Below are 258,971 nucleotides of genomic sequence, written 5' to 3' on the forward strand. Positions count from 1 at the left end.
ATCTGGCTGGGTCCTGCCCAGTGTGAGGGGCTGCGGGACATCCAGGCCAAGCTGTCCCAGAGCAGGTGCAGTCCCTGATCTGGTGAGCCAGGGGGAGTCAAGGCTGGACTTTAGGGAGACATCAGGGCAGAGCCTACAGCGGAGCCCTGAAGTGGGTAAGGTGTTCAGGTAATTGTGCAGCAGGACGGGGAGGAGCTGCTGGGCAGCTAGGGGGTCCCAGAGAGCCCGCCCCTAGAAGTCAAGGGGACAGCACTTGGAGGAAGGGGTCAGGGACGCCACGGCTCTTTATGGGATAGGGATGGAGTCACGAATGGGAAGTGGGTGTGGGCTTCAGAAAGGTATAGATGGGCAGTTGGGTGGAGGATGGCCAGGGTCTCCAGGGGGTCAGAGGTCGTGCAGCCCCCCTGCGCCGAGGCAGCACCCCCTCTGCTGGCTTCAGAAGCGTTGTCCCCACTTCTGCAGCCCCCTCTCAGGAGCGCTGACGGGCGGCCTCCAGCCAGTTTCTGGCGGCAAAGGGGACTGTGGAGACATCTGTATGTCCCCACTCTAGCAGCACACAACTGGGTGGGTTAGTCACGACCTGGAAGTCAGGGCTCCAGGCTGGGCCCCAGGGTGGCTGGTAATGTGTTTCATGCCCCGGCTGGTTCTGTGTCACAGCGGGGAGGGGCCAGTTACAGCCGAGGTGAGGCCAGCGGGGCCTGGTGTTGCACCAGCCCTCTGTAATAAGCGGTGAGATTTAGAGAATCTTTTGGTTTCTGCTGTTTCAAACTTGAGGCCGTTGAAAGTGCATCATACTTAGCATGTAAATGGGTCCCGAACTCCGTGCAGAAAGAGTCGATCATGGAATCCACTTCCGAGTGCACAAGCCTTGACCTTGCTAAGTGGTAAGGAGACAGAAGAGTAGCCAGGGCGGCTCCAGGAGGAGGGAGAGGGCAGGGCCATGGAGTGGGAGAAACCAAGGTGGACTTCCTGTAGGAGGCCCAAGTCCCGGAAGCAGACAGGAGCTGCTTTTGCCATGTTTGCTGTGAGGCCTCGGGAGCACCTCCTCAAAGGTCGACCTCAGTTTCTCAGGATCTAAGCCAAGGGGGATCGGGCCAGGCTGGGTGGGCCCCTCAACTCTGAGCTGACTGGCTCCTTATAACGGTGACATCAGCAGGGTCTGTTCACAAGCATCCACAGAGCCGCAGCCGTGGCCTCGCAGGCAGAGGGAGCCCGCGGGGACCTGTGGTATGGCGGCAGCCTGAGGCCAGGCCGGGCCTGGAGCGTGGCCCTTGGAAATGTCCTCGGCTGGGCTGGAGGCCCGGGCCCCCCCCCTGCTGGCGGAGGCCCTCTGGGCCGGCTGCCAGGAGCTCTGGGTCGAGGCCGGCTGTGAAAGAAACCAGACTCCCTTATCTGCCTTCCTTTCCCAGACACACTGTGTGATAAGAGAGGTAAATGCTTTGGGGAGATGTTTGGGTTGAGTCTCGAAAGCCGAGTGTGAGTGGGGGATGGGCAGCAGTCTCAGGACGGGCTTCTGGCCCCTCCCGGGCTCCTGTGCCCACGCGTGAGCCCCCACACGTGAGCCCGCATGGGGCCAGCAGCACTGAGAATGCCTGAAATTTTCCCACCCTCCCGAAGCGTCTGCAAACTTCCCAGTGAGAGGATCGTATCTCCTGGAGTCCCTGCAATCAGACCTGTGTCACCCTGTGCCTCCCTCTCATGCTCTCAGGCCTGGGCTCCCTTATGGGGGGGGGGGGTGAGGTGCGGGGGAGGGGGGGCGGGGCTCTTCCTAAAGTCCAGATGGGGACCATTCTGTGCTGGTTCCCGTCCCCAGGGCTCACCAGTGATTTCTGCCCCAGCACACAGAGGCTGCCCCAACCCCGGTTCTCTTCCTGGGGGTGAGGAAGACCCCCACCCCCATGCCGGGAGACACTGGGAGAGTGTGTCTGAGGTCCCAGGGTGTGCTTGGGGACCAGGACAAGTCCTTGGTTTAAGGCCTCTGTTCTGCAAAGGTCCTACTGGGGCGGTTATCCCATTGTTAACCCTTTTCCTCCCCCTCATCTGGCTAAGACAGGTCTGGCAGGGGCCAGGACCCGCCCTGCCCCAGGTCCCGGGGGACACGTTTGTCCTGAGCTGTCCTCTGTTCTCTGGAAGGCCAGAGTGCCTTGTGGACAAAGTCTCAGGTTGGGGTAGGAGACCCGGGTCCCAAACTTCCACTCCTCTACCCCTCCCCAGCCCGTCCCGCGAACGGGTTGTGTGATGATGGTTGGCGGGTGGTCTCCCAATGACCCCTTGGCCTGAGGGGACAAGGGGTAGTTCCAGTAGAGGGGAAGTGGCAGTGGGGGGGGGGGTGGCGGGCAGGAGACCCAGGAATCTGGCTGGTCCAGAACCTACTTCCTGTCTGGTTGTGGCTCCTGGTCCCCTGGGGCGTCACGGGGGTGGGGGACCTGCTACGTGCAGGGGCAGGCGTCTGGGGGCCCCCCATTCCTGGGAACGTGGTTTCACCATCACCCTGTCCCTCCAGGCCTCTGCCCAGACCTGTGGCACCGGTTGGGCCAGAGTAGGAGGGTGGGGGGACACGGAGACCCCAGGCTGAGCTGGCCCCGGTGACAGGTAGGGGCTGGGGTTCAGGGTGGACCGGCTGTATCTCCTTCTGCTGCTGATTTGGCTTCAAGTTAGGGGTGCCCGCAGAGGCCCCCCTTCTCCACAGCCTGGCCCCTCCCTCTCTGTCCTCCTGAGTCAGGACTTGAGGGGTCCCCTCCTCTCCCAGCCCCCCCCCCCCCCCAGGGCTCTGAGTCCTGTCCTTTCCTCCTTCTGCAGGGACCCACACCCCACAGAGGGACAGCCCCTTCCAACTCTTCCCCTATCCTCCCAGCTTCTCCCTCCTCCGCCCTCTCCCGCCCCACCCCTACCTCATTCAGTCCCTAAATCACCTGCCGGCCTCTTCTTTGCTAAACCCAATGAGCGCTGTTCAGATCTCATCTCGACCATTTCCTTGACCCGAGGCCACCTTTGGGCGCCCCAGGCACGCCTGTGTTCTTCCTGAAGGTGTCTACCTGCCTCACCCAGCCTTCTCCAGGTTTTCTCCCTGCACCTCTGGCTGCCCCTCTGTAGACCCCTCTTCTCCCCCCAGGCCCCCTCCACCCCTGGCCACCTCTTGCTCTGTGCGTGTGCCGAGGACACAGGACTCCTGCTTGTCCCTCATTGTTCCCTCCATCCTTCTGTCTTGTCTCTTAAACTGTAGACCCAAACACACAGCTGTGTCCTGACCTCACCTCCTGGATGCCCCAGGGCACCTTACACTCCATGTGGCCCGAACTGAAGTCCCTGTTTTCCCACCAACGCCCCTTCCTTCCCCCTCAGGTCACTTATCCCTGCAGTCACCCAAACTCCAAGTCGTCTGTCCGTGCAGACGCTAGTGGTCCCCTCCTCATCCACCTGGCGTACCCTACACCCGGCTTGGGCTCTGCTGCCTCCGGGGGGCCCTCCCTGACCTGCTGGGCTGGACGCACTCTCGGGCTCTGCTCGAGGTCCTGGCTCCCCCGCCAGAGCGATCCCCCCATGGCACAGTGGCCACCCCTAGCACTGGCTGAGGGGCCGCTGAGCCATCTGGGGCCAGGGGTGGTCTTTAGTCATCTGGGAAGCTTGCAGGCAAGAGCCAGCCTGGAGGTGTCTCGGGAGAGGTATAGCCAGCCTCCAAGTGGCCCTTAGTACTGGGGGGTCTGCCCCGATCCCCTTCCCGCCAAGCAGACCCCGCCAGCCCTGTGGACACGCCAGGCCCTCCCCACCTCCCTCGCTTTGAGAGAGGCAGGAGCTCGGTGCAGGAGGACGTCCCTCCTGGCCACAGATCACAGGTGATTCTCACGTGTCACTGTGGACAGGACACCTCTTCTGGGAGCCTTGGGCTTTCCCTGCCGCGTGGGGGTGTTAGCACGCACCTGAGAGGACGGAAGCACGTTGGCGTAACTGGCGTGGCCAGAAAAGGGCCTGATGCTCGATGGATGCTCTGCAGTGTACCTCCCTTATCTCAGACGGGGACACTGAGACCCAGCAGCGGCATGACCTGACCCCCAGCTCCCCCAGGGGGTCCGGTATTGGCTCCCCTAAGGTTCAGGGGGGGCTGGAGGGCCCCGGAGCCAGTCAGACCCTCGTATCCCGGGCATCCAGGCAAATCTTGTGACCACATCCCATGGAAGGTCCTCAGCACGAAGGCCCCAGTGCCTGCTGTTGGCCCAGAGAACCTTAGGGTTCTGGTTTCAGCACCCCTACATGGGCATCCGTGTCGGCTGGCCACGCGGGGGTGAGAGTGAGAAGGGCCAGGCTCTTGCCGGGGCATCTGGTCCAGGCAGGGGAAGGGTGGGCCACTTTGCGCCCTGCCAAGAGCCCCATTCTGATCTTTGTCTCTAGTGCTTTTGGAGTCTGGGGTGAGCCCAGGAGAGTCGTTTGCCTGGCAGGATCGTGGGGGCTCAGCAGCCGGGGCCGGGTCCATGCCAGCTCGCTGTGTGGCCTGTGCCCAGGACCGTATCTCCCAGGGGCTGTCTCACATGGGAGTGTTACTTGTCCCCAGAACTGGGGGGGCCTCAGACAGCAATCTCGGGAGGGGGCAGCCGGCCCTGCCTGACTGGGCCCCCCCTGGTGCGTGTGTCTCCGTAGAGCGTGGATCACCAGGACGAAGCCAGCGAGGTGGACACAAGAAAGGCCTCAGACTCGTGCATCGTTGAGAACGGGCACCAGCCTGGGACAGGTAGGGGCCGACGGCAAGGGGGGCCGTCCCGCGGCCGGGAGGGGATGTGGCCCTGAACCCCAGCAGGCCGACAGGCTGCCCGGAGGGCGGCTTCACTCGGGGTGAAGTAGAACTCTGTCAACGCAGAGGGAAATGGGAGGTCTCGAGGTTCCCTGTTTCCGGAGGAAGCAAGTGGGCCCCGAGGAGATGTCCACGCAGCGGACAGCACCGTGTGGCCGACAGGCTAGGTAGTATTTACTGAACTGATGGTGACAGCAGTTTGGAACAGACATAAACTCCGGTTGCATTGAGGCGTCCCCAGAAGAGGGAGGTCAGGGAGGCCTTCCCGGAGGAGGTGGGAGGTGGGAGGAGGGTTCACAGAAGCTGGAGTCCTACTTGGGGGGGGGGGGGGCGGCCTGAGGCCCCTGCAGATGCCTTGGCTGACTCCCCCCACCTTCCCCACTGGCCTCGTGTTTCAGGTCTGGGCGATGGGTCCCCAGAAGCCGCTGGATCCTTACCAGCACCAGAGCCCCCCAGGCCTCGCCCCGTGAGCCTGTCCCTGCAGCTGCCTCACCAGCCGGTCACGGCCGTCACTCGGGTCTCGGAGAGGTTTTCAGGGGAGACCTCGGCCGCGGCTCTCTCGCCCACGTCTGCCGCCATCCTGGGGGGCCCCAGCCCGAGCCCCAGTGAGGCCACCGCACCCTGGACTCCGGGTCCCAGCGGTAGGAGCGGGAGAGCATAGCCTGGGTGCAGACCCCACGGGGGTGGGGGGCTGGCGAGAGACTCGGAAAACCTGGGACCGAGCTGCCCACCTGTGCCCGGTCCCTGTGACGCCGTTCCCTGCCTGACTCCTTCCAGAGATGCCGTGAACTGGCGGCTTCCCTCGGGGAGACCGTGGCTTTCATTCCGGGTCAGGCTGTGGTGAGGACGTGGCTGACACCCTGCGCACTTGGCAGGGCTCCACCAGCCTGCTGTGGGCCTGTGGTCAGGGCCCGTGGTGTGTCCTGGGGTGGGGCTTCCAAGATGAGGGTCTGGCGACAAAGCGTGCTGCACCCTGGGACCTGTGCTCCCCAAAGCAGCCGGGAACGCTTACAACACCTTTTATGTCCGAGCTCTGAGCTCCTAGCCCCTCTCCCTCAGCTGTTGGCCATGGGGGGGCCAGCCTAGCGGTGGGGGGGTGGGGAGCTGCCCATCCAGGGAGCCGTGTTGGGTCAGGGAAGGGCGCCGGTGGCTGGCCCTCCCCAAGGCCGTGGCTACTTCTGTTCCTCTCCTTGTCCTGCAGAGAAGAGTCCTTCCGCCCCGAGGTTGAGCTCTGGCTATGGGGCAGCATCGGCTGGCAGGAGCGACAGGTGCGTCAGGGTGAGGCGGCCGGGTGGGCTGTGCTGTCCTGGGACTTGGGCTCCCTGTGCTGACCCGGACCGTGGAGAGCCGGGCAGCGGGTTGCAGGGGAGGCCGGGCCGCGGGGCTCACTGGACAGCCTCGTTTGGAGAAATGTGGCCGCGGCTGGCTTCTCTGTGAACCCTGCAGAGCGGGTCTGTGTGGAGGTGGGAGGGGGTGTCTCCATCCCCACAGAGGAGGGAGGGTGGGAGGGCCTCTCCATGAGGGTGCCCAGAGAGGCCCTGCCCCCCTCGTGGTACAGACCCCCTCCCCCGGCCTGCAGCTGTCCCCATATTCCCCCAGGCCAGCTGGCTGGGGGTGGGGGGCTCGCTTGGCTTTTCTTTTAATAATCAAGGAAAATGGTGACTTTCTGGCAAACCGTTCAGGAGGAAACAAAGGGGGTCTTATCTAGTGGTGGAGAGGGGCCTGGTGGGGCTGGTTCGGGGTCCACCTTCTGCCCCAGGAATCGGCACCTGCTGAGGGGTGATTATGCCAGGCATTGGGTGCCCCCTGCAGCGGGCCAGGCCTCTCAGTCAGAACCTGCCCAACAGGCTGTGCCTGTTGCTGCCGTGCCTCCTCTGTTCCTGCCTCGGTCACTGGGGGGAGGGGGGCCCTGGGCCCGAGTGGGCTGGGATGTTCCTGACTCGGTGGTTCTCTCTCTCCTCAGCCCACCCCTGCTGACGCCTCGGTCTCCACCAGCCACCGCCCAGGCCCGGCGCCGGGAGCTGGTCAGGTCGCAGACGCTGCCCCGCACGTCCGGGGCGCAGGCCCGGAAGGCCTTGTTTGAGAAGTGGGAGCGTGACACTGCGGGCAAGTACGGATGCTCGCACCCAGACCCACGTGGGGGCCAGGCCGCGCAGGAAAGCCGGCCCAGTCCTCTTCCCTGGGGGCCGGGCGCAAGGGCAGGGCCCATGATGAGAGCCCCTCGCCTGCCCTGTTCCAGAGGTGCCCCAGGCCGCCCTCCCTGCCTCGACTGGCGACTGGCGGGACGGGGAGACCACAAGGGGTAGTGGGTTAGGATTCCCGGGGGGGGGGGCGGCTGTGGGGTGACACCCTGCCCCCCTTAGGGACAGGGCTGGTCTTTGAACAGGGATCCAGTCGTCAGCATGACACCTGCTGGGTGCAGGGTGGGGTCACAGCCTGTGTGGTGAGGACGCCCCTAGCCCCAGCTTCCCGTGACCAGTGAGGGAGACCGACCAGGGCAGTTTCCCCGCTGAGCCAGATCTGGGCTGTGTCCTCGGGGCCACCAGGGGGACCGCCCTCCCGGGGCTAGGAGGCTAGGAAGGGAGCTGTCAGTGAGGGTTACGTCTGGGCGGCTGGGACGAAGGGAAGGGAGCCGAGGGCAGGGGCCTGAGGCCACGTGGGCTGCGGTCCCCTGTCCCAGGATTGCCAGGCGACCCCCGATTCCCAGTGTGGGAAATGGATGCAGGCTGGCGGCCGGAGGGAGGGTGGTCCTGCCAGCGGGGCGTCTCCCTGGGTGAGCAGAGCAGGTGGTGTGCGAGCGGTGGGGACCCGCGGCCCCACAGCAGGCAGGCGCTCTTTGCATAGGGGGAAGGGCGAGGTGCGGGCCAAGCTGAAACGGTCGCAGAGCTTCGGTGTGGCCAGTGCCAGCAGCATCAAGCAGCTCCTGCTGGAGTGGTGCCGGCAGAAGACCCTTGGCTACGAGGTGGGCCCAGACCCCGCCCTGGCCTGGGGGTGGGGGTGGGGGGACCCTTGGCTACGAGGTGGGCCTAGGCCCGCCCCAGCCCAGGGGCCCCTGGTCTGCTCTGGGAGGGGCTGGGAGCGTCTGCTTGATGGGTTAAATTGGGTGGGGGGCGCAGAGGTGGGACGGAACCCCCGCTCACGCCCCTGTGTTGCCCCCGGCCCGCCGGAAGCACGTGGACCTGCAGAACTTCTCGTCCAGCTGGAGCGACGGCATGGCCTTCTGCGCCCTGGTGCACTCATTCTTTCCCGACGCCTTCGACTACAGCGCCCTGAGCCCCGCGCAGAGGCAGAAGAACTTCGAGCTGGCCTTCACCATGGCCGAGTGAGTATGGCGGGTGCTGAGCCCCCCTCCTGCCCGGGGGAGTCGTCTGCAGGGTCCTGAGGCCATCCCACGGCCTCCTGTACGGATGGAGACACTGAGGCCGGAGGGGTCGCCCACACTCGGTGCACCTGCCCCTCTCGCTGGGTGCCTGGCCTCTGCTGTGTGGTCTGGGAGGCCAGCCAATGGGCCAGGCGTGAGGGACTGCGGGGTGGGCTCTCCCAGGGCACCCAGCCTGTCCTCTCAGTGTTGGTGGGGAGACACTGTTGCTTGGGCAAGCAGGACGTTGAATAATGTCTGCCTCGGAAACAGTTTTAAAAATTCTTCAGTAAGTAGATTTTGCTTCCCTAAATGTTGTCCTAGCGTTTGCTACGAAATCGTCTGTGTTCCTAAGACTGGCTCCGGGAGGCGATTGGGTGGGGAGAGATTCTGGGATTCCCTTGGCACTTGGGAAGCCAGTCTGGGATTTGGCCGGTGGCTCAGGGCAGCCCCTGGGGCATCGGGGTTCTAGCTGGGGTCGGGAGGTGGGGGTTGCAGGCTGTCCCCCGGGGCTGGTCGGCCTGACGTTGTGGGGCCCGGAGGGCAGCTGTGTGGGGAGGGCTGGCTCACGGGCTGTGCGTGTGGGCGGCGGCTGGCAGGGAGCTGGGGCAGAGGGCCTCCTGTCGGTTGGTCACAGTCCAGAAGCAGAGGCTCAGGGGAGCCTGGGGGCGGGGCTCAGGGGATGCTCAGGGGATGCTGGGGTGGGGGTGTGGGGGGGAGGAAGGTGAGAGGAAAGGCGCAGTTTCCTGGAGGGGATGTTTGTCTCCTGCCGCAGCCTCTGTGCCTGGACGTAAGCCCGTGAGCAGCGCCTGCCCACCAGGTCTGCATCCCTGGTGCCCTGACCAGGGGGAGGCCTCGCTCCAGACCTGTGTGCCCTCCGCACTCTGTTCCTGGACCCCAGCCCTGGCCGGGGAAGGGGTCGGAGCCTACGGGTCAGTCCTGGGGGCAGAGTGGAGCCGGCCTGAGTTGTGGGAATGTCGCCGTTGCCCCCGTGCAGTGGTCTCAGGTGACATGCCGGGACTCTCGGCCCCCGCGGGGTCACAGAACTCCTTCTCTTTCTCGGCTGCTCGAGCTAGCTGTCTTCCTAATCGCAGAAACAGCTCTGGTTGGAGTGTGTTATGCAGCTGGACCCAGACGGCGGTGAACCAGAGCCAAGGGGGACAGCACAACGTCGGGGAGGGACACCTCGCAGGGGGAGGCCCGGCTGCTTGGGCCTAGAGACGGTGGCTGTCAGAGCAGACTGAGTGTGCAGGGCGGGGGCTCTGGTGTGGGCGCCGCACCCCAGGACCCACCCCGGAAACTGGGCCGGTGAGGCCCCACTCGGGCCCCTGGTGTTTTCTCCCACAGACCAGGCTGGGCCCGGAGAGGGGGCCCTGGGCCGCAGGGTGGTGGCCCTGCCTCCCAGATGGTGGGGAGCACAGCCCCGCCCCGACAGCCAGAGCCAGATTGCTCTGTGGCTGTGCTTTCCCAGACGTGGGCACCTCCAGTCTCGCAGCACGGAGCACGTTCCTTCTGTTCCCAGCCTGGAGGGTCAGGGTGTGTGCAGGCCGCTCCACGTTTTGCCTCCCTCCTCCCCAGAGCAAACGGTGGGGTAGGGTGGGGGGACTGAAGCCCTGCCCTGCCTCTTTGTGGCCTGAGTATGGCTGGGGAGGGGAGGGTGGTCTGCCGGCTAGGGGCCCAGGGCAGGCCTGTGTGGGGAGCTTGTTTGGGGCCTGGGAAGGGACCTCCCCTGGGAGTCCCTGGGGGAGGTGACCTCGCAGATATGGGTGGGGGGTTAGGAAGGTGGCCTCCTAAGAAGACAGCAGCTTGGGTCACCTGGCTCGCTCCCGGGACAACAGGCTGGAAAGAAAGCACAGGACCCCTGCTGGACGGTTCTGGCTACCAGTTTCTTAGCAGACACTCCCCAGGTTTGCCAGCGAAGGTCCGGCAGACTCATGGGCCCACAGGCGGCAGGAGCAGGCTGTGCAGGGTGACAGGGGTCCGGGCTCCATGGGGTCACAGCCTTTGCACAGGAACAGAGGACAGACAGGCCCCTCAAACAGGGGGTTCACCCTCCCCCACATCAGGAAGGAAACGTTTGCAGACCCTTCTGCGAGCGAGGGCCTTAAAACCACAAAGATGCACCGGGAACTGGGTGGCGTGAGCCGTGTGCTACCCCTCCTCCCGGGAACTCCCGGCCCCGAAGATTCCCCGCGGCCTAATCTGTGCGAGCAATGCGGTGTTGACAGCAAAGTACGAGCCCTTGTTGGACAGGTGTCCCGGGCTTGGAGAGCGGGAAGACCGGTCCTTTTATGGAAGGGGTGCGACGGTGTGCGGGGGCCCTGCCCTCTGCGCCCTGCGCCCCACATCTCCAGGCCGAGCGCCCGCCCAGAGCCGGACGTGTGGCCTGAGGCTCCCGCTTGCCCTGCAGGGAATGTGTCCTGCTCTCGGGTTACGCCCAAGCAGAAGGGGCTTCGGGCTATTTGTAGTGTCCATGTGTCTCTGTCTAAAACCAGACTGGAGGCTGTAGTCCGAGCCTGGCATCTGTGTTTAGCGAAGGCTTAAACAAATAAAAATAGCCCCTTGAGCCCCTCCTCCTTCGCCCTCACAGGCCAGCCCCGTGCCGACCGCAGATCATAACAGAGCCGGGGCAGGAGAATCCTCGGAACCTCGCTTTGAAGCCCCAAGCAAGGTGGGGCTCAGTACGTTCACTCAGAAACGATGGCACACAGATGTCACCCCGGTTCCTGCTACACGGTGCCATTGAAGTGTCTTGTGCTTTTCCCTTTGGGCTGTTCCGTGGTGCGGGAGTTACGCTCGTATCGCTGTTACAAACGCACTTGCTTCTTTTTAATTTGAAAGGCAATGGGGTGTGTGCCTAATAGTGTTCTGCCTTAACCGTACCTCAACTCTTTAAAAAGGGCAGTGGGAGCCTCTAATATTTTGAGACTTGAGTATTTTTATAAAAGTCAATACTGACCACTTTCCTTTTCTCACATCCTGATTCTGAAGTTTCATTTAACCCGCGTGTGCAGCTTTTTTTTAAATTTTTTTTTTTCAACGTTTTTTAATTTATTTTTGGGACAGAGAGAGACAGAGCATGAACGGGGGAGGGGCAGAGACAGAGGGAGACACAGAAGCGGAAACAGGCTCCAGGCTCTGAGCCATCAGCCCAGAGCCTGACGCGGGGGCTCGAACTCACGGACCGCGAGATCGTGACCTGGCTGAAGTCGGACGCTTAACCGACTGCGCCACCCAGGCGCCCCTAACCCGCGTGTGCAGCTTTTAGGACTCGTGAGGTTACCGTTGTGGCTGCTGGGGTGGGGACCGGGAAGCCAGAGCCTTGCCCGTGACCTCTCGCCTGGGTTGTAGGGGTGACAGCAGGGTAAGGCCTTAGTGCCCACCCTGACCGCGGCCCTGAGGGCGAAGCCTCGCTGCCCAGGCAGGGATGCCGTGGGTGGGAGCCGGCGCAGAAGGGGGTCAGTGGACCCTCCCTGTGCGGGTTGGAACATCTTAGCCATTGTGGGCGGGAAGAAGAGCGTCCCAGGTGCCCTTTGGAGGCCCAGTGAGGGAACCAGAGAGATGTGGTGTCGGGGAAAGACGTGATAGGAAGATTCTCTTCCAACGCGTGAGAGGCTTTGGTGGGGAAGAAATTAGGCAGAGAACAGACTTGTGGGGCCATCCGTAGAAAGTGGCCAGCGGCACGTGAGCATAGGGAACAGGAGGGAAACTCTCCTGGCCAAGAGCCACCTGCGGAGGGATTTGACCGCGGGGCGCTGGGGCCCGTGGCCTGAGCCTGGAGAAGAGCAAGGCCAGGCCGGACTCCCCCGTGTCTGCAGGGTGCACTCGGTTCTCTGCCGAGGCCGAGGTCAGGGCTTTAGTACGGCCCTCCTCTAACTTGGGGACCACTGTGGCCAGCGGCGGGGAGTGATGGTCTGGCGCGATGCATGGCCCGCCCACACGCACCTGGTGCAAGTTTGGGCCCCGCCCACAGGCACCTGACCCGTACGTGGCCCCGCCCACACACACCTGGTGCGTAGGAAGGGCTCACTCACACACACCTGGTGCACGTTCAGGGCCCCTGCAGGGCACGCTCACACGCACCTGGCCGGTGTGCAGGCGGCCCTGGGAGGAAGGCAGGAGCGGAGCACAGCAGGGGCTGACGGCTCAAAAGGTGAACTCAGGCCGGAGAACTTGGATTTGCAGCTCTTCGCCATTAACAAAGCACCTTCCCATGCCTGCCCTTGTCAGAGCTCGCACTTCCCTGACCCCGAGCCCGGCCCTGGCCCGTCTGGGATGCCAGGCCCCGTCACCTCACAAAGCCGTTGGATTCCACCATTGGCCACCGGCCCCAAACCGAGGGGGAGGGGGCAGTGGGACCCGGGACAGACGTCCCCATTTGCTCTGACATTTGGTTAGTGATAGGACGTCTGGCACATGGCCAGCACAAGATCCACCCGCGAGATCTGGCCGGCAGGCTCTGGGGTACAGGCCACAACCTTGGAGGTGGGGGTCTGATCTCTGCTGAGGACAGGGCTAGCAGACCCAGGATCTGAACTCCGCTGTTTAGGTCCCAAATTCTGACGAAAATGGCAACCCCCGGGGAAGTGTACTGAGCTCTTTCCAGGCACAGAAGCCGTGCGACCTGCGCGCCCACCCCGCCCCGTGCAGGGGCGATGATTCCACGTGGGGGACTGGGAGCCCGGGAGAAGCCAGGTGTCTTTCTTGCCAGAGTCAGGGAGGCCGGGGCCGCCGTGAACCCCGACAGTCATGCATTTGTTGATAGGGGACGCGGGGGGCCCCGGAAGCAGGGGGGTGCCCCGTGCTCGCTGCTGAGCAGGGGTGGTCACGGACTGGAGCAGGTGTGGGAGTTTGTTCCGGGCTGGGTCCCCCAGGCCCGCCGCTCTGCGCCCTGGGGAAGCCCGGCTCAGCCTCCGGAAGGACACCCGCTGTTATTTCAGGGCGTGGCGCTGACCCCTGCCACTGTGGGTGCCGCCTCGTGGGTCGTGGGAGTTGGGGCAGCAGGGGAGCCGCTTTCTTTCCAGGGCAGTGTCTACACGCATGTTTCCCAGAGCGCGAGGCACAGGCCCAGGGGTCGTAAGTGGAGGTAGGCAGGTTTCTAAGCTTGTGACCCGTCGGCAGGTAGTGAAAGCAGGTGAGTGTTTCGTGACCAGCGTTCAGGAACAAGTGTGGGGCGGGAGACACGAAACGCCACGGAGGAAATCTCGGTGGTGAGACGTTTGTGAGCGTTTTCCGCGTGCACGTGCTGACCTGGGGTGAGAAATCGCCAAGGGTGTGTCTTGGAAAAGTTTTAAAAGACGGTTTTAGAAGCCGCATGGGTGACTTCTATGTTTTACTTCATTTTACATTTATTTTTCTAGTTCGTGCTGATTTCCCACAGGCTGCCGACGTACGTCGAAGTTTTTAGTGAAATTTAGTTTTTATTTTTTTATTTAAAAAAAAATTTTTTTTTTAACGTTTATTTATTTTTGAGACAGAGAGAGACAGAGCATGAACGGGGGAGGGTCAGAGAGAGGGAGACACAGAATCCGAAACAGGCTCCAGGCTCTGAGCTGTCAGCACAGAGCCCGACGCGGGGCTTGAACTCACAGACCGTGAGATCATGACCTGAGCCGAAGTCGGCCGCTCAACGGACTGAGCCACCCAGGCGCCCCTGAAATTTAGTTTTTAAATTAAACTGAAATTTGACTAACAGAGTTTTGACTCGCATTTACTTTTTAAGTGGATTTAGTCAAAAGTTCAAAGTGAAATTAAATTTCACTGAAACTTGCAATAAAGTAAGTCTACTTAAGTCAAAACGTGAGTTGTCCCAGTGGTTCCTGGACGCGGGGGTCTGGGCAACCCGCCTCTGAGTAGGCGACTCCAGGGTCTCAAGGGGTTTCTTGGGGTCTGCTGGGGTCTCTGGGTGTCTCCAGGGCCCTGCCGGGGACTCTCAGGGTCTGCGAGGATCTCCCAGGGTCTGCTGGGGTCTCCGGGTGTCTCCAGGGGTCTGCTGGGGGGGGTCTCCCAGGGTCTCCCGGGGTCTTCAGGCATCTCTTGGGGGTGTCTCCTGGGCTCTCCCGGGGTCATGGAAGGCCCTGTGGGGACACCCCTCCTTTCTCCCCGGGGTGGCGGGGCTGGCCGGTGGCTGGGACCCTGGTCCTGACCCAGCTTCTGTGTTTCAGGAATCTGGCCAACTGTGAGCGCCTCATCGAGGTGGAGGATATGATGGTGATGGGCCGCAAGCCGGACCCCATGTGTGTCTTCACCTACGTCCAGTCTCTGTACAACCACCTGCGTCGCTTCGAATGAAGCCCGTGGGGGCTGGGTGGCCAGGGCGCAGGCCCGGGAGGACACTGTGGGGCGGCCCCACGGGAGTCGCGTGCGTTCTGGTGTGAGCGCGCCCTGGCCCCTGTGTCGCTGATGCGCCCCCCGCGCGCAGGGGCTCCGAGGAGGAGGGAGCGTGCTCGGTGCTACGTGATTATCTCCCTGCAAATAAAAGGCTTGCCTGTGGATTCTGGAATGTGAGATCCCTTTTCCCTTGGGCGAATTTGATACATTGGCTTCACGGGGTTACACTGGTTACCAAGTGTGTGTGCTCAAAATACCCAGAGTTTTTTTTTTTTTTTTTTTTTTTACTTTCTCACCGTATCTTGGGTTCCCTTCCGCCGTCCCTGGGGCCTCTGCCGGGAAGCAGGGAGGACGCCCCAGCCCAGCCTGACGCGGAACCGTTCAGTCTCCCCCAGGTCCTGGGCAGCAGATGACCTTCAAGTTACCCTGGCTGGCTGGGCGGTGGGAAGGCCGTCACCTGGTCCCCAAAGCTCCCTGTCTCGGGAAGTTAACGCTTTGGGGGGAGGATGAGGCCCTTTGTGCATAGAGGTAGTTTTTATTCACATCTTTTTTTAGGGGATTTGCTGGAGATATTTATGAGAAGTAACTATGTACCATTGGCCGTTTGTACATAAAAAGATGTGTCAAACTTCGCTTTGGATTGGTTGTTTCTGTTCGGGAGACCCGGGGCCTGTGGACGACAAACTTTGCATGCATTCCGAGTGAAAATCTGCTCAAATCCCCCCCTTCTCTGCTTCTGCACCTAGATCGCTGCCCAGGAAGTCGACAACCACGTCCACGTTCTTGTCAGTCGGGCTCCCTCGTCCCTGCTGCCGGGGGACGTGGTCTGGGAGTCCCCTTGGGTTTCCAGGGGACTCTGGGCCTTGGCTGGTGGGTCTGTGATAACGGTGGCCCACGTGTGGAGGAAGCCCACCTCGGCCACTGCTCTATAGTCACGGCGATTTGTGCTAGGATTCTAACAACATCTTTAGGTCCTGCCAGCTGCAGTCTTTAGCTCCTTCAAGAACCATTTTCTTTCTTTTTTTTTAATGTTTATTTATTTTTGAGACAGAGAGAGACAGAACATGAACGGGGGAGGGTCAGAGAGAGAGGGAGACACAGAATCCGAAGCAGCTCCAGGCTCCGAGCTGTCAGCACAGAGCCTGACACAGGGCTCGAACTCATGAACCGTGAGATCATGACCTGAGCCGAAGTCGGAGGCTCAACCGAATGAGCCACCCAGGCGCTCCTAAAAAATTTTTTTTAATGCTTATTTATTTTTGAGGGGGGGGAGGGGCAGAGAGAGAGGGAGACACAGAATCCGAAGCAGCTCCAGGCTCTGAGCTGTCAGCACAGAGCCCGACGCGGGGCTCAAACTCACGAACTGCGAGATCATGACCTGAGCTCAAGTCGGATGCCCAACCGACTGAGCCTCCCAGGCGCCCCAAGAACCATTTTCTAATTCGGTTGGACTTCAGTCACACGCTTCCAGAATTTCCCTTCAAGCAGCTAGTATGTTCTTCAGCTGGTGCAGTTTGGGCTCCTGTGACTGCCTAGACGCACACGCGTGCCCCCCGTGTGTCGGGAGGGCAGGGGAAGAGCTCTTTGGGGTGTGAGGGGGAACGTGGTGGGGTTTTTTGTGGGGGGCTGAGCAGTAGGTTCAGCAGATTCGCTTCTTCGGGACAAATTCTTGTTCCACGTTTTGGATTTCCCCACAGCGGGAACCAGGAGAGGGGCGGGGAGCCCTCTTGTTAGCAAAGACGCAGGGCCCGTTTTTTTTGTATTTTGTTTCTTCATACTGCAGCTTAGGGTTTCAAACCTAAAGCCGGTGTGGGAACACAAGAGCCCTATAAAAATAATTTCTATATGTGACTGAGTGTTCGCGCATGTTAAACGGAACTGTCCGGAATTGCAGATGTGGCCGCACACCTTTACTCATAAAACAGAGCAGATCCTGCCGGAACAAGGAACGATTTCTCTTCAACGTTCAGAACGATACAGACCGGATACCGTTTAAAGCAGGGTCTGTCTGTGATGATCTCGTCTGGGGTCTTCAGGGAGAACCCGGATACCTCAATGGGTTTCAAACCTCATTACCTCTAGGACAGAGCCTGACGGTTCCCGGGCTTGGTCAGAAAGTGCAGGAAGGCTGCACCACGTCAAGACATTAGGAAACCATCGTTTTAGGTCAGGGTTGCTTAGAGGTTCCGTCTGTGAAATCCAATTTCAGGTACAAATGGCTTCACGTCTTTTTTCGTTTCCCTCCCCGGAGAGAATTACTTCTCAGCGTGCCTATAAGATCTTCTCGCTTTTCCAGATAGATTCCTTCACCTGGCTTTTGTTAAAACTTATTAAGTCGGACCAAACTGGCTTGTGTCTCCCTGACGTGAACGTTTCGCCAGAGCCAGCATGGGCTCTAGCCTTTCTGACAGCTGATGGGTTATTTCTCAAGGCGAGTGAGAGCTTATAAGCACTTTCTGAATATGATACAGCACATGCCGGTTAGCAGAGCACGTACAGGCCAGGTGTTTGGGGAACAGTTTGTTAAAGCCAATGAATTTCGCAAATGGTCGAGGGGATGAGAAGTTCTCCGCGTCCCAGGCCACGGTGCTCAGGACTCTGTAACCAGAGGAGGCGAGCGGGGGGCACTATTTGCTGCAACGCCGGGTCTGTCGGAGTCCAGGCGATTGGGTGGCCAGCTAAAAATGCTGGTTAAGTCGGTCAGTCGTGGGTGGGACATCTCCCCACCCAGCCGACGCAGCTCCAGACTGGGATTCTTGAACTGGTGACGGCTGACGCTCCTGTCTGCCTTCTCTTAGCCTGCTCTCAGGCTGCTGCTGATGGCAAATGTTCCGGTGTGACTGTCCATCCCATTTCCCTTGCTTCTAGCGCCTTTGATCTCTTATCTCTTGGTTCTTCGTCCTCCTTTGACATCCAACAGCCTCCGTTGTCCTTTGAAGAGCACATTAAAGATGCCTGGGCAGGGGCACCCGGGTGGCTCGGTCGGCTAAGCGTCCGACTCTTGGTTTTCACGGTACCTGAGTTCGAGCCCCGTGTCGGGTTCTGCACTGTGCTTGGGACCCTCTGTCTCCCTCTCTCTCTGCCCCTCCCCTGCTCACTCCCTCTGTCTCTCTCACTAAATAAAGAAACTTTTTTTTTTTAAGAATGCCTGGGCATGCCTCTTCCCTAGGAAGCATCAAGCAAGGCAAAACACCGAGGAAGGAGGGAGCCGAGAATTCTGGGCTCTCCGGGGCATCCAGGCAGCCTCCGTGGGATTGGGCCGTCCGACCAGGTGTGATAAAGGGCCGCGAGGGGCCTCCGAACAGTAGGGCAGGTGACAGGGCTGGTGGCAGTGGAGAGATGCATCCAGACCGGCCACGGCCATCCCTCCACTGGGTCCAGTGCTGGCACGGGGCGCGGGGGCAATGTTGGACCCTCTTCCTGCCGCCCGAGGCCTCACCCGCACCTCCAGGTCCCCCGTCTTCCCGGCCTCTGTCGTGGCCTCCCTGCTCTCATCAGTGTCCTGAGGCAGAGAGCCGTTAAGTTCCCAAGGTTCTGGTTCAGAAATCCACGGAAAAGCTGGAAGACAAGGTCAGCGGACAGGTGTACTCCTTTTGTGGATTGCGAGCACTGTGCCACGTTCCTGCTTGCCGAGCCGTGGGTAGGACAGCACAGAGACCGTGACGCTCCCGGCCGAGTACTCGGACATCCACGGAGACACCCACGTCCTCCCACACACGTGTGTGTTAGCACACTCCAGAAATCAGACATTGATTCACCTGATGTACAGCCTGTTTTCAAATTTCTCTAATTGTCCCCACATGCCTTTCGTGGCTCTTAAGAAACTGAAAAACCCCAGGGTCCCGTAGAAGTTCACGCGCCATAGGGGCGCCTGGGTGGCGCAGTCGGTTAAGCGTCCGACTTCAGCCAGGTCACGATCTCACGGCCAGTGAGTTTGAGCCCCGCGTCAGGCTCTGGGCTGATGGCTCAGAGCCTGGAGCCTGTTTCCGATTCTGTGTCTCCCTCTCTCTCTGTCCCTCCCCCGTTCATGCTCTGTCTCTCTCTGTCCCAAAAATAAATAAATGTTGAAAAAAAAAAATTTAAAAAAAAAAAAAAATTAAAAAAAAAGTTCACACGCCACATTCCGTTGTTACGTCTTTTTAACGTCTTTATCTAGAACACTCTCCCCACTCTCTGCTGTCTATTTTCCATTCGATTCTTTTCAAGAGCCCGGGCAGGGTGCCTCCCCAGCTGAGCTCCATTCTGCACGTTTCTGTTTCCTCCCGACTAGACGTGGACGAGACGTGTTCGGCACAAATACACCCAGCGTGGTGGCAGTTGAGGGGCTCGCGCTGTGGGCTGGCCCGCCCTCCGCCGTGGGGGGGTTCGACTGCACACGGCACCCTTAGGGTCATCGAACGATGATTTTTACCTGAATCTGTAATGATGCCGGGCGTTGACTGGTGATTTTTTTTTAATTTTTTTTTTTTAACGTTTATTCATTTTTGAGACAGAGAGAGACAGAGCATGAACAGGGGAGGGGCAGAGAGAGAGGGAGACACAGAATCCAAAACAGGCTCCAGGCTCTGAGCTGTCAGCACAGAGCCCGACGCGGGGCTCGAACTCACGGACCGCGAGATCATGACCTGAGCCAAAGTCGGACGCCCAACCGACTGAGCTACCCAGGCGCCCCAGACTGGTGATTTTTAAACTCCACTGAAACTCACGAGTTCTTTTATTGTTTGTTTTTGTTTCGTTTGGTGGGTTGTAACCACAGTGGTCCAAGGCCGGCCTGCCTGCCGGAAGGGGTCAGCTCTGGGGTCCCTTTGATGCGTCCCCAGGCATCTCCGGGCACCTCCTGCTTTGGGCACAAGGTGCTCCCAGCTGACTTTTGACTTAAACTTGGAATCAGTCGTTTCCTTGAGAAATCCAGACTCTTTTAGAGGGGACTCAGATTTATCTATCAAGATTCGGAAGCTGGCTGTGTTCAATGCAGGACGTGGGCATCCCGCGGTGGTCACGGCAAGGACGTTTTGTGCAGAGATGCCCACAGAGGCAACAGTGCCTCCCGTTTAAATCCCGCACCGCACGACTCAGCCGACTGGCCTCTTTTCTTACATTTCCTTTTGTCTGACCCTTCTGATTCCCCACGATGTCCATATGTCCGCACATTTCTTCCTCAAGACACAGACAACAGTGCCGTGGTTTTACGCCGATGCCACTGCCAGTAACAGGCCACTAAGTGAGGTCCCGGAGGCCTCTGGGCGGCACAGAGAACGGATTCAAAGTTACGGATTAGACGCACGTTACCTTCACTTGTTTCCGCCTGTGTTCAGTCGAGGGTTTGTCTCCGTCATTTTATTTCATTTCCGTGGATCTGAAGTTCTTCGGTTAATTCAGAATCACGACCAAACGAGGTTTATTTCCTCGTCCTCCACCCAGCCCTGCTGTGCTTGTCGCCGGTCCGTCCGTCCGTCCTTCCTTCCCCTCCCGCGGCAGGAAGCAAATGCAAACCGTGCCTCTATTTCCCGTCCTGTCTTACACAGCAGAAAGCGTGGCACATACTCTCTGTGGACTTTGCTTTTCATTTTTGTTCTCAAGTGAGGTTTGGGGCACCGACTCTTGATTTCAGCTCAGGTCATGATCTCACGGTTCATGGAATCGAGCCCCGCGTCGGGCTCTGATGCTGGTGGCGTGGAGCCTGCTTGGGTCTCTCTCTCTCTCTCTCTCTCTCTCTCTCTCTCTCTCTCTCAAAATAAAAAATCTTAAAAAAAAGAAACAAATGCAGCTGTCCCCGTCCCCGGACAGCACAGCCACGGGGCCCTCCAGCCCGTGCGGGCTGAGCTTTACTCGGGGGCGGCCAGCCGCTGACACCAGGGACTCTGCTGGGGAGCTCTCGGCTCGGTGCCTGTGCTGTTCACACTCGCGGGGACGAGTCCTCGGGGTGAAAGCCCAGGCACGAGATCGCTGGCTGGAGACGCCGCGCGGGTCTCTGCGAAACCGGCCAAATCTCGCTGCACCCGGTGGTGCCACCTGCACTCACTCCCACCGCCAAGGTGTGAGGACACCTGTCTCCCCGCAAGGGAGCGTGCTCAGCCTCCTGGACTTCTGCCATTCCCCGGGCGACAGGGGCTGTCAGCGTTGTGTCTGTTTTTACTTGTCGTGTGAGCGTTTTTATATATATGTGAACCACTCCTGTGTCTTCTCCTATGACCTCCCTCTGTTCACCTCTCTTGTCCATCTTTCTTTTATTCCTCTTGATTTTTAAGAGCTCTTTATATACAAGGAGGACTTCTGTATCTCTTTGTGCCGGTTTCTCCGTCCCCTCGGCCCCGGAACCGTGTCTGGTTTGTATCACTTCTCACTCGGATTGTAATGACCTCCTAACTGGCTTCCAGACCTCCCCTCGTCGGCCCCCATTGTCTGCACCGCCCCCAGGAAGAGCCTCTCCAATATGTGTCATCATGTCACCTCCACTGAGTGGATTCTTACGTCCTTGGGACAAGCAATTCCTTCACGGGGCATCGAAGGCCATCTCACCCGCCTCGAGTCCCGCCACAGTTCTCCCTTTGCCCTGCTGTCCCCGTTCACCCGACTCCTCCTACCTGGTGCCCAGAGCTCAGTCTACACCTGGGGAGAACCTCACCGACGCCCTCTGCTCCTCGGCTCCCAGAACATCACCAGCTGGGTCTGCCCGTCACGGACCACCTCATTCGATCACTAGGCCGTGAGCTCGGGAGAACAGAGGTGCCTGGTTTCCTCGGGGGTCCCTGTGGCCTGACACGTGCTTGACACATAGTGGGGGCTCCAGGAGTGTCCCGGAGGGGTGGCCAGGCTGTGAACTCAGTGCCGGGTGAACACGGGAGGAGCTGGCTGAATGGAGCCGTTGTTCAGGCCCGTGGACCCGGCCCAAGTTTCTGAAGGCTGAGTGCTTCCTTTCAGAATTAATCGGGTGCCATTGCCTGTCTCTCCAGTGGGACGTTCTTGTTCGGGAGGGCTTCAGCTCCGCTCTCGGGGGCTCCCGGACGCTGGGGAAGGCGGCCCCGGGGTCACAGCTGTGCTCCCGTGGGTATCTGCTTTACTCAGCAGATGTTCATACGTGAGGCCGAAGGTAACTTGACTGGGGCCCCGCTGGTTCACGTTTCCGTGCCCAGGGTGCAGCGTCACGGCCTCGGAAGAGGGACAGTTACTAGCGTCACGGGGCGACCACCATCTCCTGGCCATTATCCCCAGACTGGAAAAAAATAAAATCACCTTTGGTGAGAGCCCGGGGGACTCCACCCGCTGGGGCTGCTGCACTCAGAACACGGGACCCCCGCCGCCCCTGCACCTGCACGACGGTCTGGGGGCCGTGCTCCCCGAGGCCAAAGCGCCCAGCAGAGTGAACAGTCGGGCCCGTGCCGGCGTGGCGGGGCCACGTGGATCAACCACCCTGCGCGTGCGGAGTCACGGCGAGGGCTCTGGAGCCACTCAGTGCGTCCACGTGGGCTCCCCAGGGGCCGAGGGCGCTGTGTCTGGCCCAGCTGGCCGCAGCGGGCGCTCAGTGGCCCTTTGACCTGGTGTGCCCACCTGTTGACCTTGTGCCACCGTCACGGCCACGCTCGCACGTTGGGGAACTGCGGGGACACCGCTCGCCAGGCCACCCGATCGCTGTAATAACGGAGCTGGTTCCGGGGAGTTCGTGGGCTCACGGTGTGTGGAGGGTTAAACGGTTCGCAGCGGCCTCACGCTGGTGTTTCCTCTGCCCCCGGGAGGGGTGGGCTCCAGGCGGTTTCCCTCGGGCCGGGCCGAGGAGTTCTATTTCAGAGGAGATCTGTGTGTTTCTTTGTTACTTTATCCACGGCTCACCCGCCCCGAGCAGGGTGACTCAGGGGAAATGGGTATTTTCAGCCAGGGGCCACCACAGCTGCTGCATCAAGTGTCTTTGGACCGGCCGGTTTCACGACAGGTGTGTTTTTATTCAGGAAAAATAATGCACTTAATTTAGAGGATGCACTTCCCTTCCAAGAACATGGCCCTTCCTCTCTCCCCACCCACCCCTCCCGCCCGTAACCCGTGGGAGGGTGACCTCGTGTTCCCAGTGCAGAGGCCAACAAGCCCCCAGCCGGCAGACGGGGCTTCCAGTCTGCACCGTCCCCTCTCCCGAGTGGGTGGGGGCCCGCCCTGCGAGCCTGGGGGCGGGGGGCTGGGGGAGGCCGGACGCTGGGGTCCTTGCGGGCCCAGGCGTGAGGAGGCACACGGACGAGGGGGCCCGTGCCATATGGGTGTTCTATCCTAAACCCTTTCAAAATCAGTTTTACCGAGGGGCGCCTGGCTGGCTCAGTCCCGACTTCAGCTCAGGTCACGATCGCACAGTCTGTGGGTTCGAGCCCCGCGTCGGGCTCTGTGCCGACAGCCCGGAGCCTGGAGCTGCTTCGGATTCTGTGTCTCCCTCTCTCCCTGCCCCTCCCCTGCTCATGCTCTGTCTCTCTCTGTCTCAAAAATAAATAAAAACATTAAAAAAATTTTTGATCAGTTTTATTGAGACAAAATCAACACCCTCTTAAGAGGGTGCTAATTCTGTTAGCAAAGTAATACTTGTGCAGAGAGTAAATGGTGGGAAAGATGCCTTCACCACGCCCCCCCCACACCCCGACCCCTGCCAGGAGGCCTCCTCACAGTCCCTTTTCCGTGGATTCCCTTTGTATTTGCCCGCATCCCTAGTTGGCCTTTCTTTCTCGATTTTCCCTTTGGATGCATCCACGGATTTCCCACGGTGGGGGTGGGGGCTGGGCTGTCCCACTCTGTGGCCCCCACACGTCCTCCCCGTGTGGTCACCTCACGAGCGTGGGCTTAAGTCACCGTGAGAGTCTCTGCGAGTCCGACTCAAAACATTCCCCGGCTGAATTCTTCTCTTCTTCCCCAGACCTGCCGTGGTGACTTCGGACGCGTTCACAAGTTCCGTGAGTCCACGTCCATCAAGAAGGGAAACTGATCCCTGCCCTACTGAGTACGGTGACTGGATTCCAGGGAACAGACGCGGAGGCCGTGCTGTGTTGCTGCTGGAGCTGGGGCGTAAAGGCCACGTGGCTTCTCGGCGCGTCTGTGCAGCCCGGGGCCGCCACGTAAGGAGTCTGGCCACTCTGAAGGCACCACACTCGGGAGATCGTGGGCAGATACTGGGGCAGGGAGGGAGGGATGTCCAGACCCCTGCTGTCCAGCCCCAGCTCCCGGGATCTTCGAGGGGCCGCGGCCCCAACCACCAAGTGAGACACACGCGGCTGAGCCCCGTCAACTGCTAGAACCACGCGCGTTAATAATAATAATGTGATTGTTGTTGTTTTGTGCTCTACGTCTGGGCTGGTTCCGCAGTCGGTAATGGGAACGTTGATCTGGTCGCCTCACTGAGGGCAACTTTATCCTTCCAGACCGAAGCCTGGGAGACATTTTTGACCCCATCTTTCTGCACACGTCACAACTAGTATGTCACGAAATACTTGGGCTCGTCCTTCAAGTCCACCCCAAATCCAGCCGCCTCGCAGGGCCTGCAGGGCCGACAGCTGGTCCGAGCCCCATCGTGTCCTGCCCCGGAGCACGGCAGTGGCCTCCTACCTGTACCGGTGTCTTGCTCCCTCCTTCCCTGGCTTATTCTCAACACAGCACGTGAAATTTCCTGCCGACAGGTAAGTCAGGGCAACCCCCCCTCTCCCTGCAGCAGCTGAGTCCCTGTCCCTCGGAGTGGAAGCCTGTCCTGGCCCCTCCTACCCTGTGACATCATCCCCTGCCCCCCCTTCTGTCCCGCCCCCTCCTCCTAGAACACACTGTACCTCAGGCCCTTTGCACAAGCCATGCTCGTCATCTATTTCCTGGAACCAATAATTACGGCTGGTGTCCTCCTTGCCCGGTGCTCCACGCACCGTTCGCTAATTTCCCAAGTGCTTCAGTGTTTCTGGTGCTGGTTTCCGTGCCACAGGCGTGTCCTTTTCTCCCATCCTTTGGGTGGTCTGTCTCCAACAGCGGTCACCCCGGCATTTCCTGTCGGTGCCCGGCTGTGTGGAGCCCGTGAGTCCCCTCCCACAGCCCTGTGCTCCGTGCACTAGCTCACCCGGCGGGCACACAGCCAGAGCGCGTGTGAGACGTGCATTCCGCTCCCCTGCCTCCCTGGTCACCTGGTCCGAGCGAGTCGGAGAGCTTGGTCCGTAGCTCGCTCTCACACACGATGGCGGCGGGGGCTCTCTCACTCGCAGCGGGGACCGCTCCCCTCGCTGTGCGGTGACTATTCAGACACGGGCTGCCACTCTGGTCTTCAGAGAGGGTTTCTCCCTGCAGATCTTACAATTTTTTTTTTTTAAACATTTATTTCTTTTTGAGAGGGCCTAACATCGGTACTTCTCTGACCGAATTCTTCAAGGGATCTTGGCATCCACGTTCTTTCCTCTCCCTGCACGTGTCTCTCCTCCGGGTCCTCTTTGCTGGCCGTGGGTGGGGGGGTCTCTATCTTCAAGCTGACCCCTGGTGGTCTCGGCCGTGCACTCTTGCCTGAGCCCGACCTCCTGGGCAGGTGAGGGAGGCCGGGGGCTTGTCTGTGGGGGGAGGGCCTGCACAGGTGACCTCAGAGCTGGGACCCTCTGCCCCGGGGCCGTGGGGGCCGGCAAGGCTGCTGGAGGCAGGAGGAGGTAGACACAGCCTTTACCCCGATTTTAGGGCCAAGCCTCGAACGTTCCTGCCTCCTGCGGATCCTGGCCTCCCTTCTCCGGACCTCGGGCTCCACAGGCCTGTCCTCAGTCCTCTGCGTCCTCCAGGCACCCGTGGGACTCACTCGTCCACACCGTGCCTTCAGCCATCGTTCCCTCCAGGTGTGCACACACGTGTTCACTTCTTCACCGCGTCCTGGTGACGCTTTGCAGGCGGAGTGGGCAGCCGGCCACGTTTGCTCACACCTGGGTTGCCTTTAATTTCCAGAATTTGTGTTGCTCAATGAGAAGGGAGGGAACTGGGACACACAGTCCACGTGCAGGATGTGGACCCTCACTCAGGGCGCGTCCTTCCCCGGGGGGCCCGCACCTCCCACTCTTACACGCTCCTGGCGCCCACCCTGCGGGGTCTAGGAAGTAGGGGATGGGAACAGGTGGTGCCCCCGCTGAGGGTCTGGGAAGTCGGGGGGGGGTGAGGACAAGGTGACGCCCCCCCCTGCAGGATCTAGGAAGTTGGGGGGGTGAGGACAGGTGGCGCTTCTTGGAGCCACGTGTGTCGTGAGAATGCTGGAGGGCGGGGCTCACACACACTAGTATAATTTTGGGGTGTCCTTGACTAGAGGCGCTGGGGGTGCAGTCTAACTGCCCTGAAGCAAGAGGCAGGCTTCCGGGGCCTTCTGGGAAGTGCGCCCACCCGGAGGGGAGAAGGGCATTCCCTCTGGTCTCGGCCCCACTGGTCGGGCGCACAGCAATGACACGTGGGGCGCCCAGCTCAGCCTGGAGTTTTCCCCCTCCCCGCACGAACCCGTCTCTCTGCAAACGGCCGTTCTGCGCCCCCTCGACCCCCTTCTAAAGTGTTCTACCCACTCCTGCCCGGATGCTTCTTTTTCAACACAGAAGTCCCTGTTAACGTTTGCCACAGAGACACCGGGGTTTCAGTTCTGTCTCTGTCACTGATTGCCTGGAAATAGCTTCAATTCAGGACCTAGACCCGAGCGGCCCAGGCTGGAACCCTGGCCCTGCGCGAGGGCCGCGTCCTCCGGGGCAGGCACGCAGTCCCCAGGGGCAGCTCCACGGGCCTCCCGTCTGTCCCATGCTGAGCTCCGGCCTCCGGGGCTGGGGAGGGGGCCGCGCCCAGGCAGGCTGGTGGTTCACCCGGTTCACAGGGCGTCAGCCGCCCCCTGGATCATCCTCCCCGCTGGAAATCCTGCACGCCGGTTTCTCCGGCGCCCAGGACGCCTGGCGGGTGAGGCTTCGCAAAGGGCTGAGGCAGAGGAAATGCGATCTCGCTGAGTGTTTGGTCTCCCGGGACCTCCTAGCAACGGCAACATAGCAACCCGGGGACAGCCCTTTTGTTCAAGACGGCCGACTGCATTGAAAAAAGTGTCGTTCCGGCTTGAAACCACTTGACTGGTCCTCTGCCGTGCGCACGCCCCTGTGGCAACCGTGGGCTTTGATCTTGTCGATCTTGTCTGTGTCACGGCGGGCTGTCTCCCCCGAATCGGTCCAGGAGCTGCCAGCTCCCCGCCTCCTTCCCGCCAGCCTGTGAGCTCGGAGGCGGGTGACAGGCCGCCCACAGCGCCCTCTCGTGGAACAACGGTGTCCTTGCGCTTAGGGCCTCGCCTGGATTGTAATAGGACCCCGCTGAGTTATTATTCGGAACATAAGGCCTATCTCAAGATACAGCCTATCCACACGTTTCGCAAAGCGCTTCTAAAAATCACCCGTTATTTCATTTTCGATCCTTGGAACTGTGGGGTCTGCCTTCACCGCCTAAGATTCTGCCTGGTGGCCCTACACGCTGGCACAGTGCAGAAGACAGGCCTCTCCAGAGCATGGGACAATTGTCCTGCACGGGAGCTGCAGTGAGAGCTCAAAGACGCTGCCTGCAGTCACTTCCTGTGCCAGCCCTGACCGCCTTCTCCCCGGCTGGGCGAGCTGGCGACGTCGAAGGGGGTCAGGAAACGCCCCCCTGACATAGGCCACTTCGGCACAAGGGTTATTTTGAGCTGAAGGTAACTGAGAATCAGCAGGTCAGGAACAGCGTGTTGCCCTCCTCTTATCTGCCTAAACGCAGGGCATTAATTTTCCTTTGAGAGAGGTCCCCTCCACCGGGAGAAGGAGATTGTTATCACGAGATTGAGGGTCACATCAAGGTGAATCTGCATGAACAGACCTTCCTAAAATAGTCCTTATCTTCCGTTAGTTCCCCCAGATCTTTTGCTCACGTTCCCACAATTTATTGCCCTTTCCAAAAATGGCATTAAGTGCCCAAGTCTAGCCGCTTCTTTGAGTTTTTGCTTCTCTTTGGTGAAGCCCCCATCGTGTGAAGTATTAACATCAATGAAAATGGTATGCCTTTCCTCCTGCTAATCTGTCATTGCCTATTTAATTTGCAGGCCCCAGCGACTGATCTTAAGAGGATAGAAGATCAATTTTCCCTCTCCTACGATCCCGGGTGTGGACCTAATTGTGAAAAGGGCGGGAGGTGGGTCAGCAGGCTTTGCTCCACCCTAGGGGCATATCTTGCAGTTGGTTCAACTCCTGAATGTCACTGCTTTATCCAACTCAGCAGCCTCAGCCACGGTGCCCGACGAATGGCCAAAGACAAGAAACCAACCACACAAAGAGCGCAGTGCACGCTTGGCGTCACCTCATCTTGACTTTCAAGTGGCTTTATGTGCTCTGTGAAATGTTAATCCTCGAGGGTGAAATCCAAGCCGGTTTATCCTCGGGGCTACCAGTGCCAGTGGTGATGCTGAGCATCGAGGCACGAAACTTCTTCTCCTAAAACACAAGGGATCTTTTCAACACACTCACCGTTGCAGCACAAAAAGCCATTCTTGTGTCAGATCAACAGAGGGAACTGGTCCAAGTGCAAAGACAATTTGAGGCTTATGTTCTGTTTCCTGTGTCCTGTTTCCTTCCCCGGGGGAAGACCACCGGTCGGACACAGCAGGGACCCCGAAGGTCCAGGTTTCTGCAACTCGAGTTCTTATTCGGCAGGTCCTGTGGCGGGGCTGGGAACCCACAGGCGTCCCCAGTGAGGGGGTGGGTGGTCCTGATGCCGAGGCCTGAGGGCCGCCCACATTCCAGAAACACCCCCAGGCTGCACCTGCCAGGATTCAAGAGCAGACAACGTTAGAACTACCAGGAGCCCGAGGCCAGACATGGCCGTCAAGGAGTAAATATATTCACAATTTCCAGGGTTGGGCCCACGCAGACTTTGCCTGGCCCACGTCCGCGCAAGCAGAGGGGTATTTCCCAACAGCGAACGTGCCTGTGGCTTCCTGAACTGTACTTTGAAATAGAACATTAAGAGATAGTCATTACTTATGCAATTAATAATTCCACAGTTGGCATTTAACACAATTAACAAGGAATAATTAGCGTAATTTTTACTATGCAATGCTAATTTAAAAGGATCTCTTACAGCTCACGGGGTGGGGCCAGGCTGCTCAGACCTCTGTGGGAGGCCTGGCTGGTGCCTGCGTCACTACGCTTTTCCTCTCCTGGGTCCCGGGTCCCCATGCGATCGATAATCTCATCGTAAAGAACAGAGACAACCGCTGTGTCTAGATATACTCCGCTGCTTAGGGACCTGTTCTTTATTAAATCTGCTAAATACAAAATACATGCGAATCCAAGCCCTCACACTTTACTTTCCTTGGAGAATTCTGGTATTTTCATTAGGAAATACCATCCTGCGTAACCATATATTTTTTAATTTTTTGGAACTCATGCATTTTAAAATATATATATATATATATATATACGTATATATAATTTTTTTTAACTTGAATGTTTATTTATTTTTGAGAGACAGACAGACCACGAGCAGGGGAGGGGCAGAGAGAGAGGGAGACACAGACTCCGAAGCCGGCTCCAGGCTCCAAGCTGTCAGCACAGAGCCCTACACGGGGCTCGAACCCACAAACCGCGAGATCATGACCTGAGCCGAAGTCGGACGCTCAACCGACTGAGCCCCCCTAGGCGCCCCGAGAACTCATGTCTTTAAATAGGAAGGTTGCTGAGTGGATATTTTGTTCCAGGGGCTCTTGTCAGTCTTACCCAAACTTTAAAGCGATTTTCAGGGAATAGAATACACACTGATTATGTGTCGTATGGTTTCCCACGACTAATCTAAGATGGAATAAGTTCAAAAGCAATTAATTTGCAGAAGTCTGCCTCCTTCTCCCCCGTGCAGGGAGCAGGAGTAGAGACCTGTGTCCTCTTTGCTGCTGGACTCGGGGGGCCAGCCCTGGTCCAGCAACCCCAGGGCAAATGGCAGAGTGTGTTCCTGTCCTCACAAGGCCTCTGCCCACCCCCGGGGCTCCTGCGAGGCCCGCCTGGCAAGCTCCACACCTTCCTTAATGAGGCGCCGGGAGAGATCTTTACAACGTCCAACAAAATAATATGCAACAGTCAGTGTGTTTGGAGTATTCTTACCAAATAACTTGGCAGAATATACGCTGTTTTCGCTTATCTTAGATGCACACTACAGTTTCCCAGTGAAATACTTGCTTTTTAGTAAAAACTGAAATTCACAATTCCTTGCAAGATGAACAAAAGGATTTTAAGAGATTAGAATGACTTTCTTCCTGTGAAGGTCGCTGGGCCTAAATCTTCATTCTCTAGATAAACAGGGGATCCATCTGAGAATTAAGTAAACGCGGAAGATATCTTTCCAAGGGGCGGGCACCGAATCCTAACGAATGAAAGATAGGAAATTCCATCAGAGAAATGGAAACTTTAAAAAATCACCAAGTGGCGGAATCCTAGTACTAAAAATGAAATATTGGAAATGTAAAAATCATGGGATGGGCTCACAGCAGCATGGAAATGGAAAAAAGAACACAGAGAAAAAAGTTTGGGAAAAAATGGCGCATGTCTTTGGGAAAAATGAACGTTCTGCGGGCGGGGATAGGGAAGGGGCGGCAGTGGGGGAGTTTGCCTCTCATCGCATATCTTTTTTTTTTTTTAATGTTTATTTATTTCCGAAGGAGAGAGAGACAGAGCGTGAGTGGAGGAGGGGCAGAGAGAGAGAGAGACAGAGAGAGACAGAATCTGAAGCAGGCTCCAGGCTCTGAGCTGTCAGCACAGAGCCCGACGCGGGGCTCGAACTCACAAACCGTGAGATCGTGACCTGAGCCGAAGTCGGACGCTCAACCGACTGAGCCACCCAAGCGCCCCTCATCGCATATCTTTTTTATGCTATTAAGTGTTTCTTAAATTACAGTTTTTTCAAGTTTATTTTTTGGAGTAATCTGTACACCCAATGTGGGGCTCGAACTCATGACCCCAAGATCAAGAGTCACACGCTCTTCCAAATGAGCCAGCTACAAGCTTTCCCCCGCTTTTATTTTACATTTATAACTGGAAATTTGTACCTCTTCATGCTGATCGGTCATAAGTCTGCATCATTGTTCTAACAGGAAATAAACGCGCGCTGTATTCGCGCAGCCAGCCCTGCGCTGGTGATTCTGACGGAGCCGGTCTGACAAGCACTAGTAAAGAAGGGTTTCAGGCAGGTGCTGATATGAACGGCTGGTTACAAGTTTCTGCCCCCCCCCCCCATATATGCTGTTTGTATCAGTTGTTGCATAACATACGCTGCTTGTAAGTGATGTTCGTCTGAGTGCGTCCACACACCGAGCACCTGACACAAAGTATTTACTGATCAGCTATTACGTGACAGCTCTTTGCATACATTCCGTTTAATGCACATCGTGCCCGATGAGGTAGATACTATCGTGTCCTTCGCTCACAGATGAGGAAACCGAGGTGCAAAGAAACAGGTATCCCAGATCGCCCAGCCGGTATCAGCGTCAACTGGATTTTGTTTTTTGTCATTGTCTGAGTTTAGCGGACGCGCAATGGTACGTTCGTCCCGGGTGCACGACACGGTGACTCACCTCTCTCATGTGATGCTGTGTTCACCAGTGTAGCTCCGACCTGTCACCATCCAAGGCTATGACGGTATCATGGACTATATTCCCTATGCTGTGCCTTCTATTTCCGCGGCTTGTTCATTCCCTGACTGGAAGCCCGTGCCTCCCATGCCCCCTCATCCATTCTGCCCGCCCTCTCCACCCTCTCTCCTCTGGCAGCCTCGGTTTGTTCTCTGTGTTTACAGGCCCCATTCTGCTTTCCGTTCACTGATTATTTGTTCCTTTTTATTCCACTTACGTGTGATATCCCATGGGGTTTGTCTGTCTCTGTCTTATTCCACTTTGCATAATACCTTCTAGACCGGTTTGTGACCGTGCTGTCACAAACAAGACACAGAACCTGAACCAGGCTCCAGGCTCCGAGCCGTCAGCCCAGAGCCCGACGCGGGGCTCCAACTCATGGACCTCGAGACCGTGACCTGAGCTGAAGTCGGACGCTGAACCGACTGAGCCACCCAGGCGCCCCTCGTCTTTTTTTTTTTTTAATGCTTATTTATTTTTGAGAGAGAGAGAGAGAGGACGTGTGTGAGATGGGGAGGGGGACAGAGGATCTGAAGCCGGCTCTGAACTGGCAGCACAGAGCCTGACGCGGGGCTTGAACCCACAAACCTTGAGATCATGACCTGAGCTGAAGTCAGACGCTTAAGTGACTGAGCCACCCGGGCGCCCCTGTTCCTCGTCTTTTTAAAAATGCTTATTTATTTACTTTGAGAGAGAGAGAATTAAAGTAGTCTGTGTGCTCAGTGCGGAGCCCAACCTGAGGCTCGATCCCATGGCTGGGACATCGTGACCTGAGCCGAAATCAAGAGTGGGATGCTCAACCCAATGAGCCACCCGGGCGCCCCACCTCATCGTTTTCATTGTAGCCACACTGTCAGGTACGGGGCGACATCTCATGGTGGTTTTGATTTGCCTTTCCCTGGTGATTAGAGCCTGAACTGGGTTTGAACTCAGGTGTGACGGCAGAGGCTGGCCGCATGCTGCCCACCCTGAAGCATCTAGAACGGTGCTATGCAGCTAGCAGAGTGCAAAACAGCGGAGTGCAAAAGGGATTTGTTAAACACGTGTGTAAATAAGGTAAAAAGTTTTCTGAACTGCAGGCATGTAATTACTAATTAGATGTTCAGGAAAACCACAGAATGTCTATCATTATTATGGCGGGGACGCCTCTGGGGCTGCACCCAACGACAACAACAAATAATTATTAGGACCCGGAATTTCCAGGGAATCCTGCACATGTAGGTTATGTAATGGCTTCACCAAAGCAGAAATTGGATTTCCACTCTCTTTTCTGGAAATGACCAAACGCAGTGACTCTGTTACAGGATTATCTGTCTTGTTCCTACTGTTCCGTGCTCAGCTTTCTTTAAACATTTAATTATTTTTGCGAAGGTAGTACATGTCTGTGGTTCAAAGTCCTAAAGACACAGAAGGGTATTCCGTGGGAGGCCTCCCGTCCACGGCGGCCCCCCCAGCTGCCTACTTTCTTTTAGGGCCGGCCGGCGTCACAAGCTCCTGGTGTATCCTTCCCGGGATATTTATGCGTTTACAAGGAAACGTGTGTATGTTTTTGCTTTCGGAAAAGAGTCGTCTTTCCTCTCACGTGACTGCTCTCACGTGACTGTCACGCTCGCAGCACCCCTGATGCCGGGCCTGTAGGGTTCTTCCCACGGCAAACAACTCCGCGACACCAGCCGGGCGTCCTTTGATTTAACCCAATTCTGACCCTGTCCGCCCAGAGATCGCGCCAGGTCGCGCAGGTTGAGGGCTCGGTCCCCCGAATCTGCCGCACTTCAGATGCCGGTGGGAAGGACTAGGTCCCCCGGTTACGTGCAGCTCTCATCCGACTTGGCTACAGATCAGACGTTCCCACCACCTCTTTCCCCTTGGACTTGATGAGTTGCTCAGAAGGCTCGCAGAACTCAGGGAGGCCCTTGCTTCTGTTTGCCAGCTTATTAAGGGTCGTGGACGAAGGCCACCGGGGGGCGGCCAGAGGAAGAGACGCACGGCATGAGGTCTGGGAGGGTCCCCAGCACGGAAGCCCCTGTCCCCGCATTCTCGGGGGGCGTCACTCTCCCCGGAGGGACGCGATCACCAGCCCGGAGGCTCCCTAGCCCCGACTGCCCGCGGCTTTACGGGGGCTTCCCCGCGTGGGCGTGGCCGGCTATGAACCGTCTCCGGCCCCTCTCCCCTCTCCGGAGGACGGGGGTCCGAGCTTCCAGTCCTTCCGCTGACCAGTCCCCGTCCAGGAGCCCAGCCAGAGTCGCCTCAGTGGAACGAAAGAGTCACGCGGTGTTCTGTCACTTGGGGGCTCACGAGGGTTCCGGGGGCCCCGCGCGAGGAACAGGGACGAAGACCAAATACAACTCTCTTGTCATAAATCACAATATCAGTTTCCTTCCCCCCGTTTCGTGCGCAAACGATGGCGTCCGATACCAACAGGCTCGCACCTTGATTCTTGCTGTTCGTTTCCTCGTTGAACATTAACCCTTGGAGAGCCTTTCGCTTCCTTGCTCTTACGGTTCACAGTTCACAGTCGTAAAGACCCCACGCTTCTTTAACAAGCCCCCTGTCCATGGGCGGCGCAGGTTCCCAGTCTTTACTGCCGTCATGTTGTGAATGCCACCGCGTGCGGGCCTCGTCCCCGGAGCCCCCGGCGGAGCCCCGAATGTCGAACGTGTTCCGTCTTTGGTTTGCTCGCCGGGACAGCAGCCAGGAGCAAGCGCTGTGGGTCTGATCAGACACCCGTCCCCCGAGCGTCTCCAAAGCTAAACCCGAAAAGGCCGGAAACAAAAGGCGTTTCGTAAGAGTTGATCCAGCAGTTTTGGAGACGAGGGACACGCGGCCAAAGCACCGCCAAGCCTCGGCCGTGACTCAGGAGCCCAGGCGTCGGGCGGCAGGACGGTCTGAAGCAGGGCCCCTGCCCGGAGGTTGTCGCCGTGCGAAGCAGCCTGCAGGACATCTCCCGCGGTGACGGGGGCTCTCCCGGGATCACTCGCACAGCCCACTCTTCTTTAAGGGAACCAGGACAGCACACGATGAGGGACGTGATACGGCCACTCAGCTCAGGTTCCAGAAGGCAGATACCGGCTACACGCCTTGCCAGATTCAGGAAAGGTCTCCATCAAGCCTCGGGCGTTCTACTTGGAGAAGGCCACCTTGGACTACCTCGGAAATGCCCGGCAGGTCCTCCCGAGCACGCGAGTGACTGCAGGGCTCAGACGACGGCTCAGGGGTTAGGGTTACAGGCTGTAGTGTTATGTCCTTGAAATCCCAGTTTTTGGCTCAAATCGGCTCAGCTAATAAGAGGTGGCCCTGGGATTCCAGTGACAGTACCGTATCGGCTTCCACATCCATTATTTCTCCTTATTTAAAACAGTTAGGGGCGCCTGGGTGGCTAGGCTGGTTGAGCATCCGACTTCAGCTCAGGTCACAATCTCGCGGTTCGTGAGTTCGAGCCCCGCGTCGGGCTCTGCGCTGACAGCTCGGAGCCTGGAGCTGCTTCGGATTCTGTGTCTCCCTCTCTCTGCCCCTCCCCTGTCCAAATCTCTCTCTCGCTGAAAAATACATAAATATAAAAAATTAAATAGAAAAGTTAGCTGTATAATAATGAGAAAATCCTACAGATAAGTGGTAGCAAATGACATTCATTTTCTAGACTTGCAAACCCAATATATTCTTCAGCCAAAAACTGACCCTGAGAGAGACCATGTGAGCAGGGGAGGGGGCCAGAGAGAGAGAGAGGGACAGAGGATCTGAAGTGGGCTCTGTGCCGACAGCAGAGAGCCTGAGGCGGGATTTGAACTCATGAACCGTGACCTGAGCTGAAGTTGGACGCTTGACGGACTGAGCCACCAGGCGCCCCGGAATAGACCCTTCTTAATGAAAAACGCTTTTAGATGTAGTGCTCGGCTTTTGGGGTCACATAGTGCCCTCTTTCTCAGATTAAAAATGAGGAACAGGGGCACCTGGGTGGCTTAGTCAGTTAAGCATCCAACTCTTGATTTCGGCTCAGGTCATGAGCTCATGGTTCATGAGGTCAAGCCCTGTGTCAGGCTCTGTGCTGACAGCACGGAGCCTGCTTGGGAGTCTCTGTCCCTCTCTCTCTCTCCCATGCTCATGCTGTCTCTCAAAAATAAAGAAACATTAAAAAAATTTTTTTAAATACGTAAAGTTTGTATCCATGGATGGAAATTACTGAAAGGACTTTCCAGCACAGCAGCCCAAAGGAGGACTGTCTTAGAGGTGATGAGCTCCTCGTCCCTGGGCATGATCAAGCACTGGGCAACAATTTGGCACGGATGTTGCAGAGGACATTTCCACGTCCGATTGGACCAGACAACCTTTCAAGTTCCAAGAATCAGATTCTCTCTTTTTTTTTTTTTAATTTTTTTTAACCTTTATTTATTTTTGAGACAGAGAGAGACAGAGCGTGAATGGGGGAGGGTCAGAGAGAGAGAGACACAGAATCTGAAACAGGCTCCAGGCTCTGAGCTGTGAGCACAGAGCCCGACGCGGGGCTCGAACTCATGGACCACGAGATCACGACCTGAGCTGAAGTCGGATGCTTAACCGACCGAGCCACCCAGGCGCCCCCAGATTCTCTTAAAAGATATTCCAAAAATCCCAAAGTAGACCCATAGATTTAAAAACTACCAAAATTGCTTCCCAAAGTTCTTTCACGTGAAGTGAAATAAAGGGGAGGAGAATTCTGGCCCCACGTATGCTGAGTGCTTAGAACATTTGAAGGACTAGAACTATATTAAGCTGTACCTAAGCCATCAGAAATGTACATCGAAACCAAAGGAGCCAGGACATGCACAGGCCCCAAAAAGGTAACCACGAGGAACAACAAAATAACACAACCTGTGTGCTTTCTAAGGTGTTGAAGTATATTTTAGTTTTTGATAATTGGGATTCATAAATGTTCCATATTATTTATGACTACTCTCTATAATACGAGTGATACTAATTTTCCCTTTACGGTGGTGATATAAAGCCTCCTTTTAAAATAATTATGCTTGGGGAGGCCGGGGGGGGGGGGTGGAATCAGTCCCTTAAGAATCCAACTTCAGCTCAGGTCATGATCTCATGGTGCTTGAGTTCAAGACCCGCGTTGGGCTCTGTGCTGACAGCTCGGAAGCCTGCTTTGGATTCGGGGTCTCCCTCTCTCTGCCCCTCCCCTTCTCGTGCTCTCTCTCAACAATAAATACACATTAAAAAAATAAATGAAATAATTATCCTTACATGTAAAAAGGAGTATAGTTGAAGGAAAACCGCAGAATAATTTTATGGGTGGTACATGGAAGGGCCAAAATTTAATAAATTGGTACCAGAATGACTCAAGTTTGGGAAACACGGCTTTATTCCAACCAACGAAAATCTCAAAATCACTTAAAGCTTCAATACACCTTGCCTGAATATCCTAGTTTGTAAGCTTTGGCTGCATGCTTGTTAAGTTAGCAAATTCTAAGCCTTGTGCTGGACGTGTGCTTTATAGGGTCCATCCAGCCCGCAGCCGTGTACCAGGCCCCCCTGAGCAATCAATCGGTGATCAGTCCTTCCAGGCTTCCTCTATCCGGCCCATTCCTTTGCTGGCTTGTGCGTGCAAAATAAGGTGTTTCTTCTGAAAATGTTTTCAAATACTTGCAATTATATTGGAACTCCAGAATAAATAGCTGGAGAGTCAGTCCTTTCTCCTTTTTTAAGCACATCGAGAAATGCAGCAGAGTTAGGCCTTTGGAGGGCGGACCTCCAGCGGAGGGGGCCGGCTTCACTTCACCCCTAGCGCCGGTTCTCTGCTGAGGGTCTCAGGTTCTTCTAGCCCCCTCCACCCGGTGGGGAGGGCGAGGGTTACCTTTGAGCATCGGTGCGGATACAACGGTGACCTACGATCATGATTCACAACTCATTTCATGTACTTCTGCCCATTCTACTCTCTTTGCAGCACTTCTGGGAAGCCTCGGGGTCTGCAAACTGGGGACGCCCCCATGGTGGGTGGGGCCTCAGGCCCACCAGCTCCCAGGACACCGCCCCCTCCTTTCGCCCGCGTGCGTGAGTCCAGCACACCCGGGAGCCACACGACCCCCACCCGTCCCCGCGCTCGCCTTCCGAGCGGGAACCCCACAACACAGACAAAACACCCGGTTTCTCGCCGGGACACTGACCGCAGGACGCCCAGCTCGCTCCTTAAACAGACGCTTCTCGGGGGCGGGGATATGAATATACAATATCAGCTCCCCAGAATGACATTGGACAGCAGCTGCTTAATATTCATGACGCTTCGCTGGACTCCCGGCCGCGCCGACGGCTCGCGAGACGTAGGGGGCGGGCTTCACGAGGCAAAGCCTCCTCTGATTGGTTGTTTTAGAGGAAGGTTGCCTTCGATTGGCTGGTGTCAAGCGGTAAAGTAGTCCGCCTCCTGGCCGGGAAATTTGAATGCCCATTTTCTGGGATTCGGGTTTTGTGGACGAGGACCATTCCGCATTTCTCCCCCAGCTGGGTAACTCGTTTATTTTCTGTTGGTGCGCACATATCCCGAGCGCTGTGCTCTCATTCCATAGCCGGGCAAGCTGCCCCCGACCCTCCCGGCTGCCAGTGCCTGCGCCTTCTCCCGCAGCCTTGGGTCCCGGCCCAACCCGCTGGGCCCCAGGGGCGCCGCGGCAGGGCCAGGCCAGGCGTAGGGCTCCCCACCCCAGACTCGGAGCTACGGTCGCTGTCCCCTGCCTGGCGCCCCCCGCCGGTGTGGGAGGTGCGCACCGCCGAGGCCCCGGCCCACCTCCCCAGCCGCAGCTAGGCCGCAGGGTCTGCGTCTGCGCAGAGCCTCCCGGCCGCAGCCCCGCCCCCCCCACCCCCACCCCGCAGCGAGGCCGCAGGGTCCGCGCCTGCGCAAGCTTCCCGGCCGCAGCCCCGCCCCCTTGGCCTGGGTAACGCGTCCCCGGTTGCCGCGGAGACGCGCCGTTGACCCGTAGGTTTTGCGGAGCCGGGAGCTGCAGGTGGGTGAGGGCGCCGCCCGGTAGCCGCGTGGTCGGTGGTTCCCGGAGGTGAGTGCAGGGCGCCCACCCTCCCTCCCAGGCCGGCCTCTTGTCCATCTCCCGGGGGCTGCTTGGACGCACCGAGGTCTTGGGGTGCATTTCGAGCCCGCATCCGGACGGACTCGGGGGGGCCGTGGGAGGGTTGGAGTTTCTGGCCCCTGAGGGGCGTGGGCGGACAGGTGTTCCGGGGGTGCTGCGTGAGGAGCAGGTGTGGGGGTCGGGGCGCTCTGGCCCCCGCAGGCCGCCTTCTCCCTTTTCTTTGTCGTGCGGAGGAGGGTCTGTTTCTTCCACCTGCCCAGCAGGCTCCAGACCCAGCTGTCTGGGTGCAGATGTCACAGGTGTTGGCTTGTCCAGGGAGCGGGGCTGGGTTCCTCTGCTGGCAGAACATAACTAAAAGTGAACACTGCCCAGGACCCAGCCATTCTGATGAGTCTTAAAAATGCATGCCCGGGGTCGCCAAAGGACACGTGTGAGAATATTCCTGGCACACTCCAGATAGCCCCACACTGGAGCCCCAAACACCCAAACACAGTAGAGAAGACAGATACATTCACGGCGTACTGAACAAGCCACTCACACAAACCACATCTAGGTGAGCGATGAGGGTGAATCTTACAAACATAAGGTTAAGCGAGGGCGGTCAGATGTCAAAGGGTACATGCTGTCTGATCCCACCTATAGCACGTTCAGAAACACCAGAATGTTTCTAGAGTGGAGTCAGAATACTGGTTGGCCCGTGGGAACGCGGGTGAAGGACAGTGACCCGAAGGGAGCGTGAGGTGCGTACAGGTTATGATTTAGGTGCTTTTTGGCATGTATGTCACACTTTCATACAAAGTGACATCAAAAAGAGGACAGATTGCTTTCTACGAAACTAAAGGAGGGTCTGCCTTTGTGGTCAGGACTTTGGGAAGCTACAATGGCCGGACTTCTGCAACCTCCGCCCAAGTTCCTGCCGGCAGAATGGCACGTGGCGAACGAGAACCAGTGCCACAGAGCGGAGGCCGAGAGGTCCCGCTCCGAGCGCCTGGTGGCAGAAAGCCAGAGGCTTGTGGAGGAGATCGGAAAGACCACAAGAAAGTCTCAAAGCGACGTGAACAAGAAACTAGGTAAGGCAGGCCGCGCGCCGCGCTTTCGCACGTGCCCGGATGTGGCGGGCGAGGCCCAGCCACGGTGCTGTCTGCATTGGGCGCTCGCGAGTGGCCAGGGAGCACCCTGGAATAGCGGGGGAGACACACGTGCTCTTCAGCTTCCGGCTTTAAGTTCACGGCCCCAAGACAGAGGCCCGTTAACCTAGCCCGCTTTCCAGCTCTCCGGTGTCCATTCCTCTGTGGATTCCAGGCACACTTACTGGGCGCCTGAGAGCATCAGACACGATTTAAAGGGCAGTGCCCTTAAATGAGCAAAACTCACATAAACATGAAATGAGACAACACCTCCCAGGTGCCAAAGAGGTGACAGCTGGAGGGAAGAGGTGTGGCGGGGCCGCGCCCTCCCGGCAGGCTCTGGGGAGTCTGCTCGTGCCTGCCTCTCGGTGTCTGGTGTAGACACAGCCCTCCACCTCCCACCTCCGCTGTCAGTGACGTCCCCTGAGTGTATGTCTGCGTCTTCTGTCTTTGTGTGGGGACAGCAGTCGTACTGGCGGGGAATTTGGTTGCACCTGCAAAGACCCCGTATCCAAATCAGGCCACACGCACAGAGTACCGGCAGTTACATCGACCCACGGGTGCCTCCCGTCGTGTGCTACATGTGTCACTGCAGGACCTCACTGAATGCACCCCTGCCTCCGTGCATCTTTCACACTCTGTCTGGAGAGACCTTCTCAGGGCTCAAGTCTAGAGGTCAGAGCAAGGGGCTCGCCAGTGCTGGAGCCTTTCCCGACCCCCAGCCTCCCTCCTTTGAGCCTCCACTGTGCTTTTTACGTGGTGAGAGAGAGTACAGACTCACTGAATTGAAACTCTGTTTTCGCGTCTGCCTCACACACGATGTCTTTCCATTGTGTCTCTTGGACCTCACGCCCGGTAGGGGCCTGGTAATCAGCATATTGGGTTCCTGAGTAAATTCTAGCAACAGGAGTCCAGGAGATAGCGTTCTGAGCGAGGAGGTGGCTCGGACGGAGCCACGAAGGCGGGAGGCGTGCGGCACTCCTGGTGTGCACACAGCGGGGTGGAGGGAGGCTGGCCAAGCCAAGGACGGCCGTGGGTTGGGAAGGCCCAGTTCGGTGGGAAGCCAGTTAGATGTGGGGGCAGAGGTGGCGGTCCGGGGTCACCACAGGGCAGAAAGGGGAGAGCCAGGCCATGCTGTCATGGGCAAGGAGGTCTTCCACTGTGCTGGTGGTTGTGCAAACGTCAGGGAGGCTGAGAGCCGGACGAGCAGGAATTGAACCGGGGACCTGTGGCTAACAGCTCCAGCGGGGCAGCGGCCGATGCAGTGTGAGGGTTGTGGTCAGGTACAAGCAGGCGTCGGGGGACCTCAGGGCACGTGGTGGACACACGCGTTTGCCTTCCCTCCCTTTTAAAATTTCGACAAAGTCGGGGCGCCTGGGGGGCTCAGTCGGTGCAACGTCTGACTTCGGCTCAGGTTATGATCTCCCAGCGCGTGAGTTCGAGCCTCCTGTCGGGCTCTGGGCTCACAGCTCGGATCCTGGAACCTGTTTCGGATTCTGTGTCTGCCTCTCTCTCTGCCCCTCCCCTGCTTGCACTGTCTGTCTCTCTCAAAAATAAATAAACGTTAAAAGGATAAAACTCCAACAACGTCCTGTATGGCATCGATGAAGAGTGTCAGAGCTGGTGGGGGAAGGGTGTGAAGTGGAAACGCTGTGGAGAGAAGATTCTGGGGACAGAAAGCAGAAGGTCCAGGCAACAGGCGTAGGGACTGCAGGAAGCCTGTGCAGGTGGGGACAGGAAGATGCTGGCTGGGCCTGTAGCAGATTCATGCTGTGGACACTGTGTGATGCTTACAACCTAAGCGTCAGTTACCTGCGGCTCTGGACGTCCAGGGCAGAACTGGAGACGAGACTCTTGGAAGAGTTTACAAAGAGCCCCTTCCGCACTGTGACTCTGTCTCCCCCGGTGGAGAGTCACAGGCCTCAGTCCGTGCGAACACCAGCAGGCCCACGGGGGGCATCTGTAGACGATAGGGCCCGGGATCACCCGAGGGGAGAACCAGGTGCGGGGGTGGACAAGCCCTGTGCCTGCAGAGAGAGGTTCCAGCCGGGATTTCGGTCTCAGGCGTAGTCAAGCTGAGGGTCAGCCAACACGACATCTGTCTAACACGACAAGACACTCAGACAGACACACGGATGGTCAGACGCACACAGGGCCAGAGAAGAAATTATACCATAAAGTCTTCAGGAAATTTGGGGAAGACACTGTGTCCATAGACCAAGGAGAGTCTTAAAAAAGAACATTCGGGGCATGAGAAAGTGTTCTTGGGAACTAAAACTATCAGAGCAGGACATTTTTACAAATTAAAAGAAGGATTGAAAGAGAAAGTGGAAGAATCTCCAGGATGTAGGGGAAAAAAAAGACAGTTGGATAACAGGAGAGGAGGGGTAAGAACTTGGGGACCCTGCGGGGAGGCTGTGTCTCTGACAGGGATTCAGAAGGAGCACGGAGAAGACGCAGGAGAGGAAACCACCTGCGGGGGGCCCTAGCAAGCTCCCCAGAACCGGAGGGTCTGTTTCCAGCGTCGGGCATACTCGAGTAAGGCCGACACTAGGGGAATAGGGAAGGAACCCCGGGAAAGCTTTCGGGCCGCACACAGAGAATCAGGAATCCGGAGGGCTTCAGACTTCTCCGCAGGAGCTCCAGACCCTGGAGGGAAGTGAAGAGACGTCATCAAAATTCTAATGAAAATCACAGCCTGTAGTCTACACGTAGCCAAAGTCAAACGATGAAGGTAGAACGAAGGCTTTCAGACATTTCCGGTCATGTGCCCCCGTGTCTCAGGAGGGCTTGCTTCACCTGTGGAGGGGCGTGAACAGGAGGAGGAGACAGATGGGACAGGGCTGCGGCGGGTGCACAGGGTGGGGGTTCTGGAACAGACAGATGGGGGGCTGCTGTGGCAGGTGCACAGGGTGAGGGGCTGTGGAGGAGACAGCTGGGGGGTTGCTGTGGCAAGGGCACAGGGTGGGGGGTTCTGGAACAGACAGCTGGGGAGGGGGCTGTGGTAAGAGCACAGGGTGAGGGGTTCTGGAGGAGACAGCTGGGGGGTTGCTGGGGCAAGAGCACAGGGTGGGGGGTTCTGGAACAGACAGCTGGGGGGGCTGTGGCTGTGCTCAGGGTAAGGGGTTCTGGAGGAAACAGATGGGGGGGCTGCGGCAGGTGCACAGGGTGGGGGTTCTGGAACAGACAGCTGGGGAGGGGGCTGTGGCAGGTGCACAGGGTGAGGGGTTCTGGAGGAGACAGCTGGGGGGTTGCTGGGGCAAGAGCACAGGGTGGGGGGTTCTGGAACAGACAGCTGGGGAGGGGGCTGTGGCAGGTGCACAGGGTGAGGGGTTCTGGAGGAGACAGCTGGGGGGTTGCTGGGGCAAGAGCACAGGGTGGGGGGTTCTGGAACAGACAGCTGGGGAGGGGGCTGTGGCAGGTGCACAGGGTGAGGGGTTCTGGAGGAGACAGCTGGGGGGTTGCTGGGGCAAGAGCACAGGGTGGGAGGTTCTGGAACAGACAGCTGGGGGCGCTGTGGCTGTGCTCAGGGTAAGGGGTTCTGGAGGAAACAGATGGGGGGGCTGCGGCAGGTGCACAGGGTGGGGGTTCTGGAGGAGACAGCTGGGGGGTTGCTGTGGCAAGGGCACAGGGTGGGGGGTTCTGGAACAGACAGCTGGGGAGGGGGCTGTGGCAAGAGCACAGGGTGAGGGGTTCTGGAGGAGACAGCTGGGGGGTTGCTGGGGCAAGAGCACAGGGTGGGGGGTTCTGGAACAGACAGCTGGGGGCGCTGTGGCTGTGCTCAGGGTAAGGGGTTCTGGAGGAAACAGATGGGGGGGCTGCGGCAGGTGCACAGGGTGGGGGTTCTGGAGGAGACAGCTGGGGGGTTGCTGTGGCAAGGGCACAGGGTGGGGGGTTCTGGAACAGACAGTTGGGGAGGGAGCTATGGCAGGTGCACAAGGTCAGGGGTTCTGGAGGAGACAGGCATCGCCGGCGAGCAGGCAGGCAGAGAAAGCACTCCGGGCAGAGGTCCTGGGGAGTAAGCAAAGCTGTTGGCTAATCGATGGGTTTGAAAATACCTGTGGGTCATAGTTCTGTCAGAAAGTTGAAGGAAAAGTTAGTAATGAGTATCTGGAAAGTGAAACAAAAACACAACTAGCAGCCCCTCCGAAAACAAACAAAAACGTGTAAGAGAAGAAACTGATATTAGCACGCTGCCTGGCTCAGGTGTAAATAGCATTCACATATTTGCAGTATCATAAGCAAGTGTGAAATTATTGTTTAACCAGAAGCCAATGCGGCCGTATCGGGAAGACAGAAGGTCAGGGACGTGCTGTGTGAGCGCAGATCCTGGTCTTTCCACCACAGGAAACTGACCGATGTCGTTGAAAGTGATCCTGAACAAGCAGCCGTGTGAGCAAATGCAGGAGGAAATTCTAAAAGCATTTAGAAGGCAGTTGCTTCCAGAAAGCGGGATTGGGTGGGGAAGGGTCTGCAAAACTTGGTCCGTTTGACTTTTCAAACACCGTAGGTTTCCAGCTTTGATCGGATTAAACGTTATGAAAAACACAGGTATTGAAGAATTAGAGCGACCCGCGTGGATGGTGTTTGCACGAACTCCACCCTGGTTTTGCAAGAAGAGATCCCTTCCCTCCCTCCTGCCGCCCGGCCCCACCCTCCCCTAGTTGGCACCTAATGACGACCCGAAGGTGCCCCAAGCAGCAGAGAACGTGTCCCGGCTGGTTTAGGTCTCTAATCCCAGAGCCGGTGGCCCCAGGAGCGGGCTGGCCCCCGTGTGACTCCGTGTCCTCTCTGTGTGCCCAGAACAGAGGCTCGAGGAGGTCAGGTTCTGGAAGAAGGAGCTGGATGACAAGCTGGAGGAGCTGGTGTGCACCACCGAAGACCTGCTCACCTACCGGACCAGACTGGAGAACGCGCTGGAGAGCCTGAAGGAGCCCCTGCACATCACCCAGATGTGCCTGGAGTACAGGTGGGCGGGGGGGGGGGCTCCCCGAGGGACCTCTGCTGGGAGTCACCGGGTGCCGGGTGGCGGGTCGCCAGGGGCAAACGAGGACATTTCTCTCGGCCTCCCGCGGTGGCGGGCAGCTGGTGGGCAGCGGAAGGAGCTCTTGTCTGCCTTAAGTTAAGTGGAAGTTAGGGCTGGGTTTGTGCATGGCAAAACGGTGCTGAATTTAAATAGGGTGGTTTCTGTCTGTCTCACGCTTAGGGAGTCTGCAGACAGCGCAGGGCTGGCACGGTGCGCGCCGTGCTAGGCTCCGGGCATCTGCCGTCCCGTGCCCTGCCGCATGCGTTCATCCCCCCAGGTTACCTCGCGTCGCCAGACGGCAGCCGGCGCTCTAGCCATTTTGTCTGTGTTCCCGCAAGGAGGAATAATTAGGGCTTGGTATTTGCCATTTCCACCTGCATCCCACTGACCAGAGCTTAGTCACATGGCCACGCCAGCGGTCTAGCGTGGATGCGTAGGGCAGGCCCAGCTCCTCCAGGATGGGTTTGCTCCCGTGCACCAAGCCACACGGGAGCATTTTGTCACCCAGAGGGCCCTGTGCAGACATACCTCTTACTGTCCCTTTGCTCCTACCAGTCCTGGGAGTGGGCGGTGCTGTCTGCTCTGGGGAGACACTGTTCCAGTTTTCACGGGGCCCCCCTGGGCTCACAGTCCTCTCCCTCCAACCCGAAGCCTCCAAGATCAAGTGGCAGCTCCTTGGCCAGACCCCCCAGGGTCCTAGCGACCGAGCCCAGGGACCTCTCCGGACCCTCACCTCACGCCCAGCAGTGGGGTGGGCTCAGTCGGGTGTGCAGAGTTTGAGACCTCGCGGCTGGAAGAGGTGGGGCCTTCCCGCCACGCACGGCCACGCGGGGTGGACAGAGAGATCGGCAGGGACGGGTCCTTCTGGGGGGAAAAATGGGGGGGACGTGGCGTGACACTGGGTGAGATACTTGCTCTGAAGCGTCGTTTCCTCGAGTTTGCCGGAAAGGGCACGTCACAAATCCGCTTGAAAAGGCCGGCACGACACCTGTGGTGTCACGGACGCCCAGCGTGGGCATTCGAGCCTGCGTCGTAGTTACTATCAAAGGGCATCTTGGGGCGCCTGGGTGGCGCAGTCGGTTAAGCGTCCGACTTCAGCCAGGTCACGATCTCGCGGTCCGTGAGTTCGAGCCCCGCGTCGGGCTCTGGGCTGATGGCTCAGAGCCTGGAGCCTGTTTCCGATTCTGTGTCTCCCTCTCTCTCTGCCCCTTCCCCGTTCATGCTCTGTCTCTCTCTGTCCCAAAAATAAATAAAAAACGTTGAAAAAAAATTAAAAAAAAAAAAAAAGGGCATCTTTCTGGATTCAAATCCTCGGCAACAGTCAGGACTGGGTCCTGTTTCCAGGAAGGAAACAGGCGGGTTTGGAATTCTACGTCAAAAGACGACGTTTCTAACGAGCGAGTAAAAAGGAAAAGGCTCCTGAATGAAGGCGAAATCGAGGGGACGAGTGTATCCGCCGTGAGCAGTGAGCAATCGATCGTCTTGCTTCCTTGTGGTTTGGATATTTTGAAGTCTCACAGATGCGGACCCATGCACGTCCCGGCCACGCCATCCAGACGGGTCTGGCCGTACTCGCACCCGTTGTCCAGCCAGACGGCGTGTCCAGCGTCCCCGGCCCGTTGGATGAGCAGCCCCTTCCTCTCGTCCAGGGAGAAGCGGGTCGGCATCGACCTGGTGCACGACAAGGTGGAGCAGGAGCTGGTGAAGGAGGCCGAGATCATCCGCGGGGTGACGGCCTTGCTGACCCGCACCTTGGAGGAGGTGTCCGAGCAGATCAGGTGCGTCCGTGCGGCCCGCCTGCGTCCCCCCGGGGCGTGCCCAGGAAACAGGCCCCAGGCGGGGCCCGGGAACACGCAGAATCAGGCCTACGTGACAGCCGCCCCCTGGCCGTGGCTGGGGACGGGGGGGCGGGGGGGGGCAGGGATTCACCCCGAAGGACGCGGAGCCGTTTCCCGCCAGCGCTCAGCCCCCACGTTCCGCACTCTTCCGCGCCGACATCAGGAGCCGTCCCGGTGGGAGGGAGGGTCTGGAAGGCCAGGGTGGGTGACCCAGTGGTGAGCGCGGTGTCGGGGGCGGGCGGGAGGGGAGCAGGCGCCGTGTCCCGCGCCAGGCTCGCGGTGGCTGGTGTCCCGGGGTCTCCGGGGGCCCGCGGGTGCCGCCTGGGCGTCGCAGAGGGAACCCCGCTTCCTTCTTCCCGCAGGCTGAACCGCTCGGCCAAGTACCACCTGGAGAAGGACCTGAAGGACAAGTTTGTGGCCCTGACCATCGACGACGTTTGCTTCTCCCTCAACAACAACTCCCCGAACATCCGATGCTCGGAGGACGCCGTGAGGGTGGAGCCCCAGTGAGTGGCCCCGGACGGAGGGCGGCCCGGGGCGGGGGTGTGGGCGCCTCAGGGGCGTCTGATACAAAAGCTCTAAACAGTGAGAACTTGTCCTGTTTTAAATGTACGGGGGGCACGTTAATCACCCCCTTTCTGGCCCACACCCGCGGACACAGCCCGAGTCGGGTGCGCGTTTGCGGCGCCCGGCACCAGAGCGACAGAGGTGGCCACGGAGGGACCGCTGCTGGGTCTTTCTGGAGAGGGGGGCTTCCTCGTGCTCCCGACCCGGGGGGGGGGGGGGGGCGGCAGGCCGAGCTTCCGCGGATCCGCGGGGCCCCGTCGCCCGTGCGCACCCCCTTCCGCAGCCCGACGCGCCGCGAGTGAGCGCGTGGCTTCCGTCTCAGCTCCGTGAGCCCGGAGGACTGGCTGGAGTTCTCCAACGCCAACGTGGAGAAGGCCGCCAAGCAGAGGAGCAGCTCCCTGGCGCTGAAGGCCCTGGTGGACCGGATCCTGTCCCAGACGGCCGGTGACCTGCGCCGGCAGTGTGACGCGGTGGACGCGGCGTTCAGGGACAGGCTGCAGGAGACCAAGGGCGCCAGGGACAAGCTGGCCGCTCACCTGGCCAAGGTGAGCCCCTCGGCGGGGGAAGCGGGAGGCTCGCCGGGGTCGGGGGGGGGGGGGGGGGGCGGGGGCGGGCGGCGGGACCAGCCCGGCCCCCCGGCCTGTGCTCGTGGTCCGTAAGGAGGAAGGCTGTTCGGCCCCCCGGCTCGGCCGCAGGGCTCGGCTTCTGGGGTCAGAGGGGACTTTGCCCCGTTCGGGGGCCTCCGCGTCGTCTCTACGAAGAGCAGGCCGTCTGCCCACCCCGGGCCTCGGCTCCGCTCGCGTGCGAGGTGGCCACGTCCTTCGTGACTCCGAAATTCCACGAGTTCGTCGGATGCCGCCGATCGCCCCATCCCCGCCGGAGTTTCAGGATTCGGGTGCCGCGTGCCTCTCGGTCACCCGCTGCTGGGCTGCTGGCCTGGCGTTCGGGACAAACTAGAGCTACGGGGCCCCGACTTCCAGCATCTGCCGGTTTCTGTGGTGTAAGCACTTGGGGCCGCCTACGTGGCAGCGGGCCGGCAGAGTTGCACTCGGACCTTGAACCCAGGCCTTGGCCGTCGGACAGCTCAGCTGCGCGAGGAGCCACACGGGCAGAAAGCGGGGTTCCGTCAGCACCGCGGGGTTCAGCCAGCACCTGGCGGGATTGAGTCAGCACTTTAGGGTTCAGTCAGCACCGCGGGGTTCAGCCAGCACCTAGCGGGATTCAGTCAGCAATGCAGGGTTCAGTCAGCCCCTGGCGGGATTCACTCATTGCCGCGGGATTGAGTCAGCACCGCGGGGTTCAGTCAGCACCGCGGGGTTCAGTCAGCACCACGGTATTCACTGAGCACTTGGTGGGGTTCGGTCAGCACCGCAGGAGCGAGAAGAGCCTGGCGGGTGAGCGCGTGGACCCTGGACAGATGGAGCCCGTGTGGCGCTGGGGGGCCCCCTTAACGTTTGTGCACTTTTTGACGGACCCCCAGGTGCAGCGGCCGGGGAGACACCGCTGACCAGGCCCGCGGGCCCTAGAGGCGGACGCCCGCTCAGGGTCGGGCGGAGACGCGGGTGGCCGGGGCCCGCAGCGGGCGTGAGGGGCCCAGGCTTCCTGGGGCTTCCTGGGCAGACGCTGCAGGGCCGACAGAGCAGCTCGGGACGGCCTGAGTGACGTGAGAGGTTCTCTGGGCCTCGGGGGCGTCCCTGGCACCTGGCCCTGGGGGGCTAAGGCGGGGAAGTACGGCCCCCGGGCTCGGGGCGCACAGAGCGGGCTGAGCCCCAGACCATCGGTCTGCCGGCAGCGAGCGCAGGCGGCCCCTTCGCCGTCGCCAGGCCCTCCCCACCGGCAAGAGTTGGTGTTTTGATGGCAGGACATCAGGATATGCAGAAAATTGACAGCGTGCGCAATCCGCCTGAGCCCCGTTGCTTATCTTCCTCGTTGCTAACGTAGGGAGCCGCCTGGGTGGGTCGGGGTGACAGCAGACAGCCCCGGCCGGACCCCCAGGACGTGCCGCACGCGAGTTGCACGCGTAAACGTACGCATGTGGATGTGGCTCATACGACGTATCCCCGGTGCAAACTGGCGGCCGCCGCTGAGAGTGCTATGAACGGCCAGGGAGCAGGAGGAGGCTTGGTGGGGGCCCCGGAAGGAAGGCGGGTCTGAGGCAGGAGGGAGGGGGAGGGTAGCCTGGGGCAGGAGGGGTCGCGGCCCCCGGAGCCGAGGACCCGGGGGTGCTGAGTCCACAAGGGATCCAGCTGTCCGGACAGGCTGGCGGCGGGGGGGGGGGGGGGGGGGGGTCCGGTTCAGTGAGGCCCGGCAGACCCTGCAGGGCGGCCTGGGGGGCAGCAGGTGGGGGTGGGGCCTCAGCCGCAGGACTGCCGCCAGTAAGACGCGACAACGAGAGGGGCAGCGTCGTGGTCCCCCTCTCTAGGGTGACGACGCCGGGGCCACAAAGGTTGACAGCTTTGTTACGGCCCCGGGGCTCACGGGCTCACGGGCGGCAGCGCCGGGCGCGGAGCCCGGGCCGGGTGGCTCCCGTCACTGCCTCCCGTCACGGCGACCACAAAGGCCGTGTCTCTGCTGACCCCACGCGTGGGAGCGATGGGCGGGCACGTGGGGGGTGACTGGGTGGCACAGCCGAGGGGGTGGGACGCCGGCCACGTGTCACAGGAGGCGACCCACACGCACCCCGCCATCGTTCCAATGTTCACAAGAGTCGGCACGGGGACTGTCCCCTGTCCTTTGGGCGGATCAGAGACAAGGCTGCTGTGGGGGCTGGTGACCTCGCCCTGGGAGTGGCGGGTCAGGGATCCCCCAGGTCGGGGAGCGGAGGGGTTGGAGAACGCAGGGCCAGGGAGCCGGGGGGTCCAGGAGCTCGGCGTCTGGCAGCCTGTGCTCCGAATGGGTGACTGGGGCTGCCGGCACCGTCTGGCTCTGAGACGAAAGCCTCAGGCCCAGCCGGGCCACTCACGGGGAACGAGACGGACCGTGCGAGTCACGCGCCTCGTTCCTTGAGTGACCGTCGGTGGGCTTCCAACGCGCCTGGCGCTGCAACCCTTCTTGCAGAAGGACCGAGGGTCACCGGCAGATTCGCATCCTCGGGCCGCCCTTCCTCAGCTGCCGCCATCGAGCACGACCTGATTAACTCGCCCTCGGCGAGCGGCTTTCCCGCGCGGCTGACGGCAGGGCCGCTCGAGCCTCACTCGGACCCTCAGTTTCATTTTTGTGAAGAAATCCCGCTCCTGGGGGCGGGGAATGTTGCGCCGTGTGGCGCAGACGTCCGGCCCTGCTGTGCGGTCTCCTTGATTAACGAAACCCCCCCTTGATGCGCCTTAAACGTGCAAAACGCAAAGGCTGCTTTCCTCGTGTGACCGTAAGGAGCGTGCGCAGGTGCACCAAGTAAGGTGGCCGCGGAAGTCGCGCTGTCGGGTCACGACCGTGGCTTTGGGGTTTGTGACGTTTGGGGCGGCGCAAAGTGGTGACAGCCTGGCCCGTGCCGTCTGTCGACCCGCCACCGTAGTCCAGAAGGAGCCACTGTAATGAATGCGTGTGGCTGTGTTCCAGTAAAACCTTATTTCTGGGCACCAAAATTCGAATTCTACATAATTTTCACACGACGTGAAATCTCATTCTTCTTTTGTTTTTTTCAACCACTTAGATACGTGAACACCTGTCTTTCACTTTTTTCTATAGTCTACTTGTTTTCGAGAGAGGGAGGGAGTGTGTGTGCATATGAGCATGTGTGAGTGAGGGAGAGACAGAATCCGAAGCAGCCTCCGTGCTGCCAGGGCAGAGCCCGACGCCAGGGCGTGATCCCGTGAACCGTGAGATCGTGACCTGAGCCGAAAGCAAGAGTTGGACGCTTCACCGGCTGAGCCACCCAGGCGCCCTGTGAAAACCTTCCTTTAAAGAGAAAAGATGGGCCACAGACTCGGAGAAAAGACGTGCAAAACACACGTCCGATAAGGGACCAGCACCCAAAATAGGCAAAGAACTCTTAAAACCCACCGAGAAGGAGACAAACAGACCAACTGAAACATGGGCAAAAGACGTGAACAGACACGTCACAGGAGGAGACACGGGTGGCTGAGCACGAGGAAAGAGGCACCACGTGGCAGGTCGCCAGGGAGGCGCCTGCGAAGGCAGCGGGACGCCGTGCGCACCCGCACAAAATCCAGCCAGCGGCCGGCGCTAAACGCTGGCGAGGAGGCGGAGCAACGGGCTGCAGTCCGTCCTGGTGGGAGCGGGGAGGGCAGCTCGGCAGTCTCTTAGGAAACCGAGCGCGCGCGTAAATCCAGCGGTCTCGCTGCCGGGCGTTTGCCCAGATGTGTTGAAAGTTCATGTCCACACGAAACCCTGCATCCGAACGTTCGTAGGACTTTACTCAGGATCGTCGAAACTTGGAAGCAGCCAAGGTGTCCTTCGATAGATGAACGGACGGAGAGGCCGTGGTCCACCCACACGACGGAATGTTACCCAGAGAAAGAGAAACAAGCTGTCAGGCCACAGAGAGACGTGGAGGAACCTCAGCGATCGCTAAATGAGAGGCGTCCATCTGAAATCCATGCCGAGCTAGTCATTGTCTGATCCCACCCACGTGATGTTCTGGAGAGGGCGTGGCTACAGGGACCAACCAGCGTGGCCGGGGTCTCCGTGAGGGGGAGGGGTGAACAGGAGGTGCATGGGTGGGGGGCGTTTAGGGCAGTGAAGTTATCCCGTGTGACCTGTGTCATCACACATGTGTCCAGATCCACAGGATGTGCCTAACGTGAGCCCTAACGTCACCGTCGACTAGTTACTAACGTGTCAGCACGGTTCGCCGATTGTGGCAAACGCACGACACCGATGCCAGTCGCTGATGATGGAGAAATCCGCCCTCCAGGGAGAGGGGGTACGTGGGAACTCTGGACGTGCCACTCGTTTGCTGAAACCCTAAAATTGCTCTTGAAGAGTCTGCTAATTAAAAAGACAATTTTTTTTAAACGTTTTTATTTATTTTTGAGACAGAGGGAGACAGAGCATGAACGGGGGAGGGTCAGAGAGAGGGAGACACAGAATCCGAAAGAGGCTCCAGGCTCTGAGCTGTCAGCACAGAGCCCGACGCGGGGCTCGAACCCACGGACCGTGAGATCGTGACCTGAGCCGAAGTCGGACGCTTAACCGACTGAGCCACCCGGGCGCCCCTAAGAAGACAATTTTTTTTTTTTATTTTGTGTACAAACAAAAACAGGCATCAGACTGGGTTTGGCCATACTGCTGACTCCTGACCTAACCCATGGTGACCAATTTTGTTTTCAAGAATCTGTGTGTATGTTGGGTATTTTAAGCATTTGTAAAATTTAAGAGAATGTAGCCTGTTTTTAAAGGATTATAACTTGAGCCGAACTCGGATGCTTAACCGACTGAGCCACCCAGGTGCCCCAAGAGGTCTTATGTTTTAAAAACACGTACTCAACTTTTTAAGACTAAGGTGATACAATATCTGGGATTTGCCTTAAAATGGTTGAGTGGATGGGCGGGGCTGGGATGGAAAAGAGCTGACCATATAGTGATTGCTGCTTAAATTGATGAGGGGCCCACCGGGGTCACTATCCTCTCTACTTCTGTGTTCTTCTGGAAATTTCCATGATGCAAAGTTTAAAAACAAAAAAAATTAAGGAAGAAATACAGTTTCAAACTAGTTAAGTATTCATCTAAAACCCCAAGTCACTTCTAAGTGATCTTTTCTGCGCATAAGCCCCCATCAAAGAGACCCTGAGGCAGCTCGTCCACTGTCTCCAGGCTTCTAGGGTGGACCCCGGGCCGGCGGGCAGACCGACAGGGAAACGGGCAGCTTTGTGCTCCCGGCACAGGGCACCCGGCCGAGGTCGGCGGGCAGCCTGCAGCCCATGCTCAGGGCGTTCTCCAGGGAACCCACGTGCCCGGGGAAGGACGTGAGGCGACAGTGGCCTCGTTCATCCCACCGGCGAGGTTCTGAGGGTCAGTGAGCCTCCTCGCCGGCCAGCTGTGCCCTCGGCAGGGAGGAGAGGTCAGGCGCATCCTGGGGCCCTGCGGGGGCGCAAGTCTGAGGTCCCGCCTTGCTCACCTACGTGATCACAGCAGCCGTGAGAGTGTGTGCGGCCGAGTGCTGAACGGCACAGCCCGCCCTCACTGTCTCCGATCCGCTTGCAAGGTCATGGAAGAGATTGCTTGCCAGGAGAAAAATGTCACGGTTCTCGAAAAGGCCATCGCTGACCAGGAAGGACCCGCCAAGGTGGCTCACACGCGCCTGGAGACCAGAACGCACCGGCCTAACGTGGAGCTGTGTCGCGATGCCGCGCAGTGTCGGCTGGTCAGGGAGGTCCAAGAGATCGCCCACAGCGTCGCCAGGTAGGGGGCGGCCGGCACTCGGGGTGCACAGGACTGTGCGCGTGGACTGTGAACAGGGCTGGGCAGAACCACGTGGGCATGAGTGCATTTGTACCGGTGAAGTTCGAGGGCTCCCTTTCTAGAGGGCGGCCACTTGCTGTCACGCAGAAAATGGGTCCCGAGGTTTAAATTTTTCTGGAGCCCAAATCCAGACGTTTAGGTAAAAATCCACAGTTGTTTTTTTAATTTTTAAAAAATATTTTATTTATTTTTGATAGAGACAGAGCATAAGTGGGGGAGGGGCAGAGAGAGGGAGACACAGAATCCGAAGCAGCTCCGGGCTCCGAGCTGTCAACACAGAGCCCGACGCGGGGCTCGAACTCATGAACCGCGAGATCGTGACCTGAGCCGAAGTCGGACGCTCAACCGACTGAGCTACCCAGGGGCCCCCCAAAATCCACAGTTTTAAGCGTTGGCAGTTGGTGGGGGTTTCTGCCTTGGGAATCTGGCCCCCTTTGAAGTCTCCGTGGGGAGGAAACTATCAGTCTGGCTTCTGTCCCGAACACATGAACACATCCCCCCCGCACCCGGCCCCAGGAAAAGCGCCTCAGGCTCTCCCTCTTCTCCTAGACTCAAGGAGACCTTGGCCCGGGCTCAGGCGGAGCTGAGGGGCCTCAACCGCAGGCAGCTGGCCCTGCAGGAGGAGGTCCAGGTGAAGGAAAACACCATCTACGTCGACGAGGTGCTGTGCACCCACATGAGGAAGTCCATCCCCCCGAGGGACGGGGGCGACCAGGGCGAGTGGGCGGGGGGCCCCCGCCCCGATGCCGTCTGTTGATTGTGCCCACGGTTCAGATGCTGATTAAAGCACTTCACCTACCTACCGGTGGCCCAGAGCTCTCGCTTCGGGGAGGCGGGACTGCGGTCAGAGACACAAGCTCTGGGCGGGGCCTCGGGGCCGAGGTTTGGGGGGCGGCTCGGGGCTGCTGGTTGGGCAGTGGTGGCTCCCCAGGTGCACCCCACGTGCCCGGGGCCAGTCGTCCATCACGGGACTCGGGGCCCGGGGCGGAGGGGTCCCAGACGTTTAGTTCTGATTCCGCCGAGTGTGGTCCTGGATCCCCTACGCAGACTCGGGGGAGGGACGGACCTCTCTGGTGCCACCATCCCCGCTCCCTATGAAACCACGCCGGGGCTGCTGACTCAGACCCACTATTCAAGCCTCACAGAGAGCAGATGAGAGCAGAGGCCCTGGATCTACCCGCACCTGCAGGCGTCTCTCTGGGCCCCTTTCTGCTGGGAGACCCAAGAGGACAGAGGGGCCTCAGCTCCTAGACAGTCAGCTGAGTACTGGGGCTTGAGGAGCCGGTGGGCCCGGCTGCTGCCGCGTGGGGTCGTGCGGTTCGGGGGCAGGGGAGGGGTGGGGAGGACGCCTCTGGTTCACCGGCCGGAGGGGTCGTTAGTGGGCGCGTCTGTTGCAGAGCCGGCCGTCAGGCAGGGCAGGCTGTGGTCTCAGGTCGCCAGCCAGGGAGATAGAGGGCGCCTCCTTCAGCCCCCAGGCTCGGGGAGGGGTCCCCAGCCTCCTTCCTCCCCTGGATGCAGACGGAGGGTGTGAGTTTAGTGACGGTCTCCAGACCAACGGGTAATCATTTTTCAGACTCAAGTAACAGTAAAGGAGAAAGGAAAAACGTTCCCCGTTTCTGCCGCAGATTCAAGCCTGTGTCTGGACGAGTAGGCAGCTCTGGAGACGCAGGGGGGCCTAGGCCCCTGCACTGCCCGCCTGGGGGGGGGGGGTGCCGCGCGGCCGTGTGAGCCGCGGTGACAGCCCCCCTGCCCTCACACCCGCGTCGCTTCTGCACAGCTGTGCTCACGGCTCAGGCGCGGTGAGGTATGACCTCTCTTCCCTCGTGGTGGCTGTGGGGACTGGCCACCCGCCCTCATTCTGACGTCAAAGGGCCACCTCGCAAGTGCGGGGCTCACGTCCAGGCGCCTTGCTCGAAGCCGCTGCCACGCTCGGTGCTCACACTCGACTCGGTGATGCGGGGGTGGGGGTGGGGGGCACTGGCCAGGAGGGCGGAGCCCCCGCGCCCAGGGTCAGCACCTGGATTCTAGTTCCCACATGGCCAGCCGAGCCCCGCCTCCTCTTAGGGCCCCCTGCAAGGCGACAGTCGGCCAGACAGCCCAGGGCCTTCCCGTCTCTGATGTTCCCTGAATCTGGCTGCCCAGCTCCAGACGCGGTGTCTTGAACAGTGTCAGACGCGGGCCCGACTCCCTCGGGGTTTAGCATCTAAGCGTTCCTTGGCCCGGAGCGTCTGTGCGGCCGGCAAGGGGTGTCCCTAACCTCTCTGAGGCTGAGGGCGTCTGCTTCGTGCCGACCTGCGCCGTGACCTGCCTGCCCAGGGGCTGCGTATCTCCTGCCGGGTGATGAGGAGGGACCCCCTCCTCTCTGCCCCGGGGGCGCCCCCGGGAGCTCCTCTGCTCTGGCTGGGAAGGGTCCGGAGCCCCTTCCCAGGTGAGAGGCAGGGGGTGTCTGTGCAGACTTGGGATTATCCCAGGGGGTGTGGTCAGCAGGTGCGAGGACTCAGCGGGAAACCCTTTCTTGTGAAAACAGCTCTGAGGGGCTCCGTGGTTCCTTGAGGTCACCACCTGGCTCAGGTCAGCCCCGTCACCTGCCTGGTCCCCACCGGTCCCCGGCTCCCAGAGTGCCCGCTGCCCCACAGGTAAACCGGGAGTAGTGAATCCCGACCAGTAAACCGGCGTGTGGCCGGAGAGGACTCGATGGGGCGGTTCCATCCACTGCTCCCAGCGTCCGTGTCATTGGCGCCTGTTCCCGCTGCTTAAAAAGGGTGGGGTCTCAGTACTCAGGAAGACAGCACGAGCCAAACGAGTCGCTCTGAAACCACTGGTTGTGCAAACAGAGGGGGATGGCACCTCCTCGCGATCTCACTCTCGGGCGGTCAGCGCGGAGCGAGCGGGTCTGTCTCCAGCCTGAACTCGGGCAGATGCAGAGGAATGGGAATCAGGTCCCTCACCCGAGCGCCAGCCAGGGAAGCCGCGCGAATCTCTCACCACGTGTGACGCTCAGCCGGTGAACACACAGGACTGTGCGACTTCAGCCTGCAAGGTGCCTCCTCTGGGGTGGCCGGAAGTGTGAAGGGGCAAGTGTCCACTGGAGAGGGGTCATTCTGTGTCTACAGAAATCGCTTCCATCAGGTTGTAGTTGGCGACACTTTTTCTGGAACAGTGACATCTGTCATCCTAACGTCACGAAGACGTATTCCTATCTTTCAATTTTACTAAAACAAACAAACAAAAAAAACAACCCTTAGTTCTCGGGACGCCTGGGTGGCTCAGTCAGTTGAACGTCCGACTTGGGCTCAGGTCACGATCTCACGGTTCGTGGGTTCGAGCCCCGCGTCGGGCTCTGTGCCGACAGCTTGGAGCCTGGAGCCTGCTTCGGATTCTGTGTCTCCCTCTTTCTCTGACCCTCCCTCTCAAAAATAGATAAACATGAAAAAAAAAATAAACCTTGGTTCTTGAGAACTCCATCTTCCACGGTAGCATTTCTCAGCTACACATAGTAAAACGGAAGTTTTCTCTGATTCGTCCGACGCTCCCGTGCTCTGGAGTCTCGGGGGCTCCACATGTCCTTGCGTGGGAGGCAGTTGGCCGGAATGAAGGGAGAGGCTCTAGGTTCCGGTTGACGTTGACGCACCGGCTTCCGGCACTTCCTGAGCGAGTGACCTCGGGCAGCTTACTCTTAAGTCCCTGTTTCCTGATCTCTGAAGGAGGGGGGATGGTGTCCACCCGCCAGGGCTGTTACGTGGGTTCAAGGAAACCGTGACCCGCACCTCGCACGCACGCACTGAGCACTCCGCCCCTTCTGGGGACGCCTCCCGCTGCATGGGGGTGGGGGGTAGAAAGTGTCCCGCGTTTCAGTCAGGGACTCTGGTGTCAGCTCTGCCACTAATTGGCCGTGTGGCCCCGGGACAGCCACCTCTTCTTCTGAGTCTGTGTTCTGTCATGCACATATTAAATCCCTCACGGCCCATGGCCAACTCTGGGTCCAGGCGACAGACGTGGCCCTTCCCAGTTCCGTGCAGCCTCCTGGACCCCGTCCCAGCTTTATTTGCATGCTGGGGAGCTCGGCATGTCTGAACCAGGTACAGAACTCAGGGTCACACAGCCAGTGGCCTGAGGGGACGGAGGTCACAGGTATCAGGACCCTTCTGCCCACAGAGCCGAAGGCCCCTCGCTCAGTCTTCTCAGAAACAAATCCTTCACTTTTGTTGTGGCCTTGCCTGTGGGTGGCGGTCTAGCGCCTCAGGGGACCGCGGTCCTGCTTTCCTCGCGCATTTAGAAATTCGGAGGATTTTGCCCCCATCACCGGGGGGGGGGGGTCGCCGGGGCTTCCTCTGCTGCACCCACAGCCGGGAGAGGCTCCTGTGCTCCGGCCAGAGGGGACAGGCAGGGACACGCAGCCATGGCCCACGGAGGTCACAACCCTGTGGCCATCTTCATCCACTCCTGGGCCCTGAGCATGCGGGTTACAGACTGCGTGTGCTCTGTGTTTCCCCGGGGCTCCCCTACTCTCAGCTGGGGGTCCTGCCTCAGCTCCATGGGGAATGGGAATGTCTGTGTGGCCAAGGAAGTCCCGGTGTCCTTCAGACTGTTGTCAGGGGACCCACGGGTCAAACTATTTTAACACCACCACCAAGATGTTACATGTGTTTTCACTCATTCTCTCTGGAGTTTTCCAGAGGCTGCATGGCGTGTGATGTCTAAACAGATGGCAGAAGCAGGGATGAGAAACCCAGGTTAACTATTGAGCCAGACTTAAGATTGTCTGAACTGTAAACTGAGCCCACACTTCTTTGGAAAACATGTCCATAAAATGTGTTAATGTGTTGTCTGTATGAGACCTCTCTACACTCAGATTCCATGTTTGGAGATGAAAGCAAGCTGTCCAAAACTGGTCCATGCCGAGAAGTCATTAGCCAGTCAGTCAACCAGCCGTCAGTCAACCAAGCAGCCAATCAGTCAACCAACGAATCAGTCAACCAAGCAGCCAATCAGTCAGTCAACCAGCCAGTCAACCAACCAGCAGTCAGTCAACCAACCAGATGATCAGTCAACCAACCAGCCAGCCAGTCAATCAACCAGCCAGGCAACCAACCAGCCAGTCAGTCAACCAACCAGACGATCAGTCAGTCAACCAGCCACTTAATCAGCCAGCCAATCAGCCAAATAGCCAATCAGTCAATCAACCAACCAGCCAATCAGTCAACCAACCAACCAGCCAATCAGTCAACCAAGCAGCCAATCAGTCAACCAACGAATCAGTCAACCAAGCAGCCAATCAGTCAGTCAACCAGCCAGTCAACCAACCAGCAGTCAGTCAACCAACCAGATGATCAGTCAACCAACCAGCCAGCCAGTCAATCAACCAGCCAGGCAACCAACCAGCCAGTCAGTCAACCAACCAGACGATCAGTCAGTCAACCAGCCACTTAATCAGCCAGCCAATCAGCCAAATAGCCAATCAGTCAATCAACCAACCAGCCAATCAGTCAACCAACCAACCAGCCAATCAGTCAACCAAGTAGCCAATCAGTCAACCAACCAGACGATCAGTCAGTCAACCAGCCAGTTAATCAGCCAGCCAATCAGCCAAATAGCCAATCAGTCAACCAACCAACCAGCCAATCAGTCGATCAACCAGCCAATCAGTCGATCAACCAGCCAATCAGTCAACCAAGTAGCCAATCAGTCAACCAACCAGACGATCAGTCAGTCAACCAGCCAGTTAATCAGCCAGCCAATCAGCCAAATAGCCAATCAGTCAATCAACCAACCAGCCAATCAGTCAACCAACGAGCCAATCAGTCGATCAACCAGCCAATCAGTCGATCAACCAGCCAGTCAGTCAACCAACCAGACGATCAGTCAATCAACCAGCCACTTAATCAGCCAGCCAATCAGCCAAATAGCCAATCAGTCAATCAACCAACCAGCCAATCAGTCGACCAACGAGCCAATCAGTCGATCAACCAGCCAATCAGTCGATCAACCAGCCAGTCAGTCAACCAACCAGACGATCAGTCAGTCAACCAGCCAGTTAATCAGCCAGCCAATCAACCAAATAGCCAGTCAACCAGCCAGTCATTCTTACAGGTGGTCTGCATTCTAGCCGAGGCTCTCCTCACTGAGCTGGCTGTGCCCTTGTGGCTCCCAGGGCCCCTCTGGTGTCCCAACAGGGGGACCTACCCCCTCGCCTGTGTTGGTCTATCCTGAATGCTAGTGAGACAGGAGCCACGGGGACCCAGCAGCTGCAGGGTGGTTCCTGGGGCCGTGGCCACGGAGGTGCTGGGACCTCAAAAACACTGGATCCACAGGAGCTCTCACAGAGGCCTGGGCAGCTGCACAGATGCGGACAGAGCACACAGAAGGCTGCGCAAATCAAGTCTGCAACGAGACCCTTGTCGAAGGTACTCTGAAATTTTATTAATTGAGGTCTATTGGGAAAAAAACCCTTTATGCAAATATATGCACAAAAATCTCAAAAGACCAGGATTAATACATGTCTGGGGCCTGGGCCCAAGGATTTGTAATTACTTCCTATTTAAAACACAGGAGACCACCCCCCTCCATTCTTTTTTTTTTTTTTAACGTTTATTTATTTATTTATTTATTATTATTTTTTTTTTTAAATTTTTTTTTTTCAACGTTTTTTTATTTATTTTTGGGACAGAGAGAGACAGAGCATGAACAGGGGAGGGGCAGAGAGAGAGGGAGACACAGAATCGGAAACAGGCTCCAGGCTCCGAGCCATCAGCCCAGAGCCTGACGCGGGGCTCGAACTCACGGACCGCGAGATCGTGACCTGGCTGAAGTCGGACGCTTAACCGACTGCGCCACCCAGGCGCCCCAACGTTTATTTATTTTTGAGACAGAGAGAGACAGAGCATGAACGGGGGAGGGGCAGAAAGAGAGGGAGACACAGAACCAGAAGCAGGCTCCAGGCTCTGAGCCATCAGCCCAGAGCCCGACGCGGGGCTCGAACTCGCAGACCGTGAGATGGTGACCTGAGCTGAAGTCGGACGCTTGACCGACTGAGCCACCCAGGCGCCCCCCCCCCATTCTAAAAATAACACACAGCCCTTGTAGAAAGTTTGAGAAGTGGGGTAAAGCATAAAAAGGGAAACAAAAACCACGTATAATCCCATCACCCAGGGACGCTGTTAACATTTCTGGGGTAGCTCTTCTCTGCTTTCAAAACGCCCCCCTACACACTTTACATGATTGATATCCCACCAAACATGCAGCTTTGTGTCCTGGCCTTCTCGCTTAACACCGAATTAGGGATGTGTCCCCAGGACATTACAATTCTTTGTAAGTGGGAGTGATGGCCACAGCGCCGCTGGCGTGGGATCACTGTGCAGGGGTCAGGGGAGGTGGGCCCAGTTCTGAGCGGCTGCATTTAAAAGCGGGAGTTTGGGGGCGCGTGGGTGGCTCCGTCGGTTAAGCACCGGACTTGGGCTCAGGTCATGTTCTCGGGTTCGTGAGTTGGAGCCCCACCTCAGGCTCCATGCTGACAGCTCAGAGCCTGGAGCCTGCTTCAGATTCTGTGTCTCCCTCTCTGCCCCTCCCCTGCTCACACGTGCGCGCTCTCTCTCTCTCAAAAATAAATAAAAGTTAAAAAAAACTTACAAGCGGGAATTTCCCCACCTCCCAGAGGACGTGCATTTCCAACCCAGCGCTGAGCTGGTGCTGGGGCTCCTGCAGTCACCAGGGACAGCAGGCTTTTCCGAATTGGCCAGCTGGGGGGAAAGCGCGGTTCTGTTTGCCCCCCGAGGTGTTCTAGGTGTTCTAGGAGTCGGGCGAGGCACTGCTCTGTGTGGCTCCGGGCTCTCAGCTCCCGCCTGAGGCAGGCCATGCAGCCCAAGCCCAGGGACAAAGGAGAAGCCAGCCCTGGGTAGTTGGTAAAGATAGCACTTTGAAGGCACATCACCAGTGGCCCCAGCCTTTGTCGGGGCGTCGGATGGGGTGGAACTGGCAACATGGACACGGGGGGTGGGAGGGGGGGTTCCGGGTCCTTCTGTGGGAACCGGCGGGGGGCTCCGACGCCCTCGGAGAGTGCTCCCTACATCATGGGGTAAGCGATGACGAAATAGTTGAGCTCGGAGTCGATGAGTTTCCTGTACTTCCGGTGGATCTCACGCAGCGTCCTGTCCTCGTCGTTGGTCTCGTACCTGTTCGTGTAAATTCGCACCTGCGCAGCACAGAAACACGACACGCGCACCGTGACTGCGCCAGGCCGGCCCCACGCTGGTCCCAGCCTCAAGCGCACACGGTCGGGCATCGCCGGGCACAGCCCAAAGCCAGCCGCTGGGGAGAGGGGGCTCTGGGCCCCCTCCCGTGCAGGTCCCGCCGGAGACAGACCCAGGGCCCCACCTTGAGAGTGCGCAGGGAACACTGCCCTTCCTCCTGGCTCTTCAGGATCCGCTCCACGAACCTGACGTCCAGGAAAGCCCAGATTTTGAAGTAGAACAGCTTCCTGCAGGATGAGACGAGGAAGCACAGTTCCTCGTCCAGGGACTCGTGGTTGTTGTTGAACTCAAATGTCAGTTTCTGGAAAGGCAGCGAAGGGGAGACGGGGTCGGGGGGGGGAGGGCGGTGGTGCAGTGGGCAGAGATGCTGGGACCGGCTGGGTCCTCCCACAACATGCCTGCGGCCCGGCTGTGGGTCAGACGACCACGGTGGCCCCAGGGCCACAGGTAACAGACGGGACGTGTGGGTGATTTCACCCAATCTGCAAGAGGCATTTGGAGCTCAGAGCCCGAGGCGCTGGTCCCAGCCCCTCAGCCTCCCGGGCCGGGCCACCAGGCGGCCACCCACCCGCCCCCTCACGGAAGGACAGTAACAGGCAGGCTTCAAATGAGTTATCGGCACTTAGAGGCCCTCGGTGGTGGTGGTGGTATTTGTATCAGTTGACCTCAGTCGTCCCAGCCCCCCAGGAGGTCTTTGGAGGGACACAATGACCCCGATTTTACAGATGGGGAAGCGGCCAGGGGAGAGGGCCGCGCACGCCCCTGGGCTCCTCAGTGACTTGGTGTGTCTGGTCTGGAGTCAGACTCCCGTGTGCTGCCGGGACCCGGTGCCGGGAGGAAGCGGCCTCAGACCCGCCCTCAGCCTGGAGAGGCTCCGAGAGGGCACAGAGGGCTTTCCCTGGCGGGTAGCCCACCCGAAAATGCCTCGTGCTGCGCGTGCACAGGTGAGCAGTAGCTGTCACCCGCTGTGACCCTGGGGCAGGGGCGGGGGGTGGGGGTGGGTGGGGGGGACGCGTAGTCCGGGAACATAGCCCGAGCGTCGGCCTGAGTGGGCACAGGCCCGGCCGGGAGCAGGCAGCAGAGGAGAGGCCTCTGCCCTGGGGGAGCCTCCCGGCCCTGGGCCCCCCTACCTGCAGCGTGTGCCGGAAGGTGGGCAGGAGATCCGTCAGCGTGGGCCTCATGGACCAGTCCGGGTCGCCGAAGTAGCAGCTTCTCAGACTGAGGCCCCGAACGGGGATCTCCTGCAGGAGGACCCGGGCCAGGCGCTCGTGCTTCATGACCCGCTCGAAGAAGAAGTTCACCTTGAGGTGGGAGGCGCGCCTGGCCAGCCTGGCCCAGGACATGCCCCAGACGACCTGGCCGTGGGGGTCGTGCACGTGGCACTTGATGTTTATGGTCCAGAGGGTCCTGGCGTTGTTCTCGCACAGGCCGTCCAGCAGCTCGTCCGAGATGCAGTTGTAGTTGAGGGTCAGGGACACCAGGCTGCGGAACGTGGCCATGGTCTTGCTGAACTGGGGGCTGCTGTAGACGGCCAGGTGGTGGCTGAAGTAGTCCTCGATGTCGAGCTGGGACACCGGGCTCTCGCCCCGAGAGCAGCTCAGGGAGCCGAGCACGGCGCAGCCCTGCTCCACGGTCAGCCTGGCCCCTTTCAGGCTGAGGCGATCCAGCTGCCTTCCCGCTTTCTTCAAGAAGCAGCTCAGGCTCTTGATGAACGCGCCGCGGATGCTGTTCCTCCAGACGGGACGGTCCAGCTCCAGGTGCTGCACGGACAGCGACTTCAGGCGGTTGTTGCTCTTGCCCAGACAGGACAGGAGGCCTCGCATGGTGACCTGGAACTTCTTGGTGAGCACGGCATCGTAAGGGTTCAGAAACTTGATCTCCAGGTGCTCCAGATAGCGGCCAAATCTCTTCACGTACCAGAGGGCCGACTCGAACTCGGACGCGTGCACCCTGGAGGGTCTCCCGCTGAACGTGATGGTCCTGTACCGCCAGAGGTCGGCCGAGTGCATCATCTGGTTCCACTTTCTGCAGACGAGGGCGGCCCGGGACCTGTCCCTGTCTCCCAGCCACCAGAACACGCGACGCAGGCACACGTCGGGCAGGGCGGCCCAGCAGCTCTGGTCTCGGGGCCGGACGGCCCGGCTTTCTTCGTCCATCGAGGAGCCGGGGTGTCCAGAGCAGCCGTGCGGGAGGCAGGGGCTTCCAAAAACGAGGAAACAGAAGCGACCGCTCGTCTTCTGTGGGGAGTAAAAAGGAAGCACCGTGACCTGCCGAACAGAAACCAGACCCCCTTGAATGAACTCGCAGCCCGGCCTCACGTGCCGCCCTTCCGCGAGGGGCGAGAGCCTCGCCGTGAAGGCCCGCAGAGACCCAGGCCGTCGGGGTCTCTCGGACACACGCACACCGGGACCCGCGCCCAGCACAGTCCCGGGAGCGAGAAGCCTGGGGACAGGGCTGTTCAGAGGAGGCGGCATCTGGGAGGGGCTTCGCGGGCTGCGTGGGAGCCGCAAGGCAGCCCGGGTCGGCCTGGCGGTGCTGGAGGAGAGCGGACGCACCCTGGGCAGCGGGCACCGTGGCGCAAAGCCACAGAACTGGGAACGAATGGGATCTGTTCACGTGCGGGGAACTAAAAATTGTCACTTCACTTGTGGGGGCGGGGGTTGGAGCCGGAACGGGGGGGAGGTGCCGGGTCAAGGGGCCCCGGAGCGATGCAGACAGAGGCTGCGTCCTAGGGGCCAAGACTGGAGTTCCGACATGCCGACATGCCGGGTCCCCTTCTGGGGATGGGGACCCTGGCTGCTTGGCACCGAATTGCCGATGGGGGCGTTTGCATTCAAAGGGTTAGCGGCACATCAAGGGTCACGGGCGGAGAGCCTCCCATGAGGCCGCGGGGCCGGGCAAGGGCCAGGGAGCCTGCGTCCACAGGTGTTGTCAGTCTGACGTTAGAAAGGACCCTCCAGGGAGGGGGAGGATGAATGGCCAGAGCAGGCTTTGGGCTCCGAGCCTGGGGCTAGGGCAGCGGGACAGCGGGGGACGCGTGGGTTTATGCGCTCTTTGCAGGACACGGTGACTGGGAACGTAGAAGTGGGGCGACCTGGCAGCCGGGCTGCAGGCGAGACCTCTACGAAGCTAGGGAGGCCCCGGGAGGGCCCGGCCACCGCCCACCTGGGGTGCTGGGCCCTGGGACTTTCTACAGGAGCCATCTGCTGAAGTTTTCCTGACGGCGTGATTTCCACGTCTCCCTGGCCTGAAACTTCTCGTCTTTCCCTTTCCCTGTCTCTCCCAGAGGCCCCGCTCTTCAAGCTTGCGGCCCTGTGGCCCCGGAACGCTTCTGCCGGCTACTTTACCAAGTGGCCCGAGATTATCCTCACGCCTCGTGAAACCGCAGGGCCGGAGGAGCTCTGGGAAGTACGTCTTTACAGATGGGAACTGAGCCCCAGAGGGGTGAGGACGCTTGCCTGTGGTCACACAGCCCTCAGGAGCCGAGGGACACGTTAACCGCATTTCTCAGTGCGGGACGGACATGCGTCTGCGCGTGAGCTCGTGAGCGTCGCTCACTTGCTCTCCGTGCCTGTCCCCGGCTGCGTCTAGGATCCGCGTGCAACCGTGGTGGGCGTCCGTGCCGCTCTCCTCTCGGCTCTCCCTGTGACGGACCCCCGGGCGCCCCCGACGGGGGTGACGTGTGGGAGGCTGGTTCTGCCGCGTCCTCTGGGGCCCGGCGCCCTCCCCCACCTCCGGATCCAGGCAGACCTGCACGCGGGATTTGGCAGCGGCCTGGCCCCGTCCAGGGTTCCCCTCTCGCCCGTGCCCATCCCTGACGATGATCCTCGGCCCAGCCTGTCTCCCGCGGGACTCACACACCCCTTGAGACCAGGGACGGCCTCATTCTCGTGAGTCGCACTTGCACACTGAACAAAGGAAGAGAGAGGGTCGTCTCTTTGTTCACAGAACTGGGTCCCCAGCACTTTGCTTGGAGCTAGGCGCGTGAGAGAGGCCAAGCCGCTCCCAGAGCTGAGCAAAAGCCTTTGCCCTAGCAGTCACTGGGCGCAGGAGCTCTCAGACACGGAACCACGGGGTGGTGTGGGCAGAACCGATCTGCGGGCTGGGAAAGCCAAAAGCCGCAGTCGGTACTGGGCACAGCCTCCCCTCCTAAACGACCTCGCCAGCCGCAGGCCGCGGAGCTCAGAGGTCGGGTCCTGGTTCCATCAGTTGCTAGGGATGACCTCAGGCAAGTTAATTTTCTCTGTGCCTCAGTCTCCACATCTGAAAACCAGGGATAACAGTGGCGCCTCTATCTTAGCGGCGGGAGGATTAAATGAGCTGATCCGTGCAGGTGCCTGGTGTGTATCAGAGGCTATACCGCGTTTGCGCCTGGTAAGTGGAGGCCAAGGCGCTTCCGGGGCGGTCCCTGCTGGGCGCGGTGAACACACCCAGTTTGCGGATGGGGAAACAGAGGTGTTGCAAGTTGGGAAAGTCTCCCCGCGAACGCCCGCGGAGAGCGGGAAGGGATCGGAACCCACCCCAAGGGCTCACAGACCTGTCCCCCAGGCGGGGAGCTGCCAGCCCGGGAAGAAACCTAAGGAAGCCGCGTCACCCACGGCCCGGAGGTGCCCGAGGACGCCTGTTTCCAGGAGGAGGCGGCAGGGGCCCCATTACCCGCTCACCGCGCCCCGCTCGTTGCGCCCGGTTTGGGCTGCTGGGACAGCGAGCCGCCCGCCTGCTCCCGCGCCGCCTGCGCTCCGACGCCGACTCCGCGCAGGCCTCCGGGACGCGCGCCCTCGCCGGCGATGAGCCTTTGTGACGCGCCCAGGCCTGCGGGCCTCCGCTGTGCCCTGGGCGCGAGGCCCCAACCCGGGGTCGCCAGGGTCCCTGCGGTGCGTGCGGGGGGCCGGACGGCCCCTCCAAGTGGCCGGGGCCTGGGGGGGACCTGGTCCGGGGTTCCCGGGAGGGCGGGTTCCGTGCGCAAAGGTGCGTGGGGCGGGGCTGGGGGTCCGTGCGGGGTGGGCTCCGGGAATACGAGGGGGGTAGGTTCAGGCACCAGCGGGGAGGGGGCCGGAGAGAGTACTGGGGGCCGGGTCCGCGGGGTGGAGGAGGGGGGGCGGGGTCTGGGCCGTGGATGGGGCTCGGGGTTGGGGAGGGCCAGAGGGCAGAGGGCCGGGGTCACAGAGTCGGAGGCGGAGCGCAGGGTAGGGGCGGGGTCCGGGCGTGGCTGGGGGCTGCGTGCGCGCGACTGAGGGTGGGCTTCCCTCTGCGATGGGGAAGAGGCTGTGCCGGCCTGTGGGAGGAGGCGCTGCGCTCTGCACCCCCCTCTCCTTCCCCCAACTCGGAAGTGGTTCCCATCGGAAAGGCTTGGCCCACCTGACTCACCTAAGACAAGGCATGAGTGGGTGTCTAACGCACCCACTTTCCATGGCCCTCCCCTCCCGGCCGCCCTAGGGTGTCCCTAAAGGCCAGGCAAAAAGGCGGGGGGGGGGGGTGCATGTGGGCCTCTGACACCAGCCTCCCGGCTCCGGTGTGCGTCCTGAGCCCCGGCCTGCCCCCCCGCAGCCGCATCCTCCCTGCCTCCTTCCGTTTCTGCCTTTCCCCGCGCGTTGTCCCTTCCCGTCCTGCCTGCTCCTAGCGCCGCGTCTCTGACTGGGAAGGACCAGTGAGGAATCTCAGGAAAGGTGGACAGGAAAGGGTATTTTCAGTCTCCAGAGACAAGCCTGGGTTCCCCAGGTGTCCAGACTACAGCCCGGATGTCCGATCCAGGTGCCTGATACCTGGGATTCCCAGGCCCAAGAGCCGGGGGCCTCTCTCCTGGTTTCTCTGTGGCTGCTGGCAAACCAGTATCTCCGTTCGAAGGAAAATAGTTAAACCTTTTCTTGTAAGAGGAAAAAACCCAAGAAGAAAATCCTTCCCTTTTCACAAGGAAAGACTGCCAAGGGGGGGTGGCGCGCAGGAAGACGGTGTAAAACGGAGTCTTCTCCATCTGTGGCACCTTTTCTGTTCCAGGTTAGCGGGAGGTTCTCATTCGGTTTCCTTGCCGTGAAGCCGGCCGCCAGCCTTTCTCCTGAAGAAATGCGTATAGAAAACCTGGTGTGTTTAAAGTGCAAAAGCCAGTTCCTGGGCTATGTCTCCGTGCTGCTGTCCCCGGTCCCCAAAGCACAAACCCTGAGCTGCAGGTGACACCGAGGAGACACGGAGGAACCTTCTGGGGGCTTGGGACAGGAGGGACAGACTAGGGAAGCCACACTGTGCCCTCTTATGTGGCTGTTAAGAGACAAGAGCCACATCATCTGGCCTGGAGACATGTCCTTGGGTGTTTGGGGTCAGAGGTACAAAGCAGTGTTTATGGTGGGACTCCCAGTGTGTGTGTTTATATAATCGGGTTGCCAGATGAGATATAGGATTCCCCGTGAAATTTCAGTTTCAGGGCCACATTTTTCTAGTATAGCTGCGTCCCATGCAATTATTTTGTAACTGTTTCTGTCCCAAGTAATGCATTTTTATTTGCTGGATCTGGCAATCCCGTGACGTAAGGGTGGGGGAAAGTGTGGAAAGAAAAGGCGGACCGTGGGTGGCAAGGGTGTGTGGCCCCAGTACCCCCACCAGTTGTGGAGCTCACCACCTTTGCAAAATGGTGCCCTCGTGTGCTCGTAGAAATAGCTAAAGAAGTTAGAAAGGAACGTTTAGGTCTTTTTTTTTTTTTTTTTTTTTTTTGGTAAGGAGCGTGTGTCATATATGAAGAAAAAAAAAGACAAACGGCAGAGTAATGAGTATAGTGAGATAATATATGGGGAATAAGAAACAATTTAAACCCCACGTGAACTTGTCCGGGTTTGCATGAGCGAAGGGAAAGTGTTCAGAGCATACTGACCAGACTGCCGGTGTGGGTGTCCTAGGGTCCTGGGGCGGGGAGGGGAGGTTGTCAGCTTTCCCCTCGTGTGTGACATTATATCAGCCGGTTACAACCAAATCTCGTACTTCTGTGTTTTGAAAAACATCCAATAATGAAAGCTTGCGGTCACTGTTGTTTTTGTCTTTTAAATGAGGCCTCCGGTGTGTAAGCTTCGGAACTCCGTCCATGTGGATTCCACGCTGGATCCTGCCTCCCTTTCCTCGTATAATCCCAGGGAAGCTCCCCGTCGGCTCCGTCTAGCTTCCTTGGCTGATTAACCATTTATAAAGAGCTTCCTGTTGAACCACGTTCACAGGATGGTCCAGTAGCTCCAATGCCAACTCTTATTATTACTAGGAAATAATTTAGGATGTAAAAACTTAGCGGCTACAAACCCCGATCTGCTGGAGGCAAGCCACAACAGCTTGGATCCCGCCCAGGACTTGTGCTCTCTGGGCCTCCGCTGCCCGCTCCACCACGAGAGCCTGCCCGGCGCCCTCCGCTTCGTTCACTCCCTCGGCATGTGTGCAGTGCTCGCGGCGTCCATCCCCGGGCTTGGAGCCGGAGGCACACGCTCAGAGATCCGGCTCAGCCTTCGAAGGCGGCCCAGTCTCTAGGAGCTCATGCGACGAAGCAGGTATCAGGTGCTCTGAGAGACTTCACTTGGACACGCGGAGAAGGGGCCTGGAGAAGGGCTGGCGGCCGTGTCTGCAAACATCCGGCAGCTCTTGGGGGGTTTTAAAAACACCGTCCAGATAGTTCATGGCCAGGTAAGGAGAGAACAGAGGCAGGGCCTGGTGTTGATTCAGGGTCACACTGAGAACTGCGCTCGGGCTGTGCCAGGCTGCTCCCACGGTCTTCTGCGGGCGGACACGGGCTGTGCTCACACCGCAAAGGCGGGCTCACCGTTTTGCTTGTGCCCCTTGCCTCTTGCTTGGTTGAATTTTCAGAAGGAGGAAGAGACTCCCTATTCTCCATCTCTGGACAGATGCCTTTCTCTGCCTTGGAAGTTGGATCCTCAGTGCTTTGACTTGGGAGGGGTGCAGAGAAAATGTCTCACGGACCCTGGGATCCCACGTTTACCCTGCAGTTGTGAGTGATGCGGTGAACTACAACAATGGGTTTGGCTTTAACAGTCGGACAACACGATAAACTAGATAACCCCAAAGCTCCCGCTACGCGCATGTAGAAATGCCCGGTGAGACGTGGCAAACGTTTAAGCCAACAGCTGACTTTAAAAGAAGGAAACTTTAAAGGTCCACGTCCCAGGAATGAAGGCCTGACCTTTTAAGCACATGCACTTACGGAGGAGACGTGGGTCCCCATGTCATAATAAGGGCTTGGACGAGAGAGAAGTCCTGTCCACACAAAGTTGGCGGGGGTGGGGGGCTGGAAGTAAGCTTCCCCTTCCCCTGCATGGAGCTGGGAGCCTAGAGGCTACACTTGTGGCTAAGAGAGAAGAACCAGTTCAGTGGAAGGGGAACACGGCATGCCAGCTCGTCTATACTGGGCTGGGATCTGAGCGTGGGGAAGAAACACTCACACTCCTGAAACCTCAGAATCATGGGTGCACGCCATTCGTGTACTTGGGATTCAGACTTACATTAGCCTCGTGGTCCGGGACCCCCATCATAAGAATTAACATAAAAATTGGGAAGTCTGGCTGAAGCAACCAGAAAAATCCCTCTGGAAGGTACATCAGCTCAAACTAGGTCATTCCTCCAGGTAGAGTCCCACTGAATGGAGGCTCAGGGTTCAGACTCACAAGGAAACACTCTTCCTTGAGTGAGAGTCAGAGGCACAGGCAAGAGCAGGGCTGTTCTCTGGAAACTTCAGAAAATAGAACTGTAGGAGACAGACTGTAAAATAAGCTGATTGGAAAGGATTAAGACAATTGATGTATCTGAGTGATGAATATTATATCATATTACCTTTCTACTTTCATATTTGTTTGAAAATTTTTGTAATACCCCTAAAAGGCTTAAGGTAGTAGAGGGACTCTATTGCCATCCAAGCTATCCTTTTCAGACATATAGGGTCTCAAAAATTAGCTTTCTGTGCCTTCTTTCTTAAGAAACTCTTTGAGGATATGCTCTAGCAAAGAAGGGGCAAAACAAGAAAGAGAATGACCTGAACCTGAAATTTGGGAACAGAACTCGACACTGGAGAGGGTGGAAGAAATTCCCAGAATGATAGCTATTCATCAGGTCTGGGGAACACATGCCCCCAAAATGAAATGGACAGAAGACTACTGTGTTTGATTATGCCAAGGAGAAATCTTTCTAATCCAGTAGAAAATTCTAGGAATGATTTATAGTTACCTACAAAGAGAATAAAATGAAAAATTGGAGCAATAATCAACTCCAGGAAAAACGAAAAGTTACGGAAGAAAGTAGATATAATCATAATTTGTGTGGTGTCATCATTTATAGTATTTACATGGTCATAGTAATTTAACGTTGAATGCTGATTTAACCAGCATGGGAGAGTGGAGAGAGAGAAGCCTGGCAGTGTGTATAAGATCGGTGGTGTAACAGAGAAATCCGTATCCCTACATCCTTATGGATTAATCGATAATACTTAAAATTGAAAGCAAAAAAACAGCAGCGTAAGAAGGTGCTTGAGAAGTATAGAGGTAAATACCAGAAGAAACAGTCCAAAAGGTTGGAAAGCAGAGTATTTGCGTGTGGGGCGAGGGTAGCATTAAGGAGGTAGTGGCGTTTAAGTGGCCACAGTATTAAGTACATTACATGATATGTTGGCAGTTGACTGATGGCAGAGAAAAGCGCCTCTGTGTGCGTGTGGATGCTGGTCCGGTGGCACATCCGTGGTGAGTGCCCGCGGGTGTCCTCGGGAAGCACTAGACAGCCCCCTTGACCTCAAGAGAGAGGCTCCAGGAAGCTGTGTGGCCAGCAAATGGCAGAGTGGAGCTGAAATCGCGGACCTCCAGCCCCAAGTTGGTGTGTGGGAACCTCTGGTCGCCAGTTCGAAGGGGAGGCCTCCGCCACGTCTTGTTCCCCGGCTCACCAAGTATCTCCCGATTCCAACGCAAGACCACGTACGGGATGGAGAAAGCCCCAGTGGTGAGGGGAACAGGTACACTGGCGAGTCCGTGCACTGCTGAGCCCGGGACCCGCGTGGCTGGGGCTCCCCAAGCTGGGAACACTGGGGATCTTGTGGAATGGCATTTCTGGGAGGAGGGGGGGAGGCCTGCGATCCTGCAGTTCTCACAGGCTCCCGGGTGATCCTGATGCTGGTCCATGGGCCACACCTCAAAAAGCCAGCACCGCGAGGCAGAAGCTCCAAACGCCTGTCAGCGGACAGATGGAGCGTGAGGGGTGGCTGCACAAAGGCCATAGGACGGATGCCGTACTGAGAGGTGCCACGATGCGGGTGGACCTTGAAAACCTTCTCCACGAAAGAAGCCGCAAGTCCACATATTCTACGATTCTGTTCGTACGAAGCATCCAGAACAGGCAAATCCAGAGACAGAAAGTGGATGCGTGGCCGTCAGGGGCTGGGGACGGAGGGGGTGGGGCGCGGCCAAGGAGTAGGGGGTTCCTCTTCGGGGTGATGAAAATGTTCTGGAATAGGCAGTGGTGGTGGTCGCATAACACGGTGAATTTTGTGTGTGTTTTAGCACAAGAGGGAAGGACCTAGGTCGGCCTAGGATCTCCTTAGTCGCGGTGCTCTCTAGCTCTCTGAGTCGAAGGGTTAGGAGAGGATAAGCAAGGAGGCAAGATCCTCGGAGAGAAGCCTTGCTAAACTTCCCCAGAGGAAAAGTGCTCCATCCTTCCAATGGGGAGAGTGGCCGGGAAACGCCAATGCCTGAGGAGGTGTCCGTGAGTGCTCCCCGCCCGCCCGTCGATCCCGCCAGTGGCCTCTACGGAGTCCCCTTCTTTGTCAGCGTCCTTGAGGGCAGATAGGGCCAGGAGCTCACAGGCTGACAGACTCTCACGAGGAACAGGAGATGATGAGGCAGGTCCTACTGGGGACCAAGCCGCAACGTCCCCAGGGGACGTTGGGGACCAGGGGTGCAGGGCGGTGTGTGCCAAGATGCGGGGCCTGGAGCCACGTCACTTAGCAGCTTGGCGATGGAGGACGCCAGCAGGCCGCCTCCCCGAGAGGCTCTTCCCTCGCTTCTGAATCCCGACAGGACACTGTGCTCTCGGCCAAGTGAAGGGCTGCGGCCGCCGGGCGGGGAGCTCGTCTGTCCACGCTGTTGGTGCAACGGCGTTTGCTCACTTCCTGTCTCTGGGTCACCTTTCGGTGATTCTGGTAATATTTCAAACTTTTCGCTATGATGTTGGCGATGGGATGGGATCTGCAGTGATCTAATCGCTCAGAGGATGGCTAGCATGTTTTAGCAATAAGGTATTTTTACTTGTGTCTCAAGATTGAGACATGATGCTATTGCACACTTTATAGGCTCCAGGTGGTGTGAACGTAACTCATACGCATGGTGGGAAACCGGAAAATTCACGCGACTCCCTCTATTACAACGCCACCTTTATCGGGATGGTCCATGTGGAACCACGGTGTCCCCGAGGTGCGTCTGCAGAGCAAACATGATCACTGACGAGGCTAGAGACAACAGGGAAGGTCATCATCCCGGCTTCAGACAAACCGTGCACGGAGGGGCGAGGTAGCAGGCGTGTGTCCACAGGCAGCAGATTCAGACCCGGAACCCAGGCAGAGTGGCCCGGGCTGGCCTCCCCCAGGGCGGCTGCAGGGCCGGGAGGTCTGGGTTCAAATCCTGAGAGTGCACTTAGCTTTTGGGGCCTCTGTCTCATTTCTTTGGACTCCACTGGGGACCTGGGGGGGGGGGGGTTAGGGCAGGTGCTCCCAGAAATTGTGCGCAAAGCTGCCTTCGAGTGCGTGTTCCTTTTCCCGAGGAACGGTCAGCATTTTGGGGGGCGTCCACAGCCCGACAATTCCTAACGGACGGGGCTGAGTGGCCCAAAGATTTGAGATTCAGAGAAATCAAGTTCTGTTACAGGCAACAGACGTCACACGTGCATAGTTGAATCAACTGAATAGAAGACATTTCTTTGCGCACCACTTGTGGTCCTTCCACAGGAAGGAGGTGCGGGCGGTTAGACAGATAAAAACGTGGGGGCAGCACATCTCATGGCTCAGCGGGAACTTAAAGAATTTGCAGATAATTGCAACTCTGCTAGAAACATTTAGATTCTTAGGTGCTTCATGTTAAAAACGTTCAGGGCATTTTTCTGTTCCCAGAATTTGATTCATAAAAAGTCAAGCCCGTGTGTAATTAGCTTCACAATTCATACTCACCTTTTATGGTTTGTAAACACGATTAGGAAATTCCTGAGCCTTGGAGAGGGTTGAACGTGGCCGTGTATCTGTGGGCCGCGTATCTGTGGAAACACTGTCGTTTATTTCGGCCTCGGGGAGCTTGCATGGGTAACTTCCAATGCCAGCTTTTTGCTACAACTTGCAGACATTCTCCCTCATCTGGAATCAAACAGGGTTCTCTGGGGGCACCGCTGGGTACTAATGACCGACCGCCCTTGGTCCACCGGGCTCGGGGCTCTCGGCGCTGGATGCAAGGGCACGACCTCCCAATCTTGTCCACACGGGGGGTGGGGGGGGGCATCGCTCGGCGAACCTGCAGAAAACCACTGATGTGCCCGATCCTAGAGAGTGTGACATCCCTGGTCTGGCATGTGGCCGGGGCTGTGGAGGCTGAGAGAGGTCCTGGGGGATTCTAAGGCGCAGGGATGCGGCGTGCCGCGGGTGTAGGAGGGAAGGCTGGCTCTGAGTCCCAGGGCCGGGGCTCCGAGCTGAGCCTTGGCCTCTGGCCTTTCCATCAGAGCAAGAAGACGGGAGTGGATGAGCTCGCTGACATGTCTGGAGGTGCAGGTGCACAGGGTGGGGACAGACACCTGGAGCTCGTGGAAGAAAGATGGGCTGCGTTGCTGCAGAGGAGAGAGGGGAGAGGGCAGAGGACCCCGTCACTACCCTGGCCCTGGATGAACTCGTCAGACGGAGGGGACCTGGCCCCAGGAGTGAGGCTGGGGCAGGGGGCCGGGATGCCGTGGGCGAGCGTGCGGGGCAGCCCCCCCCCCCCCCCCCCCAGGTGCCAGTAAGCTTCACCTGGAAGAGAAGGGGTGACGGTCTGCGGGACGGGGGCCTCGGGGATGCGGGGACAGGACGTGAGGCCACACACGTGCCCCCACGCTCACGTGAGAGACCCCTCCTAGTGCGTACCCCTGGGGTCTCAGAGCCTTTCCCAGCCCGGAGCAGCCGTGCTAACGGAGGGCTGCAAACCACCGTACTGAGGGAAAGGCCCGGATCGGACTCCGGTCTCCTGCCTGACTCTTAAATTCGGGCACCGAACCAGAGACCCCACGGTGGGGTCTCCAGGCTTATGCCAAGCATCTTGCAGACACTGTCTCGTTTCGTCGCCCAGCTGGTCTGGTGTAAGCGTTAACAGCCCCATTTTGCAGCTCTAGAAACGGAGGCACAGGGAGGTTATGTAATTTGCCCAAGGTCACACGGCGAGTGTCAGAGCTGGGTTCAAACAAGGTTGGTGCGACTCCAGGACTTGGGTGCCCAAGCGAGTCACAGCCCACCTTGTTGGACATGTGGGGGCAGGGGGCGCCGGGCCAGGAGAGACCCGGGTCAGCCTCCCGGTTCCTTCCTCGATCCCGACGACCTTTGCTGCCCACCCTTGTCCGTCTCCTGGAGCTCTGGTGAGTATTGACAGTAATGAAAAAAATGAGACGTCACAGGGTGTCCTGTCTCCCGCGGGGACCCCCGGGACGGAGGGGTGGCTGAGACCCAAAAGGGGGCACGTGGTGAGGCCTCCCGGGGGCAATAATCGGTGGGAGAGGGGTGAACTGGAAGTGACCCCGAGCTTTCTCGTCCACACCCTACTTTTCTTCCAAGATGCTTCCTCTTTCCAGACTGTCCCGCCCCGCTCCCCCCCTTCCCCTGCCGACGACTCCTATGTTACCACTGGTCGGGGCCGCCCTCCTTTGCCCCGGCTGTAGTTAGCTGCTGGTCTGTCTGCACGAGTGATTGGAGAGTCAAGGCCTCTCCCGTGCGGCTTTCTGATCGGTCGCCTTCCGCCAGAGGGACCCGCGTGTGGTGCCCAGGTGCCTGTGGCGGGAGGTCGGGCGCTGGCCGGCCTGAACGGGTGTGAAGGGTGCGCGTCTGAGTCAAATAGAGCGGGAAGTTAGAAGCCCCTCCCAGACGCCGAGGGCTCTCCAAGCAGCAGGACGGCCGTGGTCCTTTGATTTTAAACATGACTCATGACTATGCCACTAACGCACCAACATGCTTCCACTGGAAAAAAATTAGAATATTACAGACAAAGCGAGAATTCCTTCTGACCGCCGGGCCCGCTGCAGAGCCACCGCTGAGCGGGTGAGCGGGCGCGTTCTGGCTGGCACCGAAGCCTGTCCCCATTCCCACCACGACGTGAGCGGGTCCGCGGGCTCGCATGACTTCATCGTTCAGCCAGCCGGCCCTGGCTGGCCACCAAGCCTCCCCAACCTCGTCCCGTAAAACACTAGATGCAAAACGCCCCGCGTGAGCTTAGGACTCCTCTCCAGGCCACTGTGGCCGCCCGCTTGGCGGCTGTCCAGCCGTGGGACGGGAGGGGTCCGGGCTGCCATGGGAGCCCCGCCCCTGACCTGAGTCGTGCAGATGTCCCCTTCTGCGGGGAGGAGGACGCCGGGGCAGTGGGCTGGACCAGGTAGCGGGATAACGGCACTCGCCTCCGCGCGTGGACTTGAGGGCAAGTGAGAGACTGTGTGTGAGGGGGGTCCGGGGCCACGGGAGGCAGGAGGGAAAATCACAACAGGAAGATTTCAGTCGTCGGCCTCGAGAACCATCTCGGGCGTTATTCCTCCGGGACCGCTACGCTAAGGGGAATGATGTAACGGCAGAGGCATTTCGCTTCCCAGACGGAAATTACACGGTGTGATTGCGCCTGCCCCTCGGTGGTGCCTTTGGGAGGATCCTGTGGTCAGAATGGACCCGGGCCCCGCGAGACGCGATGGTGGAGGCTGCTGTCTGCCGGAGGGCAGTGTGTGGGGGTGGGAGTTTCTTTTTCAGACCGCATGCAATTGCACGAAATGACCAGTCTCTGGATGGAATTCAAGCCCCGGAACCTCTGTGTTTGTGTTTGGGGCCGACCCTGGGGCCCCGATGGGCAGCGGAGTCCGGGGGTGCCCTCCTGGCTCCTGCTCGGCCGGCAGGCGCGGGAGGGGAACCTTGTCATTAGGCCCCTGGCGAGAAGCCGCGGCTCCAGGACTCTGTGTGTGCCCTGGTCCCCGGTACTCTCTGCCCTTCGTCTGTCTGAGGTCTCTCTTCACACACTGGTGACAGCACCTGCTGCACCCTCCCTGGTCCCCCCCCCCCCACCAGCAGACACTCCCCTCCTTGTCCCCAGACGGGCATTTTCCCGGGGCCCTGAGGGGCACTTCAGGGTCGGTGCTCGGGGGCCTCCGGTCTCACTGACACAACGGCCGCCTTCGCTGCTGCCAAACGCCGTGTCGGGGGACACGGGACAAATGACCACGCACGTCGAGTCTGTTCCTGTCACTCGTCTGGGGCGGAAGAGAAAAAATTCAGACCCAGGCACCTCTTTACTATCAGTAAAGAGCCAATATGTGCATGTCGTCGGGAAAAGTAAGGCGGGGCAGCAGGCCGAGGCGGTGGGAAATGACCTTACAAGGCAGGAGGCACAGTCGGGGTTGAATTATTTCCTTATCCTGCTTTGTTTCACGAGATACAGTAGAGAGGGGCTAGGCTCCTGAATTTTCCACTTTCTTTCATTGATTAATTAATTTGACAGCCAAAAGGCCTTTAAACACCTGGCTCAGGGGCTGTGCACTCAGAGCGCTCGCAGGCCAGAGGGGTAAAGCCCAAAGCCGAGGAATGCACGTGAACTTTGTAAATAAATGCCGAGAAATCATCTCACCAGGGAGGTGAGCAGGGATTCTGGAGGCGGTCAGGTCTGACTGCCCTCGTGCAGAGGTGAGGCCTGAGAGTGTGTGCGTGTGTGCGTGTGCATGCTGTGAATAGATCCGGAGAGATTTTTGAAAAGATGCTTTCAGGAACAAGAAGAGAACGTAAAACAAAAGACTATTGTTAATTGGAAGTGAACAATGTGATAGTGGAAAAAAAAAAACAACAAACCCAGCTCAATAGGAATCTTGGAAGGTGAAGTTGAGGGAAACGGAAAGGAAGACACGATCAAAGAAATAATTTATTTTTTATTTTTTATTTTTTTAAAATTTTTTTTTAACATTTATTTATTTTGAGACAGAGAGAGACAGAGCATGAACAGGGGAGGGGCAGAGAGAGAGGGAGACACAGAACCGGAAGCAGGCTTCAGGATCTGAGCCATCAGCCCAGAGCCCGACGCGGGGCTCAAACTCACGGAACGTGAGATTGTGACCTGAGCCGAAGTCGGACGCTTAACCGACTGAGCCACCCAGGCGCCCCGATCAAAGAAATAATTTAACAAAAATCTCCGGAACGAAAGGACGTCAGTTTGCTAAGCTTAACACACACACAAAACTAAACATTCGATTCGAAAATCTCAGAACCCTGGGGACAAGCCTGTCAATTTCCAGAGAGGAAAATACAGCAGGTTCCCTTAAAACTAACCCAGAGCAAGAACGGACTTAGAGTTTTGATAAAAACACTGGATATTAAAAGACAGAGGAGAAAATTCTCTCACGTTTCTGAGGGAAAGCGGTTTTCAGCGTAGAGTTCTTCACTCGGCCACACTGCTCATTGAGGAGGGGTGTCGTGTGAGGACATCTTTGGTGCTGGGGCTCCTGGCTCAGTGGGTTCAGCGTCCGACTTCGGCTCAGGTCGCAGTTCCTGGGTTTGAGCCCCGCATCGGGCTCTGTGCTGACAGCTCACAGCCTGGAGCCTGCTTTGGAATCTATGTCTCTCTCTCTCTCTCTCTGCCTCTCCTCCGCTGTCTCTCAAAAATAAATAAACATTAAAAAAATTTTTTTAGGGGCACCTGGGTGACTCTGTCTGCTAAGCATCCAACTTTGGCTCAGGTCATGATCTCATGGGTCGTGGGTTCAAGCCCCACATTGGGCTCTGTGCCGACAGCGCGGAGCCTGGAGCCTGCTTCGGATTCTGTGTCTCCCTCTCTCTCTGCCCCTCCCCTGCTCAGGCTCTCATTCTCTCTCTCTAAAATAAAAGGGTAAAGAAAAGACGTTTTTGGTGCTTTGTGGGACTGATTTTACACTGAGTTATTTGGGGTACGTATGTGTTCATCTGCAGGCATATACTTTTCCCCTTATGAACCTTCCTTGCCTGGATTTGGTGTCAAAGTTGTCACAATATGCGCGTATTTGTAAACGACCCTGCCACCCGCCAGCCAACCCCCCCAGCCCCCAAGCTGGAAAGCTGAAAGTCATACTGGCTTTTCCCTCTCCCTCCCTCCTCCTTCAGCCAGGCTTTGTTGAGCACCTACTATGTGCGAGGCAGGGGTGAACAGGGCAGTGGACACATTCTTGCTCCCTCAGCTCGTGTTCTAGTCGGGGACGGACCCGATCGAAAGCTGTGGGGAGAGGTGAGAAGAGACGCGCAGAAGGGGCTGTGAACTGCCCGGAGACGCCATTGATGCGGGCGGACGGGAAAGGCCTTCTCACCTGGCGGCGGGAATCAGAGGTGGGGAGGCAGCGAGGGGCACGTCCTGTGGGTAGGCGCCTGGCAGGTTCTCCGGGACGAAGGGCCGGCATCTGCAAAGACCCCACGGCGGGAGCAGGTGTGGTCCGTTGGGCTGAGCAGCTGGAATAGAGTGGGCTCGCGGAGGGGACGCACGTGCTGGGACGCCAGGCCCCATGACACCTTGACCATTTCCGGTTGAGGCCACGGTGAGCGCGGTGGAAAGTTAGCGAGGGTTTTCATCAGAGGGGAGAGGTGGCTGAGGTCATCTGGGGGCTGTGCTGCGGACGCACAGGAGAGGTAGCGGGGAAGCAGGGAGGCTGCGGGCTGGGATGGGGCGGTCCCCATGGAGGTGAGGACAGGGAGGCATTCGGCTACACTGGGGACCCCGTTCCCAGGTTGGGGAACAGCCAGAACAGCAGCGGGTGCTGGGGGGGGGAGCCCTGCCCATATGGGGACAGTTTATGTGTCGGGCGTGTGTAGGGGTTCAAGGGGAGCCAGCAGGTAGGCGGCTGGAGACGCAAGTCTGTTCCGGAGGAGGCCTGGGGTGGCCTGGAGATGGACCCACGTCATAGAGATGACAGTGAGCCAGCCCACTGACCGAGTCGGGAAGGAACTCAGCCCTGGGATTCTCAAATGTTCAGAGCTTTACAAGACATGGCAGCGGGGCCCAGGGATGAGCCACCAGGGTGGGAGGGACCAGAGAGTGGGGGCCCCTGGGCTGGAGGGGAGGGGCCGCGGGGGGGAGAGCTCGGTCTTGGGGGTGTCCCGGAGCTGGAGGGGAGGGGCCGCGGGAGGGAGAGCTCGGTAGTCGGGGGCCCCCGGAGGTGGAGGGGAGGGGCCGCGGGAGGCGGGGGAGAGCTCGGTCGTGGGGCCCCCGGAGCTGGAGGGGAGGGGCCGCGGGAGGGAGAGCTCGGTCCTGTCAGGTGCTGCCAGGAGCAAGTCCAGCGCAGACCCTATGGGGTCACTAGAACCAGCGAGGTGGAGACACTGGTCAGTTTGTCCCAGTGTAGTTACGGCAACAGAAGCCACATTGGCCTGGATTTAAGGGTGGGAGGAGAGGTTGGGGGCCGCGGGTGTAGACCACTGGTTCTAGTTCTCTGTTCCTGGGAGGCAGGAGTGTAGCGGTCAGTCTGGGAAGGTGGAGAAAAGCAGGTGTAACGGGGGAGAAGGGGGAGAGGCCGTGCTGAGCCCCCTGTGGAGGGTCTGTCAGTAGGGAGAGGACGTCGTGGGTGCTGTCCCTCCATGCTCATGACCCAGGTCTCACCCGGGATTCTGAACAACTTTCTTTGTTACAGCAAACCCCACACAAGGGGTGCCTGGGTGTCCCGGTCAGTTAAGCGTCCGGCTTCAGCTCAGGTCATGATCTCACGGTTTGTGGGTTCCTGCCCCGCGTCGGGCTCTGGACTGACGGCTCGGAGCCTGGGGCCCGCTTCGGAGTCTGTGTCTCCCTCTCTCTCTGACCCTCCCCCGCCCGTGCTCTGTCTGCCTCTGTCTCAAAAATAAATAAACATTAAAAAAAATTTTTTTTTAATGTTTAAAAGAAAACCCTGCACAACACGATTTTGTCACTTAATTCAGCAGAAGAGACCGCTATCTGGCGTCTTTAACAACAAAATGCAATGTGCCATAAAAGCACACGTTCCGGCCATGGAAACCAAAGCTTTCGTCCTCCCCATTGATGGACGGACCTGACAGAGAGGAGAAGAAAAGGACTCAGGAAAAGAATTCCATGGCACTCAGCGCGAAGGGAACTGAATAATTAGGGCAAAGGGGAAATTTTGAGAGGTCCGGGAGCCCAGAGGGACCCGCGTGCCAGCCCGTCAAGCCAGCGTCACTCGTTCATGACACAAAACTTTGGACCCGGCACCGACCTGGAAGGGGGATCAAAGTGCACATTCTACCCGGGATGTCACTGATGGACATAGCGATAAAAGCAAAACAAAACTCACCTCACTCCAAAACACACGGTTCGGCCTCTCCGCCCCCGGGGCTCTGGGGTGCGGGGTGGCTCAGCTTTCAGGTATTTCGTCCGAAAGGCTGTTTCCTCTCTCTTACGCCTGGAGCCTCACTCCTGCTCTGGTGCTCCGTGTGTGTGCAGGCCCCTTCGAAAACGGCACACACGCTCACTTTGCCACACTCAAAATATGCGAGGAAGCGCGGGGACCACGCGGTGGACGCCCCTGTGTCCCCCGCGAGGTAATAAAACATTTCAGACACAGTGGGGGCCCCGCTCCGAACAGCGGCCGCCTCCCGAGCAGGTTAAAACTAGACCCAGCGTGATGTGTATTTCTATCTTCTTTTCCTACGTCTGTCTGTAGCCCAGAGCAAACCACAGCACGACATCGCACGTTTTCAGCGTAGCAAACGCTATCACGCGGTGAGACTCGGTGCGTCCGTCAGCGCAACGAGGATAGAGAACGTCCAGTCCCCGCGGAGACTCCCCCCCCAGTCACCTGCTTGGAGCCACATGCTCCCCAACCCTGCTCCCCGGGAGCCGCTGGTCCGTTCTGCTCCCTCTTAACTTTTTTACTTGCAGAATGTCGGATAAATGGAGTGATGCGGTACGTAGCCTTTTGAGACTGGCTTGTTCACTCAGCAGGATCCCCTTGAGATCTGTCCGGATATGTTCTTTCTCCCGGCTGAACGGTATTTCGCCGCACGGCCGGCTGGCTGTTTACACCCTCACCCGTGGAGGGACGCGGGGATGTTGCTGGCTTGGGGCCGTTATTAATGACATTGCTACGAACATTGACACTCAGGCTGATGCGTGAACGTGCTGTCTCTTCTCCAGGATGATGCATGTTTGACTTTATAAGCCAGACCGTTTCTACGTCTAGGCTGCTCTAAACTCCCAGCAATAGTGTGGGAGAGACCCAGGGGCGACGTGCCCTCGCCAGCACCGGGCCAGAACCTTTTTCTAAATTCTTATTTCAAGACAAATGTAATCGAAAGCCAACCTTTTTTATCTTTGCCACAGACAAGTGGCTTTGAAAGCATATGGAGGCCATAGATGACATCCACCCTGTGCTTTCACATTTTTTTTAATGTCTATTTATCTTTGAGAGAGGAAGACAGAGCACAAGCGGGGGAGGGGCAGAGAGAGAGGGAGACACAGACTGTGAAACAGGCTCCAGGCTCTGAGCTGTCAGCACAGAGCCCGACGCGGGGCTCGAACCCATGGACCGTGAGATCACGACCTGAGATGAAGTCAGTTGCTTAACGGGCTGAGCCAGCCAGGCGTCCTCAGCTCTAAATATTTTTTTTTTTCAACGTTTTTTTTTTTTTTTTATTTATTTTTGGGACAGAGAGAGACAGAGCATGAACGGGGGAGGGGCAGAGAGAGAGGGAGACACAGAATCGGAAACAGGCTCCAGGCTCTGAGCCATCAGCCCAGAGCCTGACGCGGGGCTCGAACTCACGGACCGCGAGATCGTGACCTGGCTGAAGTCGGACGCTTAACCGACTGCGCCACCCAGGCGCCCCTCTAAATATTTTTAAGAGAATCCTAGTCTTGGCCCCCAGTGATGCTAGTCTGTACGGGCATCCAGAGCCGCGATGGCCTGTGAAGATGTTACCCTTGCCTCATATTCTCATTATCACCCAGCTCTTCTCATAGAACATCGATAGGTGTGCTTTCGGAGGCTGTTTTGCAAAGTCGTTTTCCTCGATAGATGGTTTCGTAAATGAACAAGTGTGCTGGGGAGGCGGCCTGCAGGGCTCAGCATGAACAGCGTTCTGTAAATTCTGATGTGGTTGCAGCTGGGTTTATGGGATTGAAAAACCGTTACTACATTTGTGTAATCTCTAGAGTCTGATTCTGGCCATCGCATCCGCCGCCTAACGGTATCTAAGGGAATTCTCATCTCTGTTTTCATCAACATCCCCATTTCGATGTCTTAGAAATTCACCCATAGGCTGGTACATTTTCAAAAATTTAAATTGCACACGAAGCCCATTATGTCTTACCAGAAAGTAGTAACTGCAAATTGAAACTGAGGTCAAACTGATATATCTCAGTTTTTAAAAAAATGTTGATTTATTTATTTTGAGGGGGGGGGCAGGGAGGGGCAGGGAGAGAGGGAGAGAGAGAATCCCAAGCAGGTTCCGTGCTGTCAGCACAGAGCCCGACGTGGGGCTCCATCTCAAGGACCATGAGATCATGACCTGAGCCAAAATCAAGAGTCAGACGCTTAACAGACTGACTGAGCCCCCCAGGTGCCCCACTGCCTTGGTGTTAAGATTAAAATTCTATTAGGGGTGCCTGGGGGGGCTCAGTCGGTTGAGCGTCCGACTTCGGCTCAGGTCACGATCTCGCAGTTTTTGGGTTCGAGCCCCGCGTCGGGCTCTGTGCTGACAGCTCAGAGCCTGGAGCCTGCTTCCGATTCTGTGTCTCCCTCTCTCTCTGCCCCTCCCCCGCTCACGCTCTGTCTCTCTCTCTCTCCTTCAAAAAAAAAACACAAAAAACAAAAAACGTTAAAAGGATTAAAATTCTATTAAGTTATTCAGATGGGGATAAAAGTTGCATTACACAATTACAGATGATATATCATTATGACCAAATATTCCAAAATAATTTTAATTTTGTGTATATCAGTAAAAACATATTTTTAGTTAGGGAACTATTTATTTTTATCTTCAAGAAATATATCCTAATGTTTGAATCCATATCTTGAGGAACATCATTTTTAAAAAGCCCCAAGGGGAAAAAATGCAGAACAGATCCTGAGGGGGTAGGTTACTCCAAGCAGCCACATAGAGATATGACGTTTGACACCTTCCATTTTTCGGTAAGTTACCAATACAAGATATAAATTGATACCTCCTTTTCATTACTTCGTTTATTATCATGCGATGTTAACAGGCTAAAATTATAAGCTTTTTTGGGGGCTCCTGGGTGGCTCAGTCGGTTAAGCATCCGACTTCGGCTCAGGTCATGATCTCACTGTTCGTGGGTTTAAGCCCCGTGTCGGGCTCTGTGCTGACAGCTCGGAGCCTGAAGCCTGCTTCAGATTCCGTGTCTCCCTCTCTCTCTGCCCCTCCCCTGCTCGCACTCTGTCTCTCTCCCTCTGTCTCAAAAATAAATAAACATTAAAAAAAATTTTTTTTAAGCTTTAAGCTTTTTGTAAGTGGGAGTTTGATAAAAAAAACAACAGAGTTTTCTGTTGGTAAATATATTTGCATTCGAAAATCGAACCTTTATGTTCAGCTTTTGGAAATAACTAAATAAAACTCATGAATACAAAAAGGGAAATAAGTTCATTAATTTATTAGATATTATCATCACGCTGTTCCTACGTGGTCAACATGTTTAGCGAAAGACAAATATCCCTGCTGCTAAAAACTAATTAGTCTAACAGCTGCCAGTGGGCACTGAATATCCATCAATCTGTCTTGTACGTCAAGGTTCCATATGAGCGTGCGCGGTCCGTTTCTAGGCTCTTTAATCTGGTGACCTACTTTTTCTGTCCCCATGCCAGTAGTGAGTGATGGCACCAATTACTATGACTTCGTAAGCCTTGAACTCTGATAGGGCAATTTCCTTCCATTACTCCCCGCAAATGTCTGAATTCTAGACCGCTTGTGAGACGAAGACTCCGTGGGGGGTTAACGGGAATCGAATGGGACTTGTTGATTGACTTGAGAGACGCGTGTCTCTTTACGGTGTTTGGTCTTCCCGTCCACGAATTGATATAATCCCTCCATCCACGTGGTTTATTTTCTCGTCGCAGTACTTACGTTCTAGGACTAAACTTCTAAAGTTTTTTTTTTCTCAACCACTTTGTTATGTTTTCGTTCGCTGATGGATTCTGACTAGCCTCCACTGCTGCCTGGCAAATCTTACTCAGCTCCGAAGTCTCAGCTCAAATGTCACCGCCTCCGTGAAGTCTTCCCCCATCGCTGCTGCAACTCAGAGCATTTTTCGGATACTGGTAAGAGCAAATCTTTCCCGACTGCTTCTCGGATGCCAGAGATCGTGTTAGCTCTCTGAGCGTTGACTCCTGCAACCTTCAAGGCAACTTTTTGGAATCAGTTGGTGTTACTACCCCCATTTAAGAAAAAATGAGCTTCATGTGATTTAAGAAAAAATGAGCTTCATGTGATAAGGCCGGGACACAGATCCAGGCAGCACGGCTCCGGGGTCCACCTGTACCCGGGTTGGGCCCCCTGGAAAGCCGTTGTGTTAACCTACCGAAATGGTTTCCTTGTCTCATTCGCACGTCCCGGAGCAAAGGCTCTGAGAGAGTGCACCGCACCAGCCACGTAGAAGGTGCTGGCTGGCAGACGGTGAGGAATAAAGCAGCCATTAAAGAAAGTCCACGCCAGTAAACACATAAAGGTACAGATTGTGGTGAGTGTGCAGGGTGTGGGGGTAGAGGGTTGGGGGTGGGGAAGGCAAGGGGGGAAATTCTGAGAAGGACAAAGCAGGAGGGTGCTGGCAGGAGGCTCACAGAGGCAGGAGGGGTCTGGGGGGGCCTCCTTAGGTGGGGGTCACGGGAAAAGTCACCGGCCTGACTTAGGATGTGTTGTTTTAGGTCCTGCTGTGCGTCCAGGCGGGAAAGGTTGGAAATGGAAATGCGTGTGGGGCTCCAGCACCAGGGCGGGATGAGACCCGGCCTGACCACTAAGGGGCAGGCTGGGGTTCAAGCCCAGGCTGGGTGCGACTCACCGACAGAAAGCTGCAGGATGAGACCGGACTGCGGAGGAGAAGGGAGGGAAGGAGGCAGTGAGGAGGCCTTACTGTCTGCACCTTGGTCTCCAGCGCCCCAGCCAGGGGCCCAGCACACAACAGGCGCTGAGTAAGTGTTTTCAGGAGACAGAATGTTTGAAGGGCCCTTCCACCGGAGACCCCCTGCCCCGCCGGCCGCCGTCCCCTCTGTAACTTGGCAACAGCAGCCTGGGTCAGGCGGGAGCGGCAGGCGGCTGGTGTCCGCTGGAGGGCGAAAGGCGCTCGGCCCTCGGGGACCTTTGCGCGGCCTCCTCAGCGATCGCTGCAGAGCGCGGGACGCGCTAGGTCGGGGAGGGCGCGCGGAGGGGGGGAGGGGTCCTGCGCCCAGCGCAGCGCGGACGCGGCCGGGAGGCCGGGGTGACCTGCGGGCGCAAGGCCGGCGGCGAGGAGGGCGCGGGGACGTCTCCGCCAGAGACGCCTCTGGAGTGCGGGAGGCAGGGGCGGGAGTAACCGGCAAAGGAGGGAGCGTCCGGGGCGTCAGTTCCGAGGGACCCAGGGGCTTGCGAGGACTTTGCGTCCGGGAGCCCCGCGGAGACCAGGAGGCTGCAGGTGGCTCTGGGGACGGGGGCTCACGCCAAAGCCGGCACCACGAACGACCCATCGCCCCTGGTCGGCAGCCCCGCGCGCGCCTCTGTCCTGGGCAGCGCAGGAAAGCCTTGGAGAGCCGGCGGGTGCCCGGGCCCAGGACGCTCCCGGGCGGGGTTGGCGGAGTTGGGGGCCGGCGCGCCCCACCGACCCCGCGCGGTGGCCCCGCCCCTGGGGCCGCGGGGAGGCCCCGCCACGGGGGCGGGGTTGGCCCTGCCCCCCCTCCCCTTCCCGCTGCGGCCCCTTCTTAAGCCCTCGGGTCGCTGGCTGCCGTCACTCGGCTCTCCCGCCGCCTCCCTCCTGCGTTATGGCCTCGGCGGCGCGCAGCTATGTCTCCAGGTTCAAGTCCTTCGTGATCTTGTTCCTCACCCCGCTCCTGCTGCTGCCACTCGTCATTCTGATGCCCGCCAAGGTCAGTTGCGTCTCCCCGCAGCCCCGCCGACCCCCTGCGCCCTGCGCGGGCCGCGGGCACCGACCCGGGAGCACAGAGCTGGAGCGCGGGGATCCCCGGGGGCGCACTCTGGCGGGAGCTCCGGGGGCCAGATGGGAGGCGCCCACAAACAATGTCGAGGGGCACGGAGACCCCAGAGCGCAGAAACCCGCAAGCCAGCTGGGACCCTGCCACACAGACTGTCCATGGGCTCAGCCCCTGGCTCGGAATCTCCCTCCACTTCACCCTCAAGTGTCGCCCGCACCCACGGGGAGCCTGGACGCCTGTGTCCCCCCACCCCCTCTTAGCAAATGAGGAATTCGCAGCTGTGGGGGGCTCCCGAGGCCAGTCAGGGAGGCACGCAAAACGATCACCCCTGAGTGGATCCCGAAGGGCTGTCTCTGCCGCTCCCTGGCCCTTCTCTGAGCCTCAGTTTCCCTCTCAGTGATGCACATTTCTTCCCTGCTCCGAGGCCGGGAAGCCGCCAGCTGAGAGGCTGGTCAGAGTTGGCCTGCGGCTCCGGGCAGGAGGCGGGCGCGTTCCCAGGCTCACGCCTTGGGTGGCACGACCCAGGGCTTCGGGGAAGCCGCGGCCCTTACCCGGCTGCCCAGCGCTCAGGGAGGGAGGCCTGGATGAATGGCCTTGGCCGCAGGGCGGGGGCGGGCCGGGAGCCCTGGCCGCTGGGCCGTGGAAGCCCGTTTGGCAGAGGCCCGAAGCCCTTTGAAGCCTTTTGTGGCTGCTGGCTGCTCCTTCCTCCATCCCTCTTTGAGCGCCTTCACTCTGAGCCCAGACAGGAAGCCTCCGGTTCCCCACCCCCACCAGGGGGCAGGTTCAGGGGAACAGAGGAGCTCTTTAGGGGGCGCCCCGGGGGCCAAGGAGGTAGGGGGGCTGGGCTGGGAGTTCGGGGAGCCCACCTGCGACAGATTTCACTTCCACCGCCGCCTTCTCTGTGCGACTTGACCCAAGAGCCCGCACTTTCTGGGCCTTGGTTTTCTCATCTCTACAGTGGGCGAGGAGGTGTGCTTCTGACGCTTTCGGACTTTGGGCACCAAAAGCAGACGATGCCAGTTCCTAGGATGGGGGAGGGAGGCCGGAAGGACCCTTGGGTGGGCTGCGCGTGACCCTGGACCGGCCAAGGGCCTCAGATCCAACCACGGGGGGCCCTTCAGTGCCGCACCAGCTGCGAGAAGCCGTATTTTCTCGTAGACGGCGAGGGAGCCAGGCAGGAAAGCTGGCGTTTCCTCTGTGCTGGCAGGGAGTGAAGTTCCTGGGAGGGTGACCGCAGCTTGGCTGACCTTCCTGCTCAGAGAGAGAGTGGCTGAGACCCCACACCCCCCCCCCCCGACACACACACACCTCCACACGCCCGCATGAGCGCACACAGGGGGACCCTCATGATGGGACCCTCAACTCGGGGTGTGTATGCACGTCAGCAACCTGCCCTGGGAGCGAGGATCAGGCGAGGAAGGGGAGACCCTCGTGAGAGGCATCCTACAGGCAGCCTTCCGTGCTGTCCCCTGCCCCCCCCCCGCCCCCAGCATCTGGACCCTGTGTCCTTGTTCCCTCCCATGTGCCTCTTGTTTTGGTCACCAGCAAAGAGCTCGCTGCCCCGCCCCCACAGCGCCCCCTTGTGCAAGGAACCCAGGTGCACCTGTCCGGGACAGGGCTTCCGGGAAGGCGGCGGGCGGTCGGTCAGCAGCAGCGTGGGCGGCCGTCCCGGTCCCCGAGCGTGCGGAAGCGGCTCCCAGGCAGCCACTCTCTGCTGGTGCCCGGCCCTCTCCCCGGCTTTGCTCTTTTTCCACCTTGATCCTTCCTGGCATCATCTCTGCTTCACTTCTTGGGAGTTTTCTCTGGGTCCTTTCCCGAGAAGGTTGCTCTTTAACAGAATAAACAATATGTTCATCCTATTGTTTGTTTTGTTAAAATTATTAAATAATTCTCTTTTTTAAGTTTTTTTTATGTTTATTTTTGAGAGAGAGAGAGAGAGAGCACGAGCAGGGAAGGGGCAGAGAGAGGGGGAGAGAATCCCAAGCAGGCTCCACAGTGGCAGCCCAGAGCCGGACGTGGGGCTCGAACCCACCAACCGCGAGATCACGACCTGAGCCGAAACTAAGGGTTGGATGCTCAACCGACTGAGCCACCCAGGTGCCCCAAAATTATTTAAAAATTCTTAATTGCAAGGTCTGTTACATATAATATGAACATGAAAACACTCTTAAGTGCCCTAACACACACCCACGCACAGATGTGCTCTCACCCACGTTTCCCCGTTAAGCACGGTGTCACAGACACCCTTGCTTGTTAATTAGTTTCATAATGAGCCATGGTTTTATTCACTCGTGCATCGGGCAGACGGCTGTTGACCCGCTGCGTGCTGGGCACTGCCCTGTGACTCCCACTGTCCACCTTTCTCTCGGAATTAAGCTCCCTTCCAGACGCATTCCCAGCAGGTTACATTTGGTGCCTCCAGGGACCGGGCCGTGAAGAGTGGTTACACGTGTCACGTTGCTGAGTTTAGATGACATGAGTCACACCCAGCCCTCTCTGCACACCGGACGTTAATGGGTGCTCTTGGCTGGGCACGAGCCGGGAGAGGGCCGGGCTGGGAGTGGCGGGGGTGGGGGGGTGGGGGGGTGGGGGGAGGGATATCCGCGACCGACCTTGCTGAGCATTGCTACGGCAGGATGATGACGAAGAGAAGGATTTGGGGACAGCGTTGCTGTTTTTAAAGTCTCTACAATGTACCTCCTTATTGTCTGCCACTGGAGGGGATCATTCCTAGCCTCCCCTGCCACGGAACCGAGGTCCAGACACATCAGGGACCCTGAAGGCCAGACAGTGGCAGACAGTAGACAGGGATCGGGTCTGTCTAGCGCCAAAGCCTGGCCTTCTAGCCCTGCAGTCCTGCCTTGAACCTTGCGACTCCAACCAGCATTGACCCCTGCAGGCCCCGGGCCCCGGGACGTCTGGCAAAGTCTGGGGACATTTTTACCATCACCCCTGGAGAGGGCCCTTTCTACTGGCGTCTAGTGGGGGCAGAGGCCACGGATGCTGCGTCTACAGCTCAAGGCTGGCTCGGTCCCCCGCAGAACCACTGGTCCCCACGCGGCAGTGGCCGGGCCGTCGGGCAGTGCCCCGGGGTGCTCCTGGGAGGCCGAAGGAAGTTTACTTTTTATGACTGGCAACACCGTCCAGATGGAGAATTTCCAGGTCTTGGTGCAATGTTTCCTGCACACAGTAGGTGGTCTCCTGGGTGACGAGAAGGTGACGGTGCACAGGTGCATCTGCCGTCAGGTGGACGGCTCAGGCTCGGCTGGTCTGTCCCCACATCGGTACTCGGCCAGCGTCCCCTGAGTGTCAGTGCTGGGTGCTGAGGACAGAGTGACCCACGGGCTCGGGCTCTGCCCCCAAGCTGGTCGCTGTTGGCTGTGTGTGCTGGGTGGGGGCCAGCCGTGACAGCCCAGGGTGCGAGCTGCTGGGGACACAGGGTGGGTGGGGCGGGGGAGGGGCCGGGGAGAACCCCGGAGCTGTGCGGCCAGCGCTCCCTCCAGGCGGGGGGGGGGGGGGGGTAGTATGTGTGCAAGAGAAGAGTGGTGACAGTCACCGCCAGAGGAGTTCGGGGGACAGGGCGGGGGGGGGGCGGTGTCTGTAGGGCCGGCTCCTTACAGGGGGTCTCCTGAGCCCTGTTGAGGCATTTGGGTTTTATCCTGAAGGCAACAGAAGGCTTTTAAATGGGGGATGCCCTGAACAGATTCGCAGATTGGGAGAGGGAGCCACAGTGTGCGGGGCCGGACGTGGGAAGGTCAGAAGGGTGCAGGCGGGCGGTGGCACGGTGAGGGGCAGGGCCAGCAGGTGTGGCTGACTCGGGGGAAGGGCCGGGAGGGGGGGGAGAGGGCGGTCTGGGTGGGCACCCCAAATGCCAGCCTAGGGAGGCGGGCCAGGTCATCCCTGTCCCCGGAGGTGATGGGGCCGAGGCCCCAAGTCCTACAGCTGGTGAGCGGCCGGCCTCCAGCTCACACCAGAACCAGGCCTGTCTCACCGCAAAGCCGAGGTCCCGGGGGCTACGCAGCTAACGGCACCGACGGACGGTTCGCCCAGGGTTAGACTCCACTCGGAAGCTCGAGGCCTTTGTGACGAGAGGTGCTGATGAGAAAGCCCAGTAATAAAAACAAGCCTGAATACCCTGCACCAGTGGTTCTCCGCACGGGCTGGTTGGCAGCTAGTTTCCGGGAGCAGGCGCTCCGGGCAGCCCTTTGGGACGGGAATGAGAAGCCGAAGCAGGAGTTGGGGCGAGCGGGTCCCCTGGAGAACGTGGGGCGGTCCCGACCTCCCGTGCAGGCCGAGAAGAAACACTTCCTCCACGGCAGGGGGCCAGGATCCCCGCCGCATCTGCTGTTGTGAGAGTGACCGGCACGTTACTAAACAGGTGCCGATCTTCCTGGACTTGGGACGGGGCTGTGTCCCCGTGAACCCACAGCCAGCGGAAGGTATCTAGGCGGAGAAAGCATTCAGCACCTGCCGTGGCGCCTGGAGCTCACCAGCCGGCCCCGCAGTCGGGCACCAGCCTCTCTGACCTAAAGTGTTGAATGTCTTGTGCAATTCGTGGAGTGCGGTCCCGAGAGTGACAACCAGGAGGCCCGTGGTGTCGTAGAACGGTTGTTCTGAGCTGAGGCCGCTGTCGCCAGGGTCACAGAGGAGGCCGGCCGCTCACGCGGAGCCCGGGGAATTCTAAATACGGATCCTACTTCGTGTGGCCACGTTGGCACCTTGGAGGGTCGAAAAACCATTAGGTCAAACCGTGGGAAGCCGGGGACCTCTGTATTCTGTCCTTGTCCTCATCGTCCTCCTCCTCCCCCCTCTTCCTCCACGCCCCCTCTCTTACTCTGTCCTGCACAGGTGCGAGGGCTTGCCCAGGACCCACCTGGGAGGCAGGGGCATGAGGTCCTGGGTCCCCTCGGGTCCTGGGCTGGTGGGGCGGCCCGAGGGCAGGCCCTCTGACTACGGCAGCCTGCTCCGGCCGTGCCCGCGGCCACCGGCAGGGGGGGTGGGGGCTGGTGGGGGAAGGGGGCACCAGGTGCCGAGGCCTCAGGGCTGCTCCTTCAGTTCGTCAGGTGTGCCTACGTCATCATCCTCATGGCCGTGTACTGGTGCACGGAGGTCATCCCCCTGGCCGTCACCTCCCTCATGCCGGCCTTGCTCTTCCCGCTCTTGAAGATTCTGGACTCCAAGCAGGTGAGCGCCCCCGGGGGCCCCCGGCGGCATCCTGCGTCTGCCCCGTGGCGCACTCCCCGAGCCCCTGTCGGAGCTGCCCGGCCCGTCCCCGCTCGGGCGGCCCGGCCTGCTGGCCAGTCTCGGGGCCGGGGTGGCCCTAATGGGCCCCGTGCTGTCCTCCAGGTGTGTATCCAGTACATGAAGGACACCAACATGCTGTTCTTGGGCGGCCTCATCATGGCCGTGGCCGTGGAGCGCTGGAATCTGCACAAGAGGATAGCCCTGCGCACGCTCCTGTGGGTGGGGGCCAAGCCAGCACAGTGAGTGCCCTCTCTCTCTCGGCACAGGGCTCTGCACGGCCGGGCCGGGGCGGGACGCGCCACACCAGATGCCCCTCGGGCGAGGGCCGGCCGCCAGGGCTTGGCAGGCAGTGGACCCCTGGGTGGGGCGTGTGAGCAGCGGGGAGTAAAGGTCCTCTGAATGCAGAAGAGACTGGGCAGGGAAGGCCCCTGTGTGTTCAGAGGACCTGGGGGAGGGGTTGCAGGTCCCGCAGGGAACCGAGCAGGTGGAGGCTGGATCAAGCCCTGCCTGATACCCGTAGGGGTTCTGTGGGGAAAGCAGGAAATGGGCAGGTCAACAGCCCAGTTCAAGGGGAAACAGAAAGGCCGCCCCTCCGAAGCTGGCACATGCACCACCCCACCCCCCGCCGCAGAGAAGCCACTATGTCATTTTCCCCCACCTCACTCAGTACCTCACTTTCTCATGGCTGCAAGGTCCCCCCTGCCCGCCACGGGCCTCTTCCCGCCACCCCATGGAGGTGACGAGAGCAGGACCCCCTGGGTGCGGTGAGAGCACCTGCAGACCCCGGGCGGGCGGAGCACTTGACCCTGACCGCAGCACCTGCCACCTTGCCCTCAGGCTAAAGGCTGCTGACGGCCACATGGGGGTCGGACCGCCTGAGCCTCTAACTGGGGACTCAGGCCACACCTTTCTCTTGAGGCTCCCTCAGTGAAGGCAGGCCTGTGTCCCTGTGTCTCCAGCCGGGCCTCTGGAGGCAGCGGCTGGTGAATTCCCGGTACATCCCTCCTGGGGAGTCCATGTGTCGGGGTCGTGCTGGGCACTCCCAGACCCCGGCTCCCGATCTGTCACGCTCCATGGAGCTTCTGCAGGGAGCTTCTATGGGGTCGAATGCAGAGCCCCTGCGTAGTTTAGAGAGCCGAATTCTAGAATTCTCAGAATCCTCACTCTCGGGATCCTTGGAGGGTGTGGCTTCTCCACAAGCAGGTGGACCTCGTTCTGGAGCGAGCCGCACAGATTTGCCTTCCAGACCCGGGACGGCCACACACTGGTCTCCGCTCCTCCTGGGAGCTCGGCCTCCGGCTGTCCACAGCACTGCCCATCCTGGGGGGGGCTTTTCGCTGAGCTTCCATGGGGCCTTGACTCATGCAGACGTGGCTTCTTCCTGGCCTCTGCTCTTCTGGGTCCATGGGGCCCACCTGCGTGGACACCTGTTGAACCTCCCTGGATCCTTCCTCAGGCCGGTCAGTGACCTCGGGGAGGGGTCTGGCCCACAGGAGCACGGAGACCACCAGCAGCGGAGTCCCATTCAGCCCCCGCCCCCCCCCCCCCCCCAGCCTTCCAGTCCCGGCCCTGGAGCCTCGGGGAAGAATCAGACCCTCCCTGCTCACAGCCGAAGGGGGAGCAGATGTGGGAACGTTCCTCCAGATCCAGCCAGAGATGAATGTCCCAGGGAGGCTGGGGGGTGGGGGAGGGGATGTCCTCGGCCCTGGTGGCGGGAGCTGGAGCTGGGAGAGGCCTCGGAGAAGGCTGCCGTCCGACAGGTCCTCCACGAGGAGCCAGTCTAGACGCTGGGGAAGGTGGGGTGTTACCAGTAAAGGGACATGTTTCCAGAACAGTCTGTGGTCCTGGTCCACTGCCGAGTGGAGGGGGCAGAGGGCGTGGATGGAGCAGGGGGCAGTCTCCCACCCCTGAGGGCTGGCCGCCCAGCCTGGTCACTCTGGGGCCGGCTCTCCCCACTGGGCCGGCTGCAGCTGGATGTTGGTGCTCACTTGCTGGATGGGAGCCCCTTACAGCCCTGACTGGGTCTGAGGCTCTCGGTGACCCCGCAGCCGGCACGGGGGTGTCAGAATGTTTGTGGGGAGGGTTGTGGGGGGAGGCACTATAGCTGTGACCCCCTCCGACACCATCCGGTCTCGCACCGGCTTCCACGCCTCGGCCCCGGCCCCTGCCACCCCTGCAGGGCCGTCCCGTCCCCCACTGGCTCCCGAGGGGGGCGCCGGGGGAACCTGTGGCCTCCCTCCCCGCCCCGCCTCTGCAGGCTGATGCTGGGAACCTCCCTCCCCGCCCCCCGCCCCCCCAACAGGCTGATGCTGGGCTTCATGGGCGTCACGGCCTTTCTCTCCATGTGGATCAGCAACACGGCCACCACGGCCATGATGGTGCCCATCGTGGAGGCCATGTTACAGCAGATAGAGACCGCCGGCTCCGCCGAGGCCGGCCTGGGGGCCCTGGAGCTGGCAGACAAGGGCAGGGCCGGCCAGCTTCCAGGTGAGCCCCCGGCCCGAGTGCCCCTCACCCCTGCCCGCACCTGCCCCTGCCCGGGGGGCCTCTGCTCCCACAGGCATCGGGGGGGGGGCGTGGGGAGGCCCCGGGGCTGGCCAGAGAGCGCCCGTCTTATTCATTCTCTGCCGCGTTCACTGCACGTCCCTGGGGTGGGGGGGCGATGGCCTTGTCGCCGGGCCCCGGACCGGGTTCCAGCTCCAGAGGTGCACAGACACGCTCCCCAGGGACGGCAGAGCCCGGCAGGCCGGGTAGGGAGGCCCCCGGCGAGGCTCATCTGACCCAGGGATGCCTCGGCCGGACGCCGAGGGAGCGCTGGAGAGGGACGGGCCTTGCGGGGGGAGAGGGCCCTGAGGTGGATTCGGAGGGCTGTCCCTGTCCCCCAGCGGAGGGAACAGCCTGAGCAGGGACAGGGCACCAGGAGAGAAGGGCGTGTGTGAAGCCGCTGGATTTGTGTGGAGCTGAGCCCCTGGAGGGAGGTGGAGGCAGGCCGCAGGGGCCCGGGGCAAGGTCAGGCTCTGGAGCTCAGCCCGCGGCGTGCCCCCCACAGGGAGCCAAGTGACCTTCGAAGGGCCCCCCGAGGGGCTGCGGGCCGACCGCGACCGGAGGAGCGTGCGCAAGGCCATGACCCTGTGCGTGTGCTACGCGGCCAGCATCGGAGGGACCGCCACACTGACAGGGACGGGGCCCAACGTGGTGCTCCTGGGCCAGATGCACGAGTGAGTCACGGGCCTGCCTTCTGGGGACGTAAGGAGGGCCCGGGGCCGGGGGGGCCCCCAGCTCTCCTTCCTGCTCAGCTGGGGCCGGGGCCGGGGCCGGACAGCCCTGCACCTGCCCGAGACCCCCACAGGGTGGGAGCTGGTGTGCACAGACCCGGCTGGCTTCTGCTCTGGGGCGAGTCCTGCCCTCCTCCCCGGGCTCTCGCTCCAACGGGAATGTGCCCTGAATACGGAGCTGAAGTCGAGGGAAACGACAGTGTGGCGCGAGAGGCCGGGTCCCCGTCAAACTTGCAGAAAACAGACACAGAAGCCCCCTCGCAGCGGGCTCGATACGTTAACAACCCCGGCTGTTAACGGTGGTGCCCTATGGGAGGGTCAGAGGTCAGGTTACTTGTTGCCTCTAAGCGCCCTTGAAGGGGCTGCAGAAAAACCACAGGGCTGGTGGGCACGTTCCCGCCCTGGCCACAAAGGGACACAGGCCTTGAGGAATCTCATCCTGGGCCCGGCTGGTGCGGGTGGGGCTGGGATCACCGAGTGAGGGGCCCTGACGGGCAGCTACCTGCTGGACCAGGCCAGCAGGCAGGACAGCCGGGAGGCGGGAAGGAGCCCAGCCTGCAGACACTTGAGGCCCAACACGCAGACTGTTTTGATCTTCGAGGACCTTCTGTAATGATGGCCTTACCGTTCTCCCCGGAGTTCCTCTCGGAAAGGCAGCTGAGTGGGGAAGGCTGTGTCTAAGGGAGCCGGTGCCTGGGGGCAGAGGGCCGGCCGCCGCGGAAGTGACCCTCCGCCAGCCCCAGGAGGATCGGGAGGGTGGCTTTCCCAGGGCCCCCCCGCCCCCCCACCTCATCCATGGAGCCCGGAAGCTGTTGGCCGGCTCCTGTGTGTAGGCGAGGCCCTGACTTTTGCGAGGTCCCCAGGGGGGCCCGGATGCTCAGGCAGGGCGGTCAGCCACCCCCCGGTCTTGTTCTGTGCGTGGCGAGGCCCGGTCTCAGCGTCCACCCTGGGGCCACCGTGCACAGCTCAGTGTCTCTCCCTTCAGGTTGTTTCCGGACAGCAAAGACCTGGTGAACTTCGCCTCCTGGTTTGGCTTTGCCTTTCCCAACATGCTGGTGATGCTGTTGCTGGCCTGGCTGTGGCTCCAGTGCGTCTATATGAGGTTCAGGTGAGCGGGTCCGGTGCGTCCGTACGAGGCTCAGGCGAGCCCGTCTGGCCGGGGGTTAGGGCTTCAACACGCGAACGTGGGGGACACAGCTGAGTCCATAAGAGCCCCTCTTGGGGAGGCCGAGGGTTACTGCCCTTGACTGCCACGAGGCCCGGTACAGCCAGGCGTCAGGGGCGCCAGCCTGAGCTGGGGGGCTGCCCGAGGCCCCGAGGCCCGCCGAGCTCCTGGCAGAGAGAGCAGGGGGCGCTGGGCTGGCCCCGAGGCCACAGGGGCACTGCCAGCGTCAGGGGATGTCATGTCAGGAACCCCAGCTGTGGCCCCCCAGCCTGGCGAGGCTTCTGCTGCCCTTCTGAGGAGGGCATCCGCCTGTGTCTGCGTTCTGGGCTGCCGCGCCCACACTGCCAGCCCGCGGCTCCAGCCCCGTGGTCCTTGCTAACCCAACGCGGAGCCTGGTGGGTGGGCAGCTCCCCGGAGCCTCGCCGGGACAGCTTTTCACACTCAGCCCCGATGGCGGGAGCAGCAGGCCGTGCCTGGAGCCTTTCGGGCCCCGGGGGCCCCTGCCCCAGGCTTCCTAGATGCCCTCACCGGATCAGGGGTAGCACCTGCCTCTTGCGGTGCCCTCATCCGGGTCCCGCATCTGGATGGTCGTGGGGATCAACCTCAGGTCGTGGGGCACGACCTCAGGGAGGCTGCCTCCAGCCTCCTCTAGGAAGCTCGTCCGGGAAGCCGCCTTCCGAGTTCACGAGTTCACGTCCAGCCCTGGGGTCCACAGGCCCCCAGCACTAACGGGACATCACAGCCGGCTTGTACCTGGCTTTCCTGAGCAGGCTATCCCCGGGGCCAGGGATGGGGGTTCCTGTGCGCACCTTCCCCGGCGACGCCCTTGGGGGCCCGAGGGCCTCCCTGCCCCGGCTCTGCAGCACCAGGTCAGGGGCTCCGTGGCGGCCATTCTGCAGGACCCCGCACCCCCCCCCAGCCCGGGGCTCCCGCGGGCAGCCCGACCCGCCCGCCGGCATCGGGTGCCAGCCCGGCAGCCGCCAGATTAACCCCGAGCCGGGAGCGAGCCGCTTCATGTCAGGGAGGGGGCGTCCGGGAGGCGTGGCGGCAATGGCTGGGGGCCAGCATGGACACCCACCTGCCGGAGGGAGTCCCATCTGCAGCCGCCGTGGAGTCGGTGCCGGACGTGTGGCACCGGACACGGCCGGGCAGCTGAGAGCACCGAGTGGCCCCTTATCCCGGGAGCCGGTGTCACGAGGACGGCTCACAGAGTGGCCCTTGGTGCCGATTCCGTGCACCGCTGCCCTCCCGGGAAGTGTGCTCCAGGGGTCAGGAGGCGCTCCCGCCAGGGAGGGCTCTCTGGGGACAGTCCTGTTGGCCTCGCCCAGTGCCTTCAGGCTGACAGGGGCTGGAATGCCCGGAGGATCCCGTGGGCCCGCGTCCGGGGCCCTGTGGCCCTGGCCGGCCCTTCCCACGGCTGAGGTACCCTTACAGCTGCCCAGGGATCCCTCCTCCTCCTTGTCCCTCATGCCAGCACCTCCGGGGGAGGTCCTGCAGGGCGCACTGTGGTGGCCGTGGCCGCGGGCTCCCGGGGAGCCCCCTCCGGCTCTGGGGGCGCCCTGCGCCCTGCGGGGGAGGGCCGGCAGGTGAGGGCCGTCGTGGGCGACAGCCAGCGCCGTCTGACCGGCCGGCCGGCCTTGCCGCCTTCTGTCTCTGCACCTCCAGTTTTAAGGCGTCCTGGGGCTGCGGGCTGGAGAGCAGGCACCGCGAGAAGGCCGTGTATGAGCTGCTGTGGCGGGAGTACAGGAAGCTGGGGCCGTTCTCCTTCGCCGAGGCCAACGTCCTGCTCTGCTTCCTCCTGCTGGTCGGCCTGTGGTTCTCGCGGGACCCCGGCTTCATGCCCGGCTGGGTGTCGCTGGCCTGGGAGGAGGGCGAGACAAAGTAAGTTACAGGTTCCCCGGCCCCGCGCGTGACTTCTGCAGCGCTGCCTTGGTTCACGGCTGGTTCTCTCCTCCCCAGTCCTCGCGACAGGCCCTCAGACAGTTCCTGCTGGCCAGGCGGGGTGGCCGGGATGTGACAGAGAGAGATCTGCCGAGCCCGGAGCTCTAGCTTCCAAACTTCTGTTCTGCCGTCCTTTCTCCCTCTGAAAGCAGACGGACTCCGGGGTCCAGGGCCTCTTTGGCCCGGAGGGCGTGTGCTGCCTCCCTCCAGGTTGAGCTGTTCTGTGGCCAGAGGGAAGCAAGGTTGAGAAACACCCGTGTCCTGGACAAGGCAGGCGATGCGGGCGCGTGCACAGCTGCCTGTGGCCACCTGTGGTATTTGAAGGCTATTGAGTTATCACCAAAGCCCTCGTGGGCACCCTGGTGAACCCAGGATTCCAGAGAGTCTGATGAGTAGAGGTCATGAGGCTCGTCCACGGAGCAGCACAGACCGAGAGGGAAGCCAGTGGCTGAGGGTCACCCAGCTGGGGGCAGAGCTGGGCAGAGACGTGGACATCCTGGTTTCCAGCCAGGGTTCCGTCTACACGGCCCTTAGGGCTCCAGTCCTCACGCTCGGCCGAGCCTGTAGACGCAGAGCAGGCTCGCCGAGTGGTGATGGTCCCAAAACTGAGCTGGGCACGTCCGTGTGCTCTCTCTGCTAGGTACGCGTCTGACGCCACCGTGGCCACCTTCGTGGCCACCTTGCTGTTCGTAGTGCCTTCGCAGAGGCCCCAGTTCAACTTCCGTGGCCAGACAGAGGAGGGTAAGGCCCCCGGGAGCGTTCGTCAGGCCTTCCCTGGGGACTGTTTTCTGCAAATTCTTCTCTTGTGCCCTCCAGACGTTTGAAACCTTGGCAATATTATGAGAGAACAGACAGACGTTTCCAACTTCCCGCAAGGCCATCCGTGCTTTTTTCGGTTTCTCTCCTCTGGTCTTTGCTGGGATGCGTGTGTTACACGGGCCGCTCAGATTCTGTTTCTCGGTTGTTTGGGTTTTCGTGTCTTTACGGTGTGATCACTTCCTGTTAACGCCACAGGCTTCGTGTCCATTTTCTCTCGTTATGGCATCGTAGCGCATGGAGGGGCGGAGCTGTTCTCTCTTGTGGAACGTTCTGGCCGTTTGGAATTTTCCGTTGCTATCAATTAGTGTTTTCAGGTGCATAGGTGTTTCTTCTTTTTGTAAAATTTTTTTAATGTTTTTATTTATTTTTGAGACAGAGAGAGACAGAGCGTGAGTGGGGGAGGGGCAGAGAGAGGGAGGCACAGAATCGAAGCAGGCTCCAGGCTCCGGGCTGTCAGCACAGAGCCCGACGTGGGGCTTGAACCACAAACTGTGAGATCATGACCTGAGCCGGAGTCGGACGCTTAACCGACTGAGCCACCCAGGCGCCCCTAGGTGTTTCTTCTTTAGGATAAATTTCCAGGAGTCGTGTTATTGTAAGGGTATATATGCCAAATGGCTTTTCAAAAAGATTGGGCCAATGCGTATGCTCCCCAGGAGTGGGTGACCGTGTTACCCAGCATTTTTCACCAGCCCTGGGTGTGGCGTTCATTGTGAGTTTCAGCTGAGGTGAAACCTCGCTCTGGGAGGGCGTCCCTGGTCCACACAGGCTTTGATTCCCCTGGGATCGATCTCTTTTGCTTCCCGCTGCTGCTCTGGCTTGTGTATGTGTGTCTTTTGTTGTTTCTTCCCAGAAAGGAAAACTCCATTTTATCCCCCTGCGCTGCTGACCTGGAAGGTGACCCAGGAGAAAGTGCCCTGGGGCATCGTGCTGCTGCTGGGGGGCGGCTTCGCACTGGCCAAAGGATGTGAGGTAACGCCCCCGGCTGCCGGCTGCCAGGGCCCCTCTTGCACAAGACGGCGTCAGAGACCTGAGGTGTCCCTCTGCCCACACCCCTGCTCTGTGCTCTGTGGCTCTGTGTCTGCTCCGCAGAACTGCACGCGTCTTGAGGACACGGGACTCTGTCTCGTCACCGAGAGGCCCTGCAACACAGGCAGTGCCTGGAAGAGAGAAAGTGCTCTTTGAAAAATTGCAGAAACGAGTGAATAAGTGACCAAGAGAATAAGTTAACCAAGAGAGGCAGGGGACGCTGTGAGGGCTGCCCCGGGGGTTGGCGATAATGATCTCTGCTTTGATTTGTTCTGGGAGGTCTTTCTTTCGAGTCCCTGTGACCACTTCCACCACTACACCTGGTTCTTTCACTTGATGAGTCCTTGTTGATACAGTTGACATTTAAGCATTTTTCTCTAGATAGGTATGTAGCAGCACAGAAGGAGAGGACGGGCGTTTAGGAGAAAACACACGCAAATGAAACTTTCTTACTTCTATTCCTCCCCAGTAGGGAAGAAGTAAGGTTGAGGGAGAGATGAGCCAGCTTGGTGCTGATATCCATCCAACTGTCCGTCCATCCATCCACCCGTCCGTCCATCCATCTGTCCATTTTTCCTTCCTTCCTTCTTTCCTTCCTTCCTTCCTTCCTTCCTTCCTTCCTTCCTTCCTTCCTTCCTTCCTTCCTTCCTTCCTTCTTTCCTTCCATCCCTCCAACTGGCTGTCTGTCCATCCATCCATCTATCCATCCATTCATCCATCTGTCCATCTGCCATCCATCTGTCCATCCATCCATCCTTCTTTCTGTCCATCTGTCCATCCACCCATCATCATCCACCCATCCATCCATTCATCCATCCACCCATCTATTTTTCCTTCCATCCATCCATCTGTCTGTCCATCCATCCATCTATCCATCCATTTATCCATCTGTCCATCTGTCCATTCATCCATCCATCCATCCACCCTTCTATCCGTCCATCTGTCCATTCATCCACCCATCCATCCATCCATCCATCCATCCATCCAGGAATAGAATGTCATGGACAAATTTGGTCTATCTTATTTCTGCTGTTCCCTCAGCATCTAGAATAGAGCCCAGTGCATAGCAAGGACATAAATATCTTTTGGATGAACAAGTGCATCCATCTGGTCACCTCATCCATCCATCTGTTATCTCCCATTCATTCATTCATTCATTCATCAAACATTCCCTTTATGTCCCTGTTAAATCAGCCTGAGCATTACAGAGGAGACTGATATATGTCAAGATTGACATATGTCCAGATGCGAGGGGGACGCATCTGGAAAAGCATGTCAGGGAGAAGTGACACTTGAGTGAAGGGGGCAGTGTGCCGTTTCTAGTGCAGGAGCAGCAGAAGAGGAGGCTGGTGCAGCCACTCCGCCGAGGGTTACAACAGAGAGAGTGGACTTACTGTGAAGACCGTGGGTGACCACTGAAGGGTGGTGGCCGCGGCGAATCAGTCAGATCTGCACTTGGCAAACGCCCTGAGGTCGAGTAGACCTAGCAGGGAGGCGTTGAGGGAGATCCAGCAGGCGCCCCACACAGTCGGTCGTCCAACCCAGTCTCAGAGCGGGAGGCCCCGTGAGCTATTCTCTCCTGAGTCTCGCTCCTGCTCTAAATCCCCAGCGTCTGCCTCGGATCCCTCTCCTGAGCGTGGAGAGCTATGGGGGGCTGAGAGGAGATGGTGATGAGGAGCTCTGGGTGACTGGGTGGCTGAGTGGGCATAAGGAAGAAGGGGACAGGGACCCCGGGGCGGTGTCCAGCTTCCCAGGGTGGGCGGCAGGTGTCTGGGAGCCCCGGGGAGCAGACTCTGGGCCAGAGAGAGTGAATTCAGGTAGAGGCATGTTGAGTGTCACTGGGCCAAAATTCAGTTATAGACCAGCTGGGCTGGAAACGGATTTAGGAGACAGCAGGGCGAGGGTGGGGATTGAAGGTGTGGCCTCGTGGAGCCCACCCGTGGCTCTTATGCAGAGAGAGAGTCAGACTTGCAGGAGGGGCTGAGCTCCCCCGGCCCGCAGCCTTCGGTGACTGCCCCCCCCCCCCCCCCCCCGCTCCGCTCTCAAGGCCTCGGGGCTGTCGGAATGGATGGGGGAGCAGATGGAACCCTTGCACTCTGTGCCCCCGGCGGCCATCACCTTGATCCTGTCCCTGCTTGTTGCCGTGTTCACCGAGTGTACGAGCAATGTGGCCACCACGACCCTATTCCTGCCCATCTTCGCCTCCATGGTGAGTGACCCACCAGGAAGGGGACCCTTAGCCGTCATGGCACAAGAAGCCGTCAAGCTGGGACCGTGTCCTGGGCCCCTGAAGGGACGGAGCCCAAACACGCTTTGCGGGCCTGGGCCTCTGAGCCTCTGATGACCCTCGGTCTCTGTCCTCGGGTCCTCCGCGGTCACCAAAGTGCACAGCAAGAACCAGGCCCTCAAAATCCATTTATAAATGTGGCTGGTTATTTCTCAAGCTGAGGAGACAGGATTTGCGGGCCAGTGTCATGGGGGTGATGGAGGGTCTGGAGCATGTAGCCCGGGGTGTGCACGAGGGCGGCCGGGCGGGGCCGCCAGGAAGAGACCCTGGGGGACTGGGTCTTGGGGAGGCGGGAGGGAGAGGACGGTCAGGGCGAGGGCGGGGGCGGGGCGCGGTGCCAGGCTAGAGGTCTGTGCTGTGGGCAAGCACGTGCCGGCCGGAACTCAGGAGGAGGCAGGGCACGGAGAGGCTGTGATCTCTTCCGCTTCCTTCCAACGCCCATCGCGCGGCGGTCCCGACCTCAGGGTGGTGCAGCAGGAGGCTGGGCTGGCGGTCGGAGGACCTGGGTCCAAGCTGTGGTTAGGGCCAAGTAAGAGGGGGGCCGTGGAAATCTTCTGTGGGCGACAGCCCGAGCCTGGGAGAGACCGTGGTTGTCACCCTGGAGTCAGGAGTCTGAGCCAAGAGCTCAGGATTCAAGTCAGTAGATTTCCACTCTGTGCCCCCGCGTCCGCGTGTATGGAAGTAAAACCCAGTGGTTTTGTCCTTCCGTTCCGGGCAGGGATGAAAGTGTTGGAACTCGGTTCCCCTAAGCAGGCTGCTGGGCCAGCGCTGGTGAGCGCCGCCTGCCCCCAGGAAAGGCCTCCAGCCCAGAGCCAGACAAATGGAGGTCTTCACCTGGGGGTGTGGTCAGGCCCTTGGAAAACAGGCTTTCCTAGAAGCAGAAGCCCACGGTACCTCTGAGGCCCCCGGAGCCCCCTCAGCACCCACCCCAGGAGAGGGGGCAGGCGGCGACCCCCAAGCTGGGTCACAGAGGCACGTGGGGTGCATACACCATGCACATCCAAGGCCAGGACGAAAGGGGGGTCAGGACACAGACGGGGGCCCTGCCTGGGCCTCTCAGCCCTCCCCAGAGGGCGTGTGCCCGGGCGTGGCCTTTCCTGAGACCTGTTTACCCACAGGAACCCTAACCTGAGGTCCGCCCCAGCAATTTCATGTCTGGGAATGTATCTCGGGAAGATCTCCAGAGGTGCTCATTCCAGAACAACCCATCACAGAGTTACTTGTTACAAAAATATTTTCATAACAGCAGAGGATTGGGGAGATTAAATATATTTGTACGGAATGATACTATCAAGCATGGGGGGGGGGCAGATCACAGCTTTGAAGGGTATTTAGAGTTGAAAATGTGATACTTACACGTGGCCAACAAATGTCCAGTAATGCCAGACCCTGACCCCCCAGCTTCCATTTCTGTTATTAATGTCTTTTTAAAAGTTTTTAAAAATGTTTATTGATTTTTGAGAGAGAGCGCGACCGGGGGAGGGGCAGAGAGAGAGAGGGAGACCCAGAATCCGAAGCAGGCTCCAGGCCCCGAGCTGTCAGCATAGCACCTGACACGGGGCTCGAACTCATGAACCGGGAGATCGTGATCTGAGCCAAAGTCAGACGCCCAACCGACTGAGCCCAGGTGCCCCTCTGTTATTCATTTCTTAGGTATCTTTCTGGATGTATCACACACACACACACACACACACACACACACACACACTCTTTTTAAACCAATGGCCTCATTCTGTGGTCCTGTTCTGCACCTGAATTTTGTTTTCCCGTGCTGTCATTCTTCACAGCCCCAAGCTGTCCCCTTGTTTGTAGGTACGTTTTCATTTAAGCAGCCTGCTTCTGCGGCCACCGGCTTAGGGATGAGTCTGTCTCCTGAGTGCTTTGCTGCTATAATGTTGCACATTATAAATCTGCACGAGGGATCATCGCTAGTTTCGATAGACATGAACAAATATTGTGAGCTGTAGCATTAGGCCATTCAGCAAACATTTAACGAACATCCACTCGGTGCGGGGCGCTGTCTGAGGTGGCTGAATTTTAAGCTGTAGGGTAAAAAGCAGTATCGAATTCCGTATGCAAAACGATCCCAGACATGTGTAAGAGCACGTGTGTGCGTAGGTGAGGAGACGCGGGCCCTCTAGGTCCGTGGCAGGACGGACAGCCATGTGCACACGTGGGGCCGCGGGGACGCCGCGAGATTCGGTGCGGCCTGAGCACCCGGCATGGTCTGTGGCTCGTAGCTGGTGCCCAGGAAGTAGGTGCTGAATGGACCGAGGGGACCTTCGGGAAGGCCTCCCCGGGAGGTGGCTGCGGGTTCAGCCTTCAGGGCCCAGCAAGGCTCTTTTCGAGACCCGTGCCGACGGGAAGAGGGGCCGGTGGGACGGAGGCACAGGGTGCATTGGGGGGACGCGTTTCAGAGAGACGGTCCCTGGAGCCTTCGTTGCCTGCGTGTGTGACCCGTGGCGCCGTGTTTCTCCCCAGTCACGTTCCATCGGCCTCAACCCGCTGTACGTCATGCTGCCCTGCACCCTGAGCGCGTCCTTTGCCTTCATGCTGCCCGTGGCCACCCCGCCCAACGCCATCGTGTTTGCTTACGGACACCTCAAGGTTTCCGACATGGTAACGCACGACGCCCGGCTGGCGTCAGGGGTACCGACCGGTGACGGCCACGACCCGTGCGTTTGCATGCATGTGCTCCTTTGGTTCTTTTCTGAGACGTTCTCACGTTCCGGGGACCGCTCTGCCCCCCAGAGCTGGGAGGTGGGGCGTGGAAGCTCTCACCTGGGGAGCCCTCGCTGAGCCCTCGGAAAGGGTGAGGGCGGGGGTCCCGCGTGGCCGTGACGGGCTTCCAAGACCAGTGGGAGCCCGCGAGGACAGTCAGGAGAAGCAGGGAGGGGGCGAGAGAGGCCACCGCCTGGGAGCGGGGGATGTCCTGGACGCAGACGCAGACAGAGGACGACCCCCTCCTTTCTGCTTTGGCTCCGTCACCTGGGATGGGAGGGGGAGGCCAGAAAGGAAGGCCCTCGTGGTCACAGAGCCTCCGCTGGGCCTCAGGCCGCCTCCCCGAGGCTGTTTCCAAATGCTGGCCTGGGTGTGGAGGCTTCCCAGAGGCTCTGAGCACCGAGGACACCTGCCGACCCGCCCTGCTCTGCCTGGGGGGCGGGGTGACCACAGAGCACAGGGCACAGAGCACGGCCCAGGGACGGGAGCCCAACAGACCAGCCGGTCACTGCTGTTCTGACGGCCCGGCCCACCCGGGGGTGCTGACTCTGACTCGTCTTTTTCCAGGTGAAAACAGGACTCATGATGAACATAATTGGAGTCTTCTGTGTATTTCTGGCTGTCAACACGTGGGGACGGGTCATCTTTGACTTGGACCATTTCCCTGACTGGGCTAACCTGACACACGCGGAGACCTAGGGAGAGCCTCGCGACCCGGCACGCCGCCCCCACCCTCCTGAGGACCCAAACCTCCCAGCACACCTCCCGGCACAAGTTTGGGGTTCGCTCCCCAAAGCGATCCAGTGATGCCCACGCCCCCACGGAGACCCAGCCTGGGGGCTCCATGCAGAGCTGGGGGGGAGGGCTCTGCAGGGCGGGAGAGGGGGGCGCCCCCCGGGGGCCTGCTGTCACTCCTGGGACAGGGGTCAGGACACAGGCTCCCGTCCCAGCTCGGCCAGCAGCCAGCCCCAGGCTGGGGTCTGGCGTCATCTAAGGGGGACTCCGATCACAGCTTGGGAAGCGAGAAAACAGCCTCCAGAACCCGTCCCTCTTCCAGCTTCTCCTGGGCTCCTCCACTCCTTCCTGTTCGGCCGCTGGGGTCGGAGCCCCTGGGACCCTCGGGACCGCCACCCCCCGCCCGCCAGCCTCCTCGGCCGCTCTGGAAGCAGAAGCGCGTCAGGATCCTTGACGGCAGTTTTCAGGGCAGGACACCGTTCAGGACTCAGGGCGACGCCCTCGGGGACCAGGCTCCCCCCCGGGAGGGGATCATTCTGGGCCCTGCCCCGCGTGCCTTCCATGGACAGGTGCGCTGGCCCTGGGAGGGGGCTGGCGGGAGAGTGAGCCTTACTGGCCGCCCACCTCCCGTCCCCGGTGCTGCCCCGGGATCTGTCGCCGGGTCCCCGCGGCAGCCGCACGGGCGCGGCCGGCGTTATCCTCACTTGTCTGTCGAGGACACGGGCTCCGAGGGGCCAAGTCATGTGGCCAAAGTTGCGTCCAGGTTGGCGGCAGTTAGGGCTCCATCCGGACCTTCCACCTTGGTGTCCACTGCTCCCCGTCTAGCTGAGAAGGGCCTGGCCCCCAGGGGCCTGTCGGAGACAGTGGGGGCCACGGGTTCGGGGAAGAGAGTCGCACCGGGGCCCCCACCGCTGCCTCCTCAGAGGCGGGCTCAAGACAGCACGGGGCGTCTGTGTCCGAGGGAGCAAAGTGTCCAGTTGGGGAGAGTGTGAGGATGGCCGGCTGCTCCTCCAAGGTGAGGGGACGTGTCTGTGTCCCTGTCTGAGGGCCCCGAGGGGCCCGGGCCCCCCGCCAGCCGGGAGCTGGGACGATGGCCAGGCCAGAGGGGCCGCTGTGGGTGCAGCCGGTGGACACGCCCGGGGGTGGTCGCGAGCGAGGTCACGAAGGCCGTCCAGGGGGCCTGGCTGGGGGCTGGGGGCAGGGGGGGCTCCAGCTGGCTGACAGGAAGCCGGGCGGGGGCTCCCGGAGAGCAGACCCTCGGGCTGGGGACCCTGACCACAGGCTGCTTCTACACAACTTCTCCCGAAGCCGGGTGCACACCGTTATGGCCAGTGCCCGCCAGGACTGCGTTCGGCTGCGAAGGAACCGTCGGGCGTGTGGTGTCCCCGGGACGGGAACTCTGAGGTCGATGGCCCTGGACTCTTGAGCACGCGGAGCTTTCACTGTGACGCTTGCCCCTGCGGCCCCTGGCACTGGAGGCGGGAAGAAGGGGGCGTGAGTCTGCTGCGTCTTTCCCTTTTACCAGGAAAGCCAACGCTTTCTCCGAAGTCCCGAGTCTCCCCTCCAGGGGCTGCCGGCCACAACGTGGCCACAGGCCACCGTTGGGCGGGTCGTGGACCCAGGGCAACCGGAGCGTCGTCAGGACGTCAGGAGGCCAGTCGGGACTCCTCTCCCGGGCCTGGGGAATGGGCCCACGTTTCCTCCACCCACCACAACGTCGGGGTTCTGGCAGGAAAACAGTGGGGGTGCTGTTGGGCCGCTAACGAACAGGGCTACCCTGGCCCCTCCGAGGGCCCTTCCCGAGAGCCACGGGTCCCCTCACCCACCGCCGCCCCCACCCGGTCTTCGCCATTTGCCGAAAGGCCTCTCACGCCTCTGCCCCGTCAACATTTTGCCTCTGAGAGGTTCTGCCCAAGACCCTTGTTCTCTCTTCTTGGCACCTGCCTGCCTGGACGTTTGGGCCCGAGTTTCACTGAGCACGCGGTCCTGACCGGGACGGCTCTCTCAGCCGTGTGGCCGGGGACTCACGACCCCACGGGGGCCCCACGCATTGCCCAGGTTGTGCAGTGTCTACCCCTGTCCCCCAGGGCCGAGAGCTTCCTCAGGGAAAGGCCCCAGCCTCCCCCGCTGGCAGGGCCAGTGAGCCGACGCGTCCCCTGGACGGGTGACCGGTCCCTCCTCCCCACCGTCCGTTCCACGGTGGCCGACGAGGGACAGCGAGTCATCTGCTCTGGGCTCTGAGCGGCGATGAGCTCGGCAGCATGGAGTCCAGCCTCAAAGTGGACACTCAGTGGGCTGCTTCGTGGCTTGTCCTCGGAGTAGAAGTGAAGACCAGACCCAGGACTGGCTGGTGGTCCTGCTCGTGGCTCAGAACCCCTTCTTCTAGGTGCTTCTCCCTCAGGTCCTACGGCCTCTTAGGAGCTGTACCTCCCAACCCACCAGGGAAGCTTCCTCTCACACACACACACACACACACACACACAAAATCTAGAAGTTTCCACCAGATAACTCCCCTGTGCCACGAGCTGGGCTTTCACGTTCTTCAGTGGAAATCCGACCATCTCGGGCTGAAATCCTCGCAGTCCGGTATTGGGTTTATTTCTCTTGGTGCCCTGGTTCGGGATTCTGCTTCCCCCTTCCCTGGTCTGCTTGTCCAGATGCCCACGTCCACCCTGAGCGACGCAGGCTGCCCCCGGCCGGCCGCCGTAAAGCAGCGTTTATGGCCCCGCTTCCAGAGAAACCCCAGACCTGAGTCTCGGAATGCTGTTACCCAGTCGGGAAAGTCTGGCTGGTTTTTGTATTTAAAAAGTTAACACCAACACGGTACAAGAAATTCCGACGGTACAAAACAGCGTTGAGATGTCCCCTCCACGCCGGACCTCAAGGCCTCCAGCCCCTCCGGAAAGGGGTTCGCCAACAGTGTCTTCCACATCCTTCCAGAAACATCTCGTATATATGAGCTGTTGAAATAGATGTACATCCTCCTTATCACACGGGGCATGCTGTATACACTGTCCTTATTCCCGCCGCTCCCCTTAATTTATTTGGAGATCATTCCATTCCAGGGCATGTTAGGTTTGACTCGTTTTTATGTCTTTCCATTCAGCCGTTAATTTTGTTTTTAAATTGAGGTGAAATTAAATCCAGTGAGTTGTACGGGTCTTGAGTATACAGCTCAGTGTTTTAAGCAACCGTCTACACCTTGTGAGCGACATCGCCGCCCCCACCCCCCACCCCGGCCCACGTTCCCGCCTCCCTCCGCCTGGAAGGCCGCGTCCCCTTCCCGTAACCCACCCCCTCCCCCAGGCAGCCCCTGTTCCCGTAAACCTCCCTTACCGCGGGCTGGCTTTGCTCGTTGAACTTCATACACACACGGATCCGTAAAGTACACACCCTCTTGTGTCTGATGTATTTGCTGAACCGAATGCTTCTGGTAATTCACTCTGGTCGCTGTTGCTGAGTGGCCATCTGTCGTGCGAACAGGCTACAGTCTGTTTACTGTCCTCGGGTGGACTTTTGGGGTGTTCCAGTGTGGGGTTATTACGAATAAAGCCGTTCCCTTCTCCGCACGGGTCTGTTTGTGGACGTGGGTTTTCGTTTCTCCTGGGCACGGGCCTAGGAGTAAGCCCCAGGCTTTTTAAAAGCTGCATCGTACTCCGTTGTAAGAATGTACCGTCCGATGCTGTAGTGAACGTGCCTGGACTTACATCTGCATGAACCTACTCTCCCAGGACGGCAGGCTGCAGGGAAGGGTGTGTGCATTTAAATCTGGGACAGATGCTGCCCAACGGCTTTCCTAAGAGGCTCTGTGTGAGGCCCTATTGTCACACATCTTAGCAACTCCGTGTACGATCAAGCTTCTCAATCTTCGCTAATGTGACCATTGAAGAATACTAACTCATGATTTTCAATGTCTTTTTTTTTTTAATTTTTTAAATGTTTTTATTTATTTTTGAGACAGAGAGAGACAGAGCATGAGCAGGCGAGGGGCAGGGAGAGAGGGAGACACAGAATCTGAAGCAGGCTCCAGGCTCCAAGCTGTCAGCACAGAGCCCAGCGCGGGGCTCGAACTCACAAACCGCGAGACCGTGATCTGAGCCGAAGTCGGACGCTTAACCGACCGAGCCTCCCAGGCGCCCCTCGATTTCTTGAAATTACGTAGAACAAGGAACATGAATTTTTTCCCCACATATTTATAAACCATTTGTGTCTCTTTTTGGTGAACTCCCTTTTCCCATTTTTCTTCAAAAGTTTTTTAAAAGGCCTTTCCTTAGGGCCTTTTTTGGGTGGCTCAGTCGGTTGAGCATCTGTCTGACTCTTGATTTCAACTCAGGTCGTGATCTCAGGGTCTTGGGGTGGAGCCCCACGTCAGGTTCTGAGCGGACAGCACGGGGGCAGATTGGAATCCCCCCTCCCCCGCCGCCGTCCCTCTCTAGCTCACTATCTCTCTATCTCAAATACACATGAAAAAGTAAGTTTTTTTAAAAGGTCTTTTCTCATTCATTTGTAAGAACTCCTTATATATTAAGGACACTAGTCATTTGGCATAGGAATGTTCATAGTCTATGTTAAGATCTGGTGAAGCTCGTTACTCTCTGCTTATTCTTCTCTGTAATCTCCCTCAACCCCCGCCCTAGGGATTCTCACAAACTTTTCCGTAAGAATTTCTGAATCAGCTTCTCTAGTTCCAAAAACAACCCGGTGGGCATTTACCTCTCCGGCCATCTCTCCCACTGCTCTCCCTCCCCCTCCAGGGTTTCTGGGCCTCGGCGCTGTTGGCACTTGGGGCCGAATCGTTCTGTGCTGTGGGATATTCAGCAGCGTCCTGGCTTCTATTCACCAGATGCCAAGAGCAGCCCCACGCCCCCACCCTCCCGCCGGGACAGTGAAACACGACTCCACACGTTGCCAAGCGTCCGGAACCGCGGGCAGAGCCCATCTGGCTGCACCGGACCCCTCGCTGCTCCCCGACCAGGCGAGCCACACTCTGTGCCAGTGGCCCCACGCGCTCCATACGTTCCTTCATTTTTCTGTGCTGGCTGTCCATCCTCCAGCAGAGTATAATTTGCTTCTCGAGTTCTTTCGTTTGTGTCTCCCGCACCTTGAGGAGTGCCAGCCTCGCAAGGGCAGGGGATGTGGGCTGTTTTGTACTCCCGCATCCCCGAAGCCTGGAGCACATCTGGCACTTAGTGTAGTCTGACTCGGGTTGTTTCCGTTCAAGAGCTCATTCTGTTTTTAAATTGGAGAAATGAGTAAATCGGAATAGGTTTGTAGTCGAACTCAGGTGACGAAGGACATCTACACAGAAGATGCCCTTACCCGTGTATCCGAGCTCCTCCTGCACCCTCCCGTCCGGTGCAAAGTACGCTGTAAATAAGCAGCAGTAAATGTTTTTCGTGGTGAACATCTGTCCAGCCTGTTTCTATTTTCCCTGTTAGTGGGCTTGGGAAGCTGGGCCTCCGACTTACAGGGTGTGGGGACGGGCTGCCAGCAGGGGACGGGCCCCAGGACTGACCTCGGCCGGGGCAGGTGGTGTCCGGGACCCCTCCCGGTCTGGTCTCTCTCCTCGGCTGACCGAGCTTCCCAGGCACGCATCTCCGCCCCCCTCCCCGTGGGGCTCCAGCCCAGGGACACGGAAGAGAGATTGCTGAAGCCGGTCCCACCTCATGCCGTGTCCCCAGAAACCCAGGGGCTCAGCTCCAAGCTCTGCTGCGGGGCAGGGGACAGGTCGGAGAGCGACCTTTCTTGGCCGGTTCCCTCTCCTGAAGGGAGAGTCTGTGCCAGGGACAGACTATCCAGTGGGGCAGGGGTGTTAGAGGAGAGCCTTTCCTTCCCTTTCCGTTTCCCAGACCCTTCTGGCCCGGCCTGCCCCCCACCTGGTGCTACACTCCTGCCCAGGCCTGCAGGGTGGGGATGGGGGGAGGCCGGCCCCTCCTCCCGGGGTGGCCCCCGGCCTGTGAGGGGTCACGAGGACCTCTCCAGGCTTCTGAGAGCTCTGGGCCATCATCACCGCCTCTCGTGGGACCCCCTGTTCACCAGTGCCTGGGAGCAGGCCCCAGGCCCACCCCAAGGTCACCCTGACCATGCCTGGGGCAGCCTCCAGATGGGTCTGAAGCCGTGACCTGGACCTACCCCGGCAAGGGTCAGACCTGCAGAACACAGCTCCAGAAAGACGATATAAACCAAGCTGAAGGGGGTGGTGCAGAGGCCCCGAACACGGGTGTGCAAAGCGCTGTGCGGTGTCCCGCCTGCCCTGCCCCCAGCCGGGCGTTACACCGGCCCCCGCGGCCCTCTCAGCCTCGGAGCTGGGACACGGCTTCCAGGGACCCGGGGCTCCTGCCCATGGCGGGCTCTGTGGTGTCCGCGGTTGGCCACTTGACATTTATAGCCACAGAGCCTCTCGGCTCACTGTCCCTGCGGTGGGGCCCGGCTCTGGGGACAGCACGGCTGTGGTGAGCTGGGAGCTGGCCGCAGCCCCGAGGCTGAGCTGGGAGGGAGGCCCGGCGCCCGCCACGGGCTCGCCCCGAGCTCTTTCTAGAACCTGACTCGAGGCTGGGGAAGCTGCCGCGGTGCTGAGGCCCCCATCCCCCCCACCCCCTGTCCCCCGGGACCTCTGGCACTCCGGGCCTAGGTGCGGGTGCAGGGGTGAGGGAGCCATGGACTGGAGATGGGCTCACGGGAGGGCTGGATGCCAGGGGCAGGGGCCTCGGGGGGCCTCTGTGAGCTTGCCCCACCTGTATTTCGGACCCTGCGGCCCTGTGCGGCCCTGCCCTGGCTGGCCCTCAGCACACATGGGCAGCAGCCGCGGCTCCCTCCGGCCAGAGAGGGGCTGGGCTGGGAGGGGCTGAGGAGGCGGGCGGGGGGTCCAAACACGCCAGCCCCGGCAGAGCCGACCCTGACATGGTTCTGACTCCAAAAGCCCACTGCTGGCACTGGGAGGACTGGAGTTGTGTTGAACGTGGAAGGGAGGTCCCGCGGGCCTGAGACCTGGGAGGGGCAGGGCTTGGCTCCCCTGTGCCCAGCCTCGACTCTGCTCTGCTGTGGCTCAGTGAGGGGCCACCCAGTCACAGACTGGCTCCCTGCCCGGACTCTGGCCTGCCCCTGCCCCCCACCCACCCCTGGACCCTGGGGCCTGACTCTGGCCTGCCCCTCCCCCCACCCACCCCTGGACCCTGGGGCCTGACTCTGGCCTGCCCCTCCCCCCCACCCACCCCAGAACCCAGGGCCCTGACTCTGGCCTGCTCTTGGAGAACTCTGGGATTAAAAGTCAGGTCAGGGAGGGAGGGAGGGAGGAGGGAAGGAGTCTGGGGCCAGGCATGAGTCGGGCCTCTGGGCGTCTGGAAGCTCACACCCTACAATCCAGGGAAACTCCAGAGAGCAATCAGGGGAGAGGACGGGCGCAGGTAGGGCCTGATTATGGGGTGGGGTGTGGAGCGGGCCTGTGGGAGGGCAGGGCCACCTTGGGGAGGTGAGGCAGGACAGCTACCTAAAAATGGAGCCGATTTTCATATAAATAGAACACTTCTGGGTCTGTTTCTTTTTTAGAGTTAGGACTTATTTCAGCACTCTATCCTCCGCAAACGCCCCGGCAGCCCCTGGTGGTTTCAGCCTGGTGACATGGGCGGCTGGTTGGCTCGGGTCACCGTGCCCTGAATCTGGGTCCCCGCACCAAGGAGCGATTCAGTCCTCCATTCGCCGGCCCTGCCAGGTGCCTGGTGTGCGCCTGGATGGGGTCACGGGGAAGAATCCGGCTCTGTCCCTGCCGTCCAGGGTGGACCCGGGAAACAGCCCTCGGCCGCACAGACCGTGGAAGGGCACGTGTTACCTCGGTCTGTGTGAATCAGCAAAAGCTTCCCGGGATCCATTCTAAGCAGAGTTTTGAAGGATGCACACTTTTGCAGATTCTCCTGTTTTCTTTCTTTCTTCTTAACAAGCGGTAAACACCTGTGCCAAATATCAAACTAGTGACAGACAGACAGACGCGGACCCTGGCCTGGGGATTCTGGTAGGAGAGTCACGTGAACGGCGACAAGGGGGCACATCACGATAGACAGGAGAGGAGCCGTCAGTCCCACAGCTGGCTCGTCCTGGGGGTTGGCTGGGGCAGGGGGCGGTGGGCGTGGCCGGGGGGGGGCAACAGGTGCACGGAGGGGCAGGAATTGGCACTGGGCTCAGGCCGCCGCTTGAGCCTCAGGTTGTGTCTGCCTGGCAGGGGTGACAGCGACGAGGGCACACGGGAAGGGCCTTCGGTCGACCAGCAGGGCTCCCGGGACCGGGACGCAGGACAGTGTGGGGGCCCCGCGGGGAAAGGGCTGGTGCAGCTCCAGGTGTGCGAGCGGGCGCCCAATCCCACTCTTGCCCCCTCAGGGGTGTCTCCGTGGGGCTGAGAAGGGCTGTTCCCTGGTGGGTGGAGGGGGGGGCGGGGTCCGGGGACAGGTCTGGCCCCTTTCTGCTCCTTGGATTTTTTTCTCTTTTCTGAACGGGGTCCCTCTGGGCAATGCCAGCCCGTCTGTGACAACTGTCCCCAATGGCCAGGGCTTGGCCTATCTGACCCTGAGATGAGGGGCAGGGGCAGAGCAGCATTCAGGAGCCTTCCAGAGGGCAGAGGCTGAGATCGCCCTGACCGAGGACGGAGCCCACCCCCCCCCCCACCCCCCGGCCCCCTCAGCGGCTCGGCAGGCCCCAGGCTCAGGCCCGAGGCCGAGGCCGGGCAAAGCCGGGGCGTCTCGTCTGCTCACAAGCATCGGTGGTCTTGACCGAGGCCGGTGCTGACTCTGACAGCTGACTCTGGCTCTAACAAGACTGGCCCTGCGAGAGGCCCGTTACCTGCCAGTGGTTGGCATTCAAAATAGAATCTCGAGTTGCAGCAAAGCCTTTAATTCGATGTGTCCCAACAGCGGGTCGGTGTGTGGATGACTATGATCCGGCCGGTCCCGGGCTGTAATCACGGAGTCAGAATGAAAAATTACAGGCATTGTGTGGGCTTGTTTTAAATATAACGTAATCCACACCGTCCTCTCTCTTATTTGCTAGATTTGAAGTGGAGTCTTTGGCAATTGGCACAGGTTTTGCCTGACGTGTAGCGGATAAAAATGGCCCTTGCTCCGTGAACAGGGCACAAGGAAGGCCTCCCCAGACCCCAAGTGTTCCGTACTGCGCGTGGCCCATAGGCCACGGGGAGCGCAGGGTCCGTGCGGCCGTGGGCTCGGACTCGGGCCCCGCGTCCGCCCAGCCGTGGGAGAGTCCGGGCAGGTAACAGATGCATGGGCCCAGCTCTGTCGCGACGAGGAGGCCGCGCATCCTGGGGCGACCCCAGGGCCGCCACAGACACGCATGCCCTCTCCCTCCCCAAGCCTCAGCTGACCCGCTCAAAGCAAGCCGTAGACGCACCGCCTTTCGAGTCAGTCGGTGTTTCCTAACGGTGTTTTCCCCGGTGTCTTTGTGTGTGGTAAGGTGGGCACGGGTCGGTTCAGCCTTTCTGGAAAGAAAAAGTAGAATTCCACACGTATTCCTTCGGGGAGGAATCCGACCCGAGGGAAATAAATCAGGGACCAAGATTCGTGGCCAAAATAGCTTCACCGCGGTGTGTTTTGACGCTCTTGAAAGGCTGAGAAGAGAAACGGACGCCGCCCGGGCGACAGCAGGAGTTTACAGCGTGCTCACTCTGCAGCCCCTCGAGGTCACGGCACACGTCTCCCTGGGGGGCAGAAGCCTACGACAGAAAGTGAAACACAGAAGCGCGCACGCTGTCCGACCCCAGCGGTGGCACGGCACGGCCGCAGGAGGGAAGGGCGTGGCGAGTCTGTAGGATCGAATTTCGTTGGGGATGTTTTCTCCATTTTCCGAATGTTTTATATCTGGTGTAATAACAACCTTAAAACAGCTGAGTGTTGAAAAACGTCAAATACGATGAGTAGGGGGGACCTGCCGTCCGGGGTCCCGTCTGGCTTTCGCCGGCCGTCCTCGGGGTCCGCGAGGTGACCGCGGAGGCCGGGGCTCCCCCTGCCTCAGTGGCGGGCAGCGACGTGTCCCACGCCTGGAGTCAGCGATCCACCAACCGCGGGGCTTCCCCAGACGTGTCTGCCTGGGTAGATTAGTGGTCTTCTAAAATCTTCCCAGGCGCCCGAGAAACGTCAAAGCCGTTGGAAGCAGGGCAGCCGCCGGCCCAGCTCCATCCCTGCTGCACCACGGAGCGCCCGTGGCCCCCTACCCACCTGGGGCCCGGTGGGCTTTCTGCCTGAGACGTGAGCTCTCCCTGCCATTTAGGCGGGGGGCCCCGTTGCTGCCCACACATCTGGGCTTTGGGGACCCCCTCCTGGCTCTGCTGGACCACACATCCCCAGCTGCCAGGACACGCGGGCCCACCTGGCGAGCCGTCACGAGGGCAGGGAGACTCCAGGGCCTCCCTGGCGAGGGTCGCTCCCTGCCACCTCTCGGTAGGTCAGCCCAGACGAGGCCACCTGCAGAGATGAGGGGTGGGGCTGCAGAGGCCGGTGGCCAGTGTCCGGGTCTAGCTGGCAGCTTGCCTGGGACTTCCGTGAACCAGACCGGTGCCTGCCCAGTCAGCCGCTGAAGACGGACAGGATTCAGAAGCTGAAAGGCTGAGACAGACAGACAGACAGTCCTCAGAGGGAGGTGGAGCGGGAAGGACGGACGCAGAGGCTGTGACGCGGAAGACGCCCCCGGCCGAGCGCGCTCACCCTGGGGCAGACGTCTGCGGTGCCCACGACGCGCCCCTCCAAAATCAGCACACGCTGAGGAGGTGATGGCACCTCGTGCCGTCCAGACGGCGGGAAAACCATAAAATCCGCAAACACGTTGCCAGGGGCCTGTGAGTTAGCACAGCCTCGTAGGGAAGAAATCGGGCAATGCGTGTTGCCAGGGCTACTAAAACGTTTATCCCACCTTCCGCGGTAATCCCACCGCCGGGAATGTGTGGGAAGGACGTAATTCAACCGAAAAATGGCAGATTTGTCCGTAGGAGCTGACGAGTGCAGGGACAGCCCTCGTGTCCGACGTGCTCCAGTGTGGCCGCTGTGAGCGTTTTTAGAGATAGGGAATATGAAGGCTATCTGACAACGTTTAAGGATCCTTAGAATGCGTGCAAACAAGCAGAAAATAAAACTACCTACACGTGAAAATTAATAATTACGTAAAGCAGCTGCCGGGACGTTGGGGAGGCCCCGCCTCTGCTGGTGAACGTGGTCTGTGCCTCCCCACTGGCCACACAGACACTCCTGTCTTCCCCGGGGGCCTGCCCTGCTGTGCCCTGTCTGGGGCTCTCTAACCGCGAAGCCGCAGACCTCAGGCTGGTGGGGACACGGTCCCGGCCGAGCCCGCCCACCCGGCCAGCTCACCCTGGTGGCCCCACGGGGTCTGGGTGATGCCCGCTAAGTCATTCCAAGCTCACACCTCGAGGCACCAAACCAGAACAGATACGGGGGGGCTGGGTGTCGGGTTAAGAAAAGGGACGAATGAAATGGCTTTGAAGGCTCTTGCTGTTTGGAGGCGAAGCCATCTGGGTAAGCCCGCGCAAGTCCGGACTCCCAGCTACAGCGTCACGGGGCGACGGCGCTTTGTCACGGACTGAACCCTCCTGGCCTACCCGGCAGCAGGCACGGACCTGAGCCCGAATCGCCCGGCGCTCCTGGCGACCAGCACGGTCCACGGCACTGCGTAGGGACCCCGTACACGCTGGGGAGCGGGAGGGGACGGGAAGGACCGCGCGGTGCGTGGATGAACACGTCCCCTCGGACAAGTGTGTCTTTATTCGGAGCCCGTCTGCCTCCAGATGCCCTTTGCCGGTGTTCCCACAAGGCTGCACCCCACAGCAGGCCCGGCCTGTGCCTGCCGCACGGGGGCCAGGAACGCTGGGTGACGCGCCTGTGTCCACACCAACCTAACCTCGTTCGTTTGCTCCACGCGTGCTCACCGGACAAAGAGAGGCTTTAGGACAGTCCCTGCCCTTGATGGGTTTCCAGTCGCCCGGGAGACACGGGGGCAGGTCAAGGAGGCAGCGTCCCAGGGGGAGCCACACGGGTGCTGTGGGGGGAGGTGCAGCGGGGGCGTGGGAACACCCAGCAGGTGGGCTCGGGGGTGCGGGGAGGCCTGGGCAGGGCCTCGGGACAGGTTGCACGCCACCCGGCAGAAGGAGCGTCCGAGCGTCTGCTCAGGGTCCACCCGGGCCCCCCCCTGGCCGCCCACGGAGGAGCCAGCGACCCCGCGCAGACCCACGGGGATTCAGGGGCAGCCTCGGTCTGAGTCCCAACAGCGGAGGGTCCTGAAGTCCCTCCTGACCATTCGTTCACTCGTTCATCCGTCCTTAGGGCGAACGCAGTGCTGGCCTGCTCTGCACCAGGGGGCGGGAGGTCGTGACCCGCAAGCCGAGGTCCTTGTTCTTCCCGTGGGGCGCGCAAACTCCAGTGCCGGCTGTGTAAGTGCCGTGCACAGATCCTAAGGGCTGGGGTTGGGAGCGACGGAGGTGGGGGAGGGGGCACGTGATCGAGCGCCTGAAGGACACCAAGGGGCAGATCGTTACCAAATCCGGGGCAGAGCGCTCAGACAGCGGCCGTGGAGAGTGCACAGGCCCTGAGGATTAGCCGAGGCCAGCGAGGTGGGAAAGGGTGGAGGGTGCCGGGACACAGGGCAAAGGCGGCGGGGAGCCCCCGGGGTCGTGGTGCTGGCTCCTGGGGGGCTCCGGCTCAGTCTTAGAGTTCCCACATCTCCGCCAGGCTCCTGCCACGAGCACAAGGCCCCAGGGCTGGATCCAACAGGCTTGCCCGTGTGGGGGCCCACGCCATGCCCCACCCACAGTGCCCGCTGGGTCAGACGAGGACGGGGGACAGGCCACACGACGCCGGCCCCCGTGGCCCTGTCTCCCTCCGCGGCGGCTCTGGGGAGCACCGGCTGCACAGGAGTGAGCACCAGCAGGGTGTGATGGGAGCACGGCGCTCAGCCCACGGCCAGGCTGCGCGCCGTGTCGGAGGCGCAGAAGCACCACAAGGGTGTGAGGACGTGGGAAGGGAAGAGTGAAACGTTTCAGAAACGCACCCGTGGCGGCACTTTGCAGACGGGCCAGCAGAGAGGAAGGGGACGGGACGGTGGGGGACGGTAAACTGTGCTAGCGGGGCCTGGGGCTGGCCGGGGACGGTCCCGAATCCCGGTTTTCCAAGGTGAATGTGGCCGGGGCCCAAGCCTCAATGCCAGGACCTTCCCCTGAAGTATCCGGGGGTGTTCTGACGTCCAAAGAACCCGGTCTGGGGGTAGAGGGGGGAAGGGTCCTGTGGCAAGGCCTCGCTGGGGGGAGGACGGCGGGCTCGCCCAAGTGGTCACCCCAAGGCAAGACAGCCGGGGTTTCTATTAACAGCTGTCACCTCGGGCCTGTTGCTTCTCAGCTAAGGTCGGGCCTTAGCTGAGGTCGGCCACCCTGTGGGGATGGCCTGACCTCTGCTGTCCACTGCCTGTCATGGCATGGATGCTAAGCCGAGCGCGGACGGACTCGGAGGGGCTCTGTAGCGGGAGGAGGCCTCAGCGCTTTCCCCCAACGGGTTTGACGTGACTCCCAGTGTGAGCATGTCCCACACGGTGACAGCACACAGCACCTCCACTTTTACGGTGTGTGAACGCTCGGGCAGATTCCGCGCTTTTCTGTGTTCACTTCGTTAATGAGAAGAATGCAGGTTGCCATCCACAGCATTGACGTCACACTCCCAGATTTTCTTCTGGAGTTTAGTGTGCTGAATGCCCACCCTCGCTTCCCAAGCTCCGGCCACAGATCCCAGATACGAAACAGGAAGAGGGTGGGGGTGCCTGGGGGGCTCAGTCGGTTAAGTGTCCGACTCTCGATTTCCACTCAGGTCATGATCTCACGGTTCATGCGTTCGAGCCCCGCGTTGGGCTCTGTGCTGTCAGCTCAGAGCCTGGAGGCTGCTTGGGATTCTGGGTCTCCCTCTCTCTCTGTTCCTCCCCTGCTCACACTCTGTCTCTCAAAAAATGAATAAATGTTAAAAAAAAAAAAAGAAGAAGAAGGCATTGGAATAACACTTTTAATGTACAGAGAGAAAAAGAAAGTAAGGATTCTCTGTCCAGGAAAAAATATATTCCAAACACGAGGACAAACTTACAGCTTTACTGGACACACAACACCGGGAAACCTGCACTGACAAAGGGCTTCGGGCAGGAGGGAGGAAGGTGCGAGGGGACCCAGACCCTCTGCACCCACACGAAGGGACGGGCCTCCCGTGTCCCTGACGGTGCGAGGGAATAGGACCTTCAGAAGTCGTTATTGACATTTCTAGAAAACATCATCGAATACGCCAGCCATGAACGCGGGGTCTGCGACGTGGGGGACACACAGGAGGACAGCAGCAGAGGCGGGGGACGGGGGCGAACCCTCCAAGGCTCCCGTGCTGCATGCCACGCGCATAGCATCCACGTGTGGGCACAGCGTGGTCCTAAACGGGCGCTGTGAACCCTGACGAAACCCGTAACGGGAAACAGAAAGAGTAAATCAGCCAACCCCGACAATAATCACAGAAAATGGAAGCTGCCTACACATCCCGAGTTAAAGGCTGAAACGATTACGTTAGGAGAAAAAACCAAGATCCAGCTACAAGATACAACACGTCCTCCATACATGGGAAGACGGGCATTTCCTACCCATAAAGGGCCAATTTATCAACGAGACATGATGACGCTTCTGTACCTAATAACACCTTCAAAAGTGTAATGAGCTGTTTACAGAGTCTCCTGGGAATGAGAGTGTCTGGAGAATTCCATAGAAGTGTCGCTCCGTCTCTCCTCCTCCTCTGGTTTTAGTCTCGTGCACGGTGCTCCCTGCAAATTCACCGTAGGGACACCACACTCACAGTCACCTCCACTTGGCTATGACAAGAAACTGTCCCAGGAGGCAGGAAGCAGTGGTTGTAAGGATGTCTGCTCCTGGCCAAGCTGCCTTCGGCCGCTGCGGACTTCAGCTTTTCCATCTGTACCATGAAGGTCGACTGTGATGGGGGAAAAATGGGGGTGGGGTGGGTTTAAACAGTGAAGTCTTTCTCTGGGCCACAGCATGCGGAAGCCCCTAGAAGCTGGGTCACGGATCCAGGGCAGGATGCCCAGAGCACAGACCAGATGCCTCACTGGTTCTTCCCGTGGCTTGTGTGACGGGGGGAAAGAGGGTCCCGTTAAGGGCATTCTTTCGAGCCTTTTCCACACAGCTGACCGCGCTTACGCACATGCTGGATTCCCTGAGCTGCCCTCAGCTTACATTTAAACGGATGGATTACGAGGACGGTAACAGGTGCTGACTCGTGCTTGCTTAGTTTTCCAAACCAACCTGGTTGGCAAGAACCACAGACAGCTACCTAGCTCGATAAACCCAAGGGATTAGTAGATGGAGCCATTGACGGCGGGCGTTCTTGGCAGGGGCGGAGGGACAGCATTGCTGTCTGCTTCTTGTGCACCTGCTGGGCTCAGCCTCACATCCACGTCACAGGTCCAGAAGCTCCCACGGTGTGTGGTGGGGGGAGGGCACACAGACACGGTACACAGAAGGTGCTTCCAACATGACGACCGATAGAAACTTCTTTAACATACGGGGCATTTTATTTATTCTTTTTGAGTTTAATTAGTTTTGAGAGAGTGTGTGTGTGTGTGTGTGTGTGAGCGGGAGACAGGCAGAGAGGGAGACAGAGAGAATCCCAAGCAGCACAGAGCCCTACGTGGGGCTCGAACTCACGAACCGTGAGATCATGACCTGAGCTGAGATCAAGAGTCAGACGCTTAACCGACGGAGCCACCCTGGTGCCCCAACACACGGGGTCATTTTACACCTGTGGACTCGCAGATGTAAAGCAGAGTAAGTGACAAATATCTCGTGATACCCTTTTCCTTCATAACTCTTGTCCTTTTTTGGATGCCATCTTGCTCTGTGTATGCCTCTCTGGGTTTCAGCTTTGAAACACGGACAAGTGAAATTGGGAAGGACAGACTTACATAAAACCCTTTTTTTATGGCATGATCATAACAAAGAGAAGGAAGCTCCCAGAATCCCGTATCCTTTCAAGAGAACCAATCATCTGGAAATCAAGTCTTTGGCGTTTCCAGTAATCTTCCAAGCCGTCTTCCCCGTGCTACTACGAAGGGGTCCGGAAGCGGTGAATGCGGAAAGGTCTAGAAGGATATGCACCAGGCTGCTGACATCAATGATTTCCAGAGGATGTAATGGAAAGGAATGATGACAAATTATTAAATTTTTCTTTACACGTCATTGATTTATCTTCATTTGTTACACGTAACACATATCACCTTTGTAATAAAAATGTCAGTAAGGAACATTGTTAAAGAAAAGCAACTACTTTGTTCATTAAAAAAAACCCACTGATTTCTGGGACACCCGGGTGGCTAGGTCGGTTAAGCATCCGACTTCAGCTCAGGTCATGATCTCATGGTTCACGAGTTTGAGCCCCGCGTCGGGCTCTGTGCCGACAGCTCAGGGCCTGGAGCTTACTTTGGATTCTTTGTCTCCCTCTCTCTCTGCTCCTCCCCCGCTCATGCTCTCTCTGTCTCTGTCTCTCTCTCAAAAATAAGTAAACATTAAAAAAATTTTAAAAACCCCACTGATTTCTGGGCGATTGGGTAGCTCAGTTGGCTAAGCGTCTCACTTGGGTCATGATGTCGCAGTTTGTGAGTTCGAACCCTGTGTCGGGCTCTGTGCTGACAACTCGGAGCCTGGAGCCTGCTTCTGCTTCTGTGTCTCCCTCTCTCTCTGCCCCTCCCTTGCTCACACTCTGTCTCCTGCTGTCTCTCAAAAATAAACAAACAGTAAAAAAAATTTTTTTAACAGAAAAATTAAAAATAATAAACATAAAAACCACTGATTGGGGCGCCTGCATGGCTCAGTCGGTTGAGTGCCCAACTCTTGATTTCGGCTCAGGTCATGATCTTGCGGTTCGTGAGTTCGAGCCCTGCATCGGGCTCTGCGCTGGCAGCATGGAGCCTGCTTGGGATTCTTTTTCTGCCCCTCCTCTACTGGTGCTCTCTCTCTCTCTCTCTCTCAAAATGAATATTAAAATAAATTAATTAATGAATTAAAAAAGACACTGATTAAGAGAGTGTTTGTATATAATGCACATGGTCTGTCATGCCAAAAAGAATTAGTAAGCTCACCAAAGACTAAATTCCAAAGTCTAATTGTTAGTTTACAACATCAGTTTTATGAGTCAGAAGCTTTAGGGTACCCTCTGGGGTTTTACACCACCCCCCTGGCCTGAGCCCCTGAGCCCCTGAGCCCAGGGCACTGCCCCGTGATTAGATGAAGTGGTGTGGGTAATGACTTAGCACAGTGCCTGGCAATGGCCAGTGCCCGACCCCACCGCGAGGTCCTGCAGAATCAAGGTCACCTACACCTGCTAGATGGGACTGCCCACCCGCCTTCCCTCCAGGGATAAATGTCACAGGAGTCACTGACAGCAGGCATGTAAGGTCTCCTCAAAATCAACATCTCCCTCTCTCGGAGCACCTGTCCTGACATGTGACAGAGGCCACTGCCTCTAACCCTCTCCAGCAGCAAATCCTTCTCCCAAGTGGGGTGCTTCCCCCAACGGACCACGCTCTAGCCTTCTAAGCTGCTAGAATCTTCAGAATTTTCAACCTTGATACCGTTGGTATTTGGGGCCGAGTGGTTCTCTATTGTCGGGGGTGGGGTGGGGTCCTGCACATTGTGGCAAGATTATTGGCATCCCTGGGCTCCACCCGCTAGATTCCAGAAGCCTCCAACCCGCACAGTTGTGACAAAAATATCTCCAGACACTGCCAAGTGTCCCCTGCGAGGCCAGAGTGCCCCCAGTGGAGAACCACTGTTACCGGTTCAGGTGGCCTTGGCCCTCCCATGAGGACCTGGGACTAGGATGACAGGTTGATATCCACATCCCCTGCCCCCACCTCCCCCGCCAAAAAAACCCCCCAAAAACCCAGGACATGAACCTTCGAGACCTTCCCAGGAGCAGTAGTAGCCTGTGAAAGCCAAGATTTGTCTACCATTTTAGTGCAAACTTTCTCCCTTATTGGTGGCCACCAGGAGGCTCTGGGCAAGGAAAAATTGTGGCAGGTCCCTGTGGGGCTGAGAGAGGGGAAGGGGTGTTCAGCCAGCTGGTACTCGCGAATCCATTCACGGGGCATAAAAGGAGCGGGACAGACTGGCAGGTGACAGTCACTCAGTCCCGTGGCTTTAATGCCACCCATGCACCCACGAGCTCTCAATTTGTACTTCCAACCCTCACCTGTCACGGTAGCCAGCCTCCTGCACCCCGCCGCCCCTCTGCGTCTGCGGGTATTTTGCAGGCATCTCAGACTCAACGTGCCACACCTCAACTGGGTTTCCCCCCAGACCTGTCTTCCCTAGTGACCCTCATCCCAGGAACTGGCACCACCGCGCACCGGACCGCTCCAGTCATTCTTGGTTCTCTTGTTCCTCTCCCTCACCTTCCACGTCCATCAGTCATGTCAGCTCTGCCTCCAAAACACGTCCCTATCGGCCGTGTCTCCTCTAGCTCCCCCTCTGCCGGCGCCACGGCTCTGCCTCTGACCCTCTGCGCGCCGCCTCCCGAGGCTGCGCGGGGCCGGTGGGCGGGGCCTGCGAGGAACCGGAGGAGGGGCCTGCGCGGAGCCAGGGGGCGGGGCCCGCGAGGGGCCGGGGGGCGGGGCCTGCGGAGGGCCGGGGGGCGGGGTCGCAGCCGGAGCTGGAGAGCGGGGCCTGCGCGGGGCCGCCCCCGCCCCGCATCCCACACTGCCCCGCGACCGGAAGAGGGGCCGCCGCTTCCGGAACCTGCGGGCAAATTGCTCGTGGGGACGGTGGCAGCGGAGCGGCTTTGCTCGCGATGGCCGCGGCCGTCGCTATGGAGACAGGTAAGTAGCGCTCGGGACCCTAGCAAACACAGGTGCCCCGGGCCAGACATCTCTTCCCGCTTCCCCGGGGACTCCTTTGCGGCGCAGCTCCGGCGGGGCTCCTGTCCGCGGCTCCTTCCTTCTCACCTCTGCCGTTCGGACGCCGACCCCATCGGCCTCCCGGCGAGGCCCCAGCGGCAGGACGCGCTCCTGAACCGTCCCTTCCGCCGCTGGTTTTCCGCGTCCCCGATGAGCGTGCTTAAGTGTGAGATGTCGCCCGACTGTGAGCCTTTCTGCCCCTGACATTTCTCGAACCGGCGCACGTCCCGCCGGCCCGTTTGCAGCTTGCATTCGGGACTTTCCCCGGGGTACTTAGCGGGGCTCTGAGGCGCAGTTATTACGACCTTCTCCCGCTGATCAGTCTGGAAATCTCGGGTCCCGGTTCCCGGGTGGTGGGTGTCCTGCCCCGTGGGTGCGCCTTTTGCTCTTGTCTTTAGAGGAGCGCCTCACTTGATCTTGTTGAGCAGAGCGCTCTCTGCTTCCCCCGGACTAGTGGGGAAGGGCCACCTTCCCCCACGCCCAGTTTAGGAAAACCACGCCGTGCCCTTACTTTTGCAGAAATACGTTCTCAGCAGCAGTCACGTCTTCTTCTACAAGTCAGTGTTCTAGATGGTGACCTTTATTTTGGGTGACTTTTGCTGTATTCCGTCCTAGATGATGCTGGAAATCGACTTCGGTTTCAGTTGGAGTTGGAATTCGTGCAGTGTTTAGCCAACCCCAATTACCTTAATTGTAAGTTGTTGGGCGCCTAATGGAATTGAGTACCTGTTAACATCTCTGACAAGAAGAATTGCAGTTCGTAATAATGTCTACTTTTATGTATGCTCAGTTCAGTGGGATCACTGCTACACTTAAACGGGTGTGCGTGTGTGTGTGTGTGTGTGTGTGTGTGAACGGACTGGGACTTATGTTCTGAATTCAGTGTGTGGTGGTGGTGGGGATTTACATACGTAGATTCTGTATGTTAGGGGTCACCGATCGGTACTTCCAGGATTGGTTTGCTCTACAGATATATTTTTTGTTTTTATGCCTTTCAGTTCTTGCCCAAAGAGGTTACTTCAAAGACAAAGCTTTTGTTAATTATCTTAAGTACTTGCTTTACTGGAAAGAACCAGAATATGCCAAGTATCTAAAGTAAGTTTAATTTTTACAGTCCTAAATATGTATGTAGTGTATTATATTCCAAGACACTGACATTTAACGGACTTTGTAGTTTCACATTGGAAAAAATGTATTTTGAACCCCTCTACGTCTTAGTTTCTCCGCCTCATCTCTAAGTTGGGTTACTGTGCAATCTCACTGCTCATCCCTGCCTCTCTTACCCTCCTCCTGTGTCCTCCCGCCTCCAAGCCAAAGGAAGCAAAATAATTTTCTACACAGAAGCCAGCTTGATCTTTCAAAACTGTTACGACAGGACACTTTGCTGCTTAGAGCCTGTCAGTGCCCTCCCATCCCATGCAGAACAGAGTCCCTTCTCTTTACCTGGGCTCAGGCTCTGTGTGACCTAGCTCTGTCTCGTCTGACTGTACTCGTACCACTCACCCCATCTCTCTGCGTCTCCGACCCTGACGAGCCCACAGTCTTTAAGTGCAATGGCATAGTCGTCGGCTGAAAACTGAAGAACATAGGGCACTTATCGGCAAGATTTTCTGGAGGGGGTGACCGTATCTGATTCTTATTACGGCCACATCTCAGATAGTGTGGGTTTGTCCCAGACCATTGCAAGAAGGTGAACCCTGCAGTAAAGCAAGCCAAAGGAATTTTTCGGTTTCCCAGTGTATAGAGCTTATGTTCACACAATACTGCAGGCTATTAAATGTGCAATAGTGTTTAAAAAAAAAAAAAAAAAGGTAGATATTTTAATAAAAAAATATATTGTTAAAAAATGCTAACCATCATCTAAGCCTTTAGGAAGTCATGATCACAGATCACCATAGCAAATATAATGAAAAGTTTAAAATGTGAGAATTATTAAAATGCGACACGGGGACATGAGGTAAGCAAATGCTGTTGGAAAAATGGTGCGGGCAGACTTGCTTCATGAAGGGTTGCCACACACCTTTAGTTTGTAAAAGAAAAAAAAGGCAGCATGTCTGTAGCTGTTGTCTTTCTTTAGAGCCTCGTATGTGCAAGACCTGTGTTCTTTAAACCTTGAACTCGGGCCTTTTCTTTGTCTAACTAGGTAGTCAGAAGGCAATAGTGAAACTTGTCTTTTTTTTTTTTCCTTGTCTTTTTCTTTAAAAAATTTTTTTTCTTAATATTTGTTTTGAGAGACAGGGCGAGAGCATGAGTGGAGGAGGGGCAGAGAGAGAGAGAGAGAGAGGGAGACACAGAATCTGAAGCAGGCTCCGGGCTCTGAGCCGTCAGCACGGAGCCCGATGCTGGGCTCGAACCCACGAACCGCGAGGTCATGACCTGAGCCGAAGTCAGATGCTTAACCGATTGACCCACCCAGGCACCCTTCTTGTCTTTTTCTTTTTTAAACAAACACATTTGAGAGGAAAATGATTCAAACCTGTACTTTATCCAACTCACTTTTTTGATCTGTGTCTAATAACTGATTTTTGAAGCCCGCATCTCTCTGCCTGCAGGACCCCTTTGCTCCCTTACTGGTCCTTTGTAAACAGCCACTTATTTAATAAGCACAGTGAAGACTTTATTAGGTGGTGTGTGTATGTAGACTTGGAGACTCCGTGTGGACACAGGGCCACAGGCACGGGGAGTTCTGTGTCCCCCCAGTGTTGGCGGGATGGCCGGCTGCGCTCTGGAGGGTTCCAGGGAGCGCCTGTTGCTCTGTTTAGGGACAGCCGGTGCCCTTGCTAGCTGCATGACGGGAAGTGTTTCCTTTTATTGGGCTAGGGTACCCCCGTGTGCAGCTTCAACCCAGATCTCCAGTTTTGCCCCTGAGTCAATCCAGAACCCGTCTGTGACCCCTTGAGGCAACCACCCTTCAGATGTTTGCATTCAAGAGAGGTTGCAGGCTAACCGCCGTGGGCGTGTGTCACCAGTCGCAGGAGGCTTTTGTTTAAGAGTTGCTGACCTTAAAGGTCGGAGAGTTTCGTATAATAATCCAGACTTGTAGTTACTCCTTAAATCTGGAGGGTCTGCTCACTGCAGGGCTTCCCCCTTCCACGTTGGGGCTGGCTCACCTGAGGGGCGGCCGCCGCGTGCAGACCCTGGCACCGCTCGTCCTGCTTCCCCGGTAGCCGGTACCCGCACCTGCGACGTAGCCTTACCCGTGCTTTCTCAGCCGCTGTCAGCCGTTTCTCACGCGCCCTCCCTGGGATATTGTGCCACCGTGCCCTCCACTGTTCTGCCAGGAACTAGACACAGGCCTTCGGGTGCAGTCAGGGTGCAGTGGACCAGCCACACTTCTTCAGGTGGACGTTACGCTCCAATAAGTATAACTTGAGTTCCTGTTACTTTTTCATGGGGGAGGGGGCAGGGATTCACATCGCCGACTCGCTGAGAGCTTTATGCCAACTCCAACTCCTCCGTTCTTGTTTTCATCAGTGCTGTTAACTGAGTTCTCCGTTTATGCCTCATTTACTTTTTCGAAATCTAAAGGGGCAACTTTCCTTTGGTACCTCTTACTTCCTCTTGTCGGTTAAGGCCAGAGTTGTAGCCTGTGAAAATACTTACTCTGAGCGTTGTCTTTACAAGTTGGAGAGATGATCACTGCGTGTCCGAGTTCCGTTTATTGACCGAATGCCACCTGAGACCACTCTCGTGGTTGTCACGGTGGTTTAGGTTACAGGTGAGGAAGCTAAAGCTGCCCGAGGTTGAGAACCTTGTCCCAAGGCCAGCCGGCTGGTGAGTGGCGGGGCTGGTATTCAAACCCAGGTCTTTCCCCGTCCCGAAGCCCTTCAGACCCAGGTCTTTCCCCGTCCCGATGCCCTTCAGACCCAGGTCTTTCCCCGTCCCGATGCCTGCATGAGAAGGAAAGAGGTTGGGTGTGAGCAAGGCATTCAGGCTCAGGCACCAACAGCTACGAGCAGCTGTGTCTTTGGAGTGCCGATCATACCGATGTTGTCTCAGAAGGACAGCAGTGGCGTTGCGCCCTGCTCCTCAGCGTGGTCCCCAGACCGGCAGCCCTGCTGTCACTTGGGAGCCTGTTAGAGATGCAGAACCCAGGCCCCCACCTCAGACCTGCTGAATCAGTGTCTGCGTTCAGGGAGTGATTTACGTGCGCATGAAGACGTGGGAGGCACCCCGCGGTATATACGGTTTTCATCCTTCCGACCTGTCTATACCGCCTGCACAAGTCTGGCTCCGAGCTCTCTTACGGTTGAAGGTTTTTTAATGGACTCAGATCTCATGTCTTTTCTCTTTGAAATAATTTCACTTATGAAATAGCTGCAAAAATCATAAAGAGAATTCCTATGTATTCTTCACCCAGATATTTTAAATGTTAACATTTTCTGTAACCACAGGACAGCGATCAAAATCTGAACATTAACGTTAACATATTATCTAGTCTGCAGACTTCATTCTGATTTTGTCCGCTGTCTCATTAATGACCTGTGTCTGGGACGGTATCCAGTCTGAGCTCCTGTGCTATATGTTGTATTTATGCCTCCTTAAGTCTTTAATCTTGAGTTTCTTGGTCCTTCCCCCTGCACCCCCCCCCTCTGCCGCCCCCCCCCCCCCCCACCGCACTGTGACCCGGAAGTGATTTTCTAAACTTCTTGGTATATATCCTGTCAGGAGTTGCCGGAAGTCAATTTGACCTGCTACTAGTGATGTTAATTTTGGCCACTTGGTTGAGGCAGGTGGTAACTGCCAGGTTTTACCACATCACGTTACTAGTTTTCCTTTTGTATTTACTAAGTGTCTTGCGAGGAAGTGCTTCGAGACTGTGTACATACTTTGTTTCGCGTCATACTTTGACCCCCTAATTTTCGCGTCTGTTGATACCTGCCCGAAGCAGTTTTTGCTTGATTTTCTAATTCTGTCACTTTCTACGTTAGTCAGTTGTGGTTTAGGTATGAGGATGAATCATTCCTCTTTTCCCTATTTATTTATTCATTTAAAAGAGTCACATCAATATGGACTCCTGGATTCTTATTTTTTGGATTATAAGTGTGTTTTCTTGTAACGGTTCCAGATTTGGCCACTAGGAGCCCCTTTAGGTTGCCTCCTGAGTCCTTGTGACTCATCCCCACGATTTTCTGGGCACTCCTCTTTCTGGCACTGCATAACATTCCCGGCTCATCTTGTACCTTCCCTGCCTTAGCCCTGGAGCCAGCCATTTCGCCAGGGGCCCTGGAAAATGGTATTTCACAATCCATCATCTGAGTGTGCCTGTTGGTACCAGTGTCATTGCTGCTAGGCCCTCTCAGGACACACAGCTAAGAAGTGTGTGTGTGTGTGTGTGTGTGTGTGTGTGTGTGTGTGTGTGTACGTACGTACTTCTAATCCTTGTCTGTTTCTGTGTCTCTATATTAAAAGCCAGGAGTTCATACTGACGTTTCCAATTGCAGCTCCTTAACACAGGGTCCATTCCAGCCTCCCCCGCCATCCTGTGTGGAACAACTTTCCTACCAGTCAGCGACCTGGCTCTCTTTATCTGAGGTGTGCTCACGCACTCAGTTGCTCAGTCTCAGAGTACCCGTGAAGCAATTCCAGAACTGTTACGTCCCTGTGGAAAGTAGGGCACAGGGCTCGTGCGTAGTTATTTCTGAAACGGAGTCGGTTTTGAATAAGAGTTGTCCTTCTCACTCCTGATGGAAAACTGGTAGTTATCAACTATAAACAGGTAATTACTAAAATAAAAAGTGTTTATGGTCCTCATCTTGGACACCACCACAGAGCTGAATGATTGCCCCCAAGGTTTGACTCTGCTTACCAGCTCCCGTGTAGTGTTGGGCGGGCTATGCAGTCTTTCTGAACTTAAGTTTTTTTCCCTTTGGAAACTTCCGCTTCATGCTGACTTGTGGTGAGCGGCTTCTTTGCAGAAGCAGGAAACACAGAGCCTGTACTACCAACGTGAACGGATGTTCTAGAAATGGTAGGCTACGACATCGGTTTGGGCGAGAAACAGTTGGAGCCTGCGCCGGTCGTTAACTTGTCCACTCGCACCCAGGTACCCACAGTGTCTGCACATGCTCGAGCTGCTCCAGTACGAGCACTTCCGCAAGGAGCTGGTGAACGCTCAGTGCGCCAAGTTTATCGACGAGCAGCAGATTCTGCACTGGCAGCACTATTCCCGGAAGCGGATGCGCCTTCAGCAAGCCCTGGCGGAACAGCAGCAGCAGAATAACGCAGCGGGAAAGTGAGAGCCGGGTCCAGGACTGGCTTCCGGGACGCGTCCATACTGCTCTCGTGCAGAGAACACACAGACTCTCCGGGCTGCCTTCCCCGGGGCGGCACCTAGAACTGCAGTGTATTGTTCAGTGCAGCTAACTTTTTGCTAATAGATTACTTCTGTCCAACCAGAATCGTTCTCCTTTGGTTTCCCTGTGGATTTGTAAGTTATGATTAGTACTCGACCAACTGAATAAAAACAGAAACGTTAGGTGCTTTAAACCAGCTTAAGCAGTCGTGGGGGGGGGGGGGGCAAGGGGAGGGCCACCAAATGTCCCAAACTCTAATAAGCCTAGCTCTGTTCCTTACACGTGGTGGGTGGGGCCTGGGCAAGTCCGTCTCCCTCCTTCTTACTGTCCGTCTGAACAGCTACCCTGCCTACCCTCTGTCTACAGAATGGGGGGAATAGAGTGAATGATTTCTTTTTTTTTTAAATGTTTATTTGTTTTTGAGACAGAGAGAGACAGAGCATGAATGGGGGAGGGGCAGAGAGAGAGGGAGACAGAATCGGAAGCGGGCTCCAGGCTCTGAGCTGTCAGCACAGAGCCCGACGCGGGGCTCGAACTCACGGACCGCGAGATCGTGACCTGAGCCGAAGTCGGACGCCTAACCGACTGAGCCACCCAGGCGCCCCTGTGAATGATTCCTTTAAATCAGAGCAGGAACCGCAGAAAGGTTCTTAACCTCTGCCCGAAAGGAGGACTTATCCGTATCCCCACTTGCTTTGCGAGAGGGGTTAAAGGAACGGGCGGCGTGTCGCTGACCCGGTGACGGGAAGGAGAAGGTTGTTGGTTAACTTCTCGTTGCACCCTCGGACCTTGGACTAGAATAAAGACGAGGAGCCTCAAATACTTGTGATCATCCAGCACAGCTGACGTTTCCGTGGCCGGTACTACACCCCAGGGCCACGTTACCTGCCTTGTCCTGCTCTCGCGTCACTTGCAGAACCACCCGCGCCCATAAAGGAGGAGACTGGGGTTCAGATGGGTTAAGACGCTTGTCTGTGGTGGTGATCGGCGTGACTGACTCGTGGCTGGGACTCTGGCCACCACCACCCGACGACATGGTCTCTGACCCACCTGTGCCACCTGCCTCCGCCAGAGCCAGAAAGCCTCTTGAGACAGGAGAGCAAAACTGCCCGCAGTGGGTAGGGAGGCTGCATTAGGTGCGCTGTGCTCTCCGTCACTGGCTACGGGAAGCTGTCCGTTCTAAAGCCAGACAAGGTGTTTTAGGAGCCATTCTTTGTAAATTTGTGGCATTTACGGTAAAAGATCCTAACTCCTTTGGAGATTTGGAATTTGCCTTTGCTGGTAGGGACTTTTAGATATTTCTGTCACCTCCAATAATGCATTCCCAGTGCCGTCACTGCCACTCCTGAAGGCTTATTTTACCTGTATCTTAGAAATTCAAATATTACAGGCAAACTGAGGGTTCGTGAGCATTTTAATAGCACTGTTTAGACATAAACTATTTTTTACATCGTCATTCATTTATTTATTTATTGCTAACATGAATTCAAAGCAAGTACGCAACTGCTTTTATGCCAGAGCACATCAGGAAATCAAGACACGACTGTCATCATCAACTCTTAATCTTCGGAGAACAACATCTCCACGAGGTTGGCCTGGAGACACTCGGATTCCACCAGTTTTTGAGGCTGTAAGAGAAGAGCAGTCTAATCTTAACCCACAGCTACAAAAATGTTATTAGGGAGGGAAGGAGTTGTTCTTCCTTGAGTTAACACCAATCTTAGGGCGGAGAAACCATGCTATTCAAAGACCGTCATCTAGTTGTGACAAGTCTTATTAGTTCTAGTAACTATTTGCCTTAAGAAAAATCATTAAAATACTCAGCTCCATGGACTAAAACAAGAGACAGCAAGCCCAGCACCATCGCGTTCCCTCAATTCGTTAGTTTAGAACTCGTTATTTTGGCCATGGCCAAACTGGAGGAGGGGCCTTCTTTTTAGCCAGAATCCTGAAGACAGTAGAAAACAACCATCGATGCTAGTATTTTAAGGAATTACGTTACCCAACTTTCTTGAGCAGTGCTTAGAGAATTTTAAAACAGAGTGGCTTTCACAAAGCATGAAAAAGACCTAACACTTAAGATACTGGCATTTTTTAATAGTTTATTTGATTGCCCATAGGGATGGACAGCCAAGCTGTGCATTTTAATAGATCCCCACTGGGAACAAACATCAAGATCTTTTAAAATCTGAATCCAGAACAGGAGTTTTGACGGGGGGAGTTGTAGTCCCGCCACAATGGCACGACGGACACTTACTGTTCCGTATTTAAGGAGTGTAGGCACCGCGGTTACTTTCAGGTTTTTTCTGAACTCGTTATTTGGATCTTTCCAACTGTTTCGAAAAAGAAAAAGTGATTATGGGTAACATTTACTTGGTTTCTCCCCATTTAATATTTGATAGATTCCTACATCTAGTCTTTCAGTAATCACTGGTTTCTTTGTAAATGTTTGTAAAAGCTTGAGGACTAGGACTTTAGTCGTGTCTGATTGTTTGACTTGCCCGACTGCCCTAAGCACGCAGACCCTTAGTCGTCGAGGCCCTTCCCGCCTAAGTGCGCGAGTCTAGCGTCCGGGACAGGAGGGACTGCGCGCGGGCACTTACTAAGGTTTCTCTCCCACTTGGCAGTAGATGAACACACATCCTTCACTGACGTGCTTCAGCCCCTCTCGCACGACTGGCTCCGCTTTAAAACAAAAGTTGATATAGAATAATTACTCATCGGCTCTGGAATCCGGCACCGAGGAACAGCGTCCCTCCCCCCTCCCTTCCGTCTTCGCTCGAGTCCTCAGACCGTAACTGAGGTCGACCAGAAAACCACTTGAAGGCCGAGGGCCAAATCCGAGGGCAGATGGGCCCCCGCGCCACGGGCACCTAGAACGCTGCGGGACGTCCTCGCTGACGGCGGACGACCGGCTCCCCTGTCCCGGACACACGAAGCGCGCCGGGGACGGGACGGGACGGGACGGGTGTTCGGGGACTGGATGCGCGCGGTATCCGGGTCGAGCGGCGGGGAGGGTCGGCGAGCCCCCTCGTCTGGCTCTCGCTCGGCTCCCACGCCGCGGGCCCCGAGTCCCGGCCTCTCACCCTGCACGCAGTCGGGGCACCAGCTCTTCCCGCCGGCGTCCTTGGAGCCGGTAAAGTAGGCGAAGATGGTCTTGCCGTGGTGCTGCTCCACCGCCCGGCTGAACTCCTCGAAGCCGGACACGCTCACCACCTCGTAGCCGGCCATCGGGAGGGCGCGCCGCGCACCGCCGGCCGGGTCTCCGGGAGGCGCCGCCGCGGGGCGGGGCGGGGCGGGGCGGGGAGCGGCCGCTTCCGGGGACGCGGCCGGCGGGGGCTCCACGGCGCTACGGGAGCCTGGGGCGGCCAGAAGGCCTCCGCGCCGCGTCCCGCCTCCGGCTGTGGCTGGCCCGTGCCCTCCGCGCGCTCCGCGCTGGCTCTGCGCAGGCACCCGGGCTTCCGCCCCAGCCGCCCCGGCCCGGGCCCCATGGGCGGCGGCTGCCCACCCTGCCGCCGTGCAGCCCCGGGACCCCTAGGCGGCTCGGGAGCCCTAACGGCTCCCAGGCCGCCCTGCGCCCGTTGCTATGGCGACCGCGCGAGCGGCCGGAAGCGCGGCCTAGCCGGCCCCCCCCCCCCCCCCCGCCCGCTCCCCGGTAGCCGCGCCGCGCCCCAGGCCAGGTGGGCTCGGGCCGGGGCCGGGGGGACTCTGGGAAGCCGCGCCCGGACTCGTGGGCCCGGGGGACAGGAGCCCCTGAGCCGCGGCCGGCCCCGCCGCTCGCGGGCCCCGTCACCGCCGCTCCCGCGGAGCTCGGGGGCCGGGGCCGAGCGCGTGCGTGCGTGTGTGCGGCGGCCCCGGCGGCGGGCGGCGGGCGGGGGGCCGAGCGGGGCGGCGCGGGCGGGCCTGCAGCCATGAGCGGGGCGGCGGGCCGCTGCGTGGGGCCCAGCCGGCCGGGGCGCGGGCGCGGGAGGCCGTGGGGGAAGAGGGGCGCCGCGGGGGCGCCGCGCGGCCGGGGAGCGGGGCGCCGGGCGACGACCTCGGCGTGGGACACGCGCTGCGTGAGCGCAGAGAGGCTGCGAGACTGTCGGCGGCCCCGGGGGAGGAGAGCGGAGGCCGACGCGGCCGGGGCGGCGGGGGCGAACGGGCCGGAGGCCTCGGGGACCCCCGGCGCCGCAGGCTCGGCGGGGGACCCGGGGGCCGTGTGGGTGGACGGCGCGGTGGGGGAGCCCCAGGTGGTGGGGCCTGTCGGGTCGGTGTGGGTGACGGGCACCGGCGGGGAGGAGGACGGGGCGCCTTACCGGAGCCCCCGGGGCTGTGAGCGGAAAGGCCGCCCGGGATCCATGGGGCACGAGAGCATCCTGGAGCTGTGGCTGAAGGTGCGGGCTATGCGGGCGGCGGCGGGGTGCGGGGAGGGAAGCAGAGTGGAGCTCCACCCGGTGCCCGCGGGAGAGGGTCCGGTTGACAGGGGCGTCCCCGGCAGGGCCTCCTGGGTGGAGACGAGCCGGGGTGGTCTCACGGGGCCCTGGGTGAAGGGACAGGCTCGGGCAATGCCCCGGGCCTTGGGAGTGTCCACAGGCGTCGGGCCCGGGGCGGGTTGTGAGAGGGTCCCAGGCCTGTGCGGGCGGGGACAGGCGGCTGGCCTGCTGCCTGGGGGTGTGCCTGGGATGGTGCCCTACCTGCTGGGGAGAGGACAGGCCGCGGGGTGGCCCGCGCCTGTGGACAGGGAGAGGGGCTGGGGGAGTGCCCCTGGTCCGTGGGGCAGCGGGCAGTCCCTGCAGGTGCCGGGGGCTCCCGGCCCAGAGACCGTCTGTGGGGACACCCCGGGCTCATGGAGAGGGGGGCAGGCTTCGAGGGTGCTGCCTGATGCTGTGGGGGCGCCCGGCAGGGTGGAGGAGGAAGCCAGCTGTGCAGGTGCCCTGGGCGCGTGGCGGAACGGACAGGCCGTGGAGGGGATGGGGTCTGGGGGTGCTCCTGGCACGTGGGGCACTGGACAGCCCGTGGGGGTGCCTTGCGCTGTTGAAGAGGAAGCTAGATGTGGGGGTGACCCAGGATTCAGGGAACGGGGGCAGGCTGTGTGGGTAGAGACCGGCTCTGGAGGGGACCCGGGTTCCTGGGCAGCCGCACACGCCGCAGAGGCATGCGGTCCTGCCGAGCTGCGGGTGGGCCCTGGAGGCGCTCCAGGCCTGTGGAGTGTGGAGCAGGGCCTGGGGGTGCCCACGGCCCTGGGGAGGGAGACGGGCTGCGGGAGCATCCCTGGTGTGTGGGGGACCCAGCAGCCGGTGGGGGCAGCGGTGGCGGGACCAGGGGCCCTGGGAGGACAGGCGGGTTACGGGGCTGCCCCAGGCCTGTGGGACGGGCAGCGGGCCCTGGGGGCGCCGGGGGTGGTTGCGGGGGACACAGGCTGTGGGGGTGTTGTGAGCCTATGGGACGGGAGGCAGGCTCTGGGGGAGCAGGAGACCCTGCTGCCCGCAGCGTTGGGGGCCCCCGGGCCTGCGGGTCAAGAGGCCGGCCCCAGGGACGTGTCTTGTCTGTGCAGAAGGAGACAGGCAGAGGGGCTGCCTGGGGCCGCAGTCCTGCCCAGGCACAGGTGCGGCCCGGGGGGGTTCGCGAGGGCGCCTGCGGCCGTGCCCGCCGCCGTGTGGGTGTCCGGCTCCACGTGCCGGGACGGCGGCTCTCGAGGTGGCTTGAGCCTGTGCGACGGCGTCTCTGCTGCCCTGTTACCCGTGGCTCCCGAGGGGCCGTGGTCTGCGGGGGAGACTGCGGCTTCTGGAGCTTTCCCAGGCCCGTGGGAGAGGGGGCAGGCCATCGGGGGTCCTGAAGCGCCCGGGCTCGCGGGGCAGGAGACGGGCTCTGGGGGTGTGCCGAGACCCTGGGGACAGAGACCGAGTGCAGGGGCGTCTGCCGCTGCCCCGGTGCCCGTGGCTCCCAGGACGCCCCGGCCGGTCCGGGAGGAGTCCACCCCCGGGGGTGTCGCAGGCCTGTGGGGGGAGAGGGACACGGTGCAAGCACCCGTAGACGCCAGGGGTCCCTCACGGATGGGGCTGCCCCCCAGCGGCGGGATGCCTGGGCCCACGGGGGAGAGGCTGGGCCCAGGGGGCCCCTCCGGCTCGCTGGGAGGGGGACAGGCTGCTGAGATGCCTGGGGCCGAGGGGGTGCCCACGGCGGCGGGGGCCCCCGGGCCGATGATGGCCAACGCCAGCTGTGGGGATGTCTCGGGCGTGTGGGGACAGAGACCGGTGACGGAGGGACCTGCGGATGGCCCGTGGAGGAGAAGGGCCAGCGGGCCGGTCCCTGAGGCTGCAGGGGTGCCCCTGCCTTTGGGGGTGCTCGCGGCTGTGGGGGTGCCCGCAGCGGGGCGCGTACCTGCCGTGGTGTGGGTGACTGGGTGTGCCGGGGAAGAAGCCGCCGAGGCTGCCGCCGGCCTCCCAGCGTCCAGGACGCCGTCTGCGGAGGGAGCTGGGGCTTCGTGGGGGGAGGTGGGAGGCAGACAGGCAGTGGGGGCGCCTCTTGCCCACGGGTGTGGGACCCGGTCCTGGAGCTGCCCGCGGCCCCCAGGGGAAGAGAGCCACTGTGAGAACGTGCCTGCGGCCTCAGGGACAAGAGGCCCTGTGCCCCCGGTTGCGGGGCAGGAGACGGGCATCGGCCATCTCAGAGGTCACCCGCAGCAGAGTGGGGGGGCACAGGCCGGAGGAGCGTCTGCAGTGAGGGTCCGGGGGAGCCCTTTGGGGGAGGACAGGTTGAGGGGGGCCTTCTCATAGCACGTGTAGGGAACGGGGTGGGGGGTGTCCTGGGCTCTTTGGGAGGGGACAGGCTGGGGGGAGGTTGGTCCTGGGTTGTAGACGGAGGCGCAGGCCGTAGGGGTGTCTTGGGGATCTGGGACAGATGCTTTGTGGAGGCTTCCTGGGTCTATCGGGTGACAAGTTAGGAGGTGTCCTGGAGCAGTGGGGAAGGGACAGGTTGCAGAGAGAGGGGCGTCCCAGGAATGTGTATAGGGGAACAGTGGGGTGGGTGTCACTGGACTCTGTGTACGTGTGTGTGTGTGTGTGTGTGTGTGTGTGTGTGTGTGTGTCAGTCACTCGAGGTATCCTGCAACGGGGGGCCAGGGTGGGGGTGGGGGGGCGGTCACCTAGTGTTTCCCTAGTGCAGCCCTGAGTCCTAGGCCTTTGGCTTCCGGGGAAAGTGTCGCCACATAGAACCCGCAGGGGCCCCGGCCCCAGCTCTGCGGGCTCCTCCGTTCTGCGGCGGCTGCCCTGGACTGTGGTGACCGTGGTGACAAAAGCCAGCGGGACTGCCTCGCCCCCGTGCCCTCCCGTCTTCGTTGTCGCTCTCGTCTCTGCAGCTGTGGGAACAGGGAATCTTGAACAGCTGCCCTTCTGTTCCTACACGTGTATCTGTCTTGAAGCAAATCCAGTCTACAGACCTTGGGTTTACTCAAAAGCTTAAATTAGGGATTTTTTTTTTTTAAACCTGGATTTCCCAATTGATTTGCTGTAGGATTCTTTGAGAGCACAAACACACCAGTACGTCTAAAATGAATCGGTTTGTGGAAAATCAGCTTAATTCAACAGACGTTGAGTTCAATTATCTGCTCTGCTCAAAACCCTGTATTGTGGGGAATCTCGGAGCAGCGGGACCGGGCCCGGCCCCCCGGGAAGCTGGCTTAGCTGGAAGGCTGGGGCCTGGCCGTGAAGTAGGTCAATAACAGAGACCAGTGTGTGGTCGGCACGCCACGAGGCAGGCGTGATCGGCGTCTGAGGAGGCGGTCCGAGACAGCGGGGTGAGCGCGGCCACGTCCCTACAAATCCTGACAAAACGCTTTCCGGGCTGTCAGCTCACGGGGTGCGTGTGGGGGGTGTGGGGTTGCAGGTCTGGGGGCCCTTCCGCTACTCAGTGGCAGATCCTGGCAGGGATCTCGGCGTTCTGACCCCGAGGCCTCACCCGGAGCCGGTCGGCTCTGCCCTGCCGAGCTAGCCCGGGGAGTGAGCACGCCGCCCTTCGCCGAGTGGCTAGGGTTTGCTCACGCGGACTGTGTGCAGAAGGCTGCCTGGTTCCCGTGGCAGAGCCGTTTCTGGAGTAACGTCTCACTGGTGGCCCTTGAGGTTTGGGCTCGACGGGTAGCCACTCACCCGGTGTGTCCCCCGTTCTCTTGGAAAGGAGGATTCCAAAAGGGAAGGCGCTTTTGTGGAGGACCCTGGCCGGTACCTTCCCGGAGCACCCGTGCTGGTCAGCGCGAGGCTGCTGCGGGCCGCCTCTAGAGTACCGTCCTCTGAGGGTGGCATGGTGTCCCCTCCTTCCGGTGTTTGATCGCCCTTGGTCTGAAAGCAGCCTCCTCCCGTTGCAGGCGATGACCGATGACCCTAGGTGGGCTCTCGCCAGCGCTCCGCCCTCTGACGGAACGGGCCGGGCCGGGGCAGGCCGGCTCCCCGCTGTGCTCATCTAGCCTGGCGTCCCACTGGACGGGAGGAGTGACCAGCCAGCGCCAGACCCAGGTACTTCTGTCGTCTTGTCTTCAGGTTTTTAGCGCGACGCGTTTGGAGCAGAAGCTGCAAGAAAAAGACGGCCAACGCCTTTTAAACCACCTTCGAGATCTGACACTTGGAGCGGCGTGTGCTGTTCCGCCCTCCGGTGTCTGGGGAGCCGTTTCAAAGCCAGCTGCGGCCGTCAGCACACTCCACTGCTAAGCGTTTTAGAGCACTCCTGCTTACACACTATCACACCTAAGAAGATGGACAAAGGTGATTCCGTAACGTCACTTAATAACCAGTTACCCTCCGGCTTCACCTGGTCGCCACCGAAATACGTTTCCCTCTAACAGTGAACGTAGGAAAATCTTCACACAGCAGAGCCGAGTTCTACAGGGAACGCCCAAGTTCCGTTACTGTCCCACTAGTTTCCTTGCGTGTCTGTTCTCCAGTCTGTCCTCCGCAATCCACTCACCGGCGCGTCGCACGTTCTGAAATGCACAGCGTGAGCTGCAGACCCGGTGCCGTGCGGAGTCGCCCTCCAGAACTGACTCTTGGAACTTACTCTCGGAATTTCCGCTTTCCCTCGATGCAGACTTTAGGTCTGGGTTGGATACCTCAGAATGCACACATCTTGTCACGTTTGCTGAGTTTCCACCAACGTGTACACAGGTGTCACTCGTGCCTCTGTCGAGATAGAGATCTTTTCCATGGCTCCAGAAAGTTCTCTCACGCCCCTTCCTACCCTTCGCAGGCAGCCATTCTGGGTTTTTCCACCGTGGGTTAGTTTTGCCCATTCTAAGTAGAACCAGATCGCGCGTACTCTTTCACGTAAGGCTTCTTTCAGTGGATGGGACCCTCTCTCTGGCCTTACGTGGGTCGTGGTCTGTTGCTTTGTAACAAACACTCCAACCTCTCGTGTGGGTTTTTACAGATGAAGCTGCCGTGGACATTCTTGTACACGTTTGTAAACATGCCTGCGTTTCTGTTGTGTAAATGCCCGGGAGTGAGATCGCTGGGTCACAAGGCAGGGGTGCGTTTAGTTTTCTAACAAACCAGCGGACCTTTCTCCTGGGCTGTGCCGCTGCCCGTCCCTACCTGCGGCGAGGGGCACCCTGGCCCCTTTGCCAGCCCGGCGGTGTTTGTGTTCATTAGGGCCATGCTGGTGGGTGTGGCGTAATAGCTCCGTGTGGTTTTCACCCAGGAAAGTTCCAGTGACAGTACCCAGAATTCCTGGGTGCCCTGCTCCTGCTCCCGGACTCCCCACATGCTAACGCTTCTGTTACATTTTCCCTCCCTCCCTCCGTTCTCTGTCTCTCCCTCCCTACACACGCGTGTTGCAGGCACACACCTACATGCACACCTGCTCACACATACGCACATACGCATCTACACGCGCATGCACACACATTTTCTAAACTGGCAAAGTACAAGTGGCAGCCGCGATACCTTTTTACCACTAAGGACTTGGTGTGTATTTCCTGAAGACAAGGACTCCTCTTACGTAGTCATAACGTGGTGATGGAAATCGAGAAGTACACGTTAGGACAGTGTTGCCACGTGATGTTCAGGCCGTCCTGAGGTTTTGTGAGTTGGCCCAATGATGTCCTTTACAGTGAAAGGAACCAGGGTCACTGAGCTGCGGGACTCATCATGTTTGCTTAGCTCCTCGGGTCTGAACAGTTTCTGAGACTTTGTATTTCACGCCATCAACATTCTTGACAAATGCAAGCCAGTTATTGGGCGACTTTCCATCCGTTTGGGTTTGCCCGACCTTCCTAGTGACATTCGGGTTACACACCCGTGGCGGGAAAACCCCAATGTGATGCTGAGTCCTCGTGTGTCCCGTTGGGAGGTACGCGTGTCGACCTCGTCAGTCCCCCACCCGGCAGTGTTCACTCCAGCCCCGGGATGAGGGGGACGGTGGCACCCGCCAGGCTTCCCCCGTGACGTCGCTGGCCCGTTCACCTTCCGTAGTCGGGGGTGTCTGACTTTGAGACCTTGTTCACACCCTTTCGCCCCCAGACTGATCTCCTCGTTCGGCCTTCATTGGTAGTTTTTACCCTGATGGTTGCTACATGGTGACTGACCTCTTGGTATCAGAGCAGATTCATCGAGCCTGGCTGTGTCCGGGAGGGTACTGAGAAGGGCCCTGACCTGGCCAAGTGGGAGCCCCTCCAGGCTGACTCCGCCGCCCCTTCACACGTCTCTGTCGATCTGTGGCCACATTTGGTATAAAAAGGCATTCCGGGGCCAGCATATTTTTCCCCTGTCCCAGCCCCGGAATTGGCCATCCTCCTCCCTCTGGTGGAGAATGGAAGTTAGAACTCACATGTGGGTACTGAGTAGGCACACTGATTCCCGGGGGCTCTCGTGCGAGGCCGTCCCGGAGGACAGAAGTGGGGACAGGCGTCCGTACCCGTGGGCCTGTGCACCCCGCCTCCCCCGCCCCCCCAGCCCGGGCCAGCTCACACGCACGCCGTCCGTGGCAGCCCGGCACCTCCCATTTGTGACTCATTTGTGACTCCTGTCATCCACCCCAGTTATCCACATGTGTCTGCTCGGTCTCAGAACGTGCAGGGATTTCCCTGCCGCAATCCGGTCTGTGCCTCCCCAGGCAGAGCCCCGCCCTCAAGAGCTCAGCATCGTTTTAACCCGAGGCTGCATAACCTAGTTACTCAGGTTAATTTTTCTTACCCCTCACTCTCGAGTGGTTATGTTACTCATTAGAAATTCAGTTTGGCGCACGGGTTTCTGTTAGTATTCATTTTCAGGGTTTTCCTTTATCCTTACGGGTTTGGTTCCTTCCCTTCCTGCCTCCCTGTCTGCTCCATGTGACGCATTAGCGGGCCCCCCGTGTGCCGACGCCAGAAGGCGTCGGAGAGTGTGATCCCCTCCCGCACCTCCTCCGTCCCGCCCTCCTACCCCCCACGCACATACCTGACCAAGCCCGTCTCTGATGTTCCGTTCCTAGGTTTCTTGGCACAAGTGATCAGACGCACGTGTATCCTGTCATGACACATCCGTTCCCCGCTCGAAGGGTAGCAGTCACGGACCGTCTTTGGTCACCGGCCCTTTGCACGGAGCAGGGTGTCTCAGCACCGCCTGCTGGGGTTTAGAGAGGGGTGCACGCGGAGGCTCACTGTTTCTTCCTTCTTCGAAGTGCTCCCAGCTGACTCGGCCGCTCTCCTACATGGACCTTCAGGTGGGTTCCGCACTTTGCAGTTACCAGCGGGGACCCCCTGTCACCAGTGAGGTGGCTGCGGGGCGGTGGGGGGGGAACGCCTGTGGGCCTGTCCCCGGGGCCGTGCGGGGACCCCCTGTCACCAGTGTGGTGGGGGTGGGGGGGAGAACGCCTGTGGACCTGTCCCCGGGGCCATGTGGGGACCCCCTGTCACCATTGTGGTGGCTGCGGGGGGGTGGGGGGGAGAACGCCTGTGGGCCTGTCCCCGGGGCCGTGCGGGGACCCCCTGTCACCAGTGTGGTGGCTGCGGGGGTGTGGGGGGGGAATGCCTGTGGGCCTGTCCCCGGGGCCGTGCGGGGACCCCCTGTCACCAGTGTGGTGGCTGTGGGGGGGTGGGGGGGAGCGCCTGTGGGCCTGTCTCCGGGGCCGTGCGGGGACCCCCTGTCACCAGTGTGGGGGGGGTGGGGGGGGAATGCCTGTGGGCCTGTCCCCGGGGCCGTGCGGGGACCCCCTGTCACCAGTGTGGTGGCTGCAGGGGGGGTGGGGGGGAGCGCCTGTGGGCCTGTCCCCGGGGCCGTGTGGGGACCCCCTGTCACCAGTGTGGTGGCTGTGGGGGGGGGTGGGGGGGGAATGCCTGTGGGCCTGTCCCCGGGGCCGTGCGGGGACCCCCTGTCACCAGTGTGGTGGCTGTGGGGGGGTGGGGGGGAGCGCCTGTGGGCCTGTCCCCGGGGCCGTGTGGGGACCCCCTGTCACCAGTGTGATGGGGGTGGGGGGGAGAACGCCTGTGGGCCTGTCCCTGGGGCCGTGCGGGACACCCTGTCACCAGTGTGGTGGCTGTGGGGGGGTGGGGAGGGAGCACCTGTGGGCCTGTCCCTGGGGCTGGGCCCTGCCCACAGCTGTACCTGCCACAGCACGGCCTCCCCTCTCCCTTGTTGCAGTCGGCTGCTGGTTCAGTGTTTTTAATTTGTGTTTTTATGAGATTGACCAACTTTTCCTATGTTACAGTGTCATGTTTGTATCTTTTTGTATAATTGGTCTGCTCCTGTGTTTTCCCATTTCCTACTGTTTTGATCTTTTTTCACCTCCCTTTTAAGCATGTGTTTATATAGGGGCGCTTTCTATTTATAAATACTTTTCTTCTAATTTTTCAGCTCTTTGATTTTGGTTATGGTGTTTAAAGAAAAATTTTTTTTAGTATTTATTTCTCTTTGAGAGAGAGAAAGAGTACACGCACAGGGGAGGTTCAGAGAGAGAGGGAGACACAGAATCCGAAGCAGGCTCCAGGCTCCGAGCTGTCAGCACAGAGCCCGACGCGGGGCTCGAACCCACAAACTGGGAGATCATGACCTGAGACGATGTTGGACGCTAACCGACTGAGCCACCCAGGCGCCCCTACGGGGGGTTTGTTTGAAAGTGACTCTTTGTCACGTGATCACACGTGTGCACTTTGTCACGAGAGCCCAGAGGCCGTCCCCAGATTAAAGGCATCATGGAGTGTGCGCAGACCCTCGGGGCCGTTTGCTGCATGGGGCCTGTGGTTGTGAAATCATTCGTTCCCCTTGACTCAGTAATCTCAGAACAGGTGTTTCGTCCATAGGAAATGCTTTAAAATGAGGGAAAATAAATGCGTGGCGATATTAATGGAATCAACGTGTCCGTTGGTGGAAAAATGAGAACCGTGTAAATGGTTAATAGGGTTACAGCTCAGCTGAGCATGAAAAGGCCATTCATGGGAGTTTGGAAAGCGCAGCCATGGAAGATAATGAAAACAGTAGGCTATGGAAGTGCCCGTGTTCATTAAGGGAAAGACAAAACAAAACTCGCTTGTGTCAGGATTAAAACTGACCAAAACTGAAGCCCGCGTAGGAGGCGTGCGGGGACCATGGGGACCAGGTGTGCTGAGGTGCAGGGCGGGGTGGCGCGGCCAGCAGGTGGGCGGCTGGGCGTCCACAGCGGCGTCGGCCAGGCTCAGCATGGACGGCGGCGCCTCTCCCGGAACCTGGCGCTTGGAGGCGAGGCAGAGACCAGGGCGCGAGGGGCTCTCCGGCCGCCGCGTGGGGCTTTGCCTTTCGGAAGAGGACCCTGCGTGCTGCCGGGCAGCGGCGGGGACACGGGGGAGCCCGGGGCGTGCGAGAGTGGCCGCTTCCGTCCACGCACAAGGAGAATGCGTCTCAGCAGGGACGCTTGTGTGGGGAGAGCACACCCTCCCACGTGGCGCAGTGTGTTCTCACGCGCTCCCACCTTTGTTTGCCTTTTTTTTAAGAACCAGCTGCAGTTCAACAGGAGTGTTCCTGCACATTCCAGCAACCTGGCCGCGCGCTATATCTGCCCCGACGCGATCAGAATCGAGAAACTGACGCACTCGTACGGCGAGTCCTACCGTGGCGGGGATCCGGGCTTCAGAGCCGGGCCCGACGTGAGCGGCTCGGCCTCCTTCTCCGTCATCTCCGAGGAGAGGCTCAGCTATGCCGTCCACCTGGCCAAGAGGGACGTGAGACGCAGGCAGTTCGAACAGCACGTGAGACAGCAGCATCTCAGAAGCGAGCCCCAAGCCTGTCAGAGGTGGGGACACCCTGAGCACAAGGTGCCTGAGCACAGGGAGCAGAGGAAGGAGGCAAGGAGCCGGGAAATGTGTCACTGCAGCCACGAGACGTGCGGGCGGGGAGCTTCCTGCTCGGGTGCGAAGGTTCACCTGTGCACCCCGCGGCCGGGGCAGCCCCCCGCCCTGGAGCCGGGGCCCCAGCCGCACGCCAGGACGGGTGGCCCGCGGGGCCTGCTGGGGGTGCAGAGACTCCAGGAGGAGCTGACCACTTGCGTCCGTAGAATGGAAGAAGTAATTAAAAGAGGTGAGAACAACAGGGCTCATCACTTGGATGGGAGGCCCAGAGTGGGGGGGTAGCACACACTCCCTCGGGACCCCCGCCCCCAGGAGCCTGAGCACCGGTGGCAAGGCACGCGGACTTGGACCGCACGCGCGGGAGGGCTTTCTTCCTGGCGACCTTGCCCTGGCCTGGCCCCTGCTCCTGGCAGAGGCCCCCCTGGGCCATTCGCTCCTGCAGGTGGCCCCCTGCTGTCCACCCCCCACCCCCCCCACCTGCGGTCCTCCGGCTCCTGGATGCAGGCGACCCTTCTTCATCCAGAAGCCCTTCTGGCAAAATTGTTTGTGCTTTGTTGAACAAAGAACGTGATGTGTGCGTATTTCCACAAAGTCTGTTTTAACGTGGCAGTGACGGGTCTGGGGCGTGTGGGACGTCTGGCCGCTGACCACCGGCCACAAGGGAGGGTGCGTGGTCGTCACAGACCGGTTCCACAGCTGTTCAGTGTTCTTTTCGCCCCGCGTTTGCCTGGGGCGCGAGGGCTAGGGCTGTGCTAGCTGGTGTGACTGCAGGGGCTTGAGGAGCCGGTGCTGGGATCCGCTCGGGGTCCACTGTGGCCCTGGGCCTTGCAGGTGACTCCGTGCACGTCTTGTGCGCGCGTCAGGAGGGGGCAAGGTGCCTCTTACAAAACCAGCTCTGATTGGATGCGCTAGAACAGAGATACGTCGCTGAGGAGGTTGTGGCCAGGAAAAGTGATGCTTGTTTCTGACCTTCCATGGGGGTGGCTAACGGTGGGGGACGCGGGGGAGTAACAGTTGCAGAATTTACAGGGTCTGAGACAAAACACAGTTGCGTGGGGAAAAGAGTTCCTGCCCGTCCTGGGCCAGAAGGGACATCCCCCTGCGGTCTCCGTGAAGAGTGCGGTACCGGGCGTGGTTCGGACACCCTTGCGCCAGCTCAACAGCGCTCCTGCTGCTCGGGGCTCTGGCGGAGTCCGGGCTTTTGGGGGACAGAGCCACAGGGCCCTGCTCTGATGATACGGCCTGACGCGGGCACTAGAGAGAGCTCCCCAAGCCCCGGGGAGGGACTGAGTCGGGTGTTTGCTCATTTGTTTTTTAGTTCAACATTTCAGGTTGTCGCAAGTCCTTACCTTCTTTGTTTTTTTTTTGTTGTTGTTGTTGTTTTTTAGCGTTTATTTATTTTTGAGAGAGAAAGAGACAGAAACAGAGCATGAGTGGGCGAGGGGGGCAGAAAGAGAGGGAGACACAGAATCCAAATCAGGCTCCAGGCTCTGAGCTGCCAGCACAGAGCTCGACACGGCTCGAACTCAAGAGCCGTGAGATCATGACCTGAGCCGAAGTCGGACGCTCAACTGACTGAGCCCCCCGGGCGCCCCATACCTTCTAAACTATAGTGACAACGTCACCACAATCGACAGCAAATAGGTACAAAAACCTACAGTGCGTACTTGAATCAGGTGTGTGCACTTGCTTGCGGACTGGGAGCAGCTCGCCCCGTCCGCGGGTCCCTCCAGGGGCTGTGACATGCCCGGCTGTGCTTCCCAGGTGTGGCCAGACACTGGCTGTTCCATTAACCACCCCCCCTCCCCCCGCCCCCCCCGCCCCCCCCCCCGCCTGAGCCAGATGCCGTCCCCTACGTCCACGGTGCCCGTGCTGTGAGCCCACACGAGACCCAAGCGGTCTGGCTCCCGGGAGACAGCGTCTGTATCTACAACTCCCGATTTCAGAGTTTTGCTTTTTTGAAAATGAACGTTTTTTGTCATTTGGCTTTTTGGTGAGTAAGTGTTGAATACTTGAGTTCATAAACTACACTTGGACGAGGAAAACGTTGCTTTTCCGGCTTTGTGTGCTGGAGTTTGTGGAAGAGCTGGTTTTGGATGAACGTATTTGGGAACCTCGTCTAGAGGAAGGGATGCCTTCATGCCCCTCGGAATCTTCCAGAAGCAAGAGTTTTTGAGCCCGTGTTTGGAGGACGTGGAGTGCCCGGTGGACCAGGGTGTGCTCCGTGAGCAGCGTGTGAAGGCTGTGGGCAGCCCAGCAGCCTTACTGTGTCGGTGCAAAGATTTCTCTTTTAGGTTCAGGATGAGAAAGTGTCAAAGGAATCTTGTTAAGCATAAAAATAAGCCGGTAAAGGATTTTTGAGAAATTAGAAAGCATTACAGGTTTTGGCTCGATAGGAAGAATTTTAAAGTGGTAAGTGACGCTTCACGGTGGCGTAGACTGTCCACTGGGGTCTGGTTGCGGTCCTTTCCGCAGGGAGGGCCTGCTCTGAGGCCTTCACGCCTCTTGCGTGCGTGAGCTACGCACACGCCCGCACGGTCCTCGTTTCTTGGCCGGTGGAAAGTGTTTTATGGGAGCCCCATTTTTTTTTTTTTAATAAAAGCAGAGGTCTCCAACTGTATCATCTTTGGGAATAATTGAAAATTTTGTAAGTTTCCATCTGTAGTGAGTAATCCACTTTCGGGGAAACGATGTTTGCAGATAGAACGGAAGAAGCTTTGGAACCGGATGAGGAGCAGCGAGCCCGCGTCAGGAGGCAGGAACAGGCCGTGCGCTGTGCCCGGATGCTGTACTCCCTGCAGCAGCAGGTGCGGAGGGTGGGGGCGCCGGCCGCCAGGGCCCCACCGTCTCTGGAGCGCTAGCACACTGGGTCGTTTGTGAGGCCGAATCTCCTGGACGTGCGGACACATGACTCCTTTTCCTTTTGCCGCCTGCCTTTACGTGTGTTTGTGTATTACGTGCATACGGCCCAACTCTTTAGCGGTTTTTGGCTTTTTGGGGTCATGGGTTCTTGGGAATCCAGTAAAAGCCCTGAGTCCTTTCCTTGGAAAACAGTGCTTGTACGGCACGTATTTCTGCGGACACAGGCCGGTCAGGTACCCTGGAGCCCCCGTCCCAGCTACAAGCCGCAGCCCGAGAGGAAATCTCGTGTCTGTGACCCACTGTACACGCCGTAACAGCAAACACTGGTTGTCTTCACCCAGTGGTGAGGAACGGGGGCCGTGTTGAGGGTCTCGGGATGCCTTTCGTGGCGATAAACAGACATTCACGTTCTTTATGTTGCAGCTAGATTGTTTTTAAACATCTGTTGTTGTTGTTTTTGTAAATGTTTATTTATTTTTGAGAGAGAGACCGGGTACAAGTGGGGGAGGGGCAGAGACAAGGAGACCCAGAACCCGAAGCAGGCTCCAGGCTCCGAGCTGTCAGCCCAGAGCCCGACGCGGGGCTCGAACCCACAAACCGCGAGATCATGACCTGAGCCGAAGTTCTGTGTTGTAACTGAGCCACCCGGGCACCCCATAACATTTATTTATTTTTGAGAGACAGGGCACGAGTGGCAGAGGGAACAGAGAGAGAGGGAGACAGAATCGGAAGCAGGCTCCAGGCTCTGAGCTGTCAGCACAGAGCCCAACGTGGGGCTTGAACCCACAAACGTTGAGATCATGACCTGAACCAAAGTCAGACGCTTGACAGACTGAGCCACCCAGGCGCCCCTTAAATGTCTGTTTTAACTTCAGTGCCTCACTCTTTAATCCACCTTTACTGCATTTCCGGTCACTTAAGTCCCATGTTGGCTTTATTGCTTGAACGAGAAACTGGATGTTTTCATTGAAAGGAAGTGCCCTAGTCTGATTTTGCTCTGTATTCTTCTGGGGTTTGGTTTCAGTCCTCAACCCACACTGCCGCCATAGAGATTGTTCCGGAACACGCATCTGACCCTGTGGGAGCTCTCTGAGGCACAGGGTGGACCCCGCGCTCTGGCGTGGCTCTCCCCCCTTTCCAGGGCCGCCTCCACCTTCGCTCCTTCACGTTATGTTCCCACGATGCCGGGGACCTGGGGTGGCAGGTGGGCACTGTGCTGTGTTCACCACCTGGGGCTCCAAGCCGCGGCGCTGCTCCGGGTACGTGAGTGAAGAGCCTTGTGTGAATTCAAGGGACGTGATTTAAACAGTGGTCGGAGTTGGACAAGACATGCTGTGTCCTCTTTTACCAAAAAGACGTGTGGAAAGATACTGAGTTTTCACTTCTCCCCCTTTATGAAACAGGTGAAAGAAATCCAGGAAGAATTGGATAAATTGAGTCCACGTAAGATTAAACATACCGAGAAGGTAGGCTGCGGATTGGTGTGGTTGACCTTTATTCCTTGTAAATGCATCTCCGGTGTTTGGTGGGTACCGTGTAGGGGTGCCCTGCGCTCGCTTGCAGAGCCTTAGTGAGGGCCGAGCAGAGTAAATATTCTGAATTCGGGGTCGCCTTCCAAGGAACAGAGTCTGAAAATAGATTTTTGTTGCTGTTGTTGCTGCTGGTGTAAGAAACTGACAATAGGAAGGAAAAGATCCTTTGCCATGAGAGAAGGTTTCAACGTTTTAATCCCCTTTACCGTGAAGAAGTTTCACAACAGAAACAGTTGTCTGTAGAAGGAAGACGGGCCGTAAATGTCGGTGAGGGTGGGTTAATGTTGACAAGTTCTGAGTTTCGAAATAACTTCCCATCTGTCCCCCCTCGCCAGTCGTGGGCAATGTCCCGGCTGGCGGCTGCCCACCGAAGCGCCATCCGGGCCCTGCAGGTGTTTGTGACCCAGTTCGCCGACCGCGGGGAGCGGCCCCTCCCTGCCCGGTGCAGGGAGCTGGGCGGCCTCATTCGCCAGCTCTCCCTCTGCTCCGCCAAGCTGGACGCCGACTCCTCTGTGTCCGAGGTGGTCATAGACATCCTGCGGCAAATCGAGGTATGAAGCGGACTCCAGGTTTTGTTCAGAGTGCTTTGCGTCTAAGGGAAGCAATGTTTTCCATCGCCCGGTTTCGTTGGGATTCACAGAGACAACCAGACAGACCGGCCGCCTAGCGGTGAAGCCTTGCAGAGGACGGGGGCAGCCCTTCGTTTTTATTTTGTGGCTTTTACAGTCTGGTCTGTAAAGTTGCATTTCACTTGTTTGAGAACGGGCGGCTCGGTATAGAACACACAGCGACCGTTAACCGGGTCCGTTGATTAACCGGAGCGCTCCATTCCCTGACCACACCATCCGGGAAAGAATTTTACTGGCACAGGAAAGGAGAGGGTACAGCAGTCTTCTGTCAGTGCTTGGAGGAGGGCACCAGCGGGCAGCTAGTGGGCAAGAAGAAATTGGCAAGAAAGGTCGATTTGGGGCAAGAAGAAATACTTGTCTATGAGCGCACAGCTTCGGGGCTTGTGGCTGGAGACCTCTGGAAACCACAGCCGGCAGGTGCGAGTCAGGATGGGGTAGGGTCTTGCGTGGTTGCCGGTGACAGTGCCTTCGTCCTCGTGGCCCTCCGAAGCTTGCCGAGTGCCACCACGTGAGCCTGCCACCCGTCCCTGACGCGGCCCGTGGGCTGCAGGAGTTTCCGGAGCCCTGTGTCCTGCTGACAGGTCACCGAGATGCCAGCGGGATCTCACTGCCCCGCACGTCTGCCCACAGACGGAAAGCGAGCTCCGTGTCAGTGTGACCTGGGAGGGAAGGGGCACTGGAGGGGGAGTTCCGGGTGGGTGACGCCCTCAGTGGCCCTCGTGGCCCCTCTGCCCTGACCGTTGGCGGCAGCCGGCACGGTGTGTGTGGTTTGCAGGTGGTGTAGGGAGAGCTCGCTCTGGGACGCTCAGACCCGCGGACGGCGTGGCAGGCCACGGGTGCTCTGCCCACTAGAAACATTTGTTGGCCACGCTGATCTGCTCGGAGGACACGTGTTTACAATTCTGGAAAGGGCCTCAAGGGGGCTACCCGGTGCTTCCCCCGACTTTGCGGGGGTACCGGAACCTAACCTTTCCTAAACACGATGTCCGCCCACTCCGACTTTGGAATTCCTCGGTAGTGCGGGACGTTCCTTCTGTCTCGTTGAGGAGCCGTGCCGTCCCACGGCCCGCTGCCACCCGGAGGACGTCTCCCTGCCATATGCTCACTTGTGCCCGATGCGTCCGGACCGGGCGATGGGTGGGGGCACTCAGGAGAGCGTGCATCTCTTTTAGGAAGGGGGCACAGGCGTCCTCCCCCTGGGGTGGGTGAGTGACCGAGGTCGCTGGGCATGTGGAGTAGTTGATGGAAACGTATATAAAATGCGGTTCGTTTGCACGCTGAAAATACTGTTGGAGTGTATGAGATGTTTATTGAGAATTAAAATGCTTGTAAAGCGTTATGTTCTGAAGACTAGGGTTAGTTTCTAAAATGTGGTGATCCTTATTTTTAAGATTTGGTTGCCTTTAAAAGTAGTCACATTCTTTATCTTTTTGCCGTTGGTTTTAGCGAACTAAATGTGTAAAAGAACGTGCAGAATCCTTCTGATTAGACAGATGTCCTCAGTAAAAAAGTTTTCAGATTAAATTAAGCAACAATTGGACGACCATGAGAGTTGGCCGTTTAACGGCACGTTTATCCGGAGACCTCGCTTTCAGTTTTGTGATCAGCGGGCAGACTTTTGTGAGACACACTAAGAGAACGCTGGTTTCGCGGCAGGCTTTGGAGTCCCTCCTGGAAAAGAAACTGTCACCAAAAAAGGTGAAGAAATGTTTCCCGGAAGTTCAGACCAGGTTTCCCGTTGGTGGCCACAGGGCCTTGGAGAGACGGCGGAGTTCTTCGCCAAAAGGCGAGAGGAGACCTCCCCTAGCAGAGGAGATACTTCTGCAGGAAGTGCGACAACCTTCCAGGGCAGACAGGCTTCTTGCTGGTATGTGTCCTGAAATGTTTGTGCGTGTCTGGTCCACAGCGGGTGCACTTGAACCCCCAAAGCCAGTAGCAAGCCAACCGCATCCTCGGGTGGGAAGCTGGAGGATCCCCCACAGGGGAGGGAGGGTCCCCCGTGGAGGAGGGTCCCCCATTGTGGAGGGTGCCCCGTTGGAGGGAGGGTCCTCCATGGAGGAGGATCCCCCATTGTGGAGGGTCCCCCATTGTGGAGGGTGCCCCGTTGGAGGGAGGGTCCTCCATGGAGGAGGGTCCCCCGTTGGAGGGAGGGTCCCCCGTGGAGGAGGGTCCCCCGTTGGAGGGAGGGTCCTCCATGGAGGAGGATCCCCCATTGTGGAGGGTGCCCCATTGGAGGGAGGGTCCCCATGGAGGAGGGTCTCCCGTTGGAGGGAGGGTCCCCCGTGGAGGAGGGTCCCCCATTGTGGAGGGTGCTCCATTGGGGGGAGGGTCCCCATGGAGGAGGGTCCCCCATTGGAGGGAGGGTCCTCCATTGTGGAGGGTGCCCCGTTGGAGGGAGGGTCCCCCGTGGAGGAGGGTCCCCCGTTAGAGGGAGGTACAAACTGTGAAATGGTGACCTGAGCTGAAATCACGAGTTGGTTGCTTAACCGACTGAGCCACCCAGTCGCCCCGTAAATTTTTTAATTTTAAGTAAGTTCCACTACCAATGTGGGGCTTGAACTCAAGACCCTGAGATCAAGAGTCGCATGCTCCACCGACTGAGCCAGCCAGGTGCCCTCCCCTCTTTTTAAATTTAAGTGAAACTTAATATGTATGTATGTATGTATGTATGTACATATGATTTATGTATGTGTTTATTTATTTATTTATTTAGAAAAAGAGAGTGAGCAGGGGAGGGGCAGAGAGAGAGGGAAAGAGAGAATTCCCAAGGAGGCTCTGCGCTGACAGCCTGGGGCTCGAACTCCCAAACTGTGAGGTCATGACCTGAGCCAAAATCGAGAGTTGGATGCTTAACCGACCGACCCTCCCAGGTGCCCTGAATGTAGACGGTTTTATTTCTTTTCTCCTCACAAGTTGAATGTCATGTGGAGTTCAGACTTGATTCTGTGTCAAATTAGGAGCCAGTGAGAGTTTTGAGAGGTGACAGTTAAACATTTACATTTTAGCAAAACCACATTTGGTAGCCAGGTGGGGTGATTGAGGACAAAGAAGGGGTCTGTCAGGAGCTGGCATTATTATAGTCACGGGAAGGGGCGCACGTGGGAGGTGAGCCTCGGTGTCTCCCCGTGTGGGTCCGCGGGGGAGTCGAGGGCGAGGAGTGATCTTGGCAGCAAAACGCCTCTGTGTTTCCGGGCCGGAGGTCTGGAGTTCGTCTGAGGGGACGCTCGCTTGTCATCAACTTGAGTAGCACGTCCGTTTGTCCTTCTGAATTGTCCCTGCAGATAAGTGTCAGCCTGGGGCAGCACCTACAGCGACCCAGCGGTCCGCGAACGGGAACGGGCTTGGCGTGAGGGGCGCGGACATCCGTCCGGAAGGAGCCCCTCCTGCTCCGGACCACAGCGCAAGCCTCACGGCAGAGCCCGTGGCCGTGGCGAGAGCGGGAGCAGCGGCCTGGAGGCCCGGGGCGGGGAGCATACCGCCCAGGAAGAAGGAGGCACCGGTGGGGCCGCCGCAGGTAGGGACGCTCCCTCCCTCGGCTGCGTGGCCACGGTCGCGGGCTGGTCGGCGGTGCCGCCCGAGCCCCTGAGCCCACCGTCCCGGCTGAGCTGACTTTGCTCGGCTCCCAATAGTGTTTCCTTATTTTTTTTTTTAAAAAAAAGATAACAGTTTTTAATGTTGCCGTGACCATCAGACGTTCTCTCTCGTCCTGGTTTGGAGAGGTCGGAACAAATTTGATTCCGAGGTCTTGACTGGGCAGGCTACTTTAACATTCAGTTTTTTCTGCTTCTGCTTTGGAAGTGTGAAATTGGAGGGGCTTGAGATTTGGTTCCTGCTGAAGATAAATATCGATAAATACTAACCACTCGGTATGAAAAGGCGTCCAAGGGTCAGTGCTTTCCAGCAGGTCTTTGGGAGCCAGCTGGCTTGAGGCTACGTTACGTTTTAAGCTTCTGTTTGCAGTGTGGCCGAACCAGCCGGAAGACCGCCTTCCCGCCTAGCCACCCCTCATGTAGTCCCTGCCACCGGATGGGCGAGCGCGGGCTTCCACAGCCACCCTGCCCTGCGTGTGGTCAGGTGGCCCCAGGCACGGTGGCTGATAGATCCTGGCTTGGGTCAGGTCTCGCTCCTTTCCACACAGTTCCGGGGCGGGGGGGGCGGGGAGGGCAGTCGCTGGGAGGTCAGGACCCAGCCTGCCCGAGGACAGCCGGCGCTTTTGCCTGGACAGTGCCTTCTGCTGCTTCTACAGCGGCCCGTCCAGCCTCCTGGAAACACTGGAAAGCAGCTCCCATTTTATGGATGAGACACCTAAGACTCAGAGGTTAAGGGTCTTCACCGAGAATACCGTGCAGATTATCTCTTCTTTGTGTTTGCTTAACTAGAGAAAAACGTAAACATAAATATATATACGCACTCACATATACGTACATATACATACGTGTGTATTGTACACATACACACACACATAACTCACGTGTATATCACGCACACGTAATACACACGTGTACGTTGTACACACACGATACGTATGTTTATTAGACGGCATACATATACGTGCGTGTATATTAGACTGACACACACACATGTGCACGCACACACACAATGCGTATTATGCACATGTGCAACACGCATGTACACACACGTACGTCATACATACATGCACGCACACACAAAGGTGGCAAATCCAGGGACTCCATCTGTACACGCACACACATGCACGTATACACACATGCACATATACACACGCATACGTGTATGTTACACACACACATATTAAAAGGTGGCAAATCCAGGGGCTCCACCGGTAAACCCCCGCCCCCACCTGGGGGGTTCAGTGTGACGTGCACCCGCCCTCAAAGTTGCCACAGCGCGTTCCAGTCAGGGGTCTGGTGCAGCGTGGGGACGCCCGAAGCTCCCGTAAGCCAGAGGTTAAAACGAGCCTCTTTGATACGCGTTTGGCTTCAGGGTTCATGTTTCTCTCCTACAGGGACCCCCCAGGGCTGAGGACCGTCAGCCGCCCCGAGGCCGCGGCAAAAGCAGACTGCAGCGCACGACCGTGTCATCCAGGCTGAAAAGGAGCCAGCAGCCAGTGAGGGACCTCAGGGCCCCCTGGGTGCCTCCAAACCCCACGTCCCCGCCAGCGTCCCCCAAATGGTACGTGACCGTGCTCTCCCTCCTCGGGTCAAGGATGACCTAGCGCGTACAGCTGGTGAAGCGGCCGCCGTGGTTCCCGTGAGGAAGGAAAGCTTAGCTGGGTGAGAAACACGCGAGCGCTTTGTGTCCAGAGGGTGACGGTTCCTCTCTCCTCCGTGGCTGTGGGTGAGCGGGCCGCCCCGACCCGCCGTGGGCGTGTGGTCCCATGTGGGGGTCGCAGGCGCGCCCCCACCTGTCTCCACGCGGTGGATTCAGTGACCTGAGGCCAGGAGCCGTGCGCCTCCCACAGCTGGCGCGGGGCCTGACCCCTCACGGTCCGTGGGGGGCTTTCACTAAATCTTTGCTGAATGAGTGAATGTTTAGAAATAATTCCAACTCTAAGACCAGATGCTGACTTATAAAACCGTACGGATCTCACCGACTGCAGGGGACGTGCGGGTAATATGGACGTTGCCGCCGTCCCCTCATCCACTGCACGCAGGGACAAGGCGCCATCGCAGGGCTGGGGGGAGGCGGGCCCTCCCGGGCAGCGGGGTCCGGTCAGGTGGAAGCAGTCTCCGGGGGACACTATCGATCGGGACAGAGCGGCGTTTGTTTTCCATGGGACAGAAGTTGCTGCATTGGGGCGCCTGGGTGGCACAGTCGGTTAAGCGTCCGACTTCAGCCAGGTCACGATCTCGCGGTCCGTGAGTTCGAGCCCCGCGTCAGACTCTGGGCTGATGTCTCGGAGCCTGGAGCCTGTTTCCGATTCTGTGTCTCCCTCTCTCTCTGCCCCTCCCCCGTTCATGCTCTGTCTCTCTCTGTCCCAAAAATAAATAAAAAAAAAACGTTGGAAAAAAAAAAAAAATTAAAAAAAAAAAAGAAGTTGCTGGAGGCGTGGTGGAGCAGGGATGTGGGGAGGGGGGCCCACCCTTCCGGAGGCCGGCAGGTGACGGGGAAAAGCCTGGCGGACGGGCCCACCTGGAGACTCCCGCGGTGTCGTGTCGTGTGAATGACACACGTGCCCGCGCGCCCTCGTTTTCAAGTTGACGCGGCAGCGCGGAGGGGGTCCGGCGCCTTCTGTAGTAGGGCGGGGTCTCAAGTCAGGCGTCCTGATGTCACCACGGGCTTTGCTGCGTTTATCCCTCTGCTCGAAGTTCCGTACTTTTGTGTGTGTCCCGGCACAAAGCCGCGAACTCACGTGGAAGCTCAAAAAAATGTCAGTCGGTGGAAGTCTACGCCGCAGACCAGAGAGACCTGGGTGTGTGTGGAGCGCGGGGAAGGCGGTGGGTCACGGTGCTGGGTCAGGCCCGCGGGAGACGGCCGCTCTGCACTGTGGAAAGTAATTGGGTCACGTTAAATCTGGGTTCTAGCGGGGCTTTGTTGACGCTCACCCCTAGCTCTCTTCCACTCGACACGCGGTGGCGTGTGGGGGGCGCAGAGGAAAGCGTCTCCGTGGGCACTGAGCCTGGATCCCGGGGCGGCTCCCTCCTCCTCCGGCCCCGGCCCCTGCTTGCATCCGTGTCCTCGGGGCTGGCTGTCCCGGGAGGGGTCCCCAGGGCGTGACTCTCCGTGTTTTGTAGTGCCGCCTGGCTGAAGGTGAGGCCCGGCCCCAGAGATGCCGCCAGAGAGCGGTCTGTCCAGCAGGAAGAGGCTCAGGAGGCCAGTGCGTTGACAGATGCTGTTGCACACGAAGCCATGAGGTTTGTGCCGCTGTTTTCCAAATCTTTGAGTGAACTCTTCTTTCGTGTGTGTGTGTGTGTGTGTGTGTGTGTGTGTGTGCGCGCGCGCACGTGCAAAGCCGGTTATAGAACGCGTAACCCCCGACTTTCCTGTCCAAGTGTACAGGGTAGACAGCGAGCCTCCCTTTCACCCCTTATTTTCTTTTAATAATTTTTTTTCATGTCTTTATTTTGAGAGAGAGATTGTGGGCGGGGGGAGAGGTAGAGAGAGAGACACGGAATCCGAAGCAGGCTCCGGGCTCCGAGCTGTCAGCGCAGAGCCCGACGCGGGGCTCGAACTCACAGACGTGCGATCGTGACCTGAGCTGAGGTCAGACGCTCAACCGACTGAGTCCCCCAGGCGCCCCTCAGTCCTTCTTCTTTCGTTCACTCAAACATTGTGTGTGCATCAGTGGTCCACCAGTTCCTGTTCTGTCTGTGGTACAGCGGTGCACTCTGTGAACACTTCTAGAAACGGGGCAAAATGATCCCAGCCCCATGATGTACAGTCATGGATGGGCATGTCTGTGGTCTGAGGCAGAACGGGAGGGTAAGGGCTGGAGGGGGCCGGCCGCTCCCTGCTGCAGAGGCCTGGGCTTCGTGGACCCTGGGATGGACTTGAGTGGGGGGTGAGGTGAGAACATTCTGGAGGGGCTCAGTGACAACAGGGCTGTTTGCGTGGCCAAGATCGCTCCTGTGTTATGGGAAAGCAAAAATGAATGTGGGCCATTAAGCACTTGGATGCTGTTCACGTACCCTGACTGGCAGGTTTGAAGCCCTTCCGCCCCCCGTCCCCCAAATCTGTTCGGCTTCTGTTCTGCCTTTCTGGTTTCATGTGACTCGGCTATGACCATGCCCACCAGAGGGCGGTGGGGGGGGGGGCCTCTCTGAACTGGAAGACACAGCAGCAGGGTCACTTGGTGGTCAGACAGGAAATCCTAAACACGGCGAGGGCTCGGTTTCTTGAGGATAGCTGTGGGCGGTCCGGGGCGCCGTCCCCACGGACCGGAGGGCCTCCGCGTGTTGGTGTTGCTGTGCAGAGCACCGGGCGGGGAGCCCTCTGCAGGTGGCGGTGTCACCTGCAGGGTGCCTGTCCGTGGCGATGGCGGCCTGCAGGTCCGGGCGGGTGGGTCTCACTGTTTGCCGTTCTCCAGACTCGCCTGGCTCGACGCTGAAGCTCACAAAACACTGAAGGAGCTGGAGGAGGTGAAAGCCGCGGGCGCGGACGGCGCGCACAGGCAGAGGTGAGCCTGCCTCCGGTGCGGAAAGCCACGGTCCGGCCCGCCCCCTCCCGCGGCCGTTGGGGAGCTCACGCTTCCCGTGTGGATGTGCCGACGGGCTGTCTGCTCCTGAGAAGCCCCCCGGGCCCGGGACCGTCGGGTGGCCTTCCGCCCCGTCCGCTGGGCTCGCTCGGCTCCACGTGGGCTCTAGTGGGACGACCGCGGGCGGGACTGAACCCCAGACCGCAGGAACGGGTGCCGTTCGCGCCTGAGGAGCGGTGAGCGCTCGCCTGCCCTGGCCGGTCTGCGTGCCTGCGCCCCGGACCGTGTGGGCCTGCCCGCGTGTCCTTACGCGGTGTTTTTGCTCGGAAGTATCTCTCTCGTGTGGAGTTTGATACTGAGCAAAGGTGGCGGTTTAGGGGAGCCGCCTGAGGGGCCGGCCTGCGTCTCTGTCCCAGAGGACCCCGCTCTCGGAGGGAGGAGGTTGACGCGTGTGTCCAGGTCACGTGGCTGAGTGCACAGACACGGTGTTCGGGGTCCACCCTGCGCAGACAAGTCGCCCGAGCGGGCTCTTGAGGTTTGTAGAGGAGGTTGGTACTCTGCTGCCGTGACGGACGGCACTTTGCCCCGAGGTCAGACGAGCGGGGTTCTCTTGGGACAGTGCATCCTGCCACCCATCAGGACGGACGCTCGTCCCTCCCGCTCGAAAGAGGCCCCGTCGGTAGTGAAGTCATGGGGCCTTAGGGTTGGAAGGGGCTCATTCTCCTGCTGACGCTCTCGGGCCCCGCGGCCGTACGTCCCTACGCAGCCTCTGTGATGGGACTGTCTCCGACGGGGCGGGGCGTTAGGACTCCTACCCACCATCTCCTGGCCAGATGGCCAGATTGCAGCCCACCGTGCCCGCTTGTCCCTCGAGCGGTCACACGTGGTAAATGTGCGTGGACAGCGGCTCCAGCCAGGAACAGGCCATCACGGACTGTCCCCACGCGCCCTCCTCGGCCACCCCCTCCTCCCCAGAGCGAATGCCGTCCCGACCCCTGTTCACCTTTCATCGCCTCCACCCGGACGTCTGTCCCTACGGACGTATCCCTGACGGACGCTGTGCGGTCCTGAGATCTGAGAAGCGAGCGCAGACCAGGGTTAGAGCTGCTGGTGTAAGACGGCGGGTCCGGGCCTGTGTCCCAGGAGGTCAGGGGCAAGGTCCGGGGCGAGTCAGGCAGCTGGGGCTCGGTGGCGAGTGTGCTTCCTAGCGGTATCTTGTTGAGGAAGAAGTGTCAAGGTTTGATAAGACCAATCTCCCATTTTTTTTTTTTCACGTAAGCTCGTTCTGTGTCTGGTCTCGGGGGTCCCCTCCAACGCTAGGGCCCTGAGATGTTCGTCTGCGTCTTCTTCCAACTGCTCTGCAGCCTGAGCCGTATTTTCCCGTCCGCCGTCCATCCTGACCGAGTTCCCGTGTGAGACGAGGCGCCGCTCAGTGTGCTGGTTTCCTCGCGGAGACCTGCCCTTGTGGTGCCGTCCCGGCCGAGCTCTACTCCGTGGGGCGCGTTGGCAGACTGCTCGCCAGGGACCCTCATGTCGGTCTTCGGGCCTTTCCTGAGGGCGGGTCAGAGATGAGCGTGTGCAGAGAAGACCCCGGAGGGCGAGACCTGGTGTCCCCGGAGCGCCCAGCCGGCCTGCGGGGCCCCCTGTCTCCGGGAGGGCACCTGCCCCTACACCCTGTTTGGCGGCTGCTCGTGCAGGGGAGGGGCCCCCAGACGTCCCGAGGCAGAACCGGGCAGGTGTGAGTTGTGCCGGGCAGGGAAGGGCCCCCGGGTCCTGCCTCTCGGCCATCCTGGACTCGCCTCGCGGCCCCGCAGGCCCCCCCGTGCCTGTCCTGCCAGCCCTGCACCCGTGTGGTCAGCGGGGCGCGCGGGGGTTTGCGTGCTCTCGGCTCTCTCGGCTCAGCTCGGTTCCTCATCACTCCTGTCCTGTTTTCCATCTTCTCCTTGTCTCTGGGGGCTTAGGTCTGACTCCGCGATTGTGGGGTTTGGAGACCGAGCAGGATTAGCTTGATTTCTTCCATGTTCTGTCCTCTTCGGTTGTTTAAAGGCAGCCGTTATTTTTTAAAACGCACCGAGAGCCCAACGTACGTCTTCAGAGGTGAAGAAGTGTCCTCAGGGCGGGTCCAGGACCAGCCGCGTCGCGCCACCTGGGGGCTTGTTGGAAACGCAGTCTCGGGCCTCACACCGCCGGCCGACTGCGGGTCTGCATTTTACAGAGGCCCCCGGGGACTTTGCGTGGCCTTCACGATCGGAGAAGCACTTTGGTTTTATAATCGTTTCATTTCCTCCACCCGGGGTAGTACGTAAATGCACAAAATAGGGTATCTTCTGCTTCTGATTTTAATTTTTGATTTTGTCTCGACCCAGTGACTCTGCTGCCCAGTTAGCAGACAGGGTGGAGAAGGCGGTTCTGGAGCGTCTGAAGCCTCTCCTGGTCAAGGCCCAGGTAACCCGGCGTGTCTCGTTTCCTCGTGCTTGGAAGTGCCGGAATAACAGGGGGGTCGCTTCGGAGGCGGCTGGGGGCCGCGGTGCCGCGCAGACGTGCAGGCCCGTGCGGGAGTGTGCAATCCACCGCCGCCACTGATGGGTCTTTGGTGTCTGTGAGGGACAGACCAGGGGAAGAGAGACAAAGTCCCACCTTTGAGAAAGGGGAGCTTCTAGTTTGGGGAACGAGTTTGGGCGACAGTTTGCATCCCTAATCAAATAGATCTGTTGGTGACTCCGGTGTTCGGTTACCTGCTTCCGCAGAAGTCCTGGGCACTCTCGCCTCAGTGCTTTGGAACGATTGGCTGGTTCCCGAGGGAGGGGTTGTTGGGACCACGTCTGTGCACACGCTGCCCTCTCCTGAGGAGGAGGTGGCCCCTCAGATCTGCCGGCTGTGGAAACGGTGCCGTCCGTGTGAACAGATGAGCCCACGGACACTGTCGTGATCTTACACAGAACGAATGACATTCTGGGTCCCTGAACAGGCCCCGGAGTTCTGTGCCTCTGGTTTAAGAAATGTGTAATTATTATTGGCGTCCCCGGAAATCTCCGGGGTGCGGGGCCGGGAGCCCTGGAAGTCTCCGGGATGCAGGACTGGGAGTGCTCTTAGTGACCCTGTCGTCCCGTCTCCCCGTTTCATCGTTGGGGAGACTGGAGCGGAGACGCGTTCCCAAAGTTGAGGGAAGAAAAGGGCCAGAAAACCAGGATCCACACGTGGTGTTTATTTTCATGAGAACACGTGCCTGGAATTGCCGGGGAGCCTGATGTAGCCGAAGCTGATGAGCAGGTCCACGCAGAGGTTCCTGTCACAGTTCATCTGTACGGCCACGGGCCGCAGACTTGTGTAATCACAAACGTGCCTGTCTGTTTTAACAGAGAGTCAACTCTTCTCTGGAAGCGGAGGTGCCGAAGGACCGGCCGCCAGCAGACACGGCGACAGCCCGGCCTACGGACGAGGTGCGTGCACCGGTGTGGCCACGGTGGGGGTGTCACCGCACTGGCAGATCCTACTCAGGACGTCGGTTTTCCTCTGACTCGTCGGGCCCCCTGGTGCTCACGGCAACCTCTGCAGCCACGGGGTTCTGTCCGTGGCTCCGTCCTCTCCCGGAGGACACGCCATGGCCGGGCGCTGGCCGCCTCTTGCCCTCCCATCCAGCCCAGCTCTGCTCGGGCGTGGCGCGGTCTCTGTGTGGAGGGCCCGGCGCGCGCTGTCAGGCGAGCGTGTGTCGAGCGCCTGATAACGACCGGGGTCTGGCCTAGCTCGGGGAAGAGCCGGCCGGGGAGAAGGCGGTACAGCCCGGACAGACAGAAGCACGTCTTGCTGTCGCGCGGTCCTCCGGGGGACTTGTGTCCCGCGTTCGTGGGACCGTTCCTGCCCTGCCTGGGCTCGGGCCGTCAGGTGGGCGCCGCCGGCCGGTCCGCCGAGTCTGTGTGGGCCTGGGCGCCGGCCGGCGGCTCCCACTGCACGTGCTCGGGGCCGACGAGGGCACGGCAGGTGTGCTCTGGGGGCCGGGCGGGGGCCTCCCTGCCGCGCCGCCGCTGCCCGGTCTTCACAACCGTCGTTTTACCGCCCCGGCGTTTGGTGACGGAGGCGCGTGTGAGGTGAGGCTGCGCCGAGCGGAAGAGGAAGGCCTGCGTTTAGCTCGCGCCCACCGGCCGTGCCTCGTGCAGTGTGGCCTCCACGTGCCACTCCCTTCCCGGCAGAACGCCTGACCCGGGAGGTGTCCCGAGTGACCCCCCGCGCTGTCGGCGAGTCCGCGCGTGGCAAGCGGGCCGGCCTGGCGCTTGAGAATTGCTCTGTGGGTGCGACGTGGCCGTTAGAGCCACGCGGGGTAGTTGTGCTCGGGGTTAGATGTCGGCGCCACGCAGACCGCCCCCTGCGGCACCCGGGAGTCTGTGTGTGTAAATGACGGGGCAGAACGAGCAGGAAACCTCATCGAAGCTGGCATGACGATGTAGGAAGTCTCGTTTTCCATGTTAAGTCGTAGAGAACCCGTGGGGCCTGCGACACGAACCGTCAGAAGGCCCATCCTAGAGCGGAGAAGACCTTCACCGGTGGCACCCCGCCAGTGAAATACAACCCCGACGGGTTTCCTGGTGGACGCGACCACCTCCGACGCCAGGAAAGAGCTCGCGGAGGCTCTGGCGTAGTGCGTCCGTCTGCTGCTGCTCTGGTCACCCACTGAGCGCCTGGAGTGGGTCTTTCCAGAATGCACAAGTTGTTCCTTGTTTTTTGTTTCCCAATCAGAAGCTGAAATGCACTTGCCTAAAGATTCACACACTTCGGCAGAAGTGTGAGAGGTTAGACCACCCAGCTAACGAGCACCGTATGCTGTTCTGTACCTGGCTTCTTCACCTTGGGGCGATGCCTCCACATCAGGGCACAGTCAGCGTCCTTATCATTTTTAAGGGCACGCGGTATTCTTTTTTCTTTTTCTTAATTTTTGTTTTGATATTTATTGAGAGACACAGCATGAGCAGGGAAGGGGGAGAGACAAAGAGGGAGACACGGAGCCCGACGCGAGGCTCAAAGTCACGAACCGTGAGATCAAGACCTGAACTCAAATCAAGAGTCTGACGAGCCACCCGGGTGCCCCCACACACGGTATCCTTGATTCATGGTCCTTACAGAGGAAAAGGGCTACATGTGCAAACGCGTCTCCATTAAGGAGACCTGAGTTCCTGGGTTCGTTTTCTCTAGAGTTTTTGTAATTTTATTGTATTGATTAGTCACCTGATTGTACATAATTTTAAGGGTGGGCATTTCCTTCTGTCATTATTGGCCGTTGATACATTTCCCCCTGTGATCTGTTGGAAGGTTTTCAGATTCCCTGGTGGGAACTGTTCCCCGCATGTCCCCGGGCACACGTGCGCGCCCCACCCTGCTAGCTCTGAGGCCGAACGCGTGTTTCCGCAGGGCGGACGAGGGTGAGAGGGAGGCGCAGGGGGCTCGACCACGGAGCAGGCGCGTCCCGCGGGTCGAGCCGGGGTCCGCAGCCCCGGAAGTGTCCCATCCAGGGCCCGACGCTGTCACTTCCGGCCGACCTTCTACGTTCCAGCCGCCGTGAGAGTCAAGGGCGCGCACGCAGCGGCGCTCCGCCTACTGGGGCGCGCACGCAGGGCGGGAGGCGCCGGGCAAGCTCTCACGGGCTCGTGGCGCAGGATGAGGACCCTCGTGGTGTCGCGAACCTGTCGCGAACCGGTCACGGGAGCGATGAACCAGAAGGGAATAGATCCGTGTAGGTCCGTGTTCCGGGACAGGACACGCGAGGCACCGGCCGTGTCTGGGTGTAGCGCAGGGAAGGCGTTTGTTTCCCGACCGGCAGGGGCGGCGACCCCGAGCCTTGTCGTCGACGGCGAGCACGGTGATTGGCCAGTGCGGCTGTCTGAATGGCGGTGGCGGAGACTGTGTGGACGCGACGGCTTCGGGCGCGTGGCCACAGGAGGGGCGGGGGGGGGGGGGGGATGGCGTGGACGCGCTGCGGGGCTGCTTCCCTGCGGCCCCCTGGTTCTCATCGCCCCTCCGCCCTTCCTTTGCTTCGTAGGCTGTGGCCGCGGACGGGGGGCCCGGCAGCCTCCGCCAGCAGGGCGACTGTCTGGAAGGCACCGCGCTCCGCTGTGACGTCTTGGCGTCGCAAGCCCGGGCCCCCGGGGCAGGCGGCAGGGACAGCCCGTTTCTGGACACCATGATGCTGCGCATGGAGGAGATGGAGGTGAGGTCAGGGGCCGCCCCCCAGCTCACCTGCAGCCAAGTGTAGGGCCCGGGGTCAGGTGATTTCGACACGATGGGGTTGAAGTGTCAGTGCCCTCCCGACACAGAACTCGGGAAGTGACGTGCGGTGCCCCCGACAGACAGCTGGAGAACCACAGGGACTCGAGTCTGCGCCCCTCGACTCCTCCGGCCCCGAGCGTGGTCTCCTCACACATCACACCATCCTTCCTTGCTTAGCATCTGGGGCTCCGCTTTGGGACTCTTTTCTCTTGGGGTTTTAGCCCCAGACATCAGCCAGCCCAGGCCCTGGACGGTCCAGAGCAGGGTGCTGACCCACAGTGAGGCTGGGAGTGGTGTGGCCGCGGCCGGTACAGTCCCCCGGGGGCTCGGGACCCCCACAGCAGCATTGCCTCCTGCCTGCATCCTGGATTTGCCCCTAAGTAGAGACTTAGTGATCAGGGAACCGACTTCCCTTCTCGGGGGTAACGTGGGGACCTGCCGTGTCCAGCGTGGCCGTCTGTAGAATTGCGTGGACCTAACTGTACATCAGGGAAGACTGCTGATGCACACGGCCTGGCTTTTGGGGGCTCAGGAGTTAGCAGCAGGCGGAACGCTTCCCTCTTGCCAGTGAGTTCTCGCGGACAGTGCTGGTCTCCATCCGTCAGGTTAACCGCTTTGTTTCCTTTTAGACTTTGCCTCATGAACTTGACTCGCTTCCTGGCCAGGCACACGCCCATTTCTGGCCGTGTCTGTATCAGTGGGGTCTGCTGAACCACAACACCTGCTTTGTAATGAAACTAATCTTTTCTCGTAACTTAAACTTTTTTTTTTTTTTTTTTTTTGAAGAAATACCAGGAGATGGTTCGCCGAAGATACAATGAAATTGTATATGCTGATCCCCGTGTGTGGACGCAGGAAGGGAAGAGTGGTGAGTGTCCCCCCCCACGTTGTGTTCTGAACAATTTCAAACATGCAGGAAAGTTGAAAAGCCTTGGCAGTGGACACGCGCATACCTGCCACCTTCTAGCCTCCATTCGTTTTATGGTGTGTCTGCTCTTCGTCCGTCTGTCCGTCCCGTTTTTGGATGCACGTTCCAGAGAAAGTTCCGGGCACCGGCAGGCACGGTCCTGAATGTTGCAACATGTGTCTCAGCAGCTAGGATTTCATGTGTCTTTACAGCCTTTTTTCCTTTTGAGATAAAATTTACATGTAATAAAAAGCACAGATCTTAGTTGTGTCATTGGATGGGTTTTGACAAATGGATATGCCCTTGTTACCCAAACTCCTGTCAAAATTCGGGCCACCGTGTCACCTTGGAAGGGTCCCCCCGTGCTCCTCTCCAGTCGGCACCCCCACCCCGGGACCCAATGTGTTGTTTGCACTGCAGGCTAGGTTGTCAGTTCTAGAATTTTCACAAACAGGGGATGCTGTGTGTGTGTGTGTTCTTGTCCACGGGAGGGGTGGGGCGGGGGTCCCGTGTGTGTGCACGCTCTTGTCCACGACGGTCCCCTGTGGACATGCTCTTGTGTGCTCTTGTCCACGGGGGATCCCGTGTACTGCGAGTATATTTATGGAAAGTTTGTGCTCACGTAAGTTTTTACTTCTCTTGGATAAACACATGAGCGGACTTGCCAGGTGATGGGGCTGGGTATGTGTTTAACTTTGTAAAAAACTGCCGAGTCTTTCCCTGAGGCGCTGTCCTGTGTAGCACGTTTTAGGTCTTTAATCGTGGCCGCTTTAATGGACGCATGCCGATGTCCCATTGTGGCTTTAATTTCACGGATCCTTGACGAATAGTGATTCTTGTTGATATTAGCTACTGGCATATCTTCTTTCGTGAGGTGTCCAGATGTTTTGTGCATTTAAAAATTGTTTTGTCTTGCTTCCCCTTCCACGGCAGCCACGAGTCTCCACAGACGTTTGCAGATGTTTTCTGTGTTTTGCTCACCTATGTGTTTTCTCAAATGTATTTCTTTATAGGCAAATATCTTTAATTTTGAAAAGTCTAACATCGTTTTTTTTTTGTATAGATTTTCCGTTTCTGATCTAGGAAATCTTTGCCTGTTCCCAAGTTGAGAAGAGAGCCTCGTTTCCTTCTAGAAGCTGTGCGGTTTTAGCTCGTGTGTGTAGGTTGGCGATCTGCCCTGAAGAAAAGTGCCTGTGACGTGTGCAGAGGGGAAGGTCCCTTTGTTCTCGTGCCGGTCGCAGGTCGGCGATCTGCCCTGAAGAAAAGTGCCTGTGACGTGTGCAGAGGGTTCTCGTGCCGGTCGCTGGGAAGGCGTCCGCTCTTCTGTTCACCTCTGAGAATTATACTTACGCACGTTTGGTAGCAGTGGCTGTCCCCCTCTTGGATGCGGGGAAGCGCTGTCGCACGGGCAGTGAACGCCGCGTGTCGGGGTGGGAGGCTCGCCGCCGAGCCGAGTCCCTGCAGCTTCCGAAACGGGAGCCCGGGGGCGTCAGCCTGGACCGAGCGTGTGGCATGTCGAGTTTTGGCAGAAAGACGAGCTGTCCAAACATGGTGCTGACTTGGTCCTTTTGCATTGTCTGTGACCGTCCAGGCTCGGCTCTGTGCTTGTGGCAGTGTCTGCCCTCCAAACCCCCGTCACCGTCACAGGGCAGGGGACAGGGGACGCTCGGGAAGTGGGGGTCATGCGACCCCACCCGTGCTCCCTCACCTGCGAGCCTATCTCCTCTTCCGGCTAAGCCGCGGATTCCTGGGGCCAGAGTTCATCCTCCTCCCTGTGCGTCCTGCCACGCACGCCTGGCGCGGGCCTCGCAGGGGGACCTCCCAGCCACCGCTTACTAGCGAGTCCGCCGTGTGGGAGCAGAAGAGGCACAGGAGGGGCAGGGGTCGCCCCGTGGTTGGGCCCCTGGCCCAGAAGCGGGACTGCCTCGTGCAGAAGCCCGGCTTATCAAGGGCTCCGTGTTCCTTTCTCGGGGACACTTTAAATCACCGGTCACGTTGATGACCGCATGGCTTCCAGTGCGCTCTGTGGGACCCTGAGAGCCGAGATCAGGGTCTGGATGCTTGCATCCCAGTGAGAATCCGGTTTCTGGTCAGTCTGGCGCTGTGCTCGGTTGCACCACAAAACCAAATTTAGAGCTGGCTTTTGCAGAGTGCGGTGTCTACTCCCGTATCTTCTCTCTTCGGTGTGTGAAAAATTGAAGACCGTTTTTAGTCATATGTTTACAGAAACCGACTGATGTGGGAATCGCAGGCACGTTCGTGTGGATCGGGGGAAGTGGTTGGACTCACGGACGCTCCTTGCCTGAGGACACGTTCTCTTCTGTGCCTGAAGTGCATTTGATTCGTTTGAGTTTATAAATAACCCACCGCTCACGGGAGCCGCCAAGCCCGCAGTGCAGTTGGGCTCGCACGCTCACCGTCGTCGTGCAGGTTTCTGCCAGCGGAAAACTCATCCCGGGGACGAGTCAGGGTTGAGATGTAACTGCTTTTTTCCTTCCTCCATAATGAACCCCTTAAAAGGTTAAAAAACGACCCCAACCCCTTCAGACTCCTCGAACAGGTGGCCGGACCTAATCAGTGCCCACAGAGCCTGGCACCCACCATTTCCCGGAGTGTCCTCAGAGGTCACGGATGCTTCCAGAAGAGCTCGTCGTTTCCTTTCTTTTCTTTCCTTGTAACGTTTACTTATTTTGAGAGGGGGTGGGGAGGGGCAGAGAGAGGGAGAGGGAGAATCCCAAGCAGCCTCTGAGCTGACAGCACAGAGCCCCACCCAGGGCTCGAACTCAAGAACCTTGAGATCACGATCTGAGCTGAAATCAAGAGTCGGACGTTTGACTGACTGAGCCAGCCGGGCGCCCCAGGAGCCCGTGGTTTCTTAAAACTGATTCCTCGTCGTGCCTTTAAATTCACCTTTTCCTTGAAAACAAGCGTGTTTGCGCTGCCGGCCGCCAGGCTGGGAGAGGTGCGAGCGGCGTCCTCACGGGCCGGCCGCTGGGGCGGCTCTAGGGCCCGTGGGCTGGTGTTTATCTGCGGCCGCTGTGTGCCTCTCTTCTAGAGCAGACGCTCCCGGCGGTAGGTGAAAGGCCTCTCTCTCCTCATCCAGTCGGGACCACAAAGAGCCCCGCATGCAAAGACCCGGGCGCGAGCATCGTGTTGGAAAGACCTCGCAATGGCAAGTAAGTGGCACCCAGGCTGCTTCGGCCTCCGGTGCTGTGAGACGCCCGAGTCCGTTGCTTCCCTCAGGACGAGGAAATCCTTTCTCGGGGCCTGGGGCCCAATCTCGCCGAGCTCCAGGGAGGCCCGGTGAAGCGGCGAGGCCGTAAGACACGGGCCGGTGAACGCCGTGCCGGAGGCAGTGTTTACGGGGGGGGGGGGGGGGGGGGGGGGGCGGCACCGCCCGGCTGTGCGGATCCCGTGGCACACCTGCCCCCAGAGCCCCGTGGCGTGCGGAACAGCGATGCCCGCGCGGGGCGGGCGTCGGGGGCCGCGGGGGTGTTGGCTTTGCTCAGGGGCAGAGAGAGAGAGAGACGAGCCCTGGCTCGTCGGGTGGGAGGAACGGCACGCTGTTGCTCGTGGGCCATCTGAGCTCGCCGGTTATTACCTGTCCCCTCAGCTCCCTGGATGCAAGTGTGGACGCTGGCGAGGAGTCTGAGAAGAGGGAGGCTCCCCTTCCGCGCCTTCCGGAAGAGTCTCTGCGGCAGGAAGGCCGCACCGCCCTCCGGGTGCCCCCAGGCATGCGGTGCAGCATCCGCGACGCCTGCAGCCGCTTCGAGCAGTATCTCCGCGCGACCGCGCACGAGGCCGTGGGCGCCTTCAACCCCTGGCTGATGGCCGAGAGGTCAGTACGGCGTCGCGGCCTCCGCTTGGGGAGCGGGTGCCGCGCCTCAGCTCACAGAGAGGCTGGCGGAGGGCTTCCTCTGCTCGCCGCCTGTTTGGGTGGGGGCGACGGCGTCCCGTCTGGTCAGTGACGGGACTCAGAACGCTACCAGGCAGGAGACGGTCGGGAGTGCAGAGGTCGCGGGTGGGGCTGCTGGAGTAGTTGAGGACGGAGGCTTTTTCGGTATTCGAATGGTTCGTCAAAAGATGTGTAAATCCAAATTTTCATTTTTTTATGTATTTACTTATTTAAGGTTTATTTATTTATAAGAGAGACATAGCACGAGTGGGAGAGGGGCAGAGAGCGAGAGGGAGGCACAGAATCCGAAGCAGGCTCCGGGCTCCGAGCTGTCGGCACAGAGCCCGACGCGGGGCTCGAACCCACGAGCTGCGAGATCACGACCTGAGCTGAAGTCGGGTGCTCAACTGACTGAGCCCCCCGGGCGCCCCTGAATCCGCTCCTTTTATTTATTTATTTATTTATTTATTTATTTATTTATTTATTTTTTTATTCATTCATTCATTCATTTTTTCAACGTTTTTGTTTATTTTTGGGACAGAGAGAGACAGAGCATGAACGGGGGAGGGGCAGAGAGAGAGGGAGACACAGAATCGGAAACAGGCTCCAGGCTCCGAGCCGTCAGCCCAGAGCCCGACGCGGGGCTCGAACCCACGGACCGCGAGATCGTGACCTGGCTGAAGTCGGACGCTCAACCGACTGAGCCCCCCGGGCGCCCCTGAATCCGCTCCTTTTATTTATTTATTTTTTTATTATTTTTTTTTTTCAACATTTTTTTTTTTTTTAATTTATTTTTGAGACAGACAGAGACAGAGCATGAACGGGGGAGGGGCAGAGAGAGAGGGAGACACAGAATCGGAAACAGGCTCCAGGCTCCGAGCCGTCAGCCCAGAGCCCGACGCGGGGCTCGAACTCACGGACCGCGAGATCGTGACCTGAGCCGAAGTCGGACGCTCAACCGACTGAGCCCCCCGGGCGCCCCATGAAGCCGCTCCTTTTAAATACAGCCCCAGATGAGATTCCTTCTGGGCGTCACTGCTTGCACACCCGTGGACCGCCGTCGTCGAGCGGGTGCCGAGCTGTGGCCTGCGCTTCCTCGGGCAGGTTCAGGCCGGTGCAGTTGGAGCCTCTTTCGCCTGCCGATTGTTCTGCGCCCGTCGCGGCTTTCCCGCACACTCGCGCACTCACCGGCTCCCGGCCCCTCGCCTCCGCCCGCCCCCGTCGTTCGCAGGGCTTGGACCTGCCAGGGGTCCCCTTCGGGGGGGCGGCCAGCTCGCGTTTCCCCGGCATCGCCCTCCTCAGACCCTCCGGCTTCCTCTGCCTTCCCATTCTGCCGCCTGCCTTCTGTCCTCCCCAGGCGAGGCGGTGGCCGTCTCTCCTCCGCTCTCCCATCATGTCTCTGCTTGGAGACTTTTGCGTCCGTCTCCCGTCGCGGTGGGCTCTCGTGTGGGATCGGGGACGACCACTTGTGCTCGGCCCCTCAGGCTCACCCTGAGGTGCCAAGACCTCTCTTGACGCGGTGCCGTCCAGAGCGTGGAGACCTTCGCTCGTTTACTTTCTGGGGAGGAGGGGAGGCGGCCGCGGGTCCTCGTGTTTGCTGGCGCGACGCGTCCCCAGAGCTGCCGGGGCTCGTGAGGCTGACGGCGTATGGGGAACCCACAACAAGCCAGGGAAGACGGACCCGTCCCGTGGCTCGTGGCGCGTTTCGTTCGTCATTCTCCGGACATAGGGCAGCGCCGCCTGAGCGTGGAAGGAATGACTTGTACACGTCTCCCCTGGTGCCCTCGACCCTCAGGTCACCGTGCATCGAACGTTCCAGCTCTCTGTTGTCTCTGGGCCTTGTTCCTCGGGCAGGCGCTCCCAAGGACAGGCCTGTGCTGACCGGGCCTTGGTGGAGCAGCCAGGACGGCCGGCTCCGTCCGGTAGCCTCTCGGGGGAGGGGAGCGAGCCCGGCCCTTCTCTTGCTTGTGACGTGTCCACCCTCCTCACGCCCGAAGAAACGTGCTGCTCCCGTGACGAGAGGGAGCAGGTGACACGGGCTGGGCGTAAGTAGCGTGCTGGCCAGAGGGGGCCCGGGCCGGGACGCTTTCAGGGGAAGCAGACTCGCCAGCGGCCGCGGAGACTTGTGGGGAGAGGGCAGGTGGGCGCCGTGCGTTTATCTCCTTCCTGAATCCGTGGCCTGGCGCCACGTCACCGGGCGACCACGTGAAAGGCATAAAACCATAAAGGACGGCAGACGGGAAAGAACCAAGGAGGGAGCCGAGCGCTGGGACCAGGGACGAGGGCGCCAGGCCTGCGCGGAGGCCCCGCCCCCAGCGCCACAGAGCTGTGACCAGACGGGCAGACGGGCAGCCCACGCCAGGGCCTGGGCCACTGCCCCGTGCAGCCTGAGGCGGAGGAGGAGGCGGAGGCGGAGGAGGAGGAGGAGGAGGTGGAGGAGGAGGAGGCGGAGGAGGAGGAGGAGGAGGAGGAGGAGGAGGAGGAGGAGGAGGCGGCGGCGGAGGAGGAGGAGGAGGCGGAGGCGGAGGCGGAGGCGGAGGAGGAGGCGGAGGAGGAGGAGGCGGAGGCGGCCTCCACACTACGCGCCCAGGATCACATCCCAGAGAAGCGAAGGGAGCGGGTATGCCAGGGAACGAATGGATACCCGAGAAAAGAGGTTTCTAGAGAGTAAAAATATCAGCAATTAAAAACGTCATGAATGTGGTGAATTCACTGGAAAAGCTTCAAAGAAAAAGCCTAATCTCTGGAGAAGAATAAAAAGGCAAGAAAAGATGTTACTACACATTAGAGGATTGTCCAGCAATTCCATCTCAGGTGCTCGGAGGTGGGCCACAGACCCGTGGCTTCAGCGGCAGGGCCGCGTGCGGGTGGGTGTCGGCGACCTGCTTTCTGGACCCGCGGCAGCTGTCCTTGGGGGCCTGAGTGCCCGTCCGCCCCTGGGGCCGAGGCTTCGGCTTACTTACCTCGCAGGGACACAGACGTTCATCTGACGGCAGGAGCTCCCGGCTGTGAGGACAGGGCCTGTCGTGGCGTGTGGGTGAGGCGTGTGCGCACACAGCAGAAGGCACGTCAGGGCGTCGCCGTGGAAAGGCGTGTGAGGAGCACAGAAGGTTCCAGGGGGTTCATCAGGCCCCTTCCCACGTCAGAAGAAAGAACGGCTATGAGGTATCGGAACCCCGAACTCTGTGCTCGGCTGAGGCGTCTGTGGGCAGAAGGAAGGCGCGTTCCGGGATGCGCAGGGTCCAAGAACTTGGTTTCTGTTCGTGACTGAGCTAGCGGAGGGCGTGTGCACCAGCGAGGGGCGGACCGGAGGAGATGAGCTCCAGTTCGGGGCCTCCAGAGAAAAGGGGAAAGCTGGTTCCACGGGGGGAGCTTTTCAGCACACACAGCGAGCGGCTGGCCTGGTGGAGGGGGGACGGGACCACATGGGGTGCAAAGGCGGGAAGCAAGGAGCCGGCCGGGAGCTCGGCCGTCTGACCTCACGAGAGCGCCTTTGTGTGTCTGTGGGAGTTTGGGCGGGTTCGTGACGGACGGACGTAGGAAGCGCGGCAGAGTAAACACAGCGGTCGCTCGTGCCCTCGGCTCGCTCAGGATAACTCAGGACACAAGCTACGTTGAGAGGGAAGCACGCGTGCGGGAAGGCTTCAGGAAGCTGCCGGCCGACGCGGAGGGGCCGGGGGTCCCGGAGAAGCCGGCAGAGGCCCCCCCAAGAACGTTCACCGGGACACGTTCGCCGTGGGAAACGGTAAATGGGTGTGGTTCGGGCCGGTGAGAAACGGTCCCGGAAGAGAGGTGGGCCACACGGGAGCCACGGAGGTGTCCGAGGTCAGCGTGCCGGGAAGCGAACGTCGTCTGCGGGAGACAGTGAATGTGTCTCCCCGGGTGCGCGTGCGGACGAGCACCCCACGGTGCTTGTCTGCGAAAACCGTCGGAACGTCCGCGGTCGGGCTGGTCGGAGGTCAGGGGCGGCGCTGAGGTCCAGGACTGCCGGTAAGGGAAGCGTGGAGTGCGTGACGTCCAGGCTAGCGGCCAGGGCGAAATGTAAGTGAAAGACCCCCCGAGATTGGAGGCAGGCAAGGAAGGAGAGCGAACGGACAGGGAACAGCGTCTCAGGAGGAGGAGCTCGGGTGTGTCAGAATTGCCTCCAGCAGCCCCGAGCACGCGGGCTCCGAGTGCCCTTCTGCCGGCCGGGCTGCCGGGGCCCCTTCGGGCTGAGGCCGCGAGCCTGAAGGACGTGCCCGGAAGGGGGGTCCGAGCTTGGGGCCGTCCAGGGGACGCAGCCAGCCTGATGGGTGCTCTGGACGGCGTGGGGCGCTGAGCCGCAGGGGAAGTGCCGGGTTTGAGTGTGCGGGGCCGCGTCCACACGGGAGCGAGCGAGGGAAGGACCGCGCGGGGAGGGCTCCACGTCACAGTGCGGCTGTTGTGTGGCCGGCCGACTCGGGCACGTGGGAGGAGAAGTCTCGATGCCCCCTGCGATCGTGCAGCCGTTCCCGGGGTTCACGGGGGGAGCGGCGGCCTCACCGCAGGTGAGAAGAGTCGCCGTCAGCGGCGAGACAGACGGACGGACGCACTGAGGGGACTCAGCGGCCCCTCTGTGGCCTTGTTCCAAAGGCAGATGACCTGAGCGACTGTGAAGAAACCTCAGAGGAGCCCAGATTGGGGGTCGTTCCCCAGAGGAGGGCCTTGCCGTTTGGAAAATGTCAAGGTCACGAGAGGCAGGCCGAGGGACGCTCCCAGGCTCAGGGTGAGCTGCGAGCGGGCGCCGGCGGGGCACGAGGCAGGTCTGAGGGCGGTCTGTCGGTGGGTCCGGAGCGCGATGTGTCGGCGTCCGTGTGTGGAGGGCGCGCTCGCGGTCCCGTCCTGGCCGCGGGGGCCTCTCACCTTGGGGTCGAGTTTGCACGTGAGCCACTCCGGGTGAGCGCACGAGGAGGGGTGAGCAGGGGAGGGAGCAGCCCGCGTGGCAGCCCGGGAGGTGGGGCGGGGGCCCGCGTGGCGGCCGCCTTCAGCCGTGGTTTGTGTTCCAGCTTCTCGGACGAGCTGGTGGACGAGGCTCTGGGCGCCGTGGCCGCGGAGCTGGAGGACACATGTGAGGACTACGCGGAAGCCGTGTTCACGTCGGAGTTCTTGGAGGCCGCCGCGTGAAGGCCGTCTCTGCGGCGGGCCTCCTCCCCGGGGCCCACGGGTGGCCTTGGCCTCGGCTGTCCCTCCGGGCGGGGCCGCTGCCCTGGGAGAGGAAGGACGTGCGTCTCCGCGTCGTCGTGGCGGTGGAGCCGGTGGCTGATGACGGTGGCCGTTCATCGGTGCCCAGGAACCGTGAATCGCCTGACGAGACGGTGTTTTCCGAACTGTGGTTTTTCTGTTGAGATATCGGTGACGCGAGTGTCCTGGCAGGTGGCGGAAGACGTGTTTCACTCCCGGGGTTGAGATGCTCCCGTCACCCCCCGTCAGCCCCCGTCAGCCCCCGTCACCCGGCCGTGAGCCTGCCAGTCCCCGTGTGCGGCACCGCCTCTGGCTCTCAGCCCCTCGTGGTCCCCGGCCTCGCCCTGGTGGGCGTATGGACGCAGACCTTTGAATTGAGGGGCCGGGAGGGCGCCCAGCTCACGTCCCTTCTGCGGGGTCGCACCTCCCCCGCCTCCAGACCCACCGACCGGCCTGGGTGGGAGGACGGACGTGCCTGGATGTGCTGCCCGCCCCCTCCCCCCCCAAGAAAGGAAGACACCTGAGAGCGGGGGGCGCTCGGTGCCCTCGTCCCTCCTCTCCTCTCCCCTCCCCTCTCCCCTCCCCGCTCCGTCAGGATTCGCCAAGAGGAAAGCCTCTGATTTTTCAGAAACGGAAAAGGCACGTGCGTAAGTTTTCCTCGACCGGAGCCCTGCTGAGGACCCACCCGAGGGGAGGATTCGCGCCCAGGATAACGTGCGTCTTCATGAAACGCACGGCGTCACGTCTGGGACTTTTCTCCCAAGTACACGTGTTTCGGGGAGCGGTGCACCTGCCCCATCACGCGACCTGTGCAAAATTGGGCTTTGCTTCGTGTGCGCACGCTCCTAAACATCACACAGCCTCCGAAGGGAAAGTGCTCCCAGGCTACTGGAAGGTCTTCGAGGCGAGGGGCGCGCGTGACTTGGCGGGGCGTCTGCCGTCTGTAGCTGGAGTCGTTTGTGTGCTAGCGTTTGCTGTGATTCGTAAAATAAACTCAGGATCTTAAAGGACGGGCGTGTCTGAGGTGGTTCACGCCTTTTCCCGTGGACAGAGATGTGGTTGACGGAACCCAGGCAGGCCCGCGCTGTCTCCTCGTCCTCACGTACTTGCCCGTCCGTGCGGGAGACCGGGGGGGCGGGGGGTCGTGCCTGTGTTCAGGGCTGCGTGCTCACGACGTCCCGTGTCCGGAGTTCGCTCAGGCGTGTTCTGCCTCCTTGGCCCCAGGCAGCGCGGCCCGGGCACCGTGTCCCTGTCCGAGGGGGCGCCCGGCCCAGACTGCCCTTTGTTCCGGAATGCCGTCCCCCTGCCTCCACGTGGGGCCTGCGTTACAGCTTCGGCCCACAGCGAGTCTCCGCCGAGAAGCCTTCTAGAGACGCAGGGATAAGCCGCCAGAAGTCACCGGGGTCGCCGGCGAGTGGTGCGGAGCTGTTGACGGGGAGTCCCCCGTTGGTGGCCCTGCACCCCAGCCTCCAGGCCTCACACCCGGTCCCCGTGCTGGTTCTCTGGGCCCGTGCGTGTGGCTCTCGGCCGCACAGCCGGCTGGCACTCCCCCTGTGTGGCCGGTGTCCCCGTGTGTGGAGACGTGGGTCCCTGGCGCCCGGCCTGTGCACTTGCCTCTCTGGTCTGTCTGCTCTGAGGGCGGGGCCTCCGCCCGCGAGTACTTGGCGCCCAGTGGGTTCTCTTAGGTGCACACAAGGAGAAAGCCCCCTTCCCGGGAAAGGTTCTGGGGGGGGGAGAGTCTGTCCCACGTGTCAGCCTGACGTGGCCTGACGTGGCCGCCACCGGCAGAACTGCAGACCCCGCGTCCGAGGCTGGTGCATGGGGGACGCCACATCTGAGAGCAGACGTGTGCGGCCAAAGACGCGTCCTCCGTTCTCCCTCTGCGGTGGCACCGGGACCTGGGAGGGAAGGCGAGGGGGAGGGAAGGCGGCGAGGGCGTCTTTCTTGTCCCTGAGGGCTTCTCTCCAGGTGGGGGGCTGAAGGCCAAGGAGGGTCTCAGTTGAAGCCCTTGGTGCCAGTGGGACAGGAAGGGGGTGTGGACGGGGTTGGGGACTTTCAGGGTTTCCTGGGCCCCAGAGACATCACAGAGAGGCAGTGGCAGGCGGATCCCCTTCTCCTCCCCTCCCCTGTCTCTCCTGCCTGCCCCCTGGGGGTCTTTCCCCACCCCCACCTACCGTCCCCTCTGCTTCCCCAGGTGCCCCAAGACCCTGGGATCTTTCCCTGCAGCCCCTCCCACACACTCCTGCTCTTCCCTTGGGCCTGGGGACGGGGGGCTGGGTCCCTGCCACAGAAGCCCCCGCCCCACTGGGTGGGACCCTCAGGCCCAGTGGCCATATCTCCTTGCCTGGCTGCTCGTGGAAGGGAGAAATGGTGGGGGTTCCCCTGAGCCTGGGCTGATGACCCAGAGCCCCCGGCAGAGGCAGGGAGAGAGGCAGCTGCCCTCCCTGCACCCCCCACCCCCACCCCCCCGCCTGCTGTACGCCCTCAGTTTACATGTCCTTCTTTGTCTCTCCCCACCCGGCCTGTGTGCCTGCAGATCTGGGCTTGTGGAGGGTCCGGAGCCATGACGTGAGCTCCTCTGGGACCTCCGTGCCTCAGTTTCCCGATCTGGGAATCAGGCTACTGGAGGATTAAGGGAAGTGATTCCATGCACACACCTGGCAGACAGTAAGCTGTGGGTGGACGTCAACCTTCAGGAGTGTCTGCGGGACCCTTACAGGAGGGAGCCTGGGGGCTGGCCTCGTGGCCTCAGTTCTCAGGGGCCTGCCTGTCGCCCTGCTCCTCCTCTGTGTGCTCTGCTGGCGATCCCGTGTCTCTCGCTGCCTCACCTTCCAGCCCAGACCGTGGCTGGACCGCTTCCTTGAGTCACGCAGGGGAAACCCTGCCAGGCCCGGGGCACAGAGACGCATCCGGGGCACGCTTTACACGGGTCCGCCTGTGGGCCTAGAGACACAGTGACGAAGCAAACTCGCCGAGCGTCCCTCTGACTTCCAGCCCGGCCTCTGCTTTCTGTCTGTGTCTCAAGCAGACGATTCCTAGTCGGGCCACAGGCCTTAGCGGGCGTCACCCGCGGATGTGGCCTCCTTCGGCCGGCAGGCACCGCGGTCCTTCTGTGCCGGGCACCCTGCTCGGTCCTGGGCTCACACGTCCTAGCCTCCCGCCAGCCCAGACGGCCCAGCCGCCCGGGCGAGCCCCTGCCTCCCCACCGGAGCCGAACCCAGAGCGCAGCCCAGGGAGGGTGGCGGCTGCCGTCCCCCGCGTCCTGGATGCCCGGTTTCCAGCAGCCTCACCATTTCTGACCCAAACACCGAGGCAGAGATCATTAACCTGTTTCACGGGTGGAGCCACATCCCGGTGAGGTGGGGCCTGAGCGGCCAGGAGGTGACCGTCCACTGCCCGAGGTGGCCTACAGGGGCCTGGCATCCATCCAGGCCCCTCCCCCAGCCGGCACCAGGAGCCGCTCCACCCCGAAGTCGAGGGGCAGCCCGTGCCCACGCCACACGGGCGCCCCTGTGGCCTCGCCGCCCCCACCGGGTCCTGCTGAGCTGCTCCTCGCCCGGTGGCCTCAGTGACACCCGCATTCCCAGCCCTGCCCTGGTCTCCTCCTCTCGTCCCCGAGGCGGCCTTTTCAGGCAGCACCCCCAGCTGGTGACGGGCTGCACAGCAGCAGCCAAGGCCCCACGGTCCCCAGGGAGCTGGGCAGCGGGCTGGGCTGTCACAGGTCCTTTCGGGCCTGACCCCAGGGCTCTGACCCGCCAGCTCGCACCCACCTGCATCACGCACTCACGGCACGGATGGAGCACAGGTGAGGGCAGCTTCCCTTAGGGGAAGCGAGGCCCCGCTACCTGAGCCTCAGGACCGCACGGCCACCAGGGCAGACCTGCGGGGGGCGCCTCGGGAAGATGGGCGGTTTGTACTGACATTCACGCAGGTTCACTGCCTGCACCGGGGACGCAGGGACAGTGGAGGCCAGGCCCGCGTGGCCGGAGCATGATGGCGGGGGGAGGTGGGGGGGGGTTCGCCCCAGGCTGCCCCCGCCCCGGCGTCCCAGTCGGTCCTGCGCCCCGGACTGCCCTCGCCCCGGGGTCCCAGTCCGTCCTCACAGATCCCAGCCCTGACAAACGTGTGGGGTCTGCAGGCACGGGCTTTCACAGCGGGGATCAGCCTCACTTCCCCAGTGTGGAAATGGGGCACAGTGGGAATCCGTGGGGGCGAGCAGCCTGGCACGTGCTGAGGCTGCGGGCCCCACGGGCACCCTCTTGGCTTGCTCTCGTGTCAGCTCCCGGTGATGGATTTTCTACCTGCTCGGTGTGACCCAAGGCCCACGGAGCCAGCCAACACGCGTGTCGGTGTCGCGAAGAGATCCCCGATGCGGGGCCGCTGAGCGGGGGTGCCTCGCGAGGACAGTGCGGTGTGACTTTTTGCCAGTGTGGACGCTGTTGTTTTAGCCTCTGGAGGGAGGCGAGGCCCACGCGCAGGGGTGCCATGGTCACATGGCCACATCGCAGGGGCCGCTGGGGCACGTTTTAATGAGCTCACGGCTGTTTCCGGCTTCAGACAAGCACGTCCCGGATCCCCCGCACTTAGGGCCTGTTTCCCAGCCCCTAAGTTAGTCAAAGGGATCGACTAACCCAAGTTCTTGCTGTTGAAGGGTCAAGACCCCTGCAAAAATCAGGTAAAGGCTACGGACCTTTCCTCAGAAAATGCACACACACACATACACATGTAACACGTGCACACACGTGCACAGACACACGCACACACAGTGCACATGTGCACATGCATGCACACATACACATGACACAGCACGTGTATACACGTGTACGGATACACACGTCACACGCACAGGCACGCACCACACATATACACACGTACGCATTTACATCTGCACACGTACGCACACAGCTGCGGTTTTGGGGGCTCCCAAGCCCTAGACCCAGGCAGGTGGGACACCTGGTCAAGGAGGCCTGCTGGAAGGCCCCCCCGCCCTCCGTGTCGCGCTCCCTGACACGTCGTGTGCCTTGCAGGGCTGTCTAGGGCATTACAAAAAAATTTGTTTTTAACATTTATTTATTTTTGAGGGAGAGAGAGAGCATGAGTGGGGGAGGCACAGAGAGCGAGGGGGAGACACGGAATCCGAAGCAGGCCCCAGGCTCCGAGCCGTCAGCACAGAGCCCGACGCGGGGCTCGAACTGAGCTGCGAGATCACGAACCTGAGTTGAAGTCGGACGCCCAGCCGACTGAGCCTCCCAGGCGCCTCTGGAGGCACCTTCTCATCTCTGGGGGAGACGCAGGAGGGTTTGTTGCCCTTTCCTGCAAGAGTGCGTGCAGGGCTCGCGGGCGTCAGCGGTGACACCGGCTCCGGATCCAAGGTCTCGGGTCTGGTGCACATCCCTTTCTCCCTCTTGACGTGTGACAAACCTCTCCCTTCCGGCTCCAGGATTTCCCGCCCCGCGCCCGGTTCCCTGCATCGTCCGCCAGGGAGGCTTCGCGTAAGTTTTACTCTGTGCAGCTCAAAACAGAGCTGGACTCGGTCGCAAGTGTCCTTACTCCCCGAGTATGAAAGAAGCGGACGCCGAAACACGTAAAACCATCCGCAGCCACTTGCCCCCCAGACCCCATGCGTCCGGCAGCCCCGCTCACGCGCCCCGACAGCCGATCGCACGCCCTCCAGAAGGTTTCGGGACCCCTTCGCTCTGGCGGGGCCTCGGGAGCGAGCTCTGGGGATCACAGGGGCCCAGCGTCTACGGAGCTTGGAATTCAGCATGCGGCCTCCTCTCCAAAGCGTGCGGGACCCCCACTGTCCTGACAATGTACCCGTGAGGCCCAGGCACCTCCCGCTACCGTCCCCGAAGCCGGGAGAACTCACGTGTCCCTGCTCGGCCAACCAGCCGGGCCTGAATGAGCGAAGCAGAGGTGGGCGTCCCGTGAGCAGTGAGGGCACCTGTGGTGTAGACGGGGGCCATCGGGGGAGTCAGCTGCTGCGCTTTACGGTGTTGGCTCTGAGCAGCCTGGGTTCCTCTCTGCCCCCCAGACTAGTCAGCGAAGCCTCCTTTGGTCTCTCAGACCCTGGGAAACTCCCCTCCTGCCTGAGAGCCTGAGCGTGTGCCTACAGGGACAGGAAGCACCCTGCCGTGTGTGTGCCCGTGCCCTGTGCACACCGCCTGCACCGCGTGCTGTTTGTGTAAGCAGGCACTCACCGCTGCTCCTGCCAGCGGGGGGCAGGACGAGGACAGAGCGCTTCCTCGCTGGCACAGAGGACGTAGGATTCTGGCCTCCCCGAGACCCGAGTCTGAGCAGGAGCACAGCGGGTGGCCTCCGTGGCCCCTGGCCTTCCCGACACTGCCAGGCTTTGCTTTCTGCCTTCCGCAGCTGATTTACATGAAAAAAGGGATTTTATTTCTAGAACCGCCTCTTCCTTCACTCTCAGCCCCCGTGAGCCCCCGGACAGCTCCGGGCGGACCAGCTCCGGGTGGACCGCAGCCTCTCGGCTGGTAACCGAATGGGCACGTGCTTCGCTGCCGCAGCAGCTCGGAGGGGCCGTTCCCGTCCTCGCCGAAGGCTGCACGGCCCGGGGTCCCCGGGGTGCCTTTTCACTCCGCGGGTAATCTAGTATGTCCGTAATGAGGGCAGTCAATTCACTCTCAGAGCCTCGTAAAATTCGGCCTTTTCGCCATGGGTACACAGCGGCGGGTCTGCGGGGACAGGGCCCCTCCCGGGCCGGGCGGCCCTACCTGCCCAGCCTCCCCCACGTGCTGATGGGGGGCGTGGACGCCGGGGGGCGGGCCGGTCCACCACTCAGGGCCTAAAGAAAGACGGGTAGCTTCTGAGCCTCACTTTCCTTGTCTGCGAAGTGGGAGGGTTCATGCTGCTTGGACGGAACAAGGCCGCTGGGGGCACAGGAACCACACAGAAAGTATCTGCTGCTGCTGTGCTCACAGGGTGACGAGAGCGGCCCCAGGAAGAGCTCCCGGCCTAGGCTCTGGGGGCAGAGGGGTGGACAGGATGACCCCCCTCCCCGGGGCTCCCTCCCCCAGGGACTCTGTTCTGGCTCATCCGAGCCCCGTGAGCCCCAGTAGCGGGCGCTCCCCGGAGCCGAGACCAGTGCGTGCCGCACCTGAGCCGCACGCGGCGACCGGGCCGCCAGGGTTTGTTCCCGCCGCGAAGGAGCCCCCTCGGAGCTCAGACCTCCGGCCTCCTTCCCCAGCACCGCCCTCGGAGGCTCCCGGTGGGCACCACTGTGCTCAGATGTGGGGGAGGGAGATGAAGTTCGTGTCCCAGCGGAGGTGGGGGGCGGTGGGGAGGGTTCCAAGCGGTGGGGCCCGGGCTGCAAGTCAGGTTCTCAAACTGGGGTGAGTCACCCCACTGCTTGCGGCCTCGGTCTTTCTGTCCGAAATGAAGACAGGACCACCTGAGAGCGATTTGTGATGCAGTAGTTAGGGAAATCTGCGTGTTCCTGACGCCCCACCATCCCAGGGCTCCGCGTGTGCCCCAGAGTCTCCCAGACGAGAGCACACAGTGCAGGGCGATGTCCGCACAGCGAGAAGCTGTCCTAAGTGGCCATTGAGAGGGCTGGAAAACGGGGCTCCCCGGGGGGCCCAGTCGGCCGAACGCCCAACTTCGGCTCAGGTCATGATCTCCCAGTTCGTGCGTCTGAGCCCCACGTCGGGCTCTGTGCTGACAGCGCTGAGGCTGCTGGAGATCCTCTGTTCCCCTCCCTCCGCCCCTCCCCCACCCGCGCTCTGTCTCTCAAAAATATGATAATAAAACGTCAGAAGGGGGGGTCAGAACAACAAGGGGAGGTGGCTTCGTGCTGTGAAGTATTACGCGGGGCTACAGGCAAATCTGCAAATATCGATGCGGACAGAGCTCAGACACCACAAAGGGAAGGGGAGGGCGGGGAACGAGCTGTCCGCCCAGGTGCCGGGACGACGACGGTCCGGATGCCGACTTGCAGGTGACTGACGTCGTGCACACACACAGAAGGAGCCTCCGCAGATAGACCGGGGAGGCAGACCCTGGAGGAGGGGAGGGGAGAGCAGCTAAGAGCAGGAGAGATGCACACAAACAGGGCCACACGGCGTGGCCGGAGCCGGAGCGAGGACCCGTCGGAGTAGGGGAGCCCGAGGCACGGTGTGCACGCGAGGGAGCCGCAACAGGTGTAGACGAGTGCTCGGTGCAGGGGAAGCCACGCCTACTGACGCAGGGTCTGATTGCGATTTCCCGTCCTCACTAGACCGGGCGGCCTCAGTGGCGGAGCCCCGGGTGGTTCCCCGGTCGACCTGTTGCTTTTTAGGTGCCTTGCTGTCTCCGGCGGTGTCTGGCTTTCCGTGTTCTGGAGTCTGGTGCATGAGCCACGTTGTGCGTGGGGCTGGGGCTGGACAGGTGGGGCCGTGTGGACAGTGCTGCAGGATGGGGACGGTCACACCCACCACCAGCGGTTGATTTCCAGCCGGGTCCTAATTCCTGTCTGGTCCGCGTATAACTTGAAGCCGGCTGGGCCTGCTCGGGGCCAGTGTCAGCAGTCCTGACGTGGGACAAACACGAACCTCAGCCCCCTGCAGGGCCGAAGAAGGAGGTGCAGTGTCGCTGGCATCCCCGACCGTGGAGGGGGGGTGGGGTGGGGTGGGGGCTGTGCGCCACAGCTTAGCCTCCTTAAGCACCTCCTCGGACCAGCCGGCACGTCTCCCCCTCGTCCAGCTGTCGCCCCCTGAAGAACCTGCCCCTCAGCCCCTCCAGCCCCTCCCAGGCCCTGTGATGGGCACCCTGCTTGGTGAGACAGAGAAGCAGGCCGAGCAGCGACCTGACCCTCAGCGGCCTTGTGCTCAAGCCCAGGTGGACATGGCCCCGTTCAGCGGGTTCTGTGGGCGTCCCTGGTGTTTGTAGAAAACGCTGAGGATATGGCACTGGAATGTTGACCCCGGAGCCCCCCGTCGGAGGCCGAAACGGGGACACACTCTGTGTAACCGCGGAGCCTTGGGCTTGGTCCGCCAGGCCGGGGGCTGCCCTGGCCGGGGGTCCTTGCACGTGGGGTCCAGGGCGCCCCCGAGGGCTCATTTGGCCTCTGCAGATGGCAAATGAGACCCTCGGCCACCCAGCGCCTCCTTTACAGACTGTGCTGTGAGGGTGAGGCCGTGGTCATCCACGTGGCTGAGAACGGGCTCCTGCTGAAGGGTGGGGGCGGGCGGGGTCCTGACCCTCCTGGGGTGGAAAGTGTGAACAGACTACATCGGCAGGAGGAGGGCCGGGGGGGGGGGGGCTGCCGATGGAAAAGCACCGTCCACCAGGCGTCCCGCGTGGCGGGCAGGGCTGGGAGCAGCCACTCTCAGAGCTTCTCTGGAAGGCTCCAGAAAGGAGCATCTGTTTCCGAGGCTGCTTTTGTGAGTGGAGGCGGCCCCCACGGTGGTGACAACAACCTAGGGACCCGGGAGGAGGGGCCGGGAGTCTCCAGGGAGGGAAGGTGCTGCCAGAGGTTCAGGGGAGACCAGGGTGGGCTTTTTTTCCCTCGGGGCCGGGGCGGCCCAGTCCACCTGCCGTCCACCAGCAGAGGGCAGCGATGCGGCACCGGGCCAGCCCGGTGTCCCATCGGGGAGCCGGGAGCAGCCGGCCAGGCCCCACAGGCCCCGCGGTACCCACCCCACCAGCCAGCACGTCCGGAAAGGAAATGAGTGTAGCCGGGTGTGCCTGCCTTTCTATGGGCCCGTGTTGGCTCCTGATGACGGCCACTTACCTTTCCAAGCGCGTGGACACCAGCTGTCCCGGATCCGGGTCCAGGCCCGGACTGCCTACCTGCCTGGAGCTCTCGGTCTGTCCGGTCGGCGCACGCGTTCTCGGGCGGTGGGCGGCACTGACCTGGGCACCCGTCCACCAGTTCTCGGGGCCGTTGTGCTCGTGGGGCCTGGGAGCCGCGGGGGCTCTGGAGGCAGAAGTGGGACACGCCGTGGACCCACGGTCGGCCTGGAACCCTGCCCGGGACACCGGCCACAGAGCTGGGGGCCCACAGACACCTTCTGGCTCCTGCTTCCCTCCTGCGGGCAGCCGAGGGCAGCGCCTCCGAACGGCTGCTTATTCTTTCTTCAAAGACGGTGGTTCTTCTGAGGCAGGAAGTTAGTCCCCAGCAGGTAGTCCAGCGGCCCCGACCGTCCCGAAGTGTTTGCTCTGCCCGGAGGCTGGGCAGGAACCTCCTCGCGGGCTGGTAAGGCCCACGCGGCCGGGGGCACTCCGGGCTGGACCGCATGCAGCCCTTGGGGTGAACGCCAGGCAGGCCGGGGTCGGGGAAGCACAGAGCCCGGGCGCGCCTGTCCCGAGGCAGGGGCCCATCGGAGCGTGGAGCGCGGGCGGTCCGGCTGCAGGACGTGTGCACTTCCCACCAACGCGACACCGGCCCTTGACTGCCCTCTCGTCCTCTCCCAGGGGTTTGCGGCGCCTGCACAGAGGGGTGGGGAGGGGTCTCCGTGCCCACCGCAGGGTGCACCTCCCCTGAGTGGCGTGCATTTGCCTGTGTGTGTGTGTGCACGCGCACACACCCACACACATCCACACACACATCCACACGTATACGTCCACATCTGTGCACATCCCCACCCAAACCCACGTGCACATACCTCCACCTGCATACTTGCACACATAGGTGCACACACATGCTTAAAAACACCTGCGCACAGGTACCCACACGGACACACAACCACACACACGCACGCGTACATATTCTCATATACACGCATACACACACATCCACATGTGTACGCACCTGTTCACCCACACTTGCACACCCACACACATCTACACACACATCCACACGTATACGTCCACATCTGTACACATCCACACCCAAACCCACGTGCACATACCTCCACCTGCACACTTGCACACATACGTGCACACACATGCTTAAAAACACCTGCGCACAGGTACACACACGGACACACAACCACACACACGCACACGTACATATTCTCATATACACGCATACACACACATCCACACACGTGTACGCACCTGTTCACCCACACTTGCACACCCACACACATCCACACGCCTCGACATCCACACGTATACGTCCCCATCTGTACACATCCACACCCAAACCCACGTGCACATACCTCCACCTGCACACTTGCACACATACGTGCACACACATGCTTAAAAACACCTGCGCACAGGTACACACACGGACACACAACCACACACACGCATACGTACATATTCTCATATACACGCATACACACACATCCACACACGTGTACGCACCTGTTCACCCACACTTGCACACCCACACACATCCACACGCCTCGACATCCACACGTATACGTCCCCATCTGTACACATCCACACCCAAACCCACGTGCACATACCTCCACCTGCACACTTGCGTGCGCGCGCGCACACACACACACACACACACACACACACACACACAGCAGTGCCAGGAAATCACAGGTCCCTGCAAACTGCAGTCACTGTTGCTGCTGTAAGCCAAGGGCCCCGGGGAGGCGCTCAGGCCCGGTGTGTCCCCCCCCCCCGAGGCAGGTTTATTGCCTTTCGGTGGCCATTCACACCCACAGCCCAGGTGGCCAAACCTGAACTCTCTGCGGGGGCCCAGGCCAATGGCCGTGCCCCGCCTGCAGGGAAGGGTGAGGGCAGCCTGGCACAGCGGGCAGAGCACAGGCCAGCAACCCAAACCTGCGGACCGCCCACAGAGAACCTTCACTTCTCTTCCTTCACGGACAAGCTGGGTTGCACACCACACCTCCGAGGGCACCTGCGGGTCCACCGACCGGCTGTGGATGAAGCGGCGAGCTCGCTGCCCGTCCGGCCAGCACTCACTGCTGTTCCCATCCCCACCAGACCCCAGGAACGGGGAGGGTCTGCAGGAATCCATTCACGCTTTTCCGGGGGGGGGGGGGGCGGGGGGGGGGGACCAGTGGCACACCGGTGAACAGCTGTGGCTCTGTGTCCCTGGGGCTTCTGAAATTCCGTCTTCTGGAGTCAGCGCTGCCGTCTGGTTCCGGGATCCAGAGCTCCCGGGACTGGGGGACCTTCAGAGCTTCTGGCGAAGCTGCCCTGGGGAGTTTGGATGGAGGGCCTTAGGACGCCCTGCTTTTGTTAGCTGGGACACCAGTCAGAAGGACCCACGTGTGGGTCGTACAAGATGCAGGTTTCAGCTCAAACGAGGAAAAACGTTTTCAGGACAGCACCATCCAAAGACAGAAGAACTCTGGCCCGAGCTACTGGGCACCCTGTCCTTGGATGGAATCAACCAGGAGGTGCAGGCCACTTGATGAGAATCCTGTGGATGGAGTCAAAGACCCAAGCGGGTGCGGGGACTGGATACTCACGGAGACCTCTGGTGTCTCCACCTGGGTCCAGTTTCCCACAGAGGGGCTGGTGGAGTAAGGACCGAGGCTAGCCGGTGGGGGGTCACGTAACGCACCTTTTCCCCCAGGAGGCGAGGGTGGGGCAGGGAGGGTGGGTGCCTGGCTGTGGATTCCTCACAAGTTGCCGAGGGCTTGTTTTCAGGGCAGGGCCTGGCGGGTGGAGAAGCCCTGAGGACCAGCGACCCCAACCTTTCCCGCTGCAGGGGCAGCGTGGCATTGCCCTGTGATGAGAGCTGGCGGGCCGGGGACCCAGCCCAGCCCTTCCCGGGCTGCCAGCCGGGCTCTGCTGCCTGGGGCTGGGCTGGCGTGCAGAGCCCTGGCTGCGAAGCCTCCAACCGGCCTGCTCGCCAGAACGTCTGCAGCCCGGCGTGGGCACGCGGAAGGGCCGCTGCCCGCCCCCAACTCCAGACTGCTGCAAGCGGACTGGCGTGTGCCGCTCCCGTTCCTGCGGAGTTAAAGGCACTCAAGTCCCTCCCCGTCCCAGGCGCGTCAGACCCTGGAGATGACCCCGGACGCCAACGTGGGGGCTGACGGAGGGCCCCAATCCTCCGGTGACAACCCCCCCCCCCTCCCGGCCCCACCTCCCTGTCCTCTCCTCTCTCGGTACCCCTCCCGCGCGGGGCCCTGGGTCTCCAGGCTCCTCTGATCCCCCTCTGCCCCCGGGGGTGCCTCCCCGGCGGCCCCGCGCCCCCGCGCGCACCGCAGGGCCTGCCCGCGTCTGCGCCCCCCGCGCGCTGCGGTGTCCGGAGCCGGAGCCGGGCGGGGGTGCGGGCCCGCGGGGGCGGCGTCGGGCGCCTTCCTCCGCCAGTCCCTCCCCGGCGGCCGCCGCTCGGCGCCTTTAAGGCAGCGGGAGGGAGCGGCGAGGCGGCGGCTGCGGCGGCCGAGGCGCGCGGGGCGGGGGCGCGGGGCGCGGCGCGCGGAGTCCGCTCGGGGCCGGAGGAGGCTCGGCGGCCGGGGCCGGGCCGGGAGCGGCGAGGAGCGCGCGCGGCGCAGCCGGAGCCCGCCGCCCGGGACATGGCCAAGGCGGGCCGCGCAGGTGAGGGCGGGCGCGGGGAGGGCAGGGCCGGCGGCCCGCGGGAGGGACCCGCGCGCGGCCCAGGTGAGCCCCCGCGCAGGTGGGCGGAGGTTCCGGGAGGGCCGGGCCCCGCGCGCCCCGCGCGTCCTTCCTGCGCCCCCCGGTCCCCGGAGGGGCGCCGCGGGCGGCGGTGGGCGGGGGGGCCGGGGCTGCGGCTGCCGGGTCCCGTCCGGTCGCCACCCCCCCTCGGCTCTCCGGGCAGCCCCGGGGCGCGGGCACCGGAGGGGCAGTCTTGCGGCCACTGCTCCCTCCCGCGCCCCCAGCGTCAGCCCGGACGCGCCCCCCACCCCCACCCCCAGTGCCGCCGCTCGCTCCATCCGGGACGCGGCAACCTCCCCCCCCCCTCTCCCCGCGCCACCCAGCTCAGTCAGGAGACCCAGATTTCTTCTGGGGAAGGAGGGGTACTGCGCGCCGCACCGCTAGGGAGCCGTCCCGCCCCCTCCCCCACCGACCCCGGACGCAGAGCCGCAGGTGCGAAGGTCTGCGGGTCTGCAGGCCTGCCTCCCGTGGGGTCTGGCGGGCTCTGCGCCCCCCAGGGCGCGGGCATTGAGGCCAGCGGGGTGAGGGAGTGGGCGTCAGTCATTCGTTCGTTGCTGCATTCATTCATTCAGCCAGGCGTTAATTCCCCAGCGTCCTGTGTGCCAGACCCGAGCTGGGCGCCGGGGGTCAGGATGGCCACCCGGCTCTGCCCCCGTCTGCACGGTCTGGGCCTGGCGGCGCCCCCAGAGGCCCCGGGGGGAGGACAGACCACCAGGCTGGCGCACAGTGGCGACACTGGCGTGTGTAAATGCACCGTGAACTCACCCCCGGCCTGTGACCCTGGCAGGTGCGGTGCTCTCCCTGGGGACCTGGCCTTGGTCTGGCACGAACCCCACCCCTCTACCCACAAGCAGTGGCCGTGATGGAATGAGTGTGAATTCACCCGTACGCACGTCCATTGCCGCCCCACGGGTGCTGCTCAGAACCTTGGGCCGGTCCGGACCCCCCCCCCCCCCCCCCCCCCCACCGTACGCATGCTGGGCGTGCAATTTAGGGCCGGGAGGAGTCCTGCTGGGGTGGGGCTGGCTGAGTGAGACGCATCTAAACACCCCTTTCTCACTTCCCTCCCTTTCCCCTCCTGGAAAAGGCTGTCTCCCTCTTCCTCCTCCAGGAGCCTGGGGCCTTACCCACCCCCTCGCCTCCCAAAGGGCACATGGCAAGGTGTGTGTCCCGCCCGCCGCCCCGCTCCGCGTGTGCGTGCACAGCCCTGCACAAACCACCTGCCGGGGTACAGTCACCACGGTAGAGGCTAACTGTGCCGCCAGAACTGGGTTCCGGGCAACATGCACAGTGATCCCGGGAGGGTGGAGCTGGTCCTGGCCCCCCTTTAAGGCATCTGGAAGCAGATAGTCAGAGAAGCTCTCCCTCCAGGTGGCCCAGAGGGTCTGGGCAGAGCCTGGGCACCCAGCCGGGTCTGCCAGACTCTAAGGGCGCTGAGTGACAGGCTTTCTCCATCACTGCCCCGTCAGGCCACCCCCGCACCAACGGTCTGGGGTGCAGTCTGGTCCCTCTGCTGCGGCCTGTGGGTCATTTGGTTCCCCGGCTGCCAGTCCGTGGGCATTTGTTCAGTGCCGGGTGAAAACTGCCCCAAGCGTCTGTGCCTCGTGCGGCTCTAACATCTCGTGTTTTCTGGGGCGTTCTGTGTTCGGCCCTTCCCTTCAGGGCAGCCCTGACCCCTCCTCTGTGGATCCCGTGCCCGTACTCGGCCACCGCTCCAAGGAGCCTTTTCGGGATTGAGCCAGCGAGATGGGGTTACGCCCCCTTTTCTCAATCTTTCTGGGTTACTTTGCATTTTGTCAACGTCCCTTCTCTTTAGGCTCTAAGCCTACTGACCTGAAAACAGCTTCCGGTGACATGTGTATGGGACCCACGGTGGCAAAGCCCGTGTGGAATGATCGGTGAGCTTTAGAACAGAGGTGTCCTCGCGGGGGTGGGGGGGTGTCCCTCTCTGCACAGCTGGAGACACTAGGGGCCAAGGAGGGGGACATAACAGAGAGGGTTGGCTGTTCGGGATTGTCTACCGCAGATGGGCAGATTGGTGATCAGAAATGATCAGGTCTTCACTCTGGGGTGCCATTAGAACCAAGGGTGGCTGAAGGTGGGGGTGCAAGGCCTATAAGGGTATGTTCTGTGGCCTAGGAGACATTTCCTCTGAAAACTGGCCAAGGGACCACCTAGTGAGGTTTGGGCCCCAGAGCCACCACAGTGCGTGACTCCAGGATCGTCATATTGTAGTCCAGTGAATGGTGTCCCTGGGCTTGTGCAGTGTACCGCCTGAGCAGCCAGCCATGGCACCGTCAGCTATATCAGACAGGCGCCGAAGGGAGGCAGTAAAAGGACTTTCACTTGGTCGGGAGGACCCAGGTGCAAGAAAACATGCTGTGAGGTTCCAGAAAGGATTGGATAAATTACAGGGTGTGGATCTCAAACAGGTTACTACTAGTTCCCAGCGTCTGGGAGATTTCAGTCACCCAGCCCAGAAGCGTTGTGCTCTGTGTCCGGTCTTGAGGGGAGGGAGGGCCCTGTGGGAGCTCCTGGTCTGATGGACTAGGGCGGGGGTGGGCGAGGCCTCCCTGGGGGGACAGCTGTTCACACCCAGGCCTGCCTGTGGCCATCCTCCAGTGCGGTCCAGACCAGAAGAAATTAGGGGTGGTTCGAAACAGGGAGGGCTGGCGCCCTCTAGGAGCCGCGCCTCAGAAGCTGGCCGATTTGGGCAGGAAGGTGGCGAGGGACAGGCCTTGGGTCAGCTAGGGGCTGGACGAGGAAGATTTTCCCGTGGAGGGGCCAAGGTAGGGTGGAGGTAGGGAGGGTGGCAGAGGGGTCCTGAGGGTGGGGAGAACGGTCTGGCCCTGCACGGAGGCCCTGGAGGGCGTGCAGGGCAGGGCTGGGGTGCTGGAGGGGTGCATGGGGAGGGGCGAGGCTGGAGAGAACCCCGGACAGAGAACAGCACGGGAGGCGGGGCGGGGTGGCGAGGTAGTCGCTCTGCCTGCTTCGAGGGCGGCTCAGACCCGCGTGGCAGAACCCACTCTGTTGGGAAGGGCTGATTCGGCTTCCTGCCCCTGCCCCCCCTCCCCCCCCACTCCCAGTGCCCCAGAGGTTTGGGACCTCTCAGCCGGGCAGGGCCAAGGTGGTGGGGGGGGGGGCACTGGGTCTTCCAGGCTGGAGGGACCAGTTTATTTGCTCCCAGGAGCTGGCCGTGTTCCGAGGGCCTGTGGGCTGGATTGCATCAAACCCCATACTCCGGGGGGGCGGGGCGGGGGGCGAGCACTGATCGTCCAGTGGCAGGGACAGGGGGACACTCCCAGATCCTCCTGTTCAGAGCCCTCGGCAGGCCCGGCCAGGCCACAGAAAGGTGGTGGCAAGCCGGGCCTCAAACCTGCATGTCCAGAGTCTCGGTTTGGACTTTGTTCTGCCGTCACCCAGCTTGTCACCATCTCCAAGCCAGGCAGCATCCTGGGCCCCCCCCCCCCCCCCCCCCCCCCCCGCTCCAGCCGTGGCCAGATCTCTCAGAGGAGGGTGGGATTCTCAGCACTCTGGGAAGCTGCCGGGGGATTCAGGGTGCCAGTCTGAGGAACCCCCAGGCCTCGGGCACTAGGATGGCTCGTAGGTGTCCGGGAAGGGCATGGCGTTCCGCAAGGAGGTTGCAGATTCACTCGGAGGAAACGCTGGGTCCAAATCCGAAGCCAGCGTCCCAACTCACAGGACTAAAACTCACTTGTCTAAAACTTTGTCTCTGAGACGCCTTCGTGGCCTTCCCTGCAGCGGTGGGAGTGCTGGAGCTCTGGCGGGTCGCCCGCCCTCTGCGGAGCCACCTGTCCCGGCGGCTCACCGGCGGCCTGGCAGGCCCCAGCTAGAGACCCTTTGCTGCCCCGAGGTCTGGGCCCAAGCCCCTGTCTCAGCAGGAGGCCCCTGTTTGCGAGGCAGGTGTTCGGGGTTCGCAGGTGGGACACAGAGTGTGAGCCCACGGCTAGACACCCCTGGCTGGGGCCACGTCGGATCGGCCAGGAGGCGTGACGTGTCTCGTGGACGTCTTAGCCTGTTGTGATGGTCCCCCCCCCCCCGGGAGAAGTCTGGAGGTGGCCGACCCCACCTGTTAATCATGTGCGGGGCGGGAGACCGAGGCCAGAAAGGCACGGGGTCGCCCGGAGACCCATGGGGCTCCGAGTGTGGGGATGTCCCGTGGACTCCAGGCGTGGGGGTGGGAGGCACGGGGTCGGTGGGCACAGCCTGGCTCGTGACGTCGGCTGCCGTCCCCAGCATGCTTCCACCGGGCGGCTCGACGGCGTCTCTTTCGATGAGGGTTGTTGTGGCTCCCATTCCGTGGATGAGAAAACGGAGGCCCAGAAAGATCGAGGGTCTGGTTGTAGACTCCCGTGAAGTGAGAGGCAGAGCCGGAGGTAGGACTCGGGTCTCGTCTGTTCTCGGATTCGGCATTCCTAGCGGGGAAGCTGTGCCACGGAGAAGACGCTGATTGATCTTGAACTGTCTCTCGGTTTCCTCATCCGTGAGGGGGCAGGAGGAGGCGAGGAGGAGAGCTCGGGGGGCCAGGACCAGCCCCCTCCTCGCTGGTTTGTGCCTTGGGGGCCCCCTCCCCCCTCTCCTGTCTCCCAGGGACCCCCAGAGGCGTGGGGGGCAGGGCAGAGGACAGAGAGAGCACATGCCTCTGGGGGGCCTGGCCTGCCCATCACCAGATCTGCAGCTGAGCTGGGGAGGGGGCAGCCGGTCCCCCACCTAAGGGCTGGAGTGGGAGGGGGCCGAGAGCATAGCAAGTGAGTTTGGAAGCCACGTGAGATCCCAGCACCAACCCCCCCCCCCCCCCCCCCGCCACGCGCCCTCGAGCTCTCTCTACTCCCTGTTTTAAAATTCTTGTTTTCTAAAGAGAAAGAAAATGCTACACTGCAACCCCTTTTGCAAAGGAAGGAGCCGTAGTGAGTCACTCCGGAGGTAAAGCCACCTCCAGGGCCCCACGCCTGCCCGCCCCCCTGCACAGCTGTGTGGCCACAGTCCCCGGGGTACACGTGTGGGTGGGGGAGCCTCCTGCCTGTAAGCGGCTCCGGGGTGGGAGCAGGGGCCCTGCCGCGGGCCCCCCCCCCCGCCCCCAGGCTCTCCCGGGGCTGCATTTATGAGGTTCACTCTCCTGCGGCCTGAGAGCCCCCTTGCGCCTGTTGGCTCGGCGTGAGGCCGGGGGTGGCCTGTCTGGGGGGCGAATTCAGGCCCCGGGGCGGGGGCCGCGGGGGCTCAGTGTGCGTGGTCAGGGCCGGCGGGGACAGGTGCTCCCTGGGCTTCTTGGGGCGACTCTTCCCCAGGCCGGAGTGCCGCAGAGCAGAGCGCGGGGCTGACCCTCCAGGGGAAGGTGCCCGCGGGGTGTCTGGAGCCTGCCTTCCTTGGAGAGGGTCCCCCTCCCCCCCCCCCCCCCCCCCCCCGTTTGTTTGCAGAACTGCATGGGGCGGGCCCGGCGAGGAGGTGTTCCCTTCCTTTTCGGGAAGGGAGGGAAGGTAGCAGCCTGTCAGCCGGGTTGCCGAACAAGGGTTGGAAGCAAAACCGTGTGGCGGAGCAGAGAGGCCTCTTCGGAGGCGCCTGCCGCCGGCGCTGGGCGCCCCGTGTGTGCCCTGCTCAGGGAGAGACCTAGGTGTGTGGGATGCGGGGTGAGCCCGCAGGGGCCGCAGCTGTCCGGGAGCCTGTCCCTGGAGGCTGGCGTCATCATGCGCACACCTCTGACCTCTGACCTCCTGTGCACCTGCTCCAGCCGGTCCGGATCCGCGTCCTCCGGCTCCCCCTCCTCCTCCTCCTCTCCCTCCTCCTCCTCCTCCTCGGGATGCCTCTGCCCGGGCCGTGGCCTGAGGCTTCCCTCTCCTGCCCTCACCCTCCTCCCTCCCTGGGGAGGCTGGTCCCCGCTGAGCAACTCTGGAGTCATCCCTGGTGGTAAAAGAGCTATTTTCAGCCTTCCCATTACTGCCCAGTGTGCAGGGGGTGTCTATCCCTTGTTGGCTCTTCGTTCCCTTTGCGTGCGGTGTCGTCTGGAGCAGCGAGAGCCTCGTGCAGCCCCCAGGGTCCCCACCCGCGGCTCCTGGGGCTGCGGATCGGCACCAGATGGGGGGCCTGCCCGGCAGAGGCGGCCTGGGGCCCCACCCTGCTGGGTAGCAGCCTGGGAGCTGCAGGTGGTAAGTGCCCACCTGGGGTCACCGTGACCCTTTCCCCTCCCTGCTCCTTGCTTCGGGCTCACGGTAGGTAGCCTGTGGTGCCCTTCGAAAACCCCGGGCCGGCTCAGCGAGGTGGGGGTCTCCGCAGCATCCTCCGCGGCCCGGGCCTCTGTTTCCCGCTCCCTGCAGGGGCTCCTGGGGGGGACTGGCAGGAGGGCCTCCCGTCCCATCTCCTGTCCCCCACCCACCCTCCTGAGGAGCCCTCGTGGCAGGTGCTATGGGAGCACCCCTCAGCGGAAGGGGCAGGAAGCCGGTGGGGCAGAGGGGGCCGCCTGGGGACCACTGCTTCCACCGGGAGGTCAATTTATACTTGTGAAAAGTACAACACATAGCCAAAGCTATTAATCACTAATTGCCTCCGGAGTAATGTGATTAACAGGCATTTAAATGGTATATTTATGAGATTACCCGCAGGTCTTCAAGAAGCGTATTTTTTCAGAGTAACTGGTTTGGCCAGTCGTGTCCTGTTGGGAGACTGGGATCCTAACCCCGGGCTCTGGCCCGCACCTGGGGACGGGGGTGTGACGGCGGCCAGGCCAGCTTCCTCCGTGCGGCTCTCAGCTGCAGGCGGGGGTCCCTGCCCCTCCTTGTTGGGCTCACGGGCCGTGCGGGTCCCTGGCTGCACAGAGGAGATGCCCCTTGACAGTTCCCCGGGGGTCGGCGTGGCCGGGGTCAGGGGAAAGCGGTGCGAGTGTGTTTGCTCGGTGGTGCCCGATTGACAGCTGGCTCTGTGACCGGGCAAGGAGAGGGGGCCGTGGCCTGCCGTGTGGCCGGGTCATGGCCGCATCTGTGCTCATGGCCGTGGCTCCGTACGTGGGCTGCTGCAGGGGCGGGCTGTGGTTGGGGCCAGGTTGCGTTGTGGCTGGTCTCAGGCTCATTCTGGACTCCTGGCATGGAGCTGCCTGGTCCCCCAGAAGCTGGACTCCTTCCGGGCCCTCCAGGGTCTGGGCTCCGGGTACCCGGAGCCCCAGCAGACAGGCCCTCCCAGGGCTCCCCGCGTGTCCCCGAAACAGCTCAGCCCCATAAGCTCATCAGTGGCGCATACAGCAGTTTGGGACATGTTTCCATAGCAACCAACCCCCAGCCAGCATTGGTTTCCTTCGATGATGCTTTTTTTCTGGAGGCAGCTTCTCCGAGCCTCTCGGTCCCTCCCTAGTGTCCCCACAGCCCCATGAGGTCTGCCCTGGATTGGTCTGCTTCCCAGACTCATCCTGACCCCAGGGGGGCCTGAGGACAGGCCGGGGAGGGGGGGATGCTCCCCCGAGAGGCCCACCCCCGTGGTCTCCCCTGAAGTGGGCCGGGAGAAGCTATGGGCCTGTGGGGACCGCACCAGGTATCTGCCCCAGGGAACCCACAGCCCAGGGGCAGGCAGGCCTGGACCCAGGTGCTCGAATGGGCACAGGTGCGGGACCTCAGGGGAGCATGGAGGAGGCGGGGCCAGCCCAGGCCTGGGGGAGCACCGAGGAGGCGGGGCCAGACCGGCAGCATGGGTGGGCATTAGCAGAGGGTGGGCTGGGGGACCCTTCGGGCACTGACGGGCAGGGACGGGCAGGAGCGAAGACGTGGAGGGAAGGAGCGCAGTTCCCAGAGGCCGTGAGCTGCCGGACCCCAGGCCGGCAGGTGGAGGGAGCACGATCTGGCCCCGGGAGCTCAGAGGCTGGGGGGCGGGGGGAGCCGCACCAGGGGAGGGGATGGGGACCCGCCTGCTCGGAGCAGTTCCCGTCGTGCCCCCTGTGCCAGTTTTAGGGCCTGAGGACAAGGGCCGCCCTCAGAGTTTCTGTGTGTGACTGTACCGGTGGAGGGCCAGGCCCCGTGCTCGGCCTCTCTCAAATATCCGTTCATTTAGGGGCGCCTGGGTGGCTCAGTGGGTTCAGTGTCTGACTCTTGATTTCCGCTCAGGTCTTGATCCCAGGGTCGTGAGTTCGAGCCTCGTGTTGGGCTCTGCACTGAGCGTGGAGCCTGCCTGGGATTCTCTCTCTCACTCGCTCTCTCTGCCCCTCCCCTGCTCACACTCGCTCTAAAAAAAATTCATTCAGTAACTCCTCATGGCCACCCTCTGTAAGTCCTGTCCTTACCCCCATTTCACAGAGGAGGAAACTGAGGCACGGCGTGGTGTGGTAACTCTTACTGAGATGCCCAGGGGATAGGTGGCAGGGCTGGGGCTTGAACCAGCACCAAGGGGGAGGGTGAGCGGGACGGTGGCTCACATCACACGTGAGGCAGAAGGCCCGGCTCTGGACCCCTGGGAGCCCGGGCGGGATCAGAGCAGCAGTGAGATGTGGCTCCGTGTTGCGAGGCTGGGTGTGAAGCTGTGTGAGCGTGTCTGTGCGAGCCACATGCAGCCTCCGCGCTCTGTGTGTCCCCAGGGTCCCCACCGCCCACAGGGAGTCTGGTGGCCTGATTGTTTCCGCAGCATCGACGGTAGTGAGACCCACGCTCTGGAGCCGTTCTCGTACATGCATGTGCACGTGTGTTTGTAAGTGCACACGTGTGGGTGTGCACGTGTGCATGTGTGTCCGTGTGTGTTTGTGTATGTGTATGTGTGTGTCCGTGTGTGTGATGGACACAGAGAGAATGGGGACAGGGGCCTACGTGAGCCACAGCAGAGCACTTTTCTCTCTCAACCCGTGTCCCCTGAGGCACGTGTTGTTGGGACGCAGCATGTGTCTCCTTGGCCTCAGGCAGGGCGGGGGAGGGCAGGTGCAGTGCCGGCCGCCCCACCCCAGCCTCTCGGGGGCACTTGAGGGTCCCTGGAGGTCTGGGACTTGGCAGGTGTTACCTGAACACCTGCGGAGTGTGGCTGTCACGGCAGACCTCTGGGTCCCCTCCTTGCTCCTTCCAGCCAGACTTCCCATTTTGGAGAAGGTTCTAGATCCAGCTTCTTGTAGAAATGGCCTGATGGCTTTGACCCATGTCTTTCCTTCCTCCCAGCCTGCCCACCCTTTCTTTAAGGCTCAGCTGAGGCCCCCTCCCCGGGAAGGCCTCCAGGCTCTCCAGCCTGCAGGCCCTCTGCCTGGGGACCTGTGTCCACACCTGTGGGGCGCAGTGTTGACGTTTAGTGCTGGGGCCAGGCTGGCCTAGGGGGCTCCACTGGGTGCTGGGTCCCCAGGCTGCAACCCAGGGGGAGGGACTGCTCTCTCCCTAACTGCTTCCTCCGGGCACCGTCTGGCCCCCATCTGGCCCTAGAAGACGGGGGCCAAGCCCGCGTCCCTGGCTTTACAGGGCTTTGCCCTCCGGCTGGGCTCCTGGGCACAGGGCGGGGTCTCCTTCTGGTGGGCTCTTGCCCTCGGGCTGGGGAAGGGTTTTCCCTTTTCCCTCCTGTCCTGATTTAGACCTTTAAGTCAGTGTGGTGGGGGAGAGGGGCCAGAGGAGAGCGTGCGGGGTGTGCTGGGGGGCGTCCGTTGGGCCTTGGAGGAGCAGAGGGGTCTGTGGCCCTGGGGGGGGGGCGCCCCGGAAGCCCCCGCGCCCGTCTAAACCTCGGTCCGGCTCCTGAAGGGCTCAGCGTCCCCCGAGTGCCCGGATGCCTGGTGGGGCCGCGGGCCGTGTGCGCGGAGTCTCCCGACAGTGAGGTGGCGCCTACCCCTCTCACAGATGACAAAGGTGAGGCCCGCCAGCTTCCCGCGCTTCTGCCGCGGACACGTAAGTGGTAGTGAGGAGCCCAGGTTTGTGCTGCTGCGCGGCCACACGCTGGCTTTTCTGCGATATTTTCACCCGCGGCTGCGAGCTGGCAGGTGTGCCTGAGGGACAGGGACGGGGAGAGGGTGATGTGGGAGCGCATGTGAGTCTGTGTGTCTTCAGGACCGGCTCGGGGAGGGGGAGGGGCTTTGGGAGGACAGCGCTCTCCAAGGAGCGCAGGTGCACCTTCCGATGTCCACGTGGGCCTGGGGATACCCGGACGCTGACCTGCAGACCCGGTGGGCAGGCCGGACGGGTCTGGCGTCTGGTCGGGCCTCGCCTCCGTCACTTACCAGCTTTGTGACCTGGAGCGAACAGGTGCAGGACAGGGATGCACGGTGCCCTCCGAGGGCTGGTTAGGGTTCCTCTAGGTGAGCAGGGTATCTGGCACATTCTATGACTCAGCACGTCACTTTATCCATTTGCCCAACATTTCTCGGAGCTCCCCTCCCCGGGACCCTGTGCTGGACACAGCACGCAGAGAGAGGCAGCGTGGGGACCAGCTCAAGGACATTTTACCCTCCAAGCTCTGGGGTCACAGAGCCCAGACGCTAACGGTGTGGCCCTCAGTGTACCTGATCTGTGGGCCCCACCCCATACTTGGGAGACTCCCTGGTCCTCTTGGCATCGGGGTCCCCCTCTTCCCGAGTGTGTGGGTGATAAGAGTCTGGGTCGGGAGCCCGTCCACAGCGGGCAATGTCCCACCCGGCCCGGCCCCCTCCCCCCTTGCACCTATCTCCCCTCCATCCAGCTCCAGCCACGCGGCTTCTTCCCGCCCCTCAGACGTGCCCAGCTGGAAGAATGTTCGCACGCATGCACTCTGTCTGTGTACCCCACACGTGTGTGTGCAGGAGCATCTGTGCATACACACGTGCACACGCACTTGGTGTGTCTGGCCCTTTCTCACGATGGACACCCTGTCAGAAAGGCCTTCCTCTCACACCCCCCCAAGTCACCCGCCCATCACTGCCTCCCTTTGTCACATAGGACCTCGTTGAAAGATCTGCTGGAGGAACAGGGGAAGGGCACAGCCCCACGTGGAAGCCAGTCACGGCTGCTGCTTGGCGCTGCCCGCCTTCGTAGGTTCTTGTGTCTGGGTGCGTGGACAGCTGAGACCCCACCCCACCCTTTCCAGACATTGTTTGCGGTGGCCCCTGCCTGAGAGGAGGGATTTGCAGGTGTCCAAGCAAACTTACCGTATGTTTCAAAAAATTTTTGAGAGAGAGAGAGAGAGACAGAGTGTGAGTGGAGGAGGGGCAGAGAGATGGAGACGTAGAATCCGAAGCAGGCTCCAGGTTCTGAGCTGTCCGCACAGACCTTGCCACAAAATTACTGTATTTAAGAACCAATGCATTAATAAACGGTAAAAAAAAATTTTTTTAAAAAAGGGGCGCCTGGGTGGCTCAGTCGGTTAAGTGTCCAACTTCAACTCAGGTTCGTGATCTTGCAGTTCGTGAGTTCAAGCCCCGCATTGGGCTCTGTGCTGACAGCTCAGAAGCCTGGAGCCTGCTTCGGATTCTGCCCCCACCCCCACCTCTGCCCCTTCCCTGATCATGCTCTCTCTCTCTCTGAAAAATAAGTAAACATTAAAAAAACAACCAACACTGCAGGGATGCGTTTTGAAGGCAAGAATAAACCGTAAACAAGGAAAATGTGCCTTTGAACAGAAATTCGGGTAAAGACTTTGGCCACAGAGGAGAGTCCACCGGCAGGTGAGGGTCTATTCGAAAGGAGAGGCGCACGAGAGTTCAGTGTCCACAGCTCCCTCCGTGCTGGCCTGTTCTTCAGGCCATGATGCCACCGTCAACTGCTCGGGGAAGGGGGCAGAGGTGGGAGGCAGGATCCTATTTTCTCCACGTGACTCTCTGCTGCGAAAATCATCCTTGTCAGTCACCCGACCCAGCTCTGCGTCCCCCGCGCCCCCGCAGAAGGTGAGCTCCGTGCGGTCCCCACCCTCTCTGCCGCCTACTCGCCGCGGTGTCCCCAGCCCCCAGCGCGGTGCCTGTGGTCCGGGCAGCCCTCTCTGACACCGAGCCCCCTCCGTCTCGGCCCACCTGCAGCGGGGAGAACGGCTCTCCCAGCGGAGCCAGCCCAGCTTCCCCGCAGCCGGGCCCTCCTGCCGGGGCCCCCACGAAGCCCAGCCCGTCACACACGTCGTCGGCGTGGCAGCAACCTAGGGCGATGGTGGCCCAAAGGGACGTGGTGGGGGGGGCGTGTGAGTGACAAATTCTGGAGGCTTTCTCTTTCCTCAGGCTGTGGAGCACGCGCGTGTGTGTGTGTGTGTGTGTGTGTGTGTGTGTGGAGGGCTAGCAGAAACGTCCTTGCCTTTTTTCTTGGATGGAGTGTCCCCGAACAGGTGCGAGGGGCACCATGTTGGGAACTTCTCCCAAACCTGAACCCTCGCTATTCAAGCTCAAGAACCAGGGAGACTCAGGTAAAGCTTCAGATGAGCCCATCACTGCTTACACACTTGCAGCCCATGCGCCGCCCCCCCCAACTCAGGGACCGAATCTTGGGGCCAGTATGACTGTCCTGACCCCCAGGTGCTCACTTCTTGGGAACAGGATGGATTTGGACCACAAGGGATGTTGGCATGTTAATATGGCGTGTGTGGTGGGTTTTAGACCTTTAGTATCTGTTGATGGAGAAACCATATAAAATTAATGTGAATTCAGCAGAAGTTTACATCATCGTACTTTTGGGATCACCGAAATTTCAGTATCCGTTTGATTTATACCTGCAGGCACTTCTTTTTGTGGTTTTACTATTTTTTTTGTGATGTTGTAAGCGGTATTGTTTATTTAACTTCAAATTCTCATCCTTCGTTGATAATATAGAGAGTGCAGTTGACTCTTGTATATTGACCTTATATGCGGCGATCTTGCTGTATTGAACTATTTGTTCTCATAGCGTGTTTTGGTTTGTGGGTTTTGTAGAACTTTTTTATTTTTACAAGGTTTAAAAAATTTTTTTTGGATGCATATTTATTTTTGAGAGAGAGACAGAGCACGGACAGGGGAGGGGCAGAGAGAGAGGGAGACGCAGAATCCGAAACGGGCTCCGGGCTCCGAGCTGTCAGCGCAGAGCCCGATGCGGGGCTCGAACACACGAACCGCGAGATCATGACCTGAGCCGAAGTCGGACGCTTAACTGACTGAGCCCCCCGGGGGACCCCATAGAGCTTTTTTCTAAAAAAGACGTTTATTTTGAGAAAGCGAGCAGGGGAGGGGCAGAGAGTAAGGGAGAGAGAGGATCCCAGGTGGGCTCCACACTGTTAGCACGGAGCTCGAACCCCAGAACGGTGAGATCTGAGCTGAAGCCAAGAGTCAAACACTTAACGGTCGGAGCCCCCAGGCGCCCTGAGCCTTTGTTTTCTGTGTAGACAATGAGGCCATCTGAGAACAGAGGCAGTTTTGTTTCTTGTCCCGTCTCACGGCACCGGCTGGAGATCCTCCACCTACGTCAGGGACACAGTCCCTCCCCTCATCGGAAGTACTCAGTTTTGGTGCATCCCCTGCGGGAAATCCAGGGCGCGTGAGCAGGAGATTGCCAACCACCGTGCCACAACGCCCGCCTGGTGGGTAAGAATCGAAAGCTTTGAGGGTCCCCGTGGGGAGTGGGGGCCAGACCCAGCTTGACACCCGGAGGTGGCTTCCGGGCTTCAGAAAGGGCTTCTCGCCTGGCGCCCAGGCTGGGTGTGTGTTTGGGAGTTTGTAGGGGGTGGGGCAGGAGGGACAGGCAGGAAGCGGTGTCCCTGGGCCGGCCTTGCCCTTCAGGAACAGTTTATGTGCTGGGATCTGGGCCCCGGGCAGGGAACAGTGCCAGCATCCTGCAGGGGTGGGGCGGGGCGAGGAGAGCAGGGACTGGGCACAGGGGGCATGGGAGCCATGGCCGAGGAGAGCGCCCACCTCTCACTTGCTCATTGGCCCCAGCCGTGTGTCCCCGACGGGCGCCTCCAACATGAGTCAGAACTGAAAACGGATAGTCTCCGTCAGGTTTCTCCCCTCACACAGATGGGGGAACCGAGGCAGGGGCATTGCTGCTACAGGAATGCGGGTCTCTCCGACACAAGGCTTGTGTGCCTGGTGGCCAGGGCTGAAGCCCCGGGAAAGACGTACCCTGTGTGCCTGGTGGTTTTACCGTTTGCCACAGAATCCAAGATGTGATCAGTAGCTAGGATGCACTATTATTTTATAAACCCTGGAACTATGTGGGGGCTGGGGGCGCTGACCCCCCCCCATACTCAGGGACTGGGGGCGCTGATCCCCCCGCAGTCAGGGGCTGGGGGCGCTGACCCCCCCACAGTAAAAACTCTGCATATGACTGGGGCCCCTGGGTGGCTCAGTTAAGCCCCTGACTTCAGCTCAGGTCGTGATCTCACAGTTCGTGGGTTCGAGCCCCGCGTCGGGCTCTGTGCTGCCAGCTCGGAGCCTGGAGCCTGCTTCCGATTCTGTGTCTCCCTCTCTTTCTGCCCCTCCCCTGCTCGTGCTGTCTCTCTTTCCCAAAAATAAATAAACATTAAAAGAAATTTTTTTAAAAGCGAGATGCACTCCGGTTTTGGAGATGTTGGAATGTGTGAAACAATGCTCACCTTAGAACTGATAAGGTAGGATGGTTTATAAAATTAACAGTCCCGTGAAATTACGTGTTCCGTGTGAACACTGCGTCCTCCCGGCCTCCCCCCGTCAGGTTCTGCTCTGGGGGGATAGTGTCCGGCTGGCATTTGGGGCACGCCCTTCCCGCCACGGCCCTGCCTCCGCGTGTACGTGCGATGACGGCTGACGTGGACACTGGCCGTGCCCCAGGCCCTGCGCTAACGGGCGCTGTGTTGAATTTGCCTGCATTTTCCGACAGGCTCCCACCCTCCCCTGCCGTCTGAGGCGCGGAGGGTGGGGGGCCCCCTGTCATCTCACGGCTTGACCCCTGGCCCCTTCCTCCCCCGACCTGAGCTCTTGACCAACACACCGCCCGCATCCCCCTCAGACGCGGGACCGTTTTTCAGGACGTGGGGCCCACGGCACACGCTGTTCCGGGACCCACCTGCCTCCCCCTCCTCTCCCAGCCACACCCCGTGGGCAGCCTTCCCCGCGCACACACCAGGAGCGACTGCGTCCTCGCGGCCGCCAAGAAGAAGTCCCTTTATGGCCGTGTGTGCGCGCACGCCCCGTCCCTGCGCCCGGGCTCTGGGATTTCTTCCCAGGCCCCGGAGCTGCCAGAACGCGAGGGTTAACCGTGCACTCCTGACTGCTTCCTCAGGAACATTACCGGGTCAGTTTTGTCCTGATGCTTTTCTGGTTTTAGTTTTGGCAGCTAGATCTCAATCCCCTGGGCAATGCCCAGGGTTTCGTGTGCCTGGGGGGGCGGGGGGGGGGGGCGGCATGGGGAGGATGTGCTGGGCACCCGCTGGTCCACGGTGAGGACCCAGGTGCCTGTGGAGGTGGGGCGGGGGGTGTTCCGGGTCCGGGTGCACCCTTCCCCTGACCGTCCCGGGGACCCCTCGGCACCCCCCCCCCCCCGCCCCTGGCTTCTGTGGACGTGAGTCATCATAAATACTGGGCCTGAGACGCAGACTCTGAGTGTACATCTCTTCTGATCCTTCGAGACTGGACTCCGGACTGATGGTGGTCGGTTCTTTAGAGGTGGGGAAACTGAGGCTGTGGTGTGGAAGGACCGCCATGCAGGTTGCAAGCCGCAGGGTCGGCGCGGGGCTGGGGCTCAGGCCGTGCGTCTGCGATGGAGGCCGAGGTCCTGGCCGGAACATGCTGCCCGGGTATCGGCTGCCCTGCTCCTGCACCCTCCTGCCCTCCCCGGGCTGGGCCACCTGACCGGCCCCGGACAGAGACGCACGCGGGAGCACGTCGCCCTGCGCGAGGAAGTGCATGTGACCGGCGTGATTTTCTGGGCCCTTCTCCCCTGTTCCGCCGACCTTGGCGCCCCGTTGGCAGAGGGTGGCGTTGTAAGGCGGTGGTGCCTCTGAACGGCCACTGTGACCGGGGCCCCTTCCCGCCGGTGTGTGAGCGCGAGGTCCAGCGCTCACCCTGCACGTCACGCCGTGCATTCTGGCACACGTGGAGCACTGTCCGGACCGCTGCGGGGGGGTGGGGGAGGTGGGGGGGGTGGGGGGAGGTGCTGAGCCCCCGCAGGGGGTGGGTAGGGGTGTGGGGGGAGCTGCTGAGCCCCCGCAGGGGGTGGGGGGAGCTGCTGAGCCCCAGCAGGGGGTGGGTGGGGGGTGGGGAGAGGTGCTGAGCCCCCGCAGGGGGCAGGGACGGGGTGCTGAGCACGGGACAGTGGGGGGGTGGCGTTCGTGCAGCTTTACCGCTCAGCTGGGACTGGGTCTCAGGACTGGCTAACAGGTATGTTCTCTTCCACAGGTGGCCCTCCCCCGGGCGGCGGTGCCCCCTGGCACCTTCGAAACGTCCTCAGCGACTCAGTGGAGAGCTCGGACGATGAATTCTTTGATGCCAGAGGTGAGTGAACTCCATCTTCCCGCCACTGGCTGGGTGAGCTTTCTAGAAGCCTCACGAAGGGGATCTTGGTGGGGGTTAGCGTCTCTCCCTCTTGGACGCTGTGCCCCGCACTTCACGTGTGCCCGATTCTGAGTCCCCGAGGCAGGGGCACTGGCTGTGTCCTTGGTCCACCTCAGGGGCTGTGCCAGGCGCTCGCTGAGCTGTAGAGGCCTCTGGGCGTGGGCGCTGCCCTCCTGATGCTGGTGGTTTAGCGGGAGAGGCAAAACCCAGCAGTGACACGGAGGAAGTCACCCTCCCAAGGGGGTGATGCCCCTGCGTAAGTCAGCAGGTGTTAACAGGGAGTGGATGTGGGTCCCTAACTTAGTGGGGTTGGTAGTGCCCTCTCCCTAGTCACGAGGGGAAGGAGCCTTCTGACGGAGGAGGCAGCCGGTGTGATGGCACTCAAGCAGGACGGTGGCCCTTCCGGGGACCCAGGGGCCCGTGCACCAGGGGTCAGGGGTCTGGCACGAGGGGCAGAGGAGAGGCTGGCTGCCTGTCTGAGACCCTGTGCCAGGCACATAGGATCAGTCGCAGAGGGGTTGCGGGGCGGTGAGCAGGACTGTTGCAGACCTCCCGTGGGTACCAGGGGGGCACGTCCAGCAGGTGCGAGGGGGACACGTCCTGGGGGCACGAGGGGGCTGGCGGGCGGCGTGTCAGAGGGCGGGATGGAGGCATGTCCAGCGGGCACGAGGGGGGCATGTCCAACGGGTACGAGGGAGGCCGGCGGGCGACACATCCAGTGGGTGCGAGGGAGTCACGTCCAGCGGGCGCGAGGGGGGCATGTCCAGGGGGCGCGAGAGGGGCATGTCCAGTGGTTAAGAGGGGGGCACGTCCTGCGAGTAAGAGGGGGCGTGTCCAACCGGTACGAGGGAGGCCGGCGGGCAGCACATCCAGGGGGCGCGAGGGGGGCACGTCCAGGGGGCACGGGGCGGGGGTTGGCGGGCGGCCTGTCCAGTGGGTACAAGGGGGCCGGCGGACAGCAGGGGCGTGGTCAAGGGGACGAAGAACAGGAACCAGGGAGTGGGGACGGGCGTGCCAAAGCGGGTGTGCGTTTCCGGCTCTGGGTGAGAGCGCGCACGCAGGGCAGGTGTGGGCGCCAGTGGGCAGCGGACAGAAGGTCCCCACGGTCACGCTCGCCTGGCTGCCTCCCCCACCCAGGGGCCCCGGTCCTCACCTGGCCGGCTTGGCCCCACCGGGGAAGTCACCGTATCTAGGGGGCTGACGCACTCCCGGGACAGCCAGCTGTAAGATGCCTAGTGAGATGGGGTCTCGAAGCAGAAACAGACCGCGTGCTGGGAAGACATCTGGGCCTGCAGCAGGACACCGGGGACGTGGCCTCATGGTCTCAGCCACGCCATTGCCCTTCTCTGGGCCTTGGTGTCCGGGTCAGCTCTGTGCCTCCGGAAGTGGGGAGTGCCCGGTTCAGGTGCCTTTCAGGGGGGGCACAGGGCACAGCTGGGCAGGCCCCAAGCCAACCGACACCCGGCCCACGTGGGACCCGTGTGCTGTCTCCCGGGGGTGTCTGGCCAGAGCGCAACTAGCGCACAATGTGACAGCAGTGACGTCAATGTTTTGACGCTTAGAACGCTTTTATTTAAAACAGTTTGCAGTTCCTCAGGGCCGGCTTCCCCGATGACGGGACGGCTGGCGGCAGGAGGCACTGGGGGCGGGCCTGCTCACCGGCTTGCCCCCTGAGCAGCTGTGGGTACGTCCTGCCCCCGCCCCGCACCCCACAGGCTGCGGAGGCCCCCTTCCTCCCGGTTGCCCTCCCCACCCGCTGTGTGCTCTGTGCTGTCCCCGAGACAAGGCCGTTGGAGTCTCCGTGGCTCAGGCGGTCAGAGGGGAAGCTGTCCTTCTCTGTCCCCTGGGCTGGGCGAGGCCCAACAACAGGCAGTCCGCAGCCCCCAGGTCCGGGCGGTGAGTGTCCCGGACTCGGGCAGGAGACCGTCTGGGTCCCTGACACCCTGGGCAGGATGCCGGCTCCGTGGGCCACAGCGGCAGGCCCGGGGCCTCGCGTGGCTGGTGAGCACTGCAGGGCGGGCATTGGGGTCCAGGTCCCCAGACCCAGGAGGGGTGCCTCCCTCCTGTCAGAGGATATCTGGGGGCCACGGCCCAGTCTGCCAGGGCTGGGGTGCAGGGCAAGGGAAGACTCAGGGGGGCCCGGAGGGGCCCGCAAGGTCCTGGAGTTCAGCACCACCACCACCGTCTCCGGGCTGGGAAACTGAGGCCAGAGCGTTGGGAGGCTTGCTCAGGGTCACCCAAGGTTACTCGAGGTCAGGCCAAGCAGGGGCTAGAATCCACTCACCTGTGAGTATCTGCTCCTCGGGGACGCTGCCTCTCACAGCGGGGGTGTGGCAGATGGGCGCTGTCCCCATGCTTCCGGAGCCAGCGGTCAGCGGTGGGGGTGGGAGACAGGCGAGCTGTAAGTAAGGCAAGGGAGCAGACTCCGGCCGACAGTGAAAAGCAGAAACTGGAGGGGAGAAGGGGAGAGGGGGCAGGGGGAGGGAGGGGGTGAAACTCGGGAGATGGTGTCAGGGGTGTGTCCGTTGGTCAGCACCTACCAAGTTGTATTTGCATTTTTTTTTATTACTAGTTTTGATGTTTATTTGAGAGAGAGAGAGTGAGAGAGAGCGAGCGCTGGGGAGGAGCAGAGAGAGAGGGAGACACAGAATCCAAAGCAGGCTCCAGGCTCCGAGCTGTCAGCACAGAGCCCGACGTGGGGCCCGAACCCACAAACTGTGAGATCATGACCTGAGCCGAAGTCGGACGCTTAACCCACTAAACCACCCAGACGCCTGCCTCAAGCTGTACGTGTGAATACGAGTGGTTTGTTGATCACCGTTCTGCTCAGCGTCGCTGTTCAAAGGGAAGGATTTGCGCCCCTCTAACATAAGGGAACACGGAGGGGTGAGTGAGTGAGCAGGAGGCGCCCCCTGCTGAGGCCCAGGCCCCTTCCCTCCGCTTGTTGTCTCGGTCCCCTCTCCCAACATCTAGACAAGAGCCAGCTCCTTGCCGTGGACCCGCACAAGCGGCCTGGTCCCCAAGGTCGCAGCCGAGCCCAACCAGGGGCCCAGCGGAGCCCTCCCCGGGCGGGACGTTGGAGGTTTCCGCCTGCCGCCTCATCTCCCGTGTCCCCTGCTCTGCTGTCCCCATGCCCGGTGGACACCCTGCTCCCCTCCTGGTGCGAGGCCGGGCGGAGAGCTGCCCTCGGTCTTGCGGAGACCCGGCTGCGTGCTCCAATGCCCGGTTCCTCCCAGCGAAGGGAACAGGATAAAGCACTGATTTTACAGACCGTGGCCGGTCTCCTGGAGAACAGGGGGCACATCTCTGGGCTTTTCCTGTGGGCACACAGCCTCCGCCTGGAAGGGAGGTAGCAGACACAGGTGCAGGCTGCCAGGGGCAGAGGTTGGGCCAGTGACTGGCCAACGTGTGGCCCCAGGTGAGTCTCTGGGGCCCGGGCCCCTTGTGTTGCACACAGCCAGGGTGGGGCTGGTTGTTCCCGGGACGAGTGGGCTGCTGACGCTGTGGGCGTTGGGTAACGGAGCCATCCCGGGAGCAGAGCACAGGCGTGTTCCTGAGCCTGTCCCTGTCTCTCCGTTAGGGGTGGGAGCAGAGAAGCCAGTGTCTGGGGGTGGGCACCTTGGCCCCCATAGATTTTACAGATTCACAGTGTTCTCCTTCACCCTCATGATGGCCTGCTGGAAAGGGCTCCAGAACCAGAGCTGTTACTCCCAAGGAAGAGATGAGAAGACAGGAAGAGTTGAGGGCACGTGCAAAGGCCCAGGCTCACGTGGGGCAGAGTTTGGACAGGAATCCAGCCAGGAGCCTGCCCGGAACACGGCACTGCCTAGACGTGTAGACGTGTGCCAGAATGGAGCACATGGGGCTCGGGAAGTCATCTGGGCAGGTGTGGATCCTGGGTGGGGGGCTGGGGGGCCGATCCAGGACGTCCAGGGCAGGCCACCAGGATTGCAGGACTCTTGAAACAGTGTACCTGGGCTTCAGTCCTGGCTCTCGCCGGTGACCTTGGGCAAGGTACTGAGCTACTCCGTGTTTCAGATCTCTCGTCTATAAAACGCAGATGATGAGGGTTGGACCTTTTCAGTATCATGATGAGAGTGGGGTGAGTTGGTATTTGTAAGGCATCATGACCATCTCAGTGCAGAGGAAACATTTCATCAGCGTTGTTAAATGAATCAAATAGGCGAGTCCATGAGGCTGGCCGAGGTGTCCCAGCCAGAAGTGGGGGAGAAAAGTGCTGAGCTCCAGAGCGGTCAGAACTCTGGACAGCTCCCCGTGCTCTGCCAGGGCTGGTTCTATCTTTGGCAGTGAAATGGGTCCTGTCCCTTTATTCTCAGCTGTCATGAGCTTGAGGATTTTCGCCACCACCCTTTAGTACCTGCCCCGTGAGAGAGGGCACAGCATCCTTTGCCAGGAAGGCCCGTCACTTTGCAAGCGGGGGCAGGGCACACCTGTGGGTTTGTTCTTGAGGGAACGCCCCGCTTTGGGACGAGGGACCGCACCAGGTGTGTGCAGCTGTCGTGTGGGACCCAGGGGCTTGTGTTCGGTGCGGTTGGGGAATATGGCCCCACTGACTTCTTCAGAGTAATCGCTGAGCTCAGGTTGGGTAAGGGCACGGATAGAGACAGGGTTGGGGGGGGCGTGGGGAGGATGGGGTTATCACTACGTTCATAAGGTTGAGATGAGAGTCAGTGGTTCTGTACAGCTCAAGGCTTGTTTGGAGCCAGAATTCCGCGCCCCGGTTGCTGCAGACCTGCTTCTGCCCCGTTCAAACCCCAGATACCTGTGGCAACCCCTTCTCGTGCAGAGGAGTAACCATAATGTCTTTATCTGTGGGCACCTCGTGTGCTCTGAGACCTTTATCCCCCTTAGCTCACTTAATTCTCATGGCAGCTCTTCGAGGTGGACCTTGCCAGTCCCGTTTTTCTGATGGGAAAACTGAGGCTCAGTGAAGTCAAGTCCCTTACCCAAAGAAAAACTCGTGGCAAGTGGCAAGGTTTTTCTTTTCCTTCTTTTCAGGGAACACCACCCTTGTTGCCAGGAACAGAAACTTGTGTGGGTTTGCACCCTTTCCCAGGACTGTCCCCTGGTTACTTTCTTCAGCCGCAGCCGGGGGGCCCCGTGGGGCACAGCAGTGATGCCTGCTTGCGGCGGAAGCTTCCTGAATGTGTTGTACTGTCCAGAGGACAGACACGTCCAGCAGTCGAGGTCTGCGTCAACGGCTAGGGTCACCTGAACACAGCCTGTCCGCTCACGCCCATCTCTGCTTCCCCCACAGAGGACATGGCCGAAGGGAAGAATTCCATCCTCATCGGGATGAGCCAGTGGAGTTCTAACGACCTGGCGGAGCAGATGGGGACCTTGGGGAGACTGGAGGGGCACCAGGGTGAGCCCCCGGGGTGTGTGTGAGCGGATGGGGTCCTTGGGGAGACCGGAGGGGCCCCAGGGTGAGGCCCCGGGGTGTGTGCACGCGTGTGCTGCGGGAGTGCTGGTGCGGACAGCTCGGGGCCAGAAGTCGGGTCTTCTGTAAAAAGTCTTCTGTCTCTCCAGACGCCTCCCTTCCCCCTACCTGTGCCCCCCAGAGCTCTGTGACCTGCAGGGACCCTCATGGGTGCTTGCACATGGCTGTCTGTGCAGAGCAGCTCCAAGGTGCTCGGGCAGAACTTCCTGTGTCCCTAGGATGACCACGGGGGGCATGGGTTATGAGGGGCAGGTGGCAGGGGCCAGGCTCCTTGGAGTGGGCTGGGGGTACGCTGGTTAGTCTGGGAGCCTTTGAGAAGGCACCGGGCAGGGCGGTCGTGGGGATCGTAACTTCCTTGGGCTGAGTGCCCGGGGAAGGGGGTTCATCCAGGAGACTTTCCGTGGAGGGGGGCTTGACCAGGAGCTTAATCAACAGGCAGGGCAGCCCTGGCCCTTCAGGCGTCCCACCCGTTTGGCCATTTTGCATCACTAACAGATTTTTTGTGGAGCACCTACTGTATATGTGTGCTTGGTAGGAGGAGTGAAGGTGACGTGGCTGAGATCTCCGACCGTGACACGGTGACAGGGTACAATCAGGACGTAAGGGGGTGAGGTTTGGGCTGAGGGTTGCTGGGCCTGCAGTGGGAGGGAGGCGGGAGAGGGGAGCAGGGAAGGGCTCCTGGCAGTGAAGCTACGGGGCCAGGCTAGGAGACACAAGCGGAGGACGCCGCTTAGCTGAAGGTCAAAACGAGAGGGGCTGCATTTGATGGAGGTCACTCAGGGACGAGACAGATCGAGAACCCACCTGGGTCCACGGTGCTCACGTCTGCACCTGTTATCCTGGGGCTGCTGTTTTCTGTCCCTCGTCCCACACAGCCCTCCACCCACCTCCCCTCCTCCTGGTGGCCTGGCCCCGTCATTCCTCAGTCATGGTCTGGGCCAGGCCGCCCTCTCCGGACGTGTGCTGCTCCAGCGGCCATGTTGGTGCTGGTGCTTTGTCTGTAGCCGCTTTCCTTGAGCCCCTCCCCCGCCCCCTTGGCTCGGTGCTGTCCCCGTGCCACAGTGCTGGACACGCCAGGGGTGGCCGTTCATTTCACAGATGCAGAACCCAAGGCCTGGGGAAGCGGTGTCTCGCCCAGGGCCCTCCAAGTTGGTGGCAGCATCGCGCTCACATCCCTCGTGTCCTGGTTCCCAGCTGGGCGGTGTCCGGGGCCTCTGCAAGGTGGTCAGGTTCAGGAAACCCAGAGGCTTCAAGGAAAGGCCCTCAGGCCACTGCTCGAGTCTGGTCCCCCCGGGCCAGTTCAGAAGCGACTTCCCCATTGACACAGCCGTGCATTTGTCTGCTCTTTCCTTCACCCCAAGCCCTGGAGGGGCCCAGAAGGGGTCACGGGTTCTCTGTAGCCGTGAAGACAAACCCAGATCTTAGTCATAACCCATCTGGCCATCCTCTCCCAGGCCGGCCCGCTGGCAGTCAGAGAGCGTGACTCAGCCCAGTGTGAGCCGGGGAGGGGTGAGGAAAGGCAGGGAGAGGGCCAGGCACAGGGAGGCAAGCGGAGAGAGAGGGACACAGGGGCCGAAGCTACACTCTGTGCGGTCTGGGCTTGAACGTGGCTTCACGGCCGGGCAGGTTCACGGTGGGCAGAATGAGGCTTCTACACAAGTCGGGAGGACCGAGTGAGCCGGTGGTTGGCTAAGCGCTCTCAGCGACAGGTGGTTGTGGTGCGGGGACAGGTCCCATTCTGGCAAACAGCCGTAGGCGCTCACTTGCTCACCGGGGAGAGGTGCATTAAGGCAGTGCCTGCCCCCCCCCACCCCCTGGGGCGAGCAGGAGGGGGCAGGGCAGGCGAGGAAGAGGAAACCAGCCATGTCCCCATCCCCTGGGGATTCATGGTGTGATTCCTCCGCAGGACAGAGGAATCCTTCCACTCACCGACCGTTATCAGCCACGACGGGGGCTTCCCCGGGGCGGGGTGTGGGCACAGTGCTTGGAGGGGCTCACGGCCGAGGAAGAGCGGGGTCCCGGCCTCCGTGACCGTGACTGCGCAGGAGGAGGCTGAGCTCGGGGCCTAGGAGGGAGGCTCCGGGGGCACTTCAGGAGAAGGCTGCCTCCCACCGTCCGGGGGCGGTGCCTTTGTTGTTCCTCCAAAGGAGCGGGTTTGCTTTGAAGTCCCATCATGGACGGAGCAGACCTCAGGGACCCGTGCCCTACGGGGACTTCACTTTAGCGCCTCGCCTTCCACGGGCTGGGGCCACGCTGTCGGGGTGACGGTGTGGTTTCCAGCCACTGGTCCTGCAGCCTCCATCCGCCACGGAATCTTCCACGTTCCGTGGGCCCCTCTGCTTTCTCCCCTGGGTTGTATTCCCCTTGTTGATTTTGGTACTTGTGTATTAACCCTTCTTCACCTTGAGCTCGGTTACAGGTTTGCATTTTGTTGGTGAATTTGGCCCGGCATATACACGTGTACAGATTTACATTTTGTGTAATTATGTAAGTGCCTGTTGTACGTGTGTGTGAATATACGGTGAATGTGCATGCGTGTGCATATAATGTAAAACGTTTAGCGTGTGTACGTGTGATACATAATATGATGTATCAACGTCTGTATGTGATATATAAAATATTCACGTAAACATATTCAAACACATCTATATTTATGTGTATATATACGCATATACGCACAACTTATTTTTTCAAATATTTCTTTTTTTTTTTCAATGTTTGTTTATTTTGAGAGAGACAGAGCATGAACAGGGGAGGGGCAGAGAGAGAGAGAGAGAGAGAGAGAATGAGAATCCCAAGCAGGCCCTGTGTTGTGAGCGCAGAGCCCAGCGTGGGGCTCGGTCCCACAAACCCTGAGGTCATGACTGGAGCCGGAATCAAGAGTCAGATGCTCAACTGACTGAGCCACCCAGGTGCCCCTCAAGTGTTTCTCTCTCTCTCTCTCTGATTCCCCTTCTAAAGCTTGCATTAGACGGATGCTGGACCCGTGTCTCACCTTGTCTGGCCCCGTTCTTATTTCTTGGTCCCTGCTGGGTTCTAGAAACTTTCCTTGGCTCTAACACGGTCAATAGCTCGCCAGACCAGTTTCTCTTCTTCTGCTGTTGCCATCCCTCTGGTCAGCTCTTCTGTGGAGTTTGGTTTTTTTTGTTAAAGCAATCCTGTCTTCGTTTTCACGCGCTCTGTTGGTTTTTTGTTTGTTTGTTTGTTTGTTTGTTTGTTTGTTTGTTTGTTTTCCAGATACTGATACAACCTGTACTGTCCATGGGTGCCGTGGACTCATTCTGTGCTTTTCACAGCCTCCCTCCTCCCTGTGCTTTTTAAGTTCGGAGTCTCCTGGTGGGTTAGAAGTGGATGCAAACGGCCCCCACACACTTGAGTTTGGGCTAATTAGCCAAAGATCCCTAAGTGAGGTTATGGCACAGAACAGGAACTGGTGGTTTCCAGTGATCTCAGGAAGCACAGAGCTGCCGTTGACGTTGTCCAAGTAAAGCGGGTCTTGCCAAGTTTTGTTTTGTTTTTTTTTTAATCGAGACATAATTCACATACCAGACAATCCACCCTCTTCAAGTGTATACTTCAGCAGTTTCTGTATATCTTGTAGATTCACAAAGTTGAGCAGCTACCTGGTTCCAGAACATTTCCTTCTCCCCGGAAAGACACCTCCTAAGCTGTCAGCAGTCACCCACCATTTTCCTCTCCTCAAATACGGAATTGCGTAGAAATGGAATCCGACAGTATGTGGCCGTTGGTATTGAGGTCTGCCTTGGCATCACGTTTTCGAGGCTCAGACGTGCTGTGGCATGAACCAGAATTTCATTGCATTCCACGCTTGAGTAATAGGCCCCCGTATGGCTGTTGCACATATTGTCCATCCATCCATCGGCTGGACCTTTGGGCTGTTTCCACTTTCTTGCTGTTATGAGTCACGGTGCTCTAAGTGTTTACGTACAGGTTTGGTTTTTTTTTAATGTAATTGTCAAATGAGCTAACATACAGCGTGTACAGGGTAGTCTTGGCTTCAGGAGCAGATTCCTGTGATTCATCGCTTACGTACAACACCCAGCGCTCGTCCCAACGAGTGCCCTCCTCGGTGCCCATCCCCCACTTCCCCTCCCCCCCATCAACCCTCAGTTTGTTCTCTGTATTGAAGAGTCTCTTAGGGTTTGCCTCCCTCCCTGTCTGTCTGAAACTATTTTTCCCCCTTCCCTTCCCCCATGGTCTTCTGTTCAGTTTCTCAACTTCCACATATGAGTGAAAACATTCGGTACCTTTCTCTGCCTGACTTATTTCACTTAGCATAATGCCCTCCAGTTCCATCCACGTTGCTGCAAATGGCATGATTTCCTTCTTTCTTATTGCCAAGTAGTATTCCATTGTGTATATAAACCACATCTTCTTTATCCATTCATCAGTTGATGGACACTTGGGCTCTTTCCATAATTTGGCTGTTGTTGAGAGTGCTGCTATAAACATTGGGGTACAAGTGCCCCCGTGCATCAGCACTCCTGAATCCTTTGGGTAAATTCCTAGCAGTGCTATTGCTGGGTCATAGGGTAGCTCTATTTTTAATTTTCTGAGGACCCTCCACACTGTTTTCCAGAGCGGCTGCACCAATTTGCATTCCCACCAACAGTGCAAGAGGGTTCCCGTCTCTCCACATCCTCTCCAGCATCTATAGTCTCCTGATTTGTTCATTTTGGCCACTCTGACTGGCGTGAGGTGATATCTGACTTGTATTTCCCTGATGAGGAGTGACGTCGAGCATCCTTTCATGTGCCTGTTGGCCATCTGGATGTCTTCTTTGGAGAAGTGTCTATTCATGTCTTCTGCGCATTTCTTCACCCGAAGAAGTATGTTTTTGGGGTGTTGAGTTTGATAAGTTCCTTATAGATTTTGGATGCTAACCCTTAACCTCTATGTCATTTGCAAATATCTTTCCCATTCTGTCAGCATGTACAGGGTTTTGAGGACATACTTCCTGTTCTCTTGGGCACAACCCAGGAGTGGGATTGCTGGGGACTCACCACATCACCTTCCCAGAGTTCAGACTTCCCCACGCTCTTGCCAGAGCTTGTTGTTGTCTGTTGTTTGCGAATAGCCTTGCGAGCGGGTGTATGACCATGGTTTGGGTTTGCATTTCCCTAATGACTGATGATGGTGAGCATGTGTTCGTGTGCTTGGTGGTCATTGTTCATCATCATTCGGAGAAATGTCTATTCAGATACTTTGCCCATTTTATTTATTTATTTATTTATTTTTTTTTTTAATTTTTTTTTTTTCAACGTTTTTTTTTTATTTATTTTTGGGACAGAGAGAGACAGAGCATGAACGGGGGAGGGGCAGAGAGAGAGGGAGACACAGAATCAGAAACAGGCTCCAGGCTCCGAGCCATCAGCCCAGAGCCTGACGCGGGGCTCGAACTCACGGACCGCGAGATCGTGACCTGGCTGAAGTCGGACGCTTAACCGACTGCGCCACCCAGGCGCCCCACTTTGCCCATTTTAAAATCAGGTTGTCTCTTGTTGGGTTGTGAGTGTTCTTTACATATTGTGGACGCTAGGCTCTTGTCAGTTACATAATTTTCAGTTACTTTCTCCCATTCTTTGGGGCGTCTTTTCACTTTTTTTGATAATACCCTTTGGAGTGCCAAGTTCTAAAATTCTGATGAAGCCCAATTTGTCTATTTTTGCTTTTATTATTCTGCATTTGAGCCCATATCTAAGAAACCACCTGTTAATGTGAAGTCATGAAGGTTTACCCTTTGTTTTCCCTGAAGAGTTTCATAATTTTAGCTCTACATTTAGGTCTTTGATCCACTTTGAATTCATTTTTATTTTATCTATTTGAAAAAAATTTTTAATGTCTTATTTATTTTTGAGAGAGAGAGAGAGGGAGAGAGAGAGGGAGACAGAGTGTGAGCAGGGGAGGGGCAGAGAGAGAGGGAGACCCACAATCCAAAGCAGGCTCCAGGCTCCAAGCCATCAGCACAGAGCCCGACGCGGGGCTTGAACTCACATTGTGAGATCATGACCTGAGCTGAAGTCGGACGCTTAACTGACTGAGCCCCCCAGGTGCCCCGTTAGGATTTTCTACGTACAAGATCATATCAACTCCCAACAGGTAGTTTTCCTTCTTCCTTTCCAACCTGGATGCCTTTTTATTTCCTTTTCTTGCCTGGCATCCCTGGCTAGAATCTCTAGTATAATACTGAACAGAAATGCTGAGAGCTGACATTGTGTTCCCGATCTTCAGGGGAGTTTTCAATCTTTCGCCATTAAATATGATGTTAGCTGGTTGTGTTTTGTTTTGTTTTTGTCTTTGGGGTCTTTTTGGAGTTGTCATTTATCTGGTCAGGGAAGTTCCCTCCTATTCTGGGTTTGATCAATGCTTTTATCACGAAAAGGTGTCGGATTTTGCCAAATGCCTTTTCCGCATCTGTTGAGATGATTGTGTGGGTTTTGTCCTTTTTCTATTACTGCGGTGGGTTTGCATTTGTTGAACAACTTGGCGCTCCTTGGAGAGATTCCACTCAGTCCTTGCCACAGTTGTTAATCTTTTATGCTCGGGGTTTACACATTTCTTTCAGAATAATTTATGCTAACAGGCTATGAGCTGTCACTTAAGGGACAAACTTGTTTTAGAAACAAAGGGAGTGTCACCAAGGCCACATTCTTAAATTTTTTTTTTAACGTTTATTTATTTTTGAGACAGAGAGAGACAGAGCATGAACAGGGGAGGGGCAGAGAGAGAGGGAGACACAGAATCTGAAACAGGCTCCAGGCTCTGAGCTGTCAGCACAGAGCCGGACGCGGGGCTCGAACTCACGGACCGCGAGATCGTGACCTGAGCCGAAGTCGGACGCTCAACCGACCAAGCCACCCAGGCGCCCCTAACCAAGGCCACATTCTTACTGACAGGAGGGAAGCGGTCTCTGCACAGGTGTCCTGACCAGCTTCTCCTACTTCAGCTTTGCAGAGGGCTGTTTTTCCATAGTTCCTCCTGGACTCCAGCTGATGCCTGTGTCTAGATGACGTGGTTCTCAAAGAGTGGTCCCTGGACCGCTCGGAAAGTGGTCAGAAGTGTGAATTTTGGAGCCCGGCCCAGACTCGGTGAATCCGTGACTTAACTACCCTCTTAGATCCTACTGGTGCTTGCCGACATCTGACACCCATTGACTGTCAGGCCAGTGACTGGCGAGAGGCCCACAGATCCATTTTTCTGGATTTCCCCTCCCTCAGTCACTGAGTTTGGCCTCTTTTTTCCACACTTAGTTTTCCTCTAATATTGAGTGAAGTTGACCGTGAACCCCGCTTTGTATCTGCCCTTCCCCCTTAGCCTGTCTCTGGGTGATGTGATGCGTCTAGTTTTTGCAAATGTCTGCCATCTAATTATTGGGGAGGGTGACAGAGCTTCTGGCTTATTCTTCTTGGTGTTTTCAGCTTCCTGGGCTGTCCCGTGCCTCCAACATTCAGCCCTTCCCATACCCGGGGCAGATGCCTCTGCTTGGCACAGCGGGTGTTCGGAGGGGGGGGGGGTGGCCCACGCACGCCCAGGCCATTACACAGCTTCCTTTGCTCCCCTGTTTCCCATCCAGGAGCCCGCTCTCCGCCCCCGCACTGGCCTGTCCTCTGGCCACAGACGTTCCTTTGCAAGATTGAGGTTGTGGCCCCCTCTCTGCTCTGGCAGCGTTACGGACGGACGTTGGTTAGACCTTCGCAGTCGCACAGACCTCCCTAGGAGGGCCTTGCACTCGGTAGCCGGCCCTTTCCCCCTCCGTGGGTTCTCTCTGCCGTCCACCTTTCGCAGATGCCTGATGGTTTCAGGTCTGCGAAGGACGCCCCTTCTTACCTTACGATACTGCTAAAGACCAACTGGCAGAGAACTATTTAGCGCCGTTTTCTAGGGATTTGGGGCGGGAGGAGGGGCCCGGATCACGCAGTGAGCTCACTGTATTCAGCCGGACCCTGATGCTTCTGAGATGTGGACCCGGTAACGTGGCCCTGCAGTGAGTTTGGCAGCGGGTTTCCCTCGTCTGCGGAATGAAGGGCAGACCCCCGCCTGGCATGAAGGCCCATCGGTGTGGCTTTCACCCCCCCCTCCAGCAGCTGTCATTGTCTGGGGATAGTAAGTTCACCATCGCCGTAGGAGTCAAGCAGCCCCGGGCCGGCTTCCACGAGGGACTGTCAGATCCGTCCCAAGGCTGATTTCCACTCTGGTGTGTCTCACTTCCAGGCCCCACTCCCACCTCTCCTGCTCGCCTGTGCTCTAGACAGAGCCTCTGGGGGGCTGCAGGCTGACCGCCCAGCACTTTCTCAGCAGGCCTTCCGGAAGCCCAGCCTCCCCCAGGCCACCTCCTTGCCCTAGTGTGGCTCTAACTGGGCGCACCGTGGGGCTGGGCCGTCGCTGGTGGTGCCGGCCTGCCGGCTGCCTGCAGCCCTGCCTTCCAGGGTGCGTGCTTTAACCACCTGTCTGCACCTGCAGCGATGAGGGGCTCCCCACATTCGTGCCTCCCCCCCACCCCACTGTGCACTGGGCTCACGAATTCTGGTCAGCCCTGGGGACACACCGATGGCTCAGAAATGGCTCCAGGCTAGGGCAGGGCAGGCACAGTGAGGTGAGGTGACAGCCCACACGAGGGGGAGCACAGGACGTTGGGCTCGGAGGGACACGGAGCGTGAGCAGGGAAACGCAGGCCCAGGAGGCCTTGCTGGGTTCTGGACAGACCCGTTAGGGTGCCGTGGGCGGGATCAGCATGTGCAAAGATACAGAGGGTGTGTGAGAAGCAAGGAAGTCTGGAGAAGCACATGGGTTCTTGTTGCCTGAAGTCAGGCTACGAGGTGCTGGGCTGGGGGCTGGAGAAGGGGTGGGGAGAGGGGGTGGGGAGGTCTGAAAGAGGCCGGAGGGGACCCTGGTGCCGAAGGCCTGGAATGGCAAGCTAACCAGTGTTGGGGGTGGCGGCTGGGGATCCATGGAGTTATTTAATCCAGAGCCACCTTCTAGAAAAATTACTCTGGAAGTCAACGAGAAGATGATAGGAGGGCCTGGGAATGTGTGCAGGGGTGCAGCGGGCTGGGTGAGAGGGCACCTCGAGCCTGCAGCTTGGTGGGAGCACCAGAACAGGAGATGGGCAGGAGGGCTGTTGGCTTCGGAGCCCCGTTACCAGGCAAGCCCCGCACCCCAGCTGCCGCCCCCCACCCCCAACCGTGGGGTCTGCCAGGCCCCCTCTGGCTCTTCGGGAGGGGATTTCCAAACATCTTCCTCCTCCCAGAGCCTCTGCCATCCTGAATGATCCCCCCCTAGCCTCCCCGAGGCCCCCGCCATCCAGAATGCTCCCGCCCAGCCTCCCCGAGGCCCCCTCTGTCCCAGATGCTCCCCCCCAGCCTCCCTGAGGCCCCCGCTGTCCCAGATGTTCCCCCCCAGCCTCCCTGAGGCCCCCGCTGTCCCGGATGCCCCCCCAGCCTCCCCGAGGCTTCCGCCATCCAGAATGCTCCCCCCCAGCCTCCCCGAGGCCCCCACTGTCCCGGATGCCCCCCCCCCGCCTCCCTGAGGCCCCCGCTGTCCCAGATGCTCCCCCCAGCCTCCCCAAGGCCCCTACCATCCAGAATGCTCCCCCCCACCCCCAGCCTTCCCCTTTCAGGTGTTTGGTGGGAGAGCTGCTCTTACTCTGGGGAAGATGGGGGGGGGGTCTCACGGTTTGTTGGACGGGGGTTGGGACAGGAAGTAGGAAATCACGGGGGAACCACTGGCAGGCGTTGGACGCGTTCCCATACGGAAGATGTGGCCCAGATGTGCGAGCCTCTGTCCTGGCCCCCTGCACAACCTGTCCTGTCTGCAGGAGTTTCTGGCAGCTTCCGCTGAGGTGCGGCCGTGGGGCCAAGTGGGGTACCGTTAGGCAGCCCGGAACCGGGGCACATCTGCTTGGTGGCTGTCGTCTGGGGAGCCTGCTCGTCAGGAAGCCCGGCTCACAGCTGACCCTCGTGGTGGCTCCGAGGGAAGGGGGAGCTGAGCCAGCCCACCAGGCGCCTGGCTGAGGCTTCACGGCAGAAGCCCCCGGTGTGCGGAGACATGGGGCGGCCCAGCCTCCCTGGCGGACGGGCCCTTTTCCACTGCCTTGACCCCAGCCCTGCCCTGTCTGCTTGCCTGACCCCGGCTGGAGCCATCCCGTGGGGCAGAGGTCGTGGCAAGAGCCCTCAGCAGACTGGGGCGTCACAAGGGACCAGATCCAAACCGTAAGGATGAGGTAACGACTTTATTCTTCTGAGTCTCAGTTTCCTTCCTCCCGAAGGTGTGGAATCTCGATGATCTAGCGGGGTGGGGGGGTGGGGAAGCCGTAAAGCTGCTGCTTTCAGTTGGCCCAGCTGAGCCCCCCCACCCCCACCCCGCCCCCTGCCCCTGGGGCTGGCCCTGCCTCCTTGCCCGGCATCCCTCCTCCTCCCAGGTGACCCGTGTCTCCTGCACACTGCCCTTGCAGTGACCCTCCCTCCTGGCTTCTCCAGCTCCGCACCCCTGCTTCCGGGCCCCAGGCTCAGTGGCCCTGCACCCCCCCCCGCCCCCGCCCCGGGCATTCCTGCCCCTGAAATCCTGCCCGGAAGCAGTCATGCCTCCTTCCTGGTAACGAAAGCAGCGTCTCCTATACCGTCTAGGTTAAGTCACTCTCAGGCCTTGGCACAAGGACAGGGCGATGAATCAGACCCGGCCGCTCCCCCAACTAGATGCCTCCCCGCTCCCGGGGTCTGGCACGCAGTAGGTGCCCAAGAAACGCCCAGGGGCGTTATGCTGTGGGCAGGGCCTGGGTTAGGGGTTAACCTGTGAGTTCTGAATAATTTACCCTCGGGTCTGTGTTTGTAAGTGTGGCCAGATGGGATGGGGTCCTGGCTTGGCTTGCCTTGGCTGGCGGGCTTGTGACACTGCCTCGGGCCCCCTCCCTGCCTCCCAGGATGTCTCCTGCCCTCTGGCTCCCAGCCCTGCCTCCTTTTCCTGCCGGTAGGGGCCTGGCCACAGGGGGGGGGCAGGGGTTGGGGCTGTATGCCTGTGTCTCAGGGCCGAGCCGCCATCCCTGCCCTGAACACGGACAGGACGCTGTCCTATAGGACAGCCAGCCCGTCACCCACCCCGTGCAGGGACCTGGTGCATTTTGACGGGAAGGTTGCAGCGTGCCCAGAGGCCACCTGTCTGCCCAGGCTGGGGTGGCAGGCCTGTGGAGGGCAGATGTATGTCCCACCATTCCTGCTCTCACCGTGGTCAGGTGTGTGGGTCCGGTGGGCGGTGGGAGGTCGGTGTGGGTCGGGTGTGCCGGGTCGGGGAGACCCCCTCGCGTACAGACCGCCAGGACATGTAGAAAGCGCACAGGGAAAAGGAAGAACCTTTTTATTTTAGGACTGCTAACGACACTTTCTCTTGCTTTTTGGACGAGGACCCCTGAGTTTTCATTGTGCTGGGGCCCCAGTCATACAGCTGCAGCCGGGTCCCAGGGGCCAGCCCCCCTGCCTCTCCAGGCCTCAGTTTTCTCCTGTGGCACCGGGTCTGAGGGATCTGCTAGGAAGCGGTCCTGGCCGCCTCCCCACACTACCGGGGTGCCCCGTGAGGGCCGGGCCTCTGCTCTCCGTCTGCCCCCTCTTGCACCCAGGCTCTGGGACGACCCGGGCTGGGGGCACGAGAGCTGTGAGGACCCAGGCTGGGGGCACCGGGAGCCGGGACGCAGGCTGGGGGCACCGGGAGCCAGGACGAAGGCTGGGGGCACCGGGAGCCAGGACGACCTGGGCTGGGGGCACCAGGAGCTGGGACGACCCAGGCTGGGGGCACCGGGAGCCGGGACGCAGGCTGGGGGCACCGGGAGCCGTGAGGACCCAGGCTCGGGGCACCGGGAGCCAGGGCAGCAGTGACCTTGGCTCGTCCTCACCTGCTGAGTGCTCGCCGTGCGCCTGGCCGTGTGCTGAGGGTTTCACACCTGTGAGCATCCGGTGCTCACCATGGCCCTGCCCTGGGTACCGCTCTCCCCAGTCTGCAGGTCAGGAGACTGAGGTGCACAGAGCGTAGGCGAGAGACCGGGATCCGAGCGCAGGTGCACTTCAGTGCTGTGCTGCCCAAGGCGCCACTGCACACGGGGACCTCACACACCTTGGGACCACCTGCCCGGAGAGGGAGGTGATGGAGAGGGAGGCGGACGTGGAGGCAGCCCTGCGGGGCGGGCGTCTGGGCCCCAGGAAGTGCCAGTGATTTGGCACCTTGGAGAGCGGGGGTCCTTGGGGACGCTGCGGACACCTTCTGTTCAGGGGAAGCTGTAATTTGCAGGCAGGGTCACGTTCAGGAGAAACCTCGGTTCTCAGGCTGGGCGCGGCCTCTGTCTCCCCAGACCCTGGTGCGGCCACGTCTGTGCCCTCCCCTGGCCCCGGAAGCAGGGAAGGCAGACACTCCGGAAGGAGGGCCGTTCAGCATGCGGGGTGGAAATGCGAGTGTAGAGCTCTGACAGGCGACGCCCTGGAGGCTGGGGGGTGCTGGCTGGGTGGGGGGGAGGGGGCGGTTCTTCAGGGGACCTTCCGGTTCCTGAGGCTTCGGGCTTAGTTTCCTTTCTGAGCCTCCGTGGTTGGGGAGTGGGCTCGAGGAAGGGGTGCTGGTCTCTGCTGACACTGCCCCTTGGGGCCCAGAGCTGACCCCGGAGGGCAGGGGTCTGAGAACTGAGGCTTCGGGTGGGAATGGGAGGCCTTCACGGATGCGGCCGGGGCGGTTCTCAGGGGACGCGGCGGATGTGACCGAGGCGTGGTGGGAGGGTGGGTGGGGCTCCAGGCACGGCCTCACCTGTGCAGGAAAGGGGTGCGTCCGGGGAAGGGGACTTGGCGGGCGGAGGGCGTGGGGATGGGAGGGGGCCGCTTTCCCGAGAGGCCTGCTTATCATGTGGGACGCCGAGGAGGGGAGCCACTGCAGGCCCATCAGCGGGAGGGAGGTCGGGACAGAGCCAGCGTCCCCTGCAGAGGGGGGAGTGGGTCGGGGCCACCCTCCCTGCAAAGCATTGCCGGCACCCACGGGGCCTTGTGCGGGGTCCCTGCGCCTTGACCGGGCTTCAGGATGCCAGGAGAGCGGGGCTGGCGGCGGTAACGGGAGCAGGTGAGGTCACGGTGGGCCGGGTCTGTCCTCGCTCACACGGGGCCTCGTGACTCGGGGAATAACTTACGCCCAACCTCGCGGTTCAGAGAGTGTGTTTTGTGCTTCCCGATGGTTTGCGATGAGTCTGGCTGGTGGGACTTCAGAGACGGGTGGCGTAAGCCCAGACGGAACACGGAAAAGCCCGGAAGAACAGGCGTGAGGGGATCGCGGGTTCTCTCTGTGTGACGGGATTATGAGACGTTTTCTTCCTTCCTTATGTCTGTCGGTGTTTTCCAGATTTTCGGTGAGGAGTTTGTATGACTTTCACAATTGCAGAAAAAAACTGTTCCCAAACGGGAAAGAACTAGTTCCATAGTCCAGGGGCGGATTCTGCACGAGGGGAGGATGTGCGGTTCGTGCACTGCACAAATGTCGGCTGAGAAGCACATTCTAGGTGTGGGGACACCAGCTGGCAGCACAGTCGTCCCTTCCAGCGAGGGGTCCAATTCTCAGAGTCAGACACCCCAGGACCTGGGGACCACGGGGGCCCGAGGGAGGGAAAGGGCCCCAGGGGGAGAAGGGAGAAGGGAGAAGGTGGTGCCTTTGCTGAGGCGGGGCTGGGGACGGACCCGCGCAGGTCAGGGGACATCTGAGCTGACGTGGGGGGGAGCAGCGGCCGATGAGGGTCAGGAGTCGGGAAAGGGGCTGGCGGTATGCACGCTGACCGTCGGGGGGTCAGGCCTGGCTTTCCCTGGCTCGTGCTTTGTGCTGCCTGAAGTGCCCGGAGTGGCACGGCCGGGGCAGGGCACCAGTGCCGGGAGGGACAGGACAGGGCACCAGCGGCCTCCCCGCGTCCGGCCACAGTGCCGGGGACTCTGCTCATGTGCCTTCTCTCTCTCTGCAGGAGATGGGAGCGCCCCGTGTACGTCCAGCGCCCTCCAGGAGAAGCAGCGTGAGTTCCCCTGACCCTGCCAGGAGGCTTGTCCCTCCCCGCCCCCCCCCCCCCAACTGTGGGTCCAGCCTCCTCGGGCCTGGGGCCCCGCCCTGCCCGTGAGCTGAGCTCCTGGGGGTCCCCGGCTCCCACCCGCCGGGCAGCTCAGGGGCGGCAGAGCCAGAGTGGGGGCGGGACCCTGCAGAGTGTTATCTGTGTGCGGGCAGAGAGAGCACGGGAACGGGGGGCCCTTCCCAGCCTTTGACGCCGTGTGTCCCGGGTGACGTGGTGCTGAGGTCAGAGGCCCCTCATTTAAGGCTGTGCCAGGGTCAAGACTCCTCCCACAGGCCCGGACCCGGGGCACCCTGTAGAGATGCCCGCGGGCCGACCGCGATCGGGGCGTCCTCCCCGGAGGCTCTGGCAGACTTGGTGGGCGGCCTCAGCCAAGCATCTGCGGTTGGCAGCATTGAGTTTCTCAGCAGGCCGGGGTCGGGGAGGGTCTGGCGCGTGATGGGCTTGAGCCCTCAGGACCCCCTTCTCTCTCCTGCCGCCTGGATGTGTGGTTGCAGCCTGGGGGCTGAGCCCGCCCTGCCCACCCGTCCCCAGGCTCGCGTATCCCTCGGCCGCAGGAGGGGGTCTGCCCGGCCCGGGGCCAGCACTGGGGATGTGTGCCGGGGGCCGGGAGGCCTGGGCGCCTCTGTCAGGGGCACCCCACAGCTCAGGCCGCGAGGGCACGGGGCAGGGGGAGGAGGAGGGCATCCTCACACCGTGCAAGGAACTGAGCTCAGCAGGAGCGGGGCGCGTCCAGTGTGCCCCCGGATTCTAATCTCACCCAGTGGCTGAGCGAGGACCCAGAGAGAGCAATGCGTTCGCATTTCCCGAGAGGAAGGGCCACTGGGAGGCGCCAGGTTTGGCCCCGAGGGGGAGGAAGCCAGGGTGTGCGTGGCCGGAGCCTGGGTGCTGTCTCCCTCGGGAATGGCGGCCGGTTTGACAAGCGTGGGCCTTCGGGGTGTCCTCAGCCCGTCCTGGGTGAGGAGGGCAGAGGAGGGTTGGCTCAGGGGGTGAGGGAGGAGGGCGGAGCTGGAGATTAGTGGTCTTCGGGTGGAGGGCCCGTTCCCATGCACCTTGTGTGTCCTCTCTAGGGATTAGTTAGCCCGGTCCCCCCAAGAGGCCCCGCGTCACATCCCTCAGGTGTGGTCACCGTCCTCAGGAGGGAGGGAGGGAGGACCCCGGCCTCAAAGGGAGAGTGACCGCCCGCCCGGGGCCAGACCGCTGCTCCAGTCTGGACCTGGCTGAGCAACGTGGGTCTTTAGTGGAGACACAAAATCTGGTTGTTGTTGTCTTTAAACTAGGGCTGTGCGGGCGCCGGGGGGCTCAGTCCATTAAGCGTCCGACTTTGGCTCAGGTCATGATCCCACGGTTCGTGAGTTCGAGCCCCGCGTGGGGCTCTGTGGTGACAGCTCGGAGCCTGGAGCCTGCTTCGGATTTCGTGTCTCCTTCTGCCTCTGCCCCTCCCCCACTTGTTCTCCTCCCCCCCCCCCGCCCCATAAATAAACATTAACTTTTTTTTCAAAAAATAGAATAAACTAGGGTTATGGACGTCAGAATCCACTGCTGAAGGCTCCTCTCTGGTTCTGCCCGTCGAGGGTCGTCTTGCCAGCGGGGAGTTAAGGGTAATAACAACGGGGCCAGTGGCCCTAAGTACACGGCCAGCAGTGTGGACAGTGGGAAGGACGACCCTGTGACACCCCTCCCTGCGATGTCCACACGGCCAGCCGACGGGTCTGCTGGTTCTGTTCCATGCATGCCGCCCACAGATTTCGGCATTTCGCTGCCTCTGTGCTTGTGGGGTGAGGGTTGTTGACGGCCGCGGTTTACTCTTCATCCAGAATTGGCGACGCGGAGGTCCGCCTGGCGCCTGTGACCCCGTGACGCGCTTCAGCATTCGCCGTGTTCTTCCACGCGCACGGTCGTTCCAGTATTTCCACCGGCCTTACGCAGCCTCACTGGGGGCCAGATGCAGGGTGGGGGGGGTGCGAGTGGCCCCCCGACCAGGACTCAGGAGGCCCCGGGGCTGTTGCTGCAGCCTCTGAGCTGGGAGGAGGGAGCCAGGCCTGGGGGTGAAGCCCTGTTCCTTCATTCAGTGCTGTGACTCTCTGGGCAGGTCACCAAACGTCTCTGAGCCTCAGTTTACTCCCTCGTGGAGAGAGGACCGTAATGTCTTCTTCCCAGAGTGGCAGACAGGTGGAGGGGCTTCCGGAGATCCGTCTTCTCGCTCCGCCGGTGCCGTGGCCGCTCGGTTGTCCCCCGCACAGAGGTGTGTCCCGTGCAGGCTCCAGGGTGTGAGCGGGGAGGGGGCCGGCCTGGGCCGCTCAGACTCCATCCCGCAGCTGCACGGCCCACAGCCTGCTGCTTCCCTGTTATTTGGGACCAGATTTCTGTGTGTGGGGGGCCTGCCTGGGGGCAGAGGACAGAGGGTCTGGTTCCCCCGGCCCACAGGCACCGTCCTGCGTGCACGTGGAGCCCGCGCAGCCCCGTGGGCTCTGACATTCTAGCACTCTCCGTGCCTCCTGGTTTCCTCTGTCTGCGGGTCCCGGCTGCCCTGAGCTCAGCAAGCACCCCCAGCGCACGTCCAGCTGTCTGACGTGAAGTTCGGCGCAGGGGCTCCGGACACATGGTCCGCACCAGCCGCACTCTCCACGCGGCCCTCCGGCCCCCCGGCCACCCTCCCTGCCGCTCTCCTTCCCCCCCACACCCACTCGGTGGGGACTCTGAACTTTCTCCCTTCCCCAGACCGGGACCCGGAGACCGCAGTCCGGACTGAGTGCCGTTACAGGCTCCCGTCTGACCCGCGGGTCTCCGTCCTGCCCTGGCCGCCAGCGAGCCCGGCTTTGTCCAGGGCTGCGTCCTGACTCTCCCCCGCTCCTGGGCCCCATCACCTGTCAGATAAACGTCCCCAAGGGGACGGAGAAGACGTGGACGCTCAGAACCACCCACCCCCACTGTGTGTGTGGGTCTGACCTCACGTCCCACCGCCTGGGGCCGGCGACCAGAGGAGCCGCTCGGATGCCCGGACCGCCACCTCAGGGCTCCCCTCCCGTGTGCCCGCGGCCCCTCGCCCACAGCTGGCCTCCCGGCTCCCCCCGACTAACCGGTGTCTTTTCCTGGCCTGTGTGGGCAGCTTGCTGAGCGCAGCTGCAGACGGGCTATATTTAGCCGGATTTAATGAGCTCAGGGTGGCAGACGGCCGCCTTGGGAGCTTTTCTCTCTCGCGTGTGCACATGAATGTCTGTTCAACAGCGTCCGCTCTCGCGTGTGTACGTAAGCGTGTGCCCGTGCGCGCGTGTGCATCAGTGTGCATGTTAACGTGTTGGCGCGTTCATTTTCACGAGGATACGTGTGTGTTCACGTGGGTCTATCCGTGTCATGTCTGCGCTTTGCTGGGGACACATGCGGCTTTTGACACTCGTAAGGGTCTAAGATGGGAACAGATTGTTGGTTCCCTCGTCTGTTTGAAAAATATTTCAGGAGCATCTTTTATGTGCCAGCATCTTGATAGTCTTTGGGGATAAAATGGAACGTAAATAAGCCCGGCTGCAGCCTTTAAGGACCTCACGGCCCGGGGGTGGGGGAGACGGCAGATGGAGTGACCACAGAGCTGAGTATGAGGACTCCCCCTGGGAAGGAAAGCCAGCTGCTTCGGGAGGAGGACAGGAAGGACGGAAGTTTCACAGGAAATATTTGGGCACAGCAGCATGAAGGAGAGTCCAGGCTTGGGGGGCAGAATGTGCAAAGGCCCCTTGGTGACAGGGAGGAGAGGTTTGAAAACCATCCTGCGGCCCATGGGTTGAGCTCCGAGGGGAGGTGGGACCACAGCACACGATTTCCGTGGAGCTGTTAGAATTTGGTGCATGACTCTGTCAGGGTCCCGGCGGGGAAAGGAAGGCTGTGCCAACCCAGGACTGGGGAAGGGTCCCCTGAAAGGACCTTGTTCACAGGCTTAGGGAAACCCACGGGCGCGTAGGTAGCGGCCCAGCACCCTGCCCCACCGTCGGTCCACAGCGGGGAGCCCCAGCCGGCGGTCCCCGGCGTCCTGCTCTGCGGCCCCGGCCGGCGGTCCGGCCCCGTCCGGAGCCCTCGTAGGGAGGCCGAGACCAACGTGGGTGGGGGCGGGGGTCTGTCTTCAGCCTGAGAGAATCTGTTTCCCCAAATCCTTTCCTCCTGGGAACAAAAGAGCTTCTGGAAACAGCCCAGGAAGCCGTGCGGCAAACCTCCCCAGCGGCACAGAAGCCCAAGCGGGAAGAAATCGGAATTACTGTCTCAGAAAAATTGCCGCCCGCTGCACGGGCACCGGAAGCTCTTCTGAGCAGGCAGCACAGGGAGACGGTCAGATTCCTGGCGGAACAGACGCGACGCACGCGTGGGCTCACCTGGCCCCTCCCAGAGGCAGCGGGATTCCCCGGGAACCGAACACCTCCACCAACACCCGCTTGTGCGTGTCTCTGTTCGTGCCGCACGCAGACGGGAGCAGACGGCGCCTTCCCTCCCGGCCCCCCTTGGGGGACGACACACGGGGTGACGTCCGCACCTCGGGCCGCGGGGGGCGCACCGGTCTCCCTACCCGCGTCCTGGCTCACTGCCGTGGGTGTGCCGGCCGGTCCCTCAGGGCTGGGCACACAGGTGGTTCTCCGTTGGTGTCACGAGCGGCGTGGTGATGCTCAGCGTGCACGTGTGCCTTTCCGCGCCAAGGCTCCGTCCTGGGGCATCGCGGGTGCTCGGTGCTTCGAATGACGTTCCAAACCGCCCTGCTCGGGGTCGAACGGTTTCTCCTGTCACCGGCCACGAATGCGGAAGGGCTGTGCCCCCCACGCTGGGCGGCACGGTGATTGCTGATCTGGGGGGTGAGGAAAAGGCCTTTTAGGGTCATTTTGCCAAGCGACTCCCTGCTCTGGGTGCCTTGTCCTGTGCCGACACCGTGCCTGGGTCCACGTCCCCAGTGCTTCACCCACACGGGGATCACGGCCCCTCCTGAGCCCCTGCTTTCTCATCTGTAAGCCAGGGAGGGCACCCTGCTCCCTTGTGAGTGTAGGGAGGCCTGAGACCCTGGAGGAGGACCGGGACCCCGGGCACATGCCGAGGAGGCACTGGAACGGGGTGCTGAGCCCTGCCCGGGCCAGGAGGGTCTCTAGTGTGTCTGACGTCTCCCTGGGGCCTGACTCAAGATGGTGCCTCCCCCAGTCTGAGCCTGGCACCCCCTCCCCCCCGGGGTGTGGCCCCTCTACTGCCCCCGACGGTGTGCTTTTAGGGGCTGGATCTGGGGCCCAGACCCTCTGGGGTCTTAGTCTGGGACAGCGCCTCCGTGGGGTGCTGAGCGGCCCTCCGGGGTTTGGGCTCCGTGGGCTGGTGGATCCAGGCTGACCGGGTTGGGTTCTGACCCTGGAAGGGTTAAGTTGTCTCAGCGGGGCCTCAGCGTCCACCCCTACCCTGCACTGCCCCGCGTCCACTCGCTTCTTCCTCCTGGACCCACCTGGACGACTGTGAACCTTTCCTGAGTGCTGAGACTCAGAACCCCCCAGAAACCACCCCACCCCGTTCGCGGGGCTCTGCCCTCTGTCTCGTGACCCAGACCCAGCTCCTGGGGATTGGCGGGCAGGTGCCACGCGTCCTCGAGCCTGCTCTTCCCCCTGGCGGGGCCCCGCGTGAGCCCCCAGAGCGGCCTGAGCTGTGGGGGCAGGAACGTGCCCGCAGCCTCGGAGGCCCCCTGCCCAGCCTAGGCCTGTGTCGCACGACCCCAGGGCCCCGAGGTCCTCAGGCTCATCCAGGTGTCTCTGGGCCCAGCCGGTGGACCAGGAGGCCTCCATGGTGTCGACCCGGTTTTGGAACCCGAACCCAAACGCAGGATCTTGGTTCACTGATTGTGTTTCAGGTGTATTCCGTCCGCAGACGGTCCTTCTCGGGTCCCCTCGCCACCGGCCGTCAGCTCCCAGAGGGCAGGGCGTTTCCCTGTTCTGTCTGAGGGGTTCGCGTGGGGCAAAGTAGGGGACCGCGGCTTGTCTAAGGCGTTCCTGTTGTAAGTGTGACAGACGTTTGTGCTGTGTGCTCAGCGGACACACTCGTAAATGGTTTTAGACTTAGATATGGGCTCACTCGCCGGAGAAAAATTGGAAAATACAGGACGGTTAGGAAAACCACCAGCTGTAGTCCCACCATCCAAACAGAACCACCCTCGGGCTGGGCCGGCCGCTCCCGCCCCTGGACCTTCCACGCCCGCGTGCTGTGTGTGCTTGTCCCAGACGCTCGCCTGGGGGCCTGGGGCCGTGGCCTGAGCCCCCGCTGGCCGTGCAGTGAGGCTGTACCTCCTCCTGTGAGCTCCCAGGGAGGGACACGTCCCGCGTCGCACTCAGGGCAAGGTCACAGAGCCGCTGGGTTCTTCCCCAGGATTTGCGCTGACGGCCGAGCGTGTGGTGTGTGTGCGTCCGTGAGCTCACAGAGGACCGGGTGCTCTTGTGGGCCACGCGGTCGCAGGCTGGGCCCAGCTGTGCTCCCTGGAGGGCAGGGGTGATGGGACGAGGCGCCCAGCTCCGGCCAGGGGCGCCCCCAGCCCCCAGCCCTTGTGGGTCCCCACGGCCCGGCAGCGGGAGGGGCAGAGACGGTGGGCCCCACGACCAAGCCAGTGCCGCTTTGCTCTGCGTGCCAAGCGCGTGGGTGCCGACCTCGGCCCCGTCTCAAGAGGAGCGTGGCACTTGGGTCATTAGAAGGATGATCACAGCGTGTGCCTTTCCAAGGTTGCAATTAAGGAAAAGTAGCCTCTGCTCTTCAGCAGGCGGGAGTGCTGGGGGCGGGCGCCGGGGTCAGCAGACGGCTGGGGGCCCACCCCGCCCCAAATCTGGGCTCGGCAGGGACCCGCCTGGATAGGGCCATGCTGGCAGAAACGGGTCTGGGGCTCCCCGCCACGCCAGACCCTGCCGGCGGCTTGTGTCACCGGGGGCTCTGGGGGAGCCTGTGGCGGGGGACCGACGAGGCACAGGCCCAGAACTCGTTCGGTTCCCTGACGCCAGCTGCCCTGGGACTTTCAGGAGACACACATCCCGGCGGGTGACACTTCCCTGAACCCAATTTCTACCCGGTGCTGACGAGCAGAGGGGTACCTCACGGGCCGTGTGCACCCTGGGATCTTTGCTTGGAGCGAGTTTTCCCAAAAACGCCATGCCAGGCCGTGACAGCAGGGGATCGCGGCTGTCAAGGGGCCCTGAGTCGATCACAGCAATGACAGTGAGCCGGGCCCTGCTGAGCATGTTGTGAGGTCTCCATCTCTGCCTCAGTGGCTCTGAGAAGGCTTTCCAGATGTCAGGACGATTGAGCAGGGTTTTGAAGTACAGGTAGGAGTTTGCTGGTCTGCCCGGGGAGGAAGGCCGTCCCAGGCGCAGGGCTCAGCACGAGGCAAGGAGGAGCGAGCCTGCCGTGTCTGGTGGGCGAACCAGCGGCCTCCGTTACTGTGGTGGGGACGCCTGGCTCTTCGAGAGCACAGCGCTGTGGGCAGGGCAGGGGCGGGGGGCGCGGGCCGCCTTCCTGGGTTCCACAGGGGCCTCTGCTGACGCCGGAGACGTGCCTTCCTGGAGGGCCCTCCAGTCACGTTAGCCCACTCCTGGGGGCAGGATCTAGGTCTGTGGGCGAAGCCTCCCCTTCTCTGTCCCCCGAGCAAGATGTCTTTGGCTGCCGTGGCCAGGGAAGGGGCGAGGGGTGCTGAGGACCACCCTGTCAGTCCCAGTCCCCCCTCCCCCACCTGGAGCCAGGAGCCCCGCTCTGAGGCCTGTGCGTGTATGAGCTCGTTTATTCTCGGGCCGGCCCCGGGGGTGGCCTTTGTCATCCTCGCATCCAGAAGAGGAAACCGAGAAGCCGAGGGCCCGCTCACACCGCGGGCGGGGGCAAGATGTGGACGTGGGCGCTGTCCGAACCGGGTGTCTCCCGGCTTCAGGAGTGAGGGGTCCCCCGGGGCCAGAGGGGACCTCAGCTGCACACAGCTCCTGGTCTTACCGGCCCCGGAGCCGCGAACAAGGCCACACACACCACGGAACGTGGCTGCTTTGCTCTGGGGCGGTGTGTGCGTGGCAGGCCTAGAGGTACCACTCACCAGCACCGTCCTGTGTTGGGCATGGGACTTGGGTGCCGGCCGCTCAGCCTAACCCTGCGGCCTGGGGCACGTGAGCCAGGATGTATGAGCCTCGGTTCCTCATCTGAAAATGGGGCTGATACCCAGAGGACCAGAACTCAGGGGCGGTGTGGGGACTAGGTGACAGTGCCTGGGACATAATACGTGCTCAGCAAAACCCAAGCCAGTTCTGTGTTTTGTCAGGAGCCTGTCCTGAGCACGGGGCCCAGGGCAAGGTCCCCAGGATGTGAGCCGCTGGAAGGAGCCGGGGGGAAATACCGGGCAAGCCTGGCCTCGTTCCCTCCTCCTCCTCCTCCTCCTCCTCCTCCTCCTCCTCCTCCTCCTCCTCCTCCTCCTCCTGGCCACCCCTCCATCCTTTAGGGAATGAATTCCTGTCTGTGTGGGCGGGAGCCCTGAGCCCATAAAGCAGTTACCCTTAGACCAGGGCGGTAACCGGAAGGACCGAATCGTTCAGAATTACACTTCTGTGTGGAGAACAGCTTCTGGTTTCATGTTCTTTGCTGAGTACCCTGGGGCCGGGAAGGTGGGGGGCGGGTGTCCTAACCCAGACCCTCGGTCAGGCTCCCACCCACACCTGCTGCACCCCTGCCCGCAGAGCCCCGGAAGGACCCTCCCCCACATGACCCCTAAGAGGTGCAGCAGGTTCGGGTGGGGTGGGTGAGGGAGGGGGAGCAAAGAAGGAAAGGGCCGTCCCAGCATGCAGCTGGCTGCTTCAGGTGTGAGGGAGTGAGTTCCCCGTCACTGAAAGCACACGAGTGGTCCACAGTCTCGCCACGTGGTCCAGACACGTACAAAATAACATCCTCCTTGTGGGGAGAACAGAGAGGAAGCAAGGTCAGCGTGGTGGGTGGGTGGGTTCCTCAGGATGGCAGGCGGCCCCAGGTGGGCAGCGAGGGGGCCGCGGGGTGTCTTTGAGGTCTCTCTCCACCCGAGAGCCCAGCACGGTGACATTGGGAATGTAGGTGTTAGATCACACAGCCTTCTCTGTAAGGGCCAGCCGGTAAATACTCCCAGCTTGGCAGGCTGTGAGGACTCGTGCAACTGTGTAACTCTGTCGCTGAGGCCCGTGTGTGAGCAGCCACAGACGGGATGTGAACCAGGGAGCCCAGTGGTGTTCCAGTAAAACTTTATTAACAGGAATGGGCGCGGGCCAGATTTGCTTTTCGGCTGTCGCCTGCGGGTCCCTGCATTAGAGGGACCAGGGGCTCAGGCCTGGAGGCCCCAGAGGAGGGGTGGCAGCTGAAGGAAATGAGGACAGCCTTTCTTGGAGGGGGGGAGGGTGACAGGGGCCTCACCCCAGAGGTCACCCAAATGCTGCCTTGCTTCTCTGGGGGTCCACCTGCCATGGGCCCCGGGTCCCCTCATTCAAGGCCTTGCTACGGCTCTGATGGCTCCAAGCAGACAGTTTTAAAATATGCAGCTCTCCACTTTTCAGGAGGGTGCTCGGCCCCCATTTCCGCCCCTCACTAGGGGTCCCCCGATGGCACACACATGGTTGCTGTTGTTACTGGCAAGGGAAGCGGGACAGCCTCTTCGGGGACACCCTCCCTGGCCTCGGGGACGGCGTGTGTGCTGGCCCGGCCCTGGGGGAACGGCGGCTTCTGGTTGTATTGGTCTGGAGGCAGGGGCTGGACGCTGTCATTCCATCTGGGGCCCCGGGGACGCTGGGGCCCCAGGGAGGGAGGCCTGCAGGTGCTGAGTCCTCTGTCCCCCCCCCCCCCCCCCCCCCGCAGGAGAACTGTATCGGGTTTCCTTGAGAAGACAGAGGTTCCCCGCCCAGGGCAGCATCGAGATCCACGAAGACAATGAGGTGGGCGGGGCTCCTGGCGGTGTCTGGGCTCCCTGTGGTCAGGACTTCAGGGGGACCCCCAGGCCGGTGGACATTTGACTTGCTCTTCACCGGACTTGCCGTGCGACGCCCTGGGCAGGTCCTTGTCTGTCTCTGGGCCTCCGGCTCAGACCCCCTCAAGAAGGGTCTCTTGGGGCCCTTGGGGCCTTGACAGCGAGGGGCCCGCTCCGCCAGCAGCCTGGGCGGCCCCCTCTGCGTGCACAGGGGGCCACACCGGGGGCCGAGGGTCCCCGCACCTGCGCCTCCTCTCCCTGCCTCCCGTGTCCACCCCGCCCAATGTCCTCCTCAGGAAGGCTGCCCGCGGCGCTCCTGCAAGACGCACGTGCTCCTGCTGGTGCTCCACGGGGGCAACGTCCTGGACACGGGTGCGGGGGACCCGGCCTGCAAGGCGGCCGACATCCACACCTTCGGCTCCGTGCTGGAGAAGGTCACGCGCGCCCACTTCCCGGCGGCCCTGGGCCACATCCTCATCAAGTTCGTGCCCTGTCCTGCCGTCTGCTCCGAGGCCTTCTCGCTCGTCTCTAAGTGAGTCCCTTCTGCCCACGTGGACTGGCCAGGGTTGGTGGGGTTGACGAGGGAGTGCTGTCTCGGAGGGGGGAGGGCGGGGGGGTGCCTGCCGGGGCGTCCACGGGATGTCAGACGTTGACTGGCCATGAACACGCTGGCGGGGAGAGGTCAGCGAGGGTCCCGAGCAGTTAGCAGGTGTGCGCCCAGCCTGCCCTGCCCTGCCCTGCCGAGCCCGGCGGTGCTGGCTCCCTGTGCTCAGTAGGCCCGGTCCCCTGGCCCCAAGGACGCTGAGGCCCCGGGAGGCCCAGCAGTTGCCCCCAGGGTTACCCAGAGAAGGGAGCCGGGAATCGAACCCGGGCAGCCTGGCTTTCCCGCCGCACGGTCAGAGCCCGGTGCGGGTGTGTGTTCTGACGCGGGCGGGCCAGGCGCTCTGGACGCCCGGGAAGAGCCAGGGAACCTTCCCTGGCCTGTTTCATCTGTAACGTGGGGACGATCGCGTCGGGAGCACCGCGTGGAGTGTTTGCGAGGACGCTGAGCGCTAGTGTGACTCACGGCTTCGTCCTCTGGCGTGGATGACGCTCTCTCTCGAGGACAGCGGGCCGGGGAGAGGGTGTCCGGGTCCCCATAGAGAAGCCGGCCGGAGGGGATAAGGCATCAAGCTCCCCGGGCCTGGTTCCTCCCCCGCTCCTGCCCCCAGTGGGGTCATGTCGGGCCCTGGTCAACCTGAGTTTGGGCCCTGGGTGGGGGTGGGGTGGGGTGGGGGCTCCAGCCAGCTGGCTCTGATGCCCCAGGGGACCACGGCAGGCAGGGTGGGGGCGGGGGCCGGGCAGGAGCTGGTCCCCGAGGGGGTCTGAGCTACGGCAGAGGGAAGGGCTTGCACGTGGGGAAGCAGGGCAGCAAGGATGCCGTAGAGCAAGCTCTCGGTCCTTTCTGGGCTCACGCCTTTCCGCAAAGCCCGCGGCCCTGGACCCTCGCCCCAGGACGGTGCACACCATGTCATGCGCACAGCTACGTGTCCATCTCCAAGCTGTGGCTGACGCGGGTCCCCTTGCCTGGAACCCTCTCTCTCCTCCTCTGTAGCGTCCGTAAAGCCTTCCTTGAGGCCTAGTCCAGATTGCACCTCCTCCGGGAAGTCTGCTATGATACGTCCCCACCCTGATCCACACCAGGCGGCTTCCTCCAAATTGGGGTGTCCCTTGGGGCCGTGCAGAAGAGGGCAGGGGAAGGTGGCCGGCCAGGAGACGCCAGGCCCACATCCCGGGCTGGCGCGGGGACGGTGCCCCGACCTGTGCTTTGTTTCTTGTGGCTCCTGCCTGGTTCTGCTTCGAGGGCCCCGAGCAGGGGCCTAGCCACGGCTGGCCTGTGCTCTCCTCTGCCCGGCGCGCAGCCCCAGACCTGCCCCTGCCTGAGCCCGGCCGGGCTTACCTTGACCCTGTCTGCAGCCTGAACCCCTACAGCCACGATGAGGGCTGCCTCGGCAACAGCCAGGACCACGTCCCCCTGGCCGCCCTGCCCCTGCTGGCCATCTCCTCTCCGCGGTACCAGGACGCGGTGGCCACCGTCATCGAGCGGGCCAACCAGGTCTACACAGAGTTCCTCAAGTCCCCTGACGGAATCGGCTTCAGTGGGCAGGTATGACAGCCTGCCTCCCTAACCAGCCCTGACCTAGCCTGACCGCTGTCCTCAGGCCGACCCTGACCCGGGTCTGACCCCTGACCTGAGTCTGACCCCTGACCCTGGCCTGACTGCTGTCCTCGGGCTGACCCTGACCAGAGTCTGACCCCTGACCCTGGCCTGACTGCTGTCCTCGGGCTGACCCTGACCAGAGTCTGACCCCTGACCCTGGCCTGACAGCTACCTTCGGGCTGACCCTGACCTGAGTCTGACCCCTTCCCCTGGCCTGACTGCTGTCCTTACGCTGACCCTGACCTGAGTGTGACTCCTGACCCTGGTCTGACTGCTGTCCTCGGGCTGACCCTGACCTGAGTCTGACCCCTGCCCCTGGCCTGACTGCTGTCCTTACGCTGACCCTGACCTGAGTGTGACTCCTGACCCTGGTCTGACTGCTGTCCTCGGGCTGACCCTGACCTGAGTCTGACCCCTGACCTGAGTCTGACCCCTTCCCCTGGCCTGACTGCTGTCCTCGGGCTGACCCTGACCTGAGTCTGACCCCTGACCCTGGCCTGACAGCTGCCTTCGGGCTGACCCTGACCAGAGTCTGACCCCTGCCCCTGGCCTGACTGCTGTCCTTACGCTGACCCTGACCCTAGTTTGACGGCTGCCCTCAGGCCGACCCTGACCCAGCATGAACACCCATCCCCCACAGGGGTTCTGTCAGTGGCTCTCCGGGACAGGTCCCTTACTCTGCCAGGGACAGGGGACTGGTGCTCTGGCCGGGTACGGGGGCGGTGGGTCAGCGGCGGGTGGGCCTTTAGCCCCAGCTGTGTGTCCCCCAGGTGTGTCTCATCGGGGACTGTGTGGGGGGCCTCCTGGCCTTCGATGCCATCTGCTACAGCGCGGGGCCCTCGGGTGACAGTCCGGGCGGCAGCAGCCGGAAGGGCAGCATCAGCAGCACCCAGGTGCGGGCCGGCCGGTGGGGGTCGGGGAGGGGCCTGTCCTGGGGAGGCGAGGCGGGACTTCACCCCGGTACGCGGTCACTACCCCGGAAGTGTTGCCCTACGGGAGGAGGGCGGGTTTAGGCCGGGGTCGGGCGCCTACGCCCGGACCCCCGGTGGGTGGCCCCGGGCCGAAACCCCGCTGTGACTCTGGTGGCTCCCGCGCTCCTTCGCAAGAGTGCTGACCTGACGTCTGGGGTGGAAGGGGTTCATCCGCGCCCCGGGGGAGGACACGGGGCCCCGGAGTCTGTGGTGGCTGCAGTGCTCTCCTGCCCTCTGCGTGACCCCAAAGGACGCCCCCGTCGTGGCGGACGAGGCGTGCGGTCTGGCCGGCAGCAAGCGTCTCAGCAAGAGCAGCATTGACGTCTCCGGCGTGCCGGACGAGGACGCCTCAGAGCCCCAGAGGCCGTTGCCTCGGAAACAGAGCGACTCCTCCACCTACGACTGTGAGGCCATCGGCCAGCATCATGCCTTCCTGTCCAGGTAACCGCCTCCCGGGCCCCGTCCTCCTTCCTGCGCGGCGTCCGGGGCGGCGAGGACCAGCCCTGGGGCCCAGGCCCTTTCAGGAGGCCTGTAGATGGGCGCGGAGAGGCTGGGACCCCGGCCACTCCCCGTGGGCCCTGCGCCCCGTCCCTGCGCCGCCCCGACTTGCGGAGAGAGGAGACGGCCCTCCAGCGTCGCGGGTGCTCAGCGTCAACCTCTGGCAAAGGGAAAATTACGCCCGGCCCACTTCACTGCTGCTTAAGAAAAGGCGGTGGAAAAGCGGATGCGGGTGTGTTTTGCGAGCCGCTCCGGGGGGTCGTTCTGTTTGTCAGACGGGGCAGTGGAGGCTCCTGGAGGCCGGGAAGCGTCCTGGGATCACATGGCCAGCGCCGAGCAGCTGGGGCCGGACTCCGACTCCTGGTCCCTGGTGTGGTCCCTTCTGCAGAGTTGAGTGAGTTACGGGCACACTCATCAGGGCACAAGGGACCCACCTAGGAAAGCAGGCCTTGTTCCGCGCTGTCCCTCCGTTCTCTGCCCTGTCTGTCCTCGCTCCTTTCTTAGCCAAGTGGCAAGTGTCACGGGGCCATTAGGAGGTTTGCAAAATAGGTCCCCTGTGACCGCTTTGGGGTCTTCCCCTTTGTACGTATTTTGTATATCCTTTGCGTTTAGTTTTCCTTGGAAAAAGAACCCTTCTACCGGGATCTTTTCGGATCCTTTGCCTATGTGATACGTATTCGGTAAATATTCTTAACGGGGAGCGTTTCACTGGGTGAGCGGACAGACAGCTCCCTTCATCCCAGTAATTGGATACTTGGCTCCTTCCAGTTCTGGGAAATTACCGCGTGCCTAAACTTTGGCGCGTGTGTAGGGCTGTTTCATTCGGGTGCATTCGTTCCCCAAAGAGAAATCCTTCCATCAAAGGCCCCGCACATTCAAATCTCTGACTATTCGAAGCCCCTCTGTCAGCCTCAGTTCGCATCAGGCTTGCGGGGTGAAGTCCTGACTTTTCTGGTTCACCCTTGAAAAGTCCTTTAAGGGGGCGCCTGGGTGGCGCAGTCGGTTAAGCGTCCGACTTCAGCCAGGTCACGATCTCGCGGTCCGTGAGTTCGAGCCCCCGCATCAGGCTCTGGGCTGATGGCTCGGAGCCTGGAGCCTGTTTCCGATTCTGTGTGTCCCTCTCTCTCTGCCCCTCCCCCGTTCATGCTCTGTCTCTCTCTGTCCCAAAAATAAATAAAAAACGTTGAAAAAAAAAATTAAAAAAAAAAAAAAAAAAAAGAAAAGTCCTTTAAGAAGGCCCCAAATCCGGAGGGCGACAAGAAGTTGGAGGCTTCTGGTAGCCGGTTCAGCACAGCCAGCTTTTCCCTCTAGCGTAGGGACAGATGGCAGTTTTGTCAGACACCAGCGCTGTCCTCGCGGGGAGAGACAGGAGCCCGAGGACTCAGATCCGGCTACCCCGACCCCTCACGCACGGCCGGCGGGGGGACTGGCCCGCGCTCTTTCCGTTGTTATTTCTCAAATTCCCTCTCTCCTCCATCTGGAATATTCTAGTTGAATTTGCATTCAGTTACTTGATTCGTAGATCACGGGATCCCACTGGATCGTCTCACACTCTGAGCTGCACTTAAGTGCCACCTGGACGGTCCAGGGGCGCCCGGCTCTCCTGCCCGCCAGGCCTCGGCGGCCGCTCTGGGTCCAAAACAGCTTCGGCCCGGCTCTCGGGAGCAGCAGCGCCCGGGCTGGGACTGGGGGCAGTTCTGTGTGTCCCACCTTTCTCTTCAAGCCCTGCTCCCTGTGCAGGTGGTGCGGGAGGGAAGCGCACGCTGTCTGCACCTGGGACCCGGGTGACAATGAACTTGCCCGATTCTGCAGACCGGCTCCGTCCGGCTGGTCCGCGTACCGGCCAGGCCGGGCTCCGCCGGCAGACGGCGCGGGAGCTCGCCGGGGGCCCTCGCGAAGCCGGCCCGATGGGGCAGGCCTGCCAGCCTGCAGGATGCTTAGGCGCTCTTAGGCCCTCAGCCCAGCTGAGAAAATGTTTTACCGGATCGTGGCCGTGAGCGTCTGTCCAAGTACGGTCTCTGGCTGCCGGCAGTCACAACGGCAGAGTTGGGTAGATGTGACGGAGGCCAAACGGCCCCGCGGTCTAAACCATTCACCGTCTGGCCCTTCAGAGAAAAAGTGAGCCGACCGACACCTGCCTCAGCCGGCTGTCGGCCGGGCCCCGGTGGCCCGCGCCAGGGTGGCCATCAGCTCTCCGGGCTGGCCGGCGGGCTCTGACCCTGGGCTCTCCCCGCTCAGCCTCCGCACCCCCGCTCCTTCGCTGACCGCCCTCCCGGGGCTCTCTCCCCTGGGCAGCATCCACTCGAACGTGCTGAAGGACGAGGCCGAGCCCCCCGCGGCCGGGGGGCTCCCGCCGCCCGAGGTCAGCCTGGGTCGCTTGGACTTCGACGTGTCCGACTTCTTCCTCTTTGGCTCGCCCCTGGGCCTGGTCCTGGCCATGCGGAGGACAGTGCTGCCGGGACTGGACGGTGGGTGGCGCTGCCGGGGCCTGAGAGGCCTTGTGTCTCTGGACCACGGTGTCGGGGCCTCCGGCTAGGGGACGGTGGGGGGGCGCAGGGAGGGGTGGGGCGTGGGGAGGGGGGAGGGAGGGGCAGCCTCCCCGGGTGGGGCAAAGGTGAGCCAGCCCCGGTGGGTTTCACCTCCCTGTCACATGCCCCACGTGGGCAGTTGTCATGCTCCACAGGAGGAGAAGCCACATTTACCCTCCTGCTGCCCTCCTTCCCTGGCACCCCCGGGCAGACCTCCTGCAGCCGGGGCGACCTCCCTGACCCCCGCACAGTCCCAGGCCCGCCTTAGTGCCCGCGGCCTGAGCGCCTGCCCCCAGTGCTCTGAGATACACAGTGAGGTGATGTAGACCGGCCTGTGGTTTAGCAGTGAGTCTGAGGGGACAAGCGGCGGGGGCACCTCGAGGCCCACACGTCAGGGCTTCTCAAACTCCTTTTCCACAGCGCTCACCAGCAGCCGCCACCGTGGGACGGAGAAGGGAGGGGCTCTCCTTGAAGTGGGGAGGGGTGAGGCGGAATCCCACGCCGCCTCCAAGTTGGCGAGGGGACCTGGGTCTCCCAGGACTCCGGACTCCGGACCGTTCAGTCCCCCGACCCCGGGGGAGGGGGACACGGGGAGGCCTCGGGGAAGACACCTGCCGGGCTGGGGGGAGAAGTGTTCTGCGGCTCTGGCCAGCCTCGAGCCCTGTCTCCCGCCTGCCTGCGGGCTGAGCGGCTGGGGAAGGGGCCGCTGATTCCGACTGAGAGATTCTGGGTCTGCCTGGTAGATCACATGGAGAGTTCGCGGACGCCGAAGGATTTGCAGGAGACCGAGCAGGGGAAACAGTGGAGGGAAGGCCTGCGTGGAAGAGGGCTGCCTGAGCAAAGGCACAGAGAGGGGCAGCCGGCAGGCCGGGGTGGGGAACTGCAGAGGAGCGCCGGCCGCAGCCCTGGGGCCTAGAGCGCCGCTCCTGGTGGGGCAGGTTGGCAAGGCCCTGAATGCCAAACGCGGCAGCACGATGGCTTTGGTCCTGTTGGTAGCAGGGAGCCACGGCATGTTCTTGAGCAGAGGGGTGGGCCACCTGAAGCCGCACTCAAGGAAGCCTGCTGGGCCCAAGGGAGCAGGAACTGGCAAGGGGCTTCCCCCACGTCCTCTCTGTCCCCCTCAGGCTTCCAGATGCGTCCCGCCTGCAGCCAGGTCTATAGTTTCTTCCACTGCGCGGACCCCTCTGCTTCGCGGCTGGAGCCCCTGCTGGAGCCCAAGTTCCACCTGGTGCCGCCCGTCAGCGTGCCCCGCTACCAGAGGTTCCCGCTGGGCGACGGGCAGTCCCTCCTGCTGGGTAGGCTCTCGGCTATTGCGGGGGGGTGGGGGTGGGGGGCGGTTGTGTGAGCGTGCTGAGCCGGGGGCTGGGCTCTGCCGGGTGGCACTCCGGGGCCGCCCTCTCTGGTCCAGGCTCTCCACGCGCTGGCCGAAGGAGGGACTAGACTCCCCGCCGACCAGGGGCCACGTGCTCCAGAGCAGGAGGAGGGGGCGGAAACAGCTGCTCACCTGTGTGCACCCCTGCTCTGTCGGGGGCGTCTTGGGGCCCAGAGGCCAGGCTCTGCCCCTGGCGGGCTCCTGGGGCCAACACACTGCTCGAGCCATCAGACCTGAGTGCGAGCCCAGGGGTCTGTGCTGGGTGTTGTTCCCCAGCCTCGCCCCTGGAGGTGCAGGGCCGGGAATGTGTCATCCCGGTGGGCATCATGGAAGAGGGGGCCTTTGACCACGGCATTTGGACAGGCGGAGCAGAGCTGGAGGATGAGGGTCGGGGGGCACTTGTAGGTGGAAGGAGCAGCGGGAACAGGGCAGGTGGGTCTGGGGGAGGCCAGTGGTCTCCAGGGCTGACGCGGAGTGAACCAGGCACGGGCAGGGGAGGCCGGCGTTGGCGGTCGGGGCTGGGAAATCAGGGCCTTGGTTCCACATCCTGGAGGAGGAGGTTTGGTCAGAGCCTGTTCAGGAGTTTGGGCCAGACTGGGGGAGGGGGGGGTGCCGTGCATGAGGCTCATTCAGGATCCAAAAACAGCCCCCCCCCATTTTTAGTGGAAACTTAATTTCCAAAGTCTTGCTTCGTCAGGAGCTTCCACGGACGGTCTCCCCCGTGCACCCGAAAATGTGTTGCTCTGGGCGGCGCAAGGCCCTGCCCCGGAGAGCGTCCTAGTGCCTTGGCTGACACGCCTGTTCCCACCCAGGCTCAGCCGCAGGCCTCTGTGCCTGGGGGGGGGGGGGGGGGGGGGGGGGGCGTCCATGGAGGGGCACGTGGTGACCGTCCGCCTCCAGAGGTGCCCTCGGCAGTTCTGCCACAGACAGAGGGGATGGTTGGGACCCACAACTTAGAGGAGGTGAGACCCAGCCGGGCCCTGGGGTGCAGGCGCCCCGTCGAGCCCTGGGGGGTTAGGGGCGCGGGCTGCCCGTGGGGCGGGGGTGATGGTGAGCGGACCGGGGGGGGGGGGGCACAGACTCCCGCCCGGTGCAGGCAGCTCCGGACACACGGCCTGGCCCTGACCGCGACCTTCCCCCGCCAGCTGACACTCTGCACGCCCACAGCGGCCTCTTCCTGGAGGGCGGCTCACGGGACAGCCCACCGCCCCCGGACGCCCCCGCCCCGTCCCTTCAGGCCCCGGGGGCCCAGTGCCCTGCACGGAGGATGAGCCGGGACAGCTCACACAGCGACAGCTCAGACTCCTCAGACAGCCTGGCCCCCGCGGGCGTCTCCCACAGTGAGTGAGGGTTTTCGGGGTGCTGCCTGCTTTGAGGGAGAGGGACCCCCCCCACACCCCACCCCGGGGCGGGCGCTGGTCCACTGCCGGGGCTGCTGAGGGCGGGCTGGGAGCAATAAAGGAAATCCATCCAGACTAAGCCCCGGGGCCGAGCCGCGACCCCGGCGTTTGTCTCCACGGGGCCAGCCCCCGCTGCTGGGGACCGGGTTGCAGGGCTCGTCCTGGGGACAGGCAGGAGAAGGGGCTGGTGGCTCACGGGAAGCTGAGTGGTCACGTCCGGGGCTCCGGCCCCGGACCTGCGCCCCGAGTGGTCCGTTCACCGCGGGGTCCGTGTGCCGGGGCCCCACGCTGCCTCTCGGGTCAAGGCCCAGCCGGGCCACACGGTCCTTACCTGGATCTCGGCCCGCAGTCACGGCCAAGTGGTGGGGCGCCAAGCGTATCGACTACGCCCTGTACTGCCCCGACGTCCTCACGGCCTTCCCCACCGTGGCCCTGCCCCACCTCTTCCACGCCAGCTACTGGGAGTCCACGGACGTGGTAGCCTTCATCCTGAGACAGGTACTGCTGTCCCTCTCCGGGCCCCTCGGGAGGGCCCGTCCTGCTCTCTGGGGAACAGGGTGTCTTGCGGGCCACACTGCGCCCTGGGAGGGCGTGGGGGTTACGAGGTCACACGGGGGGTTTCGTGGAGAGCGCTGGCTTCTGGTCAACGGCGTGGCACTTTCTGGAAAATTAAATAGAAACCGTACAGGAGAATGGACCCGTGTTCCGCCTGGAGACGAGTCATAAATGCCTGTTCCTCTGAGGGTCTCGGTGTCCTCGGAGAGGCCGGTGACTGAGGGGGAGCCTGGGGGGGGGGGGGCCGGGAGGCGGGGTCGGTGGCCAAGGGCGGGAGTTTGATTCTGTTCTGTGTCCCGCGAGAAGCCACCGCAGGGCTGAGCAAAGAGAGAGCTCGTGCCTGACCGTGTTCTGGGAAGGGAGTCCTGTGTCTGCTGCTTGAGGGGCCAGAGAGAAAGCCCCAGGCCCGTTACAAGGCCAGCCTGGGGGCCCGGCTTTGGGCCGGGAGCTGGTGCGGAGGCCCGGGGGGCCGGGGATGGGGCGACAGCAAGGCTTGCTGGCATCTGGGCGTGAGGGACCGAGGGCCGTGCTGCGGGGCCTGACGCCCACCTGAGCACCGGGGGTGCTCCCTGGGGTTGGGGAGGAGCAGGGCCAGGCCGGGGCGCGGGAAACCGAGTCTTGGGTCTGGGCCGGAGAAGCACGAAGGGGGGCGAGTGGAGGCTGGAGCTCGCCAGCTGCCAGTGGTGGGTGTCCCGGTGACGGGCGCGGTGCCCTGATTCTGAGGTGGGTTTTGCCCCCACCGAGCGGCTCTCCCCGCCAGTGGGGCATCCTGCAGCGTAGCCCAGTTGTGACCCCGCCGACCCCACGGCAGCGTCGGCCCCGCCAGTTCCGGGTGCAGGTCGTTGCCCGGGCTTCCGGCCCCTGAGACGGACGGTCCGGCAACCCCGCCTCGGGTCCTGCCGTGCGCTGGGGCGGCCTCCAGAACCCGGGGAAACACCGCACTCCCTGCCTCACCAGCTTCTTGTAAAAGTTCCCCAAGCCCCATCCTCTGGGGTTTTCCCGGAGGCTTCGCCGAACCGCACGGCTCATCGAGTCATTGGCCACCGGCGAGCGACCGGACCTCCCGCCCCTCGTGGGTCCCCAGAGGTCAGGGGGTGGGACTGGAGGTGCCAGCCTCTGGTCACGTGCGGCCTGCTCCTGACCACGGCCCCCCCTTGGGTGGGGTCCAGATGCCACCTCACTAACAAACAAAAGGCATCTTGAGGGCTCTCTGGCATCGAGGAGATTCCAGAGGTCTTGGGAGCTCTGAGACCAGATCTGGGTTTCCCACGTGGGAGCCGGGGGTGTCGCTGTAGGCTGAGAAGTGCAGGGACGGGGACCCAGAGGGTGGAGGAGGAGCCCTGGAAGGTGCAGGAGAGCCGGGAGAGGGCGCGAGCCTCTGCGCTGGGCCGGACAAAGTCTGGGGGCTGCCGGGGGGGTGGGGTCTGGAGGAAGCCCGCGTGGGGCAGGGGCAAGGGGAGCAGGCGGGCGGGAGCCACGCAGGGTGAGGCTTCCGTGGGGCGTGGCTCCGACAGGCACAGGGTCTGTCCTCGGGACGCGGAAGGGCGTGACCCAGTGGGGGAGGGACGGAGCCACGGGGCTGGGTGGGAGGGAGGACCGGCCAGCCGCTGGAGCAGCGGGGCAGGGAACGGGTCTGAGCGGGGGGGCCGCGGGTTTGGACGCCGTGCACAGAGGCTGCTCCCTGGCAGAGCATCTGAGAGCCCGCGGCCTGGCCCCGGCTGTCTGTCAGGATGGCGGCAGACGGGTCCCGGGGCTCCCGGCCTCCCGAGGGTCCCAGGCTGGCAGGTGGCGGGGGGGGGGGGGGGGGGGGGGCTGCCGGCCCTGACAGCCTTCTGGGAAGGAGGGAGCGGGGTGGGCCCGGCCGACCCGGAGCCCTGCTCGGCTGCCCGTCAGGTGATGCGCTACGAGAACGTGACCGTCAAGGAGAACGCGGGCCTGGATCCTGCGGCCCTGAGCCCCGCCAACCCCCGTGAGAAGTGGCTTCGCAAGAGGACCCAGGTCAAGCTGCGGGTATGTGGTCATTGGCACCGTGTCCTGGTGGGGGCGGGGGTCTCACCTGGTCTCAGGGAGCAGGGTGCCCTGGGGGCTGGGGCACCCGCGTGGCAGGGGAGGGCTGCGGGTGGCAGGGAAGGTGGGGGTGGGGTCGGGGCTACGCGGGGGTGGGGGGGGCTGGTTCCCGAAGCCCCGGCTCCAGGGGAGCACCAGGGCGGGGTCCAGGGCGCTGGGGGTGGAGTGGCTGCTGTATGTCAGGCTTCTGGAGACGCGGATGTGAGTCAGGGTCTTGCCCATGACCGTGGGGCTCACGGTCTGATTCGCCTCTGAGTACGTACGGCCCGGCATGGTGTCTGCAGTGAGAGAGGGAAGTGCAGATTAGGAGGAAAACGGAGAAAAGGACTTGGGGCAGACCAGGCAGGGCTTCCCTGAAGGAGAGTCGCCTCCGTAGGGTATTGAAGGATGAATAGGAGTGTGGTATGTGTCACTTCATCTATGTTGTGGATGTGGCCCCCTGTGCCGGGTCCACAGACGCAGCCACTGCTCCGGTGGGCCGTCTGGTGGGAGCACCAGACGTGGACGCTGAGGACCCTGAGCGCGGACCGGTGCTCCGCGAATCAACTCTGTTCTCGCAAACGTATTTATTGAGCTACGGTCACGTTTTCTACAACTCGCCTGCTGAAGGGGGACAGTTCGGGGGATGTGAACGTGTTCACGGATGCGCACAAACACCACTACGGCCAAGTTTAGGATCTTTTCGTCACTTCGGAAAGAGGCCCCTTTCCCCGTAACCGTCCCCCCACCGTGGTCCCTGCCCCTGGCCCCAGCTGTCTGTCTGCTCTGGGCCGTCCGTGTGGCGGAACCACCCGGCGTGTTGTCTCTGCGTCCGGCTTCCTTCTCGGAGCCCTGTGCTCTTGGGGGCGTGCCCACGTTGCGGCCGGCGTGGGTACCTCGTTCCGCTTGACGGCCGAGGATCTTCCCGCGGACGGACACGTTCCGTTTACCCAGTCGTCACCTGTGGGGCCTTCGGGCGGTTCGCACCTTTTCTCTGCCGTGGGCGACGCTCCGGGCTCTCGTGTGTCCTCGTCTCTCAGGGGATCCAGCCGCCCCGGCGGGTGCGAGGCGGGGTCTCCGTGTGGTTTTGCTTCGCGTCTCCCCGCGGATAGGTGACACAGGCGTCTTCCCCTGTGTCTGTTTCCGCGAGTTAAGTCTCTCCTCCCTGGAGTTTTGGCGGTGTGGCCCATGCCCCCTCCCGACCATCTGTGGGTCTGGGTCCCCCGAGCCCAGTCCAGGGGCCGGTGCAGGTGGCGGGGGGGGTCCGCTGAGTTGCACGCAGACGCCGTGAGAATGGAGGGCGGGGGGTCCACGGGGCGCTTCTCGGACGCGGCCGGGCCAGGCCGTAGCGGGTGGGCTGGGAGGTGGGGGCAGGCAGAGTCGGGGGGGGGGGGTCCTGCAGTGCCCGGCCCATGACAACTGGGGGCCACAGACAGGTCACCGGGCACGGCCGTGATGCCGAGCTCAGGATCCGGAATTCACCGCGGGCGCCTGGGCGTCGGCAGTTCTGTGCTTTGGCACGGCTTGTGTTGACTGAGGGTCCCCGCTGAGGGCTGTAAGCAGAGCCCCGGCCAGGGGGAGCTCGGTGGGTGGGGACAGACGCCTATGGGAACGGTCGCCGGCTTGAGGGGTTCGGTCTTGGAGCGAGGCTGGGGGCCGAGGGGGGCCTTTGAGCTGCGGGGCGAATTGAAACCAGAAGTGGAGAAGCCTGGGGACCCTGGATGCTTACAGACAAAGTGACTCCGTGTCCGGAATGATCCGCAGTGTGGGGGGCGGGGGACCCCAGGGAGGCCGTAGCTGGTGCGGGGCGCAGGCGGGGTCCCCACGCACCTCTCCACGCTCTGACACGTTTACATTTCCCAGTAAGAAGACACACGGTAAGTGGCTGTGGGATGGGACCTGTGATGTGGAAGGCGGAACGGGAGGCGTCCTGGCAGGGTCCGGCCCAGGAGCCGGGGAGGAGGACAGCCAGGTGCCCGGCCGCCACCTCAGGGTGCGTGGGACGGTCAGGATCAGGGTGCTTGTCCGTCTGCGGGAACCCGGGGTCCACAGCCCACGGCTCCGAAGGGGTGACGCGGCAGGGACACGTGTGCCCCGCGATCCTGAGGACAGCGTCGGGAGGAAGCTCACGGTCCAGACCCAGTGGCAAAGGCCGAGCTGATCTCTGCTTTCAGAACGTCACCGCGAACCACCGGGCCAACGACGTGATCGCCGCGGAAGACGGCCCGCAGGTCCTGGTGGGGCGCTTCATGTACGGGCCCCTGGACATGGTGGCTCTGACCGGAGAGAAGGTGCGAGGGCCCGGCCGGGCCGGGTGGTGGGGCGGAGCAGGGCCGGGAGGGTGAGCGGTGGGGAGGGCCCGACGTCCGTGCGCCCGAGGGCTGGGCGTGGGGGCCGAGGAGCCGGCCCGGCCCCCGCCTGCTGCCCCCGGCCTTCAGGGCGTCCCCTGGCCCCTCACCGCGTGCAGGTGGACATCCTGGTGATGGCGGAGCCGTCCTCGGGCCGCTGGGTGCACCTGGACACGGAGATCACCAACAGCAGCGGCCGCGTCACCTACAGCGTCCCGCGGCCCCGGCGCCTGGGGGTGGGCGTCTACCCCGTGAAGATGGTCGTCAGGTAAGACCCAGGCGGATCGTGCCGTTCGGTGCCCTTCCAGCCGGGCCGGCCCGGTGATGGAGCCCTGGGGGTGCTTTCCGGGGTGGGGGGGGGGTGGGGGAGAGGAAGACGGACCGGCTGGCCAGCTGTGGCTTCAGGAGATACCGGCCCGCTGCTCCCTGAGCCGGGCCCCGGGCCGACCCCTGGCCTCAGGCTACGAGCTGAGTGCGATGCGGGGCCGACCACAGGCAGGTGCCTTTTAGGGGCGACCAGACCTTTGCGATGAGCTACCTCACGGTGCTGCCCCGGGGCATGGAGTGCGTGGTGTTCAGCATCGACGGGTCCTTCGCGGCCAGCGTGTCTATCATGGGAAGTGACCCCAAGGTCCGGCCGGGGGCCCGTGGACGTCGTCCGGTGAGTGTTCCCTCCCGTCCCTTCCCAGCGGCCCCGGGAGAGCCGGGCCGTGTATTTTTCCGGAATTCCAGAAATCTCCGGGGCAGGAACTGGGGAGTCCCGGTCACGTGTACCGAGGGTCCCCGAGAAACGCCCTGCCACCGTCTGGACGCTAGCTCCCCCTCCCTCCCGCCTCCGTTTGATCTCTGCAGCCAGCCAGGCCTGGGCTCCCGAGTTCTGACTCCAGGCGGGGTCCAATCGGTGTGTCCTGGTGGCCTCTGGGAGAAATGGCTCCGAATGTAGCAGCCAAAAAGAATATCATTCCATCTCTCGCGGTTCCGTGGGTGGGCTGGGTTCTGCTGGGATGTCGTCACGTGGGGTGTTCCCGTGACCATCTGGGGTGGCCATCTGGGCTGGGGGCGGGGCTCATCCGCAGGCTCCCCTCGGGCCCGGGTTCGAGATGGCCTCTGTACTCGCGGTGGCTGGGCCCGCTCTCTGTCCGCGGGGCCAGCCTGGGCCGTCTCGTGGAGACCCGGGTGGAGGCCGCTAAGCCTTCTCAGGACCCAGCCTGGGGCGTCACAGTGACCTTTCCGATGTGTTCCGCTGGTCATGAGTAGTGGCAGGATCCGCCCGGATTCACGGGGAAGGGACCACCTAAACGTGTGAATACGGGACACGCGGCTCCCAGGGGCCACCCTCTGAGCCTGACTCAGGCGCAGTGATAAGTGGAAGATTGGAGCTCGTACAGCTGATTGGGGAGAGCAGGGCAGGCTTCCTGAGAGAGGTGGCGTCAGAGATAGTCCCCGAGGGGTGGACGGGTTCAGTCCAAGCCACTGCACAAAGATTAGCAAACGTGGGGAAGCGAGAAGAAAATAGAAAACTGATTTTGATAGGCCAGAAAGGAGGACGCGGGGCGACAAGGACAGGAAGAGCAGAGCACGTGGTGAGACGGGGTCAGGGTGGTTGGATTTTGGAGGCCAGACCAGAACGGGGCCGGAGGTGGGGCAGGAAGCAGCCGTGTAGAAGGGTGTCACCACAGGAGAGTGAGGGAGGAGCCACTTTCTCCCCTCCCTGCCTCCCCCATCCCTGCCTCCCTCTCATCCCTCCCTCTCACCCTCCCTGCCTCCCCCCTCCCCACCTCCCTCCCCACCTCCCTCCCCACTTCCCTCCCTGCCTCCCTGTTTCCACCTCTGCCTCCCTCCCTGCCTCCCCCCACCCCATCCCTACCTCCCTGCCTACCCCCTCCCTGTCTCCTCCCCTCCCTGCCTCCCCCAATCCCTGCCTCCCTCCTACCCTCCTTCCTACCCTCCCTATCTCCCTGACTACCCCCCACCCTACCTCCCTCCCTCCCTGCCCCCCTCCCTGCCTCCCCCATCCTTCCCTGCCTCCACCCCTGCCTCCTTCCCTCCCTGCCTCCCTCCCTCCTACCATCCCTCCCTCCCTCCCTGCCTCCACCCCTCCTTCCATCCCTGCCTCCTTCCCTGTCTCCCTCCCTGCCTCCACCCCTCCTTCCATCCCTGCCTCCTTCCCTCCCTCCCTCCCTCTCTCCACCCCTCCTTCCATCCCTGCCTCCTTCCCTCCCTCCCTCCCTCCCTCCACCCCTCCTTCCATCCCTGCCTCCTTTCCTGTCTCCCTCCCTCTCTGCCTCCACCCTTTTGTGAGGCTGACTCAGGGCCGGGCCCGGGAGCAAGGCAGCCCCACGGGGAAAACAAGTCTCAGGCATGAGAAACTTACCCGGACTCCAGCTGAGCAGGACCGATGCCAGGCCTCAGCGCAGTAGCAGTGGTCCCTCTGGGGAGAGCAGAGCAGCCTGGACTGGGGACCCCAGGGTTAGCTGCCCTCCAGATGCCCCTGGCCCTGCGGGAACAGGCCCTGGACGGACAGGCTCCAGCTCCTGGCAAGTGTCCAGCTCGCCCTGTGAGGGTGGGTGGCTTATTCCTCTTTCGTCTTCCCCCCCCCCCGCCCGTCAGCGCCCCCCTTCCACGGCTGGGAGTGGGGGGGGGGCTGTGGTCCTCTCCCCCGGGGACCCACACCGTGGTCTTCACGTGGGCTCCTGAGTCCCTGCCGTGTTCCACAGACCCTGCTGCTGATAAACGGACTACCGGGTCCAGCTCACAACTAGCCAGAGTCCCCAGGGTGGCGTCTGAGCCTGTGTGGGATTATGGAACATCCCCCCCGAACCCTCAGGGCGCTCTCCAGGTCTGGAGCCCCCCAGTCTATGGTGAGCCGGGGGTGGCCGGTGCCACAGCAGCCCCTGACAGGCCCGAGCTCATCTGGCATCTTGTAGGCAGAGTCCCGTGTGAGGTCAACAGACAGCACACTCCCACCGTGCTGCGGGAGCAGACAGGGGAGGCCTGGGAAGCTGGGAGGGCTTCCTGCACGAGGGGGCCTTGAGAGGGGATGGGAACGTGAGGAGATGAAGCCCTGAAGGCCGTCCAGGGGAGGGGTCCGCAGCTGGGGTCCCAGCTTAAGCTGGAGCTCAAGGCCCGTGGGTGCAGCAAAGCAGCCCCGTGTGGCCGGGGTGATACGATGGTCGGGGGTAGAGCGTGACGGGCCACAGGTGCACGCAGGGCTGGACACCTCGGGACGCTGGGGAGCCAGGGACGGCTTTGGGCACAGGAGCGATGGTCACCATGGAAACAGGACCAGGGGGAGCGCCACGGCCTCTGTCCAGTACGCACTATGCTGGTCACGTCTGGACTCCTCCTTTCCCGCCTTGGGACGGCCCTCGTTTCAGTTCTTGTCCCCCCCGTCACGGGTGGGGCCTGGAGGGGGTTGCACGGCGCAGGTTGGACTGGACTCGGGTGGGGGTGTGAGCGAAGGCCGAGGAGGGCGCCGAAGCAGGAGGGGGTCAGGGGTCAGGTCCTGCTGGTCGCCGGTTGGACGGGAGGCCGCTCGCGGGAGCAGGAAGGGCGACAGGGACAGCCGAGGAGGCAGAGGTGGCCTGTCCTCGGCGGGGAAGCCCGAGTGACGCGGAGGCCTCGGGGACGGGGGTCAGTTTGGTGGTGGGCGAGCGGTGCCTGCGGGCCGTCCAGGGACACGTCCCGACTCATGGGGCTCAGTCCCCCGGCGTGTGGCTCCACTGTCCTTCCCCGGGGTCCCGGCGCTGCTCAGGACGGCTGCGGGGGGGGGGGCGGCTGCGGGGCGGGGGGGCTGGACCTGCGATGCCGTCCGTCCGCAGGCACTGGCAGGATCTGGGCTACCTGATCCTGTACATCACGGGGCGGCCGGACATGCAGAAGCAGCGGGTGGTGTCCTGGCTATGCCAGCACAACTTTCCACAGGGCATGATCTTCTTCTCCGACGGGCTGGTGCACGACCCCCTGCGGCAGAAGGCCATCTTCCTCCGCAACCTCGTGCAGGAGGTGAGTGCGGGCCGGAGGCCAGACCCGCCCTCCACCTGCAGGTGCTGGGAGCCTCCACGGCCCCCGCCCCCACCCCGAGGTGGGCACTGTCACCCGCGGGGACAGAGGAGGGCGGGGAGGCTCCCTGAGGCTCGGTGACTCCCCCACGATCCCAGAGTCCGCATCTCCTCCTTTACCTCCTGACCCCAAAGCCCGAACTCCGTCTCTGCGCCCGGTTATTCGTTCAGCCGACGGGTGCCCGCCACGCTCCTTCGGGGTCGTGGCGTCGGCGGCACGGGCTGGCACCTGCTCTCCTTCCGGAGCTTCGACCTGTGGCCCCAGCACGGCGTCCCCTGGGAGCTGCTCAGAAATGTCGATTCCCTGCCCCCCCCCCCCACGCCCCCACTCACCCCAGACCCGCTGCATCAGAAACTGGGGAAAGGGCCCAGCGGTCTGCATCTTGACAAACCCTCCGGGGGGATTTCAATGACGGTAACATCTCGAGAACCAGTGATCTGTGGCCCAGGGGCCGAGCCCAGCCGGTAGCCCTTCTTCTACGTGACCTTGGCCTGAGAAGGGTGTTTATAGTTTTAAATGGTTGGGGGTTGGGGGTGGGGATCAAAAGGAGAATGCTATTTCATGATGCGACAGCGGTACGAAAGTCCAATCTTGCTGCCCGCGAAGGCAGGTGCATTGGGACACGGCCGCGCTCCCTGCTGGCCGCGCTCCCTGCTGGCCACGCTCCCTGCTGGCGCGGTGTGCGTGGCTGCTCGGAGCCACAAAGGGAGAGTGTGGTTGCAGCACAGCGCAAAGCCTGAGATACCGATTACCTGGTCTTTCGCAACAACGTCAGCCGATCCCTGGTCCAGAGGAAGAAAGATGTGTCAATCTTTACCAGTGGGTGATTAGTAAAGGCCTGTTGTCATGCAGAGGAGCTTGGCTTGGGGAGGGCAGAGAAGGCTTCCAGGGGTTGGTAACTCTTGAGCTGAGTCTTGAATCACGAACAGGAGTTTGCCTGGCGGACACAAACAGAACGTGCAAAGGCACTGAGGTAGAAGGGAGCCTCGGATGTTCTTAGAGCTGCAGGCATGCAGGATGCTGGTGTGCACAGGGTCAGACCCAGGTCGCGTGGGAGCAGAGGCCTGGAGGTCATCGGGGGCCTGGGCTTTGGCAGACCTTGGAAAACCCCTTGGCCAAGACCGTGAACTCCGCTGAGGGCAGTGGGGAGCCGGGGACCGGCAGGGACTGATTAGGTCTGCAGAAAGAGCCCTGTGGTGGCTGTGCGGAGACCAGATCGGTGAGACAAGAGAGGCAGGGAGGCCAGGCAAGGCAGAGGCTGACCGGAATCCGGGTGGCGGCCACGGGGATGGAGAAAATGGCATCGGGAGGGGGGATTGTCAGGTCATGCTCGGGACTGGGTGGTGGCCCCCCGGCAGGAGGTAGAACTGGGGAAGAATGTTCTAGGGGCAGCAGAAAGAAAGTTCAGGACCGGAGCTTCGTGGCCCTCCAGCGGCTGTCCAGTGGCCAACCCGTGGAACCGGGAAGGTGGCGAGAGAGCAGCTTCCCGGGCCAGGGCGTGGCCAGGCGGGCACGGGAGGGAAGGGGCAGGGTCGGCGTGGGGATGGGACGTGCAATCCAGATGGGCGGTTCTGGGTTTGGTCCTGGAGGCCGCTGGCCGTGGAGATGGCAGGAGGGAGGCCGAGGTGCTCATGGGTCACCCCGCGAGCAGGAGGTCGCCCGGGGCTGATGGGGCTCAGGAGGGAGGGAAACCGTGACCTGGGACCAGAGGGTGGGGCTCAAGGTGAGCAGCCAGAGGGCGAGGGGCTGGGGGGCAAGTGAGCATTGGGACGCGGCCACCGGATGGAGGCACTCTGCACCGTCTGGGTGGTGCGGACGGCACAGGGCGGGGGGTCGGGCCCAGACAGAACCCCTCCAGTCCTGTGACACGTAGAGCCGCCCCTCGTTCCCTCGTCCATGTCTTTGCCTGTCACCCAGTGACCTAGGAACGCCGACGGGGTCAGCAGGTGGCGTGGTCCCGACCTCCCTCCCCAGGCGGAGCCCTTGAACTGGGGCGCAGGGCAGGGCGGGAGGGGAGCTCCTGCAGGGCCGCGTCCTGCTGCGGGGTGGCCCCGGGACCTGGAGCCCCCCCACCCCCACCCCGTGCGGAGTCGGGTTCGGGTCCTCTGACCCCGTGAGCGCCCGCCCCGCCACGGGCTGCCCTGTGTTTCAGTGTTTCATCAGAATCAGCGCGGCCTACGGCTCCACAAAGGACATCTCCGTGTACAGCGTGCTGGGTCTGCTGCCCTCCCAGATCTTCATCGTGGGCCGGCCCACCAAGAAGTACCAGGCCCAGTGCCAGGTGGGGGCGCCGGGCCGGGTGGGGGCGGCGTGGGCGGCGTCTGCCGTCCATTCAGTCGTTTTTGTTCATCCGTTCATTTGCCCACTCGCTCATTTGTTCATCCGTTCATTCGCCGTTTCCACGTGCACCACGGGCACCTGTCCTGGGCCAGGCCCTCGTGCCATCGGATGTCCCGTCATCCAGGCGGCAGTGCCCGTGGCAAGAGGCCTAATGGATGATGGGGGGCACGGGGTCGTGACCCCCCCCCCCGGGGAGGAACAGAGACGATGGGGGCAAGGCTGCTTTGGGGGGTTCAAGGGAATTGTCCAGGAGGCTTGAGGTGGGAGGAGCATTTGTGACAGAGGTCGCCACAAAAGTGAAGGTCAGGAGGTGACAGAGCAGGTGTCCCCCCCCCCCCGCCCCCCCCGGGCGGGAGCAGGAGAGGGGGGCCCGCAGTGCCTGGCTGACGGCCCGCGCCTCGGCGGGCTGGGACTTCGGGGGTGAGTCGTGATTCCTGCAGTCCCCAGGCTGCAGGGGGAAGGCCCCTCAGAGGAAGGGGGGAGGGAAGCAGGGGGAGGCGGTGGCCGGCGGGAAGGTGAAGGGCCCCAGAGTCACTTCGGAGGCAGGACGGAGGGACTGGACTTGGAAATGAACGGGTCAGAGGTGTGGGCTGAGCGGGAGCGAAGGCCAGGGGTGGCGCCTGGTTTCTGGGAGCGCGATCAGTTGGAGAAGGAGGCGGGGGGGGGGGGGGGGGGAAGGTGACGACCCCTTTGGGGGCGTGCTGAGTGCGGGGCGTGGGAGCCACCGGCGGGTGCAGACGGGAGACGCTGACGCACACACGTGGCCCCCGGGGCTTGCGTGGGTGCAGACTCTGGTTCCATAGGCCTGGCGGGGGGCGGGGGGCGGTGGCTGAGATTCTGCCTGTCAGGGCCCCGGTCCCGCTGAGGCTGCTGGTCCGCGGCCCCCTTCTGGGGGGGGGGGGGCGGGCAAGGGCCTGAGGACCCGGTGGGGGGGGGCGACGGGCAGGGAGGACAGCAGCGGGGCCAGCACCCGACGGAGCTCCGCGGGGCGGAAGCCGGATGTGGCGCAGACTTGCGTTTGGGGATCTCAGCGGCACGTGACGAGGACGGTGTGCCCCGCGGGGCACAGAGGGACGAGCTCAGCCGCTCAGCCGTTCAGAGCCGGGCGGGGAGCTCCCCGTCTCCCCGGCGACGGTTTTGGCGGGGGGGGGGGGGGTGCGGGGGGGCGGGGAGACCGGGTCACCGCCCCGCTGGCTGACGCCCGTCCCCTCCCCCTCCGCAGTTCCTGAGCGAGGGCTACGCGGCCCACCTGGCGACGCTGGAGGCCGGCCACCGCTCGCGCCCGAAGAAGAGCGGCTCACGGATGGTGCTACGCAAGGGCAGCTTCGGCCTGCACGCACAGCCCGAGTTCCTGCGGAAGCGCAACCACCTGCGCAGGACCATGTCTGTGCAGCAGCCCCACCCGCCCGCCAACCCCAAGCCCGAGCGGGCCCAGAGCCAGCCCGAGTCCGACAAGGACCAGGAGCGGCCCCTGCCCGCGCTCAGCTGGGCGCGCGGGCCCCCCAAGTTCGAGTCGGTGCCCTGAGAGCCGGGCTGTGCGCAGAGGGCCGGGGCCGGGCGGGCGTGGGGGGTGCTGCTCCCCGAGACGGGCCGTTTCCTGCTTTTCCCCGCCCCCGTGTGTGTCCAGCGGTGTCCGAGCGGAGCGGGGAGGGACCCCGCCGAGCCCCGGCGAGGCGGCTCCCTGGGCCACGAGGGGGTGAGACCCCAGGGTCTCCGCAGCCGCGGCTGCCTCCCCGTGCGGGACCTGGGACCGCGAGCCCGTCAGGGGCGGCGTCCGTGGAGTCCTGGGGGGCAGGCCTGCCCCGAGCTGGCCGGTCTGACAGAGTCGACCACCTTTCTGGGGTCCACGCAGGCCCTAAAGGGAGAAGCCGCCAGACCGGGGATCAGCAGCCGCGGGCAGGTGCAGCTTCCCGGCGGCCTGGGGGACGGACAAGTGGCATCGTGCCGGCCACCCCCCCCCCCCCCCCACCGTGACATCCTGGGTCAGCCTCACGGGCCTGGCTTTCCTGTGGCAAAGTGGCCGCTTTCTGGGAGGGAGGGGACATCCCCCGGGGCTCCTCCTGTGTCCGCGCGTGTCTGTCCACGGCCCTTGCGGGGGTGGGGGGGGTGGCGGGGTCTGGTGCTGACGGTCTGTCCTTCTGCGGCTGTCCATTGTCCCCGTCTTGTCCTCGGTATTCCTACCGTTCGCCCGCGGCCTGAGAGGACGGCCATTCCTCTTCCCGGGGTCCTGCCTGGCGCCCTCCCCCGGGGAGGCTGCGGCCCTGGGCGCTGGCCCGGCTGGGCTGGCTGAGAGCCCTTGAGCCCCTCGCCGCCCTCTCTGGGCCCTGGCTTCCTTACGGAATTGGAAGGCCCCCCCGGCTGAGACTGGTGCGCGGTTTCTGACTCCTGGGCTGTCTTCTGTCTTGCACTTCTGTGCCCTGGGGCTTTCTGGGCCTCAGAGCCCCTCAGACCATCCCGGCTCCACCTTCCACACTGTCTGAGAGAGGGGCTCCGGGGGGGCCCTCACTGTCGCCCCACCGCTTGGGGAGGGAGGGGGATGGGAAGGGGTCCCGGCTCTGTGAGGCAGTGTGCTTTGCACTGATGCCCAAACCAAAACCACGTGTCCCGGCAGCAGGGACACCCCCCACCCCCGGGGGCCGGGCTCGCCCTCCCCAGCGCTGCTCACGCTGACTCTGTTTTGGCTCCTGGAGGGCATAGAGCTGAGATCCCAGCGTTCCGGGGGCGCGTGTCATTTTGGCTCAAACTGTTGTACTCTTTTCCCTTCCGCCTGCCACTCAGCTTGGTTCGGGGCCCAGGCCCTCCTCCTGGGCCGTCCCGTGAGGTCGGCAGGGCTCTCCTGCAGCCCAGCCCAGGCCCACACCCGCCCGGCCCGCTTCGGAGCCCCTGAGGCTGGCCCAGCTCCTCCAGGCGGGGCTGTGCCCGAGTCCAGGCACCCGCGTGGGCCCCTGTCGCTTCTGCTCTGTGTCTACCTCTCGCGGCTCCCATGTGGCCAGCGTCCTCCCCGCAGCGCAGCGGCTGCTGTGACCTGCCCAGCAGACCTGCTGGGGCTGGAGGGGTCCGGGCTCCCAGCCCCCACCCCGCTCTCTCTAGTGTGCGGCACCCCCCTCCCCCAGCCCTGCGGCTGCCCTGTAGGCAGGGGCAGGTACCCTGGGGGTGTCCTCTCCAGCCCTGCCTCCTGGGTTCGCAGGTGCCCATCCCTCCTTCCACACTTGGTCGTCGGGGCTCCCCAGAAGGTACGAGGTCGTAGGCACAGCTACTCCCACCCCAGGCCTTCCTGTCCTTCCCGAAATCTAGCCTGCGTTGAAGTCGGGCGGACTTACTCCGATTCTCTGAGGTTCCGCCATCCCCTTTCCTTCCAGAAGCCCCCGCCGTCAGTCTCCGCTGATAAATTAGTGGAGCTATGTCTTCCCGAGTTAGGTTCCCTCTGCCCTGTGAGCCCCAGGCTGGGAGTGAGAGACACAGAGAGACAGAGAACACCAGGACCCTGGGGAGTTTGGAGTCCCAGTGAGCAGGGTACTGTGGCTGGAGATCTGGGGTTCTGGGGGTGCTGTGGTTTGGGGGTCCGGGGTTCTAGGAGGTGCCATGGTTCTGGGGGTCTGGGATTCTGGAGGTCCCGTGGTTCTGGAGGTCTGGGGTTCTGGGGGTGCTGTGATTATGGGGGTCCGGAGCTGGGATGTGGGACCCGGCAGGAGGCCACCCCCTCTCCTTTGTGGAACCGGAGGACTCACACCTGCGATTGGGGAGATGAAAGGCGGCGTCCTGAGCCCGCCTCTCGGGTTAGTGGGCGTGTGCGCATGTGCGCGAGCGCCCCTCCGCCTTGGCGTTGGTGAACGCGCGCTCCCGGACCAGTGGTTTGTGCGGTTTTGTCCGTGCGCTGAAGTTGGAGGGAGACGAGCAGGCTGCGTTGTTCCCTGGAGGGGGTGCCGCCGCCCCTCCCCGAGTGGGTCCGTGAGCCCGCCTGGCTGTTTCCCAGAGAACCCTTCCGGTCCCCGGTGCGCCCTCTCCCGGGACCTGGAGCATCCTTCTTCCCGCCTGATCAGAGCTCCTCGTTTCTCGCGTGGCATGTTCGTTCTTCCCTGTCTGGTGGCCGTCCCTGTCGGAGGGCCTGCCTGCCGCCCTCCCCCGCGCCCGCCCCGAGGGGGTCTCGGGGGGCCTACCTTTCTGGCTTCGTGGGGTTTTCCTGAAGATCTCGACGTGCCCTTGGGCTCCACAAAACATGCGTTTAAAAGAGTGGACCGTTTTTATGCACTTGGACGGACGGCCCTCCTGTCTGGGTGCTGGGCCACAGAAAATCGCGCCCGAACCCCGTATTCCAAAGAGGTTACGGGGGCGTGGGTCCCCGGAAAGAGGGGAGGCTTTTTGAACTGTTTTTACCACTTTGGAGCCCCTGGTCTGCACCCTGGGAGTGTCC

General features: G+C 60.8%; 9 protein-coding genes and 3 long non-coding RNA genes across 44 annotated transcripts in view; 7 read left to right on the forward strand and 5 right to left on the reverse strand.

Annotated features, from left to right (window-relative positions):
- The window catches only part of SMTNL2 (smoothelin like 2), a 17,366-nt gene extending 2,263 nt beyond the window's left edge, over positions 1-15,103 (forward strand). Inside the window, exons 2-8 of the mRNA XM_058703510.1 lie at positions 4,633-4,723; positions 5,182-5,424; positions 5,985-6,051; positions 6,747-6,893; positions 7,628-7,745; positions 7,954-8,105; positions 14,306-15,103. Coding sequence (XP_058559493.1) covers positions 4,633-4,723; positions 5,182-5,424; positions 5,985-6,051; positions 6,747-6,893; positions 7,628-7,745; positions 7,954-8,105; positions 14,306-14,432 — 945 coding nt within the window. The 3' untranslated portion in view covers positions 14,433-15,103. The remainder of the gene's footprint in view (positions 1-4,632; positions 4,724-5,181; positions 5,425-5,984; positions 6,052-6,746; positions 6,894-7,627; positions 7,746-7,953; positions 8,106-14,305) is intronic.
- A 10,043-nt stretch (positions 15,104-25,146) lies between these two features.
- Positions 25,147-28,896, forward strand: LOC131497749 (uncharacterized). Its single transcript, XR_009255124.1, has 2 exons — positions 25,147-25,285; positions 27,523-28,896. It is a non-coding gene; the product is annotated as an uncharacterized LOC131497749 (long non-coding RNA).
- An 8,585-nt stretch (positions 28,897-37,481) lies between these two features.
- On the forward strand, positions 37,482-85,004 carry TEKT1 (tektin 1). Of its 7 annotated transcripts, none has more exons than XM_058703064.1 (8): positions 37,489-37,576; positions 39,011-39,217; positions 44,078-44,243; positions 45,950-46,078; positions 46,501-46,644; positions 47,028-47,250; positions 52,869-53,065; positions 53,675-53,938. In XM_058703064.1, the coding sequence occupies exons 1-8, from the start codon at positions 37,513-37,515 to the stop codon at positions 53,880-53,882; spliced, it is 1,338 nt and encodes a 445-aa protein (XP_058559047.1). In that variant the 5' UTR covers positions 37,489-37,512; the 3' UTR covers positions 53,883-53,938. The 7 variants fall into 7 exon arrangements, with proteins under 7 accessions (XP_058559054.1, XP_058559047.1, XP_058559050.1 ...); XM_058703067.1 differs by lacking the exon at positions 37,489-37,576 and adding an exon at positions 37,980-38,069; XM_058703069.1 differs by lacking the exon at positions 37,489-37,576 and adding an exon at positions 37,990-38,041.
- FBXO39 (F-box protein 39) lies at positions 61,018-66,149 on the reverse strand. Of its 9 annotated transcripts, none has more exons than XM_058703075.1 (5): positions 66,036-66,149; positions 65,122-65,279; positions 62,502-63,608; positions 61,496-61,672; positions 61,018-61,313 (listed from the first exon to the last, which is right to left on the reverse strand). In XM_058703075.1, exons 3-5 carry the CDS (start codon positions 63,525-63,527, stop codon positions 61,185-61,187), a joined length of 1,332 nt encoding a protein of 443 aa, XP_058559058.1. In that variant the 5' UTR covers positions 63,528-63,608; positions 65,122-65,279; positions 66,036-66,149; the 3' UTR covers positions 61,018-61,184. The 9 variants fall into 9 exon arrangements, with proteins under 9 accessions (XP_058559058.1, XP_058559059.1, XP_058559063.1 ...); XM_058703076.1 differs by having other exon boundaries at positions 65,909-66,124; XM_058703080.1 differs by having other exon boundaries at positions 66,028-66,098.
- Positions 66,321-106,051, forward strand: SLC13A5 (solute carrier family 13 member 5). Of its 5 annotated transcripts, none has more exons than XM_058703062.1 (12): positions 66,321-66,339; positions 91,771-91,899; positions 92,062-92,198; positions 94,262-94,446; positions 95,009-95,177; positions 96,220-96,342; positions 98,065-98,280; positions 98,981-99,081; positions 100,013-100,131; positions 102,236-102,397; positions 104,957-105,094; positions 105,764-106,051. In XM_058703062.1, exons 2-12 carry the CDS (start codon positions 91,801-91,803, stop codon positions 105,893-105,895), a joined length of 1,581 nt encoding a protein of 526 aa, XP_058559045.1. In that variant the 5' UTR covers positions 66,321-66,339; positions 91,771-91,800; the 3' UTR covers positions 105,896-106,051. The 5 variants fall into 5 exon arrangements, with proteins under 5 accessions (XP_058559045.1, XP_058559044.1, XP_058559042.1 ...); XM_058703061.1 differs by lacking the exon at positions 66,321-66,339 and adding an exon at positions 85,608-85,722; XM_058703059.1 differs by lacking the exon at positions 66,321-66,339 and adding an exon at positions 86,326-86,649.
- LOC131497097 (uncharacterized) lies at positions 84,171-85,434 on the reverse strand. The gene is made up of 2 exons (XR_009254766.1): positions 85,116-85,434; positions 84,171-84,931 (listed from the first exon to the last, which is right to left on the reverse strand). It is a non-coding gene; the product is annotated as an uncharacterized LOC131497097 (long non-coding RNA).
- Positions 106,052-119,962: 13,911 nt separating the features above from the next.
- Positions 119,963-124,554, reverse strand: LOC131497707 (uncharacterized). The gene is made up of 3 exons (XR_009255099.1): positions 124,412-124,554; positions 120,805-120,933; positions 119,963-120,404 (listed from the first exon to the last, which is right to left on the reverse strand). It is a non-coding gene; the product is annotated as an uncharacterized LOC131497707 (long non-coding RNA).
- A 123-nt stretch (positions 124,555-124,677) lies between these two features.
- On the forward strand, positions 124,678-131,401 carry MED31 (mediator complex subunit 31). The gene is made up of 4 exons (XM_058704569.1): positions 124,678-124,834; positions 125,528-125,605; positions 125,911-126,007; positions 130,959-131,401. Exons 1-4 carry the CDS (start codon positions 124,807-124,809, stop codon positions 131,149-131,151), a joined length of 396 nt encoding a protein of 131 aa, XP_058560552.1. The 5' UTR covers positions 124,678-124,806; the 3' UTR covers positions 131,152-131,401.
- A 1,203-nt stretch (positions 131,402-132,604) lies between these two features.
- TXNDC17 (thioredoxin domain containing 17) lies at positions 132,605-134,516 on the reverse strand. The gene is made up of 4 exons (XM_058704570.1): positions 134,295-134,516; positions 133,812-133,893; positions 133,466-133,541; positions 132,605-132,836 (listed from the first exon to the last, which is right to left on the reverse strand). The coding sequence occupies exons 1-4, from the start codon at positions 134,437-134,439 to the stop codon at positions 132,768-132,770; spliced, it is 372 nt and encodes a 123-aa protein (XP_058560553.1). The 5' UTR covers positions 134,440-134,516; the 3' UTR covers positions 132,605-132,767.
- Positions 134,517-134,552: 36 nt separating this feature from the next.
- KIAA0753 (KIAA0753 ortholog) lies at positions 134,553-175,873 on the forward strand. Of its 13 annotated transcripts, XR_009255205.1 has the most exons (20): positions 137,976-138,985; positions 139,550-139,697; positions 142,645-142,875; positions 145,118-145,700; positions 148,172-148,278; positions 149,737-149,799; positions 150,201-150,416; positions 152,151-152,361; positions 153,776-154,008; positions 155,479-155,645; positions 157,208-157,327; positions 158,500-158,589; positions 160,974-161,052; positions 161,967-162,047; positions 164,636-164,803; positions 165,649-165,730; positions 168,825-168,945; positions 169,383-169,607; positions 174,276-174,408; positions 174,689-174,800. XR_009255205.1 is itself a non-coding variant. In XM_058704556.1 (19 exons), exons 3-19 carry the CDS (start codon positions 142,864-142,866, stop codon positions 174,804-174,806), a joined length of 2,676 nt encoding a protein of 891 aa, XP_058560539.1. In that variant the 5' UTR covers positions 134,553-134,888; positions 139,550-139,697; positions 142,645-142,863; the 3' UTR covers positions 174,807-175,873. The 13 variants fall into 13 exon arrangements, 7 of the variants coding, with proteins under 7 accessions (XP_058560539.1, XP_058560543.1, XP_058560538.1 ...); XM_058704556.1 differs by lacking the exons at positions 137,976-138,985; positions 174,276-174,408 and adding an exon at positions 134,553-134,888 and having other exon boundaries at positions 174,689-175,873; XM_058704560.1 differs by lacking the exon at positions 174,276-174,408 and having other exon boundaries at positions 153,776-153,993; positions 174,689-175,873.
- A 6,407-nt stretch (positions 175,874-182,280) lies between these two features.
- On the reverse strand, positions 182,281-187,609 carry LOC131497889 (uncharacterized). 3 transcript variants are annotated; one of them, XM_058704565.1, is made up of 4 exons: positions 186,568-187,609; positions 184,871-185,289; positions 184,594-184,779; positions 182,281-184,064 (listed from the first exon to the last, which is right to left on the reverse strand). In XM_058704565.1, exons 1-4 carry the CDS (start codon positions 186,742-186,744, stop codon positions 183,917-183,919), a joined length of 930 nt encoding a protein of 309 aa, XP_058560548.1. In that variant the 5' UTR covers positions 186,745-187,609; the 3' UTR covers positions 182,281-183,916. The 3 variants fall into 3 exon arrangements, with proteins under 3 accessions (XP_058560548.1, XP_058560547.1, XP_058560545.1); XM_058704564.1 differs by lacking the exon at positions 186,568-187,609 and having other exon boundaries at positions 182,281-183,421; positions 184,871-185,587; XM_058704562.1 differs by lacking the exon at positions 186,568-187,609 and having other exon boundaries at positions 184,871-185,587.
- A 73-nt stretch (positions 187,610-187,682) lies between these two features.
- PITPNM3 (PITPNM family member 3) lies at positions 187,683-256,204 on the forward strand. Its single transcript, XM_058704554.1, is given in 21 exon segments — positions 187,683-187,791; positions 204,601-204,696; positions 210,035-210,142; positions 224,202-224,249; positions 234,132-234,208; positions 234,537-234,772; positions 236,197-236,386; positions 237,211-237,333; positions 237,662-237,852; positions 240,205-240,377; positions 241,562-241,732; positions 242,955-243,149; positions 243,559-243,707; positions 245,658-245,774; positions 247,985-248,101; positions 248,278-248,426; positions 248,669-248,804; positions 248,806-248,819; positions 251,980-252,163; positions 254,373-254,501; positions 255,783-256,204. Coding segments are annotated over 21 exon segments (2,955 nt in total). The 5' UTR covers positions 187,683-187,742; the 3' UTR covers positions 256,086-256,204.
- The last annotated feature ends 2,767 nt before the right edge of the window (positions 256,205-258,971 follow it).

This window comes from Neofelis nebulosa, chromosome 16 (assembly GCF_028018385.1).
Source record: "Neofelis nebulosa isolate mNeoNeb1 chromosome 16, mNeoNeb1.pri, whole genome shotgun sequence".
NCBI classification, from domain to species: domain Eukaryota; kingdom Metazoa; phylum Chordata; class Mammalia; order Carnivora; family Felidae; genus Neofelis; species Neofelis nebulosa.

Excerpts from the sequence above, each read along its gene's own strand:
- TEKT1 (XM_058703064.1), top strand. The coding sequence starts at position 37,513 with ATGCCCATTTTCTGGGATTCGGGTTTTGTGGACGAGGACCATTCCGCA. Across the intron at positions 37,577-39,010 it reads CGCATTTCTCCCCCAGCTGG|GACTTTGGGAAGCTACAATG; the intron begins GTAACTCGTTTA and ends CTTTGTGGTCAG. Across the intron at positions 39,218-44,077 it reads CGACGTGAACAAGAAACTAG|AACAGAGGCTCGAGGAGGTC; the intron begins GTAAGGCAGGCC and ends CTGTGTGCCCAG.
- FBXO39 (XM_058703073.1), bottom strand. The coding sequence starts at position 63,527 with ATGGACGAAGAAAGCCGGGCCGTCCGGCCCCGAGACCAGAGCTGCTGG. Across the intron at positions 61,673-62,501 it reads CCTTCCGGCACACGCTGCAG|AAACTGACATTTGAGTTCAA; the intron begins GTAGGGGGGCCC and ends CTGCCTTTCCAG. Across the intron at positions 61,314-61,495 it reads GTTCCCTGCGCACTCTCAAG|GTGCGAATTTACACGAACAG; the intron begins GTGGGGCCCTGG and ends TGTGCTGCGCAG.
- SLC13A5 (XM_058703058.1), top strand. The coding sequence starts at position 86,545 with ATGGCCTCGGCGGCGCGCAGCTATGTCTCCAGGTTCAAGTCCTTCGTG. Across the intron at positions 99,082-100,012 it reads CCGTGGCCAGACAGAGGAGG|AAAGGAAAACTCCATTTTAT; the intron begins GTAAGGCCCCCG and ends GTTTCTTCCCAG. Across the intron at positions 105,095-105,763 it reads ACCTCAAGGTTTCCGACATG|GTGAAAACAGGACTCATGAT; the intron begins GTAACGCACGAC and ends GTCTTTTTCCAG.
- MED31 (XM_058704569.1), top strand. The coding sequence starts at position 124,807 with ATGGCCGCGGCCGTCGCTATGGAGACAG. Across the intron at positions 124,835-125,527 it reads GGCCGTCGCTATGGAGACAG|ATGATGCTGGAAATCGACTT; the intron begins GTAAGTAGCGCT and ends ATTCCGTCCTAG. Across the intron at positions 125,606-125,910 it reads CAACCCCAATTACCTTAATT|TTCTTGCCCAAAGAGGTTAC; the intron begins GTAAGTTGTTGG and ends TATGCCTTTCAG.
- TXNDC17 (XM_058704570.1), bottom strand. The coding sequence starts at position 134,439 with ATGGCCGGCTACGAGGTGGTGAGCGTGTCCGGCTTCGAGGAGTTCAGC. Across the intron at positions 133,542-133,811 it reads CAAGTGGGAGAGAAACCTTA|TTGGAAAGATCCAAATAACG; the intron begins GTAAGTGCCCGC and ends TTTTCGAAACAG. Across the intron at positions 132,837-133,465 it reads CACTCCTTAAATACGGAACA|CCTCAAAAACTGGTGGAATC; the intron begins GTAAGTGTCCGT and ends CTTCTCTTACAG.
- KIAA0753 (XM_058704556.1), top strand. Across the intron at positions 155,646-157,207 it reads CCGCCAGCGTCCCCCAAATG|TGCCGCCTGGCTGAAGGTGA; the intron begins GTACGTGACCGT and ends CGTGTTTTGTAG. Across the intron at positions 161,053-161,966 it reads CTCTCCTGGTCAAGGCCCAG|AGAGTCAACTCTTCTCTGGA; the intron begins GTAACCCGGCGT and ends CTGTTTTAACAG.
- LOC131497889 (XM_058704562.1), bottom strand. The coding sequence starts at position 185,577 with ATGAGAATATGTACGCGTGCGTGTGTGTGGTTGTGTGTCCGTGTGGGT. Across the intron at positions 184,780-184,870 it reads AGGGAAGCAGGAGCCAGAAG|AGCCCCCGCGGCTCCCAGGC; the intron begins GTGTCTGTGGGC and ends TTCTGCCTCCAG. Across the intron at positions 184,065-184,593 it reads GTGTCCACGCGCTTGGAAAG|GAGGGTCAGGACCCCGCCCG; the intron begins GTAAGTGGCCGT and ends TTTCCACCCCAG.